General features: G+C 44.7%; 1 protein-coding gene and 2 pseudogenes across 5 annotated transcripts; 2 read left to right on the top strand and 1 right to left on the bottom strand.

The window, feature by feature from the left end:
* The first annotated feature begins 21,421 nt into the window (after window positions 1-21,421).
* LOC142454704 (U6 snRNA-associated Sm-like protein LSm3 pseudogene) lies at window positions 21,422-21,718 on the top strand (annotated as a pseudogene).
* Window positions 21,719-79,742: 58,024 nt separating this feature from the next.
* ST6GAL1 (ST6 beta-galactoside alpha-2,6-sialyltransferase 1) lies at window positions 79,743-214,826 on the bottom strand. Of its 5 annotated transcripts, none has more exons than XM_075556187.1 (9): window positions 214,599-214,826; window positions 181,120-181,244; window positions 175,387-175,507; window positions 112,912-113,062; window positions 109,440-110,091; window positions 100,671-100,768; window positions 84,452-84,550; window positions 82,977-83,151; window positions 79,743-82,690 (listed from the first exon to the last, which is right to left on the bottom strand). In XM_075556187.1, the coding sequence occupies exons 5-9, from the start codon at window positions 110,038-110,040 to the stop codon at window positions 82,449-82,451; spliced, it is 1,215 nt and encodes a 404-aa protein (XP_075412302.1). In that variant the 5' UTR covers window positions 110,041-110,091; window positions 112,912-113,062; window positions 175,387-175,507; window positions 181,120-181,244; window positions 214,599-214,826; the 3' UTR covers window positions 79,743-82,448. The 5 variants fall into 5 exon arrangements, with proteins under 5 accessions (XP_075412302.1, XP_075412303.1, XP_075412300.1 ...); XM_075556188.1 differs by lacking the exon at window positions 214,599-214,826 and adding an exon at window positions 214,001-214,434; XM_075556185.1 differs by lacking the exon at window positions 175,387-175,507.
* A 12,475-nt stretch (window positions 214,827-227,301) lies between these two features.
* LOC142455743 (U6 spliceosomal RNA) lies at window positions 227,302-227,399 on the top strand (annotated as a pseudogene).
* The last annotated feature ends 57,536 nt before the right edge of the window (window positions 227,400-284,935 follow it).

Below are 284,935 nucleotides of genomic sequence, written 5' to 3'. Positions count from 1 at the left end.
ATATCTTACCCGGTCCTCTCATTGGGAGTCATTTTAAATAAGCCATTCCCCTTTCTACCCCTTAATTACTGAATTGGGATGTATTGACTGCTATCAGAGAATATAGCACATTCTGGAGAAGATTTTTCCCAGCTGTGGCAGAAAGCTGATTTCAAAGCTGAGTCTTCTAAAGGTCATGTCATTTTTCAGCCAAACTGCTCCTTGGTAATAGAGACTATGATAAGACAATCAATCTCATGGACATGAGCCATATCTCATTTGCTGTAAAATGATTTCTTAATAAAAAACAATTCTCTAAGGACTATCAAAATGATAAATATGAAATTCTCTAAGTCCACTGCTGAGTGCTCAATCTGCCCAAATCAGAGATCAACACTAGCCACTTGATTAAGGTGCGACTCCACTGGGAAGCCTGTCAGCTACTTCTTGGAAGACAGATCATATTGAACCTTGAGCAAAGTGCAACATGGGAACATCAGCACAGGTGCAATAGTTTGTTCTTACTGTAATAGACCCTGTGGGTATGGATTTGCCTTCCTTCTCCTAAAAGGTGCTTTTTCCCCAAAATATCTTTTGTGGATGTATAGAATACTTTATACACTGGGATGGCTGTCCTTCCCATGGGCCTCTCCACTTGGCTGCTTGGCCTTTCTCACTGCACGGGGATTTATTCCCAAAAAGCAGCAGTCCCAAAGGAAGAAAACAAAATTTGCTCATCCTCTTAAAACCTGGGCTCAGAAATCCCCAGTATCACTCCCATGATAAACAACTCATCAAAGTAAATGTAGAGCCAACCAGATGGAAGAGATTCAAAGAAGCCTCAAATCTTCATGGATGCATGTCATGTGCATGAGGGGAGGGGAGGGACTGACGATTGCCGGATCCTTTGTCCTCAGCCTCCAAAGAGTGGGATATGCCTTGAGAAAGATGTGTCAAATTCCATGAGGACCAAAGAAGCAAAGCAACAAAAGTGCAAATGCCTCAGAAAACCTAATGCATCAACAAAGCCTCCCTAGTGCTTTCACTAACCCACAAACATGACCGTCTTGCAGGGGGCTGCTCACCCTGGAACACAGAAAGGAAAGCACTACAGATACTCACCCACCCCTACATGCCAAATCCTGATGCACAGGACACGCTGGCTCCCTTCTCCTCTAGCCACGGTAAGTGGGCTTTTCTTCCAAAATACTTATCGCCTACTTTTGTGAGTCCTGGAAATTTACTGTTTTAAGACAATGTCCGAGATCCATCTATGCCTCAATCTCAGTCTACAATTATATGAAACACAGATAGCTTTGGTAAAGGCAATCTTACTCACTCACTGCCCTCAAGACAACTCCTAGTGACCCCTATAGGCCAGTGGGATAACTGCTCCCGTCCGAGACTGTCACTCTCTATGGGAATAGAAAGCTTAGTCCTTCTCCCCTAAAGCCCCAAATACTCAGAAATATTACACTTAACGAGCTACTCTCTATTTTCCTAATTTTTCCTGACTAAATATTGCCTGAATACATAAAGACTTATATATATATATATAGCTTGAGGATATATATAACTTGAGAATATATATATCCTCAAGATATATATCCTTAAATTTACATATATATAAATATATATTCTCAAGTCCACCCTCTAGCGAGCTCTGGGTTAAATCTTTTCTTGAATCAAAGTATCTTCCAAAGTTTTCTGATTCTAAGTAAACTTAGCAACATCTACAAAAAGAGGGCAAAACAATGTCAACACTGCTCTAGAACTGCCCTGCTGGGTGAATTGTCACTCAAGGTCCCATGATCTGGCCACAATCTCATTTGTCAATCATAGCTCCTACCACCTTACAAGCTTTCTCAATTCTCCTGGCTGACTCTTCTCTTTCCTAAGAACTGTGCCTAGAATCCCACATCTCTGTCTTGGTTCTTGCTATTTCTTTCACTGAAGTATCTTTTTTCCACCTGCATAATGTAGCACCTGGCCACATCTCATATGTCTATTCCCTTACACTGAGCAAGGGGAAGTTCCCCTGCAGCAGCCTGCATTGTACAAACTCAACTCCCTGCCATTGAGTCGATTCTGAATCATGGTGACCCTGTAGGCCATCATAGAACTGCCCCTTTGGGTGTCCAAGACTCTAACTCTTTACAGGAGTAGACAGGCTGATCTCTCTCCTCTTGAGCAGCTGGTGGGTTCGAACTGGCAACCTTGTGATGAACTGCTCAATGAATAAACCACTACGCTACTCGAGTTCCTTACATGTTCCACAGAAGAACATTTATAAAGATTTCTAGCATGTGTTGAGCATTTACAATACCAGCCAGACATCCTTTTACGTGTTTTTATTTTCTCCTTTTAACGACACTATAAATTTGGTTATTTTGTTTTTATAGTTTGTCGATGAGTCAAAACAAGCCTTGAAATGGTTCAATAACTGGCCCTGGATTCGTTGACCAGAAAGGGGTAGGGTAGAGATTTGAACTTGGCAGTCATATACTAGCACGCACCATCTTAACCACTCTATAATGACAGGATTAATTATCGATCTTACCTACAAATGGTAAACTCTCTGAGAGCAGGTTCCACATTCTGCTTCTTTGCTGATGCCATCCTGGCATGGAGAACAAGTATCAAAGAAAATTGATGCTAACTAAATTAGCTACCTTCCTGCATGCACTGAGAAGATTCCCCTAATGTTCCCTGTGAAAGGTATATTCCTCCTCTTCTAAGTAGGTCACTAAAAGCGCATTTTTGTGCCTCGACTATATTTTCAAGAAGCCCTGGTGGTCCGGTGGGTTACACATTGGGCTGCTGACCACAAGCTTGAGTTCAAACTCAGCAGCTGCTCCACAGGAGACAGGGTCCGTCTGTCCCTGTAAACAGGCACAGTCTCAAAAACCGTACGGAGCAAAGAAGCAGTTCCATTCCATCCGATGAGGTGGCTGCAAGTCAGAATCAGCTTGATGGCAACAGTTTGTTTGGGATTTTGTTTGTTTGTTAGTTTGTTTTCTAAATTACATTTTCCACGTTCTTTTGTGTGTTAGAATTCGGTGTGAGTATGACAATTCTGGTAGTTCACAAGCTCCTTGAAGGCAGAGATGTGTCTTGGAGAATCACACGAGCTCAGTGCTCTTGTCTGTGAGCCCACGGTGACTGGTGGTAGATGCAGAAGGATCTTATGGGCTTCATGAAACAAGACTCCACTTCCTAACCTTATAGACTGGAAAACTGGGTCACACATTTACCCCCTCTAACCTCACAAAAGGAGCCAAGCATACACACACACTCGAAGTATTTAGGAACTTCTAAGCTTATGGCTATCTCAATCTGACTCTTAGGTAATAAGCAGGAAGGTGTCCCATGGGTCATATTATTTGTAGACATTTCATTGATTACTGAGATAAGAAAATCACTGAGCAGAGAGGAATTTGCTAATGCATCCATCACTGTTGCCCCAAAGTTCTTCCTGATTTTCTCAGTGGCATGTTGTGGTAGTTACCTAATCTAGTGTCAATTTGAAACTTGAGAGGATTAAGAGTGAAGAGGTAGAGTCTAGTTTGTCAATCGGGTCATAGCCAATGAGGCCTCTGTGTGGGCAAGGCCTACTCCTGAGAATTAGGGGACCTTGTATTTCCTCCTTGGAAGCAGGAGACACCTCTCTCTCTCTGCTCACTCCCTAGGAGACACTGCAACTGATAAGTCACATGCAACTACACTAGTGCCCTGAGCTGGAGAAGCCACATGGACCTACCCTGATGAAACCAGACCTCCGAAGAGGGAGAAGCCATGTAGAGACCCCTGCCAGTGCAGAGATGCTTACAACGCCACTGGATCCAGCAGCTTTGCACCCATTGGCCTGTGATCATCCTGCATTTGGCGCCATTGCATGGATATTGTGAGTCTGAAGAGGACTTTATAGATTGGTATCAGACATATGGGCTAATATTGGACTTATATGGGCTTGGACTGGACTGGATTGAGGTGCTATCTTATGTACAATTACCCATTATATAAAACTCTCTCTTGTACAAAAGAGTTTCTAGTCTATCTGAATTAACACACATGTCTAATGAGGTGCCACTAGTTGAGACACACAGGTCTTACCAGAGATAAGGAATATAGATGCTGAAATAAATCTGTGCACATTCAAATCCTGGTTTCATCTCTTCCTGTCCCGGTGACAACTGGCCAAGTAATTTGACTGCTGTAGATCTTAATTTCCTATCTGCAGAACGAGGAACATCATTGTGCTCACTGATGGTGATATCGGGTAGGCATTGGTCTTCTCAGCCTCAGGACAGCAGTTTCAACCCACCACCACCACGGGGCTGTCAACTCCCTGAAGACTTACTGTCTCAGAACCCGTTAGTCAGAATTGACTCGAAAGCAGTGGATTTTATTTTAGAAACTGGTATGGATACGATGAAGTGGTATGCTCAGAATAATATTTGACTCATAGTAAATGCTAAATAAATGTAAACCATTATTACATCATATTTGTGTTGAAATGGGTATTGAAGATCATCTGGGCCAACAACTCAACCCAATGAAACAATCTCCTCTACAACTTTGTCTTCATTTCTAGCTGCTACTTAAATTCCTCCACCTACAGGCAATTCAGTCTTTCATAGTCAGCTTGACCATTCTTTTATTTATTTTTAAATAACTTGTTTTATTGGGGGTTCTCGCAGCTCTTATAACAATCCATACATAATTCTATCAAACACATTTGTACATATGTTGCCATCATCATTTTCAAAACACTTTCTTTCTACTTGAGCCCTTGGTATCAGCTCTTTTTTCCTCCCTCCCACCCGCCCTAGTGATCCCTTGAGAAATTATAAATTATTTTCATGTTATTTTCACCGTCCGCTGTCTCCCTTCACCCACGGTTCTGTTGTTCATTCTGAGGGGCAAGAGGGACTATACATTACACATTATTGATCATTGCTCTCAGTCCTTGTTCCTCTCCCTCCCCCCCCGCCCCCCACCTTCCCCCTACCCTCATGGTATGGCTACTCCCATTACTGTTCCTGAAGGCTTCATTTGGCCTGCATTGTGTGTGTCAAGAGCTCTTATCTGTACCAGTCAGTGTACATGATCCAGTCTAGCTGGATTTATAAGGTAGAACTGGGGTTATGATAGTTTGGGGGGAGGAAGCATTACAGAACTAGAGGAATGCTGAACCCTGGCTGAATCATTCCTTCCTGTGACCCTTCCGCGAGGAAATGTCCAATTGTCTACAGATAGGCTTTGGGTCCACTCTGACACCCACTGTTTGCATCGATATAATTATTGTTTTGAGTCTTCTGTCTCAGAAAACCAATCTTTTATTAAACTCTTTCTTTCAGTGATATTAGCCATCTGTTCTCCTGTCTCATGCATGCGGTGATCTTGAGTGTGCCTTCTGGACTCTCAATGACTACATATCACACACACACACAAATACACACCCACCCCACAAACTCGAAGACATCATTCAAATATTTAAAGGCACCAGCTGTTACCATTTGGGAAGCTTTTATACTTCTCAGTCCCCAGTTTAGCTGGTTAAGCAGGCATAGCTTCTCATTCCGTCCCCAACCCCGGGGGCTAGGCGGGAGGCAGGGAATCAAACCTGTTGCTATGTGGAGTCCATTTCAATTCAAGGTGACCCTATAGCATACTGCTTCACAGGGTCCCTTTGTGAGTCTGGGTACTTTAAAGAAACAAATCCACAGAAACTCATGTACAAGAGAGAGTTTTATATAAAGGTTAAGTGTGTATCAAGAAGACATCCCAACCCAGTGCTGTCCAAGCCCACAAGTCTAACATTAACCCATATGTCTGACACCAGTCCACAAAATCCTCCTCCATTTCACAAAACACACACAATGATGCAAACTGCAGGAGGAAAGCCGAGTCAGTGCATGTGTAATTATCTCAGCGCTGGCAGGGGTCTCCACACGGGTGCTCCAGCACCCAGGGCTGCATCAGGGTAGATCCATGTGGCTTTCCTCAGGGATGTCTTTCAGGAAGTGAGCCTTCAATTGCACCCTGGTCCGACCATCACAAAGCAAGAGACCCGAGAACTAGAAAGGCGAAGCTCACTGAACCATTTATCTCTCCACCCTTAAATTAACGCCACATGTGTTCATCGGCCAGGTTGGTACAATCAACTAACTACCTCAGTCCCTACAGGTAGAATGCTGACATAGGCAGACTGCCACCATTTTGTTTCCATGGAGCAGCTGGAGGTTTTGAATCACCAACTTTCAGTTTTGTTTCTAGCTCCTTCCACATAGTGACAGACGGCTTGGTCACTGAGCCACCAGCATTGCTACAGTTCTGCAAGCAAAAGCAAAAGCCCACTGCCATTGAACCCATTCTGGCTCCCAGTGATGCCATGTCGGGTTGGATATCAGTCCTTACTGGAGTAGCTAGAATCAGCAGTTCTCAAACTGTGGGTCACGATCCCCTTGGGGGGCAAACGACCCTTTCACAGGGGTTGCCCCATTCATGGCAGTAGCAAACTTACAGTTACGAAGTAGCAATGAAATTAATTTTATGGTTGGGGGGGGTCACCACAACATGAGGACCTGTATGAAAGGGTCGCGACATCAGGAAAGTTGAGAACCACTGAGCTAGATTCATCTTTCTCCCTCAGAGGGTTGGTAGGTTGGATCCCCAGCCTTGTGGTGAGCAGTCCCGTGTCACAGGGCTCCTGACAGTCCCTTGGGTCATCACAAAAGATGGAAAACAAGGAATACAGCATGAAAACTGTCTGGGAGGCCGTGTTACTGACCTGCCTCTGATCGGAGAGCAGGTCTTTAGCTCCGCTTGACCATCTTGATGACGAGGAACAGGACCTCCCTGAGAAGCCCAGGTGCAGCAACTCTAGACATGCTTCCGCAGGCCGCCGCAGCTCCGTCTGGCTAGGATCACTACCCTTGAAGCCTGGCCCTGCCAGCCACAGAGCGTCCTTTCCTTCTTCTCCGGGGCTGCCACCCCAGCCAGGTCCTCCAAGAATCTGCCCTTCTGCAGCCACCAGCCAGCCAGCAGAGCAGGTAGAGCGAAGAAACAGCGATCTCTGCTTTGTCAGGATTATTTTTTAATTTTATTTTCCATTTGTCCAGTAGGGTCCTGGTAGTTTGACAATCAGCTATTCTGGGAGAAAGCCCCCAGCTTTAGTGTTTACTGATTCCTAGAAGAAATAGCTCTCCAAAATCAAAGCTCACTGCTGTCGAGTTGATTTGGACTCATGGCAACCTATAAAAGAGGGCAGAATTGCCCCGGTGGGTTTCAGGACTGTACATCTTTATGGGAGTAGAAAGCTTCATCTTCCTCTGGGGTGAACTGCTGACCTTGTAATTAGCAGCACAGTGCATACCCCACCATGCTAAGAAAGTATCGACCAACTAATTTCAGCTTACTACCACAACACCGCTGAGCTCAGAATTGGGAACAGATTTGCATGTTGGTTTTCCTGACCCAGGGAGAGTGAACTTAAGCACGCCATTTCACCGACCCTCCAAACACACTCTCACCTTGCTCTGTGTCCTGTCCCAGCCTCGAGCAGCTCCCTTGCCCTCTTACACCTGGGTCTGGTTGTACTAATGGTTCGGATACACACCAAGTCATGAGCAGCATTCAGGAGGGGTAAACAGCCATTTGAATAGCGGTCATGGCTGAGGGGATCCAAGGTATGTACATACTCTTAAAAAAATAGCAAATCAAGTTTCTAGGTTAACCAAACATGTCTGGAAAAGATTGGAAATCAGAACCATAAAGAAAATGGTAAACACTATGTTGTTACATATTTTCCAGACAGTTCAAGACACATGTACGTAGAGTATCCTCAGAAAATATGTCTGGGACTGAACTTCCAATGAAGGCGGTTTGCTAAAGCCTGGGTGGGGGGAGGAGAAAGGGCCTCCAGGGGTGACGTCCCCACCTGCAGCTTCCTGCAGCCCCACAGGTGCATGTGGAAATTTCCCCGGTACAAGGCCCTGTGGTCTTCATTTCCACTCCATCCCAGCCACTCTCTGCTCCACCTCATACCTTTAAGGAACATCCCATTTAAGTGTCAGGGATTCTTATTTACAAATATCTGTGGCCTGGAGATCTTCAAATGTCTTTTTTTTTTTTTACTTCAAAAAGACTGTGCCATCCTGGGGCCCTTCTCTAAACCTGTCCAAATCTAGCATTTCCCTCAAAGTCAAGTCTTTCAGGGAGCCTCCTCGCATCTTCCCTGAAGGGTGAGACCTCCCCTTCATAGTCTTTTTCTTGCTCCTTGATTGCGTTTACCATTGTCTCCATGTGCCTGCTCTGAGAGCTCCCCCATGTCTGACTGGTCTCTCTCTCCGCCACTGGCTGTATCACTCTGACTGCAGCAGGGGTGAATATATCTCAGGGGTGAAAATGAAGCATCCAGATTATGTGCATCTTCTAGGTCTCACTCCATATCTCCACCCAGGTCCCTTCCTCTCTGTAAAGGGCCCATTTTCCAACTGGGAACATTGACTATTGATGGTTCACTGGAAATTGCTCGTCACAGCAAGCCCCCAAAGGCCCATGACTGGTGCAGTCAAAGATCCCCAAAGTCCACTCCGCCTTGCCTAATTTAGGGTAACTCCAAAAGACTACTATCTCCATTTCAGAGTTCTTCATGGGATTGACTGATGTGTCCGTTGTGTGACACTTTCTTTTCCATCCCATTTATCCTTGTCTCCCTTTAGGAATATCTCTTGAGAGCACTGCCGTGTAAACTCCATGTGCAACTTCCAAGCTCGGAGTGTTACCAGGAAACCCTGTCTAAGATACCCGTGCATCCTACGTGGACAGCACACTGCCACACACCTGGTGCACCTTCTATTCTTAACAAGTCCTGACAAGTGAACAAAGAGCCAAGGGATTGCTGATGTCAAACTCTACAAGGGAGGGAGCCACAGGAACAAAAATTTTCCCCAGGAGAATGGTGGTGGTGGTGGGGGGGCTGAGAGAGATGCTGGCTTCGGGCTGCAAACACCTCCTTCACTGACACAGACTGGAAAAAGAAGGGATGATTTTAAACTATCCACCACGTCTTCCTCACATCTGGAACTGCAAGACAGAAAGGGAGAGACAGAGAGCGTGAGACCCAGGAAGAAAGCAAAGGAATAAGGGCAAGTCAAGGGGAAGAGAAAGAGTGTGGAATATGAAACAACTGAGGAAGACAGACAGACACACACAAGAGTTGGAGAATGTCTTAGTTGTCTTAGTTACCAGAAATAACACAAGTGGGTGGATTGAACAATCAGAAATGTGTTTTCTCGGTTTAGGAGATTGGAAATCTGACTTCAGGGTACAGACTAGAGGAAGGCCTTCTCTGTCAGCTCTGGAGGAGTGGACTTGTGTCTCTTTAGCTTCAGGTGCTGTAGCCTCTAACTCACTCCTCTCCCCCTTGCTTCTTCCGTTCCTGACCTGCACTTCTGTAAATCAAAAGGTGATTGGCTTTAGATATTCCCTGTTATTGTTTATAGGTGCTGATGAGTTAGGTCAGCAACCCAATGCATAACAGAACACTGACCATCTAAGAGATGCAAATAAAAATAATAGGATTTTCACCTGAAACCAGCATTGAGAGCAAAGCTCAACGTAAACAAAAAGTAGCTAATGCTGGAAAGGGTCCAGAGAGACGAGAACCCTCATCCACCATTGGTGGGATTATAAAACTGCGCAATGACTGTGGAAATGGGCATGGTGCTTCCTTAAACACCTGATGCCGTATGACACTGTGAGAGGTAGATTTATTGTGCCAATAAGGCCAATGAACACACAGGATTAATCGAAAGGCAGAGAGATAAATGGCTCAGCGAGCCTCATCTTTCTTGTCTTGCTCTTTGATGATCGAACCAGTGTGCAGCTGCCTTGCTTGTTCTCTGCCTCAGTTTGCAAGCTACACTACCTGTGGGACACCTAACCCATGCACTGTGTCACTGTAATTTGAGGTTCCTTCAAGACCTGCTTCGCCACGCTACTGGAGTATACATCACTTAAGCTGGGCACTGTCAGACCCTGTCATCTGGCTGACTGTTGGTAACCTGCCTTGCAGTTTGCTGCCTGTGGCCGGATAGCCTGAATTGCTCTGATGGCCCTCAAGATTTGAAGGACTGCCAGTGTATTTGCTGTCTCACAGGAGTGAATTGCACTGAGCCATTTCTACTGCTTTATAGATTAATTAACTGTTTATTTCCTATGATATATATAATCATTAATGTCCTGGTTTTCGTTTCTCTAGAGAATCCTGCCTAACATAGACCCAGCAATTCCTTTGTTGGATTTATGCCCTAAAGAAGTAAGTGCCCAAACACTGACAGATCCACGCACGCTCATGCTCATTGCAGCCCTGCTCACAAAAGCAAGGGGATGGAAACCGTCTGAGTGTCCACCAGGGGCAGAGTGGACAAATAAACTTTCATAAACGCACACACGGGAAAACTATGCACCACTAAAGAGTCATGGTGAAACTGTGAAGCACCTCCTGGCAGGGATGGACTTGGAGAAAATGATGCGGAGTGACATCAATGAATCACAAGAGGACAAATATTGTGTGAGATCACTGATATAAAATAAGAACCAAGACAAAGGTTTTCATATCAAAAGAAACTAACTTTGGTGTGTGTGTGTGTGTGTGTGTGTGTGTGTGTGTGTGTGTGTGAAGAGGGGAGCAGGGTTGAGTCATAGATTTGAGGGTAGACAGGTATGGACTTGGGTAAGAGGGAAGCTAGCATTCTACAAGGGGGAGAAGAGAAATTAAAAGAGGGCAGAGCAAGGGACTGGAAGGTGTGATATGTAGTTTAAGTTGCTGAAGATATCTAATTCACAATAAAATGTTCAAAATGAGGTATCTGCACTTGTTAAGTTAAACTATTGTTTGATTTTAAGAAGACTTCAGAAAATTGGGGGGCTAAAGTTTAATGATTATATCAGGGCAACAGTGTCACAGGTTCATCCAGCCTCTATGGCTCCAGAAAATCTGGATTTCATACAAATTTGAAATTCTGTTCTGCGTTTTCCCCTTTTGATCACGATTCTTCTAAAGACTCTTTGAGCAAAATGTTCAGTAATGGTAGCCAGACACCATCCCAGTCTCATCACAGAGCATGGCCTTCTTATAATTGTTGCAAATATGTAGACACCATAAAACTTATACCAATTCAACAATGGTTTAATTGCACAATTATATCAACCATGTTGCCAATTTTAAATCAACAGAAACCTAATCCTTCCTAAATAATCATTCCCCCTTTTTCCTTCCCTTCTATCCCTAATGCCATATCCATCCAACTTTATGGGAAATTTCCAAGACACTGGTAACTGATCAGTTGCCATCCCTAATTTTTAATGCAATTCTGCCCTTTGCTGTATTTTATTGTCCACTTTGCTGAAACAGGGAAATGGTCCATCGATGACAGTTAGAATGATGCTATCTTAGAAAACTATGCCTTAAGCTGACCAAGTGGTTGGTAGCATGAGGGTGGGTTGAAATGAGGAGCAATAGCCAAGCAAATGTTGGACAAGTCATAGTCAACCCTAGACAAAACTTGGTGGAATGCACGGTCATAAAGATCTTGCATCTCATAAATAGGTAAAATTAAAATCAGGACTTTAGTATAACTAGAACCTTGTTGTGTTTGTTAGGTACCAGTGAATCAGTTCTGACCCATGGCAGCCTTATGCACACAGAACAAAACACAGTCCTGATGATCGCTCCTATGCTTGAGTTCAAGTTCATAGTTGCCGCCAAGCTGTCAAGCCTCCTCCTTCAGGTCCTTCCTCTTTTTCACTGCCTCTCCACTTGACCAGACATGATGTCCTTCTCCAGGGAATGGTCTCTCCTGTCAGCATGTCCAAAATATGTAAGAGGAATTCTTGATATCTTTCCCTCTAAGAAGTCCTGTATTAGTCTGGGTACTTCAGAGAAGCAAATCCACAGAAACTCATGTATAAGAGAGAGTTTTATATAAAGGTCAAGTGTGCACCAAGAAAACATCCCAACCCAGTGCTGCCCAAGTCTACAAATCCTAAATTAACCCATATGTCCAACACCAAGCCAAAAAGTCCTCCTCCATCTCACAAAACACGCAATGATGCCGACTGCAGGAGGAAAGCCGAGTCAGGGAATGTGTAAACATCTCAGCGCTGGCATAGGTCTCCACATGGGTGCTCCAGCACCCAGGGCTGCATCGGGTTAGGTCCATGCGGCTTCTCCTCAGGGATGTCTTGCAGGAAGTGAGCCTTGCCAGCTACAGCAGAGAACTGGCTAAGGCAGCTGCACCCTGCTCCCACCATCAGGAAGCAAGAGACCCGAGAACTAGAAATGTGAGACTCACAGAGCCATTTATCCCTCTGCCCATCAATTAACCCCACATGTGTTTATCAGCCAGGTTGGCACAACAAATAACTAACTCGAGCGCTCTAGCCATACTCCTGCCAAGGCATGTCTGTTTGTCCTCTTAGCAGTCCGTAGTACTTTCAGTACTCTTTTCCAGCACCACAATTCAAATGCATTGATTCTTCTTCAATCATCTTTATTTAATGCCCAAATGTGTATCAGGTGATTGAAAATGCCATGCTTGAGTCAGGCACACCTTAGTCCTCAAAGTAACATCTCTGCTTTGGAAGACCACTGAAAGAGGTCTTGTGCAGCAGATTTGTCCAGTGAAATTCATCCTTTGATTGCTTGACTGCTGCTTCCATGAGCACTGATTGTGGATCCAACCAAGCAAGACAAAATCCTTGACAACTTTAACCTTTTCTCCATTTATCCTGATGGTACTTGCTGGTCTAGTTGAGAGGATTTGGGTCTTTTTTACATTAATTTGTAATCTATACTGAAGGTTGCAATCCTTGATCTTCATTAACAAATGCCTCAACTCTTCCTCACTTTTAGTAAGCAAGGTGGGTCATCTGCAGATGGCAGTGTTTGTTAATAAGCCTTCCTCCAAGCCCGATGCCACATTGTTCTTCATAAAAGTCAGCTTCTCTTATTATTTGCTCAGAATACAAATTGAATGACCATTGTTCTAGTCCAGGTAGACTAAAGAAACAAATTCACAGACCCTCATAGGTGTATAAGAAAGAGATTTATATAGAAGAGCAATTGAATATTGAGAAAACATCCCAGCCCAGTTCAGATCAAGTCCATAAGTCCAATATGTTCTTCTTTTTTCGTTTCTAAGTAAACATATCCTAGAAGCAGTGGTCAAGAGATCAAACAACATTGGGTAAAATGGGTGTGTCTGTTACCCAAAGACCTCATGAAAGTGTTGAGGAGTAAGCATGTGACATTAAAGACTAAGGTGCACCCAACCCAAGCCATGATGGTACCAATCACTGTATGTGCATATGAATGAAACACTGCCCCCTCCAGCATCATCCTCACAACTGTGCTTATGTTTGAGTCCATTGTTGTAGGCACTCTGTCCATCCAGCAGGGCAAGGCTCTTCCTCTTTTTTGCTGTCACTCTACTTGACCAGGCATGATGTCCTTCTCCATAGACTGTCTCTGCGAACCTGTCCAAAGTACGTGAGATGGAGCCTCGCCATCCTTGCCTCGACGTCTTCCAAGAGAGCTTCTTTGTTCTTTAGGCATTCCTTAGTACTTGCCAGGACTACAATTCAAATACAGCAATTCCTTTCCTGTCTCCCTTATTCAATGTGCAACGTTCACATGCATATGAAGGGATTGATAAGCCCATGGTCCTCAAAGTAACATCCTTGCTTTTCAACACTTTCACAGGGTCCTGTACAGCAGATTTGTCTGAGGCAATGTGCCATTTGCTCTCTTGACTGCTGCTCCCATGAGAGATGCTTGGGCCTCCAAGCAAGAGGGCATTCCAGTCAACGTCACTGAAGGCTGCTCTATAGTGAAGAGGTAACAGAGGTATGAAGGGAAGTCCAGAATGTGGAAAATTCTAAGGCACATGGTTTTTTATAAGGTACAAAAATAGCAAAGGAAACAATGGGGAAGAGAGAATTATTACAAGTTAAAAGAGAATGTAAAATATGTAACCAACTGTGAGATGTAAGCCTTGGTCTAGATCAGTGGTTCTCAACCTTCTTAATGCCACGACCCTTTAATACAGTGCCTTATACTGTGGTGACCCCTCAACCATAAAATTATTTTCATTGCTACCTCATAACTATAATTTTGCTACTGTTATGAATCAGGCGGTCCTTGTGAAAGGGTTGTTTAACCCTCAAAGGGGTCACGACCCACAGGTTGGGAACCGCTAGTCTAGATACTGATAAACAATTTGGTACAGTAAAAGAAACTACTATGGATTGAAATTTAGGTCATTCTAGAAGTTATAGTGAAACCTGTGAGAGTCAGAATTTGATGGGATTGTCTTATTTTTTTAGGTTTCACAAGTTTTCCACTTTTGACGGGGTATTGTCTCACAAGTTTAAAAAATCACCATTAATGGGAAATATTTGAGTTTTTCTTCTCTGATGGGTTTCTGCCTTACACAGGAGCCAATCCTAACAAGTTTTACTATAATAATAATTTCATCCAGTGTGATAATTTCATTTAAATATGTCTATTTTAATAATGTCAATCAAAAATTTAAGTTTTATTGACAAAATTCACACATCATACAGTTCAGTAGTTTAAATATATTAAAAAGTGTGATGCATTCATCAGCACTATTAATTTTAAAATAGTTTTTTCTTTTTTAACTGGTATTTTATTGGTTGTTTTGAGATCGGTGCAGAGACATTATGAACAATTTGTACACACATTTTAATGCACATACCAAAATCCTAAAATGTCATGCATATAAAATCCTTGTCTAAATTCCAGTGGCTTTCCAAGCTTTAAATTTGGTGGCGATTTTTTAAAGAGGTTATCAAGTACCATGATCCTCAAGTGGTGATAAGCACTTACATTATAAGTCCTACGCATTAACAATTTAATGTCACACACACTACACACCCAAGCGTTCAACCCTTCATAGCACATCACAAAGTTACCCGGACAACTGGACAATCCCAGCCAAAGGTGTCACAGAACCCGTACCGTTCTGCCAAGAAAGCCATGGTGACTGAATGGCTTTCAGACACAATTCTACTGGAAAGTAACAAGGTGGAAATAAATTTTAAATTTTCAAGTTATACAAATACACGACAGGGACTCCAAATGGCCTTTAAGTGTATTTTGTATTAGAAATACAATAACCCCTCCTCCGTCCCATGGAATGTTACATTGACACCCCAACAGTCAAATCTTCCCAAAATTCACTATTTTCTGGTTGTACTAAAAAATAAACAACCGGTAAATGACGTCATGTCTTTTTTTTAAAAAGGCATTTACACTTTTTAAAATGGGATCAAGTGGGATTTCCTCTCTCGTAAAAATGTTACTAGTGCTACTAAAAACTTGCATTTACAAAATAGTTGATAATTCTGGATTTACAGAAAGGGAGACAACGGCGCCCACAGGGAAGACACGGTAGATAAGCAGTCATCAGGCCCTGCTTCTTCTCCTGCTCCATCAGAGGCTGGGCTTTCCTCGTCTTTCCTTCCTCCATTTTCAGCAGGTCAATCCTCTTTCGCTTCTTGGTGAGCGACTTCAGCCTGTTTTCCCTGTGTTCCCCTCTTTCCTTTTGCTTGAACTTTTTTGTCTGAAGACTTATTTATCCTTTCCTGCTGCCTGTGTTGGCTTCTCCTCCACTGCTGCAGGCTCAGGTTTCGCTGACAATCTCTCAGATCTCCTCTTTCCCGGCCCCTTGCACCCAGCGGACCTACCTTCAGGGGCAAATTGGCTGTGCTAGGAGGGCACTTACTGAAGGCTGAGGACCCCGGATTTCTGGAAGTGGCTGCTGCTCTGCCTGCCTTCTGAGCTGCTAGGATTAAGTGGGGGGGGGGGTCTTGGGGGGGGTGGACAGTAGAAGAATTGGATGATATTTTCTTCCTTCTTGAATTCATTATTAGCTCCCCATTTCCCACCAACCTCCTCTGCCATAACTTCAAGAAATCATTAATCCAGATACTGTTTCTATAGATTTGCCTATCCTGGATTTCATATGAAGAAAAACGTAGAAAATAACTCAATGGCAATAATAAAATAAGACATAGAAAAACTTCAGTTGTTGGGCCCCCAGTGAACTCTAGCCCCATCCAAGAAGAGTTTGTTCTGAGAACCAGGCCCTGCTCGTTACTCACCTCCATGAAATAATCACGGAAGGTCAGGGTGTGTACAGCAAGGGGTGGTGAAGAAAAACCTCCGTTTAAAAAGATAATGAAGGTAATTAAAACTAGAACAAATTTTATATTAACCAAAAAGGAAAGCAAGTGACAAGGCCTTACATTTTGACCTAACTGCATCCTCATTGTGACTTTTTAAAGAACATGTAAAGATGCCTACTGAAGTACATAAGGGTGAATTGACAACATTTTGGGTTTGCTTTAAAATTATCCAACCATGAACAAAAAATCAAAGTTAAAGGAACCAATGATGCAAATGTGGTAAATGGTTGGTAATTGTTTAGTCTAGAGGAGCCTGTTGTACTGGTCTCTCTATTTTTGTGTAAGTTTGAAATTTTTATATTAAAAAATTAAATTACCAAAAACAAAATAGAGAATCGAAACAAACAGAATTGTAAGATGAATCCAGGACTGGAGTTTGTTAGCAAATGAGTTCCACAAACTCCGAGGCACTTGTAGCAAGAGTGTCAACAAAATTGTTCCTATGTTTTCAGCCTCCAACCCAAAGTAATGGGAATTCTGGGAAGTTTCCCAGCATCTATGCCAAAAAAATGAAAGCTTTTCCTGTGGAGCACCATTCCTGGTGCTGAGTCCTGAGCAAGCCTCCTCAATGGGCCTTCCTTAAGGATCTGTGTTCAATGTCCTGAAAAGCATCTTCAGCAATACGTAATAAAATGTAGCGAGGCTTTCCAGAGAACTGGGAAGACCTCCCCGGGCTGCTCTTCACCATATGGCTCTTACTGTTCTCTGAGATGGTGACCACAGAAATGTCTTAAGCTCAAGAGAAAGAACAGAGAAGAGAGTCCCCACCCTATCATCCTTGTCTGCTATGAACTACTCTGCAAAGTATTGTTCAGAGTCCTGGTCTGTGTTTTTCCCTACTAGAAATTCTTTGCAATGCTTGCAGTTCCTTTGAAATCCTCTGCAAATGAGTTAATCAGATTTAGGAGCTTCCTCAAGTATCCAAATACTCCACATTATTGCTTTTTTGGTGGTTTCCAACTCAAATTCTGTTGAGTCAGAAAAAACACAAAAACTTTTTGAACATGATCAAAGATAATTTGCTCATTTATCTTTAAAATTAAAATTAAAATTCTTTTTATCACTACCAATAATACAAATCTAGATGTGTAAATGTTTGCCAAATATGGCTGACATGTTTTTAACAGTCTGATTTAAATTAAAGACCAAGAAATAGATTCATATATAAAGTCTGACTGGCCCTGAGTAATAAGGAAAATATATGTGCATTTTTCTCAAGAATAAAGAATAAAGAAGAGACATGGGCATTCTTCTCAAGGCTAAATCAGAAGTATATTGAAAGGTCAAAGAACTAAAGAAGCGGGCCTTGCATAAAAGACCCCACACAGAGAACATAATAGCCTCACCCGAAATGACAACAGTAATTTCCAGTATAACATCAAATAACCAAACTCATTGCTATTATATTTATGCTGACTCCTAGTGACCCCATATGTGTGAGTCTAGCTAAGTAGAGAAACAACCTTTTGAACACTCACATGTATATTAGAAAGCTTTATATTAAAGAGCAATTATATATTGAGAAAACAACCCGATCAAGTCCATAAGTCTAATACTTACTAGCCCATATGTCCTATACTAGTGCATAAATTCCTCTTTAGACTCACACAGCCATACAATGATGCCAAATGTAGGAAGATCATAGGTCAGTGGGAAGAAGGTCTTGTGGATCCAGTGGTGGTGGAAGCATCTCAAAGTTGGTACAGGTCTCCACATGTCTCCTCCAGTCCTCTGAGTGTCTCAACAGCAAGAAAGATAAGGTCTGGCCTCCAGTGAGCTATTTATCTCCGTTGCATCTCCAAATGAGATCACCAAGCTGTGACCTGACTGATAGACTACATTCCACCCCTTCACTCAAGTTGACAAGAGAGTATGGAGCTACCACAACACAGGACAGTGTAGAGCTGTCCCTGTGGGTTTCCAGTCTGTAACTCTTTATGGGAGTAGAAAACTCTATCCTCCCCAAATTCTGGAGTGCAGAAATTCTGGGGTATATGCTTTAGATTCATTAATAATGTGTCCAATAAATGTTAGATATATTACCCTGGTACAAACATTTTTCTTGATGACAATAACCTCTAAGTCGCTGCCATACCTTTGTTCAAACTGTCCACTATCATTTTTCCTCTAACAAGGAAGTTAATATCTTGTCAGATTAAATTACTAGCCAGGGCCACAGAGCTAGTGCAAGGCAGAGCTTGGATTCAAAGGCTATCATTGACCTTTAAAGTCAATGATATTTGAACAAACCAATTCTGGAAAGAGAAGGCACACAGAAAATGATAACTTCTGTGAAAGTCAGAAGAGCCTAAAGAAAGAGTTGAAGGATGCTTGGTATATGGCCAAGTCACAAGTTATGGTCAATAAAGCCCAATGATTCAAGCTCAGAGCGACTTCCTAAAAGTAGGAAGGGGCTTGGAAAGAGGAGTAACATTTTCATAAAACAGTAAGATAACAGAGTTAGACAACATGGGAAAAGACCTGAGTAATAGAATGGAAGAAAGGGAAAATCAAATCAGTGAGCATAGTTACCCTGATGCCAACCTCCAAGAAAGTCAGGTCTCTATAAACTGTTAACACTATTGGGTTACCACTAATCTCCTAGCTGAAAGGTCAGAGGTTCAAACCCATCAGCTGCTCCGAGGAAGAAAAATGAGGCGCTCAACTCCCATAAAGATTTATAGCCTCTGAAACCTGATATAAGGTCCCTATGAGTTGAAATAGATTCCATGACAATAGGTTTGGTTCGGAGGGTATGTAAACTGTTATGTGTACATATACTTGCGTACTTTTAAGACATTTGATTATTTAAATGGATAAATGTCTTTGGAGAGATGTTGTTGGGTGCTGTCAAGTCAGTTCTGACTCTTAGCAAACCTATGTCTAACAGAACAAAGGACTGACGTGTCTTGTGTCAGTCTCACAATCATCGATATGTTTGAGCCCATTGTTGGTGACACTGTGTCAATTCATCTCATAGCAGGTTTTCCTCTTTTTCACTTCTTCTACTTTACCTAGAATGACCATAAGTAGCAGATAAAAAAATGCCTTCAATTTAATCTTTGATATCTGTGTTTAGCGTGAGAATTTGAATCATAGTTATATGAGCTGATATTTCTTATGTTGTTGCTGTTAGATGCCATCAACTCGTTTCTGATGCACAGAACCCCATGCAGAGCAGACCGGTCCTGCGCCATCAGAAAGGTGCTTTTATGCTGAGTTCATTGATGCAGCCACTGTCTATCCATCTCACCGAGGGCCTTCCTCTTTGGCCGCCCCTCCACTTCACCAAGCATGTCCTTCTCCAGGGCCTGGTGCCTCCTGACAACATGTGCAAAGTATATAAGCAAAGTCTTGCCATCCTTGCCTCTAAGGAGCACTCTCTGGCTGGACTTTTTCTAAAAAAAAAACGTACTTCTCCTTTTGACAGTCCATGGTACTTTCATTATTCTTTGCCAGCACCACAATGTAAGTGTCTTGACTCCTCTTAAGTTTTCCTCATTAAATACCCAGTTTTTACATGCACATGAGGCAAATGAAAATACCACAGTTTGTGTTAGGTGCGCCTAACTCCTCAAAGTAACATCCTTGTTTTTCAGTACTTACAGACGTCTTGTGCAGCAGATTTACCTAATGCAACATGTATTTGGATCTCCTGACTGCTGCTTCCATGAAGATTGATTGTGGATCCAAGCCAGACAAAATCCTGACAGCTTCAATCTTTTCTCCATTTATTATTATTTTATCTACTGGTCTAGCTGGGAAGAGTTGGGTCTTCTTTACATGGAGTTATAACCTCTGTGAAGACTGCAATCCTTGACCTTCGTCACAGCAAGCATTTCGAATCTTCTTGCTTTCACCGAGCAAGGTTGTGTCACCTGCATATCACAGGTTGCTAAGCCTTGCTCCAGTCCTGATGCTGCCTTCTTCTCCATATAAGCCAGTTTCTCTGCTTATTTGCTCAGCCAGTATGGGAACAGACACAACCCTGACTCACACGTTTCCTGATTTTAAACCAGGCACTATTCCCTCGTTCTGTTGGTACAGCTACCTCTTGGTCCAGGCACAAGTTCGGCAGAAACACAATGAAGTGTTCTGGATTACTATTCTCAAGGCTATCTATAGTTTATTATGATCCACACAGTCAAGTGCCTTGACATTGTCAACAGAGCACGAGGAATCAAAAAGAAAAACAAAAACACAAATAAGACCCTTTCTGATAATCTCTGCTTTCACCCAACATGCATCTGATGTCTGCAATGATATCCTTTGTTCCATGTTCTCTTAGGAATCCAGCCTGAACCTCTGACAGCTCCTTGTCAATGTACAGCTGTGACCATTGTTACAGGACCTTCGGCTATCTTAGTTGCACATGATAGCAATCATATTTTCTATAAAATTTGAGCATTCTGTTGGGTGATCTTTCATTGGAATGGGTACAAATATAAATCTCTTTGAGTCAGTTGGCCAAGTAGTTGTCTTCCAAATTTCCTGGCATTTCTTGATCCATGAACAAGTTTGAATGAACACGGTGGTAATTCTTATAGACATATGAATATTAACCTATCAATGACTTCAGAATAAAGATCAAAATCTTCTTATTAATGATGAAGGCAACACCTTTCCTCTTTAATTTGTTATTGCTGTCAGAGTAGATGGTATGATTGTTGGATTCAAAATGGCCCAAACCAGTTTAGTTCCTCTCACTTCATCAGGAAAGATCAATCACTGCAAAAGGATATCATGCTTGGTTAAGGGCAGGTTCAGCAAAAATGAGAAACATCCCCAAAGAGATGGATTGACACCATAGCCACAATAATGGACCCAAACCTAACAATTATCATGGAAATGGCACAAGACCAGGCAACATTGCATTCTCATATGCACAGGGTCACCGGGAGTCAGAGCCAATTCAATAGCAACAAACAACAACAGGATTATGAACAGGAGGGAACTTCTAAAAGGTCATGGAAGTTCCCATTATCAGTTAATTTCACTTTTCACAAACAGTTTGAAGGCCCTGTGCACCCAGGGTGTTTTCTTTCACAAACCAATGAGTCTGTCCAATCTCAATGTCCTAGAGAAGTATTTGGTGACAGTGCCATGCCAATGCATGAGTAAGTAAACTCTATAATGAAAAGACCACTCGAGAATTTGAAACATGGCGGACGATGTGGACCAGCAACAAACTACCAACACGGTAGAGGAGCCTCTGGGTCTCATTAGGCTCAGCCTGGATGAACGCATTGATGGGAAAATGCGAAATGACCGAGAGCTTCGAGGAAGACTGCATGCTTATGACCAGCATTTAAATATGATACTGGGAGATGTGGAAGAAACTGTGACTACTATAGAACTTGATGAAGAGATATATAAATCAATGAAACGGAATATTCCAATGCTCTTTGTGCGGGGTGACGGTGTTGTGCGAATTGCCCCTCCGCTGAGAGTTGGCTGAAACCAAGAATCTGTTCAGAGGGGAAGAGAGGAGCCTCTTGAATGGAGGCTACATTCCGAAGAGAAACCTACATAAACGTTGATGCTCAGAAGTAGCCCAGGATTCCTCCTTTGCTGAAATAAGTTGGTCTGCCACTTCAAACTAAATGACATTTTAATTTTTACCCCACCCTTCCAATAAATGTAATCACAAAAATGCAGAGTTGTTTTTAGCAAATAATTTTGGGGCTTTTTTTTTTTTTAAATAAATGTTTCTTTTCCAAAGAAAGAAAGGACGACTGCTAGCGGTAGCCATGAGCACTTAGTAGGCCTCTACCCTGGAGGATTGTTTAAATGAGCTGAAGGAAAGAGAAGCAGAGATGCCATAGAAATGACCAACAATTCTAGGGCTTTCCCACTCTAGAAATCCCTCACTTTCCTCGTGAGTTTGCTATCAGGAACTGTGAGCTCTGGGCAAAAAAGTCCCTCAGAGCAGAGTCACCTTTGATAGAAGCCCTCACTAACAGTGAATTTCTCATATAGCATGGGCTCATTATCTATCATAGCTGTTATATAATAAATTATCCTACAACTTAGTGCCTTCGTGCAACAATGAGCTATTCTGAACGCACAGAGTTTTGGGGGCCCGGGAATGCAGTGATAGGTTAGACGGGTGGCTCTGGAGCAGTCTCCCAGAAAGTTACTTATAGTCAAGATGTTCGGCAGAGCTACAGTTGCATGAGGGCTTGAACTGGGGCTGGTGCCCTTTCACATTTCTGGCAAGTGAGTGCCAGCTGTCAGCAGAGGGTCTCTGCTCCTGTCACGTGGGACCTCTCCACCGGGTTGCAGGAAGTTGCTGTTATTTCACAAATGTCCTAGTGGTTACACAGGTTAGTGCCATTCATGCCAGAGGTCACGACACGAGGTCATACGTGCCAGTAAGTGAGGATGATTGAGTGCCATCTAGGAATTGGACATACACACCAGTATCTCTCCCATTTCGGCTTAAATTCTTCCAGTAATGGCTGGCTCATTATCATACAAGGTAACCCAGGAACTAGACAGTTCTGACAGAAACTTCTCTCTTGTTTTGAGATACAAATCATATTCCTGTCTTTTTCATTCTGCTCTGTACTTAAAACAAACAAAAACAAAAGAGAAAAACCCCAAACTCACTACCATTGAGCCAGTTTTGACTTATAGAGAGCTGATAGGCCAGGGTAGACTGCGCCTGTGGGTTTCCGAGACTAACGCCATGGGAGTACAAAACCTCATCTTTCTCCCAAGGGCTGGCTGATGCTTTCAAACTGCTGACCTGTTGGTGAGTAGCTCAACATGGCACCCTACCAGAGGTTAATAGAACAATTCTAATACCTCTACTAAGATATTGAAACACATTCTGCCTAGTCACCCTAAATGACACCCCAGCACCAACTCGCTTTTCCTTCCGACCTTTTGCGGCACGTCAGGACAAAACCAACTACTTGTTCTGAAATATTTATTTAAAAGCAGTTGAGAGCACTAATCCCCTCCCAGCTGGTCCTCTACTCACTTGCCCACCTCGGTCTTGGTCAGTCCACTCGTACCTATGCCCGGGCCACCTTCCTCCAGGCATGGAGCCCGGATAGATGCCATCTCATCAACTACCCAAACCAGACACACCTTTCAGTCAGGAGTGAAATCATTCTTAGACTTTCCTACCGATTTTGTTGTGGGTATAAAAGAAGGTCTTCTCATCAGCTTTTGGCCTGCAAGCCCTGATGGTCACAAAGATCCGGGCAAGCGTGGACTTTTCCTGTTTGAGGCAGAATACAATGCAAGGGTGAGAGGATGTTCCTGCTCAGAAAGCTCTAGAAAGCTTTTTGCACCCAAATCTCATTGTGAATAAAACAGATTGCAGCTGCAACGGAAATGTGCTTCTTTCTTACACAGTAAATGCCTAAAATAGAACTTGAGATCTCACCTATTCCCCCACCCCAGCTCCTCTGTTCTCCACCCTTCCACTAGACACCAGACCTCAGAACCATCTGGAATCTCATTGCCATCATTGCCCACATCTGACATATCAGCAAGTCCATCTTCCAAAGGTAGTCTGAATAGGACCACTTCTCATCATCTTCCCCATGTGATCCTCTTTTAAGCTTCCCCACTTCTTGCTTCTGCTTTCCTCTCCCCGTAGAATAAACTTTGCACAGGAGCAAGGCTAATCATTTCAAGATGTGCATTTGATTATACCACTCATCCGCACAAACTCCCCCAGTGGATTCCCATTGTTCTAGGGGCAAAATCCAATGTTCTTACCATAACTGCAAGGCCTTCCCTATCTCTCCTCAACTCCAGCTATTCACAGCCTCCCTCCCTATGCTAGAGACGCACTGGCCTCCTTGCGGTTCTTCAAACACACCCAGCTCCTCGCTTCTCCCCCAACACATTTGCCCTTGCAGTTCTCTGTGAACATTCTTCCTCCACGATGCCTTCACCAGGTTTCCTCCCGCACTTCATTCGCTTCCACGGTGGTGCCTTCTCTGAGTGGCTTTCTATATACTCAAAAGATTCACTGCCATCAAGCCAATTCTGACTCATAGTGACCCTGTAGGGCAGTGTGTTCGTTTAGTTAGACTAGAGAAACAAATTCATAGACACTCATGTGTGTATAAGACAGAGCTTTATATACAAGAGCAATGGAATATTAAGAAAATATCTGAGTCCAGTCCAGATAAAGTCCATAAGTATGGTATTAGCCCATAAGTCTGATACCAATTATAAATTCCTCTTCAGACTCACGAACATGCAATGACACCAAATGCAGAAAGATCACAGGCCAGTGGGTGGAAAGTCTTGTGGATCCAGTGGCAGAGAGGCATCTCAGTGCTGACAGGGGTCTCCACATGGCTCCTACAGCTCCAGGGCTATAACACAGCTCCATGTGTCTTGTCAGCAAGCATGTTTTACAGGGAGTGAGCCTGTGTCCCACCTCCAGCGAGCTATTTATCTACGTAGCACTTTCAAATGAGGTCATCAAGCTTCAACCTGATTGACAGGCTAAACTCCACCCCTTCACTCTTAAGTCTCAAACTGACAACAGATTATGTAATTACCACCAGCAGAGTAGAACTGCCCCAGCGGGATTCCAAGACTACAACTCCTTACTGGAGTAGAAGGCTTTGTCTTTCTCCCACGGAATGGCTGATGGTTTTGAACTGCTCATCTTGCAGTTAGCAGCCCAATGAGTTGCCCACCACACCACCAGGGCTCCTACGCCCTTCAATTACCTTCTGTTTCTTTAACATTCTCATGTTTTCTTTTTAACACCTAACACCAACTGGTAGTATATTGTGGTACACCAACTGGTAGTACATTGTAGTAATTATTTGTCTATTTGTTATCCTTCTTGATCTGTTTATTTGGCACTCAGAAAGACATTGAAATTCATTTCCCAGCCTCCCCCCGACATCATGTCGGAGTTAGTGACATTGGGAAAGGTATTTTTGCTAGAAATAATCTAATAGGTGCCTGAGCAGCTTCCAAATATAGCTCAGCAAACCTATTCCCGCAAAATTCTTTTCCGCTCTGGTGACTCAAGGCCTGCTGTCAGACAACGCTGAGCCAGGCGTAGCCGATAAAATCCTCTCTCGCCCCAGGAGTTCTTTGCAATGGAGGGGCACGGACTTCTAAACCTGTCGGTGTAATTTCAGTGGGCTGTCAGGTGAAACATCTAGCTGTTGGAATCCTCTTAGAGTTTGCCTAGAGTTTGGCCTGGAAGGAGTGAGAAGGATGGCTTGCCGCTGCTGTTATCATTGTTCTACCACAAAAGGGGCAATAAACTCTGCACTTCTTTTTTAAGATGATGGGAGCTATTTTGAGAATGACAATGATATTCAGCAGATTGGATACATTTCAGTGTTCATACAATAAGCATAACATGTCAGGAAACGTGTCAACAATAGCCCAAACAGCAACGTAGATAAATCTTACAATCAAAATGTTTAGTGAAAGAATCAAGACACAGAGGAATATATATGACACTACATCATATGTAGTTTTTAAAAAAACATCACATGTATTTATAAAAAACCTCACTGGCATTGATCAATACTGACTCTTAGCAACCCTGTAGGTCAGAACTGAACTGTCCCTCTGGGATTCTGAGACAGTAACTCTTTGCAGAGAAGAAAGTCTCATCTTTCTGTCATGGAGCAGCTGGTGGTTTCGAACTGCTGACCTCATATATAGAAGATTTAAAAATAGGTCAAGCTAAACTATGTTATTTAGGATGCATATGTAGATGGTAATGTTATCAAGTAAAGCAAATAAATAATAGCTACAAAAGTGAAATTTTTATTCTTGACAGAATTTCCTTCTTATACATGAAAAAAAGTGAAACTTTTATAAGGATAGAGGAATTTATGGTAAGACAGAAGGCTTATGGGACCTTGATGATGTACTACTTCTTAGCCTTTACCAAGATTATATAAGTGCTCAATTTGTAATGTTTTGCTTACGTGGAGAGCAAATGTTTTGAGAATGATGAGGGTAACGAATGCACAAATGTGCTTTATACAATTGATGTATGTATGGATTATGATAAGAGTTGTGTGGGCCCCCAATAAATGATTTAAAAATTTTATTATGAATGGCTTGTGCCCATCTCTGTGTTTATACTCACATTGCCTATTACAGTGTGTGTGTGTGTGTGTGTTTATGAAAAAGAAAGAGAAAGAAATTGAGGTGAGAGAAAGGAAAGAAACATCCAAAGGTAAGGAGAAACTAAGAGACAAAGTAGCCACACACACACAAAAAACACACAACGAGAGAGAAGAGAGATTCCCCTAGAAAAATGAGACCAGGGAAGAAGGTCGGGGGCATGGAAAGAGGAGACAAGATAGTAAGAACAAGCAAAGGAGGAAAAGAAAATGTTACAGGAAGATGACGTGAGGATGCAGTCAGATGAGAGGAAAGCAAGGGAAAGAGACAAGACGTGAGAGGAGAGCAGAGAGACAGTTAAGAAAGAAAGAGAGAAGTAGAGAGAACGAACGTGTGAAGCACAAAAGAACAGTTACTAAGAGGGCGGAGGGAGGGCAGATGCAGAAAACCTGAGACCACAAGGAAGCCCTTTAGTCGCATTAGACAAAGAGGTAGCCAACCCTGAGGCCTCACTGAGACCCAGACTTCCAATATGCTGTAACTGACACAGAACCAAGGCGTCAGAAACATCCCATGTCACTTAAGAGTTCTTCATCGGTCCATCTGCAATAGACAAATGAGCGGGGACGCGGGGGGTGGGGGGGTGGGGGGTGGGGCAGAAGCTGAGTCAAAGCAAGGATGCTGATCTTCCACAGACCTTGATGAAAGATGAACTCAACTTCACCACTGCCCCTTTCATCTGGAGATTTTGATACAAATTCTACCAGCCTTCATCCACGCACCCTTTCTTTTTTAAGATGCCCAAATACGTTCCAGTGAAGTGTCCCCTTCTCTCTCATTATTTGTACTTGGCATTACTGGACAGGGGTGCTGGGCCTCACTGGACATGCTGGACACACTGCAAATTCCCTGGAGACCTCGGCGGTGTTCCTGTCGGAGAAGGCAGGTGGGACAGCCTAGAACTCAGCTCAGGGAAAAACGTTTACTCAAAGTTGCATGATAAGCAGGCGCAGGGACCCCTTATATCGGGACTTCAGCCGCCCTCCCCAGCACTTCTCACTGGCTGCTTCATCAGCATCAAAGGGGTCTATGGCTTGGTAAAACCTGAAAGCGTAACTCGGGTTTGGGGTATTTTTTAAACACCTTCAGTAATTCACTCTGAGTCCAACTTTCTTCTCTTCCCCGAAATTGTGTCTTCCCATCACAGAAATTAAGCTGAAGGCACAGCTCTTGGGTGGTAAACCCCAACTCGGATTTGCTCTGAAGGGCCTTCCAGCTGGAAGAAGCCAATAGTGATTCCGGCTAAAACTCAAGGGTTGGCCTAAGTCCTGAAAGGCCAGGTGGGTGACAAGTGCTGGGGTAACTGGGACTTTCCAAGAGGAAGCAAGAGGTAAGAGGCCTTCGCTGATCAGGGAGTGAGATTCTGTGGGCATCAGAACTTTAATATACTTCCAACCCCTCTGCCACCCTCTCAGAGCTGCACAGAGGGGCGAGGTTCTGCCAAGGTGTCCTTTTCAGGATGTGCTTTTCAATCTAGCCTCTTAATGTTCCTCCCACCCACATTTCCATCAAAGAACATGAATTAACAGTAAAAAACATAAAAGCTACTAAGAGTTGGAATGGACTCGGTGGCAGTGGCTAATCATCCGGAAAATGAGAACTGGTGTCATCAATGGACCGGAATGTTGAGACTATTCTTGCAGGGAACGATGCAGAAAGGGTTAAGGTTGAGAAAAAGCCTGACCAACTCTGCAAAGAGAATCTGAAAGAAAAGAAAGTGCCAGATTAGGCACCAAAGTGCAAGAGGAAGCCTGGGGCGGGGCAGGTTTGGGGTCAATGGAGAGATTAGGCATGGGGGGTGGGGTAGAAGACAAAGGACACCTTGGTAAGCAAGGAAGTCCTCCCTGAAGATGTAGTCACCAACTAACATAAAATTGCGCATGAACTCTTTCGGCAAAATAGACACTAATCTGCATAATGGTTCTTAGACTAATGTCATATGCAGGTCCTGTGCTAAATGCTTCTCATGCATCCTATCATTTGCTCTACACCTAACATCTGTATGGTAGCACAATGCCCACTGAAAGGGTAAAAGAAACAAAGTTCGAGAAGACCGCGTCCCAAGCCACGCAGCAGCAGCCTCTTGAACAGACAGTCCTGGCTTGGAAACTCGTGCTTTGAAGAGTTCCTCTCATGTGATTCCAACAAAAACCAGAGCGCCGATGAGAGCCACGAGGAGCTGGTGTCAGGAAGCCCCGTCCTGACTTTAAAGCACTGTGTGATGTTGTTTCTGGGTTCCCACATTGAAGTGGAAGCCTGGTTTGATTAGAGTACATGCCATTTAAAGCTTCTTCCAGCTCTAACAACTGGTGTAGTTGAATCCCTGGGAGATTATTTCAGGAGAAAGATTGTCTGTTTTGTGTGTGTGGTTTGGGATTGGTTGTCTTTTTTTTGGGGGGGGGGGTTGTTTGTTTTTTCAAAGTTCACACTTAATTAAGGACAGTGAACAAGACGGCAGTAACAGATTCTGACAAGAGATAATCTTCCCATCGGAGTTTTCCATTCTGGGAAACTTTCTGGATGCCAGTACAGTTGGGAGCATGCCTTGGAAAGTGTCAACACTGATAAAATGGGAGCTCCTCCCCTGACATCACTGAAGCATCACAGTCAAAAGGACTACCAGGGATGTGGTGTAAGACAAGTGGCAAAGAGCAGTTGACAAGCATCCACTGAGAGGTCCGTGCCCCAGAGTGCTTCAAACCAGCCCTCATCACTCACAGCCCAGCTCCAGAGCTCTGTGTTCATGGGTGGAAGCAGCTGAAAGCTAAGAGGTTCTTTTGTTTTTTTTAATCATTTTATTGAAGGCTTATATTACTCTTATAACAATCCATACATACATCAATTGTGTAAAGTATATCCGTACATTTTTTTGCATCGTTCTCAAAACATTTGCTCTGCACTTAGCCCCTGGCATCAGCTCCTCATTTTTATCCCCTCCGGCCCCACAACCCTTCTCCCTCATGAACCCGTGACAATTTATAAATTATTATTTTGTCATGTCTTACACTGTCCAATGTCTCCTTTCACCCACCTTCCTGCTGTCTGTACCCCAAGGAGGAGGTTATATGTAGATCCTTGTAATCGGTTCCCCCTTTCCACTCCACCCATCCGCCACCCTCCTGGCATCGCCACTCTCACCATTGGTCCTGAAAGGAGCATCCGTCCTAGATTCCCTGAGTTTCCAGTTCCTATCTGTACCAGTGTATATCCTCTGGTCTAGCCAGATTTGTAAGGTAGAATTGGGATCATGATAGTGGGGTGGAGTGGGGTGGGGGGAGCATTTAGGAAGTAGAGGAAAGTTGTATGTTTCATCATTGCTACATAGTATCCTAACAGACTTTTCTCCTCCCTGTGACCTTTCTGTAAGGGGATGTCCAGTTGCCTACAGATGAGCGTTGGGTCCCCACTCCATACTCCCTCCCATTCACAATGATATGATTTTTTTGTTGCTTATGCACTTGCTTTGTCTTCAGCGATTGTGTCAGGAAGGTGGGCTAAGAGGTTTTTATCTTCAAGTCAAAAGCCCCAGGAAGCCTCTTATACTTCATCCCCATTTCATGTTACCCACTTATTTCATTTCAAAAATCTGGATTTTTCTACACACCAAGACATTTTTAATTCAGAGTTTGGAGTCTACTGTGCAGTTATAAAGTAATGTCCACAGAACTTTACTTTCCATCCCCATCCCTCAAAGAAAATCTAAGCCTAGCTCAAATGTCACTTCTGCCAGAAACTTTCTCCAAGTAACTTCCTCCTCTTCCTCCTCCTCCTCCTCTCTTGCTCTTTTTCTCCTGCACATGTGCTCTCACTCTCTCTCCCCATGTTGCCCATCTGACCCTAAAGGCACATTTCTGTTTTCTCTTGCAGACTTTGCTGACAGAGAGAGACATGGTTTCACAGTGTCGAGGATCACAGGCAGCACGTGCCAAGCCTGTTGGAGGAAGCTCTTGGTAAAGGCTCAGGCTAAGCCTATAGCTGTGTTATTTCTATGGCCCCAGACTTCACCCTGTGCCCACCCAAGTGGGTTCATGTTAGCTAGCATGTACACATTTCTCTGGCTTATTAATATTCACCTAATTCAAGAAGCACATAGCCCAGGAAGATGGAGTGTGAAGGAACAGCAATTTTTCTGTTCCAAATGTAGTCTGCAACTCACAGAGCATGCAGGACCCCTTGTGACACTCCCTAAAACGCGCCCTCTCCTTGGGGAGTAGAGCCCTCAATTCTTTGGCCTCTCTCACCATCATGAATATAGTTGCCAAAGCCATGCTCCTGGAAGCAGGGACCTCTTGGCCCAGTCCAGACAGGAGCAGGAGAGAGAACCCATGGCTGGAGAAAGCCCCAGCTTCCCAAACCCACCAGCCAGAGAAAGAACACAGCCAGTCCCTAGGCCTGCCTACCCTCCTGACCAATGAGAGGAGGAGAAACAGGCAACAGAGAGAGGAGAGCAGACAGAAAGGATGAAAGAATCTTTAGAAAGAATGAAGCAGAAACACAGGAAAGTACATATTGAAAGTGGTAGCAATTTCAACAAAAGAAAAGGAATCAAATCAGAGGCAGAAAGAATCCAAAGAAACACAAGAAGGAACAACAACAAAAGAAAGAAATAGAAAGGCTACAGGGAACCGAACAGCATAGAGAGGGGTGGGGGTGGAGAAGACTAGAATGGTTGAGATCTAGTGCCGTCCAGTGGAGTCAAGATACAAGCATAAGATAAAAGGCAGCATCAGAAGAACGGAAAGCACTCAAGACAGAGGGGAGAAGAAAAGGCAGAGCTAAGAGAGACAGGTAGAGTGAATGGGGGATAGGAACCAGAATGGGGAGAGGAATGGCCGGCGGGAAGCAACAGGCTACAGAAACATTGGGGCAGAAAGAAAGAATGAGAGTGAAGGAAAACTATAGAAGGAGCTGATAGCAAAGAGAAGAAAGAAAATGTTTTGAAAATGATGGTGGCAGCAATTGCACAATCATGCTTGATCTAATCGAACTATGGATTGTTATGCTATCCGCCAGCTCTCCCAGTAAAATGGGGAGAGGGAGAAAGATCATGGGGAGGTGATACTTAGATGAAGAGGGTAAGAGAATAGTGAAAAGACAAGAAGGAGAAGTGGAAAAGAGAATGGGTTGGGTCAAGTAGAGGTAGCATCCCACACTCTTGTCGATCAAACTACAAGTAGGCTATGCCACCACCCCCCAATGAAACCTTCCTTGCTGGAATCAAGGCTGTGATCAGAAGCACTGGGAGCACTCGCTCATCTTTGCACGAAAGTTGGGAGAAAATTATCTGGCTAACCATATTTATATGCATTCCAAAGAAAGGTAAGCCGACAGAATGGTCAAAGTATAGAAAAAATATCATTAAGATCACATTCAAGAAAACACACGGCTGAAGATCAAATTTGCTTTGCTGTGCAGGGGGCTGCCATTAACTCAGAGCCAACTTAATGACAACTAACTACACAGCGTGAGCCCCAAAAGCAGCGAGACAATGCACCTTTGAAAATGCAGTGTCTGGGATAGAAGTGCCTGGAGTGGACGACATGGGCTCAGAGGAAGGCTCAGCCTGAGAATATGTGGCTCGATGTCTATTGATGAGCAGTGAGGACCTCTCATTCATTCTTTCTGGCTCAGCAGCCAGATCACCACACTTTCTGAAAAAAATTAAGTAAGTGGTCCAGAAATGGCTAAGATTGAGACCCCTGCCTTTCACTGCCAAGTCAATACTGACTCATAGCGACCCACTGTGGGTTTCTGAGACGGTAACTGTGTACGGGAGTAGAAAGCCCAGTCTCTCTCCCTCGGAGCTGCTGGTGGTTTCCAACTGTGGACCGTCTGGATTACAGCCCAATGCGTAACCACTACACCACCAGGGAGGGCTCCTATAAAGATTGAGACAATATACTAAAATAAGATCATAATATAACATGTTTATTAAAGTGCCTCTTGTCTCAGTTGGCTTTCAAAATGATAGAAATTAAACTTCTAATTGCCTCTGTTCCCAAGCAAGAGGATTTTTCTCTAAGTAGATTGAGTAGCCTACAGATATTAACATAATGGGATATTATTTCTCTACCAAAACAAAAAACCCTGGGTCTCTTTCTGCCCATTCAACCTGAAATGAAGCCCACCAATCCACACAGCATGCCAACGTACTTGCGGTCAATTTATTAGAGCCTGTCTTAATTATGAATAAGCAGTCAAAGATCACAGACATTCTTTTAAGCACATAATATAAAAGACAGTCACAAGAGCAGACCAACAAAAAGGGGAGAGAGACAAGACAGAAAACAAAGAAAGGGGCTTACAGCTGGAATAAATACCTGCAGTAGCAAAGAGCTCTTGGGGAAATTTTAAAAGCACTCATAGAAATTGAAGTAACCAAACAAAAGAAATAAGTGGTAAAGCTGAAGGGACTTTGGGGAAAGCAAAATTTTAAAAAGCAAAGGCAAAGAGATGAAAAATCAAAGAGACATGGCAATTACAAGATCAATCCAGAGAAAGAAAGATAGAAAACAAAGAGGATGATATAAAAAAATTCCCAAGATTGAAAACACATGCTTTTTCTTTTTGTTTAGTTAATGGGCCCATTAAAGGTGTGACCCATTGAGTATAATAGGAACCACATCAAGAAAGTGTGAGGAAACTTCAGAATACAAGTGTTTAAGAGCTCAAAATCACCCACCGAGAAAGAAAAGGAAGTTACATGCAGAAAGGCAAGACTCCGTCTGCACTGGATCCCTCTATCACAACGCTAGAAATGACCAGATAGAGCAGGGTCGTCAACCAGTGTTTCCCAAACTGAGCCATGCCACCCATGTAGGAGCACAACACGCTCCCAGGGGCAGCGGAAGCAGATACCTACACTTTATCCTGTATTTGGGTGCTGTAATACATACATTTTCTAATCCCAGGGCATGCCGAGTTATTTTTTTTAAGGGGCTGGCAGGCTAAATCAATTTGGGAACCTCTGCCTTCAACATTCAGAGATAAAGTTCATTTCCAATTGGAATTCTGTAGCTAGCCAACATTTATACATATATCTTTAAGTATTTTTCTCTTGTGAATCCACTCATTCTTTGTAACTGATGGGGTGTGATACCAAAGCAGGAGAGTAAGTCAAGAAGGAGGGAGATCAGGGTAACAGAAGAAGCATGGGACCTGGCACAGGAGACAGGGATGGGAATGTTTCATTGGATGATCTGTTGCCCTAAAAAGCAGCCAAGGAGAGACTGTGTCATGACAGGTTACAGTGCTTTGCTTCCGATGCTACAAATTAAAGTCTACGTGCTTTCATTTCAGGAGAACCACAGGAGACACGAAGCTTTAAAATTCATTGTTCTTAGAAAGTCTGCGCTATGGATGACAGTGAAAGCCCCAAACTCATTTGCAGAGCCCCCATTCAGATTAAGCCTTCCTTGAATTCCTTCTGACCACTGACCAGGCATGAGTTGTCAGACAGTGGACATTGGAAAGTGGACTACTGCAAACATAACTCACTGCCCTCAAGTCGATGGCAAAGCGAACCTGTAGGGTGAGGTAGAACTGCCCCCTGGGGTCTCCAAGACTGCAACTCTTTATGGGAATAGAAAAGCATGTCTTTCTCTCAAGGACTCCCTGGTGGTTTCGAACTATAGGCCTCATAGTTAGCAGTCCATATATGTCATTTGTTTTCCCTTTTAACCTTTTTTAATTTGTTCTAATTTCTACTGGATTGTGGTTTTTCTGTGTTTTGTTGTTGTTTGGGTGTTTTACATGATTTTCTTGATATAAAATCTAAGATTGATATATCTATAGAGAGAGTAACTAGATCAATGTTTTTTAGGGTTATGGCAAGGGAGGTTGGGAAGTTAAGGGTAGTTCATAATAATGAATATAGGAATAACCTGTATTAGTAATTACACACTTGTTAATATACATAAACATGAATTTAAGCATGACAGGAATTACATGTTAATAAAATGTTTAAGAAATAAGGCCCAAAAACCTGAGGTACAGAAAATTCATTCCTGATGGCAGAGAATCTCTGATGATTCACAAAGAAATGGGAATGGAGGAGATACCTGAGGTTAAAATTATATATATCATGCAGAGAACAGGGGATGTGGACAAAAGACAGGGTTTCTTATTTATTCTGAAATAGACTAGGATTGGTTAAAAGACCTCACTGTTAAGACAAAAATGAGAGATGAGTCACGAAACTGGATATTTTCAAGGAAAAAGGCAGTAAGACAATTAGCCATCATTGGAACAATCTCATTGGCGACATTACCCTCACAGACTTCAGTTTCCTTTCTGTATACATTAAACAAACAAACCAAACAACAACAAAAAAATTTCTAATGGTCGTGATGACTGGAAATAAAGTTGGAAATTACAGTTGAAAAGGCAGAAATGTCAACATTTATTTTGGGAGCCTCTGCTTTGAAGATGGGGCATAAAGCTTTATTCTCTTCCTTTTCCGGGAAGCCAACCCAAAGCACCCAGAAGAACAAAAGCACAAATCAAACTAGTTTTTCAAATAAAACGAGCTCCAGTGCCACAATCGTTAACCACTCAGCTGCTAACCAGTCAACAGTTCAAACTCACCAACAGCTCCGTGAAAGAAAAGGCCTGATCTAACCGACCCTGTGACCTTACAACATAGGAACCCTGAGGCACAGTGCTGCTCCCCTAAAGGATCAGAATCCACTTGATGCCACACAGTAGCGAATATACCAGGGAGACAGTTGAGATGTCAGGTCACAAAAAACGCCAGGAGGGATATTAAAAGCTTGGAAGTCAACAAGGACGGTGGGAGGAAATAGAAAATGGCTACAACTACAGATCTCGGAGAGAACTGACCATCACACTTTCTAAGAACAAGACACCTAAGACCTGTGGCTATAACTGCAGGAGCAGAATGCATAAGCAATGAGGGCTCCCCTAGACCCCGATTTGATCTCAAAGATTGGAGGACACAGACACTGCAACTCAGGAGAGAAGTGAATGATGATGAAACTATCAGACGATGAAGGGGGACCATGGCAACCGCACCACAGGGGGCCACCTGAGGGGGCGTGGTGAGAAGAAATGGAGGCAAATTAAATGCAGATTAATAGTTAAGAAGGAATACAGAGAAATAATAAATAGGAACGATATAAAAAGGAAAACATATATTAACAAATATTTGGAAGCCCACAATCAGGCATGGAACAAAATACAAATTAAAGAAATTATTCCAACAATAAGAATTAATTACAAAACTGAAAGCACACATGGTGAGCCAGGAAAATAGAACATGGAGACATACAGTAATAAATCTACGAAATTACTAAAACAAAGAACCCTTTGGAGAGCTATGCAAAGAGATTACGTCCTTTAAAAGGAAAAGACAAAACAGGCTGACCTCAGATTTCCACAGAATGAATTCCATACTAGATGATAGTGTAGCGATGCTTGAAAAATCCTAAGGAAGATGGTATTTTACTCACTCAAGATATATAAAGTATAAAGGCAAGAGATGGACAATTTGAACCTCTAATGAGCCCTTCTTGTAGAAAATACTGAGAAAAGTTGGGTCAAACAATAAATGGGGGGGGGGAAAGCAACGTCCTAATGAATGTCATTGAGGTCAGACAAACCCTTCAGGAGTGATACCAGGAGGTTAGGGGAAAGGTTAGGGGGCGGAGAAAAGGGGAGATAGTGAGGAGAAGAGGGACATAGGGGGAACCAATCACAATGATGACACATGGCCCCGAGGGGGATGAACACAGAAAACATGGGGGAAGGGAGACAGTGGTCAGTGTAAGACATAAAAACAATAATAATATATAATTTATCAAGGGTTCATGAGAGTGGGAGGAAGGGGTGGGGGGAAGAGGAGCTGATACCAAGGGCTCAAATAGAAAGTAAGTGTTTAAAAAATGATGGCAACATATATACACATATGCTTGATACAATTGATTAGTTATAAGCTGCTAAGAGCCCCCGATCAAATGATCTTTTAAAAAAGAATGGCACTGAGATGGGGTCAACTTCACTGTAGGATAAAGAGTAAAGCAAGCCCAGGTAATGGTAGCACAGCAGTGTGTAAGTAAGGTAACCTGGTGTGTTAGCCTGGGTACTTTAGAGAAACAAATCCACAGAAACTTATGTAGAAGAGAGAGTTTTATATAAAGGGTAAGTGTGCATCAAGAAAACATCCCAATCCAGTGCTGCCCAAACCCACAAATCCAACATTAACACATATGTCCAACACGAATCCACGAAGCCCTCCCCAATCTCACAAAAGACAAGCAATGACGCCGACTGCAGGAGGAAAGCCGAGTCAGTGAACGTGTAAGCATCTCAGCGCTGGCAGGGGTCTCCACACGGCTGCTCCAGCACCCAGGGCTGCATCGGGGTAGGTCCATGTGGCTTCTCCTTGGGGATGTCTTGCAAGAAATGAGCCTTGCAAGCTGAAGCAGGGAACTGGCTAAGACAGCTGCACCCTGGTCCGACCATCACAAAGCAAGAGAACTGAAAACTAGAAAAGCGAGGCTCACTGAGTCATTTAGCCCTCTACCCTTCAATTAACCTCACATGTGTTTATCCGCCAGGTTGGCACAATCAACGAACTAACTTACATGGCAATATAGAAATGGCATGTTTATCAGAGCTGGAGTAAGAAGTGGATTTGATTCATCCCCTTCTAGTCTAAAAGCAATCATTTGAAGCTGATTAATCAAATAAATATAATAGAAGTATGAAGTTAAATGTGAAGAAAGAGAGCAACTAAGATTTAATGGAGAGTGAATGGAAAGAGAAATAAAATAAATTCATTATGACTGCTCAGAATATGGGCTTAATTTGTTTAAACAGACAAAGTCTTGAGCCTATCATAATTCTAACAGTAATCTTTAAATTAAAAAAATACTTTCCACCATATTGGAATAAACACACATTAAAAACTGAGCAAATGCCCTGAATAGCAGCTATTAAAACCCAAACTTACAAAATACTAGGACTGAATCAAAGAAGCCAATGGTAGCCAGTGATGAGCTGTTTCACTCGTGGGGTCATGAGGTCAGTAGGTGGGGTAAGGCAGGTAACCCATGGTTTGTAGCTTCTGCTGGTTACTTTGGCGTACATAAACCCATCATGGTCAGTGTCCAGGCCCAGTCTTACATTACTGATTGTGGAGCTGGAGAGAGATGTACACCTTTGGCTGACAGCAGTCAATCAAAACCAGCTAAGCTCCCTGGCAAAAGGAAATGAGACTCACATTGGATCTTAAAGCAAAACCAACTCTATACAGGAGACACTCAAATTGAGAACTTTGCAGCTGGTGGTTTCAAACTGCTGACCTTGCAGGTAAGCAGCCCAATGTGTAACCACTACACCACTGAGGCACCTTTTTAAAAAAGTGAAAGAAAGCTGGCTTGTAAATTTAAGCTCCTGCGTGGACAGGTTCCTTTAATTATGTAAATGAGTGGGCCCTTGCAATTTTGTGTTTCGAAAGATATTCTAAAGATATGATGAGGCTCTAAATTAGCATTCCCCACTGTGGTCTAGACCACCTGCCTCATGAGGGAGGGTGAGGGCTGGAATGATCCCAAAGCAGAAACACTCCAGGTGATTTCCAATCACAGCAGCCCTGGGGGGCAGGATAGAACGTCCCCCTTTGGGTTTCTGAGACCTCTGATCTTTGCGCAGGTAGACAGCCTCCTCATTCTCCCACAGAGCAGTGAGTGGGTCAGACTGTCGACCTGTGGTTAGCAGCTGAGTGTGTAACCCACTACACCACCAGGACCCTGGAATGATGGTGGTGCGGCAAGAGGGGGACATGGGGGGTGCAAAGCAGATAACGACACTTTATCCTGGAGTATGGGCTGTAGTACATTTGTTTTTAATTTCCAGGGGGTGATGAGTAATTTTTTTTCTGAAAAGGGGATAGTAGACAACCCATACTCTACAACACAAAAGTATTAGATGTTTGGATAGTTCCTAACCCAATCTTCCTGGAACCTCAAGTTCCTTTATCAATGTGTACAAACATGCACATACTCTTCTTATTATGGGTCATGTGTACTTGCCTGTCAATGTTAGTTTGCCCTCGATTTGAAATAAGTAAACAGCCAGACAACTGCTGCAAGCTTATCACTGATAATGAAGTCCAAATCAGTATTTTTTTTAACCAGAGCAGACAGCTTCATCTATGACCTTGAAGTCAGCAATCCAAAGCTTGCCTGGCAGTACCCCCAGGTATCCTTGAACTAACCCTTAGATGCAACAAATTGTGAATCATATTCACCTTCACTTTATGCAGTTGAGATTCTAAATCATTGAAAAGGATTCAAGCCTTTCTTGCACTAATCCCATCCCAACCCCATCAAGCTGATTCATGCTCCTAGCCATTCTCCAGGACAGCGGAGAACTGGTCCGTGGAGTTTTCAAGCCTGTGGACTAGACTGCCTCATCTTACTTAGGAGGAGTAGCAAGGGTTTGAACCGCTCACCTTAAGATCAGTAGCCCACTGCTTTACCCATACACCACCAAGGCTAACTAAGAAATGTGCGCTGTTCAACTTACCTACAAATTCAATGTAATGATATGCTTATGAACAAATTTCATTTGTTGCTCAAGGACTGCCAGTACTTGAGAAAACTGAGTTGGGATCCTGTTGGCCTTTTTTGTATCTAAGCCAAAGAAATGTTCGATGTTGGAAGAGGTCCTAACCCAATCACCCCGGAACCTCTAATTTCTTTATACTTGTGTACATAATCCCCTGATCATGTACCAACTCTATTACTGATGAACTGTGATCACACTCACTGCCATCAAGTCAATTCAGACTGACAGTGACAGTAGAACTGCAGCTGGGGGTTTCCAAGACTGTAACTCTTCCCCCCACCCCACCTTCCTCTTTATTTATTTATTTAAATCATTTTATTGGGGGCTCATAGAACTCTTATCACAATCCATACATATATCAATTGTGTAAAGCACATTTGTACATTCATTGCCCTCATCATTCTCAAATCATTTGCTCTCCACTTAAGAGCCTGGCATCAGCTCCTCATTTTTCCCCTCCCTCCCCAAAGCCCCCCCCACCCTCATGAGCCCCTGATAATTTATAAATTATTATTTTGTCAGACTGTAATGCTTTACAGGAGTAGAAAGCCTCATCTTTCCAAGGAGCAGCTGGTGGTTTTGAACCACTTTGAGGTTATTAGCCAAATGAATAACCATTAATGATCACATCTTTGCTAGTTCCATTCAACTTGAAGAAATCAAACTTCTGCTCAATAGCAAGCACCTTTCGACCTTGATTGAGTCAGTACCCTTGGCTAGGATCGTGGTCTTCATTATGGAAGGTAAAATATATCCAAAGTCCCTGGAAGCATGAGGACGTGGGGACAGGTAGCTGGAGGGAAAAGCCTAGAATTCTGGACTATCTGTGGTTTCCAGGAGGCTGAAGCTCAGTATTCTTCCTGGCACTGAATAGGACAAATACATAATAGGTGTGCATTAAGAAATGCTAGCTTGGTCTTGTCCTGATCTCTGACTCTTTGCAGTGAAGGTATATTTTTGTTCTTGTTAGAGAACTATAAGCTTAATATCTTTAATAGATACAGGACAGTTCAGACTATGTACTTCTTAACTGAGCTTTGGTAGTTTGGGTCATGTGAGTAATTTGTCTGTTTCATATGAGTTGTTGAATGTACTTGAGTCTATGGGCATGCTTGTAATCTTGTCCTCCTTTCAATGTTCTAGGCTCTGCAGCGATTCTCCATTTTCACTCCAGGTCTCAGGGATTCTCTCTCTCTCTCTCTCTCTCTCTCTCTCTCTCTCTCTCTCTCTCTCTCTCTCTCTCTCTCTCTCTCTCTCTCTCTCTCTCTCTCCAGCATTGTCATCTTCATCATCATCCTGTCTAGCATAGTCTGGGCTTGCGTGTTCATGTAAAACGTTGAGCAGCACTCTTGACCTCTATCCGTTAGATGCCAGTAGCATTCCACCTGCCCCAACCCTCACTGTGACAACCAACTGTCTCCCGGCATGCGGGACGGTGGGAGGCAAAATTGCTCTTGGTTGACAACCACAACTATAGCCTCCTGATTATCTTTGAGAGCAATTACTGCTAAGGAAAAAAAATACAACCTTTATATTTACTTCCTTTTCTTCTTTTCAGCAGCGGTGATTTTATTAAGAGAGTTATTCCACATGTATGAAATTAGAGTTTTATCTGTACACAAAAAGTTTACTTAAAATCAGTTGTTACAGATGTTAAAAGGGTAGGGGGGGGGCTCAGAATTCCCTCCTGCGGGCATCCAGACACTGAGGCGGGCTCCCATGGGCCCTGCAGTCCCACAGACAGGGCAGCAGCTGGCAACAGTGCCATCTGTCAAAGGGCCAGCTCTCCCGCCTGGGGGGCAGGGCACACTCCTTACATTTATTTTCATTTTAACCATTTCTGGGCCTCTCCATTTCTTTATTTAAATCTAGAGTGGTTTGTTGTTGTTTTGTATATTCCTTTTGAAGGAAAAAGTTTTTCTTTTAGTACATGTCTGCTCACACTGGTTTGTTTGTTTGTTTGTTTTTGCCTTTTTGTCCATTTGTCTTTAAAAGTCAATTGACAAGATTTTTCTTTCAGTGCTTCAAAGATGTCACTCGGCTGTATCCTGGTTAAATAAACAAAGCAGAAAATAAGCAAGCTATTGAGTTATCTTCAATTCATAGGACAGAATGAAACTGCTCCATAGGGTTTCCAGGACTGGGAACGTTACAGGAGAAAACAGCTTTATCTTTCTTCCATGGATGAGCTGGGAGCAGGGAGCGGGGGTCAGAGGGTTGAACCACTGTCCATTTTAACCCACGGTATCTCCCAGGGCTCCTGGGATTACTTGGTGTCTGATAAATCTGCTATAGCTCTTAACTTTGTTTCTCTAATAGAACTTTAACTATGGCTGCCTTCAAGATTATTTTCTTTAAGTTAGATTTGGTGGTTTTTTGTTGATGGGGGGCGTTCTTTAGCAGTTAAATATGCTGTGTCAATGTGAGGTGTGTGTGTGTGTGTGTGTTTGCCTTGGGTATTCAGTTCTTGGACCTAAGGCTTGTCATATTTCATTATTCTTCGAAGAGTCTCAGATATTCTATCATCATTTGTCCCAAGAGGAATAAAATATCAACAGGACAGAATGTTTGTCCTGCTCGTTCTGTCTTCTTCTGATATTCCAAGTACATATGTGTTAGACTGTCTGATCCTCTTCCGCAACACTTGAATGCTCCTTTATGTGTTTTTCATTCTTTTTATAATTTTAATATCATTTCTACTGACCTATCTTCAAGTTCACTCTTTCTGTTACAATCGTTCCTATTTCTAGCATTTGACTTTTATAGTTTCCATCTCTGTCGTAGCTGGAATATGGCTAGAGCTTGGATGCAAACCAAGGCTTTAAGGATGCACATTCAGGTCTGCGTGTTCTACAAACAGATCACGTTGATTCTCATGCAAACGTTCCTTGTGTGTGTGATCCCTGGAGTTTATTTGGTCCTTGTTCTTTGCTTTATAGATTGTATCTTTACAGCACCAGGTGACTTGTTTTATTACATAATGTAGTTTTGAGAAAGTCATTTTTTTAGACCTGAACACAATTTGAGTAAAGGTAACTAGTCATGTATTCCTAAACTCGAACATGAATAAATAGAGAGGACACAGCTCAGTTCCTTGCTAATGCCTGAGTGAGCTGTAGCCCTCTGCTTTTTTACAGATTCATTCCGTGTGCTTCTCCTTCCTCTGCATCTCCGTTCATTTACAACAACACTGCTGAAATTTCCCAGCAGTTTGAATGTTTGTTATGCATATGTTGCCTACCTTTTCCATTAGAATCTTAGATACACGTAATTCACATGTTGATGTTGTGTGGCATTTGATTCCAGTACACACACAGCAACTCTACAGGACAGAGTAGAACTGCCCCCTTAGGACTGCAAAGGCTTTCAACTCTGGGGAAGCCGACTGTCGCCTCTTTCTCCTGGGAAGTGGCTGCTGGGTTAAAACTGCCAACCTTCTGATTAGCAATGGGGGCTCTTAACCACTGGGCCAATAGGGTTTGCGCTTCTCATGAAACACCAAACCAAACCTGCTGCTGTTGAGTCAGATCCAACATAGGAGTGCTCCAATTTTCTGGGCATGGGAACCTGAGCCCAAATGGTTTCCTCCTCACCAAGGCTGTAGGTTGTTGTCCCCCCCTGCCCTCATCCTTCCTGGATGATGAAGGCTCTTTACCTGTGCTCTGGAAACAACAGTTTTCTGTCCTTTCTCCAGTAACTTAAGGCTGATATTCATAAGTTGGAGGGATTCCTAGGTAGGAAAGCAAATATGACTTTTCCCCAGTGGTTGCTTACTCTCCTCCCTCCTGCAGGCCTTCACCACCAAGGGACACTCTGTGCGATTGCCTGTATTGTCCCAAATCTTTCTCAGTACCCAATACATCTCCACACAGAAGAGGCTGAAAGTGAATGCAATTGTGGTGCCCAGGCTTGTCTGCTTTTGTGCCAGTCCAGGGTTAGCCTTTATCAATTCATTAACAATTTAAACAATTGAATTCGATTCTTGTCTTTTAAATAATTACTTATAGCACCATTATTCATGAATGTCCGCATAGTGGAAACAACTCAAATGCCCATCATTTGAAGGACGGATAAACACAATGTGGTATATCCATACAATGGAATGCCGGACTGCTAAATGCTACAATATGACTCTTTTAAAAATAGTTTCATTGGCATACCCTTCACCCGTCACACAATTGAATCATTCCATCGTATTAAGAAGGGTTGTGCCATCATCACCCCAATCAATTTAAGAACACTTTCTTCACATACTCTGCTTTATCTCTTTACTCCCTACCACCACCACCAACCTTCCCTGCCATGCCCCTAAGTAATTATTAATTAAGCTACTATGTCAATAGATTTTCCAGTCCTGGATTTCTTATACAGAAAATCAGCCAAAACAAACAGGAAGCAAAAGCAAAAATAATAAAGTAGCCAAGAGCAATGACAAAAAGCGAAAAGCCTCAATTAAAACGAAAGCAGAAAACATTAAAAATGGAAACAACGTTAAACTGGGTCAAAAGGGAGGTGAAATGATGAAGTGTTACATTTTAACCAAACTGTATCTGCCATGATAGAGTTTACAAGGCTCCCTACCTGACAGCAGGGCTTGACTGTGGTCAGAGGGGATTCCCCAGAGGCTTCATCTGTGTGAGAACTCTGCAAATGGATGTTAGACTTCCACTGTCATCGTAGTCTCCTGCAAACTGGGTGTTCAGAATTTAAGCTCTGTTATGGTTTCCTCTTTTGGTCTTGGATTTTAATAGTTATGATCCTTGGATTGCACAGGATGATATACTGTTGCCTTGTGGACTTAATTGATGCCTCACTTAACTGGCTGCTTGTTTGAGGACAAATCTTTAAGACGCCAGATTCTATCCCTTATGGTAGCTGGGCACCATCTGGTCTCATCACGATACTTGCTGTAGCAACCATATTTAAGCTAAAAGTTCTTATCTGCTTATAGTTAGCACTTGACTACTCCTTTAAGTATCTCTGTATATTCAGAGAACATTTATGGTCGTTCCATGAACTTCTGGGGTGTATATGCGATGCCTTCCTACTGAATGTTCAAGATAGTGAGATTAACGTAGTAAAACAAAGCTTCTTTTTTGCTTAAATCATACAAGTTAGAGCATTTATAATCTCAATAACTGGACGTTTAAAGGATATATATATAATTGCTAAGACTTGTATAGTGTTATATATAATATATTATAATTGCTAAGACTTGTATAGTGTTTATTATTCCATTTTCATAAATCTAGGTTTCCTGCCCTCCCCCTTTACATTTTTATTTTGCTCTCATATAGGTAATTTTTAAAAGGACCACAGTACTTATGGATGATATTAATTTTTTTTGCCCAATTTTTAATTTGGCTACAAGGTGACACCTCTGGTTAGTGTTGGTTCCAGGTTTGGAGAGTACCTCTGGACAATAGTCTGAGAGAGTCTTCCAATCTCAACAAATCCAGTTGATATGATTTTTGTTTTGTTTTAAGGAATTTGATATTCTGTTCCATATTTTTCTCCCACCCCCCCAAGGTCCAGCTATTATGGCTTTGATGAGAATGGTTGATGGTGGTAGCCAGGCACCATCTAGTTCTACTGGTCTCAGTTTAGGATACTGTGGTTCACGAAGACTGCCCTGTGCACTAGTTGTTCCTAGTCTTTGGTTGTCTCTTTCTTTTTGCTGCAGCTGAGTAGATGACCACTTGTAAGCTTCTAAGACTCCAGACACTACTCACCAAACTTGGATATTGACTGAGATGGCCCAGAAAGGTATGCTCCTAATCCTATCAATGTAGAAATCCAAACCCATAAAGCATTTGGTTATGTCTAAGAAGTATCCCTAATGGTGCCCCCTAAGAGGTGCTTTAGTTTCTATATATGAATATATGTATATACAATCACATATATGTACTTATACAGCTACACATATATACTTATCTTGATATATTTTTGTGTACACATATGTGAGTATAGACATATGTCTGTACATAGATTTTTGGTGATTTTGGTTGTTCCAAAACCATATATATCATAGCAATTACTAACAGATCCTATTTCTCATGTATATACTTTTTAATGATATTGTTTACCTTTGTCCAGCTGTGTATATTTTAGCCTTATTAAGGATTACCTTTCTCATCTCAGAAATAAGAAATGTCTACCATCTATAGTGTTAGCCTTATCCTTCCTCATCCATAATAACCCTAATAAACATTAGTTTCTTTATACAATTTTCCATTTCATTTATAAAAATGGGAGCATACCATATATATATATATTTTTTTGTGAATGACTTATTCCACTCAACATAATGTTCTCCAGGTTCAGCCACGTTCCAAGATGTTTCAGGAACTTGCTTTTCTTTATTGCTGTGTAATATTCCATTTATCTCTGAGTAGTATTCATTGTATGAATGTACTATATTTTCCTTATACATTCATGTGCTGATGGACAGAGGTTGTTTCCGTGGATAGTGTTGCTATAAACAGAGATTATTATCCATGTACTATAGCTTAGGAAACTGAACAGCAAACAATAAGTGAATGGTCAAGGTCACCCTCATAGTAAGTGGTGGCACTGAAACTTGAGCTTAGGCCATCTGTTTCCAGATTCCTTTTAGTTATTATGACAATAGCCCAGAGCCAAAAGCTATAAAGATTTCTACCTGGCCGGCAAGAATGGGGAGTGGGGAGAAGATGGGTACAGAGAGAGTAGGAACTGTGTATATATATGAAAAGAAACAGCCTTTCAATAGAATGTTTACTTCAGGTGATGTACCAAAAATGGATGTACAGAAAGCTAAAAGAGAGAGGGCAAGCTAGGTAACGGGATTCAGAGAGTAGTGTAGTGCTTCATTGGACTCCCTTAAAATGAAAAGAAAACATGAACTATATAGACAGCTGTGGTCACATTACAGAGACTTCATGTGACACAGGTGGTCCAGCCACTTGCAGGACAGCCTCTGCCCATAAAATTCTCGAGTATTTTCTGTCTCAAAATTGAACATAACTTGAGAAGTCACTTGACATATGGGAAAAGAAAGCGAGATTGAAAAGGTTCATCAATTCCATCCATGCTAAAGGGACTGAGAATAAAACCAAGCCACCATCAGTGACCACGTGGATATTAGCAACTCAAAGGAACCACACAAGATCCAAGACAAACTGATATCCCATAACACCCTTCACTAGTCAACAGAATCCAGAGAACACATATGGAAAACAGGACCATCCACAGATAGAGCCATGGCAAATTTTATGGACCTGTGCCAAGGACTCTGAACTTCTTGAAAAAGGGCCTAATTATTACTCATAAAAAAGTTTATGACTGTAGATATTATGATATCTTTTAACCTAACCTGAGGGAAGCCACCCTCATTCCTTTACCTGCTAACCAAACTACATGGCTTCCTACAACTCTTACGTTACACCCATATATGTGGGAATTTAATAAGCTCATGTAGACTATATTAAAAGATAGTTAATACAGAAGTTCTCTAAGAGTATTTCTTAAGCCGGTGACCATGGGTCGAGATGCATAGAGGATTGGCAAGCTGTTAGAATGTGTAAGCGTTAGTGCCACATTGCTACTCTGTGCTTTCTTATAGCGCTCATTGTTATGTGAGCACATTATTACAGCTCACTGTTGTCAAGGCAAGTTAAACCATCAATGCTAGTATTCAACTGGGTCATGATAATTTGGAGTTTTCCACTCAACCTTTGTTCATCATCCTTCCCACAAAGGGATTTCCTTTATGAAAGTTTTCACATATTATGGCCATTTGATGAACAGTGAAATCCTCCGCAGCCGGAGGTTAATTGAGATTAGCAGGATGAGGGTGTTGTTACTATCATCATTAGAGAGATGATTCCGTTTTCAGATTTTGCGGGGAGAGAGAGATGCAATTTTGCCTCTTTGGAGTAAGATTTTCATGCCAATAGAAGGTAGGAAGTTAGAAATCCAAATTTTCAGATGCTCCCCAGACATAACAAGTTTTAATATTTTTGCAGGATCCATACTTATATGGTAAAAGTGCAAGATGGTGATTCTCAAACTATAGCATTTATCAGGATGCTCTGGATTGCTTATTAAAATACAGATGTTGGGCATCTTCAGAGTTAAAACACAGATGCTGGGCATCTCCAGTTTCTGGTGACCTTTTTCTGTTGTCTGTTTTAATCATGGACTCTAACATTTTTCTGTGCTGCATATCTTGTCTCTCAGCTGCTCATTGAATTTGACATTCTATTTTATGAAAATAATTGTGAATTCTATGAGTGGATACTTTGCTAGAAAGAGTTATGTGCCTCTGCTTCTCGGCCATTGGCCTACCTGCTCAAAGTTTGATGTTTCCTGGATGTGTCAGTCTGGGTAGACTACAGAAACAAATTCATAGAAACTCGGATGTGGATAAGACAGACTTTTATATGAAAGGTAATTGTACATTAAGAAAGCATCCTAACCCAGTCCAGTCCAAGCCCATAAGTCAAATATGAGCCCATATGTCTGATACCAATTTATAAAGTTATCTTCAGACTCATGAAACACATGCAATGACGCCAAATGCAGAAAGATCACAGGCCAGTGGGTGGACAGTCTTGGGGATCTAGTAATGGTGGAAGCATCTCAGCACTCGCGTGGGACTTCATGAGGTTTATCTAGCTCCCAAGTCTCTGGCTGTATCAAGATAGAGCCATGTGGCTTCTCCTAAGGGATGCATTGCAGGGAGTCAGCCTTATCAGTAAAGAGTCTCCAAGGAATTGAGTCAAGAGAGAATGTGTCTTCCACCTCCCAAGAGGAAGATTAGCAGGTCCTAAAATTCTTAGAAAAAGGTTGTGTCCACACAAAGGTCTCATTGGCTATCTCCGGATTGACAGGCTAGATTCCGCCCCTACACTCTTAATCCTCAAATTGACACCAGGTATGTAACTACCACACTGGACAAAGGGAATTCTTACCATGCTTTGATTCCCTTCGGAGTGTTCTAAATTTCTCTCTCTCTCTCTCTCTCTCTCTCTCTCTCTCATCTTGGAATTCAGATTGTTGGGAGGTTTGGGAGTTTACTATCAGATTTCCAACCCTGTATGAATGCAGAATTTTGTTTTCTCTCCAACTAATCCTAATCCTAATGGCATAGTGGTTACTTATTAGACTGCTAACCACAGGCTAGCAATTTGAAACCGACCATCTGTTGTGTGTGTGTGTGTTTAGGGGGGGGGGGTGAGGTTGGTATTAGTCTTTCTTCTCGCATAAAGAGTTACAGTCTTAGAAACCCACATGGGCAGTTCTACCCTGTCCTATAGGGTCACAAGGAGTCAGGATCAACTAGCCAGCAAGGGTTTGGAACCCCAAAGGTTGTGAAAACAGAGGTTCTGGTGGTCTGACATTAGTTGGACCTTCAGACTTGTTTCCTTCCCTAGATTTATAAAATAAGGTTTCTCTTTGCTTTTGTCTGATAGTTCGTTATTATTTTGTTATTTCTTTCATGCTCTCAAATGAATATTTTTAAAAATATTTCATCTAGTTTTCAGTTGTTTCAGCTGTAGGAATGATCTAAGTGACCTGAACCACCGTGATCAGAAACGGGAAATCAAAAAAGAAAGCTACTACTAGATATTTTCCCCAAAAATACTGTTTTAAAAAAACACAATCTTTAAAACTTGATGTTTAAGTCTGTGTGGGAAACGTTCCATTTAGCCCACATCTTTAACCAGCTATGGGTTGGCTTGGGTATTAAAACACTACTGGTGAGGGAGGAGAGGCAAGATGGTGCCCAGGTAAGCAGCCCATGCTGGGAGCTCCCTGGCAAACAGTGAGCCTGGTGTCCAGGAGGACAAGTCAGAGGATTTTGGTAAGCAGAAAGACCCTCACAACCCAGAGAGCTTCCTCTGTCTGGGAAACAACACTCCCCCACACCTGCCTTTCTCCAGAGCCCGGATATCAGTGACCTGATCCCTTGGATTTCCCAGCCTGTGTTAGCCATGCTGCTTCCAAACACCATCGCAGTCACCACCCACCGATTGCCCCGCCTCCACCCCCAGCCTGGTCACCATGCCACAGCTGTCCTGCCGAGACCCCACCACCACGCTGGATCCCCACATAGCAGTTGACCACCCATGGCACTCCCCTAAGGGAACTACTCCCTGCTCCCGTGGATTCCCTCTCTCCAGGTGGCAGCATTCCCACCACCAAGCTCTGGCCCCTCCCACCATCAACCCAGGGTCCCAGGGGCCGACCTGCCCTCTACCTGCAGTAAGTTTGGTCACCTACAGCTGCAGGGGCCCTTCACACCATTGCCTGAGATCCCTCCACCCCTGTGGCAGCTGCTTCTACAGTACCCATGGGGCACAGAGTTTGGCCCCCCTCAGCCTTATCGCTACACCTGGGGCTCCTCCCCTACCACGACCCACAACAGTAGAAGCCAATCTTACACCTGCACAGCACACCCAGCCCACAGCAGCTAATAACTGGCCCCTCGAGTGCCTGATACCTCCACCTTGTGGAGACCTTCCCCCAGCATTTGCACTAGCAACAGTGGTGTTGTTCCCGCCTTCATACAGCAACCCCTCCCATGGCAGCAAGGCCTCCCAACTATTGTCTTCTCTTAAGTGCCTTTAAACAAAACGCTGCAAATCATGGCCTGGCAGCCCATAACAACTCAGCCCAGGGGCATACATCCAGTCACCAGCCTCATTCCAGTCTCTTTGGCCCCTCACCTCCATTGGCCACTGAGTCGCCATAGAATCCTGCCTATGCAGCAGTCTGACCTACCACCATAGTAGACCACAAGCAGTTCTTGAAAACCAGTCATACAGGAAAAGTGCTCAGGGATCCTTGGTCTCCCAGAAATGTGACGCCCACCTCTAAAAAATTGTCACATAAACTGAAGCATACTGCACTCGACAAAAAAACATACACTCAACAACAAAAAAAGGCAAATCACAACAGCAGAGCTAATGACACTCATAGAAGAATCAGATGTGGATCTGCCACAAAAAGAATTTTCAGAAGGCTGCTTAGAGTAATACAGGAGATGAGGGAAGCAATGCAGAATAAGGACACAATGATAGAGGAGATGAAGACCACAATAAAGGGGATGAAGTCCACGCACCAAAGAGAAATAAAGGAGCTAACAGATAAGGTAACAGAAGCTACACACATGATCACAGATCTCAAGAACAGACAAGAGGAGGCAAAGAATTATATTAGTGATCTTGAGACAATCAGGCAGGCTTCAGTAAGAAGAAAAATAGCCAAGCAAGATAATAAGAGAAGAAAACTTGAGATGCTATGAAGAACAATATTTAAATAATTGGTCTACCAGAACAAGACACAACAACGAAGTTGACAGCTAAATTAGTGAGGGAATTCCAGGAAGCAAACTTTCCCACTTTAATAAATGAGAATCACTCATACAGGAAGAGAGGACACCAATTAGACTAAACCCCAGGAAAAACTCACCAAAGAATATAATAGTTAAATTATCCAACTTTAAAGAGAAAGAGAAAATCTGAAGAGCAGCAAGAGAAAGGAAGATAGTCACAAGCAAGGGTGCTCAAGCAAGATTATGCTTAGACCTATCAGCAGAAACCATGAAGAGGAGGACAGAGTGGAGTGATATCTTCCAAAAGCTGAAAGGAAAAAAAACACCTACCCAAGAATTCTCTATCCTGCCAAACTATCTATTCAGATAGAGGGAGAGATAAGGATCTTCCAGAACAAGGAAAAACTCAAAGAACACACCGTAAGACACCCAACTCTGTGGGAGATCCTCACTGCCCTCACTATGGTCAGAAGACCAACATCCACCAAGCACAAGCAGGATCCCACCATATAGTCCAACTCCATCCAGAAGCAAATGTGCCGATAACAATTACCAAGATAACATGGCCTCAGAGGAAAAGACGCCAAGAATGAAGCCCACACACACAAACACAGCACACTGATATGAAAAGGAGATAGGAAACACCCAGCACAAAAGGCATGAGATAACAGCAATGAATCCACAGAACGTAATAATAACTCTGAATGCCATCCATCCCAATTCACACATTAAAATAAAAAGGCTGATAGGCTGGCTCAGAATACATAATCCATCAATCTGTTGCCTTCAAGAGACACATCTTAAACTCTCAGACAAAAAATATACTAAAAAGAAAAGTCTGGCAAAAATAAACCAGGGAAATGGTAACTTAGAAAAAAGCAGGGGTTGCAATCCCAATCTCTGAAAAAATTGACCTCAAGGTTCAAACCATTAAAAGAGACAAGGAAGGGTACTATATAATGTTCAAAGGATCTGTAAACCAGGAACCAGTGAGCATAACAAATATGTATGCACCTAATGAGAAACCAGCGAAATTCATCAAACTACTCAAAAGATGAAAAAAGAAATCACAGTTTCAACAATCATAGTAGGTCACTTTAATACACCACTATCAGCTAAAGATAGATCACTGGCAGCAAAGAAGCTCAGCAAGGAGGCAGCAGAGCTAAACACTACAACTAGGTAACTGGACCTGATAGTCATTTATAGAGCTATCTATCTAAACACATAAAAATTCACATTCTTTTCAAGTGCTCATGGTTCATTTAAAAAAAAATAGACCACATGCTGGGACACAAGTTGAGCCTGAGTCAACTAAAGCACACAGGGATTACTCAGGCGTCCTTCTTGGATCACAATGCTATTAAGCTGGAGATTAATAAAAGGACGAACAGAAGAACAAGGGCAAACAATTGGAGGATGAATAATGATCTTCTGCAATGTGAATGGGTACTGGCCCAGATTAGAGAGGAGTTTAGGAAGTTTCTAGAAAATAATGAGAATACAATGTATCAAAACTTATGGGATACTGCAAAAGCAGTTATCAGAGGTATCTTGATGACAATAATTGTATATATGAATAAAGGAAGAAAGACTTATGACTGATATGCTATCACAAAACATCCAACAACTAGAAGAGTCAACAGAGCAACCCCTCCAATAGAAAAAGAAAAATAATAAAAACCAAGACTGAGTTAAACCAGTGGGAAGACAAAAGAAAGGTGCAAAAGATGAATGCAACACAAAGCTGGTTCTATGAAAGGATCAACAGAATCAACAGACCACTGGCAAACCTAACCAAGGAAAGGAAAGGACATACATTAATAACCAAGATAAGGGATGAAAAAAGGGAAATCGCAACTGACTTCAATAAGGTTAAAAGGATAATCGCAAAGTACTATGACAGTCTGTATTCTAATGAATTCAACAACGTATAAGACATGGTCAAATACTTGGAAAAACAATTCCTACCTAGATTATCCCAGATAGGGGTCAAGAACATCAACAGACCCATAGCAAAAGAAGAAATAGATATGGTTATCAAGAAGCTACCAACAAAAAAACTCCTGGACCAGATGGTTTCACAGAAGAATTCTACCAAGCATTCATGGAAGAGCTGACACCAGCCCTCCACAAATTATTCCAGAGTGTAGAAAAGGATGGCAAACTCCTTCTACAAAGCAAGCATAACTTTGATACCTAAACAGGGCAATGATTCCACAGGAATAGAGAACTACAAACAAGTAACTCCAATGAACATAAATTCAAAAATCCTTAACAAGATATTGGCCAAGAAAATACAATCGTATATAAAATATATCATCCACCATGATCAGGTAGGATTCATCGCATGGATACAGGGATGGCTTAACATCTGAAAATCCATCAATATTATATACTACATTGATAAGAAAAAGTATAAGAATCACATGATAATATCAATAGATGAAGAAAAAGATGCAGAAAAAGCATTTGACAACATCCAACACCCATTCCTAAGTAAGACACTCAAGAAGATAGGAATAGAAGTAACATTTCTCAAGTTAATACAAGCTATCTACAAAAAGCCAACAGCCAACATCATAGTCAATGGATAAAAGATGAAAACAATCCCACTGAAATAGGGGACCATACAAGGATGCCTCTTGTCCCCACTTCTATTTAATATCATACTGGAGGTCCTAGCTAACAACATAAGACAGCAGAAGGATATTAAAGTTATCCAACTGGGAGAGGAGGAGGTGAAACTATGACTATTTGCAGACAATAGGATTCTGTACATTGAAAATCCAAAAAGTTCCACAAAAGGACAACAGAAGAATATGTAAGAGTGTCAGGATACAAGATCAACAAACAGGAGTCTCATGGTTTACTATATACATTAGACAAGACCATGGAAGAGGAGATTAAGAAGGCAGTACCCAACACAGTAGCCAAGAACAAATTGAAATATTTAGGAATATATTTAACCCAAAAAAATTATACAAGAAAAACTACAAAATCCTACTACAGGAAATCAAAATAGACCTCCACAGATGGAAGAATGCCCCATGCTCATGGATTGGAAGACTCAACATAGTAAAAATGTCAATCTTACCCAAGGCACTTTAGAAGTTTAACACTGCCAATTCAAGTACCAACAACCTTCTTTAAAGAATTGGAAAAACTGACCACTTATTTCATATGGAGATGGAAGAAGCCCAGAATTAGCTGAGAGCTCCTCAAGAAGGACAAAGTTAGAGGTCCCGCTTTACCTGACTTTAACACCTACGACACAGCCACAGTGCTCAAAACAGCGTGGTACTGGCATAATGACAGATACTCAGATCAATGGAAAAGAACAGAAAACCCAGAAAGAACACTATCAGCATATAGTCAACTGATCTTCAACAAAGGCCCCAAAAGCATCAAGTGGGAGACGGATGCTATCTTTACCAAGTGGTGTTGGAAACAACGGATATCCACCTGTAGAAAAATGAAACAAGATGTTTACCTCAGCCCATGGCGAAGAACAAACTCAAAGTGGATCACAGACCTAGAAGTCAACCCCCAAAATATCTGAACCATCAATGAAGGAATCAGGACAAACCTAAGAACCTTGGCCCAGGGAATACGAAGGCTAACTGAAATAAGGAAGGGTACCACACATGTGTACCTGAAATCGATAAGTGGGATTTACTAAGGATAAAACACCTGTTTGTGGCAAAAGTCTTCACCAAGAGCAGTGGTTATCTGCCTTCCTAAGGCCATGACCCTTTAATTAAATCCCGCATGTTGTGGGGACCCCCAACCATAAAATTATTTTCATTGCTACTTCATAACTGCAATTTTGTTACTTTTATGAATCGAACGACCCCTTTGAAAGAGTCATTCGACCCTCAAAGGGGTCACAACCCAGGTTGAGAACCACTGACCAAGAGGGTAAGAAGGCAACCCACAGACTGGGAAAGGATTTTTAGCAATGACACAACAGACAAAGGCTTATGACTAAAATAGACAATCCCCTCCTAGCCTGCAAAAAAGAGGAAAACAGTTAACCCCCTGAGGAGGTGGGCAAAAGAACTGAAAAGAGTTTCACTAGGGAGAAGATCCCTAAACATATATGAAACAATAAACATATGAGAAAATACTACTGATCATTAGCCATCAGGGAAATGAAAATGAAAACAATCATGAGATACCATCTAACACCCTTGAGGTTAGCCCAAATCAGAAAATCAGAGAGCAACAAAGGTTGGAGGGGCTGTAGCGAGATAGGAACACTTCCAATGTTGGTGGTCATGTAGATATGTACAGCCTCTGGAAAGTGATCTGATGATATTTAAAGAAAACAGACATTGATCTACCGTATCCCTCTACTGGACACACACCCAGAAGAGGTAAGAAACAAAACATGACCAGTCATCTGTGCTGTGCAATTCACAATCGCAAAGAGTTGGAAACAACCTAACTTTCCATCAATAGACGAGTGGATAAGTAAACTCTGGCACATACACACAATGGAGTACTACACATTACTAAAAAGCCCTGATGATCTATGTGTTTCATGGGAAGAGTTGGAGGAAATTATGCTCAATGAAGTCAGCCAATCACGAAAAGCCAAGTACAACATGAGTCCCCTGAGGTAAGTATAACCAGCACAGTAGGTATAGAAGAAAATCCACTTATCTCCCACTGTATGGGTTGAGGCTCAGGCAGTCAGGTGGAGGTCAGACCGAACCCAAGGAGGTACATGTTAATCCAACACTACAAAGAGGAAATTGGGGCAAGGGGTGGGAGAAAAGGTGGGGAGCAAAAGTGAGATGGTGGCATGGAGGGAGCAGGGCACTAACCTACCCAAGGGGAGAGTATTAGTTATGTCTCCAAAGAATTGGGAGTGTGCATATAGATCCCACCATGGTGCACCAAACCACGAGGGCAACGTAACTATGTAGTGGAATGCATGAAAAGATTGGGCAGGCCCCAACCAGAGCCAAACTGACCCCTCCATAGAAGTGTGTGAAACAGAGAACAACATTAAACCAACCGGTTGGGGTGAGGGGCCAGCATACAACACCCACTTGGAAGCAAACCAAGAAGGAAAAAGAGGAATGGTCGGCCTAGACTCCACATAGGCACACCAAGCCTCAAGGATGATGTCCCTGAACAGAGCTCCTAAGGCACAGGGACTCCAACAACGGCTCATGACATGCTGTGCCTTTACTGGAGTGCGTTGCGACAGAGGACAATACTAGAGGCACATGGCAGGAAGGAAGCGCAGTCTGAAGCCCCTGCAGCAGGGCCAGTCAAGAAGGGAGCATAACAGATCAACAACTGGAGCAAAGCCAAGCCACAAATCCCCTAAAGAGCCCCCCAAAATAGACTTCAGGCTAGGAGGGACAACTCCCGGAGTTCCCCCAGAACCAGTGGGGAGATACGCATAAAGGTCAAGGGACAGAACTGGAATTATGTATTTTCCCTCTCTTTTTTTGCCCCCCTTTCTTTTTCCAATCTTTTGTTTTCGTTTTGTTTGATCTATGCCATTGTTGGTCTGCCTACTGATATAACACAGGCATGGGGAGCAAGCTTGAGAAGAAAGCAATGGAACCAATGGTCCCAGAGGGACTTGAGGGGAGAAGAGTGCAGGGGACGGGTGCGGTGAGCAAACAACACCATAGACAGTGAAACAACTAGGGAATTAAAATCTACAATGAGGACACAGAGATCCTGGGGGTGTTGGAGTGTCAGCAATCTAACTGAGAGAAAGTACTCTGAGCGGAAGTAGGGTGAGCCTGATGGTGGAGCAGAAGGAAGGTAAAAGGAAACAGAGGAATGATTAAGGAAGTAAAGCTATGGATAGAGGTATAAGCATAGGTGTGTACATATGTAAACACATTAATCCATACAAATAGAGGTATTGGCCTATGTACATATGTTTATATGGCAATACCCAGGTTCATTTGGAAGTTAAACAGGTACACTTTCCAAAGGCGAGAAGTTGGTAAAAGAACCTTATCTTGAGTATTCTAATTGGTGTTTGACAATTAGGATTTATTGAAATCCTTGCTGGAGTGGGAGGGGAAAAGCATGGTAGCTATTTCTACAGTTCATTGAGGATGCTCCACGGTCTATTAATGCATGTCAGGATCCCCTGAAGGTAGCCACGGTTGATTATAGAGGAAACCAGGACTGCTGTGGGTCAGCAGAAGTGTCAGACTCGTCACAGTGCTAGCAAGCATCACCTTATCCAACAGAAAGAGCTAAACCCAACCAGTTATAACGGCAATGCCTTACCCCAACACCTTTTATTATTATTCTTATTCCCTCCTCCATCTGTAGGCATCTGGGACCAGTGCAGGACAGGAGTCCCACTGGATCAAAGGGTTCCTAAATCTCTTCAAACTACTTAGAGGGCAATGCTACTGATAACGAAATTAGTAAATCTATACTCTAGTTACTGTGTCACTTATATTGTTGTGGTTTCAAATATATGACAGCCACTACAAGGTCTGCATAATTTGGAAGTCTTTATTTGGTTATAACCAGACTGCTAGAATCTAAAAGCAATTCTCTGATTGCAGTCCCGAGTGGACATTTCAGTCCATCTTTAAAGGCAAAAATTCATTTGTCTAGGACGTATGCAACCATGGACAGACACCAAAAGCAAAATTAATGTTATAATTCTTTAGAGTTCATGAGCATTACAGAGTACAGCATTGATTATATAACATCCTGGCTAATAAAATAAGAAAAGTAATATCCAGGTTACAACATCAAAAGGAACAATATTATTAATTATAATGTTCTGATATTGAGAACATAAGAGTACAGTGTAAAAGCAATCCCTAGTGGGATTTTGATGGGAGGGGGAAGCAGGCAGGTCATTCAGCAGGTGACAAGATAGCGTTACAGTGGCTAGTGCCCATCTGTCTCAATACTAATGCTTGGAATATATACTTTCAAACTGTGCCACATGTTATAGGAACCTTCCAGGTCAGAATTTACAAATAATGGAGGAGATTGGACTTCCTCTGTGGCATAGGGACTTTCCCACCTTTTGGGGCTTTTAAAGTGAATAAGTCAGTCATGGCCTGCCACGATCCACCCTGAGTTGATCACTTTTGTCTGGACCTACATGATGCTACCACTTATGATAACTTAGTATAATCCATGGCTTAACAATAACAATCTAGCTGAGAGGAATTACTAAGAGGCAGAAGACGGGTGAGTGTGATTGTGGGAAAGGAGTGTGTTAATCTGGGTAGATTAGAGAAACAAATCCATGGACATACATACGTGCATAAAAAAGAGATTTATATACAGGAGCAATTGAACATTGAAGAAACATCGCAGCCCAGTCCAGATCAAGTCCATAAGTCTGATATTATCCCATATGTTTGATACCAATCTATTAAGTCCTCTTCAGACTCATGAAACACATGCAATGAAACCAAATGCAGGATGATCACAAACCTGTGGGTAGAAAGTCTTTGGATCCAGTGGCATTGTAAGCATTTCAGCACTGGCAGGGGATCTCTCTGTGGCTTCTCTGGCTCTGAGGTCTGGTTGTGTCCATGTGGCTTGTCTTCTGCAATGTCTCCCAGGGAGTAGCAGAGAGACAGAGGTGTCTTCTACCTCCAAGGAGGAAGTACCAGATTTCCCAGAATTCTCAGGAGAAGGCCATGCCTATCTCCAGATTGACAACCTAGACTCCAATCCTACACTCTTAATCCTTAAATTGACACCAGATTAGGTGACTACCACAGGAGGAAGGCAAAAGGAAACAATCTAGGTGTGAAAGATCTAGGAAGTAAATCATGGAGAGAGGTATAAACATAGGTATGCACTTACATAAATATATTAATTTATTAAAATAGAGGTAAATTGCAATACACTGAGGAAGGGGACAGACTTTGGGCCTCTGCTCAAGCCCTCTCTCAATGCAAGAACATTTTGTTCTAACAACCTGGCATTCTGTGATGCTCACCCTTTCGACACGATCGCTGAAGACAAAAAGGGGTGCAAAAGCAAATGTGGTGAAGAAAGCTGATGGTGCCTGGCTGTCAAAAGATATAGTGTCTGGGTCTTAAAGGCTTGAAGTTGTATACATATGTAAATACATTAATTCATAAAAATAGAGGTATTTCTATGGCAATCCACTGAGTTAGTGGATGGACTTTGAGTCTCAGCTCATACCCTCCCTCAGTGCAAGAACACTTTGTTTTAATAACCTGACATTGTTTGCTATTCACCTACCCAACACAATCACTGAAGACAAAAAGGGTACATAAGCAAATGTGGTGAAGAAATCTAATGGTGACCGCTATCAAAAAATATAGCGTCTGGGGTCTTAAAGCTTTGAAGTTAATAAATCGCCATCTAGAAGAGAAGCAACAACCCCACATTGAACAATCACACCAGCCTGTGCGATCATGAGGTATCAACAGGATTGGGTAACAGACATCAGAAGACCCCAAACAAACAAACAAGCAAAAAACTATGTGGTTGAGGATGAGGGGGGTCAAAGCAGAGACCCAAAGCCCATCTGTAGACAATGGGATATCCCCTCACAGAGGGGTCACATTGAAGGGATGAATGAACCAGGGATCAGTAAAACTCTGATGAAACACACAATATTCCTCTGGTTCCTTGAGATTTCCTCACCCCCCACCCCACTATCATGACTCCAGCACTGCCTTTCATTGCGGGCTAGACCGGAGCATGTACAGAGGCACAGATAACAGATAAGAGCTCACGACAAATGAAATCCAGGAACAGGAATGGGAATGGCGATACCAGAAGGATCTTGGGAAGGTGGGGAGAGGAGGGGAATAAAACAATATGGATCACAATGATCGACACATAACCACTACCCCCCCCAGGGGGACAAACAACAAAAACTGTGTGGGAAGGGAGACAGCAGTCTGTAAAATATGGAAATAATAAGCATTAAGGTAGCAGACAGGCATGGGTCTCTACTCATATACTACGACAATGCAAGAACACTTTGTTCTAATAACCTGGCATTCTTTGATGCTCACCTTCCTGAGAGGATCGCTGAAGTCAAAATGGGTACATAAGCAAAGGTGGTGAAGAAATCTAATGGTGCCCAGCCTTTTAAAGATATAGCATCTGGGGTCTTAAAGGCGTGAAGTTAAACAAGCAGCCATCTAGCACAGAAGCAACAAAGCCTACATGGAAGAAGCACACCCACCTATGTGATCATGAGGTGTTGACGGGATAAGGTATTAGGCATCAGAAGACCCCCAAATAAATAGATCAATGTAAATAATTGGGGTTTGTGGTAGTTAAATAATCTGTTGTCAATTTGAGAGGATTAATAGTGAAGGGGTGGAGTTTAGCCTGTCAATCAGGTCATAGCTTGATGACTTCATTTAGAGGAGCTAAGGAGATAAATAGCTCTCTGGAGGCAGAAGACATTTCTGATGAGAAACCACATAAAGCTGTCCTGATGCAGCCATAATTCTGGGAGCTGGAGGAGCCACCTGGAGACCCCTGCCAGCACTGAGGTGATTACAATGCCACTGGATCCAGAAGACTTCCCACCCACTGGCCTGTGATCTTCCTGCATTCAGCATTATTGCACATGTTTCGTGAGTGTGAAAAGGACGTTATAGATTGGTATCAGACCTATGGGCTAATATCAGACTTATGAACTTGATCTGGACTGGGCTGGAATGTTTTCTCAATACTCGGTTGCTCTTTTATATAAAGCTCTTTCTTGCACACATATGGGTTTCCACGAATTTGTTTCTCTAGTCTACCCAGACTAGCACAGGGTAGGAGTGGAGACCCAAAGCCCATCTGTAGATAATTGGACATTCCCTCACAGAAGGGTCACAAGGAAAGAAGGAGACAGCCAGGGTGCAACACAACACCTACAGAACACACAACATTCCTCTCGTTCTTTAGCGTGCTCTCTCTCCCTGACTATCATGGCCCCAGTTCTACCTTACAAATCCAGCTGGTACAGATAAAGGCTCTCAACACATGGAAGTCAGGACAAATAAACCCTTCAGGAACAGCAAAGGGAGTAGCAAAACCATGAAGGTGGAGGACAGTGGAGGAAGAAGGGGAAGAAATGGGGAACCAACTACAGTGACCCACAATTCCCCTCCCTCCCCCCAGAGGGATGAACAACAGTAACATGGACGAAGAGAGACAGCAGGTAGTGCAAGGTATAAAAATAATAATAATGTATCCGGTCTCCATGATAATGGGAGGGTGGAGGAGGGAGGGAAAAAATAAGAGCTGATACTAAGGGCTTAAACAGAAAGAAATTACTTTGAAAATGATGAAGGCAGCATATGTACAAAGGTGCTTGATACGATTGATGTGTGGATTGTTTTAAGAGCTGTAAGAGCCCCCAATAAAATGAACTTGAAAATAATAATAATTTATAATTTATCAAGGGGTCATGAGTGGGGGGAGACATAAAAGAGGAGCTGATACCAAGGGATCAAGAGAAAGTAAATGTCTAGTTAAGAACGATGGTAGCATATGTGGAAATATACTTGATACAATTGATGTATGGATTGTTATAAGAGCTATAAGCGCCCCTAATAAAATTATCTTTTAAAAAAAGAGGATCAACAGAAGGGATACTAATAATTAAATAGAAAGAAAATAGAAATAGTGCTTCACACATAAAATTCTTCATTACAAATTTGCATTCTATTAATAATTGTGGAGAACCAGAACCGTGGCAAGAGGCCTCAGCTTAACCACTTCCTTAGTGGCCTGTCAGAGGCTTGGTGACACAGTGGGTTAAGCACCAGGCTGCTAACAGTCTTTCAAATGTACCCACTGCTCTCTAGGAAGAAGCTCACATCTGTAAAGACATAAGGGGCAAGGATACGCTGTCCTATCTGGTTACTATGGCTTGATAGACACTCCATGGCAAGGCATTCGTTTTGATTTATTTGCCAGGTGCTTGGGGAATTGTCTGGGCTATAAGTGTATGAATTGTCTTCGATCCAAATGATCAGTACAGCACATATACCTCTCTTCCCAACTAGAATACAGTCTAAAACCATGGTTTTAGATCACCGTAGTTCTGAATGCTATCATTTCTTCATCATCGCAACTGCATTAAAAATCATTACAGATGTTTGAATTGGCACTGCCAATCTGAACTTTGGAACTGATGTAATTCTGACCCTTAGCCTTATATGAATTTATGGAGGTCATATTGTGGTTCCTAGCACTGGTCTAGTAAGTCTCAAGTAGCATTTCTAACTAGATTCTTCAGACAGCCATCAGTATGTGTGTGATCTGATTTATAGTAAACAGAAGAATTAGCGGTGACCTTCACTTTCTGCTAAAACCTAAGGTTTAATTTGTGTAATATGAATGTTATGTTATAGGTCTTATATGTGCGTCTTTAATGTTATACTGCTGGGTGCTCATTCTCTTCAGCTCAGACCTAGAAAAGCTTCCTCGATTGCCTCTGCTCCGTTAGAAGGGGCTCAAAGGACACGTCGCTACGTGTTTTATAGCTGGGCATTACTTCCTGGCACATGCCCCTATTGCTAAACTTTGAATGACCATGCTCTCCCCAGGGTCTTCCTCTATCACAGCAGGGGCAAAGTCCAGTTTCCTTGGACTCTTTCCCTGAGTCTTTTCCACTGTGAATTGTCCTGTTCTTTTGTAATAGCTGCCTGCAGGCTCTCTGATAATGTCTCTCTGCTCCACATGTAAAGCATCTCCCTTTAGGCCTGGTGTAACTTGCCAAAGCAGCAGCCATGAGGTTGGCTGTGTGCTCATCTGACCCTACATCCCTGCATATCCTGATATAATCTAATAGCTTGCTCTGTTCCTTGAAAGGGTGTATAGCATGTTGACATGATGTAGTCGAGTTCTCAAATGCTATTGTAAGAATAAGATTATCCGCAGCCCCTTTGTCCACCACATTCTTATGGACAGCATCCTGAAACCTGGATATAAAATCTCTGGATATAAAATCTATATAGGGCTCATCATTTCTTTGCTTCACTGCCGTGTAACTCGGCCGCCTGCTTCCTGGTGCTATTATTTTCTCCCAGGCTTTTAGGCAGATTTCTCGCACCTGTGTGACTGTCTGTTCATTAAATTGCCATTGTGACTCAACTGTGATGTAATTCTCACCTCCCAGCAGCTGATGAACCCCTATGCCTATGATCTCTTCTGCATTTTTGCATGCTCATGTAAGGGCTGCTTCATTCCACAACATTTGATAATGCAAAGGATCTAATATTCAGATTATTTCAGAGATTTTATCGTGCTAATTGCAAATGGGGAATCTGGACCATAGTTAGATACGGCTCACTTGAGATCTTTCAGTAGCTTAAAGGGGAAGGCAGCATGTTGCCGTTCTTGAACCCCTGGTGGGTGCAGCTCATCAGGCTGCCTGTCTATAATTCTCACAGGATAAGCCACTCTAAATTCTAAATCTGCTTCCTGAGCTGTGCTCCTCTCCACCTGTGAAAGCAAAGGTGCCTTCCTACTCCCGGCCTCTTTGCTTCTCGCTTCCAGAACCTCACCTTCTATGTTAAATCTCTCCATGTGCTTTTCTTTGGATCTAATCTCCTCTCTCCCTCCAGCACTGACTTGCTTGACTGCATTGTGATTCCCTACTCTATCTATACTCTGGTGGTGGCGCAGATGCTTCTAGTCTGCTATCTCCTTCTGATTCAGACATTCTTTTCTCAGCTCTGTTTCAAATCTTTTCATCTGCCTGACACTCATTCCGCCTGCTTCTCACCTGATTTAAGTGTGATTTAAGTCTGCATAGCTTCTCACTGCTCTGCTGGTCTTGTTCCTTTGCTCTCTCACCCTTCAGAGGCTCCAACACTGCTTTAATCTGCACCCACAGGACCCAGGTCTCCATGGGTATGCTCTGTCCTTCCCTGTGGGCCTTTCTTAAGTTTATAGCTACCATATTCCAGATCTCCATATCAAAATTTCCTGACTCCAGAAAAGAAGGATTAAATTTCTTAACCACTTGATGAAACTCATTCATTCTCTTATTTGTTACCAGGACATTTTGTTTCTTCAAGAAATGGCAAAGAGTGATACCATATTCTGTATCCTTGCTCTATGCCTGACCCATATCTCACTCATACTAAAAAATAAACGCAAAAATATATTCTCCCGATTCACCCTCTCTGTCTGATGAGGCCACACAATTGGTGCATGGGATATAACTCAAGAGTTCTTTTCCTACAAGACCACACATGATGGGCATCATATGTGAGGGAAACCAACCCCTAACACATCATCACAGGTCCAGTAGGTGCCATTGTACGGCAATAATAAGTAAAGATTATAGTAAAGTCATAGAGAGCATGAGAGATTGAAATAATGGAGTCAGACACAACTCATGGTAGCATGCTCACCTCAGCCCCGCTTGGTGGCCCACGTGGAGAGAGCCAGAGAGGGAAAACAGGGAGGCCAGAGACATTTCTTGCTAAACAAGGCTTATAACTACTTAGGGGGGTGTGATTACAGGTAACCAACCACACGTCACAGGAAGGGGCAGTACAATATGATAGGCATAAGCGTGACAGGAAGGGGTGTGCCCATAGGAATGGGAGGGACTAGAGGTATACCTGTGACAAGATGGGTGGACCCTAGATTCATGATGGCAGACTAACCTTGGTCACCCTCTGGTGGGCTTGACCTCTCTGGGGTCTCCTATAAGGATACAGTCAACTACTGTCCTTATCCAAAGGGAGTGGGTTCTACTTGTGGGATAAACAGTGGTGTCTTCTTGCTCTGGATGGCTGATAGGGAAAATAACCCCTGACCAACTTCTGTTGACCTCCAAGTATATAGTCATCTGCCACGTGTAGCAAGCAGCTAAGTTTGGCATGTGTTTGGGGGAGACAACTTGGGAGAAATCTTTCTGTTTCCCAAATAGGGCTGGAGACTCTTTTTAGTAGAACAGGAACCAGGGATTGTATCTCAGAGACTGGAGTATTGATCTTATTTCAGATGGTTCTAGTTTATAAAGTGTTGGAAAATCTAATGGCCCCTCACCCCTACATGGGGTTTTCTCCCAAAAAACTGCATGCATTGGCACTTTATCCTTAAATTTAGCCCTGGAAAAGACTTCTTGTGCAATGAGTCCAATTTTTTATTGGACCACAATTTCCTGTTCTTTATTGTTTAAAGCACATATGGTCACCATTTGGAATGTTTGTTGTTCTTATCTGCAGCATTCTAGATTCATTAAATAGGTTAGATTAGCAGATAGCCAAACAGTTCCAGTTTGGTATGTCTGGGACAAAGAATATGAGCATTCCTTCATGGTAGAATTGTCCTCCCTTGTAATCATTGTTGTTTTACTAGAATGAGGTTGACTAATTTACTGTGGATAACTTTACTTCAATTGATGTCATCGCCAATTCATCCAGGATTTATCTTTACTGTCTTCCATGTGGATAGTGGAGACTCTTTGGGCCCCTGCCCCATAACTGGCATGCAGTTAGGCATAGTTAACAATAATATCACGGGCATTGAACTTTTGGGAAATGCCTGGTCAGATCTCTCAGCACAAAGATTTTCCAGAGGTGAACACTTCACCCATCCTCTTCATTTGGAATTCATACCGGGAATAGTACAAGAAACAATATTCTTCTGGAAGACTTTAAATAAGTAGGATCTCAAGGAACCTAGGTAGTATAGCCAGGCCCTCCAGGGAGGAGACCTCAGACTTCTTTGGATTCTTTGTCAGCACATTCCTTCAGTTCTTCCCTTGGATCTTGAAGGGTTGTTTCTGAAGTGATTGGAGCCAAATAGCCAGGCAGAATGGTTATGGACAGAATGGTGACGTCAAGCACAGCAAGTAGCGAACGTCAGCTAGATACGTTCTGTACCTTACCGAAGTCAGCATTTGGTCAACCAGGTGAACTGTAAAAAAAAAAAAAAAGATGGACAGGGATAGTAGACTACTTCCCTGTTTTTATTACCTATTCAATGTTCCCAGGCTCATCAGCTGTTAACTCTAATAGTCTCTGACCTCCAGCAGGGGCAATTGTGGTTTACGCTCAAATAGTCAGCAGTCCTTAAAACATTTGCTTCTTTACCATACTCATTCCACACTTCTACCCTACCCCCAGGAGTCTTCTACTTGTTCTCTGTTTTTAAGAGTTTCCAGAGAAGTATCTTAGATGTTTAATGACCTTCTACTAGGAGTTGCTCTTTCAGAGCTCTCTGAAGTTTGGATATTCAACTTGAAGATGAGACAATAAAGTCAGCACTCTCTTATTTCTCTTGACGTCGTCTCTTACCACAAATGTATGACTCCTCTTGCTCTTTTAATAGCTAAGCTGGTAAGTCTTTCCATTCAGCACTCCCTCACTCACGTGTTAGAGTCCCCCAGCCCTCCTAAGCCATCCTCCTAAACCTGGTGTAGAGGAGAGACTACTAGTCTCTACCCTTCTGTTCATTCTCTTTATTAATAGAGCTCTGATTGATGGCGATGGCACTGTGCACAGCTAAAAATAAAAGCAAACATCTACCCTGTCCCCCCTCCACTGCAAGCAAGGATGGTTGTGTGACGCAACTTTTGTCAGGGAGGTGGAAGGCCAAGGTTGTTGAGAGTGGGGCGGGCGGGGTCGGGGGATTTGGGTTGGTAAAGTTCCTTCCAAGGAAGTAGTGCCCCTTTTTCACTCTTCTCCCTGCTTACAATGTAGAGGAGATGCCGGAATAGTCTAGACCAGCGGTGCTCAACCTATGGATCGCAACCCCTTTGGGGTCGAACAATCCTTTCACGGGGTCGCCTAAGGCCATCTGAAAACACGTATTTCCTATGGTCTTAAGAACCAAGACACCACGCCTCTATCTGTCTCCAGGAGGGGCCACCCACATGCAGATATGCCCACATACAAGTCCCTGGCTTGAAAAGTGTTACCCATGCTACACCATGCTTCAAGACAAAAAGTCATTTATTTGTAATTAGAAATAAACATTGCACAATATATCATTAAATATTGTTTTTGTGATTAATCGCTATGTTTTAATTATGTTCACTTTATAACAATGAAAATACACCCTGCATATCAGATATGTATTATTCATAACAGTAGCAAAATTACAGTTATGAAGTAGCAATGAAAATAATTTTACGGTTGGGGGTCACCACAACATGAACAACTGTATTAATGGGTCGTAGCATTGGGAAGGTTGAACCACTGACTTAGATGAATTATGATTACAAAATACTATCTATCTATTATAGTGAAACATAACATTAAGCATTTGCCAAAACTCAGAACTGTGCAAGAAAAATATCATGAACTATTGACTAAGGTAAATGAAAGACTTTAATGAATAATAATTTGCCAATATTGGTTCATCAATTGTAACAAATGTACCACAGGCACCTAAAATGTTGGTCAGAGAAATGATGTGCAGGGAGCAAGGGCATATGGGAACTCTGCACTTGCTACACAATTGTTCTGAAAACCTGAAACTGCTCGAAATAAAAATAAAGTCCATGAAAACAATATCTACTGTATCAACTTTATAGAAAGTTCATTTTCTACATGTACATAAGCTGGAGTATTATTATAGCAGGCTGTCAACACTTTGTTGTCCTAGTTTTCATTTACTCACATGAACTGGCATTATGTTTTTCTAAGTTTTTCAGGCAATGAAAATTCCACTTGATGGATATTGAACACGTATATTGCTGCTATCATAGTTGCTAGGTGCTGTTGCGTCAACTTTGAACTTATAGTGACCCTATGACCTTAAGCCTGACCCATACGCTTCCCTTGACTGCAGTCTTCGTGGGGATAGATTGTCAGGTTCTTTTTCCCACAGAGACACTTTCCAGCTAGCAAGTAACCTACTGGTTGTGCCAAGAACGTCCAGAAATAGTTGTAGACACTGGCCTAGAATTTAAAACCTTTACTGCGATAGTTAGTGATCTCTAGCTGTGAAATGGCCGTCTCTGTATGTCCCTATTTGTAGATTCTTATGTTTGCCGTGGATCAGTGGTTGTCATCCTTCCTCGTGTGTGGTGAGTCCCCAACCATAAAATTATTTTCGTTGCTACTTCATAACTGTAATTTTGATACTGTTATGAATCGGGCAACACCTGTGAAAAGGTCATTTGACCCCCCAAAGGGGTCACGACCCACAGGTTGAGAACTGCTGCCATGGATAAACTTTTGAACAGTGATCATGTCTGTGAGTTGCAATGCAAACTTTCTGCTCTTCCCAAAGTATAGGAAGTCCTTCCATCCTTGCTTCTACAGAGCAAGCTGGCTGTACTTTTTCTAAGACAGGTTTGTTTGTTCTTGTGACAGTCAGTGGGACTTTCAATATTGCTCACCACCAGTACCATCATTCCAATGTCTCGGTTCTCTGTGGCTCTTCCTTTTTCACTGTCAATGTTCACATGCATATGATGGGATTGAAAAGACCATGGCCGGGGTCAGGTGAACCTTAGCCCTCAAAGTGACATTCTTGCTCTCCAGTACCTTGAAGAGGTTTTTGGGTTTTTTTGCAACAAATTTGTCCAAAGCAATACATCATTGGGTTCTTGATTATTACTGCTCTGGGCCTTGATGGCGGATCCAACCAGAATAGGCCTCTCTGAAACTGGGAGGCTGCCGTCCTCACTAGGTTATGAGGCTCCTGTAAGATTTTAAAAGAAAAATATTTGTAAATGGTACGGCAATTTTAAAAAATGGTATAATTTTCATTAACTGCTGACCTTCAGAGTCTCACCTGGACTGGACTGACTGGGTTGGCTGAACTTCTACCTTGGAGTCATTTGTTCTGACTGGGGGTCTGGGCTCATCTGTCTTCATATTAGGCCAAAGGTTTTGATTAGACTCCAACAATGATAATGTAGAAAATTATTCATTGTTACTTAATTGCCTAAGACAAAAATAATTTCCTAATTCAGGTGGGGCATGCCATGAATATGAGCCATCTGTCTTCCAGTGGAATCTGTGATCAGCTTGGATTTTTGCTCCTTTTGGTTAAAAGCAAATACTCACATGCACACATGCGCATGGGCGCACGCACACACACACACACACACACACACACCTCACTACCATCAAGTTGATTCCAACTTATAGTGAGGGTATAGGACAGGCTAGAACTGCCCCTGTGGGTTTCCATGACTAACTCTGTACAGAAATATAAAGCCTCGTTTTTCACCTGAGGAGTAGTAGGTGGTTTGGAACTACTAGCCTTGTAGTTAGCAGCCTAACGCATAATCCACTGTGCCCTGAGGGCTCCTGTTCCTATGACAGAGCCCGTAAATGAAGGTAAATCTCAAGCCCCAGCACCAACCTATTAAAGATCAGGTATCTAGGATCAAGAGATGTAAATGCCCTCAATAGACTGAACAAAGGGATTCTTAACCAATACATACTTTAACCTGTATGACAACGAAACTTCTGTGGAAATGCAGAATTAATTGGGGTCACAAAAATGTGTGATGTAGCTATCAAAGTGCCCCCCACACCTCACCTGCTCTGCTTGCCAGTTTTGGCATGTTGGAGACTTGGATGGGTCAATTCTAGAACTTGCGTACAATGGAAATAGAGTCAGCCGACTACATACACTATGCTAAGTAAAGCAAACCAGACTCAGAGGGCTACAAACTGTACACATCCATCTATATGACATCTCATGAAGACAAAATTATAGGGACAGAAAGCAGAGCAGAGGTACCAAGCAGCTGACTACAAAAGAGAAACTTTTGTTAATAACCTTTTTGTTAAATTAAGTTTAGCCTAGAATAGGTTTGTCAAGACAGGTTCACAGGTTCAATCAACTTTGTGCCATTTATCTTTAAAATAATGTTTCTATAATCTTAGTACTTTAAAGATAACCTGGCTGCATATGAAATCCTTGGTTCACACTTTCTTTCCTTCAATTTTGTTGTTTTGTTTTATCTTCCCATTGTATCTTCTCTTTGTGGTGTGTTACTTTTCAAAATCTAATGCTAGTCTGATTCTTTTGAACTTGTAAACATTTTATATTTGGGTCTGGAGGTCTTGAGGAGTTGTGTGTGTGTGTGTGTGTGTGTTCCTTTTGTTCTCTGAAATGTAATAATTTTGTTAAATTAAATCTTGGAGTTGATTATTCCAGATTAATTTTCCAAGATATCTAGTTTTGATATGAAAACTAATGTATAATTTGGAATGTTTTTCAATTAAAATTTTTAAATATTAGTTCTATTGTATTATTTTCGTCCTTGCAGACTCCAATTATATCTTGTTATTTTGTCTGTCCTCCGCATTCATCCGTGTCTTTCTGACCCTTATTTCTTTATTTAATTTTAATTTTATTGGTTATTTTCCTGATTTTTAAAATTCCCTGCGAAAATAATTTCTTTCAGAAAGTGTACTACAAAGCTAGTCCCAATGAGGTAGAGGTTAAAGATGTGCAAATATCCTCCTCTTCCAAATTGCTATTCCATTCCACTATCCCTGATATCAACCACGGCCCTTCCCCTTGCGGTCATTCACTGCGCCACCTCACAGAGCTCACCAACCTCCAGGAAATGACTTTCATGCTTGTGGAGGCTGACACATCACAGACTGCAGTTCAGACAGATGTCAGGAGGACCATTCTCATTAACACCAGATGAAGCTATTGATTCACAAGGCTGTAGAAGCTGGTGCATCAGGTCAGGTGACCGGCTGCAGGCTCACATCCCAAGAAGCAGAAGCCAGCATGAGGCAAGGCAAATGCAGGAATCAGAGCAAGAGAGCGGTTTTTGCCAAAATTTTTCCGTGCTGTTACAGACATACAAAACATCTGAAAGTAAACAAAGCTCTCCCTTGCTTAGTGTTTTGTCTCTTGGGGTGGCAATTCGTGTCGGAATGGCGCTCAACACCTCTGTGCATCCTTAGTCAGGAAGTGGTGTCACAGGATGGTGTCTCGCTTGTATGCGGGCCCTTGATGGAGGCTTGGTCCTCACCTTCTGTTTGCGAACCTTACACCCAAGGACATTAAGGGCGGTGACTTGAGACACAGCCGTTAGTGAGCTGGGAACTCAAAAGATATCCACCACCACCCCCATTAATTCTATCTCATTCTCATAATAGATAACTCCCTCCAAAATGGTACTACAACTCCAAGGGGGGAGTGCAGGGTTTACACCACATTGCAATGGGAAGCCGATGGCCAAAAGAAATCACACCATGCTCCCTTGGTGAAATTTCCACTTGCATTCATCCTCCCTGGGACACTTGATGATTTAGCTTCATGTCTGAAGTTATTTCCTTTCTCTTCAATCTCTCGACTTCAATAAGTTCTCCTATAATTTCTCTGTTTTAAAAAAATCACCTATGTTTTCAATTGTTGATTGAAGATAGTTTTTCATATTTCCAAAGACATTCATTTCATTTGCCAGAAGTGTTCTATCGCAGTTGTTCTCGGTTGGGGCGCGGGGGGTCAAATGACCCTTCACTGGGGTCGTGTCTAAGACCATCGTAAGACACATAAACATTTCACAATATATAATTACATATTCTTTTGTGTTTAATTATGTTTGTGATGTTCAATTTGTAACAATGAAAATACTTCATGCATATCAGATAACAATTCATAACAGTAGCAAAATTACAGTTATGAAATAGCAATGAAACTAATTTTATGGTTGGGGGTCACCACCACATGAGAAACTGTATTAAAGGGTCATGGCATCAGGAAGGTTGAGAACCACTGGTCTAGAGGCATTTAACTGTGTACGTCTATTATTTTTGTGGCGTTGGGATGGTTGACAAGTTTCTTAGTTTAATGGTGCCCTCTTCTGTTCAGTGAAACAAAATGCAGTTTCTTTAATGATTGGGCATTTTTGTTAGTGGAAACATTACTTTGCCTGAAAAAGTACACTGTATTCTTTCTTTCTGTTTTTATTTTAATCAATTTTTAAAAATGTGAATCAGGTGGGGAGTTTACATTTCAGGCTATGCATTCTGCATTTAACAAATCAAACCCCTTATCAACTCCCACCCTTGTCTTGTATCCCACTGCCATCCAACTCTATACCCGTTGAAAGGAGCCTGCCTGGTGGTGTAGTGCTTACTACTTGGGCTTTGACCTGCATGGTTGGCAGTTCAAAACCACCAGCCACTCTGTGGGAGAAAGTCTGGGCTTTCTGCTTCTGCAAACAGTTACAGGCTCAGACACCTGCAGGGGCTTGCTGTGAGTCTGAATTGACTCGATGGCAGTGAGTTTGGGTCTTTGTTCTGTGCCTGTCAGCCTTCTAGGCCCTTGGTTCATCTTCCTAGCTTGGCCTTCCCTCTTGGAGGAACCTCCAAAGTTGGTTTGCTTTGCTCTACAAGACTTTGTCTGGGTTTTTATCCTTTGTGTAGTTGTCTCGTGCAATATTTGCCCTTTTGTATTGGGCTGATTTCACTCAGTATAACGGTGTCCATCCAAGTCCGTTTGTGTTGTGAAGGACTTCATGGTTTCCTCGTTGCTTTTAGGTTCACATTTAACATGCCATTGGGTGTGTTGCCCACATTTCTTTGCCTATTTTTCTAGTGAAAGGTTTTTCAGTGTTTCCAATTTCTTGCTAGTGTGAACCATGCTGAGATGAACATGGGTGCACCTGTGTCTGCTCATAGTGTGTCCCTTTCTTCTTCTGAGTATATGCCCAGATTGTGGGGAATTTCTAGCCTCAGTTGTTTGAGGTCGCACCACCTCATTTTCCATTAGGGGTGTTGCTATTCACAGACCCACCAGCAGTGTTTGGGAGTTCCAGTTGCTCCCCCCTCTCCCCAGCATTGGCTGTTTTGAGTGGGAGATTGGGTTGTCCTTGTGGGTGTCAGGTGACAGGCCCTGGCTGCTTTCATTTGTGTCTCCAGGTGGCTAACCGAGCACACCACTTTCCTGCATGACCCCAAGGAAATAACCTCCCATTTTCTCATCGAACGCCTTCCCTGTGCCATCCTCCCTTCTCCTCTACGCTCCCTTCTCTTCGTCTACAGGTCTTCATTCTCTGGAAGCCTGCTGGTTCTTTGTGCCCCACACAGCAAGGCAGTAACCCAAGGAAGAGCAGTGGTAAGATCAAAGAAATAAGAATCAGTAGAGGAGGTGGGAGAAGGCAGTTCCTGGGATGATGATTGAATGAAATTCAAAGGAGAATTCTTGTTTCATGTCAGACTAGAAGGCTGCCAGGTGAGGCAGGAGACACCCTTCATACCCAGAACCCCTCCTCAACAAAAAAAAAAAAAGAGAGAGAGGTGAGTTATGTGGACCCCCTCCTTAGAAGAATGTACCACAGACGACAGCACTGAAGATACAGACTGGGGAGAATGGCCGGTCTGCCCTGTGCACACGGGAACAAACTAAGAGAGAGACAAAGAAGCTCATCCTGGCCCACCAAGCCTTGAGAAAAACACATTCCTACTCACAGCAGCCAATGCACAGAGGGGACCATAGGGTGAGACACAACGCTCCAGGGGACAACACTGGAGACAGTGCAGGAAGTGTGTCCGGTCTGACACCTCCCCCACCCACCCCCACACAGCAGGGTGAATGAGGAAAGGGGTGCAGCAGGGGAGGAAAGTCATGAAGTCCATGAGGAACCCCAAAAATAGATTTCTGACCTAGGAGGCAGTACTGGCACCCCACCAGACCTGACTGGGGGACATTCATAAAAGTCAGCAGATAGACCTGAAGCTATTTATAGTCCCCCCTCCCCTTTTAAAAATGTCTATCTATATAAGATAGGCAGGATAAGCACTTCTGAGGAGAAACCAATGGTTCCGGGGATGCGGGTGGTGATGGGGGCTCTGAATAAGAGGGTAGGGGAGGGAGAGGAGAGCCAACAAACTCAAGGACAGGGGAACAACAAGGGATCTAAAATCAACAACAAGGACACTCAGCCTCTAAAGTCTTCCATCAAAATAAGAACACTTTGTTCTAATAACCTGGCATTCTGTGATGTCCATCCTCCCGACATGATCACTGAAGACAAATGGGTGCATAAGCAAAGGTGGTGAAGAAAGCTGATGGTGCCTGGATATCAAAAAATATAGCATCTGGGGTCCTAAAGGCTTGAAGGTACACAAGCAGCCATCTAGCAGGGAGGCAAGAAAGCCTACATGAAGAAGCACACCAACTTGTGTGATCATGAGGTGTCAATGAGATCGGGATCAGAAGATCAAAAACAAACAATTATATTGATGTGAAGGAAAGGGGTCAGAGTGGAGACTCAGAGCCCATCTGGAGACAATTAGACATCCCCTCACAGAAGGGTCACATGGAAGGGAAGATTCATCCAGGGTGCAGTATAGCACTTGCAGAACACACAACATCCCTCTAGTTTTTTTTAATGCTTCCTCGCTCCACTATCATGACCTCAGTTCTACTTTACAAATCCTGCTAGACAGGACTATGGACATTGGTACAGACAGGACTATGGACATTGTGCTTTCAACACAGAGAATCCAAGAGAGATAAGCCCCTCAGAAACAGTAACAGAGTAGTGATACCATGAGGGTACGGGGAGGTGGGGGAAGGGTAGTAGAAAGGGAAAACTGATAGCAATATGGAGGTAGGACACCCCCTGAGGGGAATGAATAACAGAAATGTGCATGAGGGATACAGCAGACAGTATAAGATATGAAATAATAATATATAATTTATTAAAGGCTCATGAGATTGGAGGGTGGGGAATGAGGGAAAAAGGAGGAGCTGATATCAAAGGGCTCAAGTAGAAAGACAATGTTTTGAAAATGATGATGGTGACATATGTACACGGTCACTTGATACAGTTGATTTGTGGATCGTTATTCTATCTGTAAGAGCCTCCAGTAAAATGATTTTTTCTAAGGCTGATAGAATAGCTGATATTTATAAATAAATATACTGGGAAAAGTTTTACTACTCTGTCAAGATCTGGGGAGAAGTTAGAAAAAGATAGCTGTCCAGATTCTTAGCCTTGTTAGATGCCATCGGGTGAGTTCCGATTCATAAGAACTAAACACTAGCCGGCCCTGTTCCTTCCTCAGCAGCGTCTTTATGGGGAAGCCCACGACTGCAGCCACTGTGTCAATCCATCTCCTTGAGCCGGCTTCCTCTTGAGCCGGCAGGAGTCACTAGACGATTTGGAACTAGATGACTTGGAGCCAACCAGATGACGAGTAACAGCCACCACCAAAGGTTGTTGGTTGGCCAAGCACATTAGCACCCACGGAAGGGCAGACTTGGACAAGACGCAGTGCGCGGGCAGCATTAGTGTCCTTCCAGCTGGGGAAGATGTCGCCTCATTCTGTGGTGTCTGATGGAATTTGCCATGGTCTGAGGAGAAGTGAGTCACATGAGGAAACTGCAGGAAAATAACTGCTGGCCAAGAGGACCCGACAGTGAGGTCACCTAGGCCCGCCCCGGCAAACATTAACGCCCTTCTCTTAATGAGCGCTGTATGCAGTGTTATATGCTACCACTGTTGGGTTATTTTATTATAAAAATGGTTATTGGAGTTTCTCTCTTTTGACTTCCCCCCAGAACTCATTGACTGCTACTTTATTACTCAATGCTGCTCAGGGCCACACACTCTCCCTAAGCAGTTTACCCCAAGAATGGGGTGCTTTCATTCGTATAAAGACCTCCCAGGTGTTTCTCTTGTGATTTCCCCCAGAGACTCTTAAGCCTCACAGCCTGGACTGCAGAACAGAACATTGTCAGATAAGATGTCCTAGTGGTGCCCTGGTCAGGCGCTTGGCTGCTAATCTAAAGGTTAGCTATCCTACTAGAAAGGTATTTTCTAGTTAATCCTGGAGGGAGCCCTGGGGGTGTGGGTGTTTGAGAGCTCGGTGCTGACCAAGTCTAAGTGAGAACCCACCAGCGGCCATGTGGGAGACAGACATGGCAGTCTCTCCCATCCAAGTTCACTCAAAACCCAAACCAAATCCACAGCCTTTACATCAATTCTGGCCCACTGAAGAAGCCCTGTGGAGCTGTTCTCATCTGCACTTGAAGGTCTCTGTGGGTTGGATGGCACTCACAGTCAGGGGTGGCTTTTCTTTGGACTGGCAGTTTCCTGTTCCCCTGTGGTTAGTAGGTGCCATTGAGTCGGTCCTGTGCCCAACAGAAGGAAACACTACCTGGTCATGCTCCATCCTCACAAGTGTTTCTGTTCTGTATTAGAACAGAGATTTCTGAGCACTGAATTTGCATAACTTGATGGCCCACAGTGAGATTCTCAACTCCATTTATGAGTCTCCACATAAATTTAGTGTCTGCGACACCCCTCACTGACCCACAGGGCTACAGGAGATAGCACTGGACACACGGCATGGCACTCACCCACAGGGCTACAGGAGACAGCATGGAGACACAGTGTGGCTATTGGGCCAAGTATGACATGCACCCACCACCCCCCAACACCAGAGTGATGACACCCCACCCCACCCCACCCCACACCAGAGTGAAACAGAAGGGAGTGCAACAGAGCTGCAAGGAGAGCAAAGCAATGGAGTACCTGAGGAATCCCGAAAAGGGACTTCAGAATCAGTGGCAGGGCATGGCACTTCACCAGAGCAGCTTGGAAAACATTCAGAAGGGTCAGCAGACAGACCTGGAACTATTTATAGGCTCCCCCCCCCCAATGTCTATCCACATAAGAAAGGCAGGATAACCAATCCTTAGAAGAAAACAACTGGCCAACGAATCCGGGGAACATGGGAGAGGAGGAGGGGAAGAAAGGGAGGACAGAGCCAAAAAACTCAGGGACAAGGGAACAAGAAGAAATAAAAAATTAATGGCAAGGAGAGCATAGAATCCCAATGGCGTTTGATCAAGCGCAATGTAGCTGAGAAAGTACTGAAAATTGAATGAAGGTCAAATATGATAGTGGGACAGGAGGAAAGTAAAAAAAAAATAGAGGAAAGAACTAGGAGGCAAAAGACATTTACAAAAGTATAAATATAGGCACGCACCTATGTAAATATATTTATAGCAATAGGGAGATAGGTCTATGTACATATATTTAAATGTTAAGTATTAAGGTAGCAAAAGTGCAAATACTCCCTCAACACAAGAACACTTTGTTCTAATAACCTGGCATTCTGTCATGCTCACCCTCTCAACATGATTGCTAAAGGCAAAATGGGTGCATAAGCAAATGTGGTGAAGAAAGCTAATGGTGCTCAGCTACGAAAAAATATATAGTGTCTGGGTTCTTAAAGGTTTGAAGGTAAACAAGCGGCCATCTAACAGGGAAGCAACAAAGCCCACATGGAAGAAGTACACGAGCCTGTGTGACAACAAGGTGTTGAAGGGACCAGGCGTCAGGCATCAGAAGACCCAAAACAAAAAATTTATCAATGCAAATGATGGGGAGACCCAAAGCCTATCCATAGACAATTGGACATTGCCTCACAGAAGGGTCACAAGGAGACAAGTAGGGTGCAGCATAGCATCAACAGAACATACAACATTCCCCTAGTCCTTTAATGCTTCCCCGACCCCCCCACTATCATGACCCCAGTTTTACCTTTCAAATCTGGCTAGACTGGAGCATGTTCACTGCTATAGATAACAGCTCTTGACACATGGAATTCAGGACAGATAAACCCCTTGAGAACAGTAATGAGAGTAGTGATACCATGAAGGTAGGAGTAAAGGGGAGAAACAGGGAACCGACTACAATGATTGATGTATAACACCCCCTCCACCCGCCATGGAGACGAACAACAGAAACATGAGTGAAGGGAGACAGTGGACAGTGTAAGATATGAAAATAACAATAATTTATAATTTATCAGGGGTACACAGGGTGGGAGGGTGGGGAAGAGAGGGAAAACAAAGGAGGAGATACCAAAGGGCTCAAGCAGAAAGAAAATGCTTTGAAAATGATGATGGCAACATGTGTACAAATATGTTTGATACAACTGATATATGGATTGTTATAAGAGCTGTAAGAGCCCCCAGTAAAATGATTTATTCATTTGAATAAATAAATAAATTCAGTGTCCATTGAAGCCCTCTGACCATTAACAGCCGTGGGATAACTTTGCCTTCAGACAGAGTGCATTGGAGAGTGGATTCCCGTTAGTCCCCTGGCTGGTGCAGGTAGATGCAACATAGTCCCTGGGGACTCGCCTGAGTGTGACCTTCGTGGAGAGGGGGTGCTAGAGTCACGTGATTGTTAGTCCCATCTTGACTGCTTGGGTTGGAAGGCCTTGACCCAATCATGTAAGCTGTTCCAACATTGTGTCTGTGTCCCAATAGACTTGTTCCCACACCTGTTGTCCCCGTCACTATATCCTGATCTGCCTACAATCCCACATTTGTGACAGTTTCCTTTGCGCTCCCATGTCTTTTTTAGTTTTAAATCTCTGCAAAACCCTTGAACACCAGTGTGCCCTTGGGTTAATGCTCCCCCCCCCCCATCTGCAGGATGGGTCTTTGTTTTGTCTTTTCCTGTTTATAACATAATACGGTCTCCTTAAATTATATTCAGAGGCCCCGTTACACCCCAAAATACCGCTTGCCTGGAACTGATGCCATTACCCCAGTCCAGAGGGAGGAGTTTTCTGAGTTACAGGGTTCCTACCCTAAGTGGAATGGAAAGTCACCTGGGAGGCCTAGCCACACCACTTCCTGGTAGCAACAGGGGACATGGAAACCAGTCAGAGGAGGCTATAAGCTGGGACAAGTGTGGTGGTGGCCAGCGGGGACTCATGGTTCCAAGGTGGGGCAATGGTGTGGGTTCAGCACCCAGCCAGGTACGATGCGTTGTTCAAAACCAGCATCTAAACCACAGGGGTCGCCCTATTCACAACAGTAGCAAAATGACAGTGATGAAGTAGCAACGAAAATAATGTTATGGTTGGGGGTCACCACCACTTGAGGCACTGTATGAAAGGGTGGCGGCATGAGGAAGGTTGAGAACCACTGCTCTAAACAGAGAGCCCAATGGGGACAGGTGTGGAGGCTGCAAGTATCTCTCTCATGTCCCTTCCCTTAGTGACTGGCTTCTTCTCCCAAGTATCTGGTGTGGTAAACAGGAGAAGGCTCCCCATTTTCCCTCCCTCTGCCCCAAGATAAACCAAAATAACCCCCCAAAGTTTGCCACTGATTCGACTCTAATCAATCAAGAGTCTCTGGGCTGCAAAACAGAACTGAGCTCCGCATGGCTTCCTTGACTACAATCTTATAGAAGATTTCCAGTGCCAGGCCTTCTCTGATGGTAGTAGGTTCAAAGTGCCAGCCAGGGACATCCCCCCCTCCCCACCTAACTCCCCACCCCACACCTTAGCAAACCAGGCAGATGCTGGTGGGAGCCAGGGGACAGCAAGGCAAGCAGGGGAGGCTGTTTTGGGGGCCCATGCACAACTGAGCTGCTGATGTGATCTTAAAAAGAGACAGTGAAGCCCGTGGCCCTTGAGTTGACTCTGGCTCATGGCAACCCCATGTGGTCAGAGCTGAACCGGGCTGCACAGGGTTCTCCACGGCTGGTCTTCTCTAAGTGGAAGACCAGGCCTTGGCTCCGAGGTTCCTCGGGATGAACTCAGCCCTCCTTACATTTCAGGTCGCATCCACCCAGAGAGTGTTAGACCTTTTCGCCTTGAGACTCACGGGACCACAGAACATCAGACAAGCACAGGTCTCCATTCCTAACTAACCCAACCTCCCTTTTATTGGAAAGGCAGAAGCCTGGGCTCAGTCGATCTGAAATCCCAAGGAAGTTCCGGTGAGCTCACCCTGCTAAGGCACTGGGGTGCTGGGCTGGGGAAACTGCCCTTCCTAGTCATTCATGATCTCAGCAGGGTGGGGGGGGGCATCTACTCTGCCGCCTTTGCACCTCTTCTGGCCTGGGATCCCATCCAGGCTCCTGCAGATTCCATCTGCCTGGACTGGAGCCCCAAGGAAGCCTGCCTGTCCCAGGATTGGCAATTTCCCCAGAACGTGGTCTGGGAAGCAGGGACATGCACCACCCCCCCATTCAGTAGTCTCCCCAAGGTCAGCCCAGGAAGGAGCCTCAGTTGGGAGGGGGAGTTTGGGGGTGGGGAAAGCGCATCTGCTCCCTCCTTAAGCCCCATGGGCTATGCCATGAGACCAGAGTCCATTCTGACCAACTCAGGGAGACCTTACAGAGCAGGGGAGACCTGTCCCTGTGGTTATCTGAGAAGGCAACTCTTCACAGGAGAAGAAAGCCTCATCCTTCTCCCCTGTGGTTTAGGTTTTAAAAACACGGTACCAGCATTCTTCCATGGCTTCAGCCCGGTTGCAACCAGTCACCGAGGCACTGGGTCTCCGCTATCTGAATCCCACCAGACTCAAAAGGATGAAATCCCCAAATGAGTTCATTTTCTAGAGTGCTATCAATAAGCATTCTTTTCCTGGATTGTCAAAGAAGGTGGCTGAGGCCAGAGAAGCTACTATGGGGAGAGTTTGGGAATTCAGGTTCTCATTGGCAGCCTTCCCCTTAGTGAGCAAGAAGAGAGACACCATCTTTTTCTTTAAAAAATTTTTTTTAATTTAAAAACTTTACATCATCTTTGGATAATTCATAATTAGCTTAGGTATGTGTCGGAAGTCTCTGAGATGTTGTTTCTCAGCGCCACATCAAGAATCTCAGCTTCCTTGACTGGGGGAGGATTCGAAGACTTCACAATACAGGACGGTGAGAAGATCGCAGAAGAAGGCAAAGCCAGAGCCCCGAGTGGACAGAGGGGGCCCTCAGGCATTCGGTCATCATTTCAAAATCATCTGTCACAAATAACAACCGTTCCTGCTCCCAATAGGTCCTCTGTGGCTCATTGCAATGTGCAGAAGTGTCCACAATACAGAGAGCACAGAACCGAACATCGTGTAGCCTTCTCCACCTCCGTTAAATTAGCCTGATCCCTCATATGAATAAAAATTAAAACAACTAGTATCTACCCAGTGTTGTCTCCGTCTCCCCAGCCAGTGTCTCCTTCCCTGCTGATGGAATGCCACTTTCCTTGACACTCGATGTCCACGATGGAAAGACCACAAGGGGATGGTTAAGACATAACACAAGCAGGCCAGGTACTCACAGGCCCAGAGACAAGGAAGAGACTCATGCCAGACAGCAGTTAATTGGCCCAAGCCTTTCTGTCCTTCACCAGCAGAGGCAGACCTGAGCCGCACGTAGTAAGGCGTCCCTCGCTGCCTAGGCGGTTTCAAGCAAGCAAGTGGTGTCAGCAGGGCAGCTGTTATCTCCCAGTAGGACTGTTGATTCCCTGAAGACAGGGTCACCACGCTGACAGAGCTGCTCCTTAGTCACGGAAAGATGGAACCAGCACGTACTGAGCCCTACTCAGCGTCACGTACAGAGCCAGGCAGGCACGTTCAGAAACTCCTCCCAACAGCCCCCATGAGGTAGAATCATCACCTCCATTTTACAGATGTGGAAACAGGCTTGGGGAACAGCATCTGCCAAAATGGCACAGCTGGCCAGCAGGGAACGCCCCGGGACACCTAGTCCAGTGCTCTTCCTACTGCCTACGTGAGCTAAGGGTTTGGCAACAAACAAGGACCCCAGTCCCAAGCCAGTTGTGGGGAGCTCACCCCTTGGGGCCCATTGAGTACAGGGGAATGGGTTGGGAGGTTAGAAGGTTGGTCTACAATCCTGGCCCCACAGCTTTCCTGTGCGGTTTAATTTCTTGCCAGGGGCTAGACCAGTCCAGTGTAGTTCTCAACGGAGTGTGTAAACCACATGTGGGCAGCTGCTGCCAAGGCGAGTGGAGGTGTCTTGGATGGGGTTGCTCCCCTGAGGGTGGTGGCGGTGGAGGGCATGGCCATCTGGTAGCATATACCTGCGCCCCAGGTGGGGAGTCCCTGATGATGTCCAAGGGTCTGACCTCTGAGAACGCCTTTCTGCCCAAGGGAATCCACCACGCTCCCTGAGAGGCCTTCCACAGAAGGCCAAAGGAATATGGTCAGGATGCTTTGTAAGAAGGAAAATATTGTAGAGCAATTAGGTAATGGGGAAGAAGAGACATTTTTTAAAGACTCTTTTACAGGGAAAGAAAAGCTGGCCTTAAGAGTAGGTCTGGGGGAACCGTTAATCATTGAAAGGGAGAATCAGAGGGCAATGTGCCAAATCAGCTGTTAGAAGGGGTTCAGGCCAAGCCTGGAGAAAGGGGCTTTTGGCTTGGGCTGGCCTGTATGTGCTTTTGGGGTACATTTTGTTATCTCATGTTGTGGTAAGCAAGGTCCCTCAAAAATTGACCTTGTGTCTGTAACTCTGGGCAGGCCGCAGAGAACAAGCAGCAGCACAAGGGCCGGAAGGAAAACACCTCAGAAGGCTCAGGCCCAAACTGCTTTACCTGATTCTCCTTATCCTCGAGTCCCACCCACATGTGCCCACGTCTACACCGCCCTCTATGAAGGTCTCTGGGCCTCCCGGCTGCCCAGTCAGTGCCTCTGCCCTAGCACACTGAGTCATAACCGTCTGAATAGCTCCTTCTCTCCCACCAGACTGTGGGCGACTTAAGGACAGAGATGGCCTTCTGGGGTCACTTTCTTCTCCTTTTGGCTTAGCAAGACCCTGGGGGCTCACAAGCACCCCAGCTGAGTACCAGCCAAGCCTGCCAAAGACAGAGAGCCTTGACATGCTGAGATGAATCCCAAGCCATGGCCTTGGGAGCAACTTGGAAAGCAAACACGCTTCCTGTGCCTTGTACCATTTGCCCAGAGTCACCCAGCACTGGGTGCAATGCTTGTTGGGGGGGATTTTTCTAGAAAAGGGAATCACTATGTAGGTGCAGATTTCAAGCAATATAAAGTGCTGGCATAAGAGAACATCATCATCATCATCATCTAAGGAGGTAAACAAAACTGAGCTTTGGCAACCCTGGCGGGAAAAAGGTGGATCTATCTGCAGGTGTGTACAGGTACACATCTATCTGGGTGAAAGGACGGGCTCTGTCTGGAAGTCTAGAGAGAGAGAGAGAACATGGGTGTGGCGGTGGGGCTGGTCTCACACACCACTTTGTGGCTACAGGGAAGGCTGGACCTTGTTCCTTGGTCTCAGGCTCCTGAAGCCCCAGAGCTCTGCTGACATAAGGCTCTAGAATGCAAAGCACAGGCTGGGACAGCTCAGGGTCTTCCCAGGCTCAGGGTCACTGAGAGAGCCAATTGCAAAGTTCCCCGCAGAGAAAGGCAAGCAGGCTGGTCTGCGAGCTGGTGCTCAGCAGTGCAGGCTCTGCAAGCCCGGCAGGGTGGCTTTCCCATGCAGGTAAATGTCCTCGTCCGTGCCCACGTTCAGGTGCTTCACCATGTTCTTCTCGAAGAGGAGGGGGTGGTAGGCGCCCATCGTGCAAGCGCTGTCGAAGAATTTCTGGAAATAGTAGCACACATCCGTCTTGCGCTTGGATGGGAGGAACTCGTAAACATCCACCTGGTCACACAGCGTCATCATGATCATGATGCCTGGGGAGAAAGCACAGGTGACTCTTGCCCGACAAAGCACCCTAGCACCCACCACTCCGCCGCTGGGTCCAGCAGCTCGTGACCCCCACTTCAGAGGGGCTGCTTAACTACTATGAGTCCCACTCTGGGTGCCCTTGGAACAGCAAGCTCAGCAGACTTCCCTGGGGAGTGCAGGACCTTAGGAGCATCTGCGCCTCCAAGTCCCTAGCACATGCGTCAGGGCCAGGTACGTGTAAGCCCACCCTAGACCCCAACTCGAGTGCTCTTCCATCAGCAGGGGGCTCACCAAGCATCCCCGAGGAGGGGGGGTTTGGCTGAATCTTCTCTGGGGAAATTTCTTGAAGAATATCCCAAAGCTCCCATGGCATCTGTGGCCTGAGGATGTAAAAGGGCTGCTCGGGATGCAGCTTGCGGTAACTCTTGTAGTTACTGGAGAAATTGTAGTCAGGATGCTTGTACCACTGGAAGAGAGGAGCAAGGTCATTTCAGGGAGAGGGGTACACAGACAGCACTTCCCTTACCCAGCCATCCTGGAGCTCCGGGAGCAGATGGACATGGCCAAGTGCTGGGGTACAACCCTTTCCTCGGAGCACACATCAGACTTCTCCAACAGCAGAGTGGGGCCCAGGGCTTGGTGACCCCGAACAGTGGCAGACTGCACACGCACAGAATACAGGAATGCCGTCTAAACTGAAAGGGGCCTCAGGTCCCAGCTAAGCCTGCCTCTGCTTCGTAAAGCTGAAGAGACCAGGTCACAGGTGGCCACATCTGTGGGTTCAGAGCTCTGACTGGAGCCAAGCAAGTGTGAGTTCTCACTACGGTCAGGACAAGCTGTAGAGACTGGAGTGTAAGGAGGGAGGGTGCCTGGCAGCTTCTTGGTGAGCCAAGGTAATGTCAAGCATGAAACGTCATGAGAAGAACCCACATCAGGGAGGAGCCATCTGACATCCATAGCCAACAGGGACAGGGCTGTCCCCAAGAGTGCGAAAACCCAGCTGACAGTCTGAGACACTTGTCTTCGTGACAGAGAGACGGACGCTGCATGTCTGTCTTCTTGGGCAGTGATGCCTTCCCACCCTCACCCCCCACCCCAGTTTCTCCATCGGTGAAGGGGGAGCAGCTGCAGGTCTCTCTGCATCCTTGAGCTATGGTGGGAAGGCAAGGAAATGAGAAGAATCCATTCCTGCAAAAGTGAGGTGCTATTCATAATTTCTAGAGTAGCAGTGACTAATGTTGCCAATGCTCATTGGGAAAACACATTACACGAACGCAATCCACTCTAGGGGATTCAGCCTCTCGCATTTCTCCACACAGCAGACTGGAGATACAAATACTTGGCAGTATGGCAGAGGCAGGGAGGCAAAGGCTACTGCGATGGTGGTCGCCCTTGTTAGGTTCCATTGAGGCGTGTATCTAGCAGCCCTGTGTACAAAGGAATGCAACACCGCCGGTCCTGCACCATTCTGATACTTGGACCCATTGTTGCAGCCACTGTATCATCAACCTCACTGAGAGTCTTCTGCAGGAACTAGTCTCTCTAGACAACATCTCCAAAGTAGAGGGCAGAAAGACCTCTAGTACTTCTAACAGATAGCAGAGGACAAGATACTTCTGTGCCTGATAGTGTAAGTGAGGTGAGAGCCCTCAACCTAAAGCAGCCCATCCCATCGCATCAGCAATGACTTTAAAGCTTCCAGAATTCTGGAAAACCTGTAGGCCAACAGATGATCCAACCCTTACTTCCCCTGGGCCCTGACTTACCTTTGGAATATCTGAATGGTAGATAGCTGGATCCCACATAATCAGGATGCCTTCATTGTATAAACTGTCTTTGAGAAAACGCCCAGCTGTGGTGACCAACTGCAGAAGACACAGACAACATACGTCACTTGGGTATTTATATGTAAACAGCTGACTGTAATACTAACTGACAGCTCCTGAGTACTAACTACATCCTGAGGTCCCGGAGCCTCCACGAGGTTCCCCAAGTTCTGGTGCAATGCTTTGCATCCTTCAGAAAATGATGGTAGAAAGGCCACTGTTGATATGAAAGGCCATCTTATAACAGTCAGCCAGCTGTGACTTCCATTCAGACTTGGAGATGGCTGGAACAAAGACAGAGCACTCGATGCTGTTTCCATGGAGTCTCACCTTTGGAAGGGGTACAAGGGGTCTGGTTTTAAAGTCACATTCCCAGGTAGTCAAAATTATCTCTAAAGATCCTTTCCATTGCCATAAAGTACCAAGCAGCCAAACCAAGCCCATTGCTGCTGAATCAACTGATTCAAAGTAAGTCGACAAGACAGAGTTGAACTGCCCTGGCTGGTTTCCAAGGAAGGAGAACAGCAAGTCTTTCTCCAGCCTGGCACTGGCATGCTTGGACTGCCAATCTTCTGGTTAGGAGCTGACTTACTGCACTGTCTCTTCTCCTCCATAAAATACAACCTGGAATATTTACAAATCGTTGATGGAGATCATATGGCAAACCCAAACAGCCCTTAATTTCTGCAGTCTTAGGAAGTGTCCACTGTCTATGATCGAACACCAGAGGACATCGGAGGCTTGGGTGGTGGGGTCAGAGAGTATGCAGGAACAGGCATCTTTAAACGTGAGCCTCTCCTCAAGTGGGTGTGGTGTTCTCATACCAGCAGGAACTGAAACCCAAGGCGGGAACCGTCCTACTGCACTTCTCCCCAGGGGGGCTCTGCACGCTACCGAGCTGGCCTGGGACAATGAGAAGCATGCCAGAGCTCAATAACACCCACGCTGGAATCAGTTTGCAAAAGATCATGAGATTCTTTGTGTTGTGGTGGTTTGGTTCCATTGAATCAGTTCTGACTCACAGCGACCCTATATATAAATGAAGGAAACACCGCCCGGTCCGGAACCATGCGCACAATGACTGCAATGTCTGAGCCCATTGTTGCCGGTACCGTGTCAATCCACTGAGGGTCTTCTGGTTCACTAACCCTCCACTTCACCAAGCACGACGTCCTTTTCCATGGGCTGGCCTCTCCTGACAATCTGTCCAAAGGATGAGACAAAGTCTTGCCATTCTTGTTTCTAAGGAGCATTCTGTCCGTACTTGCTCCAAGACAGATGTTTCTTTCTTCTTCTAGCAGTGGCCGGTATTTTCAGTTCCATAAATCAAAGGCATTTGATTCTTAATTACCGTAAATCAAAGGCACCGAATACGCCTTGATCTTCCTTATTCCGTGTTCAGGTTCACATGCACATAAAGTGATTGAAAATACATGACTTGAGTCCGATGCACTCCAGGCCAGAAAGAGCCATCGTCCCTCTTTAAGGAGGGCTTGTGTAGCAGCAGCGTTGCTCAATGGACTGTGTCCTTTAATCCCCTGACTGCTGTCCGTGAGCGCTGAGTCTGGCTCCAAGTAAAATGAAATCCCCGCCATCAGTCTTTTCAGTTTATCACGCTGCTGTGAGGATTTGGGCTGACTCTCCAACGAATTGCAGCCACACTGAAGGCGGCAGTCTTTGATCTTCATCAGCCAGTGCTTCAAGGCCTCCTCGAGGTCAGCAAGCAAGGTTGTGTCATCGACATATCCCAGCCTGTTAGTTATAAGCCTCCCTCCCACCCTCATACCCCATTCTTCTTCATCGAGTCCAGCTTCGCAGATTATTTGTTCAGCACAGAGAATGAGTAAGTATGGTGAAAGGACACAATCCTGACATACAGTTTTCCTGATTTAAAACCATTATATACGAGGGGGTACAAAAAAAAAAAACCAGAAAAAAGCTCCGCTGGGTGGAACTTCCAGAGTATGCATTTTTCCTGCTAGGTGAGCAAGAGTGGAGCTGCAGATTTGACAAATGTATTAAGTGTAAAGGAGAGTACTTTGAAGGTGACAAGGTCGTTTTATAAAAAAAAATTAAATACATAGCTTTGAAAAAATTCCATATATATATATACACACACACACACACACACACATGCACACATATACACACACTTTATAACTCAGTAATTCCAGTATAGCACTACTTTGTGGATCTACCATTTTTAAAAAGGCATCTAAATCCAGGGGGAGAAATTACTCCTGGAGAGGAGAGATGATGTAATCACTTGTCAGGATGAGGAAAGGCATGGCAGCAGTAGCAGGGAAGGGACTGGAGGCTGGAGCAGGAACGATGCAGGCTTGGTGCTTTATTTCTAACTTCTCTTGTGACCCTTAGCAAGATCTTCCTTTCTTGTGTGTGAAAGGGATAAAGCAATACTTGCTCTGCTGCCTGAAACAGGAGGTATTTGAAGGATTCAGGGGGTATGTGAGGGAATGAGAGAGAAAGAAAGGTGCACCCAAAAGTCTGGAAATTAGGGATCCACATGTCTTTTAAAAAAGGAAAGCCAGAACTGACAAATGAGTTTAACTGTCACACATTCTCTTTAAAAATGGCGAGGAAATAAGTCTATCTCTATAAGATAGGCAGGACAAACAATCCTGAGCATACAATGGGACCAGTGGGTAGGGGGGCATGGGAGAGGATGGAGTGTGGAGGGGGAGCAGGGAGCCAACAACTCAGGGATGAGGGAACAACAAGAGATCTAAAACATGATGGCGAGGAGGCATGGGTTTGATCACGTGCAATGTATCCAAGAGGAATTACTGAGAGCCGAGTGGAGGGTTAGCATGATAGTGGGACAAGAGGAAGGTAAAAGGAAATAGAGGAAAGAACTTGGAAACAAAAGCTATTTATAGAGGTATAGCTATAGGCATGTATATATGTAAATATATTTATTTACAATGAAAGGAATAGAGGCCAGGTACCTAGGGGATGGACTTTGGATCTCTACTCAAGACCTCCCTAAACACACGAACACTTTGTTCTAATAACCTGGCACTCTTTGATACTCACCTTCCCTACACGATTGCTGAATATAACATGGGTGCATAAGAAAATGTGATGAAGAAAGCGGATGGTGCCCAGCTATCAAAAGATATAGCATCTTGGGTCTTAAATGCTTGAAGTTACACAAGCAGTCAGCTAGCAGGGAAGCCAATAAGCCCACATGGAAAAAACACAACAGCCTGTGTGATCATGAGGTGTCAACGGGATCAGGTATCAAAAGATCCAAAAGAAACAATTATATCAATGTGAATGAGGGGGGTTGGAGTGGAGACCCAAAGCCCATCTGTAGACAATTGGACATCCCCCTCACAGAAGGGTTACAAGGAAAGGAGAATTCAAGAAGGGTGCAGTCTAGTACCGACAAAACACACATTTCTCTTGTTCCTGAATGCCCCCCACCACCCCTTAACCCAATTCTACCTTACAGATCCAGCTAGACCAGAGTACACACATTGGTACAGATAAGAGCTCTCGACACATGGAATTCAGGACAGATAAAACCCTTGGGAATACTAACAATATCATGAGGGTAGGGGGTTAGTGGGAGTGAAGGGGGAGGAAAGGGGTAAAAGGAGGAATCCATCACAAGGTTTAGTATACAGTTCACCACCACCCCGGGGGGGAGGGGTGAATAACAGAAATGTGGGTGAAGGGAGACAACAGACGATGTAAGACATGAAATAACAACAATAATATATAATTGATCAAGGATTCACGAGGACGGGGGAAAGAGGGGGAAAAAAGAGGGGCTGCTACCAAGGTCTCAAGTAGAAAGAAAATGTTTGGTAAATGTTGATGGCAGCATGTGTATAAGTGTGCTTAATGCCATTGAATGATAGAGTGTCTCAAGATTTGTAAGATCCCCCAAAATAAAATGATTTTATTAAATATTAAAAATATTGTTTATATTAATGTTTTAAAATATTAATTTTAAAATGTTCAATATGAAAACTTTTTAAAGGTGAGGTAGTGTGTAGCCCCGGTGAAAATGAGCGGAGCAAACCACAAACCTCAAATGGAGGATGACCGGACTATAGAAAGCCTAACCGCAGCACTCTTGTGGCCTCGCTCCTGTCCCAAGGGCTGAGACCCACGCATCAGAGTGACTCCATCAAAAGCGCTGCCACCAGAATTTCCCACGAAACTCTGGGATCATTCTGCTGGTTCCTCCCGCCGCGCATTTGGACAGGCAGAGGAAGTCCCTGGAAACCCGCAGAAAACCACCTCATTTCCTCAGTTCATCAGTTTTGCGATCAGAAGAACGCGAGTGGAGGGCCCGCCTCCGGCAGGGATCGTCACGTCATACTGGGTACCAAGGAGCCCCAGGTAAGCCACGGTCACTGTCCTCCAAGAAGCCGTCCACTAGAGGGAAGGTGGCCGCTGAAAGGGTCATTACACAGACTGCTGCAGGTGTGCGTGGCAGTGGCAGCCAGCACAGGATGCCCGGGAGAGAGCGACCGCGGGGTGAGTGAGTCGGAAGGGTCCGTTAAAACCTGCCGATCCGGGAACACGAGAGGTGGCAAGGGAGGCTGTCTGGACAGACGGAACAACGTGTGCAAATCTGGATGTGAGTGTATGTGGCAGAGAGCGCAAGCCTTTACCCATACCTTCTTTCTCCTCAGCAGCCCTGACCCACAAACCCACTATCGTGGAGTTGATTCTGAAGGCGCCATAAACCTTGATGGAGCAGACAGCCTTCTCCTTCTCCGGTCGATTGGCTGGTGGCTTTGAACAACTGACCTAGAAGTTAGCAATGCTTACTCCATATCCCTCCAGGGCTCCTTCGGCAACAGTTCCCTGATTTACCTGAGCATGTAGCTATCTGACATAAAGATTAAATTTCCCATACTCCCCTGCAACTAAGGAAAGCATGTGCCTCTGTCCTGGCCAATGGTGTTTACCTTGGAAATGGCCTTACAGACAGCAGGCATCCCCTGCTGGGTCCTTCCTCCCGGCGGGTATGTGGGAGTGGTGGTTACAGTCATGTTGGACCACCCAGTGGAAGTCATGTGTGGCAAACTTAAACCCCTGACCCAGTGGAACACACCCTGGTCTGCAGTGTCTTCCTCTGGACACCTTTCACATCACAGAAAAAAATGAAGCTGGTCCTTCGCCTCCTCGAAGGATTAAATCCAAACCTGTCCTTTTCCAGATGGATAGACTGACATCCAGGGAGGCCAGCGTTGCCTAAAGGTACAAGGCACTTGGACGCAGCGCCCAGACCAGAACCCAGACAAGCCTGTCTTAAGAAAACTACTGGGCATTTAAATAGGCCAGCACACCGCCAGATCTGAGTTCTCTTCAAGTCTCTCTACGCCCGACAGGACAAGGGACACAAGAAGAATCTACGAAACTGGGAAGAGGTGAAGGTGAGTGCTACTGTCTCCCGCGGAGCTACAGAAAGTGGCCGAGGTTGAAGGAAAGGGGAGAAGTAGAGCAAGCAAGTAGCCCCCAGCCATCAATGGGTACAGCTCTCAGCCGACTTCCAGAATTCTAATGGCCCTTGAGATGACGTGCAAAGATGGCCTCCAAACAGCCCACAGAGTTAGGGGACATGGGTCCCAGCCCTGCGTGCTGTCTAACTCTCGATGGTCATAGGTGGGTCACCATGTCTTCCGCTCCCCTAGTGCCTTATATATAGGGTATTACAGTGCACAAAGCCCTGTCTGGGTGACGAGCCGTGCCCAGGTGACATCTGTTTGTCCCTTTTCTCAATGCAGCAGCAAAGACTTAGAAGATACGAAAGCTCTTCTTGGAAGGTCCTGCAGTTACTTGCACGAGGAGTCCGACTGTGCTGGAGCATCTCAGGGGGCGGGCGAGGGGAAGGATAAGTCGTGGCCACAGGAACGGTGCTCCAGGGAGCACCTGCCAGGGAAAAGCAGCATCGGGGACGTGACGTGTTGCTGTTTGAAACGTGCTATTTACAGCGACCTTTCCGGTTCTCAAAGTCAGAGATGCTCACTGCCCAGTGATAGAAATATGCAAAAAGCATAAAGACAATGCTGTTTCGGTTAGTACTCATCATAGATGCAATCCCAACTTGTGGCAATTTCCCGAGTGGGAATGCGCCATAGGGTTTTTAAGGATGTGACTGTGCCGCTCGTCTGGCCCACCCCCTGACGAGCCTCTGGGTTCAAGCACCAACCTTTCAGCAGTAGTTGAGCTAACTGTTGGCATCAACCTGTGACATCCAGAAAATGAAATCCATCTGTAACTGTGCTCTCCAGGTACTGCCTCAGTAACTATTGTGTTTTGCTTCCTAAATCTTATTTTCGTGTGTGTGTGTGTGTGTGTGTGTGTGTGTGTGTGTTAACTACAGAGTTTAGACAGTGATTTCATTAAATTCACACAATCTAAGTCAAGGGCAAATATCCCAAAAGGGGGTGTCAAAACATTTGCCATTTTCAGTGTACAGTTCAATGGGACTGCAGAAAGTTCTGCTTGCACGCAGAACGTATCCATTGCCGCCACATCCATGCCAGCTCATAATGACCCCATGCAGAACTGCTTCACAGGGCTTTCCTGACTGTAATCTTCATAGAACCACATCATCAGGTTTTCTTTCAGAATGTTACCGGTGGGATTAAATAATCAATAGTCAGTTGTCAAGCACAACCCATTCGTGTCACCCAGAGACCTTCATACTATATATATATATATATATATATATATCCCAGTGCCACTGAGTCAATTCCAAGCCATCGCGACCATGCAAGACAAAGTCCAACATCTCCATCGGGTCTCCAAGGCTGTAAATCTTTACAGAAGGACCTTTGCCTCGTGGAATAACCGGGAGGTTGAGTTACTGGCTGAGCACTTAACTGCACATGCCCTAACTTAGAAAGCACTTTTTGTGATGTATCTTTACCCAATATCTCTACAAATGCAACCCCGTGTTTATTCCCTTGGAGATGAGAAAACGTGGAAGAGGACAAAGGAGGCCCGGCATCACGTAACTAATGACCGGGGGAGCAGGAGCAGGATCCTGCAGCTGCACCTTCTCTGAGCACATTTAAAATAAAAAATAAGTATAAAAGTGTATGTACATGCATGTCTGTGTGTTTTAATAAACCGTTGGCTTCGTATTTGGCAGATGGTAATAATAGCAATATCTCTGTAGGTGTATTTTGTTTACCAAGCTCAGACATAGTCCTCATATTTCTAAGCGCCATGCAGGAAATGAAAAGGAAATGTCCAGTAGCTACATCACTGGTCCAAGTTCACACAACTAGGACATGATGCAAGTGGAATGCAAACAAGGACTGTCTAATTCCGGATACGGTGCTTTGTCTACTGCACTAGGTCACCCTCATCCAGCAATATGAAGGATGATAACACACCATGTGTGCGTTTAGATGACTTGTGGTAGCTGGTCAGTGCTACAGAAAGACAAACAAAGGTCTCAAGATGGCAGAGAATGAGATGGATCTCGTGAGCCTTGAGGAAACCCTGAGTACTGTAAGCTGGATCTGAACAAAAGGTGCTCCAGGTGAGAAAACGAAAAACAAAAATCTCCAAACTCACCGCCACTCGGTCAGTGCTGACTGATAGAACCCCCTTGAGGGTCTCTGATACTCTAACTGTTTATGGGAATAGAAATAGAAAGCCCAGTCTTCCTGCCAGGGAGCAGCTGGTGGTTTCGAAGTACCAACCATGTGGATCACAGCCCAACCCATAACCACGATTACACCAGGGCTCTTCTGAGAAAAGGAGTCACAAATTGAAGCCTATCTGAGTGATTAATTCTACTTAATATCACAGGAAGTTCTCAAAATAGCCAGAAAAATCCAAGGAAGTAAAGGTTGGGAAGTGTCTGAACATTTAAACAAAGGATTTTGATAGAAGCGATGAAACGGCAACAACAACAACAACAACAAAAAGCAACTCAGAAAGATGTCGGAAGTGATTCCCAGATGACATTGGGATAGGGAAAAGATTAAAGCTCAAAAAGCCTGTGCTACATTTTACTTGATCAGTAGGAATCTAGAATGGATAAATCAGAACGCAATGCAGTGAGATGCTACAAAAGGTGGTGGGATAGAGCAGACAGAAAAAAGGAGGAAGTGAAACTCCACTGAATGCACCACTCCTCCCTTATGAACAAGGTTAGGCTCCAATGACCAGGTCAGGGTGTGCAAACTGGCATTATGTGAAAACAGAGGATGACCACATTGGTCACAAAATGGTAAATGGCTGCATCATTCCATAACTGCCAGACCAAGATACATCATTACATACGGTCAACCCACTGAGAATCAAGACCCAGCCACGTTTGCACAGAACTGTGACCCTCACAGCCGGCGGGTCTCATCATGTTACTATGGGCTTATGTCGTTCATTCAAAGAGTCGTTGAATAGAATTTTTGCGATTGTCATACTTTGAAAATGTGAGATAACAAGACCGTTGATAAGTGAGGATACCTTTTGGATAGTTTTGAATTGTGGAAGTGGAAAAAAGACTCCACAACCCTATAATGAAAGCAAAATGACCCCAATTGAAGTTCAAAGGAATTACACAATCCAAGTCTAATACCATTTCTCATTGAAGGAACTAGGAGTCCTTGGTGGGTGGGGGTGGGGTGGGGGGAGAATGGTTATAATCGAGATGCTATAGGACAATAGAGGAAACTCAGACTTCCCTGAATTAGTGTTCCTGTTTAAAAATAAAATAAAAACTACCTTCCTGAGACTCTTCACACAGTTAGATTTACAACCATTTTTCCAAGCAATTGTTCTGCTCTGATTCAGTAGAAATAAAACTTTCCTCTCTTTAAAACAGGAAATGGTTCTAGCCTAGACTAAGCCGCAAGGTTAAGTCCTCAGGAAGCCAGGAATTGGTGGCAGCTCTCTTCTTGGATTTTAACAAGGAATTTATGCCAGCTCAGTGCAGACGGATGACGTGAACGGGAGAAACCCATTTTTTTTTTTTAATTTGTGTGATCTGGAGCAGTAACGCAAATGGGAAAAAATGCGGGTCAGAGCCTTACAATGGGAGGTTCGGAAGTGGAGGAAGAATCCCTTAGATCATCCTGGAGGATAGGATTGAGTTATTCCCAGGAGTCTGGAGACTAACACACATCCAAAAGGACACAGCTGGCTGGCATCTGTGAGGGGCACCTTCATTTGTTTATGCTCAAAATATACAAGGCAAGAAAGATAGCAGCTATCTTTGTGCCATCACTGTTTTCTGAGAGGGATATCGCATTTCCAGCAGGGCACTGATAAGTACCTTTTCCCATTCTGATTATTGTACCCATTCACCCAATTTGTAAATATTCAGGTCCGCTCCAGTTTAATTTCGCGGCCATGAGCAGGTTTGCAGTCCTGATCCTTATAGCTCAAGGAGTAATGAGATATGGAGCTTTTAGAATTCTGCAAGTCATAAAAGCTGAGGTACACGGGGTTCTGGAGACTGGGCATATGTTATTAGTACATCAAAGGGCTGGAATAAGAGAAGCCGGAGTAAGAGAAAGGAAGATGCCACCTCTCCCCTTATAGGCAGAGGAAATCACTTCTTCTTGTCCCTTGCCTACGAAGTACATGGCGATTCGTGTAGGGAAGTTGCCTGGTTCTTATTGCATTGCTCTCTTGGTAAGGGACCAAGAGGGGCCAACATACGTATATTTACTGTAAGGAATTTAGTAACAAGTCAGTCTTGGATCAAGAGCACTTTGTGTGCTCATATAGGACACAATTAATAAAACTGGATGTTAAAAAGTCAAAGATCACAAAATGAACCGGAATATCTTGTTATGCCTCCAGCTGGCATTCAGAGAACTAATGAATTAAAAAACCACTGGAGGGAAACCAGGAAGCCATGAGTTCTTACCAAAAAAGCATGAAATGAAGGAGAAGAGGGGGCTCTTACAGTAGAATTCCAAAAACCACTGGACAACTGGGAGAAAGGAGCACACTGGAGTTAAATGACCACCGTAAAAACTGGCTGGGGTCACAGACCCGAGAACGGAGGGAGATTCTGATGAGCACAGCATTGCAGCATTTGAAGAGGCTGGTTCAGGTTCACCAGCCACTCCATGGGAGAAGGATGTGTCAGGCGGCTCTCATAAAGATGTCAAACTAGGAACCCCAATAGGGCTGCTATGACTTGGAATCATCTTAGCAATGACTGTCAAGGAAAACACTAACTACACTGTGGAGAAATCAGACCACACTTTAACGAGGTGATCAAAATGACAGTCTCCGAAATCCACAGTGGCACTTCTGCCCTGTCCCACAGGGCCACTGTGGTTCACAATCGATTCAACAGCCATGAGTTTTTGTTGGTTTCTTTGTTCTTGAGGTGCTATGGGAGCAGACAGGCATTATTGCAGTCCTCTTGATGGATGCTCTGAAGAAGACATTCATCATACATGTTGCTTTCTAGCCATAAATGGATAGTCTAATGTTGAAAAAACATCAAACCCCAAGTCAGCATTAAAGACCGACCTGGACCCTCCCCTACCACATCCTACCGCAAGGATATATTGAAGTCCTAATCCCTAGTCTGGTGTTCTTGGTTTGAAATAGCATCTTTTATATCGTTCATGCTCAGCTCAAAAGGTCATACTAGAGTAGCATGGATCCTAATCTTTTTCTGAGTGGTCTTTAAAACATACAAGGATAAGGGCTACAAGCCAAGAGACACACAGGGTTACCAGGAACTGACAGAGAAAGGGAAGGGTTTTTCCTTAGAACTGAAGGAGCAGAACCCTGTGAAACCCTAAATTCAAATGTACCCTCAAAACTGTGAGGCAATACTTTGTTTTCTTTAAAGTCATCTCACTTGTGATATTTTGCTATGGTAGTCAAAAAAAGTGGGAAAAAAATCTATGGAGTGAGATCTAACTAAAAGAAACATGGAAATTAAACACAATACCTGATCTTGAATTGGATGACACAATTGGCATAAAAAGCATTATTAGGCCAACTAACAAAACTAGAATACAGATGCATTAGGGAAAAGTCCTAGGGTAGCGAACAACATAAACATGGGTGAAGCAAGACAACAGATGGTGTCAGATAGGAAAATACTAATAATGTATGATTTACTAAGGCTTAATGAGTATAGAAGTGTCGGGGAGGGAAGGGGGAAAAAAAGAGGAGCTAATACCAAGAGCTCAAGTAGAAAAAAATGTTTGGAAGAGAATGATGGCAACATATGTACAAATGTGCTCGACACAATGGATTTATGGATTGTTATAAGAACTGTAAGAGCCCCCAATAAAATGATTTTTAAAAAGGAAAAAATATGCTATCAATGTATGCCATCGATAACTGTACTTTGGTTACATAAGAGAATATCCCTAATCATAAGAAATATATGCTGTGTTTAGGGATAAAGAACTATGCTGTGTTCAATTTACTATCAAATAAAATAAGGCTACAAAAATTGGAGCAGATGATACAGCAAGTTGGATACAATGCTAATGAGTCTGGATATGGGTATGAAGGTGTCCTTTGTTCTATTCTTATTCTTGCAGCCTTTCTAGGCTTTAAGGAATTTCAAAATCGTAAGCTCTAAAAACTGGAGATGATTTAGAGAAAATCCATTAAGGGACTAAAAGATTGCCCACATTATACTTCATAGAGCAAATATTTATTGCACTTCAACTACGCAGTGAACACTACTGTAGATATCTAAGTATATCCATGGACAAAAGAGACCCAAAACACCCTTATTTGCTAGTGGGAGAAATAGCTAGTGAGTGAGAGGAATGAAAGAGCTGACAGGAGTGAGAAAAATTGGTCTTGGTGAGTGGCCACAGTCAACCAAGGAGGCGCCCTGAAGCACTCGTCAGAGAGCTCCGTCCCTCCCTGGGTGTGCCATCACCTTGGCCCAGGAGTACTGGTACTTTTCCCTCCTGTGAAATGGAAAGACCAGACAAAATCCTGGAAACACGTTGATTTCTCTTTCACTGCTGTTGTTAGCTACTGCACCTCAGCGTTTCTGCCAAAGTCTAACAGAGCAGATGATCGATAAGTACCTTCTGGAGTGACTGAAGGGAGATTTGATCTCCAAAGACCTTTTCTGTGGTTTCACGTGAAATTCAAATCACCTCAAAAAGCAGTCATTGTCATCGATGTGACAAATGTAAAATGTCAGGACATTCAGTTACTTAGATGAAATTTACAAATTTCTGAAAAGACAAACTACCAAAATTCAGTCAAAAAGAAAGTTGTAGCACCAACAGCCCTACGTGTAGAAAGGACATTAAATTTATAACTAAAAGCCTTCCCCAAAAGAAAACTACATCCATGTGGCTTTATGGTTGAATTTTATCAGATATTTAAGAAGTAATACCAATTCTACACAAATGCTTCCAAAAACCTTAAGAAAACACTTCCCAATTCACCATATGAGGTCAGCACTATGCTGTTATTGAAAACCAGCTAAAGACATACAAGAAAATAAAACTACAAACTAGTGGCTCCTAAATATAAGTACAAAAATTCCTAACAGATTACTTCCCACTGGAGACATTTTGGGCTTGGGTGATGACTTAGCTAAATGGAATTTGAGGTCAGATAAGAAGTTGCTTCAAAGATCGTTGAGTTTCCAAAAATTGAATATAATCTTTAATTTCACTCTGTGACTTCAGCAATGCCTGCACCCAATTCCAAGCTTAAGGCTGCCTTTTCTGTTGTCCAAACTGTATCCTGCCTTTGTAGGGAGAGGAGAGCCAATTCTCCTCAATAAAACTAAAGCCCTTGGGAAAGGGAGACCTTATACCTTTTAGTACACACACCACCACCACCGCCACCCCTGGCAAGGGTTTTGTGGGAGCTGATTTGCTTGAAAGAATGGAATTGGAGGCAGTTGGCTGTATCTGAAAATTGGGTGCACCCCACAGGAAAAGAAGAAGATGAGAAGAGCCTGGCACATCTAACACCTGGAGCTTTGGAAGAAATATGAGAAACAAGCTGAGTCCAATTCCAAGTCACAGCCCCTGTTCTAGTTCTGAGGAATAGCAGCAGCTCAGAGGGTATCTGTGGGCTGGAATCAAGAGACCCCGAACTCATGATATCCATCACGCCGGCATTTCAGCTCCCAATCCATGATGTGAAGACACTGTACCCAAACCATCCAGCCTACCCCAGCCATACACTGTCACGCAGCTGAGGAAAAATTCCTCCAGCTACCAAGACTCCTGTCGACCAGAATCTTGAGAAGAAAAATGGTATCTTAAAGAAAGTTTTAGGAATTAAAAAGGCTGGATCCAAATCCCACGTTAAGAACTTACTGGCTGGGCTCTTCTGACACTCTTTCAGCTGCACGAAACTACCTCATGAAACAGTGACGATCGTACATCATGAAGATCAACTGAGATAACGCGTGTTTCAAGGCCCTTGAAAACTGGAACAGAGGCCACCAGCCATTATTTCAGGATAAGCCCCATTAACTAATCTGTGTTGGTTGAAGTTCAATCAGCATGGCCAGCACTCTGCACAACAGACTGACTTTCTCTTCTGTGGGTGCCAAAGCTTCTAAGGAAGCCACTGTGTCTTCCTGTTCCGTCTCTTCTCTTGGCCCCACTGAGCCTAGCAGGTGCTCAGCTGGGTCTCACAGAAACCGCCGTGGACTGATGCTTATCATCCGTGTATTTAAAGCCACACATGTAACGGAAAAGAAAGACCACGCCCCTTCTCTTACCACCAGCTGGCCCCAGAAAATACAATCTAGCTGAGAATGGAGAGGTGAAACCTCACCCTATGACACTGCTCGCTATAAAAAGCTTCACACCCTCGCTCCGTGCTAACAAGGTCCAACACAGAAGGAAATGAAGAGGAACCCAAAAGAAGCTCCTTGTGCGCCCCACGGCCCTGGCACAGCCCAGATGCACTCAAGGCTGTCTTGTGCCATGTGAGGGACATGAGCCAAACATATATGGACCCCACTGCCCCCAGAAGACAGAGCGGCTGTCAGGAGGTCCTGTCTGGCTAGGAAGAGGAGCCGTCTACCAAACAGCACGACTCCCTTGACGACTTCTGGGTGCCAGCAGGTGTTCTCTGTGGGCGATGATGGGCACGCAGATCTCTCCCTCAGTAATAGCACAAGACAGGGAGAAGAAGTGGCCAGGAGATGAGAGACACCAGATGGCCACTCCCTAGGACAGTGGTTCTCAACCTTCCTAATGCCGCGACCCTTTAATACAGTTCCTCATATGTGGTGACCGCCCACCCCCAACCATAAAGTTATCTTCATTGCTACATCAGAACTGTAATTTTGCTAATGTTATGAATCGGGTGAGCCCTGTGAAAGGGTCATTCGACCCCCAAAGGGGTTGTGACCCACGGGTTAAGAACCGCTGCCGCAGGATGTGGAGGAGATGAGCAATGGGGATGGCAGATCTTGTCCATCACAAGGTAGTGCCTGTGCTCGTGTGTTAGGGGCGCACGACAGAGATCCAGGGCTGCGTATGCAGGTGACAGAGGGAGGGTCCAAGTGCCTGGGGAGGACCAGGAAAGGCTTTCTTATGAGTTGATAGTGTATTGTGGGGCGTGGGCCTCCCTCTTCCCGTCCCTAATGTTAGCAAATGCAGAAAAGAAATTGTGTCTCCGTAGAGAACTAAGTGTCACCTACTGAACACCCTTCCTCTTGATCAGTTGTGATACTGGTGTCAGTGCCCTTTCATAACTCCCCGTGATGCCTGTGGTTAAGCACTGGGTTAACCAGAAGATTGGCAACTCAAAACCCACTGGCCACTCCACAGGTGAAAGATGAGGCTGCCAGTTCCTATAATGTTCCACAGACTCGAAAACCCGATGGCGCACTTCTACTCGGCCCTGGGGGTTTCTGAGTCAGAATCCACCCTCAACTCGATGGCAGTGGGTTTTGTTTTGGTTTCGGGCTGCGCTTTGTAGGTAACCGAGGAGAAGCCCTGGGATGTGGTGTGTTACACATTAGGCAGCTAACTATGAGGTCAGCAGTTTGAATCACCAGATGCCACGTGGAAGAAAGAGAAAGATTTCCAGTTCTACTCTGTCCTATAGGGTCACTGTGAGTCGGAATCCAGTCAATGGCTGTGCATTTTTGTATTTTATTAAATTATTATTATTATTTTGTAGGCAACTGATAGGCCCAGCAGACCCAGTCTAGACACTGGCATGCTTACTCAGTGCTTGTGAAGAGAACAGGGTTACAGTCCTTTGATGTCAAGTGCACGATTGAATCTTATTTCACTAATTAAATCTTTTACTAGAATGCTGTGGCCAGAGTCTCGAGCCTCTATTTGCATTTCCCTTAGTATTGAGCAAGGGTGGGAGTTACATAATTTCCTGTCACTTGATAAATAGATCTAGAAGTAGAATCTAGTCTGTCAATCAGGTTACAGCCTGATGATGCCTCTTTATGGGCATGACCTTCTCATGAGGATTCTGGGAACGTCTCTCTTTCTCCCTACAGGTGGACCACACTCTCTGCTTCACCTTCCTGTAGAGGAGACACTGAGAGAGCTGGAGGGGCCAGTGCTGAGATTCTTCTACCTGCATTGGAGCCACAAGACTTTCCACCCACCGGCCTGTGATCTTCTTGCATTCAGCACCATTGCATGTGCTGGGTGAGTCTGAAGAGGAATTTATGGACTAGTATTGGACATATGGGCTAATATCGGACTTACGGACTTGATCTGAACTGGGCTGGGATGTTTTCTTGATACACAATTACTCTTTGATATAACGCGCTCTCTTACACCAGATGAGTGTGTCTGAGTCTGTTTCTCTAGTCACCCGGACGAAAACAGAAAGCACCACGTGCCACTCAAAAATGTCCAGGACACTAACGATGTGAAGGATTTCACGAGGCAGTGCATGTTTCAGCTCAGCCGCACGACGACGATGTCATTGTTAACATACAAAGCGCTCCCACATGTTTGCTTCATTTCATTCCCACAGCACACCTCATTCTCGTGGGAAGCTCTCTACTTTCCCTGGATGCTCCAGAGGCTCCCACCTGAACAAACCACCAGGCCGGGCTAGCGAATTCCCCAACCGGGATTTCAGGACAGCTGACCCATGAAGCTGGCCTGCATGAGAGCATCTTAGTGGGTACATTCCGCTTCAGAGCCTCCTTTAGGCAATCCCTCACTCCAGTTCTGCACAGAAGAAGATTTACCTGAGAGTTTACCAGGCGAATGGTCGTTTTCATGCCCACATCTTGTTGGAAGCTGGCCGTGGGCGCTGCATTAAACCTCAGGACAGCATCATGATCATCTGTAAACCACGGGGAAAGCAGAAAGAGGTGAGGAGGGCTGGCAGTACACAGACAGTGAGGGGGCCTGGAGGAGAAGGCAGAGGAGGAAAGAGTCGGGGCTTTCCCATCGTGGCCCTTCTTGGTATACGGGGAAATTATGGTATCTGTGTGGGTCAGTCTCAGACAAACCTCAGATCTAAAAAACAACCTCCTGCCAGGCCTGGCCACTGGAAGGGCAAAAGGGTTCTTATATGCCAAAGTATAGTAAAAACTGAACAAGGAGAGTGGGCTACTTACTCATATAGTGGAATCATGATTTTAATTATCAAAGGAACAAACTACTCCTATTACCAAAAGAGTATATTTCTATTCCCTCAGGAAAAAATAAAGACACCATACACTCAGTCCACCCCACATGAGCAGAGCACCCATGACACTCTCACATGCATATGTGGGGTTCTGCAAGTGGACATCTGTGATGGTGAAGGATTATGTCAACTAAACATTCCTCGGCAAGGGTGGGGCAGAGCCCAACCTACCAATCAGGCCACTGCAGTATGATGACGTCGCCGTTGGGAGTGTGGCCTTATATGAGAGAGAGAGAGAGAGAGAGAGAGAGGTGTTGGACCATATTTGGCCCTTTACCTCACCTCTGCCCATCCCAGGAGCTGTAGCCAGCAGACTATATCAATGGTAGATTCATTAGGCCGACTTGGGATCCATTCTACCTTTGCATCCACCAGCCTATGCCCACTGCTTCATCATCCTGCTTTTTATGCATCAGCTTCCATGCATCAGGAGAAGCCTGATTTGAACCAGACTCGACTTAACCTATTTCTACAATATGTAAGCCATGTCTTCATATGAATCTCTTTCTACATGCAACACACCCTAAGGTCACTGGTTTTGCTTCTCCAGAAAACCCAACCTAGCACAGCATTCAAGACCACCCTCTAACAGTTTGGCTTAGTTCAGGGAGGCTCATAGACACGCAGGAAGAGGATGCCCACAGAAAATCCGTTTTCTATTATGTCTTGTTCCCCCTGATTCTTTTAACATTAAGCACTTTATCCAAGATGATGTCCTAACCTAAGCCCAGATCAAACATATCACCTTCAAACAAAACAACAACAAAGATCTCCTGACTTCCTAGGCACTCACTCCCTGTCTCTGCAGCTGTGTAAGCAGAGCGTGGAAGCCTTGCACAAGCTCCTAGAGCCAGCACTGACCCATCTGATTGTGGAGAGAACTTATGGCCTCTAATGTCCATTACAACCCTACATCTGTGTGAACCTATGACAATTCGTCTCAAGCAAATTTTGGGCTCACTACTGAAATATGCATGAGATTTGGGAATTAACACCAATCCTGTGTTGTTCTATTTCCCTCCATGTGGGCTTGTTTTCTTTATCCACACAGGAGGGGGTGTGCCTCATAATCCATGTACAAGTTCACGTAAGCACAGTGAAGGGTTCTGGAATTCCCATGCTGCTCAAGGCTCTCCATAGTTCGTTATGATCCACACAGGTGAATGCTTTTACATAGTCGATGAAACTTAAAAGAAAACATCGTTTGGGTATTCTGGGAGGTAGCTCAATAAGTTCTGGGTGGGGTGGGAAGGCCTGGCTTGTTGCCTAATATGCAAAGGGATTGTCATACCCACTCCTTTCTCCTTTGTACTCTAAGCTCATGGAGCCCAGCCGGGCAGTGGTTAATCACTGGGCTGCTAACCCGATGCTGGTGGGTCACACCCCGCTAGCACACTGTGGGAGAGACATGCCAGTGGCTACTATGAAGACTACCGTCTTGGGGAGAAATGGGGAGCTAACAACAATGAGTATGAGAAGAAAATGTTCTGGAACCGACTGTGGTGATGATTGCACACATCTTTATTTATTTATTTTAATACATAATTTCACTGTGAGTAGCAGACTTATCACAATCCATGCACAGATCCATTGTGTCAAGCACATTTGTGCATTTGCTGCCACCATCATTTTCAAAACATTTTCTTTCTACTTGAGACCTTGGTATCAGCTCCTCATTTCTTCCCTCCCTCCTCCACCCTCCCTTCCTCTCTCATGAACCCTTGATAATTTAGAAATTATTTTTTCATGTCTTACACTGTCCATCCCCCTGGGAGGGGGTTATAGGTAGATCATTGGGATTGATTCCCCCTTGACATTTAAATTGTATGATATAAAGTATATGCACATGAAACTATTTTTTAAACGATATAGTCTTAGAAAACCTATGGAATAGTTCGATTCTATTCTATGAGTCAGTCTAGACTCAATGGCAATTTTTGGGGGGTGGGGCATCACACTGAGCACATATTTTTGTATTGCTGAAAATATACATGAGTGAATAAAAGAATAAATGATAAGCAACTTACAATATCTGTTCAAATAAATTTCCAAATGCTCAAAGTCAACCGAAGTCATTCATCACCTGGGGCAAGCAGATGGATTCTAGGCTCCCACATCATTCTAGACCCAATCCAAGGACAGTTAATTCTGGTAACATGGCCCTGCTCGATACTCACCTTCATGAGATCACTTAAGATAAGGTGCTAGAGCCTGATACCAAGGGCTCGAGTAGAAAGAAAATTTTGGAAAATAATAATGGCAACATATGTACAAATGTGTTTGATGCAATTGATGTATGAATTGTTATAAGAGCTGTAAGAACCCCCAATCAAATAATTTATTTTTAAAAAACTCAGAATCAGGGTGCTACGGCAAGTGTGGTGAAGAAAGCAGACAGTGCCCAATTATCAATCAGAATAGTGTGGCAGTTACATCATCTCCTGTCAACTTGAGTGAAGGGGGGGAGTCTAGCCTGTCAATCAGGTCATAGTCAATGATGACTCTGTGTGGGCATGGTCTTCTCCTGAGGATTCTGGGAACTCCTGTCTTCCTCCCTGGCGGCAGGACACTCTCTCCTTGGCCTTCTCTCTCCTGCTGTTGAGAGACTAAAAGAGCTGGAGGAGGCATGTGGAGACCTGCACCAGCATTGAGATGCTTCTACTGCCACTGGATCCATAAGACTTTCCATACACTGGCCTGTGATCTTCCTGGATTGAGCATCATTACATGTACTGTGTGAGTCTAAAGAGGAATTTATGGACTAGTATCGAACATATGGGCTATTATCAGACTTATAGGCTTGATCTGGACTGGGCTGGAATGTTTTCTCAATATACAATTGCTCTTTTATTTAAAGCTCTTTCTCATACACATATGAGTGCCTATGAATGTTTCTCTAGTCAACCCAGAGTAACACAAAAATATTCTTACAGGTTTGTCTTCAAACAAGCAGCCATCTAAGTGAGATGTCAACTAAGTCCACATGGAAGAAGCACACCAGCCTGTGTGATCCAAAGATGACAATAACAAAATCCAAATAAGATAAAGGGAAAAGTATCAGAGTTTAAATTCTAAACATCCAATTTACAGAAGGCTATGGAGGATGGTGGGAACCCAAAAATCTATCTGCAGAGTGTCTGGTCAGATTGGGCCTCTGGCAGATCCCCTCTAGCCCCAGGCCAGGGACTCAAACAGCCTCACTGTCAGGCAGAGATGACTGCAAACTTGATTACCGCGTACACACGCGTATAAGCTGAGGTTTTTTCCAGCACATTTTAAATGTCATTTTGTGGTAAAATTAGGTGCCTCGGCTGATATTTGGGTCAGTTTACACTAAGTATATACGATATGATGAATCAAACCATGGTAAACATGATGCTGGGCCAGCTGACCTCTCTCTTGACCCAGCCAGAATTTGCTCTATGCTCAACTATTTCCCAATTGTTCCAAGAAAGAAATTTCTTTTTTGACTTTTTAAATATTATTGATGGTTTTTTCCTCTTACTCTTTATTTCTGTCTTTATCTTTATTATGGTTGTTGTTTTCTTCTTTTGTTTTGTCTTGGTTTTGTTTTTTATTGTTTCTGTTCGGTCTCCCAGTTTAGGAAACACAGGAGTAAATGCATAGAGACCATGACTGATGCAATGGTTTATCAGGAACGGGGGAAGGGAGAGAGGAATTGGGGAGAGATCAGTGGATCCGGGAGGGGAGAGGGAGCATTAGAACTTCTACTGCGCATCTTACAAGTGGTTTAACTACGTGAATGTTATATCAAGAAAGCTAGGAAAGAAAGAAAGAAAACTTGACCTATGGTTACTGTGGGTTGAAGGAGGAAAAGTTTGTGCTTAGGAGGCAGAGTTGATTTTAATGTCGGGAAACAATTTGGAGAGGGATAACAATAATGTACAACACAAAGAGTATAATCAATGGCACTGAATTGTACATGTAGAAGCTGTTGAACTGGTGAATATTTTGTGTATGTTTTTGCCAAAATTGAAAAACAAAATACATGAATAACAATGAGCACAGGGAAAAATAAAATGGTCTAAAATTGTGGTAAAAACTGTACAACTTTTACTGATATGCTTGAACTATCGAATTGTACAATGTGTAAAGTGCCAGTAAAACTCTTTATAATAAAAAATATATATAAAGAATTATGGTGCCCTTTATAAAAGGTTAGCCATTGGGCTGCTCACCATAAGGTTAGTAGTTCAAGCCCACCAGCAGCTCCCCTGGAGAAAGATGAGGCTAGCTGCTCCTGTGAAGATTTACAGTCTTGAAAACCCTTCATGAACAGTTCTCTGCCTGTGGTGTGGAAACTGGGAACTGGGAAGAGAGTGTGCACGGACAGATTCTCTAAGCTCATCATCAAGAGTGTGAGCAGCCAAGGCGCCCGGGGAGGGAGGCCTTCATATTCCTGAGTTGGTGATGAATTCTAGGCACATTCTCCTCACTGAAAGTTATTCCCCACAATGTCCCTCCATAATAATGCCAACTGAAAGAAGCTCCTATTCTGCTTGTGGCTGCTCTCTAGTATGTCCAGAGGCTACCTGCCATCAAGAACAATCAGACCCTATTGTCCGCCCCTCCTAGGTGCAGCCAACTCTCTCCTGACAAGGATCATAGATTGCTCCCTAGAGGAGCTCAGGGACACTACAGATCAAGTCAGCTCAGAAAAAAACCAAGGTTAGGCTGACATCTTAACTCTAGCACCTGCCCATCTTTTTATACATGTCCCTAGCATGTCCTCCTCCTGTGTATGAAGTGTATGTTATATGTATGAAGGGGCTTCATGCCCGAGATGATATAAGCCCGTGAGAGAACACATTCACTCTCTGTTGATCTTGCCATCAGAAGAGGTGAGTCCTTGCATGTCTTATCTGATGTCTGTTTAATTTACCCTTCAATTTTACAACCACCCTTTAGGACCCATTCGGTTGTGGAGGCTGGTCCCCCACACTATAGGGTCACGATGACTCAAAAGAAAGGGTTTTGTCTTTGGGTTTCTTTGTTTGTTTTTATATAATTTGTTTAAAAGAGCCTTGGTGGTGCAGTGGAGTAAGCATTGGACTACTAGTCACAAGTCTGGCAGTAAAACCCAGCAAGCAGACTGAAGAAGAAAGATGGGGTGCTATTAAGTAGGGCCACGTGAGTTGGAATTGAGGACAGTGGGTTGGGTTTGGAGTATATATCAAAGGCAACCAAATAAATAAATAAAAGGTAGCATATGTGAAGTCTAAGATGAAATTCTCATGGTATTTCAGGATAAAAGTTTATGTGTGGAAATACATCTTTGAAATTATAATGAAAGTCGAGGAAAAAGACTATTTCAATGAATGTTTATCTAAGAGCCCGAATGACGTAGTAGTTATAAGTTAGCCTGCGATCCACGTGGTCAGCAGTTTGAAACCAGCAGCACCTCGGGAGAAAGACCGGGCTTCATACTCCCATACACAGAATCTCAGACACCCACAGGGTGAGTCAGCATTGACTCAATGACATCAAGTTTGGTTTGGGTTTCTAAGTCATTGTAGCTTGTATGGAGTAAAATAAGCACAAAGCCTAAGGGAAATGCATCAATTGGAAAAGGGGGAAAATACTATATGACCTCACTTATATAAAACAAGCAAAAGTTGAGAAGTCAATGCTCACTAGTAGTTACGAGGAGTGGGAAGCAGGGGGAAGGGGGAGCTTTTGACTCGGGCCTTTGTGTTTCTGCGCATCGTGGTGGGATAACTTGGATGAGTGTAATGACAATGGCGTGCCAAATGTAATGAATGTCTAACTCCTGAATGGAGAAACAAGAGTCGCTGTGCTCCCCGGGATCTTGTTGTCGTGTGTCTACTTTGACAAGAAAAACAAACAAAGCGTCACCCACACAAACAGCCAACGCTGCTGCTCTGACGCTCACACCCCAGTGCGCCATTCTAATGCCCAAGGTCCCAAAGGCTCACATTGCAACACTCTTGACCAGGACAGAGGTGACCAGCGACTGTTACAAAGTAGAGCCAGCTGGAAAGTGTGCTCATCTCAACATGAACTTTGTGGAGCAGACATAGGGAAGAGAAAATGAGACTTAGTTCTATTATGGATAAAAAAGAACCAAACACAACTCGTGCCTAGAAAACTAAACCCAAGGGAAGCCAGGGAGGAAAAGGCAAATACTGGGGTCAAAGTGGCTCTCCCAGTGGATTTGATTAGTCAAAGTTGACTAGTGGGCAAGGCAGGCAACGCAATTGCACCACTTCTTTCTGCTCTAGGGAACCCGGCTTGGGTCCATGCCTCCTCTTCTGAGAATCTATGTTTGGTCTCAGACCATTTTTCTTGGCAGTCACATGAAGAAAATGAGAGAGCGACGGGGAGAGAGACAGACGTATGACATCACCAGGACCTTTCAGAGCCCCACACAGAGCATGCCTGCCTGGACTTGGCTTCGGGAGCCTGGTTCATTTCCCAGTAACAAATCCCACCATCTTTCACAATAGGCAAACAGGAGCAGTAACCATGATTCACATGCGCATAGAGCTGGGCAGGCTGGTTGTCCTTTCTAAGTGCAAAGGACTGCAAGGAAAGCAAACCTTGGGCTGCAGCCAGTGATTCTTCACCTCCTTTGAGTCACAGACCCGAAAGCTATGCACCCTCTTCCTGGAAAAATGCACAAACTCGAGTACATACATAGCCTTCCAAATAGACTCCATACACAAACCGCTTTGCAGATAATTTTATGAATTGGGAAAACTCTGAAGTTGATCTCCACAACTCCCAAGTTAAGAATCCCTGCTCAGACTATTTTCAAAAACAAAAGCAGACAATTAGGCAGGGAGTTGAAGCAAAAAAAAAAAAAAAATCAACCAACCAGTTACTATTGAGAGCAGCCTAATATAGGGCAACCACATGCATGTCAGAGTACAACTGTGGTCCGTGAGCTCCAGCCTGTCCCCCACCCCCATGGGCTTTTGAATGGTATTTTCCCCTGGAATCCCATTGCCAGGCTTTCTTTAGAAGCACAACTGGATGGATTCAAACATCCAACTTATTGGTTAGGAGTTGAGCACAGTAATCACTTACACGACCCCAAACAAAACAAAAAGAAAGAAAATCAATTCACTACCATCGTGTTGATTGCAATTCATGGTGATCCTATAGGACAGGGTAGAACTGCCCCTGTGGGTTTCCAAGACTGTAACTCTTTACAGGAATAGAAAGCCTCGTGTGGTGGTCACATAATTTGTTGTCAATTTGAGAGTCTTACGAGTAAAGGGGTGGCCTTTAGCCTGTCAATCGGGTCGTGGCTTGGTGAACTCATTTGGAGGCACTAAGGAGATAAGTAGTTCGCTGGAGGTGGGACACATGCTTACTCCCTGCGAGACATTTCTGTTGACAAGGCACATGAAGCTACACTAGAGCTCTGGAGCCGGAGAAGCCACGTGCTCCTGCCAGCGCTGAGATGCTTACACTGCCACTGGATCCACAAGACCTTCCACCCACTGGCCTGTGATCTTCCTGCATTCGGTGTCATTGTATGTGTGTCGTGACTCTGAAGAGGACTTTATAGATTGGTATGGGACATATGGGCCAATATCAGACTTGATCTGGACTGGGCTGAAAGGTTTTCTCAATAGTCAATTGCTCTTGTATCGAAAGTTCTTTCTTGTATACATAGGAGTGTCTGTATGAATTTGTTTCTCTAGTCTACCCAGACTAACACACCTCGTCTCTGCCCTGCAGAGCTCTGGCTGGTGATTTTTAACTGGTGACCGTGCAGTCAGCAGCCTAACAAGTAAGTGTCCCACTGTCAGTGCACCACCCCAAGATCTCCTAAAAAGAGGCATCTGCCCCCACTTAGAAGCCTGGGGGCGTGGGACAATGCTTCAAAGACACTCGGTGCCCCACAGAAGCAAGACCTGGCAGTCGGCTTCCATAAAGATTTACAAACTTGGAAACCCTTTGGGGGCAGTTCTCCTTTGTCCTACAAAAGAATCCCAATGAACTTAATTGGCAGTGGGTTTCTGTCTTGTTTTAGTCCTCGATCAATCAGGTAAAATTACAGAAGGTCAGGAACACCTGCAGATTAAGTGGTACAACCAAGGCACGCAGATCCTTTCCCCCAAAGATGGAGGTATTGTTGGATTTCAGCGTGCTTCAATGAATTTTTTCCAAAGGTTAATTGAAGTTTTGGGCTTACTGGTATGAAAACAAGAAAGGAAATCTGTCGAGTACCAATGTTTAAAACGGATAAATGCCGACTCGCCACCCTTATGCCCTGCTCAACTCCAAGGGAGCTGGTAAGATAACAACAGCCTTATGACCTGGAACCCACCTATTTCCTGGCCAAGTTGAGAAGACTTCAGAGATCCTGCTGAGGAGACAACAGCGCACCTGCCCCAGGGCCCAGCCTTGGTCCTGAAGTTCTCTCCAGGCAGGTAACCCTCCCACTCGGAGGTGTTGAAGGGGAAATCCGTGGGCTCTACCATCGATACATTCACACGGTCCCGGAGGTAGCAGCGCAGGGCCTCTGGAGTCATCTTGACACCTGGCCCCGGCCCCTTGTAGGACACTTTGTACTTGTTCATGTTGAGATAATTTTTCCGGATATTCTGCAGCCTGGAGGGGAGGTTTCGGGACGAGCTGTCCTTGTTCCACACCTGGAAGGAGGGCGGTGGCTTGGTCTTGACTGCGCTCTTCGTGCTGCTGGGGGCTGGGTTGCCTTTGTGGAGGTCCTGGGTGCCGACTGATGACTGGGGACCAGAAGCCACGAGCAGTTTCTCCTGACTGTTCACCACCTGGAATCCTTCCGTTTCCAGTTTAAGGGCCTCATCGTAACCCACTTTCTTCCTTTCCTTCCACACACAGATGATCGCAAATAGAAAAAAGGCCAGGACGCAGTAGCTGAGCTTTTTTCTCAGGATGACGTGAATCATAATGAATGATGTGTCCAGGGATGTCACTGTGTTCTGAGCTGGAAAACAGACCTGAAGAAAAAAAAAAACAGAGTGATCTTGAACAAAATCCAAAAGAGGTGCCTGGCAGCTTAGTGTTAAATGAGGGGTCAACCAATGGATTTATTGGTTGATGAAAGACCAGAATGCTAACTCCTATCACCTACTATAAACAACTCTCCCCGCCCTAGCCCCCTCTCCGCCCCCACCCCACCCCCCACAAAAGAAACCACCATGAAACTCAATTTAGACTATGAATCTAGAGAGCAGTCCTTCTGACAGGCCCCTTCCTACTCGCTATCGCACAAACACAGTATGCATTCTCCCATCATCCCTCTGGACCTCTGACTCTTAGCTTTGCCATTGGCATCATCTCGGTCTAGCTCCCTGACAGCACGCGGCGTTTTAAGGCCCGGAACCACAACTTACACACTGCTCAGTTCTTAAATCAGGTCATAGCGTGTTAAATAAATACATGCATCCTTGGGAAAAATAGAATGAAAAGGACTAAATAGCAGGTTGACTGGTCTATCGCACTGCCACCCAACCTCCTTAATGCTCCCGAAACAGCCACGAGGAGCCCTGTCAGCCAGATGCCATCAGTGTGCGATGTGCTCCGCAGGGCTGCGCTGTGAATATCTTGTGTGAGAAGAGGAAGCGTTAGATTAAGAACATCCTGCTGCGAGCGTTCTGTCAAGTGAGAGGAAACCGACTCAGCTCATGGCCGGGCATGGAACATCTTGATAAGACAAAAACGCATTGACCCCATAAAGGAAATAAAAAACGAATTATGCATTGAACACAAAGATACGGGAGTTTCACAAAGTTCATGGGAAATGGGAACAACGGGTCTTGAAAAAATTCTCCACAAACATTTGGAAACTCTTTCACATGTTATTTTGACACCTCATACCAGGAGACACCAGTCAGATCCAGGTCTCATAGTAAAGCACTTACTCAGCTCATGGGCGATCTCTCCCCAGAACCAGACATGAATGTGTAGCAAACCCTGTTTTCAGAGAGGCGCACCCAGAGGCTCTGAGAGGAAATAGAAATGGCCCAGGATGAGAGAGCTGCATAAAGGGCTGCAGTAAATATCGACTCAAACGGCACCTGCTTACAGCTACTTCTGAAATTTCCAGGAAATGGATTTCAACAAGCAAAAAATAGATTGACTCGCTCTCTTGATACCGAGATCAAGTCCTCTCCTGGTGCTCAGAACTTTATGTCTGCCTCTTACAGAAAACATTACTTGTGTGCCTTATCTTCCCACTCGCAAGGACCTTTCATGGGAACTGGAGTGCAGAGACCCAGCCCAGCCCTGGGGGCTAAGCAGAGAAGCCTTTAGCAGCACCATCTGTAAGAGAGTGGCCTGGTCAAGGCAAAGTCGGTGTCCAAGCTGGGTGAATGGTAGAGTTGGGGCCTGACTTTGATGTGTACGGATGGGACTTGGGGAGGCAGAGGCCTGGAGACAGTTTCTCTGTTCCTGAGTCTTGGAGGGAGTTGGCATTGGCAGACCCAGCACGAGTTTCCTGCCAATGTTTATTCTCCAAGTTTGGGTTTCCTAGGAAAGAAGAATTCCACCTATTTGCCAAGCTGGATGACAAACCTATGCACATGTGCGCACACCACCAACCACCACCACCACCGCAGACAACTTCAGTTTCTGGGGCCCGCACACAGGATGGGCTCAAAACACTCACATGTAACCCTATAACAGGGCTCAGGTGGTCCCTCAATTACCCACTGCTGAGACTGCTAGCCCAGCGGCTGGCAGGGGGTTCTCACCGTAGGCCTGGAGGGCAAGAAAACACTTTCTCATGTTTCAAGGTGCTCTGATGCCAGAGGCGGAAGTTGCATCTACACCATCCAACGGACCCTGCTCTTCACACATCCTTTGGGAAAAGAGACCAACCTTTGAGTTTTCCAATCCCCAGGCGGAGACTTTGCCCTGTCGAGTACTCCGCCATGGTGCCTTTGTTTACTCACTGCCGGAGCACTGCCTTGCTGTTCTTGGCACCAGTGAAGCTCACCGGCCCTTCCACACTCTCCTCGCTCCTCGGGGAACCAAGAGTTTTGTTTCTCGTGCCTGATCCTGCGAAATGTGAACCCCTGTTGGTATCCTCTCTGAAATCTTAGTAAGGAGCGACGTGTCCAAACCCACGTGGGCATTCAAAAAATGCCTGAACGCACACTATTCACGATAAAGCCTGAGAGCCTCTCTGAGTTTTCTAGCACAAGAGCACGTCCCAGATCACAGGATCACCTGCAGAGACTAAGTCAACACTGAAACAAGAGACAAAAAGTCAGAGTCCTACCTTGATCTCCAAACCATTGCATGCTCAGTACCAAACATATTGCCTGGCACGCGGAAGCTGCTCAAGGCTGGTTAGGTGAATTTCAAGTCTTATGTTGCTAGTTTAGAGAGGTGCATAAGCGACCCATCCCATCCCCTGCTCCTGACTTATCCGGAGGGTAAAGAAGACTTTTAAGTATTTGGAGAGAAGAATAAAGCTGTAACCAGGCCAGAAAGGGCAGCGAGAAAGACGAAGACCCCGGATGAGAAGGGATGACAAATGGCTGCAACAATCGGCTCCACTAACACTGGAATTGGTCGACTGGCACGGGCCTGAGCGCCGGTTTTTTTGGTGGTGGTTTCATTGTTTGGTCTTGTTTTTCTGTTGTACATGACGTCGCTATGAGCTGCAGCTGACGCGAGAGCACCGAAGAGCAAAGCAGTCAGACACTGAAACCCTGTGATGTTTTGCTAAGTCCACGCCCGCGTCCCATGTTTCATACAAGAACGTACCCCCTGTGCGGCCTCCACTGCCCCTGCCGGGGGGTGCTCCTTACCCACTGCTCGCTATTCTCTCTGGGACTGCGGGCCCTCCGGATCTTCAGGACCTGGTGCTCCGCTCAGTGGGTGACATGTTCCCGGGAGGAATATTCGCTTTACTGGGTCTGGAGGCCACGGCTCATTCTTCTCCGAACAATCAAAACGCATCTGCAATGAGAAGGACAGAGATGAGAGCTGTTTTCCAGTAGGGGCAGGATTAAACATTAACAAGATGGACAGGGACGCAAGCAGCTGGTCAGCAGCATTGGCTCTGACCTGGCCTGTGGCAAAACTCCAGGATGCCCCAAGGGCTCGTAGAAAAAAGAGACTGGGGAGGTCGGGAGGTGTGAAGAGTGGGGAGCTAATCATAATGAGCTCTAGGAAGAAGAAAACGTTCTAAAATTGATTGTGGTGACGACTGTGCCACTCTTCTTGTTGTGACTGAACTACTGAATTGTACGAAAAATGAATTATATCCCACCAAAACTGTTAAACAACAAAGAGAAGAGACAAGAGCTTATTTCAGGTGCAGGGCTCTGAATCTGTGAACAGCACAGAGAGTCTGGAAACAGACCGACAGTAGCTAAGAACGTATGAGAAAAAATGAAGCAGACATCAGGGATCTGTCTAGGAAGAAACAGTCTTGGAAACCCACAGCGGTGCTATGAGGTAGCACTGACTGGATAGCAGAGAGTTTGGTTGTGGTTTTACCTAAATGTTTTCAGAGTGGAACTCTCATACGCTGCTGGTTGGACTATAACAAAGCAAAACAAAAGCCTCACTGCCATCAAGTCAAGTGTGGAAAGTGGATTCTGAAACTAATTGTTTATGGGAGTAGAAAGTTCAGTTCTTTCTCCTGAGGAGCTGCTGGTGGTTTTGAACTTCTGACCATGCAGATCGCAGTACAAACTGTAACCATTACACCACCATAAAGGAGTCCATAGGAACATTAAACTACTAGTTTACAGAATTTACCTTAGCCAGAATGATTACACTCATTACAAGACAGATTGTGATGAAACTGATATATATTCAAGGGAGCACTACAAATTAACTATTTCAGAGAGTGATTGGGTCATACAATGAAGAAGAGCTTGTGACTAGTGAGTACGCTAACATTTTTTTCTGGGAAATAATACTGAGTATATCATTTCTAAAAGAAAGAAAGAAAAAGATTGTAGACTTTAGCCTCCTCACATGTAAAATGATTCTCTATAAAATAGTTCTGAGATTGTTAAGACAGAGTATGAAATTTATAAAGCTAAATATACATGCAAAAAGAAAAAGCAAGGTAATATAAAAATTACTTAGAAATGGTACAAATTCTGTTAACAACCAAGTTCCCAACACGAGGGAAATAGTTTTACTTTTACGTCTACTTAATGGAGTATATAGAATTGTGCATAAATGTATGTACTAATAGGGAGGAAAATGCTTATAAGATTATAAAAAGACATGTTATCTGTGTGCACAGCATTGTGATTACCAGTTGTGCATGGCCAAGTGCCTAAAACAATATACACAGGTGAACCCTGGAAAGAGTCGATGGCAACACTAATAAATTCTTGATGGCAACACTAATAAAATAAATTCTTGTCTTTCAGTTTGACTTTCTTTATTCTTCTTATGTTAGCTGACTAATTGAGGCAAAAATACCGGGGGCAATATTGAAAATACATTTGAATCCTGGATATCAATTGGATACACAATATTAGCCTAGCCTGGATGCCTGTCCTAGGAGATGTACCAGTCACAGAACTAAGAAGCAGCTAGAGTGGCCCTGGGCTGCCTGCTGTGCCATGAAGCAGAAGACAGGCCCCCCATAGAGCGTCTGGGTGGTGCAAGTTGGGAGAATCTCAGTTTCTCATTTTCTTATGACTGCGAGGCATGCAGTAGAAAGGTCCTGGGCATAACTAGCAGGCCATCACTGTGAAAACAAAACCAAAAAACAGCCGAGGCTCTCTGGAGCAATCCAGAGAAGAGCTGACTTCTGAGTCGTCTATTTTCATGCCCTGTTACAAGGTTCCATCATTTACATCATTATTTGATTAATAGCCGTCTCTTTCTTCTAAAAAGGTAAGCTCTTTCTCAGCCTCATTTCCCTATTACCTCAAGCACAGGGTAAGCGCTGTTGAATGAGTGAACAGCGTAAGCCTGCCAGCTCCAATGAGATCGATACTCTGATGTCACTGGGAAGGATGGTTGGTAAAAGAAGCTCTTCCTAGGTACTTTCACAGCGAATGCTGAGGGCAGGCACTCGACCCGTGGGTGCCACTCTATGGTGGTTCACTGCCATCTCCCCATGCTTAGGACATTTGCTTGGGTGCAGCAGTACTGGGAGGCTCCCCTCCCTCCACTCTTCATGCTGACCGGCTCTCAATAACCTGCCTTCCAAGAAGATAAATAGCACTTCCCCGCCCTTGATTTCCGAAAGTCAAGCAATTAGAACACAAGTGAGGAAACTTTCCATTGACCCCTCTCATTCATGATCAGGACCTTCTTAAAAAATAGTCCCACAAGTTGGTGGGAGAGCCATCATGGCGATCTTCAGCGAACTGTGAAAGTGATAGGATAGTGATCGTTCCTTCCTCCCTGAGTTGGAAGGAACTTTATCGTGACAATAATCTCCAAACCCAACCCACTGCCGTTCAGTCCATCCCAACTCCTAGCTCTTGTACGGAGCGTTTCTGCAGCTACAAATCTTTACAGGAGCAGATAACCTTGACCTTCTACTGCAGCGCTGCTGCTGGCATTGAATTGAGCGGCCTTAGGATGAGCCCTCCCAGGCTCGCCTGACAGCGGAGCCATCCTGTAGTAGGAGCTCTGGGCTGAGCACACACTGCTGTTGGGGTTTAGAGAGAGTTCTGAAATCAGACTGATCTGAGAAGGAGTCCTTTCACCATTTACATGACCTTGGACTGGTTGCTTAGCCTCCTAAGGTTCAGCTTCTTTATTTGTAACTGGGAAGCATAAGAGAGTCTATGTTACGGAGTTATTGAAAGAATCCAACGAGATAAACCCTTGATCACGCCCTACCTTGTCCGGCAGGCTCATGGAGTTGCAGCTAACCCCACGGCACAGACTGGGTTAATTGAGGAGAGAGTAAAAGGAAGCCATGAGAGACTTACAACGTGGGAGTTCTCTTTGCAAAGGTCAGCCTGATGGCACTGCACTACAGGACAAATGGGGGAGAGGGGAAGATAAGAAAGCTTTCTGCCCTCTAGTCCAAACTGTGGCAGACCTGGGCTGCAAAAGAGGTTCTTGCCTGACTTTAAATCTCTTCCCAGCTGGGCAAGCACGGATGGAGACCATTGTGAGTCCTCTGAAAATCCTGAGGACACACACTGCACGTTGTTCAAAACCAGACGCACGGAACACATGGTAGGTGGTGGTTAGTGAGTCCCCAACGCGGCCAGGCCTCCACGGTCACAGAGCAGAGCCAACCACTCTGCAGTTGGGCTTAACCGGGTAAGGCAAAAGGAAACTGCGGGCCACTTGCTATGCCTAGTGTAGAAATATTTGCCTTCCTTGTTGACAGTCCCTGGGATGAGAAAACTCCCTCCCATTCTTTCAGCTCCCTTCCATGGAAGCCCCAGCGCCAGCAGGCACCCCCTCAGCCTTACCACACAGAAGAGCCGTCTGTTCCACCAGCCATGGGTACGGCATGGAGACAGCAACCAAACGGTCCTTGAAGGAGGGCTGAATAAGCACTGCGCCCCCTCCTTCACACACGACTGACTCTCAGCGCAGAACTAGATAGGAAAAGAAAAGCCCAAAACACCTCCCCCTTCCTCCTCAGAAAGAGAAACAGTTTCATCTCCACCGAATCTTTTAAAATGAATTAGGTTTGTGCTATAGACATTTTTTAACTATAAAAAAGTACAGGGGGCCAAACTGCACTCCCATGTTTTTAATCACCCAGCTACAAAGATATCACCATTCTGCCAAGTCTTTTTTTTTTAACCTGTCACATGCCACTTCTGATTCCTGGAGTAATTTCAAGCAAACACCAGAGTTCATATTATTTCCACATATCATCTCTTCTCGATTGGATGCCATAAAAAAGGTAAGATCTAAGGGCTGAAGCATTAATTGTAAACCATGAAGTAATGTGTTTTTCTTGAGTTATCTAGAATTCTACAAATGCTGTATCTTCCTTAGAAGAACTGAGGATATAGTGCCACAAAGTATTTTCTACAGAATTCAATTCACTAGGATATTATATGCAAGGGGGCTTCAAAAAATTTCCAGAAAAGTGTAATAGAAAGATAATGGGCTTTCCCACAATTTTATGAAGCCCGTGGGGGGGAGGAATCCAAGTTCTTCCAGATATAGATGAATAAACATGTAGCTATCCAGAAAATAGATAATAAGGACTTTAAAAACAGTACCACACACATTTATTTATATGGAAATATACTGAGGTAATGGATGTATGTCGGGCCTCTGCTCATAGGCTCCTTCAATGCAAGAACACTTTGTTCTAACAAAGTGGCATTCTGTGATGCTCACCCTCCTGGCATAATCACTGAAGACAAAATGGGTGCATAAAAAAATGTGGTGAAGAAAGCTGATGGTGCCCGGCTATCAAAAGATATACCATCTGGGGTTTTAAAGGCTCGAAGTTAAGCAAGCGGGCATCTAGCTGAGAAGCAACATATCTACATGGAAGAAGCACACAAGCCAGTGGGATCATGAGGTGTCATTGGGACTGAGTAACAGGCACCAGAAGACCCAAAACCAACCAACAAACAAACCATATTGTTGAGAACAAGGGAGGTCAGAGCAGAGACCCAAAACCTACCATTTGACAATGGGACATCCCCTCACAGAAGGGTCACAAGGAAAGGATGAGTCAACCAGGGTGCAGTAAAGCACTGATGAAACACACAGTATTCCTCTGGTTCCTTGAGGCTTCCTCACCTCCCCCAGTATCATGATCCCAGTCCTGCCTTTCACTGCAGGCTAGACCAGAGCATGTGCACAGGTACAGATAAGAGATAAGAGCTTAGAACACATGGAATCCAGGAATGGGAATAGCGATACGAGAAGATTAGGGGGAAGGTGGGAAGAATTGGAGAGGAAGGAAGCAACATTATAAGCAACACATAACCACACACACACACCCTCCAGGGAGAGGGACAACAAAAACTGTGGGGGAAGGGACACAGCGGATGGTATAATGTATGAAAATAATAATAACTTGCAATTTATCAAGGGGTCGTGAGGGGTAGGGGTGAGGTCAGGGAGGGAGGAAAGAGGAGCTGATACCAAGGGCTCAATAGAAAGTAAATGTCTAGAAAATAATGATGGCAACATATGTGCACATATGCTTGATACAATTGATGTGTGGATTGTTATAAGAGCTGTAAGAGCCCCCAATAAAATGATCTTTTAACTAAAAAAAATAGTACTACAATATCCTCATCACCTAATACCCAATACAGTCCCAAAGTTTTACCAATTCTCTCAAAAATGTTTTGGATATTAATTTGCTTGAATGAGGATCCACATAAGGCACACATATCTCATTTTCTAATCTCCTAGCATCTTTTAATCTATAAAAATTCTTCATACCCTTGTCTCCCCCTCTTCCTCTCTCATGACATATATATTTGTTGAAGAAATTAAGTCCCTCACTCCATGGAATGTGTCATGTTCTGAATCTGTCTGACAGCTACCTCAATGCTGCTTGGTGAACCCCCAGTTTTGCCAGATTAACTGTATGTAGCTGCTGGCTGCCATATGGGACCTCCTAGGGATCCCCTGTGCTCTGATTCTTGTCTCTCTGAGCTCACAGCACTAACCTCACCCTCATCCTTAGGACTCACCTGGACACCATGGTACCCCAGAAGGTCCTTCAGCCTCCACGAAGTAGTACATATGGCCTTGTCGCCATTGACCCTGGTCTAGTCAGATTTTCTTTTTCTAAACACCCAAACTCTGCATTTGTGCCATCTCACCTGCAGTGGCACCCTCTGCAGACTCCTCTTCCTGTTTCCTCATGTCCAACAAGACAAGCTGCCTCACCAACAATTTGTTCATCTTATTATATGCAGTTGTGGCTGTACGTGGTTGGCAAGCCAAAGACTACATTTTCTAGTTACTACATGGGTGCGCTCAAGTGTACACACACACACACACACACACACCCTGCATCTGAGTGGTCCTATTTGACTAGTTATGAGCAATCAAGCATAAGCAAAAATACTGTGTGTCATTTCTAGGATAAACTGTGTGGGATTATAAAGAGACTTTTCTGCAGATTTGTCTCCCCCAAATACATTCCAAACATTAGAGGCTATTTGCCAGCACATGGTGGGAGGTCAGATGCTTAGAGATGGCTTCTCTGAAGGCATTCAGCCACTGTCTGGTCCCCCCACAGGTGGAGTCCACTCCCTGCTGTTAAGGACAATGGGCTACTTTTCACTGAAGGCTTGTGACCACCAGTCTGGTCCCTATAGGTGGGCTCACACCCTACTGATAATGGTTTCCATGGAGAGTCAGAGAACAGGTCAACCTGCCTCAGTGACATCCAAAATTAGGCCACCATCCTGTATCTAGGCTCCGCCCATCTTGTCACATGTATATCCTTATTCCCTCCTCTTCCTTTATTGCAGGCATCCTCAAACTACAGCCCGCGGGCCACAAGAGGCCCTCTCAGGACATTTATCCAGCCCACCGGGTGTTTTTGCCCCATTTGTTTTTTTACTTCAAAATAAGATATGTACAATGTGCATAGGAATTTGTTCATAGTTTTTTTTTTAAACTATAGTCCGGTCCTCCAACGGGTCTGAGGGACAGTGAACTGGCCCCCTGTTTAAAAAGTTTGATGACCCCTGATTTAGTGTATGAACCCTTAGACCACCACCCCCTCCCATTACTGTATTACCTATAGCACAAACCCTTCCTGTGACGTATGTCTTTACCTGTTATTAGGGGGCTTGCATGCCCCCCAAAGATACACAAGCCTGGGTTAGCAATAAAGAGCTCGCTCTCTCATACCCTTCCTCTCTCCTCTCTTCCGCTCCCCCTTCCTCTACCTTGATCCTCACTTCCTTGTCCCCTTGTCCTCCTTCCCCTCTTCCTCTCTCCTGCCCTCAGATCTCCCATCTCCACTTGGACCAGCAGGCAGGGCTGAGGTGAGCACACTACCATGAAATGTGTTTGACTCCATTATTTCAATCTCTCTTCTCTCTCTCATGCTCTCTATGACATTATTATTATCTATATTTATATATCTCACTGTACAATTACGCTTATCGAGCCCATGGTTGGTTGGGGGGGCCTTTCCCCCACAAGAGTGGCTAAGCTGTGAGTTAGTCAGTGATAGCACATAACATCACCTCCCAACAAATAGCTACTTAGCAGAGACTTTCCAAACATTTACTTCCACTGCGTTTTAAAATGAGGAGCAGAATTCTCTGCTTCGAATGTTTTCATTATCCAGACAGGAGCTCTCTTCTCACGCCAGCATTTCACGACATAATAAAGTAACCAAACCCCCCTGTAAGTTAACCAAAGCCAACAGTTCCTAAGCAATCCCCCATTGAGTGCCTCTTGCATTTTTTCCCCCCAGCAATGATGCCAAGGTTTAAAAAGAGTTTTTACAGACAAGTTCAATTAAGAATTCCAGTTTGAGGGTATATAATGCCTGGTGGGATTTGATCACGAGCAATGTATCCAGGGGGAATTACTGAGAGCCGAATGGAGGGCGAATATGATAGTGGGATAGGAGGAAAGTGAATGGAAATAGAGGAAAGAAATAGGAGGCAAAAATTATAGAAGTGTAGGTATATATATCTATATATATCTTAATTTATGATGAAAGGGATAGAGGGCGATGTGCATATATCTATATATTAAGTGTTAAGATAGCAGACAGATTTTAGGCCTGCAGGCAAAACCTCCCCAAACACAAGAACACGTTGTTCTAATACCCTGGCACTGTTTGACACTCACCTTCCCGACACAATCGCTGAAGACAAATGGGTGCATAAGTAAATATGGTGAAGAGAGTGGACGGTGCCTGGCCACCAAAAGATATAGCATCTGAGGTCTTAAAGGTTTGAATTACACAAGCAGCCATCCATCAAGGAAGCAAGGAAGTCCACATGGAAGAAGCACACCAGCCTGTCTGATCATGAGAGATTGATGGGATCAGCTATCAGGTATTAAACAATCCAAAACACACAACTATATCAATGTGAATGAGGTTTGGAGTGGAGACCCAAGGCCCATCTGTAGGCAACTGGATATCCCCCCACAAAAGTGCCGATGAAACACATATCATTCCTCTAATTCCTGAATGCTTCCCCCCCCCCCCGACCTCTCCCCACTACCACAACCCAGTTCTGCCTTACAAATCTGGCTAGACCAGAGCACGCACATTGATACAGATAAGAGCTCTGGACACATGGAATTCAGGACAGATAAACCTCTGAAGAACAGTAGTGGGAGTAGCGATATCATGAGTAGTGATATCTTGATATTGGGTCATGGTCAGGAAAGGGGAAGAGGGAGAAAGGAGAACCCATCACAAGGTTGGGAACAGGGCGAGGAGAAGGATGGCAGGGTTGAAAAAAGGGGAGGATCAGCTGGATATTGTTGATTTCATTTCTTGAGATGGGCTATGTGTTTGGGTACTTTAGTCTGGATACTTCAGCGAAACAAATCCACAGAAACTCGTGTATAATAGAGTTTTATATAAAGGGTAAGAGCACATCAAGAAAAAATCTCAACCCAGTGCTGCCCAAGCCCTCAAGTCCAACATTAGCCTATATGTCCGACACCAATCCACAAAGTCCTCCTCCATCTCACAAAACACACGATGCCGACTGCAGGAGGAAAACCGAGTCAGTGAATGTATAAGCATCTCAGCACTGGCAGGGGTCTCCACACAGCTGCTCCAGCACCCAGGGCTGTATCAGGGTAGGTCCATGGGGTTTCTCCTCAGGGATGTCTGTCTTCTAGGAAGTGAGCCTTGCCAACTAAAACAAGGAACTGGCTAAGGCAGCTGCACCCTGGTGTGACCATCAAAAATCAAGAGCACCGAGAACTAGAAAGGCGAGGCTCACAGAGCCATTTATACGCCCTTCAATTAACCCCACATGTGTTTATCGGCCAGGATGGCACAATAGAGTAACTACCTCAGACTGTATTTCTTATTAAAAGATTATTTTATTGGGGGCTCTTACAACTCATAACAATCCACACATCAGTTTTGTCAACCCTATTTTTACATCTGAGTGTGCTTCTTTAGAAACAAATAGCAACAAAAAGATCACTCCAGATGTGTTATCCCTCAACTCTGAATAGTGGTTTGAGCAGCTTTAAAAGGGGGAGGGGTAAAATTGAAATGGATTTGAAGTCCATAGTGACAAACAAGTTAATCTCAACAAAACAAACAAAAAGAACCTGGACTGTGCTCCAATGCAATCAGGACTTTCTGATCCAGGTCAGCAGCACAATGCTTGCTCAACAGGCCCCTTAGAAACATATTCTACCAGTTGGCTAGATACCAACATTTGCTTAGAAACTACCTAAAACTGTTCCCAACTAACACAGTTAAAGCATTCGAAGCTTATCCTATAGAAGCTGGCTTGCAAGTACTTAGAAAAACATAACTGAGAATTTTACAGACTGCCCAACAGATACAAGCATCCCACCCCATCTCAGCCCTCTGCAGCTGAATTCCGAGCAGCTGTTGCATCAGACAGATGTGACCCCTGGGACAGATCAGCGCTATCACCCTTGGCAAGGTAATGAGACTGCCCAGGATTCTGTGCTGAACAGCAAAGGAGGATCAAAACGGGAGCAAAACAAGAGGGGAAGATTTCTACCAGATACTCTACCAGAGATGGTGCAGAATTTCCTGAAATCCTGATAGCAAGGTTCTGATGACCTATCTCCCTCTTTCTGCAAGACAACCTTGTCTTTAAGAAAAACAATGTTGCTTCCTAATGGTATCTTAAAGCAATTTCCTCTACAGGCATGTACATATGTAAGTATATTTATAAAGGATGTTGGGGAAATAGATCTACATGCATATATTTATAGGTTTAGTATTAAGGCAGCAGATGGACATTGGACTTCCATTCAAGTACTTCCTCAATGCAAGAATACTTTGTTTTATTAAATTGGCATTCCATGATGCTCACCTTCCCAACACGATCACTGAAGACAGATGTGTGCATAAGCAAAGGGGGTGAAGAAAGCTGATGGTGCCCGGCTATCAAAAGCTCAAGCATCTGGGATATTAAAGGCTTGCAGGTAAACAAGTGGCCATCTAGCACAGAAGCAAAAAAACCCACATGGAAGAAACACACCAGCCTGTATGATCACAAGGTGTCAAAGGAATCAGGTATCAGGCATCATCAGATCAAAAAATCATATCATTGTAAATGAGGGGGAGTGCAAAGTGGAGACCCAAAGTCTATCTGTAGGTAATGGGACATCCCCTTAGAGAAGGGTCACAGGGAGGAGATGAGCCAGTCAGCGTGCAGTGTAGCAACAATGGAACACACAACTTTCCTCTAATTCTTAAATGCTTCCTCCCCCACCTCCACTATCATGATCCCAATTCTACCTTACAAATCCAGCTAGACCAGAGCATGTACACTGGTACAGATAAGAACCAGAAACACAGGGAATCCAGGACAGATGATCCCCTCAGGACCAGTGCTAAGAGTGTTGATACTGGAGGGTGGAGGGAAGGTGGGGTGGAAAGGGGGAACCGATTATAAGGATCTACATATAACCTCCTCCATGGGGGGTGGACAACAGAAAAGTGGGTAATGGGAGACGTTGGATGGTGTAAAACATAACAAAATAATAATAATCTATAAAGTATCAAGGGTTCCTTAGGGAGGGGGGAAGGGAAAGGGGAGGGAGGGAGGGGGAAAATAAGGAGCTGATACCAAGGGCTTAAGTGGAAAGCAAATATTTTTAGAATGATGAGGGAAACAAATGTACAAATGTGCTTGGCACAATTAATGTATGTATGGATTGTGATAAGAGTTGTGTGAACCCCCAATAAAATGATTTAAAAAAATAATGACAAAAAATGGAGCATCCCCCCACAGAGGGGTTGCAGGGAGGGGGTGAGTCAATCAGGGTGCAGTAGAGACTAATGTGTCACACAATATACCTGTTTCCTGGAAGCCTCCTCACACACACACACCCCACCCCACCCTCACCGCCCCTGCTATCACGGCCTCAGTGCCGCCTCCCAATCTAGACTAGATGGGAGCACACAGGTATACACAAGAGATAAGACTCACAACACATGAAACCCAGGAACAGGAATGGGAATAGAGATACTAAAAGTGTAGCAATCGACCATGGGTAGATGACACAGCCTTGTGTGCTGAAAGTGAGGAGGGCGGGAAGCCCTTGCTAAGGAAGATAAAAGATGCAGGCTTCGATACAATGTAAAGAAGATCAAAATCTTCACAACTGGACCAATCGGTCCCATCATGATCAATGGAGAACAGCTGGGCTGAATCCACCACAGTCAATGCTCATGGAAGTGGCAGTCAGGAGATCAAAGGACGTGTTGCAGTGGGTAAATCTGTGGCACAAGACCTCTTTTAGAAATTGAAACATAAGGATATTTCTTTAAGGACCAACGTGAGCCTGACCCAAGCTGTGGGGATAGCCAGCCCCCTACAACTAATCACAGGTTCGGTAGACGCAATCGTATGGTTAAGATATATAAAGATTATAGTAAAGTCATAGAGAAATGGGAGCGATGGGAGAGAGAGAGTAAAATAAAGAAGTCAGACACATTTCATGGTAGGATGCTCACCTCAGCACCTCTTGGTGGTCCACACGGAGGTGGGAGATAAGAGGGCAGGAGAGAGAGCTCTCATGAGGTTTTATTTCTAACCAAAGCTTATTTATCTTTGGAGGCATACAAGCCCTCTGATTCAAGATAACAATCTACGTCATAGGAAGGGGTTGTAACATAGGCAATACAAGCAATAGGAAGGGGATGACCTAGAGGTGTACATGCAATAGTAAAGGAAGGGAGTAGGAGTACATACGTGATTAGATGGGTGGACCCTAGACTCAACATAGTAGCCTAAGCTTAGGCATCCTTGAGTGGTTCCGTGCTTGCCTTCGGGCTCTCCTTCAAGGGAGCAATATCAGAAGGGAGCCCTACTTAGATTGAGTCAGACTGCACAGTCTGGTTGCTCTAGATACCCTGCAGGAGAATAACTTCTGACCTACTTGCATTGGCCTCCTAGTGTACAGTTATTTACCATGTGTAGCAAGCAGCGTCTTGGGTTTGGCATATATTTGGGGAGACAACTTGGGAGAAATCTTTCTGTATCCCACACCAAGCCAAAGTACGTTCGATTGCCTCATATACATGATACAGTTGGACACGGAATAAGGAAGACCGAAGAATGATTCATTTAAATTATGGTGCCGGAGAGGAATATAAAAAGGAACATGGCCAACTAAAAAACAAACCAAACCTGTCTCGGAAGGAGCAGGGCTCGAACGTTCTTTAGGAGCAGGGATGACAAGACTTTGTCTTTCATACTTTGGATATACTGTCGGGAGACCAGTCTCTGGAAGAGGACAAGATGCTTGGTGAAGCAGACAGACGGTGAGCAAGGGGAAGGCCCTCAAGGAGAGGAACTGACCCAGGGCTTCAGGAATGGGCTCAGGCACAGCGACATCTGTGAGAATGGTGCAGGACTGGGCAGTGTTTTTCTGTGGTGTTTAGGGTTGCCAAGGCTCCTAACATAATATAAACTTGCCTGAACATTAAAATCACCTTGGTTATCAGATGCTGTAGAGTTGGTTCTGACTCACAGTTATCCTATGCTTTAAAACTGCCTCGTTCTGCGTCATCCTCAAAATAGCTTTCACGTCAGGGCCCACTAGTGCAGCCACTCTGTCAATCCATCTCTTAAGACTCTTCCTTGGTTTCACAGACCTTTTATTTTAGCGAGCATGATGTCCTTTCCCAGAGACTAGTTTCCCCTGATAAGATGTGCAAATATGAGATGAAGTCCTGCCATCTCATTTCTAAGCTTCATGCTCAATACTTCTTTCAATAGAGATGTTTTTCAAGATAGATTGGTTTGATTGTTCTCCTGAGAATCCATGGTACTTTCAATATTCTTTTTTTTTTTTTTACTTTCAATATTCTTTGACAGTACCATAATTCAAATGCATCAATTCTTCAGTCTTCCTTAATCACTTCCAAATTTTCACATGCATACAAGGTGATTGAAAATACCATGACTTAGAGAGGATGATGGGGCCGGCCCCAAGCCGAGCTATGTTAACCCCTTGCCCAGAAGAAGGCAATACACAAGACAGCAAGATATAGCCCAGGGGGAGAGGCAGGTCTGTCCTGACCACACAGGAGCAAACTAAGAGGGAGAGAGATTGAGAGAGAGTGAACCTAATCACAGCCCACCAAACCCCGAGGACAACATCCTTGCTCAGAGCAGCCAATGCACAGAGAGGACTACAGGGCCGCCCCTTCCCCCCCCCCCTCAAGACATGACGTTCCCTCGCTGACCTATAATGCTACAGGGGACAGCACTGGAGACACTGTGAAAAGTGTGCCCGGTCTGCCCCATGCACAGAAGGGTGAAACGCAAAGGGAGTGAGTGTAACAGGGCAGCAAGGGGCGTAAAGTAACCAAGTCCCTGAGTAATCCTGAAAATAGTCTCTGACTTGGAAGACAGAGCTTAGCACCTCAGCAGACTTGATTGGAAAACAGACATAACGGTCAGCAGACAGACCTGGAACTATCTATTGTTTTGTAGTGGTTGTTGTTGTTTTCTTGCTTTGTTTTGTTTGTTTGTTTGTTTTTCTTTTGCCCTATATCTATATAAGATAGGCAGGATGAACAATCCTGAGGATAAATCAACAGGACCAATGGCTCAGCGGGACATGGTAGAGGAAGGGTAAGTGGGGAGCCAACAAATTCAGGGATAAGGGAACAAGAAGAGAGCTAAAATTGATGATGAAGAGGGTGTGTAAAGCCTAGTGGGACTTTATCAAGTTCAATGTATCTGAGAGGAATTATTGAGAACCAAATGGAAGGTGAGCATGATAGTGGGATCAGAGGAAGGTGAAAGGAAATAGAGGAAAGAAGTAGGAGGCAAAAACTATACAGAGAGGCATATATATGTAAATATCTTAATTTGTAATGAAGGGTATAGAGGCCAATGTACATATATTTATATGTTAAGTATTAAGATAGCAAACAGACTTTGGGCCTGTAGGCAAGACCTCCCTAAACACTAGAACAGTTTGTTCTAATAACCTGGCACTCTCTGATACTCACCTTCCAGACTCAACCTAAAGACAAAATGGGTGTATAAGCAAACACGAAGAGAGCAGATGGTGCCTGGCTATCAAAAGTTATAGCCTCTGGAGTCTTAAAAGCTTGAAGCTAAACAAGCAGCCATCTAGCAGAGAAGCAAATAAGCCCACATGGAAGAAGCACACCAGCCTGTGTGATCATGAGGTGTCAACAGGATCATGAATCAGGTATCAAAAGATCCAAAACAAACAACTATACCAATGCAAATGAGGGGGTTTGGAGTAGGAGACCCAAAGACCATCTGTAGCCAATTGGATATGCCCCCACAGAAGGATTATAAAGAAGGGATGATTCAACCAAGATGTGGTACAGCACCGACAAAATACACATCCTTCTTCTAGTTCCTGACTGCTTCTTCCCCCTCCCCCCCCCCCACTACCACGACCCAGTTCTACCTCACAAATCTGGCTGGACTGGAGAACACACATTGGTACATATAAGAGCTCTGGACACATGGAATTCAGGTCAGATAAACCCCTCAGGAACAGCGGTAGGAGTACTGATATCATAAGACCTGATATCAGGGTATGGTCAGGGTAGGGGAAAAGGGGGGAAAGGGGAGCCCATAACAAGGTTGGTTATATAGCCCCCTTTGCCCAAAGTGGACAAATAATGGAAACGTGGGTGAAGGGAGACAAAATAATAATAACAATATATAAATGATCAAGGATTCACGCGGATGGGAAAGGGAGGGGGAAAGAAGCTGATACCAAAAGCTCAAGTAGAAAAATTTGAAATGATGGCGACATATGTACAAATATGCTTTACACAATCGATGTATGGAATGTTGTAAGAACCCCCAATACAATGATTTAAATTTTTTTAAAATGATGTTGCTTCCATGAGTCAGGGTCTTGATGTCATCATAATTAATGTACACAGATGGGGCTGTAATGAATAACCCTTCTACTTAAGTAAAAAAAGAAATAATAATAAAAACCATTTTAAAGAAAATACCATGACTTGGGTCAGGTGCACCTTCACCTTCAAAGTGACTTCCTTGCCCTTCAATATTTTAAAGAGGGTTTATGCAACATATATACCGTTTGATTTCTTGACTGCTGCTTCTATGTGCATTGACTGTGGACCCAGGTAAGATGAAATCCTTGACAACTTTGATCTTTTCTGTCTACAATGACGTAGTCTATTGGTCCCGTTGGGAAGAATTTTTGTTTTCTTTACCTTGAGTTGTAAACAATCGTGAAAATTGCAGTCTTTGGTCTTCATCATCAAGAGCTTCGAGTCCTCAAGTTCAGCAAGCAAGGTTAAGTCATCTGCATATTGCGGAGGAAATGGAATTCCCCCTTCTGATAGTACTAACCACCATGAGGAAGTGGATGAGGGTCCAAAATGCCTACTTCATCATTTATGTTGTCTACCTTACCACTCGAACAGGGACCCAGAGCCATCGCTCTGTGTCTCAGCTCTCGGGGTCCTTTGGCAACTGAATCCTAGCTGGATCCATGCCTGTGGCTCAGGTCCAGTCACTAAATGAATGATGTGAGGGGGAAAAGGTAGCTAGGAATCTGAGTCCATCATAACACAGCTCACAAAGACCAACTTCTACATCCTACTTGGGTGAGTAATGACGGGACTGTAAAAGCTCATAGGCAGTCATCTAAGGGGCAACCGTTGGCCTCGACCTGTCTGGAGAGAATCAGAATGGTGAAAATAGTAAGGCACCTGGAAACAATGAGTCCAATGGACTATGGACCATCCAACATCAGTCTCCACAGCCCTGAGATGAGAAGAACTAGATGATGCCTGACTGCGACGACCAGCTGCTCTGAAAAGGGCCGCATGCAAAGGCACTGGATAGAATGGAGGGGGAATGTGGAAGAAAGCTCCAAACCATGAAAGAGATGAAGCTTGCTGTTCTGAGAGAGATAGGTGGGACACCCGTGACAAACAGACCTTAGTGGGTTCAGTTCAGATCTGCAACTAAACTCACTTGTGATAGAATCAGCAACCATTGACTATCAGAAAAGGTGGCATTTGCCCATCAACAACTTCCAGAGAGATAGGAGAGAAGAGGAAGGGAAATAAGAAAATCAGGGAGAAAGTGGAATGAGCGAGGGTATGTTGAAGAAAACGCAATGGATATGTTGAAACAAAAATGTGGATGGGTGGCTGAATGTTCTATTCCATAAGCCTTCACCGAATTCACAAGCATTTTTTTGTTTTAATTAAAAAATATTTTTTTTCCAAAACATCTGTCCTTCTTACATATTTTCGTCTTTCCTCATCTATCCTCTTGATGATGACACTGGGCAAGAGGGGCACGTGTCCCTTCCTCCACTCGAAGAGACACAAGGACACTGCCCAAAAGGTGGGAGGCCACTCGCCACGTCGCACCTCCACGTGGTATCAGCTGATGATGGGCATGCAGGAGAGGGCAGAACTGCCAAGTTTACTCGGGGAATTTGACCATGTGGATTGGGGGGTGACTTCAGAAATTTTATGATGTTGACATTAATTTTCACAACGTCCACCTCCTACACACAGAAGAAAAAATACCTCAAACAAACGCACTGGCATTGAGTCAATTCTAACTCAACACAACTCCATAGGACAGAGTAGACTCCTTCGGGTTTCTGAGACTGTAACTCTTAAGAGGAGCAGAAAACCTCATATTTCTTCCCAGGAATAGCTGGCAGGTTTGAATTCCTGGCCTTGTATGGTAAGACATACAACACAGAACTCACCTCACTTTACCAGGAACCCTTTAGCCAAAAAAAAAAAAGGAACCTCTATCCAGCCTAGGGATCCAAAAGCCTTCAGGGAATGGCTGAAATTTTAAGTGGGAAGGTGTAGGGATGGAAGAGAGCCAGCAGGCACAGGCCAGACACTAGAAACAGCAAGAGATTCAAGTCCGTCAAAGAAGGTGTGCGAAGCAGAGCAGAATGAGAGAAGCTTCACAAGGAACGTACCACGTGCTCTTGTGAGTACAAGGTAGAAAAGCCTGGCATTTATCGGCGATGCAGTGAAAACCAGATTGGAAGCTTCAGAGCCAAAGACAATACTGAGGAGCTAGTGGGCAGCAATAGTGCTATGTAGCTTCAGCAGTCATGGGGAGACATGCTGCAAGCTGTGACCTTCCAGAACCCCCTTCTCCTATATTCCCTGAAATTAAATAAGTGACCCACAAATAATAAACCAAACCCGTTCTGATTCATAGTGACCTGAGAGGACAGTGTGGGAGAGCTGCTCACGGTTTCTAAGACTGTAAATCTTTACAGGAACAGATGCTCGTGTGGGTCTGCTGGGGGGCGTGAATTGCTCAATTTGGACCAGCAGCCCAATAATTAACTCACCACACCACCCGAGTTCCTTCACAAACCATAGCCGTTGATTGGTAAGTGCCTCATATGTGCCTGGTATGTGTCACTTTGCCGAGAACCTATCTAATCTTCGAAACAATTCCATCAGGCAGAACCTATTGTATAAGTGAAGGAAGTGAGTCTCAAGGAAGTTATGCAATTTGTCCAATAAGACCACTGTGAAGGAATGCAGGAGCCCTGGGTGGTGTAGGGGTTACACATTGAGCTGCAATCTGCATGGTCAGCAGTTGGAAACCCCCAGCAGCTCCATAGGAGAAAGACTGGATTTTCTGCTTCCATAAACATTTACAGTCTTGGAAGCCCACAGGAGAGCCAATGTGTCCGCAATGACGCGATGGCAGTGAGTTTGTTTGTTTATATTAAGGAATGCCGGTGGTGCTGTTGAGTAGGCGCGAGGTTGCTAACTGCAAAGTCGGAGGGTCAAACCCACCAGCTACTCCAAGCGAGAAAGAGGAGGCTATCTGGTCCCATAAAGATTGACGGCTTTGAAAATCATATATGGGTTGAAGTTGCCTTGATGGCAGTATATTTGGATGGCTTATGAAAGAAAGAGCCAGCATCTCAACTGGATTTGACCCAGCCTATGGGATGGATGAGAAACCTCGGCGAGGAAGACCTGAAGGCTGGAGCCTGGCTGCACTGCTCTTAGATGGAGGAGATCTTCCTTTCTAAGAGCTAGGAGATGAATTTTCCAGGAGTGCCATGAGTCAATATTTGTCTTTGACTAAAACACATGACCCAGGTGCTCGTCTCCACAAAACCAACATGTGCCGCTCTTTCTGTGTTAATTATTCCAAACCGTGGTGGACAGCCAGGAGAATGGCAATCGGGACCTTCCGGAGAGCCAGGGACAGAGAGAGCTGCTGGGAAAATGGAACTACGTAGGGAAAGCTGGAAACCAGGGAACAGGGGATGTGACTGGCCTGAAGGCAGCAGCCAAAGCATTGTACCTACTGGAGAATCACCTGTCCTCTCAAAGCCTGTCTCCTCGTGACAAAGGGAGCTTCCTAAGCTAGAGCTCACAAGGGAAAGAAGAGCTGAGAGGAGACTTTACACTGTAGAGAGGAAGCATTTATTCTGAGTCTCTGCGTGAGAGTGGTGCTACTTCGCCTCCATAATGCCATGGGAGGTAAAGCTTGCTGATAAATTGCATTCCCATGCTCAAGAGGAAAACAATTTTCATGGTTCCCTGTTTGGGAAATACTTAAGACGCACTAACAACTTCTACTGAAGCGTTTCATTATGAGTGGTGGTGACATTAGGGTAGGTAAGCGAGTTGGTTCAAATCCAGATGGTTAAAGTCTCAAGGGCGTCCAACTACCACCAGGAATCCTCTGCCGATGGAGAGGGTGCTCTCTTACCCAGCAAGCGCTCACTGTTCAAGACGGGAGAAGCCTCAAGACAGATAGTAGACCCGAATCCTCACAGTAATGACCATGTCATCTTTTGTCTGGCTTTTTCCTCAATTTAGAAATAAGACAAGCTCACCAAACCCCACCACCTACTCGTGCTTACACCTCTTGTAAGCGTTCCGTGCACAGGGAGGAACACAGGAAATTAGTTCGGAGAGAAACCAGGGCACCGACAGGGCCTTGAGCACCCAGTGCTGCTTTCAGGCCTGAAACCCTTCCTGGCTGGGGAGTGCCGGAGGATGTCCTGGGCTCACCTGTGAGTCTAAGACATACCAGCTGTGCCAAGTTACTTAAAAGTTGCCCACGTGGCCCCTCACTGTTTCCCCCCCGAACCTTCCCTATCACCACCCAAAATGCAATAAACAGAGAAAAAGCATCTTTGGTTCTTTGTGGACAGTGAGCTAACAGCTTACTGAGAGCTCTCTGTTTGGGTTCTTCTCTGCCGTCAGGAAGAGATACACGCTTACAGAGAGGATAGGTACATCTTTGAGGTTCGGGACCTGGACACAGAGTAAGATGACAAGGAAGATGAGGACACAGCAGTGTGTTGAGGCAGAGCCCTCCGCTGCCCTGGAATGATCCCCTTTCTGGTCTGGATTCCGCCCAAGAGAGTAAGGTGAGATGTTCTCCAACAAGCACTCCTGAAACTCAGCACCCTCCTCTGAGACAAAGCCTACAATGTGCATTTCCACAGCATCCAGGAAGTTCCTCCGGTGATCAGAACTCACTCCTCCAAGATCACTTAGTGTCCGCACGATGGATGTCCTGGCTTAGGGCAGTAGCTCTGCCACTGGGGAGGGACTTGAAAGACTGCAGGGGAGGGAGGGCATGAAGAATGAAAGGCCCAGGAACCAGTGACCCCACCACCTGCACAGCCAGGGATCACCGCACTGCTCTGCCTGTCTGAAGAATAGGAAGGCATTTTCTTTCATAGCTTGGCACTCAGTCCCTAAGGACAAGCTCTTGTATTGCTTTCTTATTTTTATTGTGTTATAACTCATAAATTACATTTTTACCAAATAGAATTTTCTGATGTGTGAGTTCATTGATATTGTTTATCAGCTTATTGGTGATTTATTATTGTTGTTTAAATAACGTCTCATATAATATATATTATATGTAATATATATTACATAGTCAATAAATGATAGTAGCTTATACTGACTCGGAGAAATTGAACAAATGCAGCCCAGTCAGGAGGGACACAGAAGCAAGGAACTCAGTCAGCGGTCCCAGCTCCCAAAGGACATCTTGTCACAAAGCCAGGGCCCTTCTGGGAAGAGGCACCGAGGCAGGCAGCTCCACGGAGCCTGAGTAAAACAGTCAACGTGAGTCAACACGGCCGGAGGGAAGCCAGGTGAGTGGAACACAATCCAGATCTAGGGAAGGCAAGCACAGGGTAAGGGCAAGAGTCCAAGGATGCTGGCGTCCACAGACAGTGAGGGAGCTGGAATCAGGTCCAGGATGACTCAAGAGTGACAGCCCCTGAACCCTTGGGATGGCTAGCAAGCAGGAAGCCATAGACTCCCCCTCTGTCCCAAGGGCAGGCAGCAGCCCTTTCTCTCTGTAGAGACAGGCCTGATGGGAAGTGCTCCAACAACATCTCAGAGCGACCTCAGGGGCATGCCCCACTCCCCGCCGCACACCTGGTGATCAGAGGCACAGCAAGTTAAAATGGCAGGAATAGGCAAGGAGGCCGCGCGCCCAGCAATGGACAGCCCAAGGGGCACGGCAGTGCCGACACATTGTGGGGACTGCCACCACTGCCACGCTGCAATGTGGATAAACCGCTGAGCGGAAGAATGATTCTCTGTAAACCTTCACCGAATCCATAATGAAAGCTTTTTGCAAAATAAGTTCCTAGGGTGGTACACACCTAAATAATATCTCCATTCCAAGGGCCTGCCACTCAGTGCTGAGCAAAGGGGGGAGAGGAGAAGAGGGAAAGGAGAGAAAGTAGAAAGAAAAGAAAAGGGGAAGGACAGAAAATGGTCTCTTCCCTTTAAGCTTTGAAATCTAGAATGTATTTTTGGTGAATTTCTCCAAACCAAAGAAGCAAAAATATTCACTAAATAAAGTCCCTCAAACCAAAATCAAAGTCACTGCCATTGTGTGGATTCCAAATCAGAACAGTCTTAATTAATTGCGGGATCATTCCATTCTCTCTAGTTGTGTTCTCCCTGGGATGCCAGAGGCTTATGAGTGAGTTAAATGCACAACGCTCTTGGCACTGCCGAACAGGCACCCCTCGGGCACCTCACAAAAGGACTAGGTGGGCTGGGTCACACCACTGCTTTCTCTTCTGCCTCGGCAGCCCTCCTCCACAGGGTATGTGCATCAGAACAGGGTGGAGGGCACTCTGGCCCATGGACTGGTCAGTTTTGCCATTGCTGTGGGGATAAACCTGGGCCATCTCAGAAGCAGGAAGAGACAAGTCCCAAGAAAGAAAGGAGAGTTGCCAGTGGAGTGTGTGTGAGACCCCTGCCTGAAGCGAGTCAGGAGCCTCTAAAACACTGCCAGAGGCCACAGCCCCAGGACCATGACACAGGGCATGGGAGCAGCGCTGAGACCATGGCATGAATCAAGCAGAGAGCTTCCAGGAGGGAATCTGGCTTCTAGAATAGGGTGCCCTTTGGACATGAATCAGTGTTGGCAGATCTTTGTAACACTTGTCTGAGCAGGACAGAGGTCTAAGGGTCATGTTGCTGAAAGGCTGGGGACCAGCGAGAAGTGTGGCTACTGGCATATCTGAGAAGCACTGCTATAAACAAAAGGATTGTCTCCTTCGTGCTTTCTGATCCTTACTTGTTCACCTCCCTTATCAATGCTCGTGATTGTGAGTGCTGTCCGTGAATTCTGTATGATCATTGCAATGAACTATCAAACTCAGCAGACGAGTACAGTGCCCATGGGAAGGATGGTTTGTGTCTAAACAGGGTGGAGGCAAAATCTGATCTGCCTTGTGGCAATCGGTTTTGGGCTGGTGTGGAATGGGATTCTCCATGTCCTTACTGAAGCTGAAGGAGGTCAGATGTGCCCCCCACTCCCACTACTACTACCATTCCATCAGCCATTTACAAGAGTCAAGCATCACATGACAAGTAGCAGGTTTAAAGACAGGAAAGACCTTTGACTGAAAACTACAAAACATTACTGAGAGAAATTAGAGTGACTAAGTAAATATTAATTTTAATAAAAATTTAAAATATATGTATATTGATGAATAAATATAGATTTTATTAATATTAAAATAGTAATCCATGTCACAGGGACATTTGAATGCCAAGTTCACAGAGTGGAAGTTTCCATTTTCTTAAGGTATCCATTCTTCCTGGATTGTTCTGTGTTCTCAATACTCTCTAAACTATTTTATAGAAATTAACCAGTTGACTAAAATTTATAAGAGAACAAATTACGGAGAATAGCAAAGACAATCTTAAAGATGAATAAAGTGAAAGGACTTACATTATCAGACTTACTATAAAACAATTAAAGCAATGTGTTCTTGGTATAAAAATAGAAGAAAAAGAATCCAGAATTAGACCCACACATTGATGGATATTTAACTTTTTACAACAGCATCAGTACCATGTCAAGGGGTGTAGGAAGCATCCAGCTGATCAAGGTGTTTACTAATGGGTGACTATTTAGTCCCCTGTGCTTCTGTGTCTCTGCAGACAAAAGCATTGCAAAATGACTGTTCTTTGTGACTTTGCTGCTAAAAGCATTGAGGGATAACTCAGTTATTTATGATCTCTTTGAGGCTCTCTTGAATCTTGCATATCCCTGTGATTGTCTTTGAACCTAGTGCTTTTTTTATTCAAAGGTTAAGAAACTGTGATTAGTTAAGTAACATTTGCATAGATAAGAGTTTAGGAATGTTTAAGTTCTTTGATGTTTGTCTTGTAACCAATTCCCTTGTGTAAGAAAAATATACAAACCAAGCTTCAAATATACTCGGGACTTTAGTCCATCAGATTGGAGTCCTCCAGATCCCATGATTTGTATATATCTCTTTCTTTTCCGTTCATCCGCACGCCTCATTTCAGACCCAGCTTGATGCGGGATAGCTGGTCTAATTCCCGCAAAGGGGGAAAGAAAGTTTTCTTAATAATGGTTCTTGAGTCTCTGGATTGCCCAGGGTGGAAGTAAACAGGACATCTTGCTCTGTAGTTTGAGCTGATAAAAAAACATCCTGATAAGAATATATCAAAGTTGTCAAGGTTTTCCTTTTATGTGGATTCTCACTTAACACTCATAGAAGCAGCAGTCAGGAGAGCAAACAGCCCATTACATTGGGCAGCTCTGTTGCCACAGAGCTCTTTAAGGTATTAAAGAGTGAGATGTGATTTTGAGGACTAAGGTGTGCCCAACACCACCCTTGGTATTTTCAATCACCTCATATGCATGCCAAAGCTGGACAATGAAGAAGGAAAAATGGAGGAAGAATCCTTGCTCTTTATGGTGTTGACAGAGAATATTGAATACAGTACGGACTGCCCGAAAAATAATCACATCTGTTTTGGAAGAAATACAGCCAGAACGCTCCTTCAATGGGGATGTGGTAGTTACATAATCTGTTGTCAGTTTGAGAGGATTAAGAGTGAAGGGTGGAGTTCAGCCTATCAATCAGGTGACAGCTTGATGACCGCATTTGGAGGTGCTAGGGAGATAAATAGCTCATTGGAAACAGCACACAGGCTCACTCCCTGGAAGACACTGCAAGCCACATGGAGACAGGCTGATGGCAGCCCGAGCCTCGGAGCTGGAGAAGCCACATGGAGACCCCTGCCTGCACTGAGATGCTTACAACGCCACTGGATCCACAAGATTTCCCACCCACCAACCTGTGATCTTCCTGCATTCAGCATCACTGCATGCATTTTGTGTATCTGAAGAGAACTTTATAGATTGGTATCAGAAATAAGGACTAATATTGGACTTATAGACTTGATCTGGACTGAGCTGGGGTGTTTTCTCAATATTCAACTGCTCTTGTATATAAAACTCTTTCTTTCACACATGAGTCTCCCTGAATTTGTTTCTCTAGTCTACCCAGACTGACGCAAGGGTGGATGTCTGTCTTGAAATTTTGTACATATCAGGAGGGACCAACACCTTGGAGAAGGGCATTATTCTGGGTAAAGTAGAGGGTCAGAATAGAAGAGGAAGCCTCAACAAGATGGATTGAGGCAGTGACTGCCCACGAGTGATTGCAAAGATAGTGCAGAAGCAAGAGTGTTTTGTACATAGAGTTGCTCAAAGTCAGAGCAGGCTCAAAGGTACCTAATAATGTCAACAATATTGTCTATTCTTTTAAGATATTTGTCTGGCTAAATAAGGCTTTTACATAATTGCAATTACAGTAAAATACATTTTACTTTACTTTCCTATACTCAATAATGCAGTCTTCTAATACTAAGGCTTATATAATTTATTAAATTATTCTCCTAATATGACATATTTAAAACCCAAACCAAACTCGCTGCCATTTATTGGATCCCACCCGCAGTGACCCTAGAGGGCTTCTGAGATGATAAATCTTTGTGGGAGTAGATAGCTTCATGTGTTCCCGAAATGTGGCTGGGCGGGGGAGGGGGCATTGAACGGCTGACCTTGGAGTTGGTGGTCGAACACCTAAATCACAGTGCCAGCAAGGCTTTTTGTTATGTATGTATATCCCTTCCAATTTTAATATTGTAATCCCACTGATAAACAGCATATGTATATTTTTTCCCATTCTTTTACATTGCTTACTGAAGAGACGCTTCAGGAATGGGGTAAGTATGTCAGAGTCTGGCCATTTTTGTAAGGTTTCCAGCATTGACGAAGGAGCCCTGGTGAAACAGTGGACCGGGCATGGGGCCGTGAACTTCAAAGCTGGCAGCTCAGCCCCACCAGCTGGCCTGCATGTGAAACGGGAAACTACCTGTTCCCATAAAGATTTACAGTCTTGGCAACGCTCGACAGGGTCACCGTTAGTTAGGATGGATGGTTTCATTTGACGCGGACCAAGCTCTGAATATTGACAGTCCGTGGTGCTGCTTACTCCTGTTACTCATGCATTTGAAAGGTCCTCTCATGGTGGGTTAGAGATCTGTTATCTACTAATATAGTCTGTCCTTGCCAAACAGACATTGACCTTGAATCCCACCGCCCGTGAGGGGAATGTAGCAGAGCTGACACGCACTCTCACCTCTCGTTGATTAGAAAGAGATGGCATGCTCGCAAGAAACTTACGGAGCAAAAAGACTTTCAATGGTACTGGAGGGAACCCTAGAAGACGGATGTGAACGAGGGTCTTTCAGTGGTCAGGGTCTCATCACTTAAACAACTAGACATGTGGGTGCCCTGGGACTGTGGCTAAACTTTATCTCCAGCCAGCACCTTCTCATACACAGGAGCCGCCATCGGTTTCATTTGGGTCCTGTCAGTTCCCAGCCTCCACAGTACTGTACTCACTTTTCCTGGAGTTCTGTCTGCTTAGCATCAGTGACTTAGCAAACAACAATACCTTGTTTGTGTTAATGCCCCGAGTTCATGGTTACCTTGCTTATTGGATAATCCATCCCTGGACACGTGTGTATGACAAACTTATGTGCATTCAGGAATGAGGAAAGCCATCCTTTCCCCAAGACACAGCATCCCCTTCTCCATGGAGCCTGGACCTGTTTGTGTGTGGTTGTGTCGATCTGAAGTTGGATTTAGAAAAATCATCATATCCACACTTGGAGGTTGTGGGTATATGTGTTTGGCTTTCCCCAACAGTCAGCAAAGAAAAGGCACTCTTGTTGGACCCTCCTTGCTCACTTTAGTTGGTTACAAATGGGGTGTTTTAAGAGGAATGTGCCCAGGGACAGGATCCACCAGCCTCAAGGCCAAGTGATGTACGCACCAGGAGCGTGGTAAAGCAGGTATAGAGGGAGCCTCACGCTCTAGCTACATGATCCACAGGTAGTGTAGCACACAGGTTGAAGCAGAATTAGCTACAGCCACAGCATGCTGGTCCGATTACCAGGGAACAAGAGAAATATGGGATGCCGGCCATCTTCATTTATCTCAGTTGTCCTCCAGTGAAGTTGTGATCTAATCAAACTCCGCCCACATGTTCCTATTGGCCTAGTTGGCACAATAAACCTAACTATCACAATAAATAACCTTTGCACTTGAATTTTGGAGCCAGAAAGCTATCAACACCTCTCTAAATGTCCATGGTACTTTCAAGAGTCTTCACCAATACTATAATTCACGCGTATTGCTTCTTCTTCAGTCTTCCTTAGGCAGCGTCCAACTTTGACAAGCATGTGAGGTCACTGAAAATAGCATGGCATGAGTCAGGCGCACCTTAGTCCGCAAAGTGACGTCTTTACTCTTCAACACTCTAAAGAGATCTTGGGCAATAAATCTGTCCGGTGTAATGAGTCATTTGGTTTTCTTGACTGCTGCTTCCATGGAAGCAAGATGAAATCCTTGCCAACTTCCATCTGTTTCTGATTTTCATGATGTTACCTATTGGTCCCGTTGTGAGGATTTACTGCTTTGTTTTTTACATTGAATTATAATCCATATGGAAGGCTGCAGTCCTTGAGCTTCATCAGCACGTGCTTCAAGTCTTCCATGCTTTCAGCAAGCAAGGTTGTGTCCTCTGCTTAGTGCAGATTGCTACTAAACCTTCCTCCAAGCCTGATGTGTGTACTCTTTTGTACAAATCTTGCACGTGGCCCTCGTAATGCAGCTCTTCCTTGATTGGATTAATCTTCCCTTACCCAGACTTTCTGGAACCATTGAGGAAGTATGTATGACTCTAAAACCATTACCTTGAGAAAATATTTAAAACTTGAGACAGAAGTATCCCCTGAAATCATAACTGTTCAACTTAATTTTTTAAAATGTCCACATTAAGCAGCGTAAGCTTTTAAAGAGTTAGCTCTATGGGATCCGCTTGACCACGGCAACTCAACAGGTTGGAGGAAAAGATGAGGGGCCAGTGAGTTTGTGTTACCAATGGTAAAATAACTTGGAAAACTTGTGGAGAAAGGTCAGACAACCTGAAGAGTGTACCAACATCACTGAAATGTTGTGGAAATGGTGCATGGTTTGTTGTGTACTATTCTCACCAAAACAATTTTTAAATAGTCTTCCCTTGAAAGAGATCAATTAAGTCCAACTATGCAGGATTTCCAGCCCTACCGGAGAAGAGAAGGTGAACATTTCCTCAGCCCTTCCTGCCCTGGCCCGCCAAAAACGGTCTCTCGAAAGGGGATAAAACCTTGCGTAATCAAGTACGTTCTAAGAGTAAACTGTTCTTATTGGTCCCACGTTCCTTGAGGGAAGCCCCCTTAACTTTGGCATTGGAATTTTAAGACAATCTTCCTCTTGACTCCCCTGTAATCTGTCAGCTACTAGGGAGCAAACTTATCAAACTTCTCCTTTGCTCTTAGGCTCAACCCGCCTCCCCTGCACACACTGGAGCATCAGCACAGGCTCGGCCCGGGTACTATCCCATCATCAAGGCCACTGCTCACTTCCACCAATTCAATTCTCTCCACTTCTGAGTCCGAATCAAGCCAGTCTCCTTCCTGGAGGTTGGCAGCCCACCAGACCGGGAAGTGGAGGGAGCAGATCTGGGCCAGAAACAAGCTCTGTCATTTGCTGGCTGTGTGACTGGAGAGCAGTTACCTAACCTCCTTGGGCTGCATGCCCTCATCTATTAGATAATACTGTTAGAAAGGCCGCATGCACATGGCTGCTGAAATAGACGAAATATTATCTGCAAAACACTTAAGAGCTGTGCTGTCCAATGCAGCAGCCACAAGCCACCTGTGGCGATGGAATCTCCACATTTGGGGATGGGCATGGGGGCAGGCGGGTGCCAAAGACTTCATAATATAATATAAATTATATATTACATAATATAATATAGAAAATCTATCACATAAAGGAACTCGTTAGCAATTTTTATGTTGAACATATGTTGAAACAGTTTGGCTATACTGGACTAAAAAAAAATTTTTTTTAGTTAAAATTCATTGTATTTCTTTCTTTTTTTCTCCTTAAATGTTCCTCCAAGAAATTCCAAAATTGCACATGTGGCCCAGACCTGTGGCTTGCCTCCTGCTTCCATTGAATAGCACGGGCGTAGAACACAGCAACGGCACGGCACCAGACCTGCCTTCTGCTCTCCCTGGCAACATTGGCCGCTGTGTCTGTGACGTGTCAGCATGGTCCAGAGCCCTCAAGCACATTTGTGGTTCTGGGGGATACCTTCTTTCCGAACCATGCTGCTAACCTAAATGGATGAGGAAGAGCACAAACGTGACAGACTTCGAAGCAGAAGGGTGGGCCTCCTGTTACTGAGCGGGTTGCCCTTTGCATATTAGCTCTTTTCTGGGCCCAAAGCACTACAATGTACAAAGGAGAGGGCAAGGGGGCCCTGTCTGCCGCATAAGGCCATGCACGTGAAAGTGCTTGATATATTTGTATAAGTCAGGAGTATCCTCTGCAATGAGGAGATTAGATGAACCTGCCCACTTCCTCTTAGATCCTGTACCTCCTGTTTTTTATTGACACTGAATATGTTGCATGTGTCTCATGCCTTGATAACGTTTCCCCCAAAAGACACCTCCTCCTCTCCTTCGAATGACCTCACACATAGACAGAAACCACCCCACCCAACTACCACAAACATCAAATCTCTTCTCTGCTCCTGGCATGCAGCTTCAAGAGCTCAGAGGCCAGTGGTGAAGATGGCCCTGCAAACAACTGTCAATGCGGTGCTGAAGTGCTTGTTGTGGAGGGATTAGGTAAGTCCATCTGAGGCCCAAAGCTGGGCACAACTTATTTGGAGGGAGTGAAAGGAGGTGGGGGTAGAGAGATGCATAAAATAGCCACTGGGCTCCTGACACACATTTCCAAGAGGTGAAGGTATGAGTGAGCGGGCAATGTCATAGCATTTCCTCCCAAGGACACGGCGTAGAATTTGTGAGAGATCACCTACAGTACGTAGTGCATGCTGGGAGAGGCCCTTCCTGCCTTTACTTCTCCAGCTTCTCAGCTCACCCCACTCAGGGCTATGTGTGGCAAGCTCAAGGAGTTTAAGTGCCACCTGCGGCTGTAGCAATACACCCCAGTTATTTGCACAAAGAGGCTCATGAGAGCAAGAACCCAGCTCAAAACATCCTGCCCCTATTTTTAGGCAGGAAGTGCCTCCTTCTTAACCTGCGCTCTATCCACCTCCTTGCAAGGCCATGAAGCAAGACTCGCACACAAGCGACAGCATCACATGGGTGACAGGATGCGGTTTTACACGTCACAACAGGTCTCTTCTAATTTCAACATGAGCTCCAGATTATTTCTGGCTACATGAAAATGCAAATGTTTGCTTTATCTGCTTTGCTCCAACAGCCAGTACACTGAACTTCTTAGGTGGAGATTTCAAGCTGAGATTTAGGGGTTGCCCGTTTCCTTCAGCGTGGCGCCCAGACACTTAAAGAGGTAAGGAAATGGAAAAGGTCGTGTTTTCAGAATAAGAAAACAAAAGATCAGGAAGCAGATGTTTCTGAAAGGGGCGTGTGAGCAATGGGTGTAGATGAACCCTCTTGAGAGGGGCCACCTGTGGCCAGTGTGCATCTCTTGCCACCAAGAGACTCTGGGGCCACACCTAGCCCTAGGGTTAGTCCTAAAAGCCATGCCCACACTGAAATTATCTTAGAGTCAATTCCCTACTCCGGGATCACTTGATTTGAAAAATAATAAGAATCTTACAAAAATATACCAAGCTAATATGACATTATGGTAATAACCTCCTTTAGAAGAATTGATGCCAGACTATTCCCAAAGAAAGCAAAAATCCTCAGAACTGGATCAATAGGTAACATCATGATAAACAGAGAAAAGACAGAAGTTGGCAGGGATTTCATCTTGCTTGAATCCACAATCAAATGCTCCTGGAAGCAACAGTCAAGAGATCAAGAGACACATCGCATTGCATTAGGTCAAGCTGCTGCCCAAGACCTCTTGAGAGAATTGAAGTGCAAGTCTGTGACTTTGAGAACTAAGGTGTGCCTCACCCAGGCCATGCTATTTTCCATCACCTCATATGCATATGAAGGCTGGGCACTTGCACACGGAAGGCCAAAGGAAAATCAATGCATTTGAATGTGGTGTTGGTAAAGAAGAGGGAAAGTATCACAGACTGCCAAAAGAAACCACAGTGCTTGGAACAAGTACGTTCCGAATTCCCTTCATCTTACGTACTTTGGACATGTTATGAGGAGTGATCAGTTAAGGGGGTAAAGTAGGGGGGCAGAGAACAAGAGGGAGGCTTTTGATGAGCTGGATGGACACTGGCTGTAACAATGAACTCAAACATAAGAACAATTGTGGGGCTGGTACAGGATCAGGCAAGGCTTCATCTGTTGTTCGGTCGCTATGAATCGAGGTCAACTCAACGGTGCCTAACCACAACTGTCCCAAAGAGCTGGAGATTAAAGACGTTCCCAAGGTCCCACTCTTGAAGATGCTCTGTTGCTCCATTTCCCCCTGCTCCTAACTGGAGTAAATTCCCTTCCATCCCGGGGTTCTGCAACTCACTGCTACATCACACAGGAACTCTTGAAATAGAGAAAATGTCTCCGGTGATGTTGGCTACTATTAAGCCTCCAGATGCAAAAGATCAGCCAGGTGAGCCAAAGCATATGAGTCATATATATATATGTATGTTTATAAATAATTGGCTATAAATAATGAGTATATATAAATACAATAGTCTGTAACTCATATATACACCTTATTTGAAACAAGATTTAATAAGTTACTTAAAATTATGTGTGTATATATGTACTCGTATATGCATATACACTTGGGCTTCAAAATTTTGTGGGGAAAAATGAAATTAAATTATAATGAAAGGGGGAAGAATGACAAAACTAAAAGCACATGGAGCAATCAGTCCAAGTGTTGGACTAATGAGCCTTGAAAATATCAGTCTCCAGAAGGCTGAGACCAGAAGAACTAGATGGTGCCCACCTACCATTACAACGACTCTGCAATGATCACATGAGAAAGATCCTAGAAAACTTGGAAGGAAAATGTGGAACCAAACCTGAAATCTTAAAACAGACCACGCTCATTGATTAGATAGTGACCAGTGGAACACCCCAGGACTGGGGTCCTTACCACTTAAGTCTGGAACTGCCTCATTTCTGCAGCAAACTAACCAACCACTTAAGACCAAAAGGGCAGCATTTACCCAAGAACATGGAAACAGGAAATAGAGAGGCAAGTGAGATAATATACGGTACATCAATAAGTGAAACTAAATATATACAAACTCAATCTAAAGCTGAAGATCTGCTCTGTACACTTTCACCTAATTCAAAAGAAAAGAAGGCTTTAGAAAAAGGAGCATGGAATTTGTCAGTAAGATTGCTGAAATCCCCGTGTGTACGCGCACGTGTGTGGTGTTGAGTGAACAAATCCACTCCGACCCATGCCAACACCGTGTGACGGAGTAAGCATGTCCCAGATGGTTGTCTCGACTGTCACCTCTGTGGTAGCACACCCAGACCTTTCTCCCACAAACCTGTGGATGGATCCAAGCTGCTAGCCTCTCGGTTAGCAGTCAAGGACGTAAGCTCTGTACCACCAGGGCCCCAACCACGGCCCCCACCCCCAAACACACACACACACACACACACCCCACTGTTGCTACTATTAGTTGCAGTCCGGTTTACACCAACCTCTGGCTACACCGTGGGTCCGAGTGGAGCTGTGCTCCACAGGACAGCCCAGGCTGCAATCTTCCAGGAGCAGAGAGCCAAGGCTGGCTTCTAAGGCACTTCCAGGTGTGTTTGCATCACCCAGCTTTCAGCTAGTGCCACATAAGGAACCCTGTATACACTCATACACACCTGTGCTGGGGGCAGGGGGGGAGGGAGGATACACCGCCATGCATCCATGTGAATGACACCTGAGGAAATTTAAATACTGGTTCTATAAATAGGGATTGAGGAATTGTTACACTGAATCTATACAGAGAGGAATTAAGGCTTATTATTTAAGTGGGATAATACAATTGTAGCTAAGTTGATTTTTGTCCTGGTTTTTTTTAAGACTATTGCCTATTAACAGGAGGAAGATGAATCTATATGCTCTCAAAAATATTTAGAGTCTCAGAAACTCATACGATTTTCCAAAGGCCAGAAAGAGACCGAACTGAGATTCCAATCCAATTCCCTTTCGTTACTAACATGCTGCGACTCTGGGGTAAGAGCTCCGCGGGACAGTGACTACGTGTCCCGGTGTCCTCGATTCTGACTGAGAGCAATCTGGAGGAGACCGGAGACTCGCCCTGGGGGGTTCCAAAGCGATCATCCTCATGGAAGCAGACTGTCACAGCTTTCTCCCACAAAGTGACCGGTGTGTTTAAACTGCTGCTCCTTCGGGGCACAGGGGAATGCTCAATCACAGCCCCAGCAGGGCTGGGAGCCATTCAGCTAGACGTTATGATTTCCAAAGATAATAATTAATCACACACACACTAAAAAAAAAAAAAAAAACCCTCACTGCTGCTGAGTTTCTGCTGACACCTAGTGACCCCATAGAACCGGGTACAAGTGCCGCTGTGAGTTTCCAAGACTGTTACCTGTTTATGGAAGCAGAAAGCCTCGTCTTTCTCTTGCAGAGTGGCGGGTGGTTTTGAACTCCAACCTTCCAGTTAGGGCTACACACACACACATGAAAGTGCCGTAGGACTGTCATGCTGAAAGCAGAACAAAAGCAAAAACAAAGGCCGCCACGCGGATCCCACCTGGTGACTTCTGCGAGTGTGCAGCTGCTGTTTGTTCCACTCCCGGCTCTCAGGCCCCCTCCATCCCTCCGGACAAGGTGCTATTCTATTTGAGTTGATACGTCATCTTAAAACAAGTCGAACAAATCCTTACTGAGACTGAACCCACAAAGGATTTGTTCTGTCACTTTTTTTCTGTGACCACTGGGAGCCCTGACAAGGAAGCTGAACTTGACATAACCTTTTTGAACTTGCTACTTCAATGCCTCTTGCAGGTGTTTATTGGCTTCTTGGAAAAGGAGTCCCCTCCCTAGGCTGGGTGCTGAGAAGGACCTAGATACGCAAGTCAAAGGGTGAAGGCTGGGGAACAGAATATGGTGGGATAGAGCCATCTTCTGTCATCCCAGAAAGGACACATGGGTGTGCATAGCATGTGAGGGAATTGTAGGGGATTGACCTCACAGGGCCACTGGGCCCAGATACAAATTGAACTAGCAATACCTTAAGCACAAGGACCGCATTTAACTTGCCACTGGTTCCCCAAAACTCACTACCTCCAAGTTGGATTCTGACTGTCACAACCCTATAGTACAAAGTAGAACCAATCCACAGGGTTTCCAAGACGGTAAATAATCTTTATGGAAGCAGAGTCTCATCTGTCTGCCATGGAGCAGCTGGTGCATTTGAACCACTGACCTGTCAGCTGGCGGCGAAGCCCCTTTACCACTGTCCAACAAGAGCTCCATCTTCCCCAAACAAGCGGGCCTCAAATGTTTGTTGTATATAATTTAGGCCCTGGTTTGGTATCGTGTTCAAATTTCAAAGAATATTTATGGTTGGATAGTGGACCCGTTCTCAGGTACCACAGTAAAGTCTGTAAGAATCCCTTTGGGGAACTGGATTGAGTCCCATCTACAAAATCAAACTGATCACACAGGAACGCACCTGCAGATGAGGTAGATGGTATAATGATACCCAAAGGCTGCTCCCAGGGTGTGTTCATCTGGGTACGTTAGAGAAACAAATCCACAGAAACTCATGTATAAGAGAGAGTTTTATATAAAGGTTAAGTGCACATCAAGAAAACATCCCAGCCCAGCACTGCCCAAGCCCACATGTCCAAGGCCAATCGACAAAGTCCTCCGCCATCTCACAAAACACACACTATGATGCCGACTGCAGGAGGAAAGCCGAGTCAGTGAACGTGTAAGTATCTCAGGGCTGGCAGGGGTCTCCACACCGGTGCTCCAGCACCCAGGGCTGCATCAGGGTAGGTCCATGTGGCTTCTCCTTGGGGATGCCTTGCAGGAAGTGAGCCTTGCCAGCTGAAGCAGCAAACTGGCTAAGGCAGCTGCACCCTGGTCTGACCATCACAAAGCAAGAGACCCAAGAACTAGAAAGGCAAGACTCACTGAGCCATTTACCCCTCCTCGCTTTAATTAGTCCCACATGTGTTTATCGGCCAGGTTGGCACAATAAACTAACCACCTCACAGGGTAAAACCCACCAGCATCCCAAAAGATGGTAAGGAATCTGACCTCTGTGCTCCGAAGGGTGACTGGAGAAGGCTGACCTATTCTTGCTTCTCTTATGAGGTGAGCAGAGCCAAGCTCTGTGACTCAGTGGGACTCACTTCTGCCCACAAACTCCAAGCACTCCACCTTTCTGTTATTCCCCAGTGGATTTATGGAAGCAAAGGAACGGAGATTAATCTAGGTCATCCCACAAGGCACAGGGCTGCTGACCCTCTGTCCACTACGGGATAAGGCCATCAGGCCAATGGCTCATGTTTCCAAGAAATCCAAGCCACAAGGACATACACCTTCACTCAGGAGACAACGAGGCCAGAGGCGATAATCCCAAAGATGGGAAACTCTGAGCCCTATAGCATGTCATCAAGATCAGAGAGCCACCAGTGGCATGTGACTTACCAACTGGAAAGAACCACCTGATGACATTTGGTTACTGTAAGTAACCAAACTCTTCCTGACCTCGAGCCCTCCACCCCCACTCTGCTGCAACAGCACCCTGTGGAAAACCTCCTCACACACCCCATCACAGTTCATGCACGTGTCTGTCCTGGACCGGCGTGGTCTTCAGAGAGCAGACCCCGTCCTAATCCTCGCTGAAGCCCCAGCGCTCATCCAGGGCGAGGACTAGACTGAGAGCCTCTAAAGTGACTCCTGCATGACCTATACCAATAAAAATTATTCAAATGAAATGAATAAAAGTACTAAATAAAGTTCCTAGAGGAAAACCACACTCTACCCAAGGTGTGTGTGTGTGTGGGGGGGGGTGATGAAGGAGGTTTGAAAGTCCATGGAAATTAGAATTGGAAAATAATGGGCTTTCTCCACAATCTTTTTGAAGTCCTCTCTGATGTGGCCTGAAGGGCCATGTCACAGAAAGTTCAAGACACATAAAAATGACAGGTTCTATCTGGCCTCTCCCACAGCGTACACCAGAAGTTTTCATAGTACGATCCTGACCACAATCACACAAGAAAATAGAACACGCGGAGCCTGGCCAAGGGACTCATGGCAATGCCTCCAAGGTATACTCGGTCGGTGTGCCGAGGGAGGCAAGCACATTATGCAGCAAAGTCAGGATCAGGATCTGGTTTATGCAATATACTTCTCAGAGGGAAATTGTAAAAGCCAAGTTATGGGGAAGGACTGCCATGGATTAAAAGAGAGATGCTGGAGAAGGGGACTCCAGGAAAGCTCCCCCACCTTCAGCAGCTGGCAGCCTCTGGCAGAGAATCTGTCACCCATGCTGGAGTGTATGGTTCTAACCCCAGGAGAGGAAAGATGGTCAAACAGAAATTGCTGGGAGATCAAAGAACTGACCAGGAAACAATCTGAAAGACACCCTTCTATTTTCCTGGGGTGCAGCGTGGTGGTTTACACACAGGGACGCACCACTACTTCTCCCAGTGAGTGGCCAGCGGAGCAGAGATGGTTCCTGGACAGCAGAGTGCCTACTGTGTGTGAGTTTGTTTGTGGTTAGCAGCCTGTATTTGTCCGGCTGGACTAGAAAAACAAATTCCTAGACACTCATATGTGTATAAGAAAGACCTTTACAGAAGATTTAAAAACTAAATAAATAAAATGCTCAAACAAACACGACCTTTACATAAAGAGTAATTGTATATTGAGAAAACATCCCAGCCCAGTCTAGATCAAGTCCCTAAGTCCAATATTAGCCCATATGTCCAATATCAACCTATAAATTCCTTCTCAGCCTCACGCAACACATGCAATGATACAGAATGCAGGAAGATCACAGACCAGTGGGTGGAAACCCTTGTGGATCCAGTAGCAGTGTAAGCATCTCAGCACTAGTGTGGGTCTCTACTTGGTTCCTCCAGCTCCAGGGCTCTGGCACCATCAGCATAGCTCCATGTGGCTTGTCAACAGGATGTCTCACAGGGAGAGAGTGTGTGCCTAGCCTCCACTGAGCTATTTATCTCTTTCATACCACCAAATTAGACATCAAGCTGTGACTTGATTGACAGGCTAGACTCCGCCCCTTCCTCAAGTTGACAGCAGATTTTGACACCATAATCTTAAAATCGTATGACTATATTCCCCCACCTATGAAGGGTTATAAGCCAGCTACTTCATGCCTTTATCCGTCCCATTTTGGGTATCCAGTTACTATACTGCCCACTTATATCAACCCAGTGCCCTGAGGAGACAAGCATGTTCCTTGATGTAAAGGATCTTCATTCCAGTTGGAACCTTGTGAGTCTGCATCCAGAAGCAAAGTCAAATCAGGACAGGCCATCCATAAAGTCAACAGCAATATGCACCAGTTCACAGGCTTAACATTCTTCTCTTCATCTGGTCGGGTTCTGGTCAACGCAATGTGGGCTGTCTCACTTAGCCTCACCAGGATGTCAATTTGCTGCCTTGCCTTTAGACCATGAACTCCATCACAAATTCTCAACAGCCCTAGCCCCCTTGTGTTAGGTCATGAATTTCAGACCAGTCAACCTGCTCTTGTTTTCTCCTCTAGTCCCTGTGAGCCAAGTCCATGGGTGTCAGTGGCCAGACTCAACCCATATTTTTATTGCTGCATTTCTCTCACGTCTACTCAACAAGTGGATCCAGGTGGTCACCTAGTAAGCATTTCAGGCTGCCTTTAACGTTGGGTCTTAGAGCAAAGAGTAACTTCAATGGCTGTTTCCTTGCGTCGCCCTACCACCACCCCCGCCTTGCATGCCCATGCACAGCTTCTGGAACAAACCACTCGTTCAAAATTTAAAAATCCAAGAGTTCCTTTTTTTTATCTTCTTTCAATCTGTCAACAGCCCCTAGGCAAGTCTCTTTAAATACAAATGTACTGAATACTCCAAAGCACTGGGAGGGACATATCATTTCAGAGCCTTCTTTGCAGGCATGTCCTACATTTACACAGCTCAACTCCTAACCACTACTCCACCAGGGCTCCTAGCAATGACAGTCATAGAAACCGTTTGCTATAGACACAAGTCCACTGTATAGATCTAATAAGTATCTTTACATGAAAAGCTAAGTCATTTGCTAAAAATCAACAGAGTTAGGATTCAAATACAACTCATGAAGCACAAAACCCACGCTCTTTCTGAGTAAGGCAGAAAGGGAAGACCAGCCCTACAGACAAGGGTAGATAGGGAGGGTTTCCTGGGAAGAAACAGAAGTAGAGTGGTCCTTGAAGGGTGTGTAGAATTTTTGGTGGCTGAAATCGTGCTGACAGTGCATGGGGAGTTCAAAGAGTCTCTTGGCAGAATACCTCAAACGGAAATGCCTTGTATTTCTGTTGCTATTTTTCAAATAGCAAATGCTACCAGGTGGTGGGGAAATGCTATTTTTTTACTCATCTAAGAATCGCTGGGTAAAAAAAAGAAATAAATTTAAAATTAAAATTAAAAAACATTTTTTTTAAAGAATCACTGGGTCCGCTCTGCTTCAGGCAAGTTCAATACACAAAGGTTTTGTGTTAGCTCTTTGAGGGAGCTTCCAAAAAGTTGGTGTGGAAATTCCATCAGCTGTGCATTCTTTTTAGAAACGCAAGTCTTTCATAGTGCTCCCTGCTACACAGGGCGTAAGCTTCCTGAGGCCTAGAACAATCGCAGCAACCTTAACGGATGATCAGCTCCTTCCTCTAGCTCATAACTGAATGCTCTGCTCAACAATAACAATTAATTAGGCTGACAAACCACTCTCACATCTGCAATGCTGGCAATGCCTTCTTCCAAGCAGCCCATCCCTCCTACAGCCAAATAAGAATCACGAGAGAGATTTTCATTACAGCGGGCTGAACTCTTCCCCCTGCTGCCTCTCATTCTGCTGCACCGTGGTAGGTGTTAAAGGATGGCTGTGATCCACAGGGACCCCACGTAAGAGCAGAAGGACGTGTTTCCTGGACTGGTACTACCCTCATAACCCCTGGTATGTTCAATTCCATTGTTGCAATCACTAGTTCAATCTATCTCGTTGCAGGTAACCCTCGTTTTTTTGCTGACTCTCTCTCAAGCATGATGTCCTCCAACGAACATATGTATCAGGGCTTGGATTCTGAGACGTCCGTTTGCAGAAGGCTACAGGCTATTGTGGAAGCCCTAAATCCATTTTGAATCGTTGCATACATTCAGCCTCCATTGAGTTCTTGGCAGCAATCCATACCAATGTAGAAAGCTTTGCCTCCAGACAGTGTATGTTGGCTCCCCTGGCCAGTCCAGAGAGGAACTGTCTCACCCTTGGGAACTGGCATGGACATAATCTTGAAGGAGATGGGGATTCTATGGTCGCCTAGTTATGAGTCATGTCCAGCCAGTTGTGTCCACGGTGGTCAGAAGGCCTCAGAACCAATCCTGACATGTTTCTAATCTGCTCGAATGTATGTATCCCACCTCTGTCATCTCAGCTGTGACTGTGATAAATTGATCTGATGCCAATCATGAATCCTGTGAATCCTTTGAATACAAGTATGGCCTTATGCTGATGGGCTCCCTCACCTGAATTATTTGTCTTTGTCCTATTTCAGACTTAATAAAGGGGTATTTATCAAGTAGGTTGAATTTGGGGTCTCTTCTTCCCCCCCCCCCCCATCATATTGCAGGTTCAAAATAAGTGTGGCAGTTCCATAATCTGTCACTTGAGGAAGGGGTGGAGTCTGGCCTGTGAATCAGGTCACATATTGATGGCCTCATTCGGAGGAGCCACTAGATAAATAGCTCACTGGAGGCAGGATACACTCACTCCCTGAAGACATTCCTGCTGACAAGACACATGGAGCTGTGTTATAGCTCTGGAGCTGGAGGAGCCATGTGGAGACTCCTGCCAGCGTTGAGATGTTTCCACTGCCACTGGAGCCACAAGACTTCCCACCTACTGGCTTGTGATCTTCCTGCATTCAGTGCCATTGCATGTGTTGCATGAGTCTGAAAAGAAATTTATAGATTGGTTTCAGGCATAGGGGCTAATATTGGACTTAAGGACTTGATCTGGACTGGACTGGGATGTTTTCTCAATATACAATTGCTCTTTTACATAAATCTCTTTCTCATACAGATATGAGTGTCTATGAATTTGTTTCTCTAGTCAATTCAGACTAATACAGGGAGATGAAGTGTCATCATCCTACCTTGGAAAGAGAGGTCTGGATGTACTTCTTCTAAAACAAATGTGTTCATTCAATATTCTTCAACAGCATCACAATTTGAATACTTCATGTCTGCTGTCTTCTTCATTACTAATAAAACTCATAAGTCTGTTCTCTCTTTTTTTCCATAAATGGACCTGTGATGCTGTGGACTAAGCATTAGGCTACTAGCCGCAGGGTCGGTGGTTCAAATTCACTGGCATATCTATGGGAGAAAAGTGAGGCTGTATGCTCACATAAAGCGCTACAGTCTTGGAAACTCTATATGGAGCCAGAGAGACTCATAATTGATTTGATGATATGTTTGGGAACTTTTTTTTTCATATAACTTTACATCAGAAGACTATTAATTCCTTAAGTCTTCTCTTTTTCAAACTCAATATACTCTGACTTTGAACCATTCATGAGGTAACTTGATTTCTGGACCCCTCTGTTCACTCTCCTCCAGGCCTATTCCCATTTCCACATCATTCTTAAGGGAGCTAAATATGGTTCCCAGGTGTGGCCCAACTAGCGGGAACTGGAAACTAACTCTGATGCAAATGTTATGAGTTTAGGATCTCTTTTCGGCTGCCTCACGCAAATGACTCTCATTTTAGTTAAGCACCCAGTAAACTCAAATTCAACAGTCTTTGGTTTTGTAATTCCTTATCTCTTCTTCTCTTCCTCCTGCTCCTTCTCCTCCTCCATCTTCTTCCTCTCCTTCTTCTTCTTCTCATCTTCCATCCCTTACTTGTGCCATTAGGCTTTAGAACCTATAAAAGGTCTTTACATTTATGGCAGTGCATCTTCAGCATTCAGTCCCTTTTCTTGCCTGTTAAACTTGCAGTTCATCTTGACCCTGACATGACATCTACAGTATTTGCTCCTCCTACTGGCTTTACATCACTAGTGTGTGCAATCAGCAAGCCCTCTATGGATGCATCATCCATCTGAACTACCAGCTGCAGTTGAAGAAAGTCACTAATCATTCTCCTGGCTGACACAAATTCAGATCCATCAGCGACAATCATCATTCATGCACTTGGCTGCTAACCAAGAGGTTGGGGGTTTGAGTCCGCGGAGGAGCACCCGAGAAGAAGAGCCTGCTGACCTGATGCTGAAAGTAAGCATATGGAGCACAGCTCTATGCAAACACAGGGTCACCCTAAATGGTAACCAACTTGATGGTAACTGGACACTGAAGAGTTGCTATATGGATATTAAACCATCATCAAGTCTTACGTGACATCTTGCTTCCTGAATGGAAATCCAAAATACAACGATGTTCACTGCTTTAAATAAGCATTTGAAGTGTAATTATCATGATAACCAAGATAAAATCATTAAAGACTCTGTATGCTTCTGTGTCACACAAAGCTGTTTGGGCGTTGAAGGGACGCTTGCAATGGTCTGACTTAAACCACGGGCGATGGTCCAAACACGTATTTCATTGTGCAGATACCATCGAGGGCAGCTAAAATTGGGATGCAAGATATGACTGTCAACTGGGAAAGATATTAGCATGATCTTGTGCAACAAGGCATTACTGCACCGAAAATATTACTACCTTCCAATGTGAACCCCAAATTAGAAGTCTCAAGGACACAAAATGTATTGGCAGGGTCTGATTTTTAACCTTTCATGTGAACTCATGTTTCATGTCCCAGGGTAAGGAGAAGAAGCAGGATTCCTTATTTAATGATCATGAATAATCCTCTTAGGTACCATAGGACTCCTGATGGCCCAGCGGTTAAACATTCAGCCACTAACCAAAAAGTCATTGACTGGACCTCACCGAGGTGCTCTCTGCTGGAACAAGATGCCACACGCATCTACTGCTAAGATGCCAGCCTCGGGAACCCGATGGGGAAGTTCTACTCTGCCCGACAGTGATCCTCTGAGTTGTAATTGACTCAACCAACAGCCATGGGTTTGGGGGTTTTGTTTTTCCCTTCTAAGTAACATAATCATTACTCAGTGAGCCATTAGCATGTATTATCCAATTTACCTAGGTTATCTCAATTCTTCTTTTCAGCGCTGATACTGTTGTTCCCATTTTACACATTAAGAAATTGAAGTACAAGAAAGTCAAAGGATTCTCCCAAGTTCCAGATTCAAAATCCAGATCTGCCTGCCTTCAGTCCGTGGACTGTCTACATCCCCGCAGAGCTGCAGGGCTCACACCTTCCTGTCCGGGAAGACTTGGCTCTCCTCCTTTGTCAGAATCAGGGTCCCAGCAACATCTCCAGCATTGCTCTGACAGAAAGCTAATCCAGAGAGCACAGGTTAGCCTTCTAAATACCGCTTCCTCTTCAAGGTATTCACAGTCATACTTGAACTCGTGTTCAACCCTTGCCCGATGCTGCTGTACTTTAGACCAGTCATCTTTTTATATTTTCTGACATTTTAATTCCACCTGACCTCCACCTTCCTTGAGGAACCACATTAGCTGGTCAGCAAAAATATGTTCATGTTTTTCCAGGACATGTACTCAACCAATTAACTACCCCTTTGATAAATAAACATTTCTACCTTGGGTGAGAATTGGAGAAATCTGACTAAGCTCAGGCTGCTACATTCCCTACCTCCACTCCCTTTGGCAAGGACTTCGATGTTCCCTCCCAGGCCTTGTTCTATTTTCTCTGCCCTTTGTTATCTGTGTGACTTCTGTTCAACTCGCCAGTCAAACGCCCTTCACCCAATGAGAGAGAGAGGTCGTGAGGGTACTTGTGCCTGCTGCCGTCCCAGGCACGCAGGAGATAAAATACATAATTAGGCTGATAAAATACATAATTAGGCTGATAAAATACATAATTAGGCTGGCTTCTTTTTTGAACTCCTTCCTACATGGTCTGCAAATCCATCTCATCTCAGAACCAACAGGAGCAAAAGAGGAATTAAAGAGTTCTGCTTTCTCCCAGGACATCTGTGACTACATGCCATTTGCAGTCACTAGGGAACGAAGTCTTTGAATATCACTTCTTGAAAAAAGGGGGAAAAAACATAAAACTTGGCTTCTTGGTATGTTTTGCAGGCAGGTCACAGTTCTCTTTATTCCTTCCTATCCTGACATCATTGTTTAAAACACAGTCCAAAGAAAAGAACTTGGATCATTTGAACCCAATGCCCAGGGAGGTGGCTCAACTTGGGAGCAAGATGGAACTGGCTCAACATCCAGACTCTGTTTGAGAGACCAGTGGTCTTGCCGTGCCCTCGGCCACGTCTCTGCAGCTAGACACTTACTGTGAATCTCCATCCTCACTACACCAAGCTCCTTGGCTTAAGAAGACTCCCCCACTTTCCACTTGTTCCTCAGATAACTGAAGGCAGCCAGCCATTGCACATAATCTGACTTTCTAGTGGCAAAATCTAAAGATCCTCCTCCAGTACTTACCTAGAACCAGTCTCTTCCTGGCTCATTCCTCAAGTTCCTCTCCTCCAATGCTCTCTACGACCCTACAGCCTTCTTCGTGTTCATCCTCTCTCCCCATCTCACGTTCCACCAGTTTCTAGTGACCCCTGACAGCCCACACCCCCAATACCCAGAGGTTCACCTACCATCACCTATAAACAAACCTGCACCCACTTAACCAGCTCATGCAAGCCTTTCCTCCATGCGTCAGACTAAATATTTTCTTGAATATTCTGAACTGGCTACCTCTGCAGAAATGGTACACTCTACATTTACTCATTTAAAAACATGGCCATCACTTATTGTGTGCTCAGGATAATTTGTAGTGATTAGGACAACCACGAATAAGCTAGATGTAGCTCTCTGCCCTTACAACTGTTATTCTAACAGAGGAAGTCACAATAAGCAATTAAAAAACTCACTGCCATTGCAACATTGTTGACTCATAACGACCCCTCTGTGAATTTCAGAAACTGTAACCTTAGGGGAATAGAAACCCAGTCTCTCTCCAGCAGAACTTCTGGTGGTTTCGAAATGCTGACTATTTGGATCTCAGCCCAACACCTAACCATTCCACCACCAGGGCTCCTTACATATAGTAATTTAGAAAGAGACTTCAAAGAATCCATGAAAATAATGAAATGAAAAGTTAATGGAATTTTCCCAGAAAATTTTTGAAAGCCCTCTTTTTTTTTTTAATTTGTTTCCAAGAGTTGCCAAAAAATACCACCAAGTGGATGACTTTAGACAACAAAAATGTGTTTCCTCACCATTCTGAAAGGCTGAGCCCAAAACCAGGGTGTTGGCCACACTGATTACTTCCGGGTCTCTGAAGGACAATCTGTGTCATGACGTTCTCTCCGCTTCTGGAAGCTCTAGGCATTCTGTGGCTTGCAGTTATAGCTTCACCTGGTCTCCATGCTCTGCCTGCCTCCTCTTTTATAAGGAGGCCAGCATATAGAATTGGGATCCAGCCACCCATACGGCCTCGCATTAACCCAAATGATGACATCTTCAACGCGTTTCAGAGACCTTCCTTCCAATCAAGGCCACATTTACAGAGTGTTTAGGACATCAACATGTCTTTTGGAAAGGATGCAATTCAATTCGTGTGTCAGAAGACGCTAAGTGCAAGAGAGACTACAGGAAGGGAGAGAGGTGTATCATAGAGTCCAGGTGTGCCTTGTTTTAAGTTGGAGGGCATTTTTTTTGGAAGGCAATCAGAATATGCCTCATTGAGAAGGGAGCATGTGAGCCAAGAATTGAAGGTAGTGAGGGATTAACCTCTGTAATATCTAGGGATGAGTACTTAAGGCCAGTGCAAACACCTCAAGGCAGGAATCCACATTCCTTGTGGACTGGATTGGCTGGAAGGAAAGGTGGAAGGGGGCACAGAAGGGGGAGGGGGAAGGGAAAGGAAGCAGAGAGGACACAGATAAGGCATTGAGGACTTACATTATTTCAATAAGACAAGATATTATAGGCATACATTTTCTAATGTGGAGTCAAGGGGACCTAAATTTGAATCTCAACTCCCTGATCACTCACTTGGGGTAACCTGTATTCTCTGAATCTCTTTCTTCATCCAAACAACAGTTTACCCATCTTATAGAGTTTAAGGGAGAAGCAAACCAGAAAAAGTATGTGCTGAAAACTGATTGTGGTATCAATTATACAATACTACTTGATGTGATTGAATTATGGAATGATTGATATATGTGTTAATTCCCAATTAATAATACATTTTTAAATAAGTAGAAAAAATATGTGTGGGGACTAAACAGGAAAAAATATGTAAATCACCCCTCTGTGCATGCACACACACAATCAGTATTCAAAAGTGGTAGTTATTATTATGGATTCTAATTCCCCAACAACGGACCTCAAATCTACCTTACAAAGCAGATTAGACCAGAGCATGCACACTGCTACAGAGAAGAGCCTACAACACAGGGTATCAGGATGGATAAACCCCTCAGGGCCACCAAGGAGAGTGGAGATACCAGGAGGATTAGAGGAGGGTGGGGGGAGAAAGGGGAAATCGATCACAAGGATCAATCTAGAACCCCCTACCAGGGGAACGAATAACGGAAAAGTGGGTGAGGGGCGACAGAGGACGATGTAAGATCTGGAAATAATAATCTATAACTTATCAAGGGTTTGTGAGGGAGGACAGGCAAGGGACAGAGGGGGATGAAATGGGGAGCAGATATCAGGGGCTCAAGTGGGAAGAGAATGCTTTGAAAATGATGATGGCAGCATATGTGCGAATGTGCTTGACATACTGGATGGATGTATGGATTGTGATAAGAGATATAAGAGCCCCCAGTAAAAGTATTTTTATAGGGGGGTTTGCTTGGGTGTAGGATAAACTACTGGAGGGTTTGATTAGTAGTTTAAACTGTTGAATAAAAGGTTGAGTATCTCAAGTGTAATCCCTCACCTGATTTACAATAAGAAATTTAGGATAGGATGGGAAACACTTGAAGAGGTAGGATGGGTGTTTTACATTAAAAAGATTACAACGAAGGAAATGAAACCTTAAATATAAAACTAATGACCTGCTCTTTAAACCTTCATGCAATTCATAATAAAACATTAAAAATAATATTGATTCATATAAAACAAATAAATAAAATTCAAAGTGGAAATGCATATATTGGTGGTTCAGTGAAGAATTCTCACCTTCCTCGAAGGAGACCTAGGTTTGATTCCCAGCCAATGCACCCCATGCACACCCACCACCAGAGATGCAGTCACTTCATAGGGCCCTTCTCACCAAGATTCCTTAGTTAAGGGATTCTCATGTTGAACTATATGAAAGCTAGTAAAATCCTGGCCTTCAGTAGAGGGTGCGAACCAAGCCACAGCCTTTGTGTCTTGGTAGGCATCCTTACACTTCACTGAGGAGCACTGACGCAGACGTGTGAAGGGCCCACGGATGCCGCTGAGAAGACTGCGGGAGCAGCGAGCCCAGGGCGCCAGGCAAGGAGTTAAGGGGTCACTCTACTCCCCTCCCTCTCCTCCCAGAGTCGACAGGCATAACTGTCCCACTCCATCCCGGGCATAACTGTCCCACTCCATCCCCTGAGCACACAGACACCTGACACAGCTCGCTGGACTCGGGTCCCCAAAGAAGGATAGCCAAACGCTTATCCTCAAGATGTAGTTTGTCATTTCATAGGATCCCTTCTAGCCATAATACTCCCCTCTGTGACGTGTTGTAAAGTCTGGTCTTTAGGAGTGAGTTCAGTTCTGATATTGAGACAGGGCTGAAGGGAGATCTGTTTGGAGGTTCCACCTTCCCAGAGCACCTTTAGTTTCCTCATTGAGGGAAGGGCTGTAGAATGCAAAATGATCTCCCTCAACCCCATCACCTCCCCATTTGGACTGAGCATGCACAGAAGCAAAGGAGCCCTGCTTTACTTTTGGACATTTTAGAGTCCACCCCTAGATCCTACATCTAGCTCGCCTCTGCCTCACTTCCGGTTCTTAGAATTTGGTTTGCAACCTCTCACCAGAACCGATTTCACCAGCTTCTAAAACCTTATGCAAGAGGCAGAACACTCCAGACAGACACCTGGACTTCAGATTAGGAATTACCCATGTGCATAACCTCGTGAGCTATTTCCTTAATGCTCTGTGAGAGTCGTGAGCCACTGCAGTAAATCGCAGAACCCTGGACTGTGAGGGGCCATATTAAGGGGAAGAGTTGTGGTTGATGTTAAGGATAATGGTGTGGTGTATCCTTTTGGAAAAGTTGCGCATTTGGGGTATCTTCCATCTCCATCTCATAGTGAGTCATCTTGGACTAATCATTCTAGAAGAGCTAATTTTTGCAATGCCCTCCACATGTGCTTGACCATGAGTGACAGGGACTTTTCAGAGCAGCTAATTTCATCTACTGCTACGAATTGCATTGTTTTCATGTTCTACTTTTAAAATCTACTGTTGGGACGAACGAGCAGTTAAATCCTTTTAGGGTAAGATAACCTTTTCAATCAATTCAGATCGTAATACTAATGGCTAACATTGCTTGAGAGGCCGTCCTAAGTTGCATCTTTCTGGCAGGGACATGTCATACAGTGCTTCACTCATGGGAGAGGCCGCTAAGAGTTGTACCCGGAAAGTCTCCTGCAAGCGTGTTAAAAAGCCTGTCGCTTGGGAGAATGAGGTACCCTGATGCAAGCTCAGGTGGTTTAATCACCTCCTATGCATGTGGAAGTTGGACAATGAAGAAGGAAATGAATCGATGCATGTGAATTATGTTGCTCACAAAGAATGTTGAGCATGACAGCCAGAGGAACAAACAAATCTGTCTTGGAAGAAGGTCAGCCAGAATGCGCCTTCGGAGGAAGAATGGCTATGACTTCATCTCACGTACTTTGGATACATCAGAAAGGACCATCCCTGGAGAAGGACGTCCTGCTTGGCAAAGTGAAAAGAGGAAGTAAAAGAAGCCCGCCAAAACGAGGAAGTCCCTCAAGGAGACTGACCCGGAGCAGCCCTCCGCGGGCTCAAGTCTACCAACCACAGGAGGAGGGCGCAGGACCAGACAGTGCTTCTTTCTGCTGTGCGTAGGGGTCACCGAGCCAAAGCCAGCTCTGTGCCACTTTATCACAGGCTTGCTCATTTCCACGAACCCATGCAGTATCTGGCAAAGCCCCTGTTCCCGAGGCCCCACCCCAGCCAGGCTGACTCAAACTCTGAAAAGGTGCCTGAAACTAGTTCTTTTTCATGAGAGCTGCATGTGACTCTTTAGGCCAGGCAGATCCTGGTCTGGTACTGACTCGATGGCAGTGAGAAAGGCGGCCTTGCACTAGAGGCCTGGAGGAGAGGAAACCCCAGAAATGGATGGATGTAAAGCCACGGACAGTATGAAGAACCGAGGGCCAAGTAGGGACCTCCCCTTCTAGAAGAAGTCAGAGAAGCGAATGCTTATCCTGAGTTGGGAAGGCTGGGTTAACAGACAAAGGCATGCCCAACAGAAAGACAGCAATGCAGCCAGGTCTCCGACCTGCATCCCAGCTTTCCTGAGGGAGTGGGGAGCCGGGTGTGATGTGAATGAGGGGCATCTCTCACAGTGCTGAGAAGTGAGGCTCCACAGAGTTGTCGACTCCAGGCTTAACGCGTGTTAGTCCCAGTCTACCTTGCAAGTAACACTGACTGGAGATTTTCTCAGCAAACAGGGGATGTTAGATTCTCTCTAAACCTCACGTGGAGCTTCTGGTATGACAAGGAAACTGAGAAGGGACAAAGACAGGTGAGAGGGGGACATATGTCATTGACTGGGGAGAAGGGGCCAGAGAGGATCCAGGCGCGAAGGCTGGCCCTCTTCCCTACTAACCCTTCCCTTGTTCTCATTGGGTGCTTCGGAGTCAAATCCAACTCATGTGTGCACAGCAGAACTGCCCCACAGCTGGTCACCAGGTCTTCCAAGGTGCCTCTGGGTGGGAGTGAAATGCCACCAGTTCAGGGAGTAGCCAAGCACAGAAACACTTGCACACCACCCAGGGACTCCTCACCGGCCCCCAGGCCTGCTGGTGTTGCCTTCCGGTCAATTGTCCAGGGAGGACCAGGTTCCGGGGATGTTCACAGATGGAGGGCCGTGGTGGCAATCAGGGCCACACAGCAGTGGCGGCCTGAAGGTGAACTCTGGCAGGAGGCTAAGCATGTCCATGGCAGCCCGACTCCGCTTGGTGACCAAAGTGACCATGGAAATACGTTTAACCTCTCTGAGCACTCTTTCCCTCCACTATTAAATGAAGATAGCAAGTCCCACACCCCAACCCTCAGAACAAGGATTCAAATTAATTCACGACTAAAGGCTACCAGAAATGGGGGGGGGGGGTAGAGAGAACGGAGAATCTTTGCTTCCAACCCAAACCAAACTCACTGCCCTTGAGTTGAGGGAACCCTGAAAAGGTCCACTCGATTCCCAACCGGACTGGGTGGAGCTGTTCTTTGGGTTTCTGAGACTTTAAATCTGTACAGAAGCAGGCAGCCCCATGGATCTCCCTTGGTGCAACTGATGGATTCCAACCACCGACCTTGGGGTTAGAGGCTCAATGGAAAACCCACTGCTCCACCAGGACTCCTTATGGAACAAGAATCTGTTAATGGTGGTGGAATAATTTGGAGTTGCACAACAACAAAAAGAGTTGTACAACATGATAAATACAGGTCACTCAATTGTACACGTGAAAACGGTTAATTTGGCAAATGTTTTGTTATATATAGGTACGTATATTTTATCATCATAAAAATTCATCTAGGTCCTCTAAATAGCCTTGTAAATGATACACTGTTTCTCATCTCTCTCCTCCCACAAGATTAATCTGAAGAGGGATACAGTGTCCACTGTAAGGAATGATGAATCTCTATTATTTAACTAGTTATTAGCATCCTCATTTTTTTTCCTTATAGGGGAGGGGGCTGTCCTATAAAAAGACATTCAAAAATAGTTGACCCCACAGAGCTGTGGGCTGGAATCGGGCCTTCTGAGATTCACACCGGCCTACTGTAAATTCCTAAGTGAGACCCTGGCTAGTCCTTTCCAAGTTGATTTTCTGCCCCCTTGGCTGCCTGCAGGGTCTTAGGCTCACATGTTGAGCCTGACCCAGTGGGCCCGGGAAGGCTATGAACCGTACAGCTCAGGGCTTGTCAGAGTCTCACATGACAACCTGGCAGGGCACAGCTGTTCCCGGCAGGGGTATTAATAATACAAGCCTTTTTCCACAAACTCTGGCAAACAGTCTACAATGACAAGCAGAAACATTGGGTCCAAATTCTCAGTGGAGCTTAGGGCAAAGGAGATCAAAATAGCTTGTCCTTATCGGGCCTAAGTCACGGAGCTGAAGCAGAGCTCTGCTGAGGGACAGCGGCTGAAAGGAACCACTGGGGACAAAAGCTAGGAGACCTGAGGGAAAGGGGAAGCAGGTGTGAGAGAAAGAATTGAGCTCCTGGCCGAATAAAGGACTGAGCCCCATGTCTCTGCTGCCTTGGTGTGGTTTCATTAGATACTTAGAGACCCAGTGAAGAGAAAGCAGTCCAGGTGACATCTTGGCAAAGGAGAGAATTAGACCGTGGATTTCATCTCAGTAATAGCTCCCAAAACACCACAGGCCGGCAGCCCAGAGCCCCACCTAGGGCAGGAGACCAAACAGACCAACCACCCCTCTACCTTGGGACAAACACAGTAGGTCTCAGAGGTATATATTTTGTTTGTTTCCTCTCTCTTTCATTTGCTCTGCATCTTCTACAGCTCAACCAGGGACAGGACACATCAAGCAGTCATGAAATATGGGAGCGCGTATACCAAGATTAGAACAACGCAGAGATTAGCAAGCACCCCCCACATCACCCATGCAAAGATGACACCCAAATTCATGAAGCATTGCATAATTTTTTTAACATGATGGAATTTTCCCGTGTGATGCCCCCTCGTATATTCTGTGGAAGAAAATGTAGATTTTAGGTTCCAGCAGCGTCACTGAAAGCCAAAGCCAAGCCCACTGCCACCGAGTCAATTGTGACTCCAAGCAACCTTCTACGGGGTTTCCAAGGCGACAAGCTTTGATGGCAGCAGATAGCCTCCTTTCTCTCCCGAGGGGCCGCTGGTGGACAGGAGCACCAGCCGCTACCCAACAGTCCCATCAGGGCTCCTTCGCTCCACTTAGAAGCTTACACCAGTTTAGGCAAAGCATAGGGTCTCTTTGAGCCTCCGTTTCTTCATCTGGAGGAAGGAGGACGCAGACAGGACCATTCAAAGAGTGAATAAAAGCATGTAAGTGAAGGCCCCTAAAACAGAGCTTGCTAAGCTCAAGAAAGAAATGGGTGTCTCAGAATTAGACCTCAACCTTCTCATGTAAACGAATCAATGGTTCCCAATTCGTATTAATGCAAATCCCCACCCACTACAGTGAAGTTGATTCCAACTCACAGTGACCCAATAGGATAGAGTGGAGCTGTTCTACAGGGCCTCTGACACTGGCATGCTTTATGGAGTCCGACTGCCCTACCTTTCTCAGAGGCTTTGGTTTAAACCACTGGTTTTTGGTGAGCAAGCAGCCCAATGCTTAACCCGCCACACCACCATGGCTCCTTAGGGTGCAGGGCCAGAAGATGTTGGGCAGGGGAAATTGGGAATGTAAAGACAAATGCAGGCAAGAAATTAAAGAAAAGCAAAAGGGGTCACACATTTCTCTAGGTCTCAGAATGTTCATAAGTAAGAAGAGAGTTGGGTTTGACTGCGATCTTCTAATGTGGTCTAGGGAGCCCTGTTCCCTAGGGTCCAATGAGACCTTGGGGTGAAGAGAAGGGAGCCAAGAAGGCCTTCAGCTAACTTCTGGCAGCTTCCACTGGGAGGCGTCCTCAGAAGAAATAGTTCCACTGGTGATTCTTGTCTCTCTGCAATCTACTGTGTCCAAGGTCACCCAAATCCTCCCAAGGGCCATTTCCTCCCCAGGCCAGGAAGAGGACGGGGCAAAGGAAGCAACTAGCCCACAGTTTCAGGAGGCGCTCCATTCTCCGGGTTGTCAAAGCACAGGGCCGTCCGACAGGGTCTACTTAAATTGTGTGCCCTGGGCACCTGGCTTGTCTCACCCTGGTTCCAGCCCTGAGTCTTGCGGCCCTTCCTCATTCCTCTGGGCGGCATGTAGCTGAACCAGTCAGTCCCCCTCCCAGCAAAGCCTTCTATGGTACTGCCTTTCCCCAGTGCCGAGTTCAGCCCCGCTGCCCTCCTTCCTCCTACGCAGGAGTTATCTATCACTCAAGGAAAGGCGTAAATGGGAGGGGAAAATCATCTTGTCTCTGCCAGATAAGAGGAGGAAAGATTGAGACAGGGAAGCAAAAGGGTCTGGTTTTAGACCAGCTGAAAACTAGGGACTGATCTCCGCGGACCAAGTGCTCCAGGCAGATGGACAGAACAGGTCTGGATCAAGGAGGAGTTAGCTCTCTCCTTTCACCTGGCAGAATTCTCTCCCCATCGACTTCCTCCCTCCTTGCCCACCGAGCCAGATTAGCTCCCCATCATCTGCTATGTATCATCAGCTGTTAAGTGGTCTCGAACTCACAGCAACCCCGTGTATGTCGGTCCGGGCAGTTTTCCAGGACTGCTTTTTATTTCCTGAGGATTACCAGGCTTTTCTTCCAAGATGCCTGTTGGTGGACTCCAACCTCCAACCCATCAATTTGGCGCCAAGTGTATTCAATGCAGCACTGGCAGTGCTCGGGATAGCCTTCTAAACCACACACTGTTTCTCATCTCTCTCCTCCCACTGCCTTCATCTCCTGCAGCGGGGCTGGGAACAAACCAACCTCAGCTGAGAAACTGAGCAGCTTCTTCCTTGTCTACGCTGTGCAGTTCAAAGGGCTGTCTACACACCTCACCCACCCCTTTCAAGCCACACCCAACCAACGCAAGATGAAGCCAAACTCATTGCCATTAAGTTAATTCTGACCTCGTGTGTGCAGAAGACAACGGGTCTCCAGAGGGCTTCCCTGGTTGTGATCAGAAACTGATGAGCAGATCTTTCTTCCGAGCTATGGGTGCTTAACCGTCTGCACCACCCAGCGACTTCCTTTAGCTCTTGTCCTAGACGGGGTTCTCTGCACATGCTCTTTAATATATGTGCGCGCATGTATAAAGGAAGGAGTGGATATATGCATTCCTACTGCGGTCCAACTGTAAAAATGTGCAGGATTATTCCAAACAAAACATGTCTCTGTAATTGGAGGATGGCTGCAGACAAGTACTCTCAGTAATAGCCTGGTCTTAATCTCTCATTGGGGTGCTTTCCAATAAAAATTTTAAAAAAGGTCTCATTAAAACAATGGCTTCCAAGGGGATCTACTGAGTTAGTTCAATTCGAGGCAAATATACATGGATTTATATATAAACCAAAAACTCATTCCCCTGATTCTGACTCAGGGTGACACTATGGAGGGTTTCTGAGACTCTAGATCAGCGGTTCACAACCAGGGGATCGCGAGCCCTTTGTGGGTTGAACACCCCTTGCATGGGGGTCACCCGATGCATCACAGTAGCAAAATGACAGTGATGAAGTAGCAACAAAAATAATTTTTTAGTTGGGGGTCACCACAACCTGAGGAACTGTATGAAAGGGTTGCGGCTTTCGGAAGGCTGAGAACCACTGCTCTGGATCTTTACGGGAGAAGACTGCCTCATCATCTTTCTCCCAAGGAGCAGATGGTTGTTTTGAACTACTGACCTCGTGGTTAGCAGCTCAATTCCTAATTTGGAGTAGCCCCAGATTCCTATATATATGTATATAGGATGCAGCCCACACCCCAAAGCAACTCCCCTCCATCAGATTAGAAAATGAAGGATACTTACATGACACTGAGAATCATGGCTGAGAAAAGTGGACGTGTAACATCAGCCATCACAGCTCCTGAATTTGCCCTGCTCGCTGGCCCACCGCCCAGACAGCTCATGTTCACTTCTTCCTTCACTTCCAACCCCAATTCCACCTGTCAATTCTTTGCACTGTAGACAGAACATGCACTTTCCTCTCTTGCCAGGTCCTGCACCCACACTTGCTAAGGTTTGAGGTGTTTCCTCACTTTGTAGAGTACACTTCTCTGTTTTTTCCACCAATAATCCTGTGTAACACCGGCTATTATGAAAGCAAGGGCTGGAGAGTAAACGGCAATAGAGGAAAGAGCTAGGAGGTAAAGGGCATTTCTAGAGGTCTAAATAAAGACATGTACATATGTATATATATATTTATATATGAGGATGGGGAAATAGATCTATGTGCATATATTTATAGGTTTAGTATTAAGGTAGCAGATGGACATTGGGCCTCCACTCAAGCACTCCCTCAATGCAAGAATACTTTCTTCTATTAAACTGGCATTCCATGATGCTCACCTTCCCAACACGATTGCTGAAGACAAAGTGGGTGCATAAGCAAATGTGGCGAAGAAAGCTGATGGTACCCGGCTATGAAAAGATACAGCATCTAGGGTCTTCAAGACTTGAAGGTAAATAAGTGGCCATCTAGTTCAGAAGCAACAAAGCTCACATGGAAGAAGCATACCAGCCTGCGTGATAATCAGGTGCTGAAGGGATAATTTATCAGGCATCAAAGAAAAAAATAATCATATCATTGTGAATGAGGGGGAGTGCAGAGTGGGGACCCAAAGCCCATCTATAGGTAACTGGACATCCCCTTACAGAAGGGTTACGGGGAGGAAATGAACCAGTTAGGGTGCAGTGTAGCAACAATGAAACATACAACTTTCCTCTAGTGCCTAAATGCTTCCTCCCCACCATCATGATCCCAATTCTACCTTACAAATCTGGCTAGACAAGAGGATGTACACTGGTACAGATAGGAACTGGAAACACAGGGAATCCAGGATGAATGATCCCTTCAGGACCAGTGGTGACCGTGGGGATATAGGGAGAGCTGGGAGAGGGTGGGATAGAGAGGGGGAACCAATTATAAGGATCTACATATAACCTCCACCCTGGGGGACAGACAACAGAAAAGTGGGTGGAGGGAGATGTCAGATAGTGTAAGATATCACAAAATAATAATTTCTAAATGATCAAGGGTTCATGAGGGAGAGGGGAGGGAAGGGGAAAATGAGTAGCTGATAGCAGGGGCTTATGTGGATAGCAAATGTTCTGAGAATGATGAGGGTAACAAATGTACAAATATGCTTTACACAATTGATTTATGTATGGATTGTGATAAGAGTTCTATGAGCCCCCAATAAAATGATTTTTAAGTAATTAATATTATTAAACAAAGTATTACGTTTATTTAAAAAAGAAGAAGCAAGGGCCTTGTCTGATCCTCAAGTGAGGGCAGAAAACCAGCATTTGTCACAAAACACACACGTCTTCCATCAAGAACTGAGCTGGCTCACAAGAAAGCAGCCCTCTTTCTGCCTTATCTCTTTATTCACTTTTGCACCAAGTCCAGCTGTGGGCTTCAGTAGGCTCTCAGCAAGTACTGACTGAATTAATTAATGAGAGTCTCCTACTGAGAACAGGAAATGGATCCCATATACTAAGTCTCTTGGCTTTTCTATGTAAGGATAACTCAAAGGTGATGAAAATGCCTAAAATGGGACTGTGATAATTGCACAACTCAGCAAATTCACTGAAGAAAAAAAATCCTACACAGCAAATGGGTTAATTTCATGGGATATAAATTGTCCCTCTGTACCCCTTTGTTTGGTTTGACCGTTGTGTTTTCATGGTGTTCGGCTGAGTAATAAATTAACTGAGTCATACGCATGTTGAGAAACAAACAGAAAAGATGATCCAGCCCTAAGAGGCATGAGCATTGAGTTCTCTCTCAAGGTCCTGCAGCAGCAGCAACTGAATGGCTAGGGGGTTGGGGGAGCACAGGGAAGGTCAAAGGCAAGGTCAGCCTGTAGTCAGGACATAGCATCAACGCCCCACTCAGTTCCCTCGCAGCACCCCAGGTGTCCTTCAAAGCAATGTGCACCTACCACCGACTCTTAGATGTTTTTTAAACTGAGCACCTACTACGTGCGGTTTCTGCACTGGGCACTGGGAGAAGAGCCACGCTCCTTGTCCTCTCAGAGCCTACCAGGGAAGAGGGCGACCAGGTCCACTAAGCTAGAAACCCCAGGGGGTGGGGCAATCAAATTAAGGTTATCACTGCGTAGTGAAGAGGCTGACAGTCTGGGCCCCAAGAGGCAGTGTGCTCTCCTCTCGGTCAGGGTGCCAGGGTGCCGCTGTCATCTTCCTCCAGCCCCTGCCCACAATGAGTGAGTCAGCCCTGACTGCAGCGCAGGACCTGGAGCAGATGACCCAGAGGCAGAGGGAGGTGTCCAGAGCCTTCCCGGACTCCCCACATCCTGGGGCAAGCACTCACTCCCCACCCCCTCCATTTCCCGTTTCTCTCTGTCCCTGCCCCTCCCCCAGCACAGGGTTGAATGAAGGAAGTTCCATTTCAGTCCATTGTCCAGCTCATCATTGCAAAGTGCTCAAGGCCCAGAGAACACCCTCTGCAAGCCCTCCTCCTGTTTACCCTGCTCCACACACCGAGTGTGTGTGTGTGTGTGTGTGTGTGTGTGTGTGTGTGTGTGTGTCCCGGTACAAAGCCAGTGTAGTAATATGCTGAGAACACACAGCTTCTCTTAGTTCAAATCCCTATTGCACCGCAATAGTAGCTAAGAGGCCTTTAAGTTCCCCATCTATACAACGAGACTATTAATAGGCTGTCTTCTCCTATAAAGATTGAAAGTCTCAGAAACTCAGGGAGCAGCTATGCTCTGTCCTACAAGGTTGCTACAGGGCCACCACCTTGTGTCAGAATCCACTCAATGGCCGTGACCCTGGCGCCTCTTCAGGTTGCTGTGGGGATTAAATAGCACAAACAAAGCTCTCCCCATGGACTGCCATGAGTGGATTCTGTCTCGGGCGCCCTAAGGAGCACTGTCTTTGCATTTCCAAGGCATTCAATCTTTAGAGGCATAGACACCCACTACTCCACCAATGGGACTCCTCCTACCTCCCTACCAGGTGGGTAACACCCACTCACCCGCCTGCCATGATACCACCTCCTAGTGACCCTGGGAAGAAGTGCCCCTGTGAGATTCTGAGACTGTAACTCATGATGAGAGTCTAAAGGCCTGTCTTTCTCCCATGAGCTTTCAGCTCACAGCCCAACAAGCAACCACTATGCCCCAGCGCCCCCTGGTTCGTACATAATGAATACAACATAGTCAGTCAGTTGAGGGACCCTAGCTGTACAGTAGAAACCACCAGGTGCTCAGTGGGAGAACTAGGAGGATTTCTACTTTCATAAAGGGTTAGAGTGATTAGAAGGAAATGGAGTGTGGAGGGGGAGAAGGGGAACCAATTGCAATGATCGAAGTACAACCCATCCCCTTAGGGGGACAAACAACAGAAACGTGGATGAAGGAGACATCAGATGGTGTAAGATATGAAAATTAAAATAATTTATAAATTATCAAGGGGTCATGAGGTTGGCAGGGTGGGAGGGAGGGGAAAAGAGGAGCTGATAGTAAGGGCTCAAGCAGAAAGCAAATGTTTTGAAAATGATGATGGCCACTTATGTACATATGTGGTTGAGACGATGGATGTATAGATTGTTAGAAGAGCTGTAAAGAGCCCCCAGTAAAAAGATTTATATCAAATAATAAATGAAAGGCTCCCACTCTCAGAACTCAGAAACAGGGGCAGTCCCACCCTGTCCTACAGGGTCACTGTGAGTCCTCATGGACTCCATGGCCGGGATTTACTTTGAGGACGTAGGTCACTGGGTGGTACAATCAGCCTGCACTCGACTAATGAACCTGAAGGTTGGTGATTCAAACAGAGTGGCTGCACAGCAGTCAGACCTGGTCATCTGCTTCCATCAAGACTAGTCGAGAAAGCCCAGGAACCAGCACCACTCTAACGCAGAGGCTGGCCGTCAGTCAGCAAAGGGTTCACTCCATTGTTGACGGCTATCGTCCTGGCCAGTGTCCTGAAGCTTCCTCTTCGCCTGTAGGTGGGACAAGCAGACAGAAGCTGCTACAAGTAGACAGAAGGAGGGTCTGAGGACACAGCCGCTGCCCTCGGCACCGTCCGGCCTGCACACACAGAAGACCCTCATCCTGGGTCAGCGCCAGGGGGGTCCTCCTTGTGGCCGCCATAAACCCAGATGATAGCGCACCAGGACCAGATGGAACAGACCCCACCACACAATATAAAATAAAGAAATCATCGACCTTTGCAGTTTGGGTGTTTCTCAGTGGGGCGGGGTGGGGGTAGGGGAAATCTCCCAAGAAGTCCACTCAGGACAAGGAAGGGTTTCCTAGAGCTGGCTGAGTTGAAGCCCTCTGGGGCGGCTTCAGGACTTGGGAAAGGAGGTTGGTCAAGGCTAGGTCTTCTCATGCTCAGAGGACAGGCTGGGGTGGGGGACAGGTGGGGGAGGCAGGTGTTGGTGGCAGATAGCCAGAGCCTCAAAGCAAGAAGGTTAAGAGTTGCCACTAGGGGTGTGCAGGGGAAGGCCAAATGAGACAGCACCACCCATCACCCAGAGCAGCTAAAACAAAGGAGCGCTCCAATGTCCAAAGGCGGTGGGAATGCTGAGACACTGTCTCTTGCCATTGCCGGTGGGAATGTCAACCAGACAAGCCACCCTGGAAAATAGTTTGGCAGCTTCTTTTTAAAAAAAAAAAAAAACTGAAAATACACTTACGGCGTGACCTAGCAATGTCACTCCTGGGCATTTATCCCAGAACAATCCAAGTGTACTTCCACACAAGACTGAGTGTGATGGTTCACAGTACTTTTGGACTGGCCCAGAACTGGAAGGCAACATGGCCTTCAATGTGCAAGTACTTAATCCTTGGGAACACACTCCTCCATCCCAACAAGGAGCCAACTGTGGGTACACTGGATGGACCTCAAGACTTTTATGCCGAGTGGGGAAAAAAAACTCAATCTCAAAATGCTCAATCTCAAAATGTTACATGACATATGACTCTATTTACATAACATTCCCAAAATGACACCATTTTGGAGATGAAAACTGAGAGTGGGTGTCCCCAGAAAGGGCTGGCTGAAGGGAGACCTTCATGGTGATGGTAGCATTCTGTGATAATTACACAAATCTGCACAGGATAAAACCTCACAGGACTGTCCACACACATTGTACCAATGTCAGATTCTTGGTTTGGGTGTTGTACTGTAATTATGTAAGATGTAACCATTGGAAGAAACTGGATACATGGATAACGGATATAAGAGACCTCTCCAGTACTATCATGTAACTGCCTGTGAGTCTATTATTTTAGTAACTGTAACTGACCAACCCTGAAAGCCTGACTCCTGCTTTAATGCTACGTTTTCTTAGAAATTCACCAGTGACCTATGCAAACTGCTTTTACTGCCTCCTCTTGAGGGCAGCTTTCTAAAAGTAGGCCCATCTCTTTTAGCTGGTCCTCATGCTGCTGCACTTCACCAAGGGTAGTTTTTTTTAACTGTTTTATTGGCATATAATTCACAAATAGTACAATTCAATAATTCAATCGTATTAAGAAGAGCTGTACAGTCATCACTGTAATCAATTTTAGAATATTTTCTTCATTTTAAAATTATTAATTGGGAGTTTATACATATATCATTCCATAGTTCAATCACATCAAGCAGTATTATATAATCGCTATCTCAATCCGTTTCCAAACATTGTTTATCTTCCAGGACTTCTTGGCATCATTTCCCTTTTAAACCCACCCACCCTCACCCCTTGACCAGCTTCATTCTTGTTCTCAATGTTATTAGCTCCTCATTTCTCCCCAACCACCCCCAAATGCCCCCAAGGAACCATTAATCCAGTTACTGTCGCTATAAATTTGCCTATCCTGGATTTCATACACCAAATTAACACTTAAAAAACCCTAACAACAATAATAAAATAAAACAGAGAAAAAAACCTCAATAGAAAGAAAATATTAAAAACTAGAACCAATAAATTAAAATAGGGCAAAGGGGGAATCAAATGATAGGATGTCAAATTGTAAGCTACCTGCATCTGCAACAACCCATCCACCCCCAGTGCACTCTGCCTGACAGCAAGGCTGCGCACTGCGCTTTCCTGGCCCATGGTCGAGGGGAGGCTCCCGGAGGCTCCATCCAAGTGCATTTCCCTTCACTTTTTTTTTTTTCAACTGAACTAACTTTCAAATGGGTCAAAGGGGAGATAGGTAATACATTGTAACCTAACCACATCTGCCACAATCGACGTTACAATGATTTATGTCTGATAAAGCTAATCACCTCCCTCATCGAACTTGTGGTCCTTTTTTTTTTTTTTAATCCATGGTGGAGGTGCTTTTCCATCTTGAAGGTTTGTGGCAACACCGCATCGAGTCTATCGGTGCCATTTTCCCGCTAGCGGGTACTCACTTTGTGTCTGTCTCTGTGTCACGTGTTGAAATTCTCACCCTATTCCAAACTTCATCATGTATCACTCTTAATAGACTATTGTGCAAACATAATTTTGATACATACTGCAAATTGTTTTAATGACATGCTTCACCTTATTGATATAATATCTTTATTGCAGTGGTCTTGAACCAAACTCACAATGTCTTCGAGGTACGCCTGCACTTTCAGTTCTTGATGCTGCCGGACTCAATTCCTACCCACTCACAATAAATGCATTGTGTTCCGCCGATGCTTTGTGTTTCCGTGTGTGCATCACAGTCAGTGATAATGTAACATGGCAGCCCCTCTAGAAAACAGGCAACTCCATCAGCAGTTGAGCCATGCACCTTTCATTAGACCCAGCCACTGTAAGATCAGGTACTTATTTTAGAGAAAGGAAAGCATGTGTAGTTACAAAGACTTTTTCACCAATGCTTGTAGTGGGGGGGGGGGTATGTTTACGTCAATCATCAAACATTGGAAACAATCCAGATGGCTGGCTCTCAACTGGTGAATGAATCAACGAGTAGGGGTGCGTCCATCACTGGAAGACTACTGAGCAACAAAAGAATGCTATGCACGAGGGGGAGTACCAACATCAGACTGCACAAAAGAAGCATCCACACTGTCTGGTTCCATCTACATAAAGCTCTAGAAAATGCAGGCTGCTCGGGTGTCAGCAGGGTAATGACTGCCTGGAGATAAGGGGCAGGGAATGAATGGGAAGACAGAAGAGAAGGGATTCCAACTGGCACAGGAAGAAATATTTCAGGGGTGATGATTATGTTAATTAACCTCAGTGTGGGTATAAGTTTCAGGAGTGTGGGTTTTTTGTTTGCGTTTGGTTTGCTTATTGTGAGTGTGTATACGGGTGTACACATATATCAAAATTCAGATGGGACAACTTCAAATAAGGGCAGCTTATTGTATGTCGATTATGTCTCCATAAAACAAAAAACAGGCCTCTAGTTTGCGGAAGAAATTGACCTAAATAATGATTCACCCGCAGAGGAGATATGGCCCAAACAAAACTCAAACCCAAATGTCCCCAAAGCAAGGGCCCTTCGCTCTTCATCGTGAAGCCACAGACGGGAACTTGCTGGCCTGGCATCATTAAATTGGCACCTCCGTCTTCCCAGATGCCATTGCCAAAAATGCCTCCCTCAGCCAAGCCCACCCTGGACTCGGGCTGCAACAGGAAGTGGCCTGCTCCTGGGAACGCGCTGCCCTCTGCAGCAGCAGAGTGGGGAGGACCGGTCAGAAGATTCCAAGGCCACGTTGACCATAAACAAGTAAGCTACTTCCCTTTCTGGGCCTCCACTTCCCTTCCTCAGATGAACCAAGAACTCTCGTAAGGAACCTTCGCAGGCCAAATTCATGTCTTCTGAGTTCCTGCTTTTTTAAACTTCAGCTCCCCGCCCCCCGCCCCCTGCCCTCTTCTGATGTAGATCAGATGCCCCTCTATTGACGGGTTCTTGAGGATCTAGGAAACCATACACTGCAGTGTGCCCACACCCGCATAGCCATGCTAACTCAAAAGTTTCCTTCTCGCTCACCTCCTCTTGGCCTTCAAGTCGCTCAAAGCATCTCCAAAGACCTTGCCTCACTCCCCAGTTGCTTTGCTCTCTAGAGAGCCAGCTGAGCCTCTAAAACGCTTGTGTGCCGGGGTCTGGGGACTCTGGAACACACAGAGCACTTTGAGGCTCAATTTACCCCATTGCAATCCTTGAAGGAAATGCGGGAGGTAAGTGGTTACAGGAAACGTGAGAAAGAGAAGGGTGGAGACATGGAGGGATGCCCCTACCCAGCCGGTGTCATGCTCTACCCGAGGCCAGGCCAGACCCTCTTGCTCATGCAAGTTGGGATAGTTGGCTGGGTTTATGGTAAACACAAGGGGGCTTCAAGAAGGTCATGGAAAATGGAAGTAAAAGATAATGGACAAGGGAGGGAAGAAAAAGCCATGGGCTATACTGTGGACGGGTGTTCGCTTGGGTGACATGGAAGACAGCAGGCCCCAAGAGGGAGAAGAGAAATCATGAGGCAGGTGAATGAGCAAACTACATGAGGAGCTGATTGGTAGTTCTCACTGTGGAATACAAAGGTGATGGTCTGAAATTTACTATAGAAAATTTTTTTCAAAATCAAAATAAAGAAAGAGGCCTCCAGGGTCCGGGGGGCCTCCTTTGAGTCACCCCCCTCTACCACCACCCCACCCCCCACCACTGGGTCTTTGCAGAGTGAGTCCTCGGGACCGTCCTGTCCACCCCCCTTGTAGGCAGAAAGCACCGGCCCTCAGAGAGGAATATCCCTCGGGGCAGGGTCCACATCAGGTGGGGACAGACTGGCGTTCGGTCGGTCTGGCACATGCTGAGCAAGCAACTCCTTGTGCCGACCTATGATTGACCAGAGGACTACGCAGAGGACACAGAGAGAGGACAGGAGAGACTAACAAGATTCGAAGGCTGTGTGGAATAACCACTTCTCAAAACAAACCACCGATAATGGGATTTTCCATATACTTTCTGACTTCCGCTGGTACATTCGGAACTGAAAAAAGTCCTCTTAGCAAAAAAGGACTAACCTTTTCTCCAAACCTACCTCGTTCACTGTGTTCTCCTGGAAGGAACTCCGGGCGTCCCAAAGGTCCCTGGTTATGTTTACTTGGACAGCCTGGAGCCTGCACAGTGTGGCAGCTCGTCTCCTGGGACATCAAAGACCCCTGTGTTGAACAAGAAGTGAGCACACGAATTCTGTGGATTCTCTCAGCCCTGCTGCCAGGTCTTCTAAGAGGAAGAGCCCTTGTGGTGTGAAAGACAGAGCGCAGGCTTTTACTAAACGTCCCCGCACTGAGTTGCAGCTGTTCATGTGGCCTCAGAGAGGACTGAGGTTCCCCCAGGGGAGGACCCGACTTGCTGGAGCTGGATTTTGAAACACCAGTGTGGGTGCGGGTTTGCTGAAAAAGCGCCCTCACAAGAGCGTTGGGAAGCAGTAGAGGTCACAGAGGCTTGATTGAAATCTCTATTGCCAAGTGAGCTGTGAAATCCTGAGCAAGTGACTTCTCTCCGAGACTGCCTTTCCCCGCCTGCGTCATGGAGCCAGAAATACCCCCCATGTTAGTTATGAACAGCGCACAAAATACCTGACTTTATGGGTTCAGGGCTGGGCTGCTAACGGAAAATTCGGTGATAAGCCCACCTGTTGGTCCTTGTTTAAAAAAAAAAAAAAGATGAGGCCATTTGCTTCTATAAAGATGTATAGCCTCAAAGGGCCTATGGGACACTTTTACTCTGACTTACAGAGTGACGATGCGTTGCAATTGACTTGATGGCAGTGAATTTGATCTATGGAGATCAATAAACCCCCTTCCCTCCCCTTCCTTATAAAAAATACCTCAGGAGGAAAAAAAAACAACCTTCTTAGCATACTTCATGGCTCACTGACCTACAAAATCAAGTCCCCAGTGAGGAAGGGCACGTTCCTGAAGTACCCGGGACTGTGGCGGCAGATTCGGGGGACAAGTCAGGAAGAGCAGAACAAAGCTCCCTGCCAGCTCTAAGCAAGGACGCCCAGGTCAAGGACAGTGTGCCAGGCCCACCCCAGCCAGGGCTTCCCTACCTCCGGAAGGTCAAGTGCTTTTGCCTCATAAGCCAATAATCAGTAGTACAACCTGGCTTCTTAAAATAGAAGCCCCTATGGTTCATTCCACCTTCAGAATCTTAGGAGCCTATAATTTTAGGGAGATAAAGTGGTGCTCAGATCATGCTTCAGGGTACGAGAAGGGGGAGGTGGGCAGGGGTGGGGAGGAAGCAGAGGCTTTATTATGCTCCATTATGCTAATTTAATTTGCTTTAATCTGCTGCAAAGGCCAAGCCTGGAAGAAAGAGGCTTTTGTTTAAAATGTCACATTTGGCAGGAAGGGCAACCTCTCCCGGTAGAGATGATGAGTCGAAGGCTCTGATTGGGGACCTGGTTCTCACATCTACTGGGCAAGAGAGCTTCCTTTCCATCCTCCTCAGGACTTCACGCCTTTCTCCGTAAGGAAATGTGCCCCAGATGTCAGGCAGAAATGGAAAGGGCATCAGTAATTCACAGACTCCTCAGTGCCCACCAAGGTCTCACCCCCAATCAACCAAGAGAGAGGTTTATCAATCAATGCCGCCAGCACAGCACTGCGGAGCCGCCCCCCTGCGATGGCAAACACCTCCCTGCAGAGTTGATGGGATGCTCGCAGCCAAGTTCAGGCTCATTAATTCAACAAATGCTGTTGTTCAAAGTGAAGAAAAAGGACGGTACAATTGACCTGCCCGCTACCTCGCAGCCTGGTGGAGATTAAAAAAAAAAATAGTTCTGGACCAGAGCTTGACTGGTAAACCCGCTCTCTAAAGCAGTAGCACGCCTTTGTTCACAGCAATGTCCATTATGATGGTGTGACTTATGCAGGGGCTTCAAAAAGTTCATGGCAAAGGTGGAATCAAAAGATAATGGAACTGAGAAATTGTCCATTTTTTGTTCCTTTTTAAATCATTTTCCTGGGCTCTTATCACAATCCATACATGCATACATTGTGTCAAACACATTTGTACATTTGTTGCCATCATCATTCTCAAAACATTTTCTTTCTACTTGAGCCCTTGGTATCAGTTCCTCATCTTTTTTCCCCTCCCTCTGCCACCGGTCCTCCCTCACGAATCCTTGATAATTTATAAATTGTTATTATTTTGTCATGTCTTACACTGTCCCGTCTCCCTTCGCCCACTTTTCTGTTGTCTGTCTCCCAGGGAGGGGGGGGGTGTATGTAGATCACTGTGATTGGTTCCCTCTTTCTCCCCCCACTTTCCCTTGACCATCCTGATATCGCTACGCTCATTGTTGGCCCTGAGGGGTTTATCTGTCCTGGATTCCCTGTTTCCAGCTCTGATCTCTACCAGTGTACAACCCCTGGTCTAGCCGGATTTGTAAGGTAGAATTGGGACCATGACAGTGGGGGGAAGGAAGCATTAAAGAACTAGAGGAAAGTTGTATGCTTCATTGGTGCTATACTGCAACCTGACTGACTCGTCTCCTCCTTGTGACCCTTCTGTAAGGGGATGACCAGTTGCCTACAGATGGGCTTTGGGTCCCCATTCCACACTCCCCCTCATCCATAATGATATGATATTTTGTTTTTTGATGATGCCCGATACCTGATCTCATCGACACCTAGTGATCACACAGGCTGGTGTGCTTCTTCCATGTGGGCTTTGTTGCTTCTCAGCTAGATGTCCGCTTGTTTATCTTCAGCCTTTAAGACCCTGACTCTATATCTTGTAATAGCCGGGCACCATCAGCTTTCCTGACCATATTTGCTTATGCACCCGCTTTGTCTTCAGTGATCGTGCCAGGGAGGCGAGCATCATGGAATGCCAGTTTAATAGAACAAAGTGTTCTTGCATTGAGGGAGTACTTGAGTAGAGGCCCAGTGTCCATTTGCTACCATAATACTAGACCTATAAACATATGCACATAGATCTATTTTCCCATCTTCATATACAAATATATTTACATATGTACATGCCTGTATTTAGACCTCTATAAATGCCCATGAATTATTTAATGTGGTCTTCTAGCCATAATCCCTTTTGTGGTGTGTTGTAAATGCTAGCCTCCATGCCTGTGGTTACAACCCTTTTTGATAAGAATGCTGTTATGCTAGTGGGCAGGACTGAGGTGGAATCTATCCTGAATCTCTAGCTTATTAGAGGATGTGAACGAAGTCACTACCCTTTGTTCCCCTGGGGGTAAGGAGCCCTGATGTTCTAGTGGTTACATATGGGGCTGCTAACTGCAAAGTCAGCAGCTTGAAACCATCAGCCACTCTTTGAGAGAAAGATGAGGTTTTTTACTCCCATAAGGTTATTATCTGTGAAACCCACAGGGCAGTTCGACTCTGTCCAATAGGGTTGGTGTGAGTCAGAATCAACTTGATGGCAGTGAATGAATTATGGTCAGATCAGTGACCCCACCACCACCAAAGCTTCTCCCCTGAGTCATCTCAGGAGCCAAGAAAGAAACCCCTGGACCATTGTAAGAAGAGCCACGGGTGAAGATGTTCTAGACTTCTGTCTGAAAGGTAGAGGCCTATCCCACAGGCACCAGAGCCTGAGCCATGGAGACCAAGCACAAAGCAAAGAGAAGCCAAGGTGAGTCCACAGGCTGAGGCAAGGAGACCTTGAAACAGAACAGAGGAGCAGCAGCGAGACTGAGCCCATGAGCCAGAGCAACAATCTGGTGTCCCGTACCGTCCCGTCCCAGCCCATGGAGCAGAGACCAAAGGGCCAGAGGCCGAGAGGCTGAGGACCAGAGAGAGGCTTGGCTGCTGTCTGGGAAGAGGTGTTGCTGTGAACCAGTGACTGCATCCTGACTGGTTTCTCATCCTGGCTTGTAATGACCAGTTAACGTCCCTAATAACCGCCCCCCCCTTATTCGTGACTATGGTCTGAATTCTGTGGGGTCACTGCATAGCTAGCATGCAAGTAGAGTCAAGGGGAAGACAGCAGTTGGCATCAGCATAGACTGAGAAGGATGGAGGGTGGAACCATGCTTGACCTGGGCCGTGGGGCAGGTGGCCTTGGGGTGGTGAGAAGCTGGGCTCTCTTTCTCCCTTTCTGTAAGAAGCCCAGAAGTACAAGAGCTATGCACCAGGCTACTAACCAACCCCAAAGTCAATCATTCAACACCACCGGCCGCTTCCTGGAAGAAAGATGGAGCTCTCTCCTGCCTTAAAGGAATACAGTCTCAGAAGTATACTGGGGCAGTTCTACCCTGTCCTACAGGGTCGCTATGAGCCAGCACTGACTCGGTGGCTGTGAGTTTGGTCTTTTGAGTTCTCCCTCATGTGCTCAGAGGAGCTCAGATCTGGTCTCCGAGCCATTTTCGCAGGAACTTTCACCCAATTGACAAGAACTTTTTGAAGCCCCCTCCGATAACCACCATGACTGATTTCAAATGCTACTGGTTTTGAACCATTTTTAACAACCAGTTCACACAATTCCTGAATTCAGTTTAAATGTCAGTGCTAGAGTGTCTCCACACTGAGGCCAAGTTCTCCCGACTTCGGGGTTTTCTTTTTACCTCGCCTCACTACCTCCGAGCAGCAGAAATTCGCATCATGCGGACACTCACAGAATCCTTAATACAAAACTACCTGAAAGATTGTTAAAAGGCCTAGGATCGTAGACACGGTTTGCTTTCTTCCACATCAATTATTTTTTCCAAATGTCTTCTGAGCATATATTACTTTTCTAATTAGATAATTATGAGCTCAGCGGAAGGTTTTGCAATATATAAAGTAACCTTGCTGCACCCTTCCTGGGATGCTAACATAGCTCCCATTGGAGTTCCGATTTCATCAGCAACTGAGAAAATACAATTCCCTGACAAGATTCCAAAAGACTTGTCTTAAAATTAAAAGCCTCTTCGGTGAAAAAGAAGAAATTGGGCTAAAAGTCAGATTGCCTTCAGGGGCTACTCTGTGCTTTGCTCCGAAACCAGGGGGAAATGGATCATGCCCAATTACCAAGTTTGTTTTTGTTTTGTTTTTTAATCAAGGCCCCAACAAATGGATTTTGATCAAAAGGAGGGAAAAAAGTAAAACGGAATTTCAAATTCTTATGGGAAGCCAGATATACCAGATTGTACTAGATACACTGAGACTAGAGCAACACCCAAATCTATTGCCGGAAACAAGTTTTAATCCTGGAACCAAAACAATCTCAGGACGTCATCTTTAAACTAAGCAAGAGTTACGTAATTTAATCAAGCATGTTTGCCTCAAAGCATTGTGCTCTGTTAAAGAATTAAAGAATCAGTTAATTAAAATTTAATTAACTAATTACATTTAAATTGATTAAAGAATTATCTCTATGTCATGAGATTAAGTGGACAACAGTAACTACAAAACACAGATGAGCGATTTAAGTGGCAGAAAGTCTACCTTAATGGGATGAAACTATATGGAGAGAGAAGAGCTACACAGGTAAGAAATGCTGAATGGATAGATACTTTGTTCTATTTCCACCCAAAATTCAAACTTTGAAGCCCATGTGGGCAGCCTTGTCCACAAACGGACTAAGATCTCAGAAGATGGTTGAAAGGACCCAAAGCTTCACCTTCTTTCCTAAACCCTGTGCCTTTGAGGGCAGTCTTGATGCATTCCCAGCAGGAACGCAGGCTAGTCATTCACAGGGTCTTACCTCAGCTCATTCCCAGCAGGAATGCAGGCTAGTCATTCACAGGGTCTTACCTCAGCTCATTCCCAGCAGGAATGCAGGCTAGTCATTCACAGGGTCTTACCTCAGCTCTGAGATGGCGACCAAGCATGAGGCTTAGTGACAGGCTTCATTTGGCTAGTTCATTTCCGCTGGACTCCAGTGGTCTTCACAGCTCGCAGCTCACAGCATGGCTGCCTGCCAGCCTGCCTGCAGGGAAAGGAGAGACAAGGGTAAACTAAGCTCTGGAGGCCCATTTTATTGCACTACTCACATGTTGGCTTTTAACAAACTAACAGGTATGTGGCAATCCCATATCACTCAAGTCTTATCAGCTCCATTTCTGTCGACAGCAGCTTTGGAGGTTCAGTTTGGGTCTCTATGTTAGAGCTTAAATAGGCTTTTAACTTTTTATTGTGAATTAGGTGAAGGCTTGCAAAGTAGGCCAATAGTTTGGCGGTCAGCAATTCATACATATGTTCTTTCATCTCACCCATTTCAGTCACACTTCCTAGGTGGCCTCTGTTTCCATTCCTCTTCCTTTCCTTGGTAAATGTTGCCCTTTTGATCTTAAATGGTTGATTATGCTAACACTCAGATGAGCTTAAGTTCGGAGCCCTTGATTTGTAAGAGTGCTGGTGAGCTGCTAACTGCAAGGTCAGCAGTTTAAACCCAGTAGCTCCTCCAACAGAAAGATATACAGCTTCTGCAACCCAAAACAGCAGTTCTGCTCTGCCCAGTGAGATCATTATGAGCCAGAATCGATTCAACAGCAGTGACTTTGGTTTCTTACTTTTGTTTTGCTTTGTTTGGGGCTTTTTGCTTAAGTTCACAGAGGGTGTGTTCTAAAGTCTTCTTGGGTTGGCGACAGATTCAGCCTTCAATGAGTTCTTTCTGCTCATTGACTGGCAATGTGAAAAGCTTTGTCGTCCTCCTTGTCCTCGTCCTCCTCCTCCTTCTCTTCCTCCTCCTCCTCCAGAAGCTCTGGTGGTAGCATAGTGGTTATACATGGCGCTGCCATCTGCAAGTTCAGCACTTTGAAACCGCCGGCCGCTCCATGGGAGAAAAATGAGGCTTTCTAGTCTCATAAAGAGTTACAGTCTCAGAAATCCACAGGGGGAGTTCTGTTCCGCCCATTGGATTGGCTACGATTCAGAACCAGCTTGATGGCAGTGAGTTTTTTGGATTGCATACTTAATAGACTCCAGTGTGGGGTAAGCATAACTTTTACATACACTGGGAAACCAAAAAATCCATGTGAATTGCTTTATTGGCTAGTTGTTTTCTTGTGGCAGTCTAAAACTGAACCCACAAGGTCTAGGAAGGATAGTATGCTTGTGGAACAGTCAGGAGGGTAAGTCCCCTTGTTCCGCCCACTCCAACCACTACAGAGACCCTGATAGAAACCCCACCCTCACCTGAAGGATTCAACCTCCTTTCCGGATCCCAAATCAGGCAGGCACCCCTTCCCCCTGGCCCAGACCTTCTGGGGTCAGGCAGTTTCAGAGTGAGTTGCAAACTAAACAAAGTACACTCTACCACCGTCCCTGAATCCTTGTTACTTGCTATTACTGGTAAGAAAGGCAAGAGTTAAAAAAATAAACAAACTACCAGCTCCTCTCCCAAATCTTATGTTTAGATCAGAGATGGGTTTGGAATGACTGGTTACTATCAACATATACATCAAGCCTTTAACCTACAGAATATTGTTTAAACTATTAGAGATGTGAATTCACTTTCTAATTCATCTGGGGAGCATGTTTAACTAAGCCTAACTTTTTAACCCTTCTTGGTACCAGTCCAACACATAACCCCCAGTGCCACCAGGGGGCCTTAGTTTTTTACCACTGCTTCCTTAATCTTTTTGAAATGGCTTATAGATAGACTTCCAATATTACTGAAAGAGGGAAGTCCTCCAACTTGCCTGCCCTGACCCTACCCCACCAACCATTCATACACATGGGCCAATCCTGATGGACAATAGAGATACAACTTTGACTTATGGACAACTTCTTCCATAAAGAACGGACGGACCGATCAGAGACTCTGGAAATATTAATGATTAAAATTAAAATAACATAACCCGATGGATGTCCATCAGCTGTGAGACAGAGCTTACAGAACCAGCAGTGGCAGCACCCCAGGAAGCGAACATCACACACAAGATCAAGGCGTGGGGCTGCAGGGGCCCTGAGGAAGGCGTAGAAGCTGGTCGACAGAGAGAGCGGGTAGAGGTTCCAGGGCCGCGCTTACAATCTCTCCCAGGCCTGAGAGCTGGAGAAGCCGCGCCTGCCTTAACACAAATACATGCAAATCAGTGGACCTGGGTCAAGAAGCCTGGCACCACGGACCCATTGCCACTCTACGGGACATGGGAGAACTGGCCCTGTGAGTTTCTGAGACTGGAACTCTCCGGAAGTAAAAAGGCCTTTCTTTTGCACCAGGCGAGAACCCTCCACACCTGGTTCTTCAGCACCTGAGGCTAGAACAGCAGATTATCTTGTTAGAATGAGGTGGGGAAACCACAAAACTCTGGCCTCCGTGTCATCATACTACCAACAAAGAGATTGGTGTAGATTCGCTCTGGGTCCCAAGTGGCTCCGCCTCCCTGAAATCTAACCTGGCTTTGGTTGGCTCACTGACGTCAGCGTGGATCCAAGGATGACATCAGGATGCCTTTGGACATCCAAGTGGTGGCTACTCAGAAGCATTTTTATTTTTTATTCTTTTTACATTTTATTAGGGGCTCATACAACTCTTATCACAATCCATACATACACATACATCAATTGTATAAAGCACATCTGTACATTCTTTGCCCTAATCATTTTCAAAGCATTTGCTAAAAAACTTCTGTCCAAAGTTTCTGGTAGGGCTTTTGACAAGAGAGGCCTACTGGATGAAACTGTCCTAGATTGCTAACGTGTTACTTACACTTGGCAAAAACAGAAAGCCATTGCCATTTGGGTCGATTCCAACTCAGAGTGACCCTATACAGGGCAGAGCAGAACTTCACCCTGGGGTTCCCAAGACTGCCTGGCAGTCATTCAAGGAGCAAGCCAGCCTCAGCTTTTCCCCTCAGGGCAGCTGGGAGATTCAAACCACTGGCTTCCTGCAAGCAGCCCACTGTCCCACACCATCAGTATTCCTTTGGAGAAACATAATAAAAAATAACAAAGTGGTGTAAAATATAACAGACTTTTATATTTAGTGATCTATTTAACAGCCATGACAACACACACACACACACACACACAATGTGGCATAACCCTTTCTCTTCAAAGGCCCATTCACCCAAAGGTTTTACTCCTGTCTCTTGCCCAAAGACTGTCCTCTCCCTCTCTCTGCCCAGACTCTTACCAACACATGTCCCCCATGCCTACAACCCTCTGGCCATTTTTCAGCCAACCTCTTATCTTTCCCTCCCTCCGTCATACTAGAAGCATCCAGGGGGGCACAGAAGATGATTTCAAGGGAGGGGGAGCACTTGGCCAAAACTGCTTTGCTCTTGCCCCCAGCAAATGTCGCCGGTACAATGGGTGAGGCACTCACCAAAGACCAAAGAACTCCAAAAGATCCACAACTTAAGCCCAGAACATATAAACAGGTTTTCTCAATCTGGCCTTGCACACCAGGGTGATTTCTAAAGAGCGCTCTTTTGCACCAGAGAAGGATTTAACCTGTCACAGGCTTGGCCTCGGTCTCCTGACTTCAGGGAGCATTGGCCACAGGACACATAGAAGCCTTTGGGTAAATGACAACCTGGTTCACCACATATTTGGATTCAAAACTAAAGTTGCTCAGAGTTTATTGATCCATGTGCAGGAAACATTCCAGGATATGTACTGATCCCTAAAGCTGGCGGGACGCCGAGGTCAGACTACAACTTCCGCTAGAAGACAAAACTCCAACACATAAGGAAAGCCAGGCTTACTAGGAGGACAGAGCCAGAAAGATCCCTGCGATCATAGCATCCCAAGGCACCTTTTAACCTGGAACGGAAGCCCTTTCCGAAGGCCAGATTTTAGCCAAAATACAGATTGGCCTAAAACAGTCCCAAGAACACCTGTGGCGAATATGCTTCTAGAACATTTCAACCGGAGGCCACCAAGCAGGCAAGATTGGCCCAAAAGCAAAAGTGAGAAAGCAGGGAAACCGAAGGCCTGGAAATAAGGACGATACCGCAGAGAGGACAGCAGCCAAGGTCATGGGGCATTTGACAGATGAATTCTCCAATTCATGCCATGTGAACTTGTACCTGAAATGCAGGAAAATGGTCCCCAAAAAGCCATTAACAAAAATAAAAAGGAAGAACTGTTAAGGAGATATCTTAGGTTATTTCTGCCCTTCTCTACAGAACCCTTACCCAGAATTTTGAGGGTTCCTCTTTGGACTTGGAACCTACGCTGTGGGGCCCCTATCCCAGGGGTTCTTATCCTCACAACTGGACCAATAGATAACACATGATAAACGGGGTCAAGATAGAAGCTGTCAATGATGTCATCGTGCTTGGATCCACAATCGATGCTCTAGAAAGCAGGAGTCAAGAAATCCAAGGGTGGTTTCCACTGGACAAATCTTTAAAGTTCTAAAGAGCAAGGCTGTCATTTTGAGGCGTAAGGTGCACCTGCCCCAAGTTTTGATGTGCCTCACCCCAGCTCAGGTGTTTTCCAATAGGCTCATTTGCATGGGAAAGCTGGAATGAGACTGGATCCTTGATTCATTTGAATTTGGGTATTGAACGTACCATGAGTTCCCAGAAGAAGAAACAAAATATGTCCTAGAAGAATAAAGAGACAAAGAAGCCAGAATGTTGCTTGAGGTGCAAATGGTGCAATTTCATCTTCGATAATTTGGACATGTAATCAAAAGTGCTGCATCCCTGAAAGGGGGCTAGTAGAGGGTCAGCCCCCCCAAAAAAACCCAAAACAAAAAGAAAGACCCTCTGCAAGGTGACACAGTAGACTGACTCATTGAGTGCCACCATGGGAGGATGGCACAGGCCTGGGCAGTGTTTCCTTCTGTCGTTCACAGGGCAGAAACCAACCACGAGTCAGATGACACCAGGGCATCTAACGGCCTGGTTAACAGCAAGCGTCAGCCAGAGTTGTTCCTTGAGGATTTTTTGTTTATTTGTTTGCTTGCTTGTTTGTAACAACTATTCTGGGCCAGGCACTTTATATACTAAATTGCTCATTTAACCCTCACCGACAAGGGGACAGTACCCCAAAAGTTGGTAGTTTGAATGGTATCACCTCCAAACAGAGGGCCTGCCACCTGCTTCCAAGGCCAGAGGCAAGGAAGTCTATTGAGCAGCGTCCCCTGTGACAGATAGGTCACCGTGAGTTGGAACAAGCAATAGCAACACACGGGACAAGGGGACTTTTCAGATGAGGAAATGGAGCCGAAGCAGCCCCAGCACAAGACTGGCAAATGGCTGAGCCAGACGTCCTCGCGTTAGCTGGTCACTCTGTCCTCCTGCGTTAGACTAAAGCCGGGCCAAGAGCTCTCAGGAAAGAGCTGGAATGAAACATGAATTGAGCGCTGAATACAAGACTTCTGGCAAAAGGAGAAATGATGAAGTCATGTGTTTTCAGAGAACCAGAAAGGGGAGGGCCGCTGAAGCCCTTCCGTGACGGCTGTATGCAGAACGTACAAAGGCCAGCGCTCCCACTGGAAAGGACGTGGTCAATACAGTTTGGGCCCCTTTTAGGCGTCCCTCTGGATACACGGGGAGACAGGGAACCCCTATTCAAAGTCAAAGCAAAGTCTGCACAGGATTTCTAAAATCCGATTGTACCGCAAGGCTTAGAGCGGAACGTAACAAGGCCTGCTACCCACTCTTCCTACCATTACTGGGGAAATCAGAACAGCATGCTTATATGGTGCTTTTTCCCCCAATGTCAGATATTATTCGTCTCCTCCTACAGAATAAACATGTGTTTTTAGCTCATTTTGCCTCCCCACATTACCCCAATGTACCATACATATTGATGACAAGATAAAATACCATCCAAAAATGAGCGTCCCTTTATTATTTTTCTCTGGAGTCCGTGAATCTTCTCTATATCTCTAATTCCGTTCTCAACCTCCAAAAAAGAAAAACTATAAAACTGATCATAATCACATAGTCAAGGTGGGCGGGGGAGGAGGGTGGGGAGTGGATGTTGTTTTCTGAAATTTTCTTTCCCTCCTACTTCAAGCTGTACTGGTCGCTCTCTGGGCTTAACGAAAAATTCATTCCTCCTTTCTTGGTCTGTGTTCCCTGGGGTCAGAGGAATACATCCCTAAGAGTTTCCTGAAGAGGACTGTGCGTGAGGTAAACTGTTTGAGATATCCTACACCCCCAAATTCCACTAACCCATCCTTACATTTGATTAATAATATCAATGGATATAAAATCTCAGAAATAAAAAAATTTTTTTAAAATCTCAGAAATCCTTTCTTCTCCTAATTTTTTACAGGCAGAGTTCCAGTGTGTTCTCACTTTAGTGTTGCTGTAGAGATTACACATGAGGTTTACCAGATTTCCGTTCCTGTATATAACTAGTTTTTAATTTGGTTTTTTGTTTGTTTTTCCTTTCTCAGCTCTGAAAGTGTTTTTTTGTTGTTGTTGCTGTTGCTGTTGTTATTTCAGTTATATTTGGGAGTATGTGTCTTTCTCTTCTTTTCATGTATACCTCTCATCGCTCAAGCGAGCCTTTTAATGCAGAAGCCCAGCCGAGAATGTTATGATATCTTTTATCATCTTTCCCTCTCTTGTGCTTCTGTAAGTCCAATAATTTAGCTACTAGACAGCCTCTAAGCTTATCCTTTTTCTTTTCACTGCCCCCCCTTTTTTTTTTTTTTTGCTAGTTTGACTGGCTGCAGGATTTTTCCCAGTGTACATTCCAGACAGTACCGATGTGTTTGTCTGTTGTCACATTTTAATTATCAAGCGGTATCTCTTATTCCCCAAATATTGCTCTTGGGTGCACACGGTTCTTATTTTAGTAAGGCAATATCTCCTCCCACTTCTGCCGTTGCCTCTTCTTGAGTTTCTTTTGTCATCATTCCTATTTCTTTTGCTTCCTGTCTTCCGGGCTTTGGACTTTTCTCAGCTGTCTAGTGATCCTTGCTGTCTTCTTCCCAAGGTGAAAAGAAACACACTCAACAGCTGACTGAAACGCTCTATGTGCCTGGGAAGCTCCAATGGGGCAGTGCAACCTTACAGACAGCATGGTCTGTGTGTCTACAGGCTCCCCCCTCAACCTGTTCAATGTCTCTTGATGAGGGAAGAGAGCGCCTTCCCCCAGAACCGGGCAGAGGAGCGGGAGGGGGAGCCTCAGTTCCAGGCAGACTTTACTCATTTCCTCTGTTTCAGAATGGAATCTCACATGGCCGGCTGTGCCTGATCTTAATCAGGTCTTAAAATGGAATTTGTTCCTGAAGACTTTTTTTTAGAAATGTTAATTAACAGGGAAGTGGGGGAGGGGGGAGCTGGAGGGGAGCATTTGAGGGGTGTCATTTCACATGCCAGACACTTGGGAGAGCATTAATAGAGGTTTGCAGCCTCTTATCAGAAGACCTGGAGGTCTGACTAGGATCGGGATTCCTCTAGTCTTAGAAAAGTTATATGCTGCCTAAAAGCACTAGGTGACAGGACACCTGCCGCAGCAGCAGCGTCAGGCCAGCTCTCCGTAATTATACAGTTAACACACCTGCAGCAAAATACGCTTTTAAAATAAGCAGGTGATTCAGGAGGGAGGGAGAGACGGGGAGGGAGGGGGAAAAATGAGGAGCTGATATCACGGGCTCAAGTAGAAAGAAAACGCTTTGACAATGATGATGATGACAAAGGTACAAATGCGCTCGACACATGGATGGATGGATGGATTGTGATGAAAGCTGTTAGAGCTCCCAATACAAGCATTTAACAAAAATAATTATAAATACATAAATAGGCTTGTAAGCTAACCCCCACTCCAACCTGACAGGAAGCTTGGGGGTGTATAACTTGTGTGATTCGCGCTGGATTTTTGAAGCCGTTCACTGGTTGTTTCCTTCTGTAAGCCCGTGAAGGAATAAACTTAGAATTTCTCAAATCAAAAATAAATAGATAAATAAAATAAGGATTTAGAATTAGCTTCCTAGCAGTCCAGGCCAGGGTTCATTTTTGTTGTTGTTGTTGTTGTTGTTTTTAACATTTTAGTAGGAGCTCATGCAACTCTTATCACATCCATACATATACATACATCAATTGTATAAAGCACCCATACATTATTTGCCCTAATCATTTTTGAAGCATTTGCTCTCCACTTAAGCCCTTTGCATCAGGTCCTGTTTTTTTTCCCCTTCCTCCCTGCTCCCACCTCCCTCATGAGCCCTTGAAAATTTATAAATTATTATTTTGTCATATCTTGGCCTATCTGGCGTCTCCCTTCACCCCCTTCTCTGTTGTCCATCCCCCAGGAAGGAGGTCACATGTAGATCCTTGTAATCGGTTCCCCCTTTCCAACCCACTCACCCTCCACTCTCCCAGTATCGCCCTTCACACCCCTGGTCCTGAAGGTATCATCCACCCTGGATTCCCTGTGCCTCCAGCTCCTATCTGCACCAGTGTACAACCTCTGCTCTATCCAGACTTGCAAGGTAGAATTCAGATCATGGTGGGGGGGGGGGGGGAGAAGCATTTAGAAACTGGAGGAAAGCTGTATTCTTCATCGGTGCTACGTTGCACCCTGACTGACTCATCTCCTCCCCTAGACCCCTCTGTGAGGGGATCTCCAGTGGCCGACAAATGGGCTTTGGGTCTCCACTCTGCACTTCCCCCTTCATTCACTATGGTAAGATTTTTGTTCTGTTTTTTATGATCCAGGCCAGGTTTTGGCACCAAATGAGTTCAAAGTAAAACCTGGTTTTCACAGATTTTTTTTTAACTTGTAAGTTACACAGGTAATATATGCACTTCCTGACACCTCCCATGGAATCTGGGACATTTTTTTCCACAGGGACTTTGACATTCTGTGGGAAGCAAGACTGCAACACTTGTTGAAAGCAAGATGTGGTGAGAATAAGGCAGTTAAGGTATGCATGCTGGGGGAAGGTCAGGCGCAAGAGGGATACAATATTAGCAAAGTTGTTGGAAGGTTCTACACAAGCAAACTACGTGACTGAGCAAGTGATTCAACCTCTCTGGGCCTCAGAGTCCTGGTGGTGTAGTGGTTACTTATTGGCCTGCCATCTGAAAAGTCTGAGGTTCAAAACTACCAGCTGCTCCTCGGGAGAAAGATGGGGCTTTCTAGTCTCATCGTTAAGTTACAGTCTCAGAAACTCAGAGGCAGTTCTACCCTGCCCTAGAGGGTCGCTATGAGTGAGTATCGAACAAATGGCTTTGAGAGAGCACCTCGGTTTATAAATTGTGGATGATTCCAAATAATTCATGTGTCGTTGTGAGGTTTTTGTTAAAGTCAGTCCCCCAGTATAGCACCGATGAAACATACAACTTTCCTCTAGTTCTTTAATGCTTCCTCCTCACCACTATCATGACCTCAATTTTACCTGACAAATCAGATTAGACCAGAACATGTACACAGTCACGGATAAGAGCCCGCAACACAGGGGATCCAGGACAGATAGACCCCTCAGGACCAACAATGAGACAAGAGATACAAGGAAGGTAAGGGGAAGGTGGAAGGAGAAAGAGGGAATCAATCACAAGGATCGATATAGAACCCCCTGCCAGGGGGACGAACAACAGAAAAGTGGGTGAAGGGTGACAGGATGATGTAAGATATGAAAATAATATAACTTATCAAGGGTTCATGAGGGAGCGAGGGGGGGATGGAGAGAGGAGGAAAATTCAAAGCTGATATCAGGGACTCAAGTAGAAAGAAAATGCTTTGAAAATGATGATGGCAATGTGTACAAATGTGCTTGACACAATGGATGAATATATGGATTATGATAAGAGATGTAAGTGCTCCCATTAAAAGTATTTAATAATAATTTTTAAAAAGAAACAAAGCAGAAAAAAAGTTAGTCCCCAAATATGTGTTATGTCTAGATTGCTAAAGCATCATTCTGGATTCTAGAGACATGGTTGTGAACCACAGACATGGATGCTCCGCCTGCAGGGTGCTATCTTCTTAGTGAGAAATGCAGTCAATAAGCCAGATGGTGAGCTATGCTCTGAAAGAGCAACCAAGTAGGATAAAGAGGAAAGAAACAGGTAGGAGAAGGGAAGGGGACAGGCACAAGGTCATTGCGTATAATGTGCTCAGAATGGCCAAATAAAGTGGCATTCAAATAGCAACCTGAAGGAGGAAAGAGACCAAACAATGGAAGCACATGAAGGAAGGATGCTCCAAATGGAAGGAGCAGCAAGTACAAAGAACCTTGCGGGGGAAATGTGCTTTGAGTGTTGGAAGCAAAGGAGGAAGTTGGTGAAGTGAAGCAGAGTGGAGAGATGGGACAGGGAGGAGATAACGCCTGGGAGAAGCTGCCGGCTGGGCTCAGTCTTCGAAGCCCTGCTGAAGACTGTGGCTTGGAGTGAAATGGGTCCTAGGAGCAGAGGGATTACACATCACAACCTCATTTTAAGGAATTGCTCTGATTGCTGTTGGTGGGTGAAAATGTAAGCAAGAGGTCCAGTTAGGAAGCTCTTATAAGAATGAGAAGTCGAGGCCCATCTGTCATGGACCAAGGGGAATGTGGTAGATCAAGGGAGAAGAGGCTCCCTTGTAAGCAAAGTGATACAGCAGAAGGCAGCCGAGCCAGTAACCCAAAGGTCAGTGGATCAGAGCCATCCCCTGCCATTTCCTGATGGATTTTGTAAGTGCAGCTGACGTCCTTTGCTAACAGATTGGATGCTGTATGAAAGAGACAGGGTCAAGAACGACTCTAAAGTCTAATGCTCAGCAATGAGAAAGAGGAAGTCGTCGTTTCCTGAGATAAGGTGACAGCCTGAGAATGAAAGCGCAGCAGATCTGGTTGGATTTGTCTGTTAGACGGCCAATGAAACTCATTAAGTCACCGGAGTTAGAGTTCAGCGGGAGGTCTGGCATGAAGCTATCAACAAAGGGCCGTCAACCTATAGATAGCATAGGGTTATCAGGGGGTGAGTCAGCAGAAGAAGATGCAAAGTCCAAGAGCTGACCTCTGCATGCTCAAAATAAGTCAGAGCATTGTGTTCTCTTACCATCGGTCTGCACGGGACCAAACGGACAGCAGCAACTCGAAAGGTCAGACACGGACCTTAGGGGACAGTGAGTCTATGTCAATGGGGGAGGGGCAGCTCAGATAAAGTGAAAATGGTCACAGCTCACAGAACGTAATCCATGCCACTGCGCACATAGAAACTGTTGGATTACTGTATGTGTTGCTGTGTATACGCTCGGGAACAACAAAATTTTGAAGGGAACAAATCAAGATGAATCCAGGAAAGACACAGAAGGAGAAGCAAAGAGAATGCTATTTCAGAAGACAACTCATTCAAAGGGAGTTCAGTGGTGAACCATAGGAGATGTTGCTGGTGAATTAAGGAAGGACTGAGATTTGACCCTGGGACTTCCCACATTGGAAGTCATTGGGGAACTTGGAAAACGCAATTTTAGTGGAGAAATGAGGCCAAAAAAGAGTCAAAAATATTCCCCCATGAGAGAGAATAGAAGAAGACGGATATCAGGGAATCACAAACAACTTGTTCAGAAATAAGACCGAAGAAGGTGTACATGTGTTTATGCAGAATAAATAAACACTATATACCCAAATATATCTGCGTGAATATGCAGATGGAATGGATCCAGTAGCGTAAGAAACACTGATCATGCTAGTACCTGAAGGGAGAATTGCTGAATTTGGATCCGTAAGTAAGAAGGGTAGACTGTATTACATAAGTGGGGGGTTGGTCTTAAACAGTCAGAAACAATTCACCACCCATTGTAATAGAGACAGGTAATAAAATAGAAGGGCATAGATTTAGTGGTGAAAACATGCAAGTTCTCTTCTGATTGCCATGATTTTTCAGGAGAGTAGAAAATAAGGGTATCAACTAAGAGTAAGGATGGAAAGGACATGATCGAGGTTTGGAGAGAGAACAAAGTATGAGGCAGCCCTCTAGATGAGAGAGCAACACCATGCTCCCTACCACGGCCATGAGAATAGACGGAGAGCATTAAAAAGAAAGATTACCATGCCCAGGTCCAGCTTACAAATATTTTAATTGCTGTTAGGGGAAATTCAGGTACCAATACTTTTTCTAATCTCTCCCAGATAATGCTAATGGCAGCCAGAGTTGAGAACCATGGATGAAAGAAATGGAATCGACAGCACCTACGACCACTTAGGGGCATTGGTCATTGTCTGAGGCTGGGTTCGAACCATGGAATGAAAGAAATGGAATCGACAGCACCTACGACCACTTAGGGGCATTGGTCATTGTCTGAGGCTGGGTTCTCTAGAGAAGCAAATCCAGTGAAGCTTACAAATGTGTGTGTAGTTTATCTCCAGAAAATGGCACATGCAGTTGTAAAGGTTGGCAAGCTCCAAGTCGGTGGGTCAGATGTCAGGCTGGAAGCTTCACCAGACTCCACAGCTGCAGAGGCAAACCCAAGATTAGCAGGTCAGACAGCAAGCAGGTTGTGGAGGCAAATGAATCCAAGGTCAACAACAGGTAGACTAAGAGGCTGCAGACTGACAGAGACTGACAACCCCCACGATTGGCAGGCAATATGGCAGGTCACTGGTTCGAGCCCAAAGTACTGAAGATCAGAGGATGACAAGCCAGATCCAGCAAAAAAAAAAAAAAAAAAAAAGGAGAGCTGGAATGTCCATATAATTGGAAGCAGGCAACAATCCTGAGTCAATAAACTCCCTTTCAGTCAGAGTTGGCTGCTCATTGTAGCTCTCATCATGAAACTAATTACATTATATCACATCTCATCTTGAGGGATGACTGCATCATAACTCCCAAACCACTGAGAATTCATGGTTCAGCCAAGTTGACCCATGACCTTAACCATCCCAGTCATGGATTAGAGGGAGGCCAATGAAAATGGTGGTATGATTTTCTCCTGTCACATTCACCTATGCAGTACTGACCCTGTAGAAAGAGGGAGAGGGAGAGAGAGCTGGATTTAAGTAGGGCTAAACCAGGTATCAATAAAGCACTTACATATGTCTAGACATGGTAAGGTTCAGGCACGTAAAAAGTACTGTTTCTTTTTAACACCAGCTATGTGTTAAATTTTCTACCCTTGTAGAAAATATAATTGTTTTTATCTCACCCAAATGATTCATCTAATTTGTGCACTATATTTTCACAGAAATAATATTTTCCAAACTGCTCAACCCCACATTATTTTCATAAGCACACCATGCCAATGCATTTTCTATGTTGTTGATTTAAACTTCAATTTCTTTTTCTGTCCAATGGATTTAATGTCTCTGACATAAATAAAGCTGATCTCATGGAAACTGCATTTACGATGGATATTTTCCTAAGCTAAATGCAACAAATGGTGTACTGAGTAGGCTTGAGATGGAAATGAGACACCAGGTTGAAACCAAAGAGCATAAATGCATTCCGAGCTAGAAATGAGTAAGGAACTATGCAAGCCTGAAACGAGGACAAGATACTATTTTCAGTTAGTGTCTTAATAAATCTTTAGCTGGAATTCTTGATCATCAATGTCTTTGAAGCCAGCAAACGAAAGTCACCAGAAGATGCGGGGTTTCCTCTGAAACAGGACGTGTCAGTTTATTCATGCATTATCATCGTCTGACGCTCGGAATCCCGCTGGTTCTAGTAAAGAGATCACAAGCTGTATGTAGGTGGTGCGAAGATCTTTGTACACCCTGGCAAGCATGACTAAAGTGACATATGGCTGAACAAAGACACTATCACCAACCTTTGCTTTGTTGACTCTTCCAATTAAAAGCCGTGATCAGAAGACGACTGTGAAAATTATGTCAGTGCAGAGTGAATTAAGATTTCTGTTGATAGCTACTGAGGTCATTTATGCAAGTTCACCCACATTTCTGTTATTCAACCCCTTGGGGGGTGCTATATATATCCAACCTTGTGCTTGGTTCCCCTTTCTCCTCCCTCACCACCACCACCCTACCCTCATGATATCACTACTCCCACTACTGTCCTGAATTCCATGGGTTGAGAGCTCTTGTCTGTACTAATGTGTGTTCTCCGGTCCAGCCAGATTTGTAGGTAGAACTGGGTCATGGTAGTGGGGGGGGGGTAGAAGGGCAGGGGAGGAGAGTAGTATTCAGGAACTGTAGGAATGATGAGTGTTTTGTCGGTGCTATACTACACCTTGGTTGAATCATCCCTTCCTTATAACCCTTCTGTGGAGGGATATCCAGTTGGCTACAGAAGGGCTTTGGGTCTCCACTCCAATTCACATTGATATAGTTATTTGTTTGGAATCTTTTAATACCTGATCCCTTTGACACCTCATGATCACACAAACTGGTGTGCTTCTTCCCTGAGGGCTAATTTACTCCCCTGCTAGATGGCTGGCTGCTTGTTTAACTTCAAGCCTTTAAGACCCCAGACACTATATCTTTTGATAGCTTCGGTGCACATTTGCTTATGCACCCATTTTATCTTCAGCTATCATGTGGGGAAGTTGAGTATCAAAGAGTGCCAGGTTATTAGAACAAAGTGTTCTTGTGTTAAGGAAGGCCATAAGCAGAGGCCATAAATCTGTCTGCTATCTCAACACTTAACATATAAATATATGTACATTGACCTCTATTCTTTTCATTATAAATTAATATATTTACTTATATGCATACCTCTATAAATAGCTATTGCTTCCTATTTTTTCCCTCTATCTCCCTTCACCTTCCTTCTATCTCACTATCATGTTCACCCTTCATTCGGCTCTCAGTAATTCCTCTCGAATACATTGCACTTGATTAAACGCCACCAGGCATTCTACGCCCCTCCTCGCCGTCCACTTTAGATCTTTTTTTGTTCCCTTATCCCTGAGTCCCACAAACTTTTTGAAGCATCCTCCTATAGCGCTCACACCAATTCAAAGGTTGGAACTATTACTGTAGATTACAGCTGAAGAAATTGAAGTAAAATGCCCAAGTTCACATCTCGGAGGAGTTAAGCCCCCGTTTGTTGGATGGTGTGATAGGTAGGTTTATTGTGCCAACATGGCCAATGAATACATGAGATTAATTGAAAGGCTGAGAGATAAATGGCTAAGGGCGCCTTGCCTCTCTCTCTTGATCTTTGATCATCAGACCAATGTGTGGCTTCCTTGCTTGTTCTATGCCTCCATTTGCAAGCTGCACTACCTGTGGGACACCTAACCCATGGACTGGGTCACTGTTACTTGAGGTTCCTTCAACACCTCCTTCGCCATGCTACTGGAAGGCACATCTCTTGAGCTGGGGACTGTCGGACCCGTCATCTGGCTGACTGCTGGTGACCTGCTTGCTGTTTGCTGCCTGTGGCCAGATAGCCTGAATTGCTCCATGGAGGACTACCCCGAGGCCCTCAAGATTTAAAGCACTGCCAGTGTACTAGCTGTCTTATGGAAGTGAATTGCACTGAGCCATTTGTACTGCTTTATAGAGTAATTAACTTTATTTCTTATGTTATATATATATATATATATTTTATTAGTGGCCTGGTTTTGTTTCTCTAGAGAACCCTGTGTAACACAGGTGGCAAAGCCTGTGGTATTTTCAGTAAGATAAGGGGTCTATACGTGGTGATATGGACAAAGGGTCTCCCAGCCGTCCACTGTGATTCTCTGGGACTGGAGACCAGGGCAGGGCTCTGCAAGCAGAGCACCTTTAGTCCATCTGCTCCCGACCTGTCCTTTCCCCTCCTCCAAATTTATGGATGGAAATAAGGTGTTCATCATGCCTCTGGCAAGAGGCATCTTTGAGGAATTACTTCTAGCACTGTCATTAACCACCCCCAGCTCAGGCCCTCAGCCAGCATCCTCTCAGCAAGTACAATTGACAAAGGCAATCCCTGCATCTGCTCTGAGGTAACGATGACTCAGCCTACCTGCCTCTGTCAAAGCCCCAGATGCCCTCCTCCCCGTCTCACCTGGGACAAGCTCCTAGGACCCTGGTTCCCAGTGGCATCAGAGAAAGGAGAGCAAGGTTCCCGAATCACCCCTCACTCAAGACTGGGGTCCATGGACTAGCCTAGAGAATGGTCCTGCTTTCCTCTGGGCTATCAATCCCAAGGCTTCTCTCACACCTTGACTTCAGCTAATGTATTCAGGTACACTGGTGTCCAGAACACCTGCAGAACCTCATCCTGGTTCCCGCGGAGCAGGGGGTCCTGATGTAACACGGCTAACTTCATGGGACAGAATAAATTCCATGCAGATGATCAAAGGTGTTCCTCCTTGGTGTACCATGAGTTTAAGAGAGCTCCCTTGAGCTGTGACCAGCTGGAGCTGCTGGGGCTGAGCTGAAAGCCCTGAGTCTCTGGAGACACACAGACACACACAAACACAGACACATACAAACACAGGCTTTGGACTTCCAGTTGCACACAAAAGCCAGACCCTGACACAGACCTGAATCTTTCTGGAACAAATGTAAGGTGCCTGAATGCACTACCTTAGTCCGCAGGCCTGGCTTGGAATCTGCTGCCTTGTGTTGCCCAAAGACCAATTTCTCTTGAGGCCAGGGCCCTGCCATATCCTCTCCTCATTGGCACCCCTAGACAATAAAGACTGCTGCCAAGGCCCCACAGCCCCATTCCCCACCTCTGTTCCAGACCACTGGCTTCCACCAGACATGGCAGGGGCAGGCTGTCCTGGCAGCTCAAACATTCCCTCCTGCAGCACGGTATGTCTGGAAAACCCTGCTCTGCACTTATGTTGATGTCCAACCCAACTCTCTAGCCAGATATTCTCAGCCACCAAGAAGGAAGCAGAAGCATTCTTGCATCCAGGTAGCAGTAGCGCCTGCCTGCCGCCCCCCTCTCTCCCTGCTCACACCCACCACAGCCCCCAGTAGGTGGTCCATCAGAGTCAGAGTCTGGGAAAGCTCGGTTTCTGGCAGATGGACCAGGTTGTTTGCTCCAACACTGCAGGGCCTGTTCCTGTGACAGGGAGCCAAAGGCCGGGTCGTATGGTGGGCTATGGTCATATGGTGGCCTATAGTCATATGGTGGGCTATGGTCATATGGTGGGCTATGGTCGTATGGTGGGCTATGGTCATATGGTGGGCTATAGTCGTATGGTGGGCTATGGCTAATCTCAAGGTCTGCCGTGCAAACACATTAATTGGTCCCAGGGGGAAAGATGAGGCTGTCTGCTTCATAAATATGTAAAAGTCTTGGAAGCCAAAGGGGCAGTTCTACCTGTCACATCGGCTCCCTGAGTCACACTGACTCGTGGCAGTGAGTTGGTGTGTTTATGTTTTGTGGGGACCTTACCAGATATCTGTGAACAAGGGGCTTGTCAGCAATCAACCCTTTTGTGTGGCTCTTTATACCTTCAGACCTTTTTCACACCTAGTATCCAATTTGAACAACACAGCTGGAGGTAGGCAGAGGTACAATTTATTACCTGGTTTTACAGATTTCACTGCCTAGTCAGGCACTACCCTCGGTTATCAGGGGCACCTTAGTCCTCAAAGTGATGTCCTTGCTTTTTTAAGATTTGCCCAACGCAATATGGCATTTGATTTCCTGCCACTGAATCCCTGGGCATTGACTGTCAATCCAACATACACATGAAATCCTTGGCAACCTCAGTCTTTTCGTCATTGATTATGAGGTTCTTTGGTGCAGTTGAGAGCATTTTTGTCTTCTTTATGTTCAGGCGTAATCCATACTGAAAGCTGTCATTTTTGATCTTCATCAGTAAGTGCTTCAAGCCCTGCTGGCTTTCAGCAAGCAAGATGCGTTATCTGCACATCACACTTTGCTCCATCCAGGCAAAGGAGGTCAGCTCTACACTGAGGAGGCAGCTCTTCCTTCCTCGGTCATATCTGTAGTGTCTTCCAACCCGGGAGGCTCATCTTCTGCCACGATCTCAGACGGTGCCCCACTGCTACCCATAAACTGTTCAGTCGCTAGCTTTGAGAAGCAGACTGCCTCTTCTGTCTTAGTAGTCTGTGTCAGTCTAGAACTTCCACTGAAACCTAGGCAACTTTGCCGGTATTTAAAATACTGGTGGTGGTACAACAATTGTGTAAAACAATATGATGCTACCTCCAACAACTGGGGGGAGAAAGTCCATACTATGCAGCCATGCTTCTGCGGGGTATAGACGCCAAGGCACTAAGAGTCATCGTATGAGAAGATGTGCGCACTCTCTCATCGCAGCACTGTACACAATAGCAAGAAGTTGGAACAACCCAAAAGCTCCTCAGAAGAGTGGATTGAAAAACATTGATACGTCCACATAGTGCATCACTAAAAACCAAGGCTACATCACAAAGCGCCTAATAACAGGGATGGGCTTGGAGAACACAGTGCTGAGTTAGTGAGTCACAAAATGAAAATATTGTATGAGACCCCACTACTACAAGGATTCAAACTAAGACAAAGGCTTGGATGCTAAAAGGAACACAACTCGGAGCTTCCCAAGGGGTACGGGAGAGAAGAGGAAGCAAGCACCAGACTAGAAGGTTGATGGCTGCTGACTTGGATACATGGGAGAATGGGGTCGACAAAGGGAGAACATCAGGGGAGCAGAGGTAGAATATGGGGGGAATGTTGATAAGTGGTTTGAACGATTCAATTTAGAGTTAATGGTCTGAGATGTAAAACCTCCTCCTCCACCTAATTCACAAACAAAAAAATCATTAAAAAAATAAAATGCTGATAGCATAACTTCACCTTTTGGTCAGCTTGACCCCTCTGCTTGGAATGCCCTTTCTGCCATTCTCTGCCTATCAAAACTCAAGACCCACTGCACACAACATCCTTGGCAAAGTCTTCCCCAGTCCTGGAGGGTCAAGCTGTCACTTCTTCCTTGAAACCCACGCTCAATTGTTCATCTCAATTTACCATTTATTGTGTTCAGTCTGGTGTTGCATATTTACAGAACTGATTCACTAACTCCCTGATTAAAAGAGAATGTCTAGTTCATTAATTTGTACCGCCCACCCCACTCTCCATTCCCAAAAGAGTATTTGAGGATGCTATTAACAAAACCTTAAATTGATTCTGACTATGGGTTACAGACTTTTAGAAAATCTTAGTGTCTTTGACCAAATAAGACCAGCACATTATTTAAAATACCAAGTAGTTTTGAAATCACCCAAAATTCCCACCATCCAGGGTGGGAAAAAAAAGATTAATATCAGTCTTGCATAGTCTATATTTATATATGGATAGAAGTGTGGTTGATAAAAAGAATGTGTAAAGGTATACATGGAAATTACTTTATGAAATAGCTACTTTCAAAACTTTTAATTTTCTTAGTTTTTAACATTTTTTAGTTTTTTTATTGTTTTTTTGTTTAATGTTTACGTTTTGTTAATGTTTAATGTTTAATTTTAATTCTACAGGAAGGAAAACCAAAGGACAAACTAAGCTTCCAGAAGTCTCTGTGCCAAAATAGAGATTACTTCCTTAAAGGCACCCTCCAGGTTTAGAGGAGGAGAAAGATTATTGGCAGGTTGATGGGGTATAACAGAGGGAAGTCAGCACAGACCCATCCCCCAACTTCTTCCCCAAATTCTCCATGTCCATTCCCTTCTCGTTGCTGTCACTTCTAGCCTCCTGTTCCCCCCGCACCCCTCTGCTTAGCCTGGCTTCCCTGCTCGCAGGGATTAAACCAGTTGTCGTCACATTGACTCAGACTCACAGAGAAGCCCTGTGTGGCAGAGCAGACCTGTGCTCCACCGGAGTCTCAGTGGCTGCTTTTTCCCAAGACATCACCAGGCCTTTCTCCCACAGCACCAACAGGCTGGAACCTCCACATGTCAGTTAGCAAGCACGAGTTAACCATTCGAATTTCCACCACTGAGGGGCTCGTTGTTTGCTTGTTTTGTTTGGGTTTGTTTGCTTTTATTAATGCTAATAAGTTATTGTTACAACTCTTGTAACAATCCATCCATCCATTGTATCAAGCACCTTTGTACATACGTTGCCATCATCATTTCCAAAACATTTTCTTTCTACTTGAGCTCTTGGTATCAGCTCCTCTTTTGTCCCCCTCCCTCCCCGCTCCTCCCCTCCCTCATGAACCCTTGATCATTTATAAATTTTTTTTTCATGTCTTACACTGTCCGATGTCTCCCTTCACCACTTTTCTGTTGACCATCCCCCAGAGAGGGAGTTCTATGTAGATCCTTGTAATCGTTCTCCATTTCTTCGACTACAGGTCAAGAATAAAGTCCGGAAGACTGAGGAAAAGACAGCTCATTGCTCCCAATACCTATTTACATCATGTCCCTTTTTGTAACAGGTCTTCCCCAGATCTGAGCATTAGGAAACACCAAGCCACTCGCTGGAGACTTTTTCTCAAGCACCTTTATAGCCACATGTCGTCATGTAACTACGCTGGTCAATGGAACTTAGGTATAGGCAGGCCATTGGTCAATGAGGGGTGACCTTTGACCTCTAGACCTCTGATTTCCAGTCTGATTTCTTTCCTTTTTTTTTCCTCAGCATATACTCTGATTTTCACCAAGTCTTCCTCCCTGCTACCTTCCTCTTACTTCTATTGTTCCTTTATTTACTTTCTGTAGTGATACAATCTTTGACTTCAATGTATTTACAGTTTTGTCACCAGTCTTTGAATTCTTAATCTCTTGATTCTAAAACAAAAGTGTGTGATGAATTAATAAAAGCACAAATGAACCCCATGATTGTCCTTCCTGCTTGTGTGGCTCCCTTGCAGCCCAGACAGTATCTCAGCAGATGGAGAAAAGAAATTAAAGGTTTCCCGCTCATCATTCCGTGGGAAAGCATCATTGTATTCATGTTATGCCCAGCACCTTCCCAAATCCTTCTTATCCTTAAAGAGTAACGGAGGTTCCTGAGCACCCCCCGCCCACACTGCCTGCTGCTCCCTTTCCACTCCCCAAAGGACTTCTGTGGACAAAACAAAGGTGCTCACAGAGGCCGCCTGAGTTTGCACATGAACCTGAAACTTAAAAGAGAGGTGCTAAATCTTCACTTTCCTCCATAGGTTTTCTTTGATGATTTTTAAACCGACCAATCAGAAGAAAAGGCCAGGTGGTGAGAAGCCAGAACCGAGGCCCAGAAGAAGCCTATAACAGACTCACCATCTGCAAACCAACAAAAGTTGGAGAAATAAAAACTGAGGCAAGTGGAGGGGGACAGGCTGTTGCCCTGCACCCCCTGACGATGGAGCCAGAACAGCTGCCCAGCCCCGCAGGCTCCTGGCTGCTTTCCAGCCAGGCACTTCCCTCCCTCCTGTACTGGCAGTCTGCACCTCCTCCAGCCTTTGTTTACCCCCAGCCTCTACTCAGTTAAGAGAATGGGAGCACAAGCCCCAGAGCGCTGCTGTGGAAGTTGTTAGATAATGCCTGCTATGGATTCATTCCCACCCCTTACCGCTTCCTTCCTCACTCATTCATCTCCATGAAGACGGAGCCCCCGTAGTTCCGCAGCACGCCTTCCTCACGGGCCACCTTGTTCTCCCTCCACAGCCCCTTTCCCAGGGGCTAAGAGCTGCTTACCCTCCAGACTCAGTGTATGCAATATCTTTTCCAGAAACTTCTCAAATTAAGTCATTGGACGTGCGTTGTAATGAGTTGGGGTCCAGGGCTGGTACCAGGGGTTGGGTGCTATCCTAAGGTGCAAACCCCAGCCGGAGCCCGCGCCCCAGCCCCAGGAGAGAGGCGGTGTGCTTCCAGGAACCTGTGGGGCAGTTCTATTCTGCACACCTGGGGTCACCATGACTCAACCCAATCACAACTAGCCGCACACGGTAACAGCTGCACACCTGCCTCCAAGTCAGCTGTCGGAGAAGACCTGTGGTGCTCACATACCTGCGGCAGGCTCTCTGTGTTGGCTAAATAGATGAGCCAGGCAGTCCTGAGCAGAGGGGGAAGTGAGAGGGCAAGTTTCTCTGTCCCCGGCTCGGAGGTCCCACCGGTTACGGAGGAAAGCGCATGTGCATAGCCCTGGTGTGCGTTATTTACCTGTGTCCTCCTGCTAACACAAGAGGTGCTTGATAAAAATTGGGTAAACAAATTAATGTTGAGTAAACTCTGCAAGAGAAGAAATTGCTTAAGCGTCTAGAATCAAGCCGCAAGATAAGCCTTTCACAATGCTGATATTGAGTTCCAAACATAAGCTTAGCCGTAATTAAGCAGCAGGGCTCAATGTGAGCTTGCTGCTGGTGTACATAGATCCCTACTCTGTTGTCTACAGCCAGACAATGCATACAGGTGGAGGTCGCCGTTTTAAAGGGCAAGAAGAGAAAGCCATTCTGGCTTGATGGAAACTCTTACTAGAAAGCCCACTGAGCACACTGGGCCTAAAAGCTAGGCATTCGCATATGCCTGTCCCAGGAGGGCTTTCATGCATTCTCAGAAGAATAATAGGAAGCTCTCATTGACCTCTGTCAGGGACAATTCAAGACAAAGGCTAAGATTTCTCAACTCCAAGGGCTAGGGATTATTAGCAGTGGGAAAAAAATAAAAATAAATCTATAGCATAATGTAATTCTCTATGGGAAATAGCAAGCCCTGTCTTTCTCCCGGGGAGCACCTCATGCTTTTGAACCGCAGGCCTCGCAGGTCACAGCCCCAGTCCATAACCACGAAGCGGGCAGGGTCCCAGGGACAGTTCTCCCCTGTGCTCCAGGGCACCCGGAGTCAGACTTGGCTCCATGGCAGAGGGGCGAGGATGGCATAATATGGGGAAAGAGGCCACACCCAAGCTCAGCTTTGGCAACAGGGGGACTCTGGGTGAGTCTCCATTCCTGTCGGAAGCTCAGTTTTCTCATCCTCCACAAAATGCAGTCATGAAGCCCGGACACCAAGTATTGTTATGAGGTTCGGAGGAAGGAACAGGCCTGGTGCCCCATCAGTGCCGCCCAGGCACCAAGGGCCCCTGAGGTGGGAAGCTTTGCCTCGCTTCCCTGACCAAGACTCAGCAGATGGGTCCAATCCAAGAGGCTTTTACTGGCCACAGGAAAGACGGGGACAGCATTGAACATGGCGGTGGCCTCAATCCCCGTGCCGGGGTGCCGGGAGAGATGGCAAAGGGTAGAGCGTCCTCGGAACAAAGCTGAGCGGCATCTCAGCATTGTGCTAGGGAACAGGTCACAGCCAGCAGATGGATGCAACTTCAGGAGGGCTGTTAATTTTCTTTATTATTTTCTGTTTGTTTGTTCGATAATCATTCTCCTTGGACTCCCGATTACCTCCAGTCGCCAGATTTCTCACCATCTAAAGCATATTCAAGGGCTCAGATAGAAAGTAAATGTTGAGAAAATAATGATGGCAACATATGTACAAATATGCTTGATACAATTGATGTATAGATTGTTATAAGCGCCCCCAATAAAATGATCTCAAAAAAAAAACGGCTTTCTTCTCTATAAGCACTTTTCAATTATCCTTGAGGTTAAATATTATATAGTCTTAAAATCACAAACACTGTACTAGTCACTTAGTTTATTCAAGGGGCATAAAATAGTTGAATTGTCCCCGAAAATTAATTAACTAAATAAAACACGCGTGACGTACGCATAGAACTGGAGCCGAGGGCAGGGCAGGAAGTGGGTGCCGGATCCAGGGACTCAGTGCTTCACCCCCTGTCGAGACCCCGTCCACCTTTTCAGAGCAGGGACAGACTGCTCCAGTTACACTGCCTATAGCATGCTGCGTTTTGCCTCGTGTGCTCCTTCCAGTGGCAGACTCAGTTACAGGGAGTCTCAGGGTGTGTTTCGGGCAACCAGGTTGCAATGCACAAGTCCATTCCAGGTTTTGTTTGACCGTCTCCTTGACAAGGAGTCTGCTGCCTTGTAACAGCCGATCTCTCGGTCTGTTAACAACGTTCTTGCACCGATGCCTCCAGCAAGCATTCTTCCACTCTATACTGCTGCTTCCCCGGAGCTGCCCTTCCTCTCTTACCTCTATCTGCCCGAACTGCCCAGTGTTTGCACACATTTCTCCTCCTCCAATAGGGTACTTTAAGCCTCTTATCCTCAGGCAGCCCATTTTTCTTGATGTACTTCATTTCCTCGCCACCTTCTTTCTAAGTATGAGACTCAGGGCAAGTCAACACGACAGACGATTCTGAGCCACCAGGGATTGTAGAGGTGCCGCATTCATTCCTCCGGATCGTAACATGCCTAGACATCTTTTCCTCCATCCTCTCCTTTCCCTCCCTTCTCCACCACTGGGGTGCCAGCTGCCCCTTCCTCCCTTTCTCAGCCTCCAAATCCTGATCTAAGTGTAGAAACAAACTTGGAGGTCCCAAAGTTCTTAGAAAGAACAAGAAAAGGTCAGCTGTTCTTGCATGGCCTGGCTCACTCAACCAGGCAAATAATCTCCCAGGTGCCCTTCCATCCAAATAGTGGCCTTCTAAGCAGCTTCCTGGGAACGCACCAGTCCAGCTATCATCCAGGGCACAGCACGCGGGGTCTTTGAATCTACTCCCTTGCCGCCCTTTCCAGGGCTCTGTGGACCGGCTTTGTTTGGCTGTTATTTACAATCATCTTCCATGACTAAAGCTTACATATACCTAGAAATACTTTTTTATGGAAATAAATAAACACCCACAGCAGGGATCAAGTTCAATACATACAACCACATACCAATGCAATACAGCCATGAACAATGAGAAGGCAGGCACACACCAATATGGAAAGAGCCCCAATCCACACCGATATGGAAAGAGCCCCAATCCACACCGATATGGAAAGTTCTGCAATCACACAGGGAAGGGGACGAGCAGTGGGCATAATGCAACACATTACTGGAGTTCTGTTGTTCTCAGGTGTGTGTGTGTGTGTGTGTGTGTGTGTGTGTGTCCACATATACATAGACAACTGCGACCAAAGGGTCTCTAGGGGCCACGTCACATAGTGAACAGTGACCACATAGATGGAAAGCTGTGAAGTGAGACAGGAGTGGTTTAAGTGACGTGTGTGGGTGACGTCTTCTCCGGTTTGAAGATTCTGTAAAGAGGGCAGGTCGTTTCATTTCTGTTTGTGGAAAGAAGCCCTTACCCTTACACATACCATTCCGCTTGGTCACTGGAGGATATCAGAGCAGAGAGTCTCGGGGGGCTGAGAGGCCCAGAGTGACATGCACAGTGACAGTCCTCAGGCCCAGGACAGCCCTAGCCTTGCCTAGCACATTAATGAGAGGGATTTAATGTAATCTCTAAATCAGATCAACATTCCTTTGAGTTGATTCAATAATTCTACTTGGGCATATCAGCAAGTTAGAAGGGGCTAAGAGTTACTCAAGTCAAAGGTAGACATGGAACATGTTTCCTCCCATAGAGAAAAAGGAGCCTCAGCAAGAGCATACCTGGCAGGTCTGGACCTCCCTTCCCTAGTCTGTAATGTGGAGGAAAGGCCTCCTTGAGAGAGGGGGTAGAGGGTGATGGGAGGGCAGGGTGCGCCACGTGACCATATCTGCTCAATGCCCACACCTTTGGGATGAGAGAGTGGCAGTCACACTCCCTGAATATCCTCGGGCACCACTGTTGCCCTTGACCTTAATTCCATCGAGACACTCTTGCCTCACAGGGAGGGGAGGCTGGGTTCACGTCTGATTAAGGTCCAAAGAAAAGTTAGTAGTTTAGGCTGCCACATGGATGATCTCATTCAACACCAGCCACAGATGTATATAGGTGCTCTAAAGAAATTCAGAAGTCACTGAACCAAAAGCAACTGTTAAAAGCGGGACCCGTCAAGAAAACCAAGTCTCCTGACTCTACTCTACGTTCCCTCTGCCACATTGGGACACAGCAGGGTCTGCTCATTTGAACAGTAACCTCAGCCGTCAGGGAGGTACTCACCCGCGTGTTCCTGCTCACCCCACCCATCCACAACAGCCAAGCACAGTTCCATCACAGGGATGGCAGAGACCGGCTCCGGGGGGCCAGCCATCTCAGGGCCTCAAGGATGCATCTTGCCTTGCAACTCAGTGAAAAATGTAGCTAAACTGATAGGAAGTCACAGTCATTCATCAAAAGTAATCTGTGCTGGGGGCGGGGAGGGGTGTTACAGATTGGTCATGAGTTTGGATCATTGCTGAAGGCTGGCTGGACATTTTCCATTAAAATTATTTTTAGTGTGGGCCCAAAGTCCATTCCTAGACCTGTTGAACTCACATTAAATTCTAGCTCCGATTTAAGAATACTTAGTTCTTACAACGTGGCCTTGCTCAATATGTGTCCTCCTGAGGGAAGCACAGAGATACGGGTGCTAGAGCAAAGTGTGCTGAAGACATTAGATGGTGCCCAGATACCAGATAGAATAGTGCTTGGGGCATTAAAGGCTTGTTTCCAAACAAGCAGCCATCTAAGTGAGATGTCAACTAAGTCCACGTGGAAGAAGCGCAGCAACATCTGCGATGCAAAGATTGTAAATTACCAAATTCAAAACTGCAGGAAATAGTATCAGCACTTAAATGGCGGGGCTCTGGTTTGCAGAAAGCCAGGGGTGACTGTGGAAGCCCAAGATACATTTGTGGGAACTAAAGGAAATCAGCCTCTGGGGACCTCCCTCTACCCATAATTGTGGGATGGGAATGAACTGGTTACCAAAGAGAGAGTATTGGAGAGATGACTATAGGAGATCAAAATGATAGACCTAATTTGCACAGTTAAAATCTTGTTAGTTGATTCCCACTCTGATATACTTTGGGCCCAATCTGGTTTTCAATATTTTCTGTGGGGTTATTTTTTGTGGGGGAAGGAGTGTTTGATATTGGGGTTTATCTCTTGTGTATTTTGTCGATGTGGGAGCCCTCATGAATTTTTGTTATATGTTTTTCTATATTTCTCAGTATATAAAACCCAAGATAGATAAAACTAGAGAGACAACAAGTAAAATAAGGGATCCTGTGAAGGTACAGTAGGGGAGGACAGGGGTAAAGGGGAGCTGATATCAAGGAGTTCAAGAAAATGGGGGAAAACGTATGTTTCATCAGTTATACTGCACCCTGACTAGCTGTCTCACCCCCACGATCCTTCTGTAAGAGGATGTCCAACTGCCTACAGATGGGCTTTGGGTTTCCACTCCGCACTCCCCATCATTCACAATGATATGACTTTTTTGTTCTTTAATGCTTGATACCTGATCCCATCGACACCTCTTGATCACACAGGCTAGTGTGCTTTTTCCATGTGAGCTTTGTTGCTTCTCAACTAGATGGCCACTTGTTTATCTTCAAGCCTTTAAGACTCAGATGCTATATCTTTTGATAGCCAGGCACCATCAGCTTTCTTCACCACATTTTTTATGCACCCACTTTGTCTTAGTGATCGTTTGGTAAAAGTGAGCATCATGGAATGCCGGGTTAATAGAATAAAGTGTTCTTGTGTTGACGGAGTACTTGAGTAGAGGCCCAATGTTCATCTGCTACCTTAATAGTAAACCTATAAATATATGTACATAGATCTATTTTCCCATCATTCTTTAATGCTTCCTGCCCCCTCACTATCATGACCCCAACTCTACCTTACAAATCTGGCTAGACCAGAAAATGTACATGGGTACAGATAGGAGCTGGAAACACAGGGAATCCAGGACAGATAAACTCCTAAGGGCCAATATTGAGAGTAGCCATACCAGGAGAGTAAAGGGAAGGTGGGGGAAGGGGAAACCATCATAATGATCTACCTATAACCCCCTCCCAGGGGGATGGACAACAGGAGTGGGTGAAGGGAGGCATCGGTCAGTGTAAGACATGAAAAATTTATAATAATTTATAAATTGTCAAGGAGGGAGGATGGAGAAGTGGGGGGGGGGGGAAGAGAAGCTAATACCAAGGGCTCAAGTAGAAAGAAAATGTTTTGAAAATGATGATAGCAACAAATGTACAAATGTACTTGACACAATGGATGGATGGATGGATTTTGATAAGAGTTGTATAAACACCCAATAAAAGTGATTTAAAAAAAGAAAGTGTTTTGAAACTGATTGTAGTAGCAATTGTACAATACTGCTTGATGTGATTCAACTTTAGAATGATATGATATCTGTAATATCTCCCAATAAAATGGTTTTGGAAAAAAAATTTTAATTTCTAAAACCCCCACACAAGCAAACGGCCATTCTTCTACTGGGAGTTCCATTTCAATTAACGTTCTGCTTCCTTCAGCTCAGAAACCTGCACACTGATCAGCTACCATGATGGGAAAACATACTGGAAGCAAGCGTTTCTTTCGCATGTGTACGTCACTCATAGAGATAGTAGCTAACCTGTACTGAGTGTACGATAAGGGCCCTTTACCTAGAATTCCATTTAATCCTTAAAATCGCCCTATGTGGTAGGGATTTTACCCCCATTCACAGAGATGGAAACTAAAGCTGCTTGGCCTTAAGCAACACCTCCACATCCATGCGGTTGCCCTTAGGTACCACTCCGTGGGTCCAGCTAGAGTGACCCCAGGTCCAGCAACATGCAACCACTCACTGTCTGGGCCTGCCCCGTGCTCAGCCTTGTTAGGGGGGAGCCTGTCATTGCAGCCATGGTGTCAACCCGCTCCAGAAGAGTCTTCCTCTTTTCCGAAGCCTTTCTACCTCACCGAGCATGATGTCCTTTTCCAGGGACTGATCTCTCCTAAGCACATGTCCAGCGAATGTGAGACAAAGTCTCCCAGTCCCCGATCCTAAAGAGCATTCTGGCTGTACTTCTTCCAACGGAGCTCTGCTTGCTCTTTGGACAGTCCTTTAGAGAGGGCCACTGGTGAGCAAATCCTGAGCGGCCCATGCAGTAATGTCTGCTGTTTCCACGTAGGTAACCCTTAGCTGCTTTGAGCTTTTCATCATTGCGATGAAGTTGATGAAGAGTCTTGGCCATCCCTTTAAAGTGTCCTTGGGTCACTCCCAGTTTTAGGGCACGATCTTAGAGAAATGGGTTTTGAAGGCTAGCCTGACTCTGGCAGTAATGACTTATGAAATTACCCTAAGATTTTAATGTGGTGAAATTCACTGTTTAATATGTGACTGTCACAAAGTTTGAGAGCCCTGGTGTCACCACAGATTAAGCATTGGACTGTTGTCCAGGTGTTCAAACCCACCAGTCACTCCTCAGAAGACAAGGCGATCTGCTCCCATAATGATTTATCATAGCCGAAATCCTAAGAAGTAACTCTACTTCGTCCAGTGGGGCCAACCATGAGTCAGAAATGACTAGCAGTCAGCCTTGTTGGGGTTTGGGAATGGGCCTGGAGTTGTTTGGTTTGTTTGCTGACTTGCTTGTGTATTTGGTCGCAATGTTCTTGTTTTTGCTGTGTGCACAAGGCTATACGTCTTTATAGAAGCCCTCTGATGGATATATCTTCCTCCCATAGAATCGTTAATGCGTTCAAATCACTTTCTGACCTTTAATTTAGCAGCTAGCCACTGTGCCGCTAGACTTTGTGATGCTCACAATAAGCCTGTATTGAAAAGTACATCTATCGGACTGAGTTTACGTGCAGACAAAAGTGAAACCATCCATTTTCTCCAATTCAGCTCTTGTTGAACACGTCACGGAGCCAGGAATCGTCCATCCAAATTCAAGTCTGAGCCATGAATCGCCCATCCAAATGCCCAGGCGTCGACCGCTCCAGACAACCCCTGGGAATATCATTCATGAATTAACCCTGGCATTTTTTTTAATGCCGTCACATCCTTGAACTTGTAGCGAGCCCCAGTCTCTTTTCCAGTCTTCTCTCGTGCTATCTGTCCTTGGCATCAATGGAGAGGAAAAAGGAACCCGAGGGGTCAGCAGGGAGATAAATCAACTCTATTTTCTCTGGACTTCCGAGAGCCAGTTTCTAGAGCTCCAAATGCATCCAGAGGGGGTGAAGGGGCGCTTCCCACAAAGTCGTAAGCCACTTGGGACAAAGAAGGACTCGTCTTGTTTTTTGTCCCCGCACAGGGTTCCACCCACCACAGTCTACATACACATCAGTGAATAGGACATAAATCAAAGGAGGGGCTTTAGAATGCACTCACTTGAATATTAAAGTTTTAGTTTTGTATTTTGTTTTTCTCTGGGTCTATTTACCTTGGAAACACTCATACTTCATCGCTACCCAAATGTTCCACTGACAGTTTGCCTGGCTTCCAGGCCTCTTTGTGACTAAGCAATGTCTCCTATTTGAGCACCGGGGTCATTTTAAGAATGGGAAAGCGGATTCTGACTCATGGCAGCCCCCTGGGCGCAGAGCCCAAGGACTCCGCAAGGCCTTCTGAGCTGTGATCCTTACAGGTCTTTCTCTCAAGGCACAATTGGGTGAGTTTAACCACAAGCCTTCAGAATAAGTAGTCAAGCACAAGCCACCTACACCTCTCAAGGGCACAAAACTGGGTTATTCTCTCCCCTCTTTGCCGACCAGTCTCACTACCTGCAGGTTTATGTTAACGCTGCAAGCAGCAACCTTAATTGGGGAAGCAGGAGCGCGGGGAGGATCTAGGAGCCTCTGGCCTAGCTGAGCCAGGATAAAGTGAATCATTTCATAAACAATCAAGAGTAACTGATGCTTCAGGTATACCTCAGTATTTCTACCACTGGGATCTATGACTGTGTTTAATAATCAAACCCAAAATTCCTTAAGGGATTCATTCTATGACTTACATGGCATTGTTATGACAACCATTCTAACTTTAACTCTACTCTGGGGTACCAACAAACAACTCATTGGATGCCATGGTGTTCCTTTTACGCACGAAAACAGGCACCTGACTATGTGGCCTTGGGCATGTCATTTCTCCTCTCTGGACTGGCTTTCCCATGAGTAAAATAAACCAATCTGGCTAGATGATTTCTGAAGTTCCGTCCACCACGGTTGGCAACCAGATAAGAATGCTCTACTCAACCTCCAAGGGGAATCACTACAAAAGTGAAACACCTGGGTAAACCTAAAGACCGAAAGGAGAGCAATTAGCAGCTGCGGGGTGGGGGTGAGGTGGGGGGAATAACTGAGTAACTTGGTCTTGCAGTGTTTAGGGGTTTGTTTTGTTGCAGTTTTTTTTTTTTTTTTTTTGCTTTTCCAACTTATTCTTTGCCAAAAGCAAAAATAAGCAGCTACTTCCATGGGACTCATAAAAAAAATAATAAATTGAATTAAATCAATGAAAACATTGCTTTGTTCTCCCCTGGGTGGTTCAGGAGTAGCCCGATAAGTCACTTTCTTCCCAGCAGGACCGAGGTCAACAGCGCATACTTATGCCCAAACAAAGGCCTCCTGGCACAAGCATGAGAGGCCAAACATGGAAGTCTGTAGTTGGCCTTACTCCAATTTGAGGGGACAGGTCAGTTCAAATGAGGAACAAAATAACTAGCATAAGGAGTAAGAAATTGCTAAATCTGTCTTTTCTCACCTGAATAAAGAACTCTCAAGGGACTACAGAAGGGTGCTGCTCTCACTGTGTTTCACACCAACCACAGAATCCCCGCTTCCGGCAGACAGGGAATGGGGACCCAGTCTCAAGTCCTCCAGGCTGCGTCTTACCCAGTTTAAAGTGGGGTATGTGGCTGAATTCCCAGAGCTGGTTGGAGGCTCTCCGTTCTCCCCAGAGACAAATTGATCTCCAGCCACACCAGCCTTCAGGGGCAGCGGCTCAACTGCCCAGCAGGTTCACACTCAGCGGAAGTGCCTTCATTCGGACACACACACCACCCCCTGGGCTAGCTGGTGCACCATCGCCATCCCAAAGCGACCTCAGAGCCAATAACCTCTAACTCGGAGCTGAGCACCCATGAGCAAGGAAAAGCAAAATATAGGTGCTCTTCTTTCTGGACCTCCTAGTTTCATTCAAATAAACTCGGATCAAACACGGATCAAACAGGAAATAGTGCCACGGCCACCTAGAACAAGAGGCGTTGCTTAGGAAAACACATTAACAAGGAAATGGGGGGGGCACGGGGGGGAGGTGGAGGCAATGACACTTGGAGAGACTTGGCTCTTAAACCCCTAACAAACGGACCAAGATCCTATCAGTGACCTGCAAATTGGACTGTCCCTCCCCGAGGCTGGGTGGGCGCCCCTGGTCTCCCTACAGGGGTAGTGTTAGGGATGCAAGCCAATGAGGCGCAGGACTCAGTTCTTGGGGAGGGGTGGGGGCGTCTTTAAGAAATCTCAGTGAGGTAGAGAAAGGGGGTACTCAGCTTCACCCCCAGAGAGGATCTTGGTCCAGGTCTAGAGTAGCCTTCTGGCAAGCGGGTTTGTTTTGTTTTGTTTTGTTTTTCCCATTTGGAGTCCGCTAGTTTGGGCCACAAGCCCAAAAGGTACCTTTTCAACAGTTCGCCCTTCCCCAGCAAGTGGCGCCTCAAGCACCTCTCCCAGTCCGGAAGCTGAGACAATGGCTGCACACCGCGGGGTGCCTCCTAAGGGCGGGGCGGCGGGGCGCCCAGATTCCAGGGCAGGGCACACGTGCATTTGTTATGGTCTGCACCCCCACCCCACCACCCCCCGCCACCCCGCTGCCTCAAGCCCCAGTTAACTCGAACGGTGTGATCGGAGGGGGTACCCCAGCTCTGCAAGGCCTGACCTCCCCCAGCCTCCTGCGCCTCCCCCACCCCCGCCGCCCCCCAGTATTGATGGGTTCCAAGGGGCAGGCGCACGTGGGTTTGTTGTGGGTCCTCGGGCTCCCAGAGCCCAAGGAAGCCCCTAGTAGATCCTCTGGGCCCTGGACAAAAACGTAGCACCCCAGCCAGCAGGCGGCCCGGCCCCCAGCAAAAGCGCTTGCAGCTGTGCTGGGGACCCACTCCCGGAGCCTTAGGCGCGCCCCGAGCCCCGCCGCGCAGCCGCTCCCCTCCCATCCCTGCTCCCAGGGGTGGGGGCGCAGGCCGCCGCCCACCGTCCCCCTACTTACACGCCGCGCGGTCGGCCTCGGAGGCTGCGGGGCTCCAGGGGCGGCGGCAGCCCGCTCCGCTCCGCGCCCACGCCGGCGGGCCGCCGGCTCCCTTTGTTAGCGCCGGGCAGTGCCCGCGGCGTCCTCCCCGCCCGCCCGCTCCCCAGCTCCCCTCCCGCCGGCCTCCCCACTGCGGGCCCCGAGGGCCGCGAGCAGCGTCCGGAGCGGCGCCCCGGGACGGGGCCGCTGGGGAGCAAACGGGAGCGGGGATGCGGGGTGGGGACCGTGAACAGGGGAAGAGGAGCGCGCCGAGGGGCGGGCGGCGAGGAAGGCAGCGGGCTCCGCTATGCAAATGCGCGGAGAACAAGGCAGGGTCCGTTCCAGGCTAGCCCGCGTCCCAAATCAGCCAAGGGTGCCCACAGCCGGCCGGCCGGGGAACCGGGCTGCTGCGGCGGGGACGCTGCCCCACGAGGAGGGCGGCCAGAGGGGGAGGAGCGACAAGATGGGGCAGGAGCCCCGTACGCCATCTCCATCCCGACTCCCAGGTCCTAGGGGATTGCACGCGGCGGCGCGTGCATCCTCACCGGTGACTGCCGGTGACCGTGAGCCAGTCACTTACCTCTGAGGCCTGAAATTCCTCCAACATAGAATGGGAAATAAAAGCGACTTCGCGGGGCTTAACAGGAACCTTCAAACGTTCAGGCCGGTGTGGCCGGGAAGTGGTGCACTCGGAGACTGACCCCCAGAGCTGTCTGCCGGCCAGAGAGGTGGAGGGGATGGTGAAGGAACAGGGGCCCGCCCTTCACTGGAGCTGAGATGAGGCCACAGGAAACCACTGGTTGAATAAGCACCGGGGCGGCATAATGCCCATCCCCGGGGCTACTTCCCCAAAAGTGAACATCGTTTCACAACAGGTCTGAAAGCAGCCATAAGCCACCATATCTGTCCCTTGTCGCCCACCCACACCATAATATCTACTGGATGCCCACAAAGCGGCCCATTCTTGGAGGGTCATCTAAGGCCTCAAGATAGCAAAACTGAAACCAGTGCGTTCCTGTTGATTCGGCGCAGGATGAACGGAGGTGTACTAGAGAAGGACTGGGCTCCCTAGCTTCCTTGACTGAGATCTTGGGGAAGCTCATCGTCAGGCGTGCTTGTCTTCCACGCTGCCGCTGGGTGGATTTAAACATCCCATTCTGCAGATGTATAGCCTGTCAGAAACAGGGGGTGGCAAGGCCCAGACTTCTCAGTAATGGGTCACTCCATCATCAACTTGGGAAAGGAGAAGTTAATCCTCACCGCCACATGGACCCTGGTAGTGTAGTGGTTATGTGTTAGGCTGCTTGCGCAAGGTCAGCAGTTTGAAACCACCAGCTGCTCCACGGAGAAAGACCAGGCATTCCTCTCCGGTAAAAAGTCCCTGTCTGAGAAACCCACAAGGACAGAACTACCCTGTCCTATAGGCTCGCTAAAACTTGAAATCGATTTGATGGCAATGAGTTTGGTTTGTCGTTTAACAACACTCTCCTCTGTCACTTTTGTTCCCCCTTTCCTTGACCCTAGTCCCCTAATATTGTCCCAGCTGGTCCTTCTCCTGCCCCGCCTCTGCCTTGGATAGAGGTATTACTGTCAGACACAGAGTTCCAATTGGAGAAGGTATGGCATGGGTGTATTCAAAGCCCTGATGGTGTACCGTGATACATAGTAAACCGTTAACCATAAGGTCAGCTGAGGCTAGATCTACAGCTCCGGAAACCATAGGGAGCAGTTCTCCACTGCTCTATAGGGTCTCTATAAGTCAGAATATGTTTAATGGCAGTGGACTTATGATCAATGTTAAGGTCGACCCGTCTTTGAGGATATGACCCGAATACATACCTTTCCTGATATTAAGCACAGTATTCTCTTGTTCTGTTCAAACCAGTGCCTCTTGGTCTGTGGACAAGTTCCCCATGAGCACAATTAAATGTTCCAGAATTCCCCTTTCCTAGAGTGAGGCTCCACAGCGTCTAATGCCTTTGCATAGTCCAGGAAACACAAGTCAACATCTTTCTGGGATTCTCTCTCAGCCAAGATCTATCTGACACCAGCAATGGTATCCCTTAAACCAATTCCTCTTCTGAATCCAATCTGAATGTCTGACGGCTCCCTGTCAATGTACTATGGGAGTGTGTGTCATACTTAGTGTGTGCGTTGAGCAGATATGCTGAGAAACTGGACTATCTGAAGAACTCATCAGGACTGGAATAACCCACAAGACACAAATGACACAATATGGCTTGTGGAAAGCCAAGAAGATCTTCATTTACTAATGAAGATAAAGACCTTTCCTGCAGATTGCACCTGAACCTAATGAAAACAAGTTTCTGCAAGTGGCCCGGTAAGTAACATCATGATCAATGGAGAAAAAAATTGAAGTTATCAAAGATTTCATTTTACATAGATCCACAATTAATGCCCATGGGAGCATTGGACAACTCAGATACAAAAGACCTCTTCTGTTATAAAGCAAAGAAATCTCCTTGAGGAATGAGGTGCACTTTCCCCAAGATTAGTAGTTTCAATCTTCTCGCATGGGCAATGATTAAAGGCCATGGTTTGTATTGGTTTGTTGTTGTTGTTGTTTGTTTAGGTGAGAACTCTAAGGGCCAGCCTAGAGTCCTGACATCCATTGAATGAGTCAGAAGATTCTGACTCAAGGGAGAGAAGATTATGCATTTAAATGACTGGATTGGGCAGGATGTAACAGGAGATCCAAAACAACACCACAATGCTCCAAAGAAAATATCAAACCCAAACCAAACTCACTGCCATGGTGATCCTATAAGAAAGGTAAAGCTGCCCCTGTGTGTTTCTGAGACACTAAATATTTACAGGAGTAGAAACCTTTGTCTCTCTCCAGAGGAGCAGCTGGTGGTTTTGAACTGCTGACCTTGCAGCTAGCAGCCCAATGTGTAACCACTACACCACCAGAACTAAAAAACAAAACAAAACAAACCCAAAAACCCTAACCCCCTGCCATCAAGCCAATTCCAACTCATAGCGACCCTATAGAACAGTGTAGAACTGCCCCGGGGGGGGTTCCACAAATATTTATGGAAGTAGAAAGCCTAACTTTCTCCCAAAAATGGATGGGGAGGAAGTTTCAAATCCTCCATCTTCAAGTTCTTAAGTGTATAGTCAGGGAGCAGCCATTTTACCTCTTTGACCTTAATTTGCACATCTGTAAAAGTTAGACTAAACCTACCAGCTATCTGACGAGGAAGAAAGACAATATAAGCAAAGTGGTTTTGCTCCCCAAAAAAGGCAAATGCTCTTTGGATGTCCTTTTCTCATTCCCTCTGTCATTACCTCAGCTTCCAAATTGGTTTCCCTGCTTCCAGTTTCTGCTCCTGCATTCGTTTTTCAGCTTGCCGACAGAGGAACCAGAAGAGAACCAGTGATGCATGTCATCTGGTTCTGCTTCCAGTAGTCCCAGAGTCGACTCTGGAATCTTCAGGGGACCATTGAAGACCTGGTCCAAGCCATCTTTCCCGTTGCACTTCTCTGCTCTCCATCCTCCTTCAAACATAGGAAACCAAGTTCTAGAACTAAATCAGAGTTTGCCGTGAACGTGACCTCCCTTAGATCTGTGGGCCCCTCATCTGGCACCGCACGTCTGCACTCTCCTGCCATCATCAGCACACTCAGCCTCAACACAGAAGACACCTCCTCTAGGCCCTCCCTGATAGTCAAATTGCAGTCATCGGTGTTTCCTTTGTAGGAGGAGCCCTGGTGCTGTCAAGAGTTTCCATCTTTCTCTTCAAGAGTTAGTCTCAGCAAACACTGGGGCAGTTCCCCCTGCCCAATAGGACTGGATGGGCTTGACTGCATGTTGGGTTTCTCCCCACATCCAGAGAGCACCTCAGTCATTTCCTTTCTAGACCTTACTTTACCACAATACAAATTAGCGACCATGAACAAAAAGCAGAGGGGCTCATTTGAATGGTGTCTCCAGTCCTCCCCCGTCCCCACCGCCCCTGCTTCTTTGACCAGAAGAACTACAACCAAACAGCAGAGAAACCAGGGCACAATCTCACTCCAAATTCTTGGCTTGCCAGACTGAGATGACTGCAGATGATGGGAACATTTCCTGAGTTCGGAGACAGAGCACTCAGTTAGGGGGATCCCTGGAAGAATTCCAAGAGGGAGTCATGAGGAGAGCGTTCCTGTGGAGGAGATTCCCTGAAGGTTTTTCTCTTATCAGTTGTGGACTTCTGATTACTAAATGAGGGGTAGGAGGCTGGACCATGAGCCAAAATTTTTCCCTCCCAGTCTATTTATGAGGCTTCCCTACATTGTCTCCAGGGCTCGGCCTTCACAGGAAGTTTTCAATAGAAGGATAGATATTTGTCTTCCCTCTAACCACTCCCTCAGCTTCCCCCTTCCCCTCTTCACCTCGCCCTCAGTCTGTGCACAGTATTTTATAGACTGCATTTCCCAATCATCATTAGGCGGTTTATTGGCAAACACAAATAATGCCCTGCTTTGTTGGCTGATCTTTGAAAGTAGACTGCCAGGCCTTTCTTCGTAGCCCATCTTAGTCTGGAAGCTCCACTAACACGGGTTCAGCACCATAGCAACACTAAAGCCTCCAGGGACAGATACGGGAATTGAACCTGGGTCTCCCAGATGGAAGGTGAGTATTCTACGCACTACTGCTACCTCATAATGCCCTACTCTATCGTGTTCATTCGCAGCAGTCTCCTTATGAACGATATTTTCAGAGCACTCTTGAATTGAATGGAGTGCGATTCCAGAGTCTCTTGTAGGGTGAAAAGAGACTGCAGCTTGTTGAGAATTTCCTCTCAGATGCCACTTCCTTGTCCAATTTTTGGATACTCAAGACAACAAGGCCGTTGTAATTTGTGGTAGAGAAAGGATCAAAGCGCCAAAGACTCGTGCTATTCAGACGTGAAAACAGTGATTACCCATCAGGCAACAGTAGCTTGAAGAGACCTAAGAGTGAGTTTGGGAGAGCTGAGATGATGTTTCCTCACAGGGACGCTAGTTCCAGTGGTCTCATTGCTTTGGGGAAATTCATCATCATATACATATGTGTGTGGTTATCTTTATGTGTGTTGTGTAGCAATAAAAGTTTTAAAATTAAAAATAAAAGACCCTCAACTAGATGCACAGTTCTCTGCATGCTTTTAGCACACACTGTCCATTATGAAGATAGGCTCAGGGGCCAAAGCCGTCTTATAGGTGGTCTGTCTGCTTCCACTTTGACTCTCAATGTCGCCGGAGCTGCCAGCCTGAAGGATAAAGACACATCTATCCAGTCAAATCTGTAGAACCCAGATTGACAAACAGAAATAGAATAACATACTCTCTCTCTCTCTCTCTCTCTCTCTCTCTCTCTCTCTCTCTCTCTCTCTCTCTCTCTCTCTCTCTCTCTCTCTCTCAAGCACCAGGGATTGTTCCTTTTGATTGCTGGGAAGCCCACCTGCCCAGATGGGTCAATGGAGCATAGGTGAAAAGCTAGAGACTTGCTTGTGGGGATCTCAGCCACAGGACAGAGGAAACGGCTTGCTCCACAGCCCCTAGTCCATGCCCTCAAAATAAAATATAGGCATGGGGTGACCAGAATCGACCAGAGAAATGGGCATATCATGTGGGTGCATGAGTAGCTTGAATGCAGTTCCCCCACCCCCATCAACCCTAGAATCCAGCCCTATCTTAGGCCAGAGGAAAGCTATAAGGGACAACTAAGTCTTCATCAAGCCACTCATGTGTCAGCAAATAACTCCTTTAAAATAGCACGGGAATGTCCTGAACATCCACCGTGTGCAAGGCAGGGTAAGCAAATGTTCTCTGGTAATCCTCACTTGGGCAAGGGCATTTGTAAAACAAAACAAAACAAAATGCTGTGGGGTGACAACCAGCCTTCTCCAGCTTTACAAGGGGCAAGGAGAATCCAACTCCACACCAGTGGCTCCACAGGTAGGTTTCTCTGAGACTCAGGTAACGTCCCACCCTACCAACTCTGACTTCAGCGGTCTCTCCCCAACTACTACTTTTCAGCTGGGTTTCAATTAACCCCACAGAATTCATGGGCAATATTTATGAGTATGGGTTTCAGTAAGGAAGTTACCAGGTTACGACTGCTGAGGACACAATTATTCAGAGAGGACAGCCACTTCTCAGCTGTGCCTGCAGACAGGCGGCGCTCTGGCCTTTGTCCTCTCAACCGCACAGCCCACTGGCCTCTGCTTTGCTTGTGCAAAATTGCGGAGCTCTTTCAGGGCTGCCAATAAATGCCCAAATGGCATGTCACTCCACCATCGGCCTCAGCCCGAAGGCACTCAGTTCTAGCTATGTGGGACAGTAAAACTAGCCCCTCCAATTAAGAGCCTGAAGGCACCCCACTTCACAAACTAGCCTCCTGCCCACAGGCCTTCAGCTTTGCTTGCTTTGTGGGCTGGGAAGCCGGCTGCTACATCTCCTGTTTGGACTCCTGCTTCTGCCGCTGCCTCTCCCACCCCTCCGGTGTCAACGCACAGGAATCTCTGATTCCACGGCACCCCGATCCACTCTGCTGTTCTGTTTAGTGAAATCCCCCACTTCCTGCTTCTGAGATAGTTCATTTTATACAGGATGGTAATCACAATTAACCTTGCTAAGGAATCACTCACAGCTGATTCATATAATCCCATCACTATTTCCCCCACCTTCATACCAAGACCCATGAAGAAAAAGTCCTCTGGTGAGAGTAGCAAAGACTAGCTATCGCGAGAAAAGCCACATTAAATAATGTACTGTGCTACAATATTAGTTCTTAAAGTCAAGACTATCATGAGACCAGGGCATGAGACTGGGGGTGGGGAGGGAAAAGATAATTACACTTTTGAGAGAGAGATGTATTTAAATTTTTCTTAAGGAATCAAAATGGGTTTTGCATTGCATGTCATAATTCAAGACTTACTAAATATCTGCTTTCAGCATCTTTTCATTTTGCCACTTGCTTCCTCAACATCACTGACCTTCCCCCATCCTACTGCCTTGTTCCTCCAACGACCTTCTCCTCTCTTAGCTCCTCCCTTCTGCTTGTTTCCCTTCATTTTTCTGTTTTAGGGAAAAAAAGAAAGTCTCTCTCAATGACCCCCCAAAATATGAGAAAGTATAAAGCTACGCGGGGGGGGGGGGAAAGACATCGCACGTGAACATGAATCCTTATATTAACTACAGGTTTGTGTATATATTATTCCTCTTGAGCCCTCTGAAGGTGCACAGCCTGAGAAAGGTATGGCTCTTTCTCATGATATTCATAGATGAGGGAAGCTCATTTGGTGAACATCTACAGCTGTGGAATGTTGGGCTGGTCTTTAAACCTGTTCCTGTGACATCTGGATCCAGGGAGGCTGAAGGCTGGGCAGAGTCATCAAACTGTCAGGGACAGATCACAGGCTCCTTGGGTGCAGAACTGATTAGCTATAGGGAGGAGACCAGGAGCATCAGCAACAGCAGAAAATGCAAGGACCCCGTGACTCTGAGGCAGCAGACATGAAAGTAATAAGTTCCCTCCAAAATACCCAGGAAATTGGCTTCCCGGAAGCCAAAATGGAAGCTGACTCCTGCGTAGTTATGGGCAAAGTGGATGATCAGAATAACCTGTGGTAAAAAGTGGGAAAGACTTTGTGCCCGAGGATATGTGATTGGGCAAGTTAACAAAACACCTTTGGCATTAACAAATGCTTGGATAATAAGAAAATCAGAACTTCAAATTTGTTAGTGATTTGCCTTAACTACTGCTGTCAGGTTTCAAGTCCTTTTAGTGTGTGTGTGTGTGTGTGTGTGTGTGTGTGTGTGTGTGTGTGTGTTGCACTGAGTTGGTTCACAGTGACCCTATGCACAATGGAAGGAGACCCTTGCATCATTCCTTACAGTCATTGTTACGACTGAGCCCACTGTTGCCGCCACTGTAGCACCCCGTCTCCTTGATGGTGGTTCTGTTTTGTTGACTCTCCCCTTTACCAACCATGATGTCCTTTCCAGGGACTGCTCTCTTCTGATAACACGCCAAAAGCACACAAACTAAAGTCTCACCATGCTCACTTCTAGAGAGCATTCTAACTGTATTTCTTTGATGACAGATTTGTTTGCCTTTCTGGCAATTCGTGATATTTTCATTCTTTCCATCAGCACCATATTCCCCATGCACCAGTTCTTCAGAAGCCGTCCTTACTCATTGTTTCACTTCCATGGGCATGTGAAATGACCGAAAATACCATGGTTTGGAGAAGGAGCTGGGGGAGGGAGTGGTGAGCAAACAATGCCATAGACGGGGAACAACAAGGGAACTGAAACCAACAAGGAGGACTTAGCGATCGTAGGGGTGTTGGAGCAACAGCAATCTAGCTGAGAGGAATTACTAAGGGCAAGTGTGATGGTGGGGCAAAAAGAAACAGAGGGACGATGTAGGAAACAAAGCTATGGATACAGGTATAAGCATAGGCGTGTACTTATGTAAATACATTAGTTCATACAAATAGAGGTATTGGCATCTGTACATATATTTATATGGCGATACCCTGAGGTAGTGGCCAGACTTCAGGCCTCTACCCAAACCCGGCCTCAATGCAAGAACACTGGTGCATAGACTGGATCCAAGCAAGAGGGTATCCTTGAGAACTTTGATCATCTCTCTGTTTATCATTATGTTGTCTATTGGTCCAGTGGTGAGGATTTTAGTTTTCCTTACACTGAGTTGTCATCCACGCTGAAGGCTGCCTGCACTTGATCTTCATCAGCAAGTGCTTCAAGTTCTCCTCACTTTCCACAAGCAAGGCTGTGTCATCTGCGTATCCCAGGTTGGGAGTAAGGCTCCTCCAACCCTGATGCGATATTTGTCTTCACATCGTCCAGCTTCTCAGGTGATTTGCTCAGCACACAGTTCCTAATAGTTCATTCCCACCCTCCCCTGATTTTAGATATAATATTTGCTTTAATAAATTTAGAAGACTCAGAGAAGTATAAAAGAGCAAAGAATCACACGGGCCCATCATTAACTACAAACAGTGTTGACATTTTGTCCTATTCTAGTATTCTCCCATGTGCATGGTTTTCTTTCCATATTTGGAATTACAGGACATATAAAGGGATAACGTGCTTTCCTCCTCGATTTATCACAAGCATTTTCTGTCCTTATACCAGGTCCTATGCACTGGAGTGACCAAGCCAAGTAATTCCAAGTAGAACAGAGAAAGACAAAAACTGTTTATTTTGGGTGCCGGGTTAATAGTACATCCAACAGCAACAGAGGCTGTTTAGCAAGTCCTCCGCAAATTCCAGTGTTCAAACAACATGTGTACTGCTTTTCTAACAATATTACTCACATACTACCTGTTGGTAGGAGTTATAATGCCAGATAATACATTGTAAAAACCCGTATAATTCACTATCCTGACATCTACTTTGCAGATGGTTGTTACTGTTGCCAGGTGTTAGGTGCCGTTGAGCTGGTTCTGACTCATAGCAACCCTCTGAAGAACAGATGAGCTACTGCCTGGACCTGCACCCTCCCCGCAATTGTTCTCCTTGTCGCAGCCATCGTCTCGCTGCCCCTCTACATGACCAAGCATGAGGGCCTCCTCCAGGGACACGTCTCTTCTTCTTGATAACATTTCCAAAGTACATGAGGCAAAGTCTCGCCATCCGTGCCTCTAAGGAGCATTCTGGCTCCTTCCTTTCCAGGTTGCCACCTCTTATTAGACCTGATGCAATAACAGGGAACACTGGAGATTCAAGTCAACCTCAAATAGGAATGAACTAGCATTCTAAACTCCTGGTTGAGCCCTAGGGAAACAATTAAAGCATTTATTTGAAATAACATGGAGAGCCGTATGAAGCCTGAAGCAACATTGATTATACTTAGACATGGCTGACTAAAAATTAAAATAGCTTCAGTCATGGTCACAGTATTCAACAGTGAAGTAAACCTTTCATGTATTGGTTTTACACAGCTGTTGTAGCAAAATGCCACAACTTGGGTGGGTCAAAGCTATGGAAGGTAACCAAAGAGAGACCAGTCCCTGGAGAAGGACATCATTCTTGGTAGAGGCAAGAGAGGGGAAGTGAACGAGAGGAAGCCCCTTAACATGATGGACTGGCACAGTGGTTGCAACAAAGGGCTCAAATACAGGAATAATTGTGGGGATGGCACAGGACTGGGCAGTATTTCAATCTGTTGTACAAGGATCACTATGGGTCAGAACCAACTCAAGGTCACTGAACAACCAAAGAGGCTCAACTTGAAGAGATGACCTACAACGTCGTCTGACATTTATTTAACACGGTGGGTCTAGAAATGATCTAGATTAGGTCACAAAATGGGCCCCATCCTCAAGGAACTTAGTCAGATCTCAATCATTTCACACTCATTAGCTCCAGGAAGATATTTGCGCTGTGACCTAGGTCTACGCATCACTTAAGTGGACAGAGATGGCAAAGTGCCTGATTTAAACAGCAAAGACAATAGAAGGCACCAAGTCAACCCTTCCTCCACAGTGTCTCTTCCCTCCCTGCCATCCCACTTAGCCCAGTCTCTCATCTGAGAATTCCTGTAACTAATCACTCTTCTTCCATCCATTCCTTCTTCTTACTGGGAATCGATTAGTCAATCTCACTCATACCCCAGGTGATTTTTTTGCCCAAAGATAGTTCTGGATATCCAAGCTCTATTGAGGCTGAAGGAGCCCTGGTGGTGTAGTGGGTATGTTTGGGGGCTGCTAAGCACAAGTTCAGCAGTTTGAAACCATCAGCCACTCAGAGAGAGAAAGAGGAGGCTTTCCATTCCAATAAAGAGTTCCAGTCTGAGAAACTCATAGGAGGCAGTTCTACCCTGTCCTTTTGAGTCAACATTGACGCATAGCAAGGAGTGGGAGTGGGAGTGGGATTGAGGATGAGGTTGGGAGGATCCTGTCTGGAGTCTCTACTGGTGGCTCCCTCGATCCAGTTCCTTTTTTCTTTCTCCTGCCCAACGAGTCTGTAAGACGCATCACATCTGCCCCAGGTACAGCACTGAGCTCATCCCCCCTCTCAGCCCCACCCTCTCTGCCATGGTTCAACTTCTCACCACGTATGTAGAAATGGGCAGTATATTCTCCTGCATATTAACTCTACGTCTTGGTGTTCTTCAAGCCTGTTCTGCACATGTGCTGTTGGCCGCTGTGTGAAGTAGAATTACAGGAATTACAACCTCTGCGGTGAAATAAAATCGCTTAATAAGATTCCTCTCTCCATGTTCTTTGTAACTCGGGACCGTGCAAACAAGGTATAGAGCACTTTAATTAGGGGACTGGTCAGATTTGCCATTCCACTGACGAGCCATCTCAGAAGCAGGGAGAAAGAGAATCCGGTGACAAAAAGAAGAGCCACCAGTGGAGCATGTGGGAAACCCCTGCCTGAAGTGATGGGGGCCTCAGAAGATGCAAGACCATGAGCCCGAGCAGAGGAGGCGCACGGAGACCGTGAAGCAGCCCCGAAGGGCAGCACTGAAACCATGAGATGGAGTGGCAAGTTCCTAGCCCACAGAACAAGGCAGAGGTCAGGGATCAGTGAGAGACATTCCTGCCAGCATGGCTCAGAAGAGGTTTCATGGGCCAAAGGATGTAGCCTTCACATTTTGTAACCTGGTAGCTTCCCTAACCAGCCTGTCATCATGAGTATTGCCGGTGAGTTCTGTGTGGTTACAGCAATGAATGACCGAACCCAGCAGAGAAGTAGAATGCTGTGGGAAGGAGGGCTGGTGTCAAAACCCGGTCATGAAAGATGGAAGGTGGAGTTGTGACTAACGTTTTAATGTCTGCCTTCAGACAATCAGCCTGGGACTGGCATGGAATTGGCTTCTCCTTCTCCTCCTTTGTAGAGCCAGAAGAGGTCGGAAATGCCCCCAGGCCATTTCTTCAAGGCAGAGCATCTTAGAGTTGGGTGAGACATTTTGTATCATTCCATCTCAACTCCCCCACCACCTGCCATTCACACACAATCAATTCTTGGATTCTCGATGTAATCATTCGAAATGTGGATTATGTTCTGTTGTCTTTAGAGTTTCTGAGTGGGTCCATTAAGTGCTCAAAAGCCTAGTGGTTTGAACCAACCCAGAGGCACCTTGGAAGACAGGCCCGAGGGTGTTTCTGGGAGGTCAAAACCTTGCCACCGCTTTGCCTCAGTCCTGCTCCCCCAGTGAGTCACCCTGAGTAGGATCCTCTCAATGTCCGCCACCAGCAACTGTTGACTGCACTTTTGTGGTAGGATTTCACTCTATGACAAAGCAACTTAATTGGATCGATTTGACAGCTTTATTTGTTTGTTTTTCAAGAGCATTGTGAGAACTGCCTCTCTGGATCCTTTTCTCACCTCTGTTGCTACGCAGAACAAATGGTATGCTTCTTCGCCCTCACGTGGGTCAACATTCCCTCGGTCTAAGCTTAGCTCTCCTGTGCCCTTAAGTTTTCTCTCTCAAGTCAAGTAACTACACTTCCCTCCTTCAATTCCCATTGCAGACGCTCCCCCTCTCCTAATCCCCTGGTTCGCTCCAGTCCCTCCGTCTGTCCGTCTGTCCTGTGCCGTGGAGGACCTGCCATGAGCCTCAGGTGCTGGCTATCTAGTGAGCGGAGGCTAGTAAAGGGATTCCCTCCTTCATTTGTCTGTTCTGCTGAGATCTGAGAAATGTACTCCATGACCTTGCTGACCATTTCCCCTGTGACAGCAAGCAGGAAAGTCGGAGGGGCAGGGGCAGGGCTGAGAACGTGGTCAGTCAGAATAGGAGGCAGACCTTGGGCATCTCAGAGAAGAGGAGAAAAGCTGCTTCGTGGGAAATGGGTAGAAGAGGTACATTTGGAATACAGGACTAAAGATCTTGTGAAATCCTTGGGAGCTAAGTGGATATATGGGAAGACCCTGGGTGCTGGAGACTGAACCCAGAAGACTCTCCCACTCAGGACTCTGTGACCTTGAGTGAGTCATGTAACCTTTCTGAGTCTCCAGACTTCATTTAATTAAAAATGCCTACCTCGCAGAAGGGAACCCTGGTGGGGTAGCAGTTCCCCACTTGGCTGCAAGGTCAGCAGTTCGAGACCACCAGCCCCTCCAAGGGAGAAAGGCAGCACTTTCCACTCCTGAGTTGCTTCACAGACTTGTTGCGAACATTAGAGAGCAGTCTATAAAGTACTTAGTATAGTGTCTGGTGCACCGTAAATGCTCAGAAATAATTGCTCACCGTTACTGAGCACTGGCACGCGCCAAGGCCTACACTAAGCACATTCCAAACAGGCAGCAGAGTGTGACTCAGCAGCACGTAGAAGCAATGATACAGAGAGGATTTCCATGGCCCCTGCCTAAGGATGATGTGCAAATTCATGAAGTGTTACAGAATTTTTAAAAAAGAAACTGTCATTACTGTGCTTTTTTCCCTTACACATAATAACCACTATTGTCAAGCTGATGCTGATGCATTGTGACCCTAGTTCGGGTTTTTGAGGTTTTGTAAATATTTGTGGGAGCAGACAGCCTCATCTTTCTCCCAAAGAGGGGCTGGTGGAGTTGAACTAAAGACCTTGTGGTTAGCAATCCGACATTTACCCGACAGCACCACCAGGGCTTGGCATCTACTAAATAGCATGCACATGCATGTAACACACACAGTGCGCATAGCAAATTAACATAGGAGGGGATTGTGTGGTTTGCAAGACCCTTATGACGTACGCATTTTCATTTACAGAATGGTAATGATCCTGGTAAGAGCCTGATTAGAGAGATACTCAAATTTTGTATTATTCATACTTTATCAATGAAGAAAGTAGAAGGTAAATAATTTAATTAGAGTCACACAAGTAATACGTTATGATGCTGACATTTTAACCAAGCTGCTGAATTCTTCACCGAGATAATTGCAATAAACTGATGGATAGTCCAGGACCTTGGACATTCGATCCAAAGGATTATGCCATTATTTATTATGCTTGACATCATGCCTGTTACACAACCTCTCCCCAAAGACAGCTGGCATTTTATGAGAGAAGCCATACAACACAATGTCCTGGTCTAGAAGTCAGTAGTCTTGGATTTAGTCTCAACTCCTAAATCCACGTTCAGAGTAAACTATTGGGGAGACATGTTCTTACAGGGTCTGGAACTCAACCCATGGCTGGGTTAAGGAGATGGGGGTACAGTGAATCTTCTTGATTTGTTTACCTTTATATGAGCTACTTGTTTTAGACTACTTTCAAGGCACTACCTTGTACCGTTTTCAATTGACCTGAATGAGCACCTGGAGGCCTAGAAACTCAAGTGACCTTCCAAGGATTTCCCAGCTAATAAGTAGAGTTTGAGCCAGAGCCAACATCTTCTGGCTGTGTTGGAAATGCTAATGTCGAGCCACTGTGACGCTCAGAAACAACCGAGAGAGAGCGCGAAACCCAGTCTTGGGAAAAAGCAGAAATTGCTGTGAGCCAGCCTCACAGAGTGAGGCCTCTGAAAGGACTGAGCCCTGTTCATTCTTCTGAATTTTTGTAGCGCGCAGGAGCCATCAGACTGAGCTCCCCCTTCCACGCGCTAGGAAAGTATCTGAGACGACCCGTGGGGGCTGCAGAGGCGCACCCGAAGGTGGGCCCAATGCTGGTGCCATTGCTGGGCAAAGAAGGAAGCCCCTACTCTGAGAGCGCTTTGTGTGAAGTTGGACCGCAGAGCATACATTTCCTTCACCTCACCATTTTTGACGTAAAAATGGTGAGCTTTGCGGCTCTGTAAATCCCATGACCTGGAAGAAAGCATACTTTTCAGTTATTGATCACCGAGAGGAACTAAAGTATGACTAAGATTGGAATCTGAACACTTCAGAGTGATTGGGGAGATAATAACAACTGCCCCAGTTCCTGAACCAGGAACTAAACTAGGCGGTACTTACTGCTCTCCCAGACCCTGCCGGAGGGTGCGCATCCTTGTTCTCATTTGGAGGGAAGAAAACTAAGGCTTAGGGAGTTTCAGCAAATGGCCAAAGGCCCTAAGGCTTGTGATTGGCAGGGCTGGCAATTGAGCCAAAACGTGCATGACTTCAAAGCCACTCTTCAGCAAATACACTTCTCAGTTTTTCCTGAAAGACAAAGTGGTATGGAAATGACCTGACTCATCCCCAGGACCTCTGCCCTGAGGCTTGTTTATGGCTCTCTCCTCTGAAGTGCCCTCTCCATTCCTCTCTCTGCCTACATCAACACCTGGCATCCTCCAACGGCTAGTTCAAGTTCCTCCAAGAAGTGTTGAGTCAGAATGATCTTTCCTTCTCGGAACTAGTATTTATAGAAACATGCCGCATTTCCTGGGGTCCCTCTAATTTGAAGTAACCCGTCCTTTTCACTGATTAAATAAGTCACTAAAAGATACTTGATTTTTACACCCTTTGAAATAGATATGCACCAGCTATTTCACACAAACACGGTTTGCTTTATATGAACGAATCTGCAAATCAGAAAAAAAGTATTTTATTAGGCTTAGAGGTTTAAACTGAATCATATAAGAATTTTTCTCCTCGTGTAGTCAATCCTCAGACTGACCCAGGATCACAGGCACAAGGAAGAAGGTGGCTCCCTCCATCTGGCCAGGAAGCAGACTTGTTCTTCTTAGCTGATATTTTCCTTTCTGGTCTACCCCAAGGTCTTTAATTAAACTCCCCAAAGGCCAAGTGTCTGGAGTATGTTTCTTTACCAAGTTGCTGACACAGCTCATTCCCTAAATAATTAATGAGACAGTAGTAGCTAACTGTTACAGATTGAATTGTGTCCCTCCAAGATAGATGTTGGAGCCCTACTAGCTATCCCTGTGGATCTAGTCTAATCTAATGTGTTGTAATCATCTTTCATAATGCTATGTGATGTGATCGATAAATTGACAGTTCACACCAGTAGGGTCTATCAATAGTGCTGAAGCCCTGATTTCTGGAACTATGAAAAAATATGTAAGAACTTCTAAAAATTGGTGGGAAATCTCTATCATCTTTTGATTCCATTTCTTCAGGAGTAATGGTTACACTTTGAACTGCTAACTTCAAGGTCGGAAGTTTGAAATCCCTGACACTCCACAGGGAATATGAGGCTTTCTAGTCTCATAAAGACTTGGTCTCAGAAACCCACAGGGGGCAGTTCAACCCTGACCCATCAGCTCCCCGAATTGCAATAGGCTCAATGGCGGTGCGTTTTTGTTTTTGAGTTCAGTGAATCTTTGTTCTCCAAAGTCACCTATGTTTTGAGGTACAGCAACACTAGGGAACTAAGACGCTAACGCTGGGTAGCAGGACTGCCTACAACAGATTTGGAGGCCAAGCAGAATGGGGTTTGAACTCTGCCTTGCTTGCATGAAGGATCACAGCAAGGAGTAGCCATGGGGCTGCTATGCACAGGGCCTGGCATGAAATACATACTCAAAAGACAGCAGCTAATATGATCATTAGCTGTGAGCCCAATCCAAAGGAGGTGAGCAACTTTTAACCCATGGACCCCTTCAGGAAAAAAATACTCGTGGCTTGTATAAGAAACTTCCCCCTCCTCCTCACCGTTTCCCTTTCTTCTTTTGAGCCTATTCAACAGTAAACACAATAACTGTGATTATCAAAAGACCCGGGCTCACCTCTGGCATATTTCAAAGGCAGCAGCATGGAGACAGCCTCTTCATGTTATACCTTCCAAGTGAGGGCCCTGACTGAGCAGAGAGCTAGCAGACCACAGGAGGGCCTTGTCCTGGTGGTTGGTCATCCCTGTGTGAGAAAACTGGGAGATGATGCCCTGCTCATAGAACGTCAAAGATCATGTCAATTCCCCGATGAGAAAATAGACATCGCGGTAGTATTAAACCTCCCCCTGGGTTTCGCATATGAAAGGTGTATCGCTGATAGCCCGTGTGTACCTGGGTGTATCGCTGATAGCCCTTCTGCACTTGCGTGCGGTTCTCAGAGGTGGAGACAACACCTGCATCCTGCATGAACCCACAGTGTGCAGAAGCAAGACTATCCCCAGGCAGCAAGAAAGTGCCATTCAAGACTCTAGGATCCAGAGCTAAATACAGCAGCCTAGAATCAAACTGAGCTCCACATTTTGTTGTTGTTGTTTTGGGGTGCTGTCAAATTGAGTTTGGCTCATGACAACACCATCTAACTGAGTGGGACCTCCCTATACATGTTCGTGGGTGTCATCTTTACAGAAGTAGACTGCCAGTTTTCCCCCAGGGAGCAGTTGGTGAGTGTGAATCACCAAACTTTTGGCTAGCAACCCAACGTTTTGTTGAGTGTTCTATCTCTACTTCCTAGAGTGACCCAGCTGAGGCAGTATGTACAGTGGTTGATACAATTCATGGCCAGTGGAATCATAGTGAGTCGGAATGGACTCAAAGGCAGTGAGTGAGTTTGGTGTTTTGTTTGTTTGTTTGTTTGTTTGTTTGTTTTCTTTTCTTTTGGAATCCCAGTGGCTGGATTGAATTCCAGCTCAATTCAAGAAATAGTTGAGTAACCTTAGGCAAGTTATATAACCTCTCTGTGTCTCAGATTTTCTATGGATAATGAATGGCAGTGGCACAATGGCTACATATTCAACTGTTAACCAACAAGGTCAGCAATACAAACCCACCAGTGGCTTCACGAGAGAAAACATCTGGCAATCTGTTTCTGGAAAGCTTACCACCTAATCTGACAAACTCCAATTTCTGATGAAAACACACAAGAGATGTCTCAAAATAAGAAAAGGTACATATGTAACACCAACATCTTGCACGGTGCAGAGGAACCGAAAGCATTTTGCTTGAAAACAAGGATCAGACAAGGATGTCCTTCATCCACACTCCTATTCAATACTGTGCTGGAAGTCTTAGCCTGAGCTAAGAGAACAACAAAGGGAAATTAAAGGTATCCAAATCATCAAAAAAGAAGTAAAGCTCTCTCTGTGTAATTCCATACATTGAAAACCCTAAGACACGACAAGAAAATTGTTGGAAATAATTGAAAGTTTCAACAATGCGGAAGGTACGAGATCAACACACAAAAATCAATTGAACTCTAATGTGCTAAGAAAAAGAGTTCTGAAAAGGAAATCAAGAGCATCATATCATGTATAATTCCCAGACAAAAGAAGAAATACTTGGGAATAAACCTAACTAGAGTTATAGCAAAATGTGGTCACCAAAGCAAGCAGGTGCCTGGCTATCAGAAAGAATCGTGTCTGACGTCTTAAAAGTTATTCTTAAAACGAGCAGGCATCTGTGGCCATTACATAATCTCCTGTCAACTTGAACAAAGGGGTGGAGTCTAGCCTGTCATTCAGGTCATAGCCATTGATACCTCTGTGTGGGCATGGCCTTCTCCTGAGGATTCTGGGAACTCCTGTCTTCCTCCCTGGAGGTGGGACACATACTCTCTCTGTTACACATTCCTGTTGACAAGCCAGATGGAGCTATGCTGATGGAGTCAGAGCCCTGGAACTGGAGTTGCCACATGGAGACCCACTTCAGTGCTGAAATGCTTCCACTGCCACTGGAGCCACAAGATTCTGTACCCACTGGCCTGTGATCTTCTTGCATTCAGCATCATTGCATGTGTTGGTGAGGCTGAAGAGGAATTTATAGACTGGTATCAGACATACAGGCTAATATCAGACTTATGGACTTAATCAGAACTGGGCTGGAATGTTTTCTTAATATAAAATTATTCTTTGATATAAAGCGCTCACCTACATTTATATCAGTGTCTCTGGATTTGTTTCTCTAGTCTACCCAGACTAACACACCATCTAAGCAAAGTGTCAGCTAAGCCCACAGTGAAGAAGCACATCAACCTGTGTGATCCAAGGATTGTAAATAATAAAATCCAAGATCAGAGGAGGAAATTGTCTTAGGACTTAAATTCTGAGCATCTGGTTTACAGAAGGCTATGGTGAGAGTGAAAGTCCAAATTCCATTTGCAGAGTCTGTGGCTATCAAGCCTCCATCGAATTCCCTCAGACCATTGGCTTGGAATGTGAGTAGCCCCACCTTCAGACAGAGTGTATTAGAAACTGAATTAATACAGATATAGTTAGATTAAATTTTAACCATTTAATTTTCCTTTTGATTTGTTCTAGTTTTTATTATTATCTGCTATATTTTAGATTGAGTTTTTTGTGCTTTATTTTGTTATTGTTTGGGGGGTTATGTAATTTTCTTTAGTTAAATTCCAGGATAGGTAAATCTATAGAAGTAATAACTAGATTAATAGTTTCTTTGGGTTATGGCCAGGAAGCTTAAGGGAAAATTGGAAGCCAATAATAATGACTACAAAAATGAAGAAAATGTTTTAAAATTGATTATGGTGATTATTGCACAAGTAATTTTAATAGGTTCAAACCATTGAATTGTATGGTATGTGAATTATATATCAATAAGCTCTTCAAAATAAATTAAAAACCTAACCATAGAAAAAAACAGAATTGTACAAAGTAAATTACCAAACACGAGCACAATAAACTAAAAGAAACCTATATAAATGGAAGAATATATCATGTTCATAGGTAGAAAGACTTAATATTGTGCAAATGTCAATACTACCAAAACAACAACAAATCCTCCAAACCCACTGCCATCAAGTCAATTCTGACTGATAGCCACCCTATATGACAGAGTAGAACTGCCCCTATGGGTTTCTCAGGCTGTAAATCTTTATGGGAGCAGAAAGTCTCATTTTTCTCCCACAGAGTGACTGGTAGTTTTGAACTGCATACCTTGTGGTTAACAGCACAACACGTAACCTAATTCTGATCCGTGTCCCATCATCATTCTTTAAAGAGATGGAAAAACTAAACACCCACTTTATATGGAAAGAGAAGAGAACTGGGAGAGGCAAATCACGCCTAAAGAAGAACAAATCCTCTCACTTCCTGATCTGAAAACCTACTGCACAGCCCTGGTAAGAACAGCCTGGAACTGGTGCAATGATACCTGCATGGAACGATGGAACAGAATTGAGAACCTAGAAGTAGCTCCACCTACATCCAGACAAATGATCTTTGATAAAGGGCCAACACATACTAAATTGGGAAGAGATACTCTCTTCAACAAATGATACTACCCAAACTGGATTTCCAAACTGAAACAGAATTAAACTGAACCTATATCTCACACACATTCAAAAACAAATACAAGTCTATAAATATAACACCTAAAAGATTTAAATGTAAAACTTAGAACTATAAAGATCCCCAATGAAAATAATAGGAGCAAATTTAGGGGTCTTAAGATTTGGTATAAACACTCAAGAGCAATGAAAAATGAGAAAGCAGGAGACAAAATAGATGCCTGAGGCCTCCTACAAATTAAACAATTATGTACATTAAAAGATTTGGCCAAAAAAGTAAAAAGAGAGCCCACAGACTGGAAAAATTAAATATTTGGCAATGACATATTGGACAAGGAACTAATCTCTAAAATCTGTAGACATTTTCATTATTTCAACAATAAAAAGACAAATGCCAAGGACTCAAGTAGAAAGAAAATGTTTTGAAAATGATGATGGCAGCATCTGTACAAATGTGCTTGATACAATTGATGTATGGTTTGCAATAAGAGTTGTAAGAGCCCCCAATAAAATGATTTACTTAAAACAAATTTTTAAAGAAAAAGACAAATGATCCCGTTTAAAAATGAACAGAGGACATGAAGAAATCAAAGAAAACATTCAGGTGGCCAAAAAACACCCGAAGAAAGGCTTGAAATCATTGGCCATTGAGCGATACGAATCAAAACAGTGACGAGCCGCTAATTCACTCCAGCATTGATAGCAATGTTCCAAAAAAAAAAAAAAATGCTGGAGAGGGTTCAAAGACATGAAAACCTTCATACACTTCTGGTGGGGCGATAATTGTTGCAGCCACTGTGCGAAGCAGCGTGGCACTTCCTCAAAAAATGAGAATAGAAATTTGGCCCAGCAATTACGTATACATGTATGTCTTAAAGAAACAAGAGTGTACAATAGATACGTGCACACTCATGTTCATAACAGCACTATTCACAATGGCAAAAACACAAAAAAACCTAAGTCCCCATCTGTGGAACACTGAGTAAAGACACGTGGGCACGTATACAATGCTATACTACCCAACATTAAAAACTCTGGTGTCATGACATGGACCAACCGGAAGGATGTGACGCTGCATGAAACCAAAAGGACTAATATTATATGAGTACACGGCTGTAAAAAAAATCAAGAAAACATTTTCACACTAAAAGAAATAGACTGATGGCTACCAGGAGTTTGGGGAAGAAGAGAGGGGGACACAGGCTAGAGGGTGGAGCAGAGTTAACTGGGTGAAATTGTTAGGGAAGATAATAGCCCCACAAGTGTGAGATCGGTGGAAAGTGATGGAAGCAGAGCCAGACAAGGGGAGACTTGATAAGACATTGAATGTGAAACATGATTTGCTCTGTAAATCTTCGCCTAACTCACAATAAAAGGTTTGGTTTGTTTTTTAATACATTTTCTTTTCTGCTTAAATGGTAAAAATGTTCACAATGGAAGCTCTTCTAAGTTCAGAAAAATAAAACATATTAAAATCAATCATAAAACATTCCTTTAAAGATTATAGCCCAGGAAAGGGCAGTTGTACACTGTCCTTGAAGACCTCTATGATTATGAAATGGGTTGCATACAAATTGATTATAGCTTGATGAAACCCAACAACAAAACATGGAAGGAGACAATCCATAAAAGATGCTTTCAGAAGTGTCAACAGAGAGTGTGGCAGTTATATAATCTCCTGTCAATTTGAGGAAGAGGCGGAGTCTAACCTGTCAATCAGGTCAGAGCTTGATGACCTCATTTGGAGACACACCAGAGGTAAATAGCTAACTGGAGGCCAGACACACTCTCTCTGTGCTTTGTCGCCCTATGAGACATTCCTGTTGACAAGCCACATGGAGCTATGCTGATGGAGCCAGAAGGTTGGAGCTGGAGGACCCACGTGGAGACCCACACCAGTGCTAAGATGCTTCCACCACCACTGAATCCACTAGAATCTCCACCTATTGGCCTGTGATCCTACTGCATTCTGCATCATTGCATGTGTTGTGTGAGTCTGAAAAGGAATTTACAGACAGATATTAGACATAAGGGCTAATATCAAACATATGGACTTGATCTGAACTGGACTGAAATCTTTTCTTAATCTACAATTACTCTTTATATAACGCTCTTTCTTACGCACATATGAGTGTCTCTGTATTTGTTTCTCTAGTCAACCCAGACTAACACAGAAAGTAAACACTCACTAGACATTGAATCAGACCAGAATCAGGTGCTTAAGAAATTGTAGGATCTGATCAAGTTTGGGGGGAGGAAGTTTACATTAAGAAATTGTTTTAATTCTTCTGAGATCCAGAGTTCTAGGTTCGTAGAGTTGAGGTGATCCATCCAGAACATTTACCTTTAGGTGTGCTTTTGGCCCTTAAGTCTTGAGGCAATTAAGTCACTGTTGAGTCAGACAGTGGTGGTGCTACAACTGAAGTGGATGACTTTAGCATCCAGAAATTTATTCTCACATCATCTATCCAATGTTGTTGAGTCAATGCCCAATCGAACCATCCCACAGGGTTTTCAAGACTGTAACTCTTTATGGAAATCAACTGTCACGTCATTATCCTGTGAAATGACTGGTGTGTTTACAAAACCAACCTTTAGTTAGCAGCCAGGCACTCTGATTGCTGTACCATTCCAAACCAAACCAAACCAAACCAAACTCACTGCCATTAAGTCAATGCAGACTCATAGTGACCCTATAGAGCAGGGTAGAACTGCCCCCCTGTGAGTTTCTGAGACTGTAACTCTGTAGGTGAAGGATTTCTCTCTCTCTCTGGGCTCTGTGAGGTGAGGGTGCGGGGGGGGGGGGGGGGTAATGATGCGGGGTCGGGGGGGGGGAGGGGGGGAGGCTGGTGGAGAGAAGGTCCATGTCACTTCAGCTTCTCCTTTCTAGTTCTTTGGGGGTCTTGCCTCTCTCTTACCCCTCTCTGCCCAGCTCCCTTGTTTACTCTCTTTCATCCCTCTAAAGAGATGGATTCAAGAGATGCCCCACAGTAATCCAGGCTCACTTAAAGTAACAAAAACAATCCATTTCCAAATGGGATTATACCCACCAGGGCACTGCAGCTAGGATTTAACACGCACTTTGGGGACCACAATTCAACCCATAACAATGATTGAGACCATTATTGTGCCTTAGGTGTTGAGCTCTTTTGAAGAATTCAGCCAATTTTGAGAAAAACAGCCGCCAAAAGTCAAATTGGGAGCTATGTTTTAGCTAGTAATTATTTTAGTCCTTCAAGACACGCTGTATGAAATTCCTCCTGACCACACATTGGCTATCTGTTCTGTTCTAGCCTTTTCCCCATGGCAGTACTAATAATTTCTGGTGCAACATTTTGTAAGTTCCTCTCGTTTTCAGACCATGTGTGACTCCCTAGTCAACGTGTTACCCTATCCCTTAAATCATAGATTTAAAAAAAAATCATCAATTCAAATTATTGGCTTAACATGATTTTCCATTTAATAGCACTTTCAAAGTATCTTTGAACACAAAGGGCTTGTGTTCGAAAATCTCATTGAGTGTAAATTTTACCAGCAAAATGTTGGAAATAGATTCAACAATCAGTAAGATGATTGAACACTTTTTCGTGAATCCATAAAATGAATCACTTTGAATTCATCAAAATTATATTTTCCAACAACACTTAATGGCAATTTGCTAAGATTATAATATTAAGTTACCAAAAAAATCTAGCAGCATAAAAACTCTTAGTTGCCTGCAAAGAAAAAGAAACGGAAAGGAAATACACTAAAATGATAAAAGAAGGGATATAGATTATTTCTTTCTTTTTAAATGATCTTATTCGTTCAAACGGACTACAGTGAGCATTGATTATTTTAATGATTTTTTTCTTTTTTTACATTTTATTAGGGACTCACACAACTCTTATCACCATCCATACATATACTTACATCAATTGTGTAAAGCACATCCATACATTCCCCCGCCCCAATCATTCTCAAAGCATTCGCTCTCCACTTAAGCCCTTTGCATCAGGTCCTCTTTTTTTTTCCCCTCCCTCCCCGCTCCCCCCTCCCTAATGTGCCCTTGGTAATTTATACATCGTTATTTTGTCATATCTTGCCCTATCTGGAGTCTCTCTCCCCCCCCCCCCCCCCGCCACTTCTCTGCCATCCCTCTCCCAGTGAGGAGGTCACACGTGGACCGCTGTAATCAGTTCCCCCTTTCCAACCCACTCACCCTCGCTCTCCCAGCATCGCCCCTCACACCCCTGGTTTTAATGATTTTTTTAATGGTATTTTTTTCTTTTTATTTTGCCCCAAGTGAAGAAGATTCTAAGGCTCAAGAACCTGGTTCTTTCTGCTGTCCTTAAAGAGTGATTCTGTCAGGGACTTGAGGGCACCTATTATGTAAACACCACTAATCCTTTGCCCTTTGCTAATATTATTAAGGTTTGGGAGCATGTAACTACCTGCTGACTGTTGGCATGCTGGCCCTCTGGTGTGGGAAGTAAATCCTCCCGCATGTCTGGGTGTTACAGGCTTGTCACGTCTAGAGAAAGACGGTACCTCTGGATCTCCAAGCTTCTACTCTGCCTCTGTCACTGCTTGACAAATATATGTAGTTTTCGCTTTTCAGGTATTTCTTCCATTGCTTGTGAATCTAGGACATTCCCTTCAGCCTCCAAAATCAGAAAGCATGCCCTTGTGTCTCCAGGAAAGTATGAAAAGTTGGGATAGGAGACTCTTCCCCTACCTCTGAGGAACTGACTGCTCGTGCTGCAGCCTGCAGAGTGAATCACTCTGTGAATTACAAAGCCTAGCTTGTGTAATCGACGCCCCTTCAGAAGGAAATGCTAATGGGCCGCAGGCCTGTGTGGCTACTATATGCCTGCGGCAGAGGGAATTACCAGGCTTTAAAGCACTTCCTTCGTTTCCTGTAGGGTCACTTTTTCCTGTTTCCTTCTCTCTTCCCGCTCCATAACCATTATGTAACTCTTACTATTCGACGGTTGAGACACTGACACTGAACCTAATAGTCATATTTTTTTAAAAAAGATCATTTTATTAGGGGCTCTTACAGCTCTTATAACAATCCAGACATCAATTGTATCGAGCATATTTTTACATATGTTGCCATCATTATTTTATAAGCATTTACTTTCTATTTGAGTTTTTGGTATCAACTCCTCTTTCTCTCCCTTCCCCCCTCCCCCCCCCCCCGTGGCCCCTTGATAAATTATAATTATGTTCCTATCTCACACCCACAGCTGTTTCCCTTCCCTCACAGTTTCTGTTGTTTATCCCCGGGGGGCGGGGTATGTGTAGATGATTGCCCTCTTCGTCCTCTCCCCACCATCACCCTACCACCCTACCCTCCTGGTATCGCTACTCTCATCTATGTTCCTGAGGGGGCTATCTGACCGGGATTCCATGTCCTGAGCTCTTAGCTGTACCAGTGTACATGCTCTGGTCTAGCCAGGACTGAAAGGTCTGGGGTCATGATGTTGCGGGGTGAGGGAGCCTCAAAGAAGCAGAGGAATAGTGTGTGTTTCATTGGTGCTATACTGCACCCTGATTGACGCATCCCTTGCTTCCCATGCCTGTCTCTATTTTTCTGGTCTAACAGCAGGAGCGCTGCGCAGATGAGTCTACCTGGATGCCATCCGGACTCCTCTTTGTTACAGTCTCACTAACTGACAAGAACTGGGCTGAAGAAGCCTTACCGGCACTATCTCACTTAATTCTTCCAACTGCCCAGAGAAGCAACTATTTTCCCTTAAAAAAACTGAGGCTCGGGAAGAATTGGACATTTGCACAACGGAACTTCTGCAAAACGATGGCATCTAGGTTATCTTGCGCTGCAATACCAGAAACACCAGACAGAAGTGGATTGCTTTTATCAAAGAGAACTTTATTATCTTACCATTTAGGAGACGAGCAGTCTGAATTGAGAGTTCCGCCTCTTGGGGGAGGATTTCCGTGTGGCCTCTGTGAGTGCAGCCCTTTGTGTCTTGGTGCCTAGATTGCACTGGACAGAGGAAGGTCGCAGCCCAGGGAGCCTGGGTCCAAAGGATGCACCCTCCTCCCACCTCTTCGCACGTACTGGTAGTAGATGCCCTTCTCCTCTGTTTGCGTATTTAACCTCTTCTATATCACAAAAGAGATGATCCAAGATATGACGAAACCTGTAGAGTGTATCCATCCTGCTCTATCAAAACCACAGCTTTGCTCCTGCCTCATTAACATTGTAAACCCCAAGCCAAACCCACTGTCACTGAGTTGATTCTGACTGACAGCAACCCCTATAGGGTTTCTGAGGCTGTAACCAGTGGTTCTCAATCTGTGGGTCACGACCCTTTGGGGGTTGAACGACCCTTTCACAGGGGTCGCCTAAGACCATCCGAAAACACATATTTCTGATGGTCTTAGGAACCGAGACAATGCTCCTCTGTCCGTTTCCAGGCGGGTCTGCCCACATGCAGATACACCCGCATACAGTACCCAGCGTGAAGACAGTTAGTTACCCATGCTACACCACGCTTCAAGACAAAATTTCATTTATTTGTCATTAGAAGTAAATATTTCACACTATGTAACTACATATTGTTTTGTGATGCATCGCTGTGCTTTAACGATGCTCAATTTGTAACAATGAGAAGAGATCCTGCATATCAGATATTTATATGACGATTCATCACACTAGCAAAATGACAGTGATGAAGTAGCAAGGAGAATAATGTTATGGTTGGGGGCCCCACCACACGAGGAACTGTCTGAAAGGGTCATGGCATGGGGAAGGCTGAGGGCCACTGCTATAAACTGTCCTAGGAGACAGCCTCTTCTTTCTCCCTAGGAGTGGGTGGTGACTTTGTACCGATGACCTTGCAGTTTGCAGTTCCGTGTTTACCAAACAGTGCTGTAACAGCATAACCAGGACTCAGGAATGACCAGGCACACCTGGAGAACTCGAAAGAGGGAAAATTTATTAGTCGGCAACCCAGAGGATCCAGCCTTCTGAAAGATCTGGGTCCTGAATGTCAGATGGGCATAGGTTTTTATATTTTATCCTCACGAGCAAATTCACAGAAGAGGGGCAGTTCACAGAAGCAGAATAGGCAGGGATTTCTAGTGCAGATAAAGTCTTTATTAAAGGGGGTCCGGGATGGGTGCATGCCAGGAATGAGGGAGTACATGGAGGGGCTCAATGCCTGGGGTTTCTTTTCCTACGGTGAAAATTCCCTATGAAGATTTTCCTTATAGTGCAGTCAATTCTGACTTGTAGTCACGGATGTGGACAGAACAGAACATTCCCTGTGGCTTTCTGAAGCTTCAAATCTTCACGGGAGTAGACAGTCTCGTCTTTCTCCCAGGGAACAGTCTGGGCATTTGAATGACTGGCATGTGTACTTAATAGCTCAGTGCATAGCCCACAAGGCAACCAGGCATCCTAGAAGCTAAGATTTACAACACGTCTCAAAAAATGGAATGTAATCACACAATATTGGGAATCAAAAGCATCCAGGTCGATACATGTTTCAGGGGACGTGATTTGATCTATGACAGCTGGTAAAATTGATCTAGACTACAAGCTCTTTCATTCAACATCTAGCAAAATGAACAAGAAAACAGCACCCCCCAAAATTTAAAAATTCAGTGGGCAAACCCGACAATAAAAAATCTATATATGTGAACTTGAAGAGAGAGCAGAATTTATCCAATATGAAAAAAATGTTTTAATGAATCTAGACTTAGATACCTATCAAACTCAAACTCAACCCTCCCATCGATTGGTTCCAATACATATTGACCTCGTAGAGCAGAGTAGAACTGCCTCTTTGGGTTTCTAAGGTTACCTCCAGGAACAAAGAGTCACATATTCTCCCCACTGATGGCAGCCCAAAGTCTCACCAGAAACCCATGGGGGGGGGGATGGGGGGGGTGGAGGGTGGAGGAGGGAATGGTCATTGTGAGTCAGCATTGACTTGATAATAGTGAGTTTGGTTTGGGTTTAAGGTGGAGTGGCTTGCCTTTGGGGTATTTATTAGCAGCCCTAAAAAAAGCTTTATAATGCATGAGCAGAGGCCAAGGGGTTTTGTAGCTGAGAGGCCAAAGACCAGAGAGAGAGGTCAGCCTGAAGGCACAGCTGAGAAGTGACTGTCCTGAATATTCATAACCTGTTAACTCACTTCCATCACATCACTTCTGACTCACAGGACCCCCTAGGATGGAGCTGACCTGCTCTTGAGGGTTCCAAGACTGTAAATCTTTACAGGAGTAGAAAGCCTTCCCTTTCTCCCAAGGAATTGCTGGTGGCTAACGTTGAGATTAGTCATCCAATAGGTAGCCCACCACACCGGCAGTGCTCCTAAAAGCCATAATCATGAGTACTGAGCGACTTGGCAATAAATGATTGAATACAGTTGAAAAGTAGTGCGTGCCTTGGGCAGGACGCGTGGAGGTTGGAGCTACGTCTAACCTGAACCGCACAGAAATTGCCTGGGCCAGCTGACACCAGTGTGGGTGACTCACCTTCCCCTTTGAGAAGTCACAGGAAGCCAGACGGCACTCCCACTTCTTTTTACAAGGACAAAGAAAAAAAAATTTTTTTAACTTGTAGGCCAAAAGATACAAGGTAGAACAATATAGATATTTTTTAAGCCGCTGGGAGGTAAGGAAGAGCAAAAAGAAATAAACACCTATCAACCCAAAATATATCTGACAGGTCACTAGATTAGGGATGAAAGGTACCTGTGTTCCTGAATGCCTATCCTGAAGGAAAATTAGCTGTCCATGCCACAATAAAGGGGTTGGAAAGATATCAGTCACACTAATTAGACATGCATGGGAAACTCCGAACTGAACATGCACAGACAAAGCTGCCTAGGCCCAGGAGGAAGCCAACCGTGCACACCCATCTTAGGCACCAGCAGCAGGACATCATCCAGGTGCACCAAACTTAGCCAATAAGCTCCACCAATACCCTCAACCACACCTCCCCAGCCAGTGGCTCCTGTATCCCTTCTCTCTTGGTCTGGTGGGCTCTGCAAGTGGAGGGTGGGCATCTCCCCCGAGTGCTGGGGGCTGAATGCTCTGGGCCTCTGGGGAGTTCCTGCTCTTGGTTCTGCATGCATGGTTTCACTCTCGTGTTCCCCTATTCTTTTTTTATTTTAAATCTTTTTACTGGGCGCTCGTATAGCTCTTATCACAATCATCCATCTATCCATCCATCCATCCATCCATCCATTGTGTCGAGCACATTTGTACATGTTGCCATCAGAATTTTCAAAACATTTTCTTTCTACTTGAGCCCTTGGTTTCAGCTCATCCCCCCCCCCGCCCCCCAACCTTCCTTCCTGGTATTCTTTTTATGTGGTTTATTCTACCCTCTCCTGAAGTGGCCATCTAAAGTCTCGAGATCCCATGCAGTCCCCACGTGGCCTTGTGTGCTTTCCAGAAATAGCATGTACTTTTTGGAGACTGTAATAACGGAAACTTTCCTTTCCCTCATAAAAACTACTTGGATTTACAAAAACGCTTGTGTCAGTTCGGGTAGACTACAGAAACAAATTCATGGGCACTCATATATGTATAAGAAAGAGCTTTATATACAAGAGCAATTACATGTTGTAAAAACATCCCAATCCAGTTTAGTGTCAAGTCCATAAGTCCAACATAGCCTATATATCTAATACTAGTCCATACATTCCTCTTTAGACTCACACATCCTAAATGCAGGAAGATCACAGGCCAGGGGGTATAAAGTCTTGTGGGTCCAGTGGTGGGATAAGTATCTCAGAACTAACAGGGGTCTTTAAGTGGCTCCTCCAGCTCCCAGGGCTCTGGCCGCATCAGCCTAGATCCATGGGGCTCATTATCAGTAATGTCTCACAGGGAGTGAGCCTGTGTCCCTCCTACAGCAAGCTATTCATCTCCTTCGTGCCTCCAAATGAGGTCATCAAGCTGCAACCTGATTGACAGGCTAAACTCCACCCCTTCATTCTTAAGTTTCAAATTGACAACAGATTATGTAAATACCACAGTGCTTCTGCCACATGAATCCTTTTAGCGCTGCGAAGCAAGAACTGTTAGGGGTTATGCCTTGGGTCTTTGCTTCAAACGATGAAAGAATTCACTCCAAAGTACGTTTTGTGATTCAAGTTGGTTTTTATGAAGGACAAGACAAATTTCGGATTTTAGAGTCTCAAAAGGGTACATACTATTTCTGGAAAGCGTGACAGCTATGTGGAAAGCTGAGCTGGGGTTCACAGGTGGGCACCAACCAACCACGTGGAAAAGAGCACCCACATATGCAGAACTTGGGTGGAGGGGATCCCGGGAGACCAGAAGCCCAAGAACCCTAGAGGCTAAGACCATCTGGGCCCAGAGACTGTGGACCCTCAATAGGCCAGGAGTGGGTGCAGGGGGCGGGGAGTGAGGGACCCTCTCCATCTACCACTGACCAGGAGCAGGGTAAGAGCAAGGCCTTCCCACAGCCAGGATATTTCAAACCTCTGCCTGTGGAGGCACCGTATTGATGCTATGGATTGATCCCATTGGCTGAGTTTGGCCTACACCTGTGTAAATTACCTAAGGTGGGTGTGTCCACGATATTGGTTTCACCTGGACCTATGGGCTTGTGTCTGCGCATGCTTAGTTTGGGGTCTTCGTGGGCGCTCAATGTTTGCCTGATTTCTTTCCAAACCCCTCCATGGGGGGCTTTGCAGGCATGGGAGGGACAATCCCCCTGTCCCTAAGCTAGCTACCTAACAGAACCAAGGTAAACTACTCCAGAGACCTAACATATTTGGTGTGTGTAACTCGAGGACAAAACCTCTGGACTTGACCTTCTGTCCTCTGGACTTGGCCTTCGAGGTAAGCAAGCTCAAGACAAAACCTTTCTGTCCCTGAAATCTTTCGGTGAACACTTTTGTTTTGGATTCCATCTCTTAGCACTTGAGTGAAAGCTGAGAAGCTCTGGCGGCTGAGTCTAAATTTCTAAGTGTCAGATTTAAACCACCAGCCTTTGTATGAGAGAAATGGGGCCTTCTCTCAGACTCCGTTGCAGAACAGAGGGATCCACCTTGCCCTCTGTAGTTGCTGCCCGTGAGAGCTGACTTGTGGCCCAGTTGATTGTAAATGTGGGTCACCATGAGCTCTACAAGACACCCTTTACCCTTCCCCAACCTGTCTGCCTTCCCACTCTCCTATGCGTTTCCTGCCCTCATGGTTTGCCATCTGTGCCCCCCTAAGGCCTCCTTTCTATGATGCGGGAAGGCCCTGAGCTCTGGTCCCCAGTACACCTTCCACCTTCCTTTGCTCCTCTGATGGCTGCCTGACTTGTAACTTCCAATGGCTCTTCTCCAGGGTTGTTCAATCAACACCTCCCTCGGGAGGACACCCACTCCTCCCCAGGATTTCTCTTCTCAGCCCAATCTTTGATATTTTGCAGGGTTGCTGAGCACACGACCCTCAGCTGACTTGTTGCTAAAATGGCATGTCTTGCTTCACGCACTGGTCTAACCACACGTTCCTGGTGGCAGGGACTTCCCTTCCCGCCCTTACCGGACCTTCCCCCAGGCCGTTCTGTTTTTTTCCTGGTCCCTTTCCAGTTTCTTCAAGCTAATCTCTTCTGGTTCCCATGGGTCCCTCAGGGTTTGCCATCCCCCGTCCGCTCTGGTCTGTTCCCCAATTCCCTTCTGGCACATCCAAGCATCCTTCCTCCAGTTTACGGATAAACTGGGTGCAAGGGATGCCTAGTTTTCTTGAGTTCAGCTCTGTTTGGGTTTCGGTCTTTGTTTCCTGTTTTTTGTTTTTTTTTCTTTTTCCCAAGTTTTGTAAGGTCATAAATAATTCTAATCCGGTTGTTTCCAAGGCCACTCAAGAAGCTTTTTAAGCATAGCTGTGCCACCTTCCTAGACAGCTAAAGATTCCAATTTCCCTAGACTTGGCTGCATTCACTCCCCTTCAAAGATCCTGGTGGGTCACCCTTAGCCAGAGACCCCCTTCGAGGTCATGGTGGGTCACCCAACCTGGTGGACCCTTTCAAAGGTCCTGAAGATGCCACTCATTAGCTGTGGTACCCTAATGCCTGGCTTGCTGTCTAGAGAATAGTCAGGGTGTGGACCCAAAGCCCTACTTCATGCCCTTTGACAGCAGGAAGTAGCCAGAGACTGTCTCCATGTAGTATCCCCCCCCCCCCCAAATTTGGGTCCATACTCTTTCAGTGGGGAATGATGGGTCGCTGGATTAGGGCTAAAGGAGGGTTGTCTTTCCGAATGCCTACGCTAAAGGAACCTCAGTTGTTCACGTCACAATAACGGGGCTGGAAAGAAATCAGGCACGCTAATTAGACACCTATGGCAAAATCCAAACTGAGCACAGAGTAAAACCACCTAGCCCCAGATGAAAACCAACCTGGGCACACCCACATTAGGCACCAACAATATGGCATCCCACAGGTCTGCCTAAACTCAGCCAATAAAGTCAGCCAACACCCTCAACCAGAGCCCCCAGTCAGTGGGCTGGGAGGGGATAAAAGCAAGCCTGAGGCCCTTTTATTTCTCTCACTTGGTCTGGTGCGCTCTGTAAGTGGAGGGTGCTGGGGGGGGGGCGGGGCGCAGGAGAGGGGCGAATGCTCTGGGCCTCTGGGGAGTTCCTGCTCTTGGTTCTGCATGCATGGCTTCACTCTCCTGTTCCCTTATTCTTTTCCCGTGGGTTTTCGCCCTCTCCTGAAGTCTCGAGCTCCCATGGGCAGTTCTGCTGTGCGCCCTTGAATGCTTTCCAGAAAGAGTGTGTATTTTTTGGAGACTCTTAATACCTGAAACTTTCCTTTTCCTTATAAAAAACGTTAGGTAGCTAGAGGCAGAAACCAGGGGTTGTCTCTCTACATGCCAAGGCCTCCCCCCGCCCCCGCCCCCTTTACAGGCAATTGGAAGCCAAGAAAGGCTAGATTGCAGGTACAAATTCAGGCCTTGAGACCGGAAGCCAGTACACTTGGGAGGGCCCCAGGCTAGGCCAGGTGGGCTTAATTCAGCCAATGGGGTCGACCAGTACCCTCGACTCCGCCTCCCAGTGGAAGGCCCTGAAAAAGCCAGAATTGGAGCCGGCTGGTTTCTCTGGCCTCAGGTTACCATGTGTGGGTGTGAAGTGTCCTGAGGGGGCCTGTGCAAAAACCTGAAACTTCTCCTATTCTCTATAAAAACTCACTTGGATCACACACCACCTGAGGCATCTAACAAAACTACTTGGATTTCCAAAAGCGCTTCTGCTGTAGGAAGTCTTTCAGCATTGCGAAGCAAGAAGGAGGTAAACGACTCCAGGAACTTCCCATGTCCACTGTGGCTCTCTTTCCAAATTACATTCAAGGGGTTGACTTCATGCCATAAAGATCAAAAAGTGTTGGCAAGGGAGGAATCTTGGAGCATAATCTTATATTCACCAGCCCCAGGGGCAGCATGAAGGGAAACAGATGAAACAGCAAAGTTCTGCTAATTCTCAGGAATAGCCTTACCTTCAAGTTCCAATTCAAGGGAACTCAACTAAGAAGTGAAAAGGCAGCTTGGGGGAAAGTAAAGAAAGATATTCGGTAGCACTGTACAACCATGGCAACACGAAGGGCAGCCAGCCCTTGCAAGTTACCGTGCCAAGCTGAGGCAAGCCCACAAGAGTGATGGTGGGCTTTCCGAAGGGCATTGTGTGCAGGGCATCCAGCGAGGGCTTAATGAAGCCCTGGCTTTCTCCCCCACAAACTACTGTGCAGTAAAGAGCAAGCACTTCCTAGCCCTTCACTGTTAAGAAGGCAACTGCATTTTAGATCACGTGGAAAGGGTTTCCAGAAGTCATCCATGTTCTATCTTCAACTGTTGTGACTGCTCTGATGTGGCCAGGAGCTCTTGGTCTATGAAAACCAAAGAATAGACTCAGACTACCAAACAGGAAGCAACAAGCAGAGTTTATTTAGAAAGGAAAGCGCTTGACACAGCAAGTGGGGACTTGAGTGACTTGCCGCTGAATGAACTGTGTCTCGGGGGGGGGGGGGGTGTTATCAGTTGTAGGGTACTTGGCCTGTCTGCAAGCCTGAGTTATGAAGGGACAAGTCCCTACTTCTCAATAGCCCCCCGTCATACTCTTGCCTTGGCTGGGTCTTTCCTGGGCATGGACAAGGGAGTACAATGCAAAGGTCAGCAAGAAGGCTTGGGTTTAATGAGTTAAGTATCAGCCTAGGAATCTTATGCTTGCAGGTTTAAGATTAGATTGCGCTAGGCTGTTGAGATCACCGACACTTCCCACCACCAGGCCTTGTTCCCTCACTCTTCCTTCGGGCTCTCTATCTCCTATCTCTCAAAACCAAATTGTTTGTTAAATCACGTGTTCTAATTTTTCTTTTTAAAAAGCTATGAAAATACTAGAAAAAAAGCAATCCAACCTACTATGAATTCTTTGCTCTTCAGAAATACACACTGCAATAAGAATATAACATTAAAGATAGGCTGGATGAACAATCTAGAGGAGAAAACAACAGGACCGACAGTTCCAGTGGGACATGGGAGAGGGGGATATGGTGGGAAAAGTAGTGATGTTAACAAACCCAGGGACAAGGGAACAACAAGCGATCCAAATCGATGGTGAGGAGGGTGTAGGAGGCCTGGTAGGCCGTGATCAAGGCTATTGTAACCAAGAGGAATTACTGAAACCCAAATGAAGACTGAGCATGATAGTGGAACAAGAGGAAAGTCAAAGGAAATAGAGGAAAGAGCTAGGAGGCAGAGGGCATGTATAGAGGTCTAAATAAAGGCATGTACATATGTAAATATATTTATATATGAGGACCGGGAAATAGATCCATGTGCCTATATTTAGAAGTTTAGTATTAAGGTAGCAGAAGGTCATTGGGCCTCCACTCAAGTACTCCATTAATGCAAAAATATTTTCTTCTATTAAATTGTCATCTATGATGCTCACCTTCCTGATACAATCGCTGAAGACAAAGCCGGACAATAAGCTAATGTGATGAAGAAAGCTGATGGTGCCTGGCTATCAAAAGATATAGTGTCTGGAGTCTTAAAGGTTTGAAGGTAAACAAGCGGCCATCTAGCTCAGAAGCAACAAAACCCACATGGAAGAAGCACATCAGCCTGTGCAGCCACAAGGTGTCAAAGGGATCAGGTATCAGGCATCATCAGAACAAAAAATCATACCATAGTGAATGAGGGCGGGGAGTGCAGAGTGGAGACTCAAAGCCCATTTGTAGGCCACTGGACATACCCTTACAGAAGGGTCTTGGGGAGGAGAGGAGCCAGTCAGGGTGCAATGTAGCAATGATGAAACATACAACTTTCCTTTAGTTCCTAAACGCTTCCTCCTCCCCCACTATCATGATCCCAATTCTACCTTGCTAGTCTGGCTAGACCAGAGGATGTACACTGGTACAGACAGGAACTGGAAACACAGGGAATCTGGGGCGGATGATATCTTTAGGACCAGTGGTGTGAGTGGCGATACTGGGAAGGTGGAGGGAGGGTCAGTTGGAAGGGAGAACCAATTACAAGGATCTACATGTGACCTCCTCCCTGGGGGATGGAAAACAGAAAAGTGGATGAAGGGAGATGTCGGACAGGGCAAGATATGACAAAATAATAATTTATAAATTATCAAGAGTTCTGGAAGAACACACCAGCCTGTGTGATCACGTGGTCCCGAAGGGATCAGTTATCAGGCATCAAAGAACAAAGAATCATATCATTGGCTGCACACCTCCATGATACGATCACCGAAGACAAACGGGTGCATAAACAAATGTGGCGAAGAAAGCTGATGGTGCCCAGCTATCAAAAGAGATAGTGTCTGGGGTCTTAAAGGCTTGAAAGTGAACAAGTGGCCATCTAGCTCAGAAGCAATAAAGCCCACATGGAAGAAGCACACCAACCGGTGCGATCACGAGGTGCCAAAGGGACCAGGTATAAGGCATCATGCAAAAAAAATATATATTTATATATATACCATAGTGAATGAAGGGGGAAGTGCAGAGTGGAGACCCCCCCAAAAATTATCAAGAGTTCGTGAGGGAGGGGGGAGCAAGGAGGAAGGGCGGGAAAAATGAGGAGCTGATGCCAGGACCTTAGGTGGAAAGCAAATGTTTTGAGAATGATGAGGGCAATGAATGTACAAATGTGCTTTACATAATTAATGTATGTATGAATTGTGATAAGAGTTGTATGAGCCCCTAATAAAATGATTTTTTAAAAGAATATAACATTAATAAAACAAGACAAAAAGAAAACTGCACAGGATGAAAAGGGATATTGAAGAACTAAGTTACTACTAATTTTAGAGAAACTCACCTAAATTTAGCTCCAATCTAAGAACAATTCATTTTTACAACACGGCGCTCCTTGATACCCGCCCTCATGAAGGAAACGTGAGCGATATGGGTGCAGTAGCAAAGTGTGGTGACGAAATCAGGTGGCCTCATCCAGCTGTCAGAAAGAAGAGTGGTGGAGTCTTAAAGCTTGTTTTCAAACAAGCAGTCATCTAAGTGAGATATCTGTTAACCCTACATGGAAGAAGCATACTAGCATCTGTGATCCAAGGAGTGGGAAAGATATAATCCGCATCTGAAGGAAGGAATGCCATCAGAGCTTAAGCTGTGAGATTCTGGTTTGCAGAAGGCTATGGGTGACAGCAGTTGTGCAAAATACATTCACAGCATCTGCACAGGGAATAAGCCTCCAGAGGGCAAGTGGGGAGCCGGTATCCCGGAGTGCAATGGGAAGATCAGGTGCTGACCTTGGTTGTGGTAGTGACTGCACAACAGTGCTCGATGTGACTGAGTCATTAAAGGGTACGATGGCTGGGTTGTGTACTGATACAACAAGTTGGGGGGAAAGATAGCAAAATCCTACTTCAGATATAACAAGTTGAAGGGTAGGGAACAGAAGCCACTGGGAAATTCACAACTGGGCACGAACAAACACATGGAAAAGAGCATCCTCACTTGTGGAATGGGGACCTGAGAGGCTGTGGCACCAGCAGGACCAGAGAGCAAGAGGGGCGAGAGAGCCTGTGGCTGAGTAGTCCTGGAGCAGACCTGTGTGCACCTATGCGAGGGAGGGAACCCTCACCCTCTGACCTGCCTCTGACCAGGTGGTGGGTAAAAGAGAAGGTCCTTCCTGCAGCCATGATAGTTAAAGCTTCTGGCTGGGGAGGCACAGCTGATGGTATTGGTTGACCCCATTGGCTAAATGAAGCCCACCTGGGTATGGTTTGGACCACCCAGGTATACAGTCCACCTGACTCGGTGGCCTGAATTGGAGGATGCCCTGTTCAGGGGCGTCACAGATGGCTCATGCTCACCCGATTCCTTCCCAACTACCCCTAGGGGACCTGTACAGGCATAAGAAGGACAACCCCCTGTCCCTGTCTCTACCTACCTAACACTTCCATATTTGTTTTATGAAACAAGCACTAACTCAGAGACATGACTAATAGACCAATATCCCTCATTGTTCCCCAAACTCCCTGCCTTGAAGTTGTTTCCAACTCTCAGCAACCTGACAGGACACGGGTGGAACTCCTTCTGTGGGTTTCTGTGACTGAAACTCTTTTTTTTTTCTTCTCAAGGTTATCCATAGCTTATTATGATCTGCACAGTGGAATTCCTTTGCATAGTCAGTAAAACTCAAATAATCATCTCTTTTGTATTCTTTGATTTCAGCCAAGATCTGCATGATGTTAGCAATGAAGTTCCTTGTTCCATATTCTCTTCTGAATTCAATTTTAATTTCTGGCAGTTCCTTGTCAATATACTGCTACAACTGTTGTTGAATGATATTTAGGTGAAATTTCCTGGCATATGAAATTAGTGATATTATCAACAACTTCTGCATTCTCTTGAGTCACCTTTCTTTGGAAAGGGTAAAAATACGGATCTCTTCCAGTAAATTGGCCAGGTCTTTAAATTTCTTGGAATAGACAGGTGACTGCTTTCAGTGATTCATCAGTTTGTGGAAACATTTCGATTGGTATTCCGTCAACTCCTGGAGCATTACACCTTTAATGCTAGTTGGGCTTCTTTCTTTCTTTTTAAAAAAATCATTTTATTGGGGGCTTGTACAATTCCTATTACAATCCATACATCTATCCATCGTGTCAAGCACATTTGTACATTTGTTGCCACCATCATTCTCAAAACATTTGCTTTCTACTTGAGCCCTTAATATCAGCTCCTCATGTTTTTCCTCCCTCCTTTCTCCCCCTCCCTTATGAACCCTTCATAATTCATAAATTATTAGTTTGTCATGTCTTACACTGTCCGACGTCTCCCTTCACCCACTCTTCTGTTGTCCGTCCCACAGGGAGGAGGTCACATATAGATCCATGTGATCTTGATGAGAGCAGAAAGTCTCGTCTTTCTCCCTGGGAGTGGCTGGCAGCTCCGTACGTCTAACCTCAAGGTTAGCAGCCCAACTTGCAACCGACTGCACTACCAGGACTTCCTCCCCCATTGTACATAGATGCGAAACTTCTTATCACAATAGTAGCCAATAGAATTTAGCAATAGATCAAAAATATCACACCAGGTATTCACCAGATTCAGACTAGGTATGCCAGGATAGTTCAACTTTGAAAAAATAATCAGTAATAGTGACAACTGATGCAGAAAAATCATTTAATAAAATCTACCCATTCCTAATAAAAAAAACACTCAACAAAAAAGAAAGAAATCCCTCAATGTAATAAAAGGCATATATCCAGAGCCAATATCCAACATTCCTTTCAATGAGAAACTGAAAATGCTGCCCTTGCTACCAGAAACCAGAGAAACCTGCTTTTTCTAGCCACGCAGTCACCCATTGGCAGTTCTTCCAAGACAGTTTCATCGACGCTTTGGGTAGTCCATGCAACCTACTTCAGTAGTGTTTGCCACACCATAATTCAAATGCATCGATTCTTCACGGTCTTCCTTGTTCAATGGACAAGTTTCATATGCACACGAGGTGACTGAAAATACCAAGGGTTGGAAAATACAAAGGCGCACTTAGTTCTCAAAGCAACATCCTTATTTTCCAACCCTTTAAAGAGGTCTTGTGCATCAGATTTTCCCAGAGCAGCGTGCCATTTGATCTCTTGACTGCTGCCAGAAGTTTCCAACCTTTGCGTTCCAAGTACTAATAATAATCAATATATCTTGATTGTATGTTTGATCAATTTCCAACTGAAGTTGTTGGTAGAATTCTTCAATTTCTTCCTTGTGCTTTGTGTATAAATGTGGATATTATTTGTGCTGATTGGATTTCCTTGACGGCTGATAGATATAACCCTCTTACAGACAGCATTGTACTTCAAGATTGCAATGCCATTTCTCTTGATTGTCTTATTCCCAGCATAGTAAATCATATATTTTCAGAATCAAAATGGCCAATCCCATTCCATTTCAGCTCACTAATGGCTAAGATATTGATCTTTATGCATTCCATTTCATTTTTTATGACTTCCGATTTTTCCTAGATTTATACCTTTTACATTCCAAGTTTCAATCATTAGATTTCTGCAGGGGTTTTTTTTTCCCTTACCTTGAGTCCTGTCACCAACTCCTCTGAGAAAGCAGCTCTTCCACAGTAATACTTTGAGTCCCCTTGGATCTGGGGGGGGTCATCCTCCAGCACTGCCTCTTAATGTTCAGCTTCCACTCACTAGGCCTGCGGTATCTGACAGTGTTTGGAAGCTATGCATAATGCTTTCAGCCACAACTATCTCCAAAGTAGGAGCCAGTTCCTTCTGGGATTGTTTGCTTTTAGTTTAGAGGCTCTGCCAGAACCTGTCCACTTTGACTGACTCTTGTGGCATCTGAGATACCAGTGACGTGGCTTCCAGCATCACAGCCACACACGGGCCCCCACAGTTCATACAACCAACTGACAGACAAGTGGTAGGTCTTTCAGTATTGCGACTCGAAGCTTGAGGTTTTTTCTTGCGTTCTTTCCATTTAAGATATGCTGAGCATATTTCTTCCTTTTTAGTTTTCTAACTCTACACCTTTGTACATTTCGGTATTATTTGACTTTGTCTTCTGAAGCTGACCTTTGAAATTTTCTGTTCAGCTCTTTGACTTTATCATTTCTGTCAGAACTCATCTTCTGTCACTATCTCAGACAAAGTTCTGCTTTTATTCATTAGGCCTTCAGTATCTGACAAAGTTTTGATGGTACCTATAAGGTTTACAGCAGCAGCTCAAAAGCAGGGGAAAATCTTTCTTTCTTTCTTTCTTTCTTTCTTTCTTTCTTTCTTTCTTTCTTTCGTTTTTTCCTTCTCCTTTCCCTCCCCACCCTCCCTCAAGAATATGTATATATTTCCACCCTCCCTCAAGAATACATATATATATATATTTCGATGTCTCCCTTCACTTACTTTCCTGTTGTCCATCCCCCAGGGAGCGTGTTATATGTAGATCATTGTGATCGGTTCTCCCTTTCTCCCCACACCTTCCTGTTACCCTCCTGGTGTCACAACTCTCATTATTGGTCCTGAGGGGGTTATCTGCCCTGGATTCCCTGAGTTTCCAGCTCATATCTGTTCATGTGTACATGCTCTGGTCTTGCTGGATTTGTAAGGTAGAATTGGGATCATGATCTTGGGGAGGAGGAAGCGTTAATGAAATAGAGGATAGTCGTATGTTTCATTGCTGCTATACGGCATCTTGACTGGCTCGTCTCTTCCTTGTGACCCTTCTGTAAGGGGATATCCAGTTGTCTACAGATGGGCTTTGGGGCTCCAATCTGCACTCCCCCTCATTCATATTGATATGATTTTTTGTTCTGGGTCTTTGATGCCTGATACATGATCCCATTGACACCTCATGGTCACAAAGGCTAGTATGCTTCTTTCAAGTGAGCTTTGTTGCTTCTTAGTTAGATGGCCAATTTGTTTACCTTCAAGCCTTTAAGACCCCAGATGCTATATCTTTTGATAGCCGGGCACCATCAGCTTTCTTTTGCTATCAATCACCAATTTTGTCTTCAGTGATCGTGCTGGGAAAGTGAGCATCATGGAATGCCAGGTTATTAGAATCAAGTGTTCTTGCATTGAATACTTGAGTAGAGGCCCAATGTCTGTCTGCTACCTTGATACTTAACATATAAATATATGTACATAGATCTTTCCCCCATCATTATATATAAACTATAAATATATTTACATGCCTGCATTTAGACCTCTATAAATGACCTCTGCCTCCTGGTTCTTTCCTTGCTTGCCTTTTACTTACTTTCCTCTTGTCCCATTATCATGTTTGGCCTTCATTCAGGTTTCAGTAATTCCTCTCAGTTACATTGCACTTGATCAAGCCCTACCAGGCCTCCTAGACCCTTCTAGCCATCGATTTTAGATAACTTGTTCCTTTTTCCCTGAGTTTGTTAACACCCACTTCCTTACCCCACCTCTCCTCTCCCATGTTCCCCTGGAACTGATGGTACCGTTGTTTCCTCCTCCAGATTGTTTATCCTGCCTATCTTATCTAGATAGGCATGCAGAGACAATAATAAGCAAACACAAAAAAGGAAGAGCAAAACAAAATAACAACAGAAAACAAAACAAAACAACAAAAAGAAAAGCCTGTAAATAGTTCCATGTCTGTTTGTTGACCTGTAGGTGTGTTTTCTGGTCAAGTCTGATGGGGTATTATGCCCTAGCCCCAAAGTCTAACTTTGATATTCCCTAGGGACTTGAATGCTTTGCTCTCCTTGCTGCTCTGTTGCGCGCCCTTATGGTTTCACCCCAGTGTGGTGGGGTCATATCGGGCACAATTCCTGCACTGTGCCTCCAGTGTTGTCCCTCATAGAGCTATGGGCCAGTGAGAGACACCTTGCCTTGTGATGGGGCCAGCCCTATGATCCTCTCTGTGCATTGGGTGCTCTGAGCAGGAATATTGTCCTCAAGGCTTGGTGGGCCAGGATGTGCTCCATTCTCCTCTCTTCGTTTAGCAGAAAATCACTTGGAGAATAGTTCTTTCTTTCTTTTTTCTTTTAATAAATCATTTTGCCCCCTGACATTGAGGTGATTCCAATGCATAGGGACTGTAGTGGACAGAGTAGGACGCCCCTTTCCCATCCCAGAGCAGCAAGTGGGTTTGATCCAACAACCTTTAGATTAGCGGTCTAATGCTTAATCTACCATGCCACCAAGGCTAGTAGATCAGAATGTGGTGGGTGAAGAGAAAAGTGGTGAGAAGATGGAGGGGCAGATTGGAAAGGGTAGCTGTGTTCCACTGAACACATGAGATTCAGTGGGGGAGGGGATGCGTGAAAGCACACACGGGAAATTCGTTTTCCAAACAATAGTTCATGCACACGTTCAGCAACATTGCTTGCAATCCCTACCAAGTATTAGCCCTCTCTGCTTCCTCCCTGGTTCCCCATTTCCATTCATTGCGCTTCTCTGATCCTTCCAGTCTTTCCACCTTTGGTTCTGGGCAAATCTTACCCTTTTGGTCCAGTATACTGGTTCTCAACCTGTGGGTCACGACCCCTTTGGAGGTTGAATGACCCTTTCACAGCACTCGCCAGATTCATAACAGTAGCAAAATTACAGTAATGAAGTAGCAACGACAATAATGTTATGGTTGGGGGGTGACCACAACATGAGGCACTGCCTGAAACTGTCAGAAAGCACGAGGACAGTTGAGACTCCTTCGTCTAGTAGATTGTTCCGTGGAGGACATCATTCCCAGATGTTTTTGTTTGATAGTCTTGCCTATTATTTGTCCGAAAGTTGCTCTTCAAGAGGGTCTTCCGTTTCAAATTGTGAGGTTGTCCCAGGACAGTGGGATGTTCTTCTAGGCTCTTTCAGACTGCGTGTCCGTTGTTTTTCTTCTTTTGAAACTGGTTTTACGTTTTTCTTTCTTTCTTTTTTTTTTTTTTAATTAACTTTTTCATCCATTCGAACAAGGACCTGCTCTTGTGGTCTTCTTGATGAGAGTGGTCAGTAATAGTAACCAGGCATCATCTAGCTCCTCTGGTCTCTGGTTAGAGGATGAGGTAGGTAGTTTACTGTGCCAACCTGGCCGATAAACACAGGTGGGGTTAATTGAAGGGCGGAGAGATAAGTGTCTCAGTGAGCCTCGCCTTTCTAGTTCTCAGATCTCTTGTTTGTGATGGTTGGGCCAGGGTGCAGCTGCCTTAGCGATTCCCTGCTTCAGCTTGCAAGGCTGATTCCTGCAAGAAATCCCCAAGGAGAAGCCACATGGACCTACCCCAGTGCAGCCCTGGGTGCTGGAGCAGCCATGTGGAGACCCCTGCCAGCATTGAGATGCTTAAACATTCACTGACTCGGCTTCCCTCCTGCAGTTGGCATCATTGCGTCTGTTTTGTGAGATGGAGGAGGACTTTGTGGATTGGTGTTGGGCATATGGGTTAATGTTGGACTTGTGGGCTTGGGCAGCACTGGGATGGGATGTTTTCTTGATCCCTACTTGACCTTTATATAAAACTTTCCCTTATACATGAATTTCTGTGGATTTGTTTCTCTAAAGTACCCAGATTAACTAACACAGAGAGGTTGCAGTTCATGTAGACCACTGGTTCTTTAGAATTATTTTAGCAAAATCTTAACGGAGGTGAAACCTGTGTCAACGAGGAGAGAAGTCCCAAAGCTATGGAGCCCTGGTGGCACAATGGTTAAGCACTGGGCTGCTAACTGAAGGTTAGAACTTTAACCCCACCAGCAACTCCAGAAAGACATGATGCTCTGCTACCACAAAGATTGCAGAGTAAGAAACCCAATGGGCAGTTCTTCGCTGTCCTCTATGGTCACTGTGAGTCCGAATTGACTTGACAACGTTCAACAACACTCCTACAACTTTAGCAGAGTCCTAGGCAGGAGCCTGACAGGCACAGTGTGTCCAGAGCAGTGGGAGGTAGGGAACTTCAGGGAGCGAGCCAGGAGGAGAGGAGCAGAGAGAGCACATTGAACACAGAGGGCAGAGGTCATGCCCTTTCTGACTGAAAGAGGGAACCTCTGCGGGGTTTTCAATTGAGGATTTTTAGCATCTGACTTTAAAGGCGTGACACTGATTGTTACAGGAAATCCATAATAGGAATTTCTACCGCTGCTCTGTCGGACTGACCGAAAGAAACCTGTTCCGAGATAGACGGATTGTATGTGGGACAAGTCTCAGCAGGTTGTTACCAGGAGTGACGTAAATCAAGTGTGTTCTTAGGTTAAAACTCGAAGGGATGCAGATCCAGGCCTTTGGGGCCTATTTTTAATCCATAAACCATTAATCTTTTGCTAAAAAGAAAGAGAGGAGGCTTAAAATGCCAATGGAGAGAAAGAAAGTTCTATTGAGAGACCTTTTTTGGTTTGTATCTAATTGGTTTTTTTAATGGGTAGGAGCATTTATTAAAAGTTCAAAAGGATCAAAGGGTCGGAAAGTGTGTCTTCTGCTGACTTGTTCCCTGGTCTGCCAGTTCTCTTCCCTGGAAGTAACCCTGATTACCTTTGGCAGGATGGTCATCCAGAGATAGTCTTGGCAAAGAGAAAAATGTATGTATAGTTCATATGTATGTATGTGCCATAGCACACGCATAAACATTACAGGTGTCATGTATGTTGTATACATGTATGTTCCTTTTTGGTTCACAAATTTTAGTAAGTTATGTACAACACGCACTTTGCTTTTTTTTCACGTAAAACTGCATCTTTCAAAAAAAAAACTGCATCTTTCCAAGTCGGTCCTCATGGAACTGCTCTGTTTAGTCAGTGCTTCTTATCCCACCGCAGGATGTTCATTCATTTGTTAAACCTCTGTTTTCAAAAAACACATTCAGGCAGTAATGGGAAAAACAAACAAACAAACCCCAAAACATTTGTTTCCAAATTTTTAATATTGAAAAAAAGCTACAATGAGTAAACAAACACACATGTCACGTCACAAAAGGTAGGTAAATTCTTAGAAGTAAAACTTTTTATTTTTCAATAATAAAAAAATGTATTTGGTGGGGAAAGATCAAGGGTAAGGTTGCGTAGAGAAGGGGTATAGCTGTAGCCCAGGTGGGGACGGAGCATGGTGGTGGGGCAGGAGGAAAGTCAAGGGAAAAGGAGGAAGGAGCTGGGAGTCAAGGGGCATTTGTGGAGGTCTAGACAAAGACGTGTACATGCAAATATATATATGAGGATGGGGAAATAGATCTATGTGTCTATATTTATAGGTGTAATATTAAGGTGGCAGAAGGACCTTGGACCTCTACTCAAGCACTCCCTCAATGCATGAATACTTTCTTTTATTAAATTGGCACTCTACGATGCTCACCCTCCCGACACAACTGCTGAAGCCAAAGTGGGTGAACAAGTAAATGTGGTGAAGAAAGCTGATGGTGCCCGGCTATCAAAAGAGATAGTGACTGGGATCTTAAAGGCTTGAAGATAAACAAGCGGCCATCTAGCTCAGAAGCAATAAAGCCCACATGGAAGAAGCACACCAGCCAGTGCGATCACGAGGTGCCAAAGGGACCAGGTATAAGGCATCATGCAAAAAAAAAAAAAAAAGAATATATGTATATATATGTGTGTGTGTGTGTGTGTGTATACACACCACAGTGAATGAAGGGGGAAGTGCAGTGTGGAGACCTGAGGCCCAAATGTCGACCACTGGAGATCCCCCTCATAGAGGGGTTTAGGAGAGGAGATGGGTCAGTCAGGGTGTGAGGTAGTACCGATGAAGAACACAGCTTTCCCCCAGATCCTGGATGCTTCCTCCCCCCAACTACCATGATCCGAATTCTACCTTGCAGGACTGGATAGGGCAGAGGTTTTACACTGGTGCATATGGGAGCTGGAGGCATAGAGTGGACAATACCTTCAGGACCAGGGGTGTGAGGGGCGATGCTGGGAGAGTGTAGGGTGAGTGGGTTGGAAAGGGGGAACTGATTACAAGGATCCACATGTGACCTCCTCCCAGGGAGATGGATGGCAGAGAAGAGGGGGGGAGGGAGGGAGACTCCGGATAGGGCAAGATATGACAAAATAACAATCTGTGGATTATCAAGGGCTCATGAGTGAGAGGGGAGCAAGAGGGAGGTGGAAAAAAAAATAGGACCTGATGCGGAGGGCTTAAGTGGAGAGCAAATGCTTTGAGAGTGATTAGGGCAAAGAATGTACAGATATGCTTTATACAATTGATGTATGTATATGTGTGGATTGTGATAAGAGTTGCATGAGCCCCTAATAAAATGTAAAAAAGAAAAGAAAAAAAAAGAAAATGATGAGGGCAAAGAATGTACAGATGTGCTTTATACAATTGATGTATATATATGTATGGATTGTGATAAGAGTTGTATGAGCCCCTAATAAAATGTTTTAAAAATAAAAAATGTATTCACTATGCACAGAACATGTCCCCTATAAAATGTACATGTAAACTGCTAAGTAAATTTGGTGAGCATTTTCTTAATTACAGAACATACTAAGTCAGTTGGGATGAATAACAGCTCTGTCTACTTCAAAATAAACTTAGTTTTAGCACCCAGAGTCTTTCCTTTATATTCAATGCAATCCTTTATATTCAATGCAAAGATAAATACTTGTTTGGGGGATTATTTCATAATGTATTTGAGGAGGCAGAGTTAACCACTTAATATAACTCTTGTATATCACAATCACTGCACAATAAATCAGTTTATTAAAAATAAAACATTTTCCTCATTGTATTAATGGGATGCTAATACTGATTACTAAAATAAAGTTTTAAGGCAGATAACCACAAAATCACTCATCTCTGATAGCATACTTGATTTTCACAATTACATCAGAACAAGTGGTTTAATTATCAATATACCTCAAAACAATGAGGCCAGATTGTGCTCAGTAAGACATTTATTGAAACTAAGTTAATTGTAGCTTCCCCAATTAACCAGGATGTTTTTCTCACACTAAAGGCTCAATGTTTTCTGAATAAACTATGAAAGAGAAGGACCCTCTAGGCTGGCTTTCAAGGAGTGCACTTGAAATTCCCCGGCAAAGCGGAGTTTAGAAGATGTAAATAGCAGGTGGTGTCCAAGTAAATACACTCAAGATGCCAACAGAGGGAACAATTAAGCAGAAACACTGGCAACGAGAATAAACCAAGGCAAAGTTTGCCAAGAACAGCAAAAAATGGGACCTGCCTTCCTTAAGAGACAACCAAGATGAAGTTAAAATTGGACCGTGTCTCATCCCCGCTTCCAGTTTCAGACAGACGGGTAGGGGCACTCTAAGAGACCATGGCTGTCTTCCTTAAGATTCAGGCATCTTCCTTTTCAGCTACTATTCACGAATCAACATAAACCTATTCATAGTACAAAATTGAATTTCCTTGTATTTGTCCTAAAATGCTTACATGGAAACTGGAAAGGACTTCAATCATTTCATGTAGTTTCCATGAACATTTTCATCTTTTCAGATCAGAGTCAAAATGTTCAAACAGTATTCGTCCTGCAGCACCTTGACCTGCCTCCTCTGGTTCTTTCCCCGATTTCTCCGGTCTTTCCTGAAGTGCAGGAGGCAGGGCTGCCCAGGGTATTCGGGGGGCAGTTGGGTCTCTCAGTGCTGGATGGGTCTTCCGGTCGGTCTACCATTTTTACGACTCCATGATATCCTGTTCTTGCAACCAAAAGACAGGCTCCTCGATCTCCTTTCGTAGAACGCCTGCATCCGTCATGACCATGACAGCGAGAAGAACTGTGTGCAGTCCCTCCTTCCTTCGCCTTCATCTGATTTGGTGTCTTACCATCTCCCTGTGCAAACTGGATTTCAATTTGATGGCCACAAATCCATTTTCAATTTGATGGCCACAAATCCATTAGCAGGGTAACTACTAATCTTCTTCCACCATCTTCCTACCTCCAATAGTAGTTAACATCCACTAGCACCACGGGGGGCTTTTTCTGGCTCTGTCATCGCTAAGATCCCAAGAGATGGTCTGCATCATCATGGTTGTTGCTGAAACATGCTCCTGCGGCAAGCTTAATTAGGAGATCTCGAAACAAAGGCTAGCAAGGCCTCAAAGTGGAGGTGAAACACTCCGTGGTGACTGGGAGGGAGGAAACTCCTCTAGCCATGTGCTTAAAAGGTAAAAGAATATTTTCCTTTTTTGCTTTAAAATAGCATTTTATTGGGGGCTCATAGAACTCTTATCACAATTCATAAATACATCCATACATGTCAAGCACGTTTGTACATTTGTTGTCCTCATTTTCAAAACATTTTTTTTCTCCTTGAGTCCTTGGTATTGGCTCTTTTTTTATTTATTCAGAATATTTTCTAATTGCTTCCTTAAAACATCAAGTAGTCTGGTAGAACACATAAGGAAAAGTGGGAAGGAATGTGGTTGGAAGCCTCAGTTTCCTTTTACGCATTGGCGAATAGGAAGACTCCTACCTTCCTTTACTTTAGAAGGTAAGCATCTCACAGACACCCACAGGCCAGGGGCACCTCAAGTGCTCTCTTGCCACTCCCCCCTCCAAGCATCCTGCCCTTACAGAGAGAACATTTAGGGGAAAAGCAAAACAAAGTGATTTCAATAAAAACCTCCTCAGCTTTTCATATTGTTGCAGACAATATTCTGTAAAAAAAAACACTTAAGCAATGCTGAGAAGTTTAAACACATTTAAAGAAATAAAATCTTAACCCCTAGAAGTAACACCACTAACATTTTGTTATAGATCTTTGTTGATATGTTCTTAAAAACACACACACACTTGCACACACATATGCACATGTAAGTGCGCTTGCCGTATGTCTATGACATCAATGCTATATGAATGTTTTTTACATATATGAGGTAGTTTCAAAAAGTTCATGATAGGGTAGGAAGGTAAAAAAAAGTTCATGATAGTATGAAATTAAAATATAATGCAATTTTGACACGAAATGTTTGAAACCCACTCATATATACTAAATATCTCTATATTTTATATAAATTACTAGTATAATTGTTCACATAAAGATGTTATAGAAAGTGTTAATTCATGCCAATGAATCTAGAATTACTGTATACTGATTAATGTCTCCCTGGGGCTGTTGAGTGGTCTGGGCTGCTAACTGCAATATCAGTGGTCTAAACCCACCAGCTGCTACACCTAATAAAGGTGAAGTTACTGCGCTCATAAAAATGTGCAGCCTCATAAACACTGGATAGGGTCTCTATGAGTCAGAATCAATTTGATATCAGCGGTAGTGAATGCCTTTCTATATGACCCTCTCTATTGTGTTAGAAATATTATAACTCATTGGCTAATTCTCTATTATAGGTACTTGGGCTGTTATCCATTGCCACAGTGAACCACCAGCTTATTTATATACATTGAAGTTATTATATTTTTTATATAATTGTCTTTTAAATTAACTGATCTTCAGGCTGGCCACATCTTTCTGAGAAAGGTCAGCCTTTACTCATTGCCTCTTAGACCCCTTCACCTCCCTCCATGCTGGCAGCTTTTCAATTTAATAAGTTTATTGCTCACAATCTGTCCAGTTTTACTAATGCAGACTGGATAGCACTTCCCTCACAGCGGGTTACAAAGGGCTTCTTGCTAAGACCGCTGCCTCACGGGTGACTTTTCCTTCGTTCTGTTTATGCGATGGTGTTAAGACCTGAAAATGCTCTCTGAGCCCTTTCTTAGAAAATCATGTTTCAACCAGGACCTCTAAAGACTTGGGTCTCCACTCTATGTTTGGTGTCTCCTAGAAGAGTTCTCTTATCTGCCACCCACTCCACATGTGTGACAGCTGCAAGCATGCCAAGGCTGTTGTGTTACCCAGCATGTTCTTTCCATTGCAGACTAGATCATTGGGTGTCTACACTTTTCATTAAAGGCATGAAGTCTAGGCCATGTCTTGGGAGTTAGCTAGGTACCAAGGTCTACCCCTACCATCCCCTCAAACTTACTCTATTTTCCTCAGAACGTAACCACAGTTGAAACAAGTTGAGAGATTTGAGCAAAAATATCTCTGAAGACCATACAGCCCTGAAGACTGTGGTGAATGAACAGAGTAAGACAGGTAAATGGATGGTCATATTACTTGAAGACAATTTCCTTGTGACCCAATCAATCTTAAGGGATGTAAACTTATTACCTCAATAATATAGCACAAGACCATAGGAAAAAAATAAGAAACTAAAGAAAAGCCAATGCAGTTGATCTGTGGTGTTGTTAAAGAATATTGACAGTACCAGTGACTGCCAAACGGATAAATAGATCTGTCTTGACAGAAGTACAGTCAGGATGGTCCTTAGAAGCAAAGATGGTCAAACTTTATCTCAAGTACTTTGGACACGTTTTCTGCATGGACCAGTTCCTGGAGAAGGACATCAGGCTTGGCAAAGTAGAGGGTCAGTAAGAAAGAAGCCCCCTGACAAAGTGGATGGACACAGTGGCCGCAATAATGGGCTCAGGCATAGGAACAATCGTGAGGATGGGGCAGGACAGGGCGATGTTTCATTCTGTTGTGCACAGGGTGTCAGAACCTACTCAATAACACCTAAAAATAACAACAACCTAGTAAGAGAAATGTCCCAAGGACATCACAGGCAACGATGACAATAAGCACAGAAGAAAGGGTGTCCGAGGAGGCAGATGTTGAAGATGACAGGGGGGTCAGCCAAGGGATGCCTCACCCTATTTAAAAACCTTAGCCTGATTTCTGAGTTACAGAGTTAAAAGTTTGGGTTTACTGAACTCTATTGTTCAGTACTCTGTTCCCAGGTCACCCTGCCCCCATTTGGATGATTAACCTCTCTCTCCACCCTTCCTTGCTGATGATTGGACTGAAATTCTAGCTCATATACACATTAATAGAGCAGTTAGCCCGTCCAAACAGAAGCTGGGCTGTATCAGTGCCAAGTCCTAAGAGATAAAACTGTGATGGGAAGATTGGGAGTGCTGGTACAGTCCTGTAGGGAATACAGAATGACAGTGGGCGCCAACACAGATCCTGCTCCCAAGCCAAACTCCCTGTGATCAAGCCCATTCTGACTCCTGACTCGTAGTTCCCTTACTGGACAGGGTATGGCGGCCCCCATGGGTTTCCATCTTTTCCCCGTGGTACAACTGCTGACCATGCAGTTAGCAGCCCAACTTGTAACTGTGACACCACCAGGGCTCCGGTTGATGCTACCACCCGTTAAGTCAAAAACACAGCGTCTGTTTTTACCAAAATAAGAATTGCGAATATGGGCGGGTTTCAGCAGAACTTCTGACTGAGGCAGGATAGGAACGTAGACACGGTGACCTACTTCTAACATAATTGCTAGTGAAAATCGTATGCATAGCAGGGGGACATTATCTGCTAGAAGACTGAAAAGAGACACCTCCGAGGCTGGAATGTACTCAAGATACAACTGGAGATGAGCTGCCTCGTAAAATAGAATCAACCTTACTGCTGTGGGTGAAAGTAGTCATTTGCTGGTATAGATTAGCTAACCATGAGAAGAAACAGTTTCAAACAACCATTAATTATCTGAATGTGGAATATTCAACGTATGAATCTAGGAAAATTGGAAGTTGTCAAAAATGAACACATAAAACTCAGTAGCCTAGGCATCTGTGAGATGAAATGGTCTGTTTCTGGCCATTTTTAAATTAAAGTATCGTTTTATTGTCTAGGAATGACAAAGAGGACTGGTATGGCGTTTATCAGCAAAAGGAACATTTCAAGATCTCGCCTGAGGTACAAGAGTGTCAATGATAGTATAATATGCATACACCTACAAGGAAGACCTATTAGTATAATCATTATTCAAATTTACTCATCAGCCACAAATGCCAAAGATGGAAATGCACCTAGAAACCAATGTACCCACTTACAGACAACTGATCTCAAGAAATGTGGGACCAGATTGTCTTAAAATGAGCTTTGGGAAAGGAATGCCCAGGCTTCCGAGTAACAGAGTGTATGTATGGAACAGTCTGAACTTCGTTTCCTTCTTCAAGTAGTGCAAGACCAAGGTTTAGACAAGGCCTGTGGGAAGTAGCTGACAGCTCAAGCCCAGGGAGCTGAGGCATTAGAGGGTCTGACCTTCCACAAAGATAAACACTTTCTTTCCTGTTCCCTGGGAAACGTCTGAAACGCAGCCTTCTGCAGGTGTTCGGTTATACTCCCTAATTTTGGTTTTATCTTCCCGTCAAGACTATAGACAAATTGGCTGAAATCGTACTGCTTCTTTGTTTGCCTTCAAAGAATTATCAACAGACCATTGTGTGAGAATTTTCCGTGAAATGCAGGCTATGTGACAATAACGCTATATAAACCTGCCTTGAATGAAGTCATTGACCTGGGAGTCTCTTCTCCTCCAGCCCTCTCTGCTCCAACTTTATCTTATCTTTCAACTATTGTTCTCAATTTCCACCATGCCCCTCTCGACCCTGGTCCACTTTGTGAGAGCTTGTTTCTCACAAACAAAGGACCAAAATGCATTAAGTGAAAGAAAGAGAGTGTCATCAAGGTATCCTGTTGGCAAACTTGGATTTCCATCTGTAGAAGAATGAAATAGAATCCATACTCTACCATAAAACAAACCCAAGATGGATAAAAAACTTAAATATAAACCCCTGGGTTATTAAGATCATGAATAAGAAAATAGGGGTAAAATGAAGGATCCTATTACAAGGCATAGACATACTATCAAACATAACGAAGGAAGTATATACAATAAAAGATAAAATATATGACTGAGACCTATCTTGTGACACTGTGCCCTGTAACAATAACAGGCAGCTCACTCTCCCTCCCAGTTCAGGAATAAGTGCCCTGTAACAGTAACAGGCAGGTCACACACACACACACACACACACACACACACACACACACACCCCTCGTCAGAAATGGAAACATTTTTAAATTGCAGCCTGAAACAGGTGTAGCCCAGCCCAGGATGTTTACGCTCCAAGAACCAGCCTAGCCTACCTACAGTATCGTTTGGCAGACAACTGGGGACAAACTGACCTTAAATGTAGAACTTACTTTGTTAGACTTAAAAACCATTTTGTTTCACCTTCCTGAGAATGCTTTGCCAGTTTCACACAAGAATTTGCCTTCCCACTCCCCTTGCTTGGCAAGAAGCCCCCCCAAAAAGTGTAATACCTCTGCTTTAATGCTGTTCGGGGCTCTCGCCTTATAGACTGAGCCTGCCTCCGTTGCTGGTGAGGGCCCAGATTCGAATCTGTCTGAATAAAGCTTTACTGTTTCCATCTCTGTTTCCATGAGTGGTCTGGGTGAGGGTCTCGCTCGCTAACATATCTAATGTAAGACATTTCTATGCATCAACAGGCTTCATCAAAAGAGTAAAAAGAGAACCCACAGCCTGGGTTAAAAAAATCTTCAGCAATAAAATTACAGACAAGGGACAAATCTCTAAAATCTATAGAAAATTGTAATGCCTCATAAGAAAAAGATGATTCATCCAGTTTTAAAAGAGGGCAAAGGCGGCTGTCAAAAGATATAGTGTCTGGGGTCTTAAAGGCTTGAAGGTGAACAAGCGACCATCTGGCTCAGAAGCAACAAAGCCCACATGGAAGAAGCACACCAGCCTGTGTGACCATGAGGTGTAGAAGGGACCGGGTATCAGACAACCAAAAAACAGAAAATCATATCAGTGGATGCACACCTTCCCGATACAATCACCGAAGACAAATGTGTGCATAAGCAAATGTGATGAAGAAAGTTGCAAATTAGGGTGAGTGCAGAGTGGAGACCCAAAGCCCATCTGTAGGCAACTGGATGCCCCCTTACTGAAGGGTTGCGGGGAGGAGACGAGCCAGTCAGGGTGTGGGGTATCAACAAATGAAACATACAACTTTCCTCTGGTTCTTAAATGCTTCCTCCCCCCACTATCATGATCCCAATTTTACCTTAAAAATCTGGCTAGACCAGAGGATGGACACTGGTACAGATAGGAACTGGAAAAACAGGGAATCCAGGTCAGATGACCCTTTCAGGACCAGTGGTGAGAGTGGCGATATCTGGAGAGTGGAGGGAAGGTGGAGTAGAGAGGGGGAATCGATTACAAGGATCTTCATTTAATCTTCTCCCTGGGAGATGGACAACAGAAAAGTGGGTGAAGGGAGACTTCAGACAGTGTAATATGCGACTAAATAATAATTTATGAATTATGAAGGGTTCATGAGGGAGGGGGGAGTGGGGAGGGAGGGGGAAAATGAGGATCTGATATTAAGGGCTCAAGTAGATAGCAAATGTTTTGAGAATGATGATGGCAACAAATGTACAAACGTGTTGACACAAAGGATGGATGTTTGGATTATGATAAGAATTGTACAAGCCCCCAAAATAATGATTTAAAAGATAAAATGAAAGTTGGCAAAGGACACGAACAGTTCACCAAAAAGGACATCCAAATGACTAGCAAACATCTGAAAAAATTCTCATGATTATCAGCTATCTGGGCGCAGATGCAAATCAACACAACAACGAGCAATTGCATTGACAATGGCAGCTCAGTTAAAAAACAAAACCAGAAAACAAATTCTGGAGAGCGTGTAGACATATTGCAACTCTCATAACTGCCAGTGGGACTATCAATATGTGCAACTATTGTTTGGCTTCTTGGATTTCTTTTGTTATTTTGTTTTGCTTTGCCTTGTTTTTGTACTTATTATGGTCTCTGTATGTCTATCTAGATAAGATAGGCAGGATAAGCAATCTGGAGGAGAAAACGATGGGACCAGTGGTCCTGGGGAGACATAGGAGAGGGGAGTTGGGAAAAGGAAGTGGGTATGAACAAACCCAGGGACTAGGGAACAACAAATGATCTAAAATTGATGGCGAGGAAGGTGTAGGATGCCTGGTAGGGATTGATCATGGACAATGTAACCGAGAGAAATAACTGAAACCTAAATGAAGGCTGAACATGATAGTGGGACAAGAGGAAAGTAAAAGGAAGTAGAGGAAATAACCAGGAAGCAAAGGACATTTATAGGAGTCTAAATACAGGATGTACATATTCAATATATTTATATATGATGGGGAAATAGATATATGTACATATATTTGTATGCTAAGTATCAAGGTAGCAGACAGACATTGGGCCTCTATTCAACAAGAACACTTTGTTCTAATAGCCTGGTATTCCATAATGCTCACCTTCCCCAAGACAGTCGCTGAAGACAAAATGGGGACATAAGCAAATGTAATGAAGAAAGCTGATGGTGCCCGGCTATCAAAAGATATAGCATCTGGGGTATTAAAGGCTTAAAGATAAACAAGGGGCCAACTAGCTGAGAAGCAACAAAGTCCACATGGAAGAAGCACACCAGCCAGTGTGATCGTGAGGGGTTCATGGGGTCAGATATCAGACATCAAAGACCTAGAACAAAAAATCACATCAATGTGAATGAGGGGGAGTACAGAGTGGAGACCCAAAGCCCATCTGTAGAAAATTGGACATCCCCTTACAGAAGGGTCACAAGGAAGAGATGAGCCAGTCAGGGTTCAGTATAACATCGATGAAACATACAACTTTCTTCTAGTTCTTTAATGCTTCCTCCCCCCACTTGCCCCACTATCATGACCCCAATTATACCTCAGAAATCCAGCAAGACCCAAGCATGTACACGAGTACAGACAAGAGCTGGAAACACAGGGAATCCAGGACAGATGAACACCTTGGGACCAATAATGAAAGTAGTGATACCAGGAGTGTAAGGAAAAGGTGGGTGGAGAAAGGGGAAGCCGATCACAATGATCTACAAAAAATCCCCTCCCTGGGGGATGGACAACAGGAAAACATGTGAAGGAGGACTTCAGCTCTGTGTAAGACATGAAAAAATAATAATTCATGAATTATCAAGGGTTTGGGAGGGAAGGGGGAAATGAGGAGCTGATACTAAGGGCTCAAGTAGAAAGAAAATGTTTTGAAAATGATGATGGCAACAAATGTAGAAATGTTCTTGACACAATGAATATATGTATGTATTATGATAAAAGCTTTATGAACCCCCAATAAAATGATTAAATATATCTATCTATATATACATATATATGTACAACCATTGTGAAAGTGATATCGCACTTCCTCCGACAACTAAGAATTGAAATTCCATATGATCCAGCAATATATCTGCTGCACATATACCCTAAAGAAATAACAGCCATAACACAAACAGACATATACATTTCCATGTTCCTCGCAGCACGTCTTACTCTCAAGAACTTTAATTGTCAAAAGTCCTGATTCTCTAAGTTTCCTATAAATATCCCTTCTCCAGTGTCAATCACATCAACAAATCTTCTAAGGTCAGTTATTACTTGGGTAGAATCAAGGGCAGCTTCTGCCAGGACTTGATTTCCTTGATCACTTTTTTTTAAATACTTTTATTGGGGGCTCTTACATCTCTTATCACAATGTGTCAAGCACATTTGCACATAGGCTGCCATCATCGTCTTCAAAGCATTCTCTTCCCACTTGAGCTGCTGATATCAGCTCCCCATTTCTTCCCCTCCCTCCCCTGCACTCCCTCACAAACTCTTGATAAGTTATAAATTATTTTTCCCATATCTTATATCATCCTCCATCACCCTTCATCCACTTTTCCATTATTCGTCCTCCTGGGAGAGGATTTTAGGTTGATCCTTGTGTTCGATTCCCCCTTCCTCCCCCCATGTTCCCCTAATCCTCCTGGTATCTCTACTCCCCTTGTTGGTCCTGAGGGATTTATCTATCCTGGATTTCCTGTGTTGCAGGCTCTTATCTGTAGCAGTATGCCTGCTCTGATCTAATCTGATTTGTAAGGTAGAATTGAGATCATGATAGTGGGGTTAAAAAAGCACCACAAAGCTAGAGGAAAGTTATGTGCTTCACCAGTGCTATACTGCACCCTAACTGACTCATCTCTTCCCTGTGCCCCTCTGTGAAAGGATGTCCAACTGTCTACAGATGGGCATTGGGTTTTCACTCCATGCCCTGCCCCATTCACCCTGGGTATGGTTTTATTCTGGGTCTTAGATGCCTGATACCTGATCCTATCGACCCTTCATGATCACACAGGCTGGTGTGCTTCTTCCATGTGGGATTTGTTGCTTCTGAGCTAGATGGCCGCTTATTTATCTTGAAGAATTAACACCCCAGACAATATATCTTTTGATAGCTATGCACCATCAGCTTTCTTTATCATATATGCTTATGCACCCATTTTGGCTTCAGTGATCGTGTCGGGAAAGTGAGCATCACAGAATGCCAGATTGTTAGAACAAAGTGTTCTTGTATTCAGGAAGTACTTGAGTTGAGGCCCAATGTCCCTCCATCTGCAACCTTAATTCTTAACATATAGATGAGTATATAGTTCTATTCCCCTCTCATTATATTTATATTTCCATATGCACATGCCTGTATTTAGGCCTCTATAAATGTCCTTCGCCTCCTGGTTCTTTCCTCTATTTCCTTTTAAGTTCATTCTTGTCCCACCACCATGTTCGGCCTTCATTTGGGTTTAGTAATTCCTCTCTGCTACATTGCCCTTGATTAAGCCCCACTAGGCATCCTACGTTCTTCTCTCCATTAATTTTAGTTCTCTTGTTGTTCCCGTATCCCTGGGTAGGTTACTCGTCGCCTGCCCACCCCCATTGCTTGTCTCCCCTCCCCTTCTCCCACATCCCCCGGGAAGCACTGGGCCTGTTCTTTTCATAAACACTTTAAGCCTGTTCCGTGTCACTGTCTCCTTCATTGGTTTTGTTTCCTTGAGATTTGCTTTTTAACAGGATGTAAATCTATTCTACAAGCTTGGGCCCACACAACAAAGAAAAATAAGCAGAACAATAATGTGTGTGGGGGGTGGGGTGACTGGGGAATAGAGCTTGCAGATCCACGCGTAGGATGGTTTATTTACTTATCTGTCGATCCTCTTGACAGGCCAGGCTCAGCTGGGATGGTCCACCAGAGTACCTCTACCTGGTCTCTATTACCTTGAAACCCCAGAACAGTCAGACTTCATATGTGGATACTCATGAGGTCAAAAGAGAGTATTTCCAGAGTACGAGGGCGAAATGATATGGCCTTTTATGATCTAGTTTTGGAAGTCATGTGGAGCAACTTCCACTTCACTCTATGGGCCAAAGTAGTCCCACATCTGCCTATATACGGTGGTAGGGGCTATCGACTCCACCTCTTGGTGGGAGAAGTATCACAGACTATATGGTCATGCTTCAAAACTCCCCCTATGGTGTTTTTGTCGAATAGTCTACTGGTGCCTTAGTGGTGATGTGTTGGCTGTGATCTGCATGGCCAGCAGTCTGAAACCACCAGCAGGATCCCTTGATGGACGTACTAGCACAGACATAATAATGAATGTTCAGTTTCGATCATTGTAGACAGTAGTTCAAGACTTCAAATCAGACAATTCTGTAAGGAACTCCTATCACCTGTGTGGAGTGGACATTGAATGTCTTCCGGGACCTCTAGACTTACAGGGTAGGAAAGAATGCAGAGTGAATTGATCTACATCTGGGGGAAAAGGCAAGGAGATGGAAACCCAAACAAAACAAAAAACCCAAAAGAACCTGGCCCAGAGAAACACATCCCTTTGGCAGAGGTCACATTCCTGGATGGAGTGATGGAGAACAGACCTCTAGAAATGCCGGCATGACAGACACTGCACACCGCCGGCTTGGAGACAGCAATACCACTGAAGCCTCCCTTTCTGCAAGTGGTAGACTTCTAGAATAATTACCTGGTGTCCTTCTTTGTGTTAGGCTGGGATTTCTAGAGAAGCAAAAAACAGTGGCACTCATAGAAGAAAGAATTTTATATATAAAAAAATTATTCCCAGCCCAATCCAATTCAAATCCATGGGTCCAATGCTCGCCAGAGGCTCCCAGACTCACTCAGCTGCTGGTGGATGAAGCAGGAAGCTGGGAAATGACAAGTCAATGGGTGCAGGGTCATCTGGATCCAAGATTGGTAGCAACATGGCAGGATGCCAACAGTTTCCAGAGACAGCAGGCGAGTGGGCCTTCCCAGGATGGAGCCAAATGCAGAATTCAAGCAAACAGGAAGGCAAAGAGCAAGAGAGAGAGGTCCTCACTCTCTCTCTGATAAAGAAGACACCCACCCCCCCTCCCCCCAAGGAGGCATCATCAGGTTATTTCCTGGTTGACTGGTTGGGCTCCATCAGTACGTCCACACAGGTACCATCAAGTTGACATAAAATCTAACATTACATCCCTGCTGAAAAATACCTCTAAAGTAGTAGGATAGAATGTAAACGTAAAGGGCATCGCCAGGGCCCACACAACAGAGAAAAATAAGCAGAACAATAATCTCAAACTGAGACTTGCTTCCGTAACCCAGGATTGGCTTTTATCACACCAGAGTAGGAAAGAGAGAAGGAAACAATACCTTGTGCTCTCATGGGAATGGGTACTAAGACCATTAAACCCTTTAGGCTGTAGTAATAGATTAACAAGCATGTCCCCACCAGAAGGAAACCCCAATCTTATCTTACTACTGGTGAGGGTGAAAAAAGTCTCTCTTAATTCAGTAACATAGGTGAATCTTTGTGATATTACATTAAATGGAAACCAGCAAGCCTCAAAACATAATAAATGGCATCATTCCCTGTGAGGCTTAGGCCCACACAGTCACAAAGATATTTCAAAAAATATGGCTATAAAATCATGGAAACTCATGAGACAGTGCTATCACAATGTGTGATCATGGTTTCTCAGCATCTTCTTTATCTAGGCAGGTGTACCTCAGCAGGTGCTGTTCCCAACTCTCACCCGAACCTGAGGGATTCTGCATGCTTTGATTTGCAGTAGCCGTCCAGGCTGCCTCGAGGAAATTAAATCATGTTCCTATAAAATGTTCTTTGGATTTGGGGAACAAAGGAAGTCTGAGGGACAAGATCTGGACCATGAAGTGAATGAGTAAGGTTTCCCAAGAAAATTCTCACGGACCAGAGCTTGTAACCCTTGAAGAATGTGCAAGTGCATTCCCCGGATGGGAAAATTCCCTGGTGTGAATTTCCTGGCTGTTTCTCTCACCAACACAGTTTTGAATCCTCTTAAAACTTCTTTATAATAAGTTACCATGATCATCCTGTGTCCCTCAAAAAATCTATTAATATTATTCCTTTGGAATGAAAAAAAAAAAAACAGTTTCCATCAGCTTCTGGGTTAACCTCTTTGCCTTGAACTTCACTGGCCCAGCAGATTCCCCTTGGAAGCCACTGTTTTGATTGAACTTTTTATGTGAAGGCACCCTAGAAAGATTCACAGTGTATTACTGAGGAAACTTGTCTGCAGCTATTCACGGATGAAAGTCATGTTTAAACACATTTTACTTACCCTCACAAACACATGCACACACATATGCATTCCCTCATCTACATGTACACACACATGTACACATGCATATATTTACATATGGGTATATGTAAGAAATGATCAACAGAATTCTGGATGTTGAGTACCTCAGCTGCAAAGAAGGTAGGATCAAGGGAGCCATATATTTCTATATAAATGCATGTCCCCTGACAACATGAAGGAGTCCTGTTGGTATGGAAGTTATGTATTAGGTTCTATAGTGCAAAACCACTAACAACTTCTAGGGAGAAAGATGGGGCTTTCTATTCCCTTAAAAAGTTAGTCTCAGAAAAGAACCCTCCATCATCTCTCCTATCAACTTCTCCCGCTCCCCTCACGACTCCTGGGTTCAGTAGTTCACTGCAACTTCTCATAGGACTCATGAACTGCACTTAAAAGTTCAATGGCTTATTAGGGAAGCAACTGTGAATGCCTCAGGATCTGGGTCAACTTGGAAGTAATAGAACCAGTTCCTGAAGCAAGAGAACTCCTAGGCCTCTGTCTCTGGACTTGCGGAGGCCTCCTTGGATATGTGTTACTTTGGCAGGTTCAAACAAATGACAGCCACTGTCGTGTCTTGGTAATTTAGAAGAGTCTTTCTTCGGTTATAACCAACTGCTGGAATCTAAAAGCGATTCTTTGATTGCAGTCTCAAGTGGACATTTTAATCCATCTTTAAAGGTAAAACCTCATTTATCATTTGTCTAGCAAGGACAAAGCAGAAAGCAAAATTAACATTATCATTCTTTAGAGTTAGTGTTACAGGATACAGCAGTGCTTATAACATCCTGGTTAATAAAATAATAATAGTAATTTGCAGCATCAAAAGGTACAATATTATTAATTATAATGTTCTGATCTTGGGAACATAAGAGTAGATTCTAAAATCATCCACTAGTGGGACTTGGTGAGATGGGAGGGTGAAGGAGGCAGGTCATTCAGCAATCAAGATGGTGTTCCAGTGGCCAGTGCTAGTCTGTCTCATTACGACTCTTAGCTCTGGGGGTCAGCAGCCCCACTGGAGCCAACTTGGACAGGTCTCCTGGTCTTTCTGTCTTTCATGTTACAGCTTCTGCTTCTCACCTGAGTCTCTCCCTTTACATCTAGCAAAATGCCAAACTTGTCCAATCCTTTCATTAGGATTTCATACACTTTATTGACATGATCCTACCCCTACTTATTTACATTACTAACAAGCTAGCCAATCCTTTTGTGGGTTACAAGCACCTTATTTGCATAATGCCACTTCATCACTGTGTGTGTGTATGGTAGTGGGGGTCACGTGGGGTGGGGGGGTTGCAGAGACTATGGCTAGAAGGACCATTCCTTGTTTTCCATTAATTTATCTGAATTTGGTCCTTGGATAAATCCTGCCTCTTGGTCCCAAATGGTTAATTATTCTAAGGTGCACACAACTCAGTTATGTTATTTCCTTTATTGATCTATTGTTTGGCTAAAAACGGAGCCAAAATTGAACATAGAGATTTGTTCTGAAAAGGTCTGAATCTCATAAAAATACTGGGTCACTATGAGAATTAGAGAAGAATTATCAATGAATTAATCTTTATGGTCAATTATATGCCTAGGATTTTTTTTCCCTTCAAGTGCCAAAGGAAAAAAAATCCACATTACAATATCAAAGAAGAGCAGAGCACCTTGTTTTCTGATGCCATGGGGACTGGTTGTCATAATCCAAGGGGAAAAAAGTTTATTATAAAAATTATACACACACACACACCTTTTAGGACAAACATAAATGCATGTTAGTAAAATGCAGAATTTTTCACTGTTTAGAAGAAAAGGGAGCTTTTTTAGTATGGTTCAGTAGTGGTTTTTTAAATCATTTTCGGGGGGGGGCTTGTACAGCTCTTATCACAATCCATATATACATGTCAAGACCATTAGTACATATGTTGTTGCCATCATCATTTCCAAAACATTGTCTTTCTACTTGAACCCTTGTTTCCCCCCTCCCTCCCTCACCCTTCCTCCCTCATACACCTGTAATAATTTATAAATTATTACTTTTTCATGTCTTACACTGACCAATGTCTCCCTTCACCCACTTTTCTGTTGTCCATCACACTGGGAGGGGGTTATATGTAGATCACTGTGATCAGTTCCCCCATTTCTCCCCCTGCTTTCCCCTTCCCCTCCTGGTATCGCCATTCTTATTATTGGCCCGGAGAGGTTTATTGGTCCTGGATTCCCTGTATTTCCAGCTCTTACCTGTACCCATGTACATGCTCTGGTCTAGCCAGATTTGTAAGGTATAATTGGGGTCATGATAGTTGGGGAAAGAAGGAAAGTTGTGTGTTTCATCAGTGCTATACAGCACCCTGACTGTACATCTATAAATCTATACATCTTTTCCTTGTGACCCTTCTGTAAGGGTATGTCTAGTTGCCTACAGATGGATTTTGGGTCTCTACTCTGCACTCCCCTTCCTTCACATTGATATGATTTTGGTCTGGGTCTTCGATTCCTGATACCTGACCCCATTGACACCTCATGATCACACAGGCTGGTGTGCTTATTCCATGTAGACTTTGTTGCTTCTCAACTAGATGACCATTTGTTTATCTTCAAGCCTTTAAGACCCCAGATCCTATATCTTTTGATAGCCAAGTACCATCAGCTTTCTTCACCACATTTGCTTATGCACCCATTTTGTCTTCAGCAACTGTGGGAAGGTGAGCATCATGGAATGCCAGGTTATTTGAAAAAAGGGTTATTGTGTTGAGGGAGTGCTTGAGTAGAGGCCCAATGTCCATCTGCTATCTTAATACTTAACATATTAGTATATGTACACAGATCTATTCCCTATCGTTATATATAAATATAGTTACATAAGTACATGCCTGTATTTAGGTCTCTATACATGTCCTTTGCCTCCTAGTTCTTTCCTCTATTTCCTTTTACTTTCCTTTAGTTCCACTATCATGTTCGGGTTTCAGTAATTCCTCTTGGTTACATTGCCCATGAGCAAGCCCTACCAATGCCTAGGAATTTTTTGTTTAGTCATTTTATTGGGGGCTGGTACAACTGTTATCACAGTCCATACATACATCCATTATGTCAAGCACATTTGTACATTTGTTGCCATTATCATTCTTAAAACATTTTACTTCTACTTGAGCCCATGGTATCAGCTCCTCATTTTTTTCTCCCCTCCCTCCCCAGCCTAAGACTTTTAAGAGAACAATTCACAGACTAGGAAAAGCACTACATTTTAAATTCAGCATCAGTGCATCAGGAAGGAACTTTAAGTTTATGTTTGACTTGTTATCATTTTCCATTTGGCGTTGGGCCTTTCCAATACAAATGTGAGTCCTTGTTTTCAAGAGTTTTCTTCTTTTCAGTAAAATTCTAAGAGATGTCATGTGGAGTGGGTGGGGGGTGGCAGGAATAAGGGGGACAAAAATCCTTAAGCCTTTTATTTGGCTGTGTCATATGATCATGTTCCTTTTAAATGTATTTTAAATTTTCTAATCATTTTATTGGAGGTCTTACAGATATAATAAAACTCCACAGTTCAATCACATCAAGCAGTATGACCATGTCCCTTTTAAAGAAGGGGAAAATAGAACCTTTAAAGTCAGTGTTTATCCAAGGGCTGAGTCAATAAAAACTGGAACTGCACTATTGATCTATCCTTATATAAATACATCTTTGAATTTGGGTTGAGAAGGGTGTTAAGGACGGTTTGTTGTAGGAAAGCAATTGTGTACGTGTGTTTAAGTGTACTTGCTCCATTATCTTTGTAGATTCTTTTGTGTGTGTGTGTGTGTGTGTGTGTGTGTAGCATGCTCACCTCCTGGATGGCCATGATCTTACCAGCCAGGTCCACACACAGCGTGAGCCAAGGGGAGGTGGGGCAGGGACCTAGCAGGATGCTGGAGGACCCCATTTATTGCTAACCAGTGTAGATTCTATTTTTTTGTTCGCAAAAATGGGTGGCTTTTGAAATAATGAGGCCTACACATGCGCACACACACACCCACACATCTTGGGAAAAAATTCTTCATGGATTCCCAAGTGTTTGTACATGTCTTTGTAGTGAAAGACTAATTGTTCCTTGTCCCAGATTATCTTGATTTAGTAAAGTTCATTGTTGAAAACATACAGGTGGATGGACTTGGTTGTAGATCTTTACCAGCAGCGGAGGCATCTCCACCTTTGGTGTTTTTGGTGTAAATTACTTGAGCTCTATGTTTTGAAACCAATTTAATAAAGTCTTTACTAAACAGCTCCTGAAGCGCTGTCCTAGTCAGGGAACCTTCAATGGTCAGTCTCTCAGAGATAACTATCGGGTTTGAAGCTTAGACTTGGAAACTTCTGTACAGAGTTTGCTGCCCAGGGCTTGGCTTTGTCAAACAAGCCTAGGTTATTGAACTTAGCCCCAACTTAGCCCTTGAACTGCTTCTTTTTGGCCATGACCCTGTGTTTTGCCACTGCATCTTTGTCTTTCTTTTTTGTCATCCTTGGGGAGCATCATGAAGCTTGGTGAGCAGCTACTACAGTACTGGCCTTGCGAAGTTGTCAGACAGAAAGAAGGATGGGGGCTTATTTCTGTTGATGGATGTACAAAAATAAAAAGAACAATATGGGTAAAGGTCACAAAATTAATTCCCTTGAAGGAAATACTCAGAAGTATAGGAAAATTAGCAGAAATATCAAACAATATATTAAGATTGACAAAACTGGGTATTAAATGCAGGCACAATGACCTTATTCTCTATTCATTTCTCTGGCATTTACTTAATAAATAGCTATTGGATCCTTTCTATGCCCTCGGCATTTCTCTAAATCCTGATGGTAAATAAAGAGTTTGCTTTTATGAGGTTTATATTGTAGTGAGGGACACAACTTACAAGCACTTAATGATTAACAAGGCACAAAATAATATGTATAGGATAAAGCAGATAAAAGGAAAGACAATACTTCTCTGAAAACTTGATTTTGGCCAATGATAGGGGAAATAGGCATGGAGGGAGGGTGGGAAGAAAGGAATGAGTTAGCGATACACATATTAGGGACAAAAGTATAAAAGATAACAAAGTCAAAGGCCAAAGTCATTTGGCCTATTCAGAGAAGAGCCAAGAGACCACAGTGACTATTATGAGGAAGTACAGAAAGAGTAATGGTAGATGTGGGCAAAGAAGTAGCAGGGAAGACGGCCACTGTGGCTCCCTAAACCATGGGAAAACTTTCATTTCTACTTCGAGTGAGACAAAGCCACTACGGAGCAGAGTGGTGGCATGAGCTGGCTTTACACGTGTCACTTTGGTGGGTGAATGGAGAATTAACTACAACGGAGCGAGAGTAGGCTCAGGGAGACCAGTCAACAGGTGATTGCCTAAGGAGAACAGTGATGCTATAGCATGCTCATGCAGAGCAGCTGCAGGTGTGCTTAAGGTTAAGTCCAGTTCCCTTAGCAGGATTTCCAATCTGGATCCTTCAGGTATGGCCTATAACGGACAGAATCTAAAGTCCCAGTTGTCTATAATATGTGACCTAGGCCACCAAGGGCTAGGTAGCAAAAAACTAGGCTAAAATGTCCACTGAGGAATGTAACACCCAGTGACCCAGTGTATTCTCCTCCTTGGGAGGGGGTGCGGTGTCTATAGAAATAATGTCTATACATGTATTCTTGAATTTTCTAAACAATATTTTAAATTCTAGACCACTGTGGCTAAATTATAAATTATCCCAGTGGAATACCTGGTAATTCTCTTGATAGCATCAATAATTTAGCAATGATAAAGCATTTAAAATCCTATTGAGAAAATGAAAGTATACATGTATTTAAGACAAAACCAAACTCACCACCATGAAGTCAAAACCAACTCATACTAACCCTGTAGCACAGGGCAGACTTGCACCTGTGAGCTTCTGAGCCTGTAATTCTTAATGGGTGTTGAAAGCCCCATCTACCTCCCAGGGAGCAGCAGGTATCTTTGAGCTGCTGAAGTTGCAGATCACACAGCCCAACTTGTAACCACTGTGCCAGTAGGCCTCTTTCAGATATGCACATATAAGACAGCTTTTCTGACAAAACCATAGGTTATTGACTTGTACAGAGTATAATAGATTTACCATATACCCCATGGGGATGATTTATAATGGTCCCCAATAGATTGATGATGTCTCTAAAGTAAACCAGGAATATATGTATAAATGAGAGATAAGAACAGTTAATTATTTTGATATGGCTCTACTTGCTACCTGCCCCCATGAAGAATTCACTGACGTATGGGTACTGTAGCAAAGCAAGTTAAGAAAGACGATGGTGTCTACCTACCAGTAAGAATCCCACCTGGAGTCTTAAAAGTTTGTCTCAACACAAACAGCCATCTAAATAAGGTGTCAGCGAAGTCAACTTGGAAGAAGCACATCGGCTTATGTGATCCAAGAATTTTAAGTAATAAAATCCAAGACGGGAGAAAGGAACTATATTAAATTCTGAGCACCCAGCTTGCAGAAAGCTCTGAATGACAGTAAAACACAAAAAGTCCTTTGCAGAGTTCCCACAGGGATTGACCCCCCAGTGAATCCCACCAGACCATAGACCAGGGATATAAATAGCCTTCGTATTAAACAGAGAGCACTGGCAATGGACTAATGGAGATGGAGTGGGGGTACAATGTAACACCTTATCATTTGTTCTCCCATTTGAGCCATTTTACATTTGCCTGCTTTTTCATATTTTCTGATTTCTTTTTTATTGAGATGTTTCTATTTTATTTTGTTAGTGTTGCTAGGATTTTGTTTTTTGTGTGTTCTGTATATGAAATGCAGGCTAGGCAAATCCATAGGGTTAGGGCAGGGTGGGTGGGTGCGGGAAATAGGAAGCTAATGGTGTATTGCCTTCAAGAAAGAAGAAAAAGTTCAAAACGGATTGCGGTGATAGTTACGCAACTCATTTTAATGAATATGTTTAAGCTGTTGACTTGCCTGATGTGTGAACTATATGTCAGTAAAACTGAAAAAAAAATTTAAACCACAGCCTTGGAAATCCTCTGGTGTGGTTACATTCTGTCCAATACTGTAACTGTGAGTCTAAATTGATACAATAATAACGGGTTTGGTTGGGTTGGATTGTTTGACTACACACTTTATATATCGAATCTTCTTTAGTTAGATATGTGGGTTTCCCTCCAAGTGTTTCCTTAGAAAACAATATGGCTATAAAATGTTTGCCTGTGTCTACAGATTAAATCCTGTTTAGCATCAGGGAAATTTTTCTCAGACACAGGAAATCATTAGAAACATGCTGACTTTTTAGAAGGATGTTTACCTCAAGTTGAAGGAAAAGCTCAGCTCAGTGCTAACTTGCAAAGGAAAGTAAAGTGGGACTTTGGATAATTGTTCAGCTGACTCTGTCAGAAACACTTGGGGCCCCTTTTAGGAGGAGCCCTGGTGGCACAGTGGCTCAAGCACTCAGCTGCTAACAAAGAAAGTCTAGTGATTCAACCCCACCGGCATCTCTGTGGGATAAAGCCGTGGGCATCTGGTTCCACTCAGATTTAGAGTTTGGAAACCCCTCAGGGTTGCTTTCCTCTACCCGACTGTCACTGGGGGTTGGAGTCTATCTGGAAACATTGGGTTGGGTTTTGGTCTCTTAAGAAATGCTCATTTATGTGCACATCTATTTGGAAAGACAGAAAAGTGAATTATAAATTTCATCATAATTGAAGAACCAAGCTTTCAGCAGCAGCAGCAGTCAACTCCTAAACACTCTTTACCAATGGACCTCCATTCACATTCGAAGCCCTGGGAGCGGGCTTTCTCAGCTGCTCCACACAGGAAAGATGGGCACCAACGCAGCGTGCGAGATCGCTGAGCTCCCTCATTGGCCACGATGCCACTATAAGGGGAGGCTATGACATCGTCCACACCCCCTGACGTCACAAATGGGTCTACTTCTGGGAATTCATCCTCAAGCACCTTGAATAGCAGTGTGCCAGGCGCAGAGCCTGTTCCTCCTCCCCTGGAGTGTAGCACAAAGAAAGAAACACTGCAAACGCTCACACTGCTCTGCTAATTTTCTGAGTTCCTCCAGAATTTGCCACAAAAAGCAGGCCTGTGCAAGAACTACCTAGACGCAGCTTGGCTGAGTAAAAAATTATATTTCTCTGAATTTCACTTATTTCCGCCACTTTATCTTTCTCTGTTTCAGCATTTTTGGGATTCAGAAAACCCAGGTTGTGTTCCCCATAGTATCAGGATATTGGTTTGCTTTTTGTCTCAGAGCGGTTTCCGATGAACCACAACTTGTTGATGACAGTTGGTAATGAAATTCATGAAGTCCTCGTACATTTACCTTAAACATTTGTCTTCGGGAAAATGCCCTATTCTAAAATTGTATTTATTTATCATTTGTATTTTAATCTTATGTTTAAATTTCATGATTTTGTTATAACTGTGAAGGAGGTTTAGTTTCTGAGGCTTTTTTGGGGGGGGGAGTGGTAACGATGTGTTTGCACTCAGAAGAATCACAATTTGTGTCTTTATTTCAACATGTATTTTTATTAAATTATTTCTAAATGTAGTTGCTTTTCTATCAAATTGCTTGAGTCTATAATAATATTTTTTATTTTAAATATTAAAAAGAAAAGAAAGTGAAGGTGGTGGGACTTGGGGGCATTTATCGGGAGAGACCAGTCCCTAGTGGAGGACATCACGCGTTGCGAAGCATCAGCAAAGGAGGAAACTCCTCGAGGAGTCTGATTGGCACGGTGCCGACGACCGTGGGCTCCAACAGAGCCTGATTGGAAGGACTGCAGACTTTCCCCTCGCGAGCATGGGCTCACTGTGAGATAGGACCGACTGAACAACACCTAACAATAATACCAGCCTCAACACACCCGTGACTACTTTTCATGAAGTGGACTTCCTAGGAAGGAGTATCTTCTTGTGACTTCAAATGTCTAAATAGTAAAGAACTCACGGAGGACAGTCCTGAGTTCACTGGAATGTGCACCACTTTTTCAAGAGCACCGGATCAGTGTGCTAAAGGCATGTGCCAAACCCCATCTCTGCGTCCTGTTCGCAAGTGGCAGCCGAGCCACCTTTCCTCACCTGGTACACAGTCCTGCTTCGCCCTTGACCTGACGCATACCAACATCTCACTTGAAGAAAACGAGGAAAATGTGCCTTTAATTATATTGCAACTTTGTTATTCTAACATAGAAAGAGCTCTCGAAGCGGGTTCCTCCTCTTCAACGCAATGAATAAACTGTTTTGGTCACCAGTGACCATAAGAAAGAGCCTCCGCTTCAGAAACGTTCAGCATCAGCAATGCTTGTCAAGTGACTTCACCAGAATTGCCCATCTGATTATTCATGCTCCTGCTCTAGCAACCGTGGTTCGTTTCCCGTCGTCAACTGTTGACATCCGACCACCTGGCGTCCCAGGAGTCTCTTCTTTGTCAGACGTCTGCCACACTCAGCCCTATCTCTGGCCTTGGGTCTTGCATGGTTTTCTCTCCGGCCACGCGGAGCGTGCCAGCCTCCTCAGCCTTTTTGTACCCTTGCCTTCACGCTAAAGGGATCGTGCTCCCTTGCCCCTTCTCAGGTCTGCAAGCTTCTCCTCGTCCTTGAAAGTCATTCCCAATGCAAAGACTTCCTGAACACTCCTTAGCGTCCCCTTAATTCCTATACCACAATTGGATAACATTGTAAGTTAAAAAGGAAAATGATGAGTTTATATGTCTATCTTTCTTTTAGACAAGCATTGTCCAGTAGAACAGTCTGGAAGATGGAAATGATCTTTTATGTTTCCAGTAGAGAGGTTACTCACCACATGTGACTATTAAACACTCGAAATGTGGTGTGTTAGTATGACTAAGGAAATGAGTCTTAAATTTTATTTCACTTTCATTATTTTAAGCTTAAATAGCCACATGTTTCTGGGTGTTGCTTTTCTTCTCTCTGCCTACCAACTAAGAAAAAAAACACAAATAAATAAAAAACCACTGCCATTGTATCAATACCAAATCATAGTGACCAAAAAGGAGAGAGTGAAACTGCTCTCTAGGGTTTCTGAGGCTATAAGTCATGACAGAAGCAGACTGCCTCATTCGTAGCCCCTGGAGCAGCAGGGAGATTTGAACCACCAACCTTTTGGTTGGGCTGCTAACCAAATCCCAGCATTTCCAGTGTCCAGCACAGTTCTTATTTAATAATCGGTACTTATTAGTTGATTGTTGACTATATAAATGAATGGATGAAAACTATCTGTATAAATTAATGGGTGAAAATCTACTTGATATTTCAAGAGCATGTGATTATTATGACTGCCCTGGAACATTGGGAAGAAGGCAAGGTTGTCACCTGCAGATCAGAGGCCCCTGAAAATTATAAAATTCTTTTCACAACAAGGTGGAACAGATTTATTGAGTTAAAAATCAGAAAATGATATCATGCTGTGTCGACAAAGTAGTGAAATAGCTTTATTTCATTATACAAATCAAGAATCAGAAGGTACACCATGCTATATCGCCAAAATAGTGCATACAA

The sequence above is a fragment of the Tenrec ecaudatus genome, chromosome 8, assembly GCF_050624435.1.
Source record: "Tenrec ecaudatus isolate mTenEca1 chromosome 8, mTenEca1.hap1, whole genome shotgun sequence".
NCBI lineage: Eukaryota > Metazoa > Chordata > Mammalia > Afrosoricida > Tenrecidae > Tenrec > Tenrec ecaudatus.
The sequence above is the reverse complement of the archived record's forward strand: the minus strand, read 5'-3'. Positions and strand labels throughout refer to the sequence as shown.

Bases quoted from the DNA above. Each gene is read 5' to 3' on its own strand.
- ST6GAL1 (XM_075556187.1), bottom strand. From the start codon at position 110,040: ATGATTCACGTCATCCTGAGAAAAAAGCTCAGCTACTGCGTCCTGGCC. The intron at 84,551-100,670 runs GTAAATCTTCTT...TGTCTTCTGCAG, and splicing joins TTCGCCTGGTAAACTCTCAG to TTGGTCACCACAGCTGGGCG. The intron at 82,691-82,976 runs GTGAGCCCCCTG...CTTTCTCCCCAG, and splicing joins CCCCTCCTCGGGGATGCTTG to GCATCATGATCATGATGACG.